The sequence below is a fragment of the Ursus americanus genome, chromosome 25 (assembly GCF_024610735.1).
Source record: "Ursus americanus isolate L20-20 chromosome 25, mUrsAme1.1.p, whole genome shotgun sequence".
NCBI lineage: Eukaryota > Metazoa > Chordata > Mammalia > Carnivora > Ursidae > Ursus > Ursus americanus.
Window position 1 is genome coordinate 37,792,552 of NC_142151.1, and position 243,109 is coordinate 38,035,660.

Genomic DNA, 243,109 nt, shown 5'->3' on the forward strand with positions numbered 1-243,109 from the left:
ATGAGAATATAAGATGAACATTCTGAAATCCAGGTCTAGTTTGGGCATATGATATTAAAAACCAACAGAAAATCCAAAGGATAAGGGCAACAAGCTATGTTCTAGGAAAGTCTACTGTGAAGGCACTCACTCTACTGTTAAGTCATGTGAAGGCAGTTTACTTGGTCTAAAAGGACACAGTCAGTGAACTGATTCCGGGGGCTCCCAGGGCTGGGATTCACTGGCTCAAAGTCTAGTGGCTGTCTTCCTCTACTGGCCTTGCTCCTGGCTCCCAAGCCATTCTAATCAAAAGAAGTTATACCATTTTGCTCAGATTATACTTGGAATGTTAAAAGACTGACTGTTGTTAAGGGAAATGACCCTGATGCCACAATTACAAATGAATGCATACATGGTTGGAACAAATGGGTGACCATCTGAAAGGAAAAAAAAAAGGAAGTTGGATTAAAACCTCACACTTAACATGAAGCCAAACACAATGGCTTAACACTTACATGTAAAAAAGAAAAACTGAAAGGACTCGAGCAAAAAAATAACTTCAGAGTAGGGATGGTCTTTGACGATGACATAAAACTCAAAAGCCATTAAAAAAAAAGTGAATTTAAGCATATTGAAATAAACAACTGCATGACAAAACAGATCTGTCTTAGTCCTCTTGGGCTACTATGACAACTGCCATAAACTAGGTAGCTTATAAACAACAGAAGTTTAGTTCTCACAGTTCTGGAGGCAGAGAAGTCCAGGACCAAGGCACCTGCAGTCTCCGTGTCTGATGAGGACAACCTTCCTGGCTCATAGACAGCTGTTTCTTCACTGCAACCTCACAAAGTAGAGGGGAGCTCTCTCAGGCCTCTGTTATGATCCCACGCATGAGGGCTCCACCCTCATGACCCAACCACCTCCCAAAGGCCCCACTTCCTAATGCCATCACCATGGGGGTTAGGTTTCAACATATGAACTTTGGGGGAACACAAACACTCAGACCCTAGCAACACCATAAGCAACATATAAAGGCAAAGCAAAAAAAATTGGAACTCCAATCACAGACAACATATAAGAAGCTTCTAAAATTAAGAAAATACTTTTAAAACCAATTAGAAAAATGGCAAAAGATTTGTGAAGACAATTTACAAAAAAAGGAAATAAAATGGGTCTTAACTCTTTGAAGATATGTTTAACCTCACACATCACAGGAAAAATACAAATGAAAACTATACTGATACTATTTTTCACATCACAGTAACAAGTATCTCCAAGCTTGATAATACACTGTATTGTGTATTGGGGGTTTGGGAGAAAAAAAAAACCTCAAACATTGCTAGTGGAAGTGTTAATTGGTACAACACCAATAGAGGTCCATTTAGCAATAGCTAGCAAAATATAAAATCCATGGACAACCCTCTAGGGTCCCCTCCCTCTTTGGGAGCTTTGTACTCTCAATAAACTTTACTATAGCTCAATAAACTTTGCTTTGCTGCCCACCACTCTTTGTCTGGTCTACCTCTTCATTCTTCAACATGGTGTGACCAAGAACAGTGGACACTAAAGGAAAAGAAATTCTGTTACAGTACCATACTGTTTTGTTTACTACAGCTTTGTCGTATAACTTGGAATCTGGAACTGTGATCTCTCCGGCTTTGTTTTTCTTTTTTCAAGATTGCTTTGGCTACTCAGGGTCTTTTGTGGTTTCATACAAATTTTAGGATTATTTGTTCTAGTTCTGTGAAAAATGTTGTTGGTATTTTGTAAGATCCCATTTTAAAACTTTATATACAGTTTAAGTAGCCATTAGGGGAGACATTTAAAAGAATATACATCAAACTGTTAAGTGATGTCCTCTGAAAAGAAGATTAGAAGAAAGGTAGTAAAGGGATGCCTGGTTGGCTCATTGATTAAGCATCTGCCTTTGGCTCAGGTCATGGTCCCAGGATCCTGGGATCAAGTCTGCACTGGGCTCCTTGCTCTGCAGGGAGCCTGCTTCTCCCTCTGCCTGCTGCTCCCCCTGCTGTGCTCTCTCTCTCACTCTGACGAATAAATAAATAAAATCTTAATATACATAATTCATGTATCCATTGCCCCAAAAGTTATGCCTCTTTAAATTTATCCTACAGTATACTTGCACACATGGAAAATACCGCATGTACAGTGTTATTCACTGAAGCATTGTTGTAAGAATCTGATTAAATTATAGCATATTCATAAAATTGAATCCTATATGACTATAAAAAATGAGGAAGCTATTTTTAAAAATATATATACAATGGAATATTACTCAGCCATCAAAAAATGAATTTGCAACAATGTGGATAGAACTAGAGGACATTATGCTAAGCAAAGTAAGTCAATCACAGAAAGACAATTATCATATGATTCCACTCATTTGTGTAATTAAAAAAAAACAGAAGATCATAAGGGAAGGGAGGGAAAAATAAGACAAAATCAGAGAGGAAGACAAACCAAAAGAGACTCTTAACTATAGGAAACAAACTGAGTGTTGCTGGAGGGGAGGGGAATGGGTGGGACGGGGTAAATGGATGATGGACATTAGGAGGGCACTTGAGGTAACAAGCACTGGGTGTTATATGCAACTGATGAATCACTAAATTCTACCTCTGAAACTAATAATACACTATATGTTGATTGAATTGAAATAAAATAAAATTCAAAAAAAGAAAATATCTGTAAGATCCCTTGTTAAAAGAAAAAGACAGGGGCGCCTGGGTGGCGCAGTTGTTAAGCGTCTGCCTTCGGCTCAGGGCATGATCCCAGCGTTCTGGGATCGAGCCCCACATCAGGCTTCTCTGCTATGAGCCTGCATCTTCCTCTCCCACTCCCCCTGCTTGTGTTCCCTCTCTCGCTGGATTTCTCTCTCTGTAAATAAATAAATAAAATCTTTAAAAAATAATAATAAAAAAATTTAAAAAAATAAAAGAAAAAGACAAATACAGAACAGTGTGTAGAGTATGTTCTATTGGGGTTAAATAAAGATTATATATATATATATATACACACACACACACAGTTGACATAACAATACGAGTTAGAACTGAATAGGTCCACTTATATGTGGATTTTTTTGTAAATGCAGTACAGTACTGTAAATCATTCTCTCTTCCATATGATTTTCTTAATAACATTTTCTTTCCTCTAGTTCAAAATATAGTAAAAATACAGTATATAATACATGTAACAAACAAAATATGTGTTAATCAACTCTTTATCTTATTAATAAGGTGTTCAGTCAACAGTGGGCTATTAGTAGTTAAGTTACGGGGGAGTCAAAAGTTATAAACAGATTTTTTTTTTTTTTAAGTAGGCTCCATGTCCAGTGTGGAGCCCAACACGGGAACTCAATCCCTGACCCTGAGATCAAAACCTGAGCTGAGATCAAGAGTCAAACACTTAACCAACAGATCCACCCCAGTACCCCCTCAAAAGTTATACACAGATTTTTGACTGTGCAGGTGAGCGGGGGTGGGGGGGCACCCCTAACCTCTCATTGTTCAAGAGTCAACCGTATTTACACTCCTCTAGTAGCAAACGTTTGGAGGAATAGAGACGTATTGGGCAGATGGGGCAAAGGTAAAAGAAACACTATTAATCCTGCTTAGGAATTTTCCTAATTATGACTGACCCCATTAAAAAAAAAAAATCAAAAGTTCAGAATCACAACTAACCTTTATGACATTCAAGATCTTTTTCTGTTGTTGTTCATAAGTAAATACATTTGTCACTTTTAATTCAAGGAACTGCCTCATACTTAAGCCAGAGAGGTTTTACTAAAAGTATAGTAGCACTTTTTTGTCTGGTGATTTCAAATTATGTGAATATATTACCTTTCAAAAGATGAAAGAAGTTTTAAACTTCATTTTAAAAAATTAATGGGAAAGTTCTAGTTCAAGGTGATTGCAATAGACTGAATGTTTGTGTCCTCCCCACCCCACATTTACTCCTAATACCTAATACCTTCTAATGTGATGGTATTAGGAGGTAGGATCTCTGGGAAATTAGTGCCCCTATGACAGAGACCCCAGAGAGCTCCCTTGCCACTTCCACCACGTGAGGTCACAGCAACAAGACCACCATCTATGAACCAAGAAGCTAGACCCCACCAGACATCAAATCTACCAGAGCCTTGGACTTTCCAGCCTCTAAAATTGGGAGAAATAAATTTCCATTGTTAATAAATCACCCAGTCTATGGTATTTTGCAGGTACAAAGATCAAGTCATTTGGATGGAAGGGCAGAAATTCTGAGAAGCAGCTAAGTTCCCTATCCCCTTCTTATATGAATAGAGGGCAGCTGATCACGACATTTCTTGTCCACTTGGATACAGCTGTTGGGATTGGAGGAAAAAGGCAGAAAAGAACCCAAAGTAACTTTGCCTCCCAAAAACAAAAATAGAGAGGAGAACATACAAGTATATGGGCAGGGGTCTAGAGGCTCCTAGAACTTCACTCCCAAGAGTGAAAGCTTTCTTACTCTACTTATTGCCTGTCCATCCCTTGCCCATGAATGTAAAGGATGCCTGATCTACAGGAACCAGCCTTTACCCAAAGTCAGACCTCCATTAAGGGAGAGGGCTTTTGGGTAATCAGACCTATACAACTGGTCTCAGATCTGCACAAGCTCAGGCTGCCTACCTATACTAACCAACATGGTCCTTTATCCTTAAATATAAACAGACAGCCAAATACCTGAGAAAAAGTAAAAGCATGAAAGAAAAGATCAATGAACAACAAACATTTGATCAAGAAGAAAGAGAAGATGCAAGGAACAGGAAAGAACATTCATACGTTAAAAATAGTATTCCCAAAGAGATTTAAGAGGATATTGAAGAACAGAAAATAGGCTGCTATAAAAAAAGATCAACAAGGGGCGCCTGGGTGGCTCAGTCGGTTGAGCATCTGACTCTTGGTTTCAGCTCAGGTCATGATCTCATGGGTCATGAGATGGAGCCCCAGTCGGGCTCTGTGCTCAGCGGGGAGTCTGCTTGTCTGCTCGAAAATTCTCTTCCTCTACCCCTCCCCACACTCACACATGCAAGCTCTCTCTCTAAAAAGCAGTCTTTTTAAAATTAAAAATTAATAAAAATTTTTAAAAAGGTCGAGAAAATAAAAGGTCTTAAAATAGGACTGTTAAAAAAAGAGAGAAGCTAAGTAACAGAATTAACAGAATGAACAAGGTTAAAGACTAAACTAGTGATCTTGAAAATAAAGTTGCAGAAATGGAAGAAGGTAATGCAGGGAAGAAAAAGAAATAATATTAATAGAACAGAATGTCACTGGGAGAAAAACTAGAATTCTGAGAATGAAGGAGTTCACCAAGTAGTAAGGAGTATGAAAGAAAAACTATACCTAGATAGATCCTCATGAAATTTTAGAATTTCAAGCATAAAGAGAAAATGTGAAAATACCCGAGAAGGGTTAAAAGATAAACAAGAAAAAGCAGGCCATCTACAAAGGAAGTAAAATTAAGCATCTAATTAGCAACACGTAAGTTTCTATAGAAACTTAAAAGGATTTGAATCTAGAATTCTACACTCAGATTAATTTAACTATTTGTCAAGGGCAAAGGAAAATAATGACATTTTCAGGCCTATCGTAATGGCTAATATTCATTTTACTTACTATGAACCAGATACTTTGTAATTATTAACTTATTTAATCCTCAGAACTATCCAATTAGTCTGATACCATTATTATCCCTGGTTTCACAGATGAGAAAACAGAGGCATACAGAGGATGAGAAGGTTGCCCAAGATTGTGCTGCTCATAGGAGGCAGAGCTGGGCCTTGAACCCCCAGAGTTTGGCTGCAGAGAACACACTCCTCACTATGACAAAATAGTGCCACTCTGTTGTTCAGGCACTCAGAAAATTCATGTCCCACATAGCTTTCTCAAAAAAAAAAAATTACTTGAGGATATACTTCAGTAAGATGAAAAAGAAATTCGGGAGACAATGGCAGTGACCTGGGAATCAAGAGGTTTCAGGATGACATCTCTGCAGGAGGCCAAGGAAATTAAAATAGATGATCGGAAAGGAGATGCTATTGTACAAATTGTATGATTAAAACACAGAAGCCCTTAATAGTAAATTAATGGCAGGTATCTATCCTGTCGACAAGAAAAAAGAAAGGCAATTGGAAACTCAATTTTGAGTCATATTTTGGAGCGAAAGAAAAGAGAATGCCTGGAACATTCTCATTCTGAAGGGACAGAGTTGGTCCCACATTTCTGTCGACGTGAGTCCAAACACACTAGTTGCTTCTCCAATGTATAATATTTACATACTCGATACTGTCAACACAACTTACTGGTTTTCCATTTTTAGAATTATAGGAAAAGCATGGAAAACAAGTGTATTTTCTATAGAATAGAAAGAAAATAGAAGCCTCGCTAACATACAAGTAACTGAATGATTAAGATTAAAAAAGAAGGAACAGGAGAGGTATATGCAAGGGAAGTAGAGAGCTGAGCTTATTTTCTCATTTTATAGAACAAAGAATTACTTATTTTAGAGCAAAGAGTTATGAAATACGAATATAAAATATCACAAACTTAAAAAGGTAAACACTTACATAGGTAAAAGTATTCCTAACCTGAACTTGAAGGTGGAAAAGAAAGAGAAAGGATGATGAATATAAGTGCTCTATATTCTTTACCTCTCATAGCATAAAGTCAATAGGTGCTGTTTAAATTTTATAAACCAAGAAGCAGGGATATAATTAGAGTTTATAAGGATAACTACTAGATTAAAATCAGAAGTAGCTAAAAGGAGCTGCATTTGAAGAGTGAGTGTTTTTGTTGCTGTTTTTTGTTTTTATCATGTGCACGTGTCATTTTAAAATCACAATTGGGTTAATGGATGGATGGACAGATACATGGATTAAATAGAGGGGTGTGTGATTTTTGGGAAGAAGGGATGGTTAAGCAGAAACCTGGAAAAAAGAGTAAGAGTAATTTAAATAAAAAGAAAGAGGAAAGAGGACCCAGCACAGAAGCAGTTCATTGGCTGAGAAATGTAGAAAAGGAAAATTGAAATGAAGTTGGAGAGACAGACAAGAGCCAGGGCTTGTGAGCCACGTTAAGGAGCTCAAAGAAGAAGCTAAAGAAGTATTCTGCAAAGGAGAACACGATAGTCCTAGGAATCTGCCACTCAAATCTTCAAGAGAATCAGCTGCAAGGAACGCAGTTAACCGATAGCTTCCAGCGGCCACACCTGCATCCCCCAGTCTTCACCCTGAGGTCTGTCACACTTCCCCTGGGCTGCTTCAACCCACGAGGGAGAACCATTTTGTAGTATTAAAGCCACGCCTTTACAGCCCAACTGGGACTCCTCTCACAGAAGATCTGTACTCTTAGGCTTCTCATCAGATTCATCCCTCTTTTATCTTTCACAGTATCCTCTCATCCCCCACCAAATAAATCTCTTGCACATCTAGCTCTGTCTTGGCATTTGCTTCCCAGAGGGTTTGAACCGACCCAGAGAGTGACATGAAGTCTCATTTTACTATAGAGAGTAGAATAAGGGTGGTGAGATAGAATATAGAGGAGAAATTAGGAGGGTGTTTCAGAAGTCCAGGTGAGATCATATCAAGGCCAGGACAAAGACAGTGGAACTGAAGAGAAGTGGATGGTTAAAATGGTATACTGAGATTAGAATTGATAGGACTTAATTTATTAGCAGTGAGACGAAAGAACAAGCCAAAGATGGTTCCCAGTTTCTGCCTGGGTTGGTTGTTTTCACAGACGTAAAAAACAATTGGTTGTTTGTCACCCCAACTCTGACTGAGGGACAACTTTGCAGCTGATGTCATGCCTAGGTCCCAAGAAGTTTTCCTTTCTCGGAGCTGAGGTACTTCACAGGAATATAATGGACACCAGCTTGAAGCAGAGGTTCCTCTAACTGTCCCTGAAGGACTCCTGATGTTATTCATAAGGAAAAAGAATAAGGAGCTGTACACAGGGACTACATGGCATTAAATAATCATAATCTGTAACCATTATCCACATTTACTACTCTCTAGCCTCCGGTCTCAACTTGATGGGACACAACCTTTGACAAACTATACAACAGAGGCCCTATAACTTTTCTGAATCCAGGAAAGTGATGAACGGAAGACAGCCTTCAGAACATGCTTATCTATGTGAGTATACTGTAATGGTGCTTGGTCTAGGAAATGGCCACATTACCTTCCAGGTGACGTCTTAGGCCAAGAGATAATATCTGGACTTAACATCTTATGAACTTCTTTGAGACTCCTGTTTGAATCTATCTGCTTTATCCTATCCATTTAGAGGGTCTACATGATACAAACAAATTATCAAGAATTTTAGAATAGAAATTTTTTCTTTACCTACTCTCCAGAAAATCAAAGATTCTCATTTCCTGGAATTTGACCCACAATTTCCATATTATTTTTTCCTATTTTTATTCTGACTGCCCCAAATTGGTAAATAGATCTTTAGTTTCCAATCTGGGAAACTTAGGTCCGATCCCAATTCTTAAGAGGTTGTTGTCACATTTTAGAAGCTTTGGTAGGATGAATATTGACCCCCAATGATGTCCACATCCTAGTCCCCAGAACTGTCAATGTCACCTTCTATGGCAAAAGGGACTTTGCAGATATAATTAAGGATTTTGAGTTGGGAAGATTATCCTGGATTATCTAGGTGGGCCTGACATATCACAGGGATCCTTATAAGAGGGAGGCAGGAGGTAAGATAGAAATGTGACAACTGAAGCAGAGAGAGATTAAAATCATGCCAGCACAAGGAATGCCAGCAGCCTCTGGTCATGCAAGAGGCAAGAAATGGGTTCTCTCCTAGAACCTCCGGAAGAAACCATCTCTACAGACACCTTGACTTTAGCCTGGTGAAACTGATTTTGTACTTCTGGCTTCTGGAACTGTAAAAGAATAAATTAGTGTTGTTTTAAGTCACTAAGTTCATGGTAATTTGTTTTAACAGCCATGAGAAACTAAGGACTAAAAAAACTAAAAACCTTATTTACCTTTATTCTTAACTTGTCTTGCCCCAAATAGACTTGTCCTACATGGTCAAAACAGATACCTGCAGCTCAGGGCCTCCCAGGACGACCCAGTTCTAGAAACTTCTGCTACTGCACCTATTTCTCATGATATCTTAGCTAATATCCTCTCTGGGAATATGTCAAGATGACCATCATCTAAGATTACCATCATACCAGGCATCTAAAACTTCTAGGTCATCCTAGATTGCTCCACGATACCCTCTGCCCAGAAAGCTTTGTAGAAATCAACTCACCTTTTAGCTGACCAAGGCAGTCTGATGGAAGTGTGAATAGCTTTGCATTGAGGCCATGGGAGGTGTTACACCTGAGCCAAAACTCCACCTAGGCCAAGACAATGAGTATGGTTTGTAGAGGCTCCTTGTTGTATCCTATCATAATAATATTGCGAACACTTAAGAATTGGGATCAGACATAAGTTTCCCAGATTGGAAGCTAAAGATCTATTTACCAAACAGTGGTTTGGCCTTCAAGATAGGCACAAGTATCATAAGCCCAAGCAGTGCATAGGCTCCCACACTGTGTCAAAACTGGAGTTCGTCAACTGTTTGCTCAATAAACCCACATGCTGGAATAGAGGCTACAAAAAACCAGATGGGTTCACATTTCTCCATGTGTTCTTATAACATCTGATCTAAGACATCTAAGAAAGAGACGAGAACTGGGATGATTTCTGATAAGGGGATCTGGTAAGCTCCAATATCCAGTATCCAGCCCACTAGGATGATTTGTATCTTCTTCAGAAGGTCTCTGAGCAAGTCAGTTCCTTTTGGACGAATGAAAAATATAATACCCAGACCAATTTCAGAATGCTCAAAAATGCTGTCCTTGCCCAGGAGTTCATATTGGAATCCACCAGGAAATGTTTAAAGAATATTAATAATATAGTAACATGCCCTAAATATAAATTTAAATAGAAAATTAAATACAAAATTCCATGTATCACTAATCTTATGTTTAATACACATGCATAGATACATATATTTGCATATATGTGCATATAATATACTCCTCCATAATATTTGGTATGTATACATATTATTTTAACAGTGTTTAGCTCAGGATGGTGAAATTACAGGTAATTTTTACTTTCTTTGTACTTTCATAGGTCCCACAAATTTTGTTAAGAAATTTCTTTAATTCAGAAAGTTTAATTTTAAAAACTAAGAATTATATACAAAATAAAATGAAAATTAAACTAAAATCATTTTTAAAATATTAAAATTCTGAAAGTCAAGAATTTTAAATGATAGGTTAAAAATAAATAGGTTTTATTTTGGCATTGGAACCATGGTTTAAAAGTTAAAACATTAACGTAAGTGAAAAAAGCAAAAAAAAAAAAAGTACAAATAAAAATCAGAAAATAAAATATCATAATATAAAATAGAATTAAAAATCCCTAAACTCTGGAAATGAGGACCTAGAGTGAAGTAAGGCAAGGAGAAAACAAGAAGACAAAAGATTAAACAGATAGAAGGTAACTGAAGAAGAAATAGAAAAAAAGGTCAAATAGCAGGCATTGTGGCAGCAAGAAACTGTTACATGGAGTCAAGATGCTGAGCTAGCCTAGAGTACAAAGACAAGTGAAGATAAAAGAGAAAGGAGAGAAGGAGAGAGTCATACAGTATAGAAATCCAACTCTAAACCAGCAAGGGGTCTCAGTCCTTGGTAAGGTGGTCTGGTTGAAGAAGGCTTTCTGGGGATATCCTCTGATGCTATTGTGCTCTTCATGGACTCAAACCTTAGGGAAAGGAGCCACAAGACACCTTCCTCTTCTCTTTTACCCACAGCTGTATGTTTACCAACTCCGTGGACAAGGGCTGTGGCCCTGACGGAAACAGTCTCCACCTTTCAGAAGCTTCAGCACCTGTGACCATTCCGTCCCTGGAAACTACTGGCCTCTTACAGGCCATAGCAAAGGAATAGGCTTCCTCCAGAACAACCATTTACAACTTTGTTTTAGGTCACTTGTTTATTTGCCAAACACGTAGAGCCCGGTGTCTAGTGACTTGCCCCTCTTCAGAGCTATTCCTCGTGACCCAATCTAAAGAAGATTCCCTGTGTCACTTCCTCTTATAGTATTCTGTTCTTGCCCTTCATAGACTTTATAATTTAGAATAGTACATTTCTTCTCTTAATGTCTATTTCTCTTAGTAGATTATAAGCTTCACAAGAAGAGAGATCCCATTCCTTTGTTTAATGTTAAAGAATGCAGTATCAGTACTTAGTAGGTGCTCAACAATTATTTATGGGATGGATGAATGGGAGGATCGGTGTATAGATATATGAATATACCAAGCCCTGTGCTATCTCTATTATTTACCTTTATAGACCAGCACTTCCTATGGTGCTTGGTATACAGTTTGGTTCTATAAATTCGTTGGCTATATCCTAGGCACTGGCGATGAAACAATGAATAGACCACTGTTCCTTCCTTCAGAAGTCCAATTTCAGGGAAGGAAATATATAAATTAATAATTACAGCAAGGTGAGATATATCATATGTTAGAAATACAAACCGAGCACTGAATAGGACAGAGGAGAATGTGCTTAACTCCTCATGCAGTACAAAGCAGACCCCTGCAGTAAGCTGTACTTGAGCGGAGTCTTAAAGTATGCCAAGAAATTTCCTGAATAAAGAACAGAGGAAAAGCAATCCAGAAGATGATCTGTAAAGATAAAGAAAGGATCATCTGAGGGATCATGAGTCATTCAACGTGGCTGCAAACACAAGGTACAACAGCGTAGCAACAGATGAGCCTGGAACAAGGACAAAGGCCAGGCTGCACTCAGATGTTTTAGCTTGGTCTTGTAAGTGACAAGACTTGGGATGACACGGCTGAGAAGAACATGATGAGATCTGCAGTTTAGAGAGATCAGTCCAGCCAAAGTATAGCTAATAAGATGGAAGGGCAAGGAGGAGTAGACACCAGTTAGAAATCGTGTGAGAAGTGATAAGGACTTGAATGTGGAAGTGGCTGTGAAATGAGGATATCAAAAAGATAGAATAGGCAAAAGCAGAGAATTACCAATGGGATGTAGAGATGAATGGAGAGGGAATCCCCTGGATGATTCACAGGTTTCTGACTTGAGCACCGGGATGAACCATTGTGCCAAAATTGGGAGGGGGAAAGAAGAGGAGAATGTTTGGGGATATGCTGCCTTTTAGGTTCCCCAACCTGGAATGATATAGTAATTAAAAGGGAAGTCTGTAACGCGTTAAAAGGGAAGTCTGCAACGCGTGACAGTAGTCACAGGTGAGAATGAGATTTGGCAATGAGCCGTTCACAGATGATAGTTACAGATATGGGTAGAGAATTGCCCAGGGAACAGAGAAAAAGGGAGAAGTTAGAAAGGGATCAAGTGTGGACACTTGTGGAATACGTATAGTTCATTTCAATATCTATCAAATTATGGCTTATTTGGTATAGATTTCTTCTCCTGATTTAATTTAATAACTTACTTCTTCACTCTGATTAGAGAATTCCATAATTTAATTTTAGCAACTTGTATGCAGTGTTGACACTGTTGCTATTTACAATAACTCAAGGCTAATACTTTAACCTTTTTACATGTTTTAATTATTTGTTTGCATAACTAAAACGTAACATATTGCACAAACCATGGTCCTTTTATATCTTTCATTTAACTAAACTAGGTTGACATAGATGAACCTTGTAATGATTTCCTCCTTTTCTCTTCCACTTGTCTACTATTGTTTTTATTACTCAAATATCACAACTGTGCCCTGCTAGAGAGAGAGAGAGAGAAAGTCACCCGGCAATCTGCCATTTCAAAGTTCTTAAACAGCTGCTGGAACAAAAACCCACAAAACAGAGCAAGTTAATAGTTATTAGCATATTTATAAACTGAGACAGAAGGTCAAACTCCCTATTTTCATTCCAAAGAGTCACCTACTTATGTCATTGATGGTTTTTGTTGTACAGCCAATAGATTAATGCCCATGTGATTTGAATTAATTTACAGAGGCATTTATGCTTTAAAAAATAAGAACTTCCAGAAGAAAGATTTGTTCAATAGTTAAAGGTACTTGCTAACATACCGCAAGGGTTTGGGCAGTTCTGTAGACAACTTCAGGAGAAAAATCTGCTGTCCTTTAACAGCCTCATGACCTCATGAGAAAAACTTCTTTCCATTCACTCATATTTGCAATGAAAATTGTGGCAGTGCCATGAAGTAATTTCCTAACTAATGTAATGGCATTAAAATATTCAAATTACCATTGTCTTTTGTACTAGGAGTTTTTAAAGAAGCATGGAGATCGGATTTCTTTAGCAAGAGGCACAAAACACCTTGGTGTTAGTTTGGAGAAAAACTATATAAGAAAATCCATGAGGCACTTAAAAATTCTCAGAAGGGCACCTGGATGACACAGTTGGTTAAGCCTCCCACCGTTGGTCTCAGCTCAGGTCATGATCTTGGGGTTGTGAGACTGAGTCCCTCGTTGGGCTCCACGCTCAGCACAGAGTCTGCTTAAGACTCTTTCCCTCTCCCTCTGCCTAACCCCCGCCGTGGGCTTTTTCCCTCTCAAATAAATAAATAAGTCTTAAAAAAATAAATAAGAATTCTCTTGGACATTGAAAATCAATAGGACATGTACACAAATCAGAAGGCAGGGCTATTATTTATTTATTTATTTATTTATTTATTTATTTATTTATTTATTTGACAGAGGCCTCGAGAGAGGGAACACAAGCTGGGGGAGTGGGAGACAGAGAAGCAGGCTTCCCGCCGAGCAGGGAGCCCGATGCAGGGTTCGATCCCTAAATGCCGGGATCATGACCTGAGCCGAAGGCAGATGCTTAACGACTGAGCCACCCAGGCGCCCCAGAAGGCCAGGCTATTTTGTGTATACTATACGGCACCTCCAAAGTTGGCCCAGTATTTAGGCAAAGTGGTAGCTATTTAAATGATTTGAAAGTCATTTATACCTGTCTGATTAGAAAAAGGGATGATGGGGTTGAGACAGGGCTTTCTCTATTGTTTCACTTCTTGAATCCTGGCTTTCCTGAGAGAAGTCAGCAGTGGTGGATGGAAGGCTTTTTCTCCCCCTCTCTGATAAAGCCCAAACCATACAAAGATCCTTTGTGCCTCATAAATATAGGGTCTTCCTCCTCTATCCCTTAATGCTATTATCTTCAATAAAACAGATTTTTTTTCCTCTTAGAAAAATATCAAGACCCAGTTATTTTTAAAAATGACTTTGACTCCCAGACACATTCCTTGGTCATACCAAACATATTTCTGTCTCTGCACTTTGCATGTATGTCTCCCTTTGTCTGTTTCTCTTCTCCTGTTCCTGCATCCTGGAGCTCCCCCTTTCCGCTACAGTCATCTTTTGGGGCCAGTGGGAATGCCATCACCTCTGTGCAGCCTTCCCTGATCTTTCCATTCTCACCTCACAGCAGTTGTTTTCTCACAGGTGACTGCTCTCTTAGAATGGGGAAGATTAAATGAATTAATCTATTTAAAGGGTTCACAACCCTGCCTGGGACAGGACATGTATTACAGGAGTGCTGGCTACGTCAGCTGCATCACCGTCCTCATGCATTTCTGAAATTCCTTCCACAGACTTCCACTGTAGCATGGCTTTTTTCCTATTGCTAAGCCTTTTCTCCTTAGTCTTTACTCAGAATTCACCTTCTCAGTGCGGCCTTTTCAGCCCACCTATCTAAAACTTCAAGACACCTTTTCTGATTTTTTAAATCCTTAGCACTTCTCACTACATAACATACATTTTACTTATCTTGTTATCGTGTTTATTGGATGTTTCCCTCGTCAGAATGTAAACTCTATGAGGGCAGTAAACGGTTGTTTAATGAATAAAGGTGTTTGCGTAGTCTTACCATATCCTCAGAGAGGATAACAGAGTATCTGGCACTCACTCCGTGGATCAGGTGAGTAGCAGAAAGATCTGGAATCCAGAGACCATTCCAGAGAATGGCACATCTGAATAGAATGTATCAGTGAGAAACAACTCAGCCAGTTACACCATGAAGGCGCTGATTGTTAGGAGAGCAAAACTTCTCAACATGGACCTGACAACTTTACATCTTTCTGACATTACTAGGGAATACCCTGGGTCCCAGGTGTATTGTTCATATTTAATAATGGATCATTCGTAAAGATTACTGATGCACAGTATTTAACAAAGAAAGATAAAGCTAATGCACTGTTTGCTTCGAACATAAAGTTAGATTAAGAACCCTCATATTACAACACTATACCGTGAGTACAGTTTTTAAAAACATAATCCAGTGCCATTCTCACCATACCAAATGCTGCTTCTGTATTGCAATCACCTCTAAGGTTATACCATAGAAATTGTGAAAATGGCACAGGCAGGTGGCACAGGGCAGTTTTCAAGTAGAAAATCATCATTTTTGAATGCCCATAATACATTTTCCATTCATCAAGAGATTTCAGGGGAAATCTTTGGGGAAAGGGTCACAGAATAGCTGTTGAGCAGGAATAGTGTGGAGAAAAGCAGTGTTTGTTAACTAGAATAAAATAAACCTACTTGGAACTTAGAATTCCAAATCCCAGCTCACATATAGGGTGTCTGCCATGCACAGCTCATGTAGGGTACATTCCTCATCAGGAATGTTAAGTCCTAAACAATTCTATCCTGAATGGCCCGGAAATGGATAAAAATAACCCAACAGCTATGGCAGACCAAATGTCCTATTACATAGATCAGAAAGCAGCTTTGAACCTCAGCCCACTTAGTGGCTGTGTGACCTCAAATAAGAAACAACCCGTCTGAACTTCCATTGCTTCATCACAAAGTGAGGATAACACGTTACTGTGGATCCAAACATAATCTTATGAAATATGAGAAGATTCGGTAAACTCGGAATGCTGTACAAATGTATAGTTTTTGCTCTTGAGAGGTCTTTGGCACCCAATCCCTCAATCAGTAAGTGACCTCTCTCAAGCTTGTTTTTGTCTGATCTTACATCGGTTCAAGATTGAATTTCTTACCTATTGAAGTTATTGCTTTAGACCTTGCCTCTGCCCAGCTCTTTCTTGGACTATTAGAACTTTATTACTTCTCTGGCTTCCATTTGACTCAATTTAATTTTAGGCCTATGCTGAACTTGCCACGGAAGAATGGTGAGGGTAGACTAAAAGCACACTCCCCTACCCACTGTAACCCATCCAGTAATATTCAGTATTTGAGGGCAGAAGACAAGATGGCATGGAATTACACTTCTTTTTCAGAGAAATAAACCATTTCCTTATCTTTAAGAAGACGTACTTGAAAAGACATCCAATTTCTCCTCAGGAAAGAACGTAGAAAACATTCCTTCTGTTTCTCTCTCACTTCAGCACTGGGCAGAATGTACTTATAAACTAAATCAAGAAGGCACTCTTGCTTGCAAAAGGCTTTACTAGAAAACCAGAGCTGATGGCTAATGTGAGCAGTGAAAGTCTATGCACTAGCTTCTTCTTCAGATAAATAACAACATCCAACATATATAGCACTTACTATGTGCCAGAGTCTTTTGGTGTATTCTCATTTACTCCTCACAACTACTGTTTATCTTACAAGTAAGGAAATGGAGGTGCAGAGAGGTTAAGTAGTTTATACAAGGTCAAACGGCTAGTAGGTGACAGAACTGGGATTCAAACCCCAGAATCAGGCTCCAGAGTTGATGGTGTTAAATTTGCTATCCTGCTAATCATCACAATATTAACAGAAATTGTATTATGATCCATTGTTACATAACAAATTACTCCAAAATTTAGGGGCTTAAAACAGCATCGGTGTCTCTGGGTTAGGAATCTGAATACCATGGAGCTGGACCCTCTGTTTCAGGGTCTTTCACAAGATGAAATCAAGGTGTCATCTGGAGCTGTAATCATTTCAAGGGTCGATTGGGGAAGATTCCACTTCTAAGTGCACTCATATAGTTACTGATAAGATTCAGATTCTTGCAGGCAGTGGGACAGAAACTACCCAAATCTGTGCCAATATCACGGTTTGCAAAGTGTACAAACTGGGAAGACAATAGAGTCCAGCAAGATGGAAGTCACAATCTATTGTAACTTGATCACAGAAGAGATAGCTTATCACTGTTGCCGTATTCTACTCATTAGGACCAAGTCACTCAGTCCAGTCACACTCAAGATGAGGAGATTACACAAGAGCACGAATACCAGGAGGTGAGAATCAGTGGGAATCATGTCAGAGCTGCTTACCCCTGAATAATGAACAGTGGCTAATGTTTATTGAGGGCTTCCTATGTACTAGGTAACAATCCAAGTATTTCACCTGTATTAATTCATTTTTGTCTTCACAACAAGCCCCAATCGACGGAGAAGTTAGGAACAAGGAGTGCCATGGTTACCCTTAGGGGTGGAAAGAGTAAAGAAGGCCATGCTCCCGTATTCCAACAGAGAAGGTGTTAGAATGTTTCAAACCTATTCTCATAACCTGACTTTACCACAACCACATCCTTCTTAAGAATGTTTTATCTTATCCTAGCTAATGGCAAACCGTATTTTCTCAAAATAATTCCCCTCTAGCCCTAGCAATCCTGGGGGTGGGGAGGAAGAATTATTCTAAAATAGGTGAAAATTTTTAATTGTTTTTTCCATTATAATTTATAAAAATAAATTTATCTTTATATTAATTCAGTTTTAAAAAATAAGAATCCTCTTCAGGTTTTGCTATTAAAAGCTATAAGGATTCAAGATATCCAAATGAATTGCTGTTTTAATGTAGTTTTAAATTTGTTTAGATCCTGTTTCTTATCAAAAAAATGAAATAAGTCAAGCAGAGAGACAATTATCATATGGTTTCACTTATATGTGGAACATAAGGAATAGCATGGAGGACATCAGGAGAAGAAAGGGGAAAATGAAGGGGGGGAATCAGAGGGGGAGACGAACCATGAGAGACTATGGACTCTGGGAAACAAACTGAGGGTTTCAGAGGGGAGAGGGTGGGGGATGGGTTAGCCCAGTGATGGGTATTAAGGAGGGCACATATTGCATGGATCCCTTGGTGTTATATGCAAACAATGAAGCATGGAGCACTACATCAAAAACTAATGATGTACTGTATGGTAACTAACATAACATAATATTTTTTTAAAAAAGTCGATGTGACTACCTCCTAGTTGGCCAACTTTAAAGATAACAGAACAAGAATTCCCTCTGAAAGATTCCAAGCTATATGGATTTGAATGGAGAGGGGGCACAAAGACGCTGATCAGACTGTCTCTCTCTGTGGCCCTGCCCTCCAAAGCAGAGGCCTGGGGAAGAGGTGGAATCACTTAGGACAGGAGGAGCTGGAAGTCCTCTCTCCTATTATTAATAGAGACTAAAGCAGTTGCTTATTATGAGAGCTATGTGGAAGACATCCCAGATTCCTAGGCCACTGGGTGTGTGTCTATTTTCAAGCCTCTAATATTTGCAATGACACATCCTTTAAACATCTAGAAGCCAGTTCCTGGTCAAGTCAAAAATATTAGCAGATGAATATAGATTCAAAATCCTAAATAAAATATTAGCAAAGGAAATTCAACAGTTTATCATTAAAAGAATAATAACATTTACCAGGAAGCATTAATCCAGTAATAAGGAAGAATTATTAATGTACAGATCTTCCTTGACTTACAATAAGCTTATGTCCCAATAAACCCATCATAAAGTTGAAAATGTTCTAAGTTGAAAATGCACTTAATACACCTACTGAACATCACAGCTTAGCCTAGCCTACCTGAAACATACTCAGAACACTTACATTAGCCTACAGTTGAGCAAAATCACCTAACGCAAAGCCTGTTTCATAATAAAGTATTGAATAGCTCATGTAATGTATTGAATTTACTGTACTGAAAGTGAAAACCGGAATAGTTGTAAGTATACCCTCGTGATCACAGAGCTGACTGGGAGCTGTGGCTCATTGCTGTTGCTGCCCAGTATATTATACTGCATATTGCTGGGCTGGGAAAAGATCAAAATTCAAAATACAGCTTCTAGTCAATGTGTATTGCTTTTGCACCATTGTAAAGTCAACAAATCTTAGGTCAAATCATCATTAAGTCTGGGGCCATCTGTATTAATGATTCATCACATTAATAAGTCAAAGGAGTAATATTATTTCAGTAGAATCCAAAAAAGGTATTTGCTAGAATGTAGAAGCTTTTCATAATTAAAGAAAAGTATCTCGGTAAACTGGGATAAAGGAAGCCTACTTTATCATGACAAAGAATATTTATCTAAACTAATATCATATTTAACAGTGAAACACTAGAAGAATTTCCAATAAAGTCAGAATTAAGACAAGCATACTCTTTATTGCATTATTTTTTAAAGCACAGAAATGAAAATCTACGTGTTCGGCAATTGAGTACTTTATGATACACCCCTAATATAGAACACTATGCCGCCATTATAATGTTGTACATGTATAAGTGTATATGAATGAGATTCACGTATACACAACAGATAGCGATCTACAGCTATACAGATGTATAGATAGTATGTTTATGCATACAAAGTATGTGTTAATGTGATTGTGCACCAAAAGAATTCTGAAAATAAATACATACTGTTAACAGTGGTTCCTTTAGAAGAGTGGGATTGGTAGAATTGAAGGAGGATTAGAATGGAGAGATCTTATGTAAACATAATTCTGTGTAAAGAGTAATTCAGAACTATCAATATTTTTACAACAGGGAAATATATATGAAATTTTAAAAAACAATTCAGAGCATATGAATGTTGAAGAAATAATGGTATTTCTAATGGAAAAACAGTGTGTGTAAGACATTAATCCACCAGAAAATTATTCAAATGATGTATCCCCAAATTTTGACTTTGGTTGTAATAGTTGTAGGATAGAATTATGGATATTTTTTTTCTTTTTTATGTTTTCCAAGTTCTCTCTATTAGTCATGTATGTTTTTTGTATTTCGAGAAAAGTGTAAAGAAAACTACGGTAATGCTTAATTTATAGATTATATAAGATAACCATTACAGTTTATGAAAAAATCTGTTTATCTTAATCTAGTTTTTAAAAGGGCTACGAGGCCTCCTATTTCTATCACAATCTTCTAAAACCTTTGGGAAAGCTAGTCTTCCATTTTACTGTAAAGCCAGCTCCCTTTCCTGGGCTTGCTTAATTTGGTAATGTCTCTGACATTCAAAATCTTGAAATCATTCTTCATTCCTTTCTTTTCTGTATGGAGTCACTCATTAGAAGTTCTCCTGATGAGCATTCCTTCAATTCACACAGCTCTTTTCCTTTCTAATCCCATACCACCTCCTGGTCTAGACCCTCAATACCTCACACCTGGACCACGGAGACATCTCACAGGGTCTCGCCGTCTGCCAGATATGTTCCCTTCGTTTACACTTCTCCTTGTCTTCACCCCACATCCTTCATTGCTGGTATGTATCCTCTTTGTACTATCCAACTGCTCTGTTCTTTTTTCCCTCTAACTTGCTACATTCCCACCTCCATACCTATGCTCTTGGCATTGCTCCTTGCAATAGTATCTAAGTTCTACTCTTCCTTTCCAATTACCCTCACCCCCACCATGGCCTCTCTTTCATCCCTTTATATATATCCAATCCTTCATTTAGTGCATATTTCTTACCTATATACTGTCTGCCAGACATTGACCTAGGCATAGGGAGTATGGACTAGTTTTCCAAATTAATGACTGGACCACAAAGTGTTATTAAATTCAAGTTCACAACATTCTCTGGTTCAGCAGTATTTCATGTCCTCCAGCAGCCACAGAGGTTTTCTAAGAGCCCCTCACTTCTCTGCTTCCCTCTGACTCTAGTCTCAAGAAGTCTATCATGTGTTCAACAATTAATACATGTCTTATACATACACTAGACGTTATGCTAGATGGCAGGAATGGAAAGGTGAATAAAACCTCCTTCTTACTTACCAAGAGCTTCAGTTTCATGGGGAAGGTAGACTGGAGAAGAAATACATTAGTGACTAAAAGTTACTCTTAACAAAAAAATACAGAAGAACAAAAGGGTGTGTTCAATTTTACCTGAGAAGAACAAGAAAGGCTTCACACATGAGGTAATGCTTGAGCCAACAGTAGGTAGAAAAGATGAGGACAGTGTTCCAAAAGGCGAATAGTATTGCAAAGGCACAAAGCAGTAAATAGCACAGCTCGACAGGAAACCATTAAGTACTTCAGTATGACTGGAGCACATGGGACTGGAGAGCTGGGCTGTGGCCAGATCTGATTTTGCCTTGTTTTGCATGTGAGGGAGTGAGTAAACACTAAAGAATTTTAAGCAATGAAGTGACATGATTAGATTTGTGTTTTGAAAAGTACCTGTGGTGGCTATATGGAAAAAGGTTAGGGAGGGGTGAGCAACAGGGCCCAGCCTAGGGTCAGAAGGCCGTGGTTATAGTCCAGGGAAGTAAAAAGAACCAGGCAAGTAATGATGGAGGAGCGTGGTGGTGGGATGGAGAGAAGGAAATGGGTTGCACAGATATCAAACAGGTAAAATTAATAGGACTTATCTACTGGTGGGTTTTAGAGCAAGAGGAAGAAGAAAAATAACAATGACTTCTGAGTTTCTGGCTTGATATAGATTGATCTATCTACAGATCAAGGTATATATCCTAAACAGAAAATATAGGAGGAACTGATGCTTCTTAAAAGGAGGGTATATAATAAGTTTGGGTGGCCTCTTAGATATTGAGGTAGAAGATCTTAGAAGCTGTCAGATGTAAAGGTCTCAAGTTCAGGATTTTGGGGGGAGGGTAGAATTAAAGGTTTGAAAATCAGAGTATAAATAGGGTCAAGACCATGAGAATGGGTAATATTACCCAGAGGAAATGTATATGATGAGAACAGGTGCTAAGGACAGAACTCTGGGGAACAACAACCATTCGAGAATCAGAGCAAGATGAACCCAGAAAGACCCTGGGAAGAAATAGTCAAAATGGGACAGCCAAGATAGGCTACCATGTGATTTTCCTATTGATGCTGTAACAGATCGCCACAACTTTAGTAGCTTATAATAACACAAAATTATCTTACAGTTCTGTAGCTTTAGAAGTCGAACCTATGTCTTGCTGGTCTAAACCTAGGGTGTCAGCAGAGGAGCATTCCATTCTAGAGACTCTAGAGGAGAATCCATTTCCTTGCCTCTTCTGGCTCCTAGAGGTCATTGGCATTCCTTGGCTTTTTCCAGTCTTCAAAGCCAGCAACAACAAGTCCAGTCCTTGTTGGATCGCGCCACATCACACTGGTTTCTGCCGTCATACCACTTTCTTCCGGGCTCTCCCTCTGCCTCCCTCCTCCACTTTTAAGTACCCTTGTAATTATACAGGGTTCACCTGGATAATTCAGGTTCTTCTCCCTATCAGCTAATTAGTCATTTTAATCTCTCTGCAACCTTCATTCCCCTTTGCCATGTAACCTAACATATTCACAGTTCCAGGGATTAGGTCATGGGGGCTGGAGGTGGGTGCACTATTCTGACTACCCCAGTTGCCATCTCAGAAACCAATCAACCAAACAAAAACATTAAAGGAATAAAGGAGTAGATGGTGGTGATCCTGGACAAATTACTCAATCTCTCTGTATATCTACAAAACGGAGATAATAATGGTAACTACCTCACGGGGTTGTTACAGAATTAAAGGAGTTAACTTTATAAAGCACATAAAGGTGTGTCTGGCATAGTTGTTTTTTTTTTTTTAAGCAATTAGAGAGATTAAATAAGGCAAGGAATTAAAACTAGCCATTGGATTTGTTCATTAGGTAATTAGTGGTTTCAGGAATATGGTGGTTGTGGTCTAAATACAGTAAAATAAAGGTTAGGACATAGGAGGAAAGAAGTACACACAATTATTTTGAGGAATTACTTAGGAATGAAAGGAGAAGGGGGCTGGAGCAGCCAGTCAGTCTCTCTTTCTTTCTTTCTTTTTTTCTTTCTTTTTTTTCTTTCCTTTTCTTTCTTTCTTTCTTTCCTTTTCTTTCTTTCTTTCTTTCTTTCTTTCTTTCTTTCTTTCCTTCCTTTTCTTTCTTTCTTTCTTTCTTTCTTTCTTTCTTTCTTTCTTTCTTTCTTTCCTTCCTTCCTTTTCTTTCTTTCTTTCTTTCTTTCTTTCTTTCTTTCTTTCTTTCTTTCTTTCTTTCTTTTTTTTCTTTTTTTTCCAGTAAGCTCTATAGCCAACGTGGGGCTTGAACTCAATGACCCTGAGATCAAGAGTTCTATGCTACCCACTGAGCCAGCCAGGTGTCCCCTTGGGGCGGCCTTGGCTACTTGAGGACAGGAAATTATAGGAGATCTGAACACACTTTCCTGCTATGGGAAGGAGCCAATTGATAGAAAAGCCAAAGATCTGAGAGAGGGAATAAGGGAACAATTGGTGTAGTAAAATCCCACAGGAGTTGGAATAAATGTGATCAACAGTTTAGGTGTGGGAGTTAACTTTGAACAGGAGAAGAAACAATTAATTCTCTGAGTCCAGAGGGAAAGCTGCAAGGGTGAATCCCAGGAACTAAATATAGTTTCTTTCCTTGGTTGCTGTCTATCAGGAATACTCACAGGCCTCCCCCTGATTCTGGGACCCCTGAGCTAAGTTCTTCATCCAATATCAGGATGCCACACACTGTCAGTGGGGTTTACCTCCTTCCACAGGAAACCTCTATTGGTCTTAAAGTATTCAAGCTTAGATTTAGAGTAAAAATCTCATCGCCCTCAGAGTGGTCAATTTCATAAATGATACCCATCCCTTTCTAAAGATCTTTCTGACCAATGTATGTATGCTACCCTGCCCCTCCCCACCTTTTTCTATTTTTCTGTTAGAAAAATGAAGATGGAGGAGACCAATCTAATTAGATATAACCTCATGTTGACAGAATAAGCCTTCTTTATTTTTAACTTTTTATCGTGGAAATGTTCAAACGTACACAAAAGTGAAGAGAATATAAGAGAATAATACAGTAAACTCCCATGTGTTTATCACTTCAATAATTACAACCTATGGCCAATTTTGTTTCATTTATATTCCCTTCTCACTCTTCATCTCCACCCCCGGTATTTTAAAACAAATTGGGTTCCTTTAAAAATAGGACTTTTAAACTTATACATTCATGTATCTATTTCTCGTTCATCAATCATATGACCAAAACACAAGATATACCAAGACACAGTGTAGCACCACTTTATGCAAAGTTGAAATAGTGCATCAGAAACATTAATTAAGTCTCACTTTAGATGCCAATTTAAAATTGCTTAAAAATTATCAAGAACGGTATAATTATTAAAAATTTCACAATTTCAGAGCTGGTAAGCAAGTAAATATTTTTTGTGCTTTTGTCACCACGACTGCTCAACAGAAATAACCTAGCTGTCTATCTTTCAAACACTAGGAATACCCCAATTATATGGTTTGGAATGGAATAATTTTGGTGACCACTTTGCTGCTTAACATCCACCATTATTTAAAATTGTTTTTAATAGCCAAAAATTGCCATCAAGCACTAATGTTGCTGCTTGAAAACACTCCCATATCAATAATTTTGTAGGAAAAGTTAAATGTGATAAATTGCTCTGAAGAGGGCCAAACTCTACAACAGCCAATATTGTTTGTTGAGAATAGGGCATACTGCAAAATATTAGAAAAGACGCCGAGACACTTAAATGTAGCAGATATATCTTTAACCTTTAAAAATCCTTGAGTATCTGGGCAAGAATAATGGAAAAAATAATACTGGTGACTCAGCAGCAAGATCAATATCACCATAATAGATTTATAGGCTCTGTTAAAGTGTTCCAGCCCTAACAGTGCCCCCCATCATATATTTTACATTAATTCCTATTGGGATATTATACTGATCTTTAAGAATATATCATGTGTATAAATGCAACTATCCTGCTCTTAGAATTAATGCAGACACCTGAGTGTGCATCAATGTACAACACTATTTCGTAACATATTCAAGGTAATCAAAGAAGAAGAGGAAAAGATTAATTTTAATTTTATTTTTAATTAAAATAGCTTTTCCTACTTGAATTGCCAACCTTCCTTACAGTTAAGTGAAACCCTGTGACTAAGTTCTGGCCAATGGGATGTAAATAAAAGTATCATGTGGTGGTTTACAGGACCCTTTTAATAAAAGGTTGTTGGTGTCTTTCAAACAAATGTTGCTGGAAAAACTAGATATCCATGTGCAAAAGAGTGAAATTGGACACTTACCTAACATCATGTACAAAAATTAATCCAGTATGTATCAAAGACCTAAACATAAGAGCTAATACTATAAAACTCTTAGAAGATAACATAGGGAAAAAGCTTCATGACGTTGGATTTGGCAATGATTTCTTGAATATGACAACAAAAGCATGAGCCACAAAAGAAACGAATAGATAAACTGGATTACATCAAAATCAAAACCTTCTGTGCATCAAAAGTCACCATCAGCAGAGTGAAAAGGCAGCCATTGCAAATCATATATCTGATAATGAGTTAATACCCAGAATATATAAAGAACTCTTACAATTCAACAACAGCAACACAAAAATCCAATTAAAAAATAGATAAAGGAGTTAAATAGACATTTTTCCAGAGAAGGTAAACAAATGGCCAATAAGTGCTGGCGAAGATATCCAATATCACTAATCATTAGGGAAATGCAAATCAAAACCACAATGAGATATCACCTCATGTGCATTAGGATGGCTATTATCAAAAAATCAGGAAATAATAAATTTTGGTGAGGATGTGGAGAAATTGGAACCCTTGTGCATTGCTGGTGGGAATGTAAAATGGTATAGCCACTATGCAAAACAGAACGGCTATTCCTCGAAAAGTTAAAAATGGAACTACCATATGATCTATCAATTCCACTTGTGGGTTAATATCCAAAAGAATTGAAAGCAAGGACCCAAACGGATATTTGGATACCCATGTTTCACAGCGGCCTTATTGACAATAGCCAAAAGGCGGAAGCACCTCTCCGTTGACGGGTACACAGATAAACAAAATGTAGCAGCCTTGAAAAGGCAGGAAGGGTGCCGGTGTGGCTCAGGCTGCTAAGTGTCTGACTCTTGATTTCAGCTCAGGTCATGATCTGAGGGTCGTAAGATCGAGCCCTGCACTGGGCTCCATGCTCAGTGAGGAGTCTGCTGGAGATTCTCTCTCTCTCTGCCCCTCCCCCCTGCTGTCTGTCTCTGTCTCTCAAAGAAATAAATAAATCTTTAGAAAAGGAAGGAAATTCTGACATGTGCTACAACATGGATGACCCTTGAAAACATGATGCTAAGTGAAATAAGACAGTCACAAGAAGACAAATACTGTCTGATTCTACTCATATGAGATACCTCGAGTAGTCAAATGATAGAGACAGAAGGTAGAATGGTGGTTACAGAAAGTAGAATGGTGGTTGCCAGGGGCTGAGGAGAGGAGAGAATGGCGAGTTATTGTTTAACGGGTACAGAGTTTCCGTTTGGGAAGATGGAAAAGTAATTCTGGAGATGGATGTTAGTGATGATTGCACAACAAGATGAATGCACTTAATGCCACCAACCTAACCATACATTTAAAAATGTTTTAAATGGTCAATTTTATGTGTATGTATTTTATCACACACATAAAAAAATGTAGTTGGTTGCGCCTTTTGCCCTCTCTTCTTTGTTTATTCCTCTGTCTTGCTGGCTGGAATGCAGATGTGATGGCTAGAGCTCAAACAGTCTACTTGGACCTCATAAGTTGGGTTTTGCACAACTTTGAGGGTACCATTCACACAGAATATCTCGACTTTTACCTAAAAGAGAAATATTCTGTCTTGTTCAACCACTGTGCTTTTTGGATTTTTGTTACTTGCAAACAAACCAAATTCTAATTGACACAATATATTCTATCTATCTATCTATCTATCTATCTATCTATCTATCTATCTATCTATCATCTATCAATGATATTTGGACTATAATATCATAAGTAATAACCATCAGAGTCCAGAGGCATACAGACTATTATAACAAAGTGAGAAAATTCCCATGTATGCTAAATTCTGAATATCGGACAATCTGAGAAGAGAAAAAAGCAATATAAAAATCCTGTTCTTCAATTTATGTAGGTAATTACCTTGCATATAGTGACAAACATTGTAAAACTATAAAATGGTTCATTAGAGGCCTGGAATACTATGCAATTATTAAAAGAACAAGGTAGATGTATAGATAAGCTAATGTCAGAACCACTTGTATTGTAAAGCCCCATTTGTGTGGAAAAAAACCCAACCCTGACATGCATTTACATATGTGAGAAAGAGACACAATAGTAGCTAACATTTATAAAACACACACTACGTGCTAACCTTTGTCCTAAGAGTTACACCTGGATTATCTCCATAAATTATCTCCATAAATTCATGCCTATGAGGTGTGAAACTTCATTATGCCTGTTTTACAGCTGAGGAAATTGAGGCACAGACAGGTAACATAGCTTGTCCAGGGTCACACAAATGTTAAATTTTGGAGCCAGAGCATTAAGCAGATCTTCCTTTGAGGGGTGGTGGTAGTGGGGAATTGGAGTGAGGCTAATGGTTACACTCCAATTCCATTTTATTTCTTTTTTTTTTTTTTTAAAGATTTTATTCATTTATTTGACAGAGAGAGAGACAGCCAGCGAGAGAGGGAACACAAGCAGGGGGAGTGGGAGAGGAAGAAGCAGGCTCATAGCAGAGGAGCCCGACGTGGGGCTCGATCCCAGAACGCCGGGATCACGCCCTGAGCTGAAGGCAGGCGCTTAACCGCTGTGCCACCCAGGTGCCCCTCCATTTTATTTCTTTATTATGAGTATACCCACAACATTTTTACCAAGTATTTGGTAGAGAAATGCTGAAGAAATGTAAGGTAATGAAACCATGGTTATACCCTAGAGAATTAAGTAGGATTGAATTCAAAAGACATACTTAAGATTTCTACAGAGGAAAAAAAAGTAATCAAGAGAAACCTTTAAAATGTAGTACGTATATGTCAAAACTCAGGATGACAGCTCTTAATACTTATTTATCCCAAGCAGATAGTACTGTATAATGCAACATTTGTCAAACAATACTTGGACACTGAACACTGCCTGACAACCATAAAAAATAAATACAATATTTAATAACTTGCCTAGAAGACACAAAAGAATGAAAAGGAAAAATTGGATCAATGATATGGAGTTAAAATATCAGGTTAAATAATGATATAAACAAGGCAGCACAATCTGCTATTGTAAGGGCTGTATTTATCCAACTCTAGGGGACGGTACCCCACTTTGCACTGCCCTGGCCTTTTGTGCTCTGACCAACAAATTCCACTCAGTGTCTGAATCTTTGCCCTGAAGGCTCCTTCCCTCCACTCCTCCCACCATCCTAGAAGATAGAAAGCTCAGCCCTGGCATCCAGCAGGCCAAGGTGCCAAGGAATCAACACTCCCACACCCACCTTAAAAGTTCTCATCCAGTGTGACTTGTCTCAGGAGTTGGTGTATAAATACTGCAGCTTCCTCATCTCTCAGGTGGGGTCATTCTGAGGCACGTATTTTAAACTATTTACCAGAGTTTCCCCATAGAATTAAGCTACAGCCAGTCACTAGCTCACTTTATAATGCACCCTTTACTAGCTACCTTCCTTTCCTGCTAACACTTCCCTCCTTTCCTGCCCTATTGTTTTCCCTATTTTCCAAATAGACTCTCACTCTCAAATCCTCGTCTCGGGGTCTGCTTCTGTGGGAACCCAAATTATGATGGGGAAGGGAGGAGAGCTTCATTCTTGTAGTCTATACAAGTAACACCCCCTGGAGTTGTACACTGCTCAACCTGGGGAACCATCCATGGCAGCTCTGTAAATATATTAACATCTTCATTTCTATAGCAAACAGCAAATGTCTTTCTTTTTTAACTTTTTATTTAAATTCGTTAGTTAACATGCAGTGTAATATTAGCTTCAGGTGTACAATTCAGTGATTCAACACTTACATACAACACCTGGTGCTCATCATAAGTGCCCTCCTTAATCCCCATCATCTGTTTAACCCATCCTCCCACCCACCTCCCCCCTGGTAACCAGCAGTTTGTTCTCTATAATTAAGAGTCTGTTTCTTGGTTTACCTCTCTCTCTCTTTTCTTCCCCCATGCTCATTTGCTTTGTTTCTTAAATTCACAATAAGTGAAATCATATGGTATTTATCTTTGCCTGGTTTATTTCACTTCCTCAGTCAATGGACATTTGGGCTGTTCCCGTAATTTGGCTATTGTACTTAATGCCGTATTTAATGCTGCTGTAAACATCAGGGTGTATGTATCCCTTTGAATTAGTATTTTTGTATTCTTTGGGTAGATACCTAGTAGCGCAATTGCTGGATTGTAGGATGGTTCTATTTTCAACTTTTTGAGGAACCTCCATACTATTACAGTTTCCAGAGTGCCAGCACCAGTCTGCATTCTCACTAACAGTGCAGGAGAGTTCCCCTTTCCCCACATCCTTGCCAACATCTGTTGTTCCTTGTGTTATTGATTTTAGCCATTGACAGGTGTGAGGTGACAGCTTATTGTAGTTTTGATTTGTATTTCCATGATGATGAGTGATGTTGAGTATCTTTTCATTTGTCTGCTGGTCATCTGTATGTCTTCTTTGGAAAAATGTCTATTCATGTCTTCTGTCCATTTTTTAATTGGATTGTTCATTTGAGGGGGGAATGCCATTCCTTAGTCATGAATATGATAAATGCAAATTGGAAATCACTGTCTTACATTAAAAGGGCTTTACAAGAAAAAGGAATTAAAACAACTAAGGAAAAAGAATCCACTGGAAACCTAGGACAAAATTTGTGGGGTTGGTAGGTCCCCTTCAACAGAGTAAATCTTATACCACCCGTTTTTAGCATTGTTATCAAGTGCAGTATTTATTGCACATCTGTTTATAACTATGCACCTGACTCTAATTTGAATACTCAGCATGCTCAAATTCTTGAGTTCACCTGTGGAATTAGGTCAAAATAAAATAATCAAAAAACACTTACATTTAAATCCTATATAAATCTTACCTTTGCCTAAAACCATTTTGGTGCATCAGGATGAAAGTAAGTGCTGGGTCTTTACAATGGCCTGCCCTATATATGTCCCTGTAACAAAAAGCAGAAATATCTAAGATCCATATGTCTTATAGAATCATAAAGAGGACTCTAATGGTTTTTCTTTAAGATTTTATTTATTTATTTGACAGAGAGAGAGAGAGACAGCCAGCGAGAGAGGGAACACAAGCAGGGGGAGTGGGAGAGGAAGAAGCAGGCTCCCGCGGAGGAGCCTGAGGTGGGGCTCGATCCCAGAACTCTGGGATCACGCCCTGAACTGAAGGCAGATGCTTAACGACTGAGCCACCCAGGCTCTAATGTTTTAAGTTTAATGTTTTGAAAGAATTTTTCCAAATATAGTTAATAAATTCAATCAATAAGCAAATAAAAAGAAACACACCAGATAGCAGCAGCATGTGCCAGAGACCTGCTGATCTGTGTATTTAACGAATACTAAGAACCTGTTCCACGTGCAGCATTGTGCCAAGGTGCTGTGTAGAGTATAGAGAATAATACCATATGTTCCCTGTCTCAAAGTTACTTAGAATTAGTGCTATTTTTGTCAGGAATAATATCACTGTAGACCTCTTTCTCAGAAATTATGCAAGCCAGATTAGCATGCCAAATTCTTACTTTGAAATCAATTGCTAATAGACACTCTTCATATGCCTATACAATTTAACGCACAAACCAAAGCAAATACTGTATTTGTGTGTATTTTTAGGTCTCCATAGATAAAGAAAAGGAATTGTATTTTCATCAGATACCTCTGGTATGTCACTGTGCAATTCCCTTTCAAGTCTCATAGATCTAATATGATGACCTGTTTCATACTTGACATCATCAGGATGATGGTAAGAAGGAGCAGATTTAGTGTTGTTAGTTATTTGTGTTATTAGTGTGATATTGGGCCACTAAGTGGCCATTTTTAGTAAATTTTCCCCCAACTTTTCCTGGGTCTGAGGAGAAAGGAGGGAATTTCCTCCATTGTAGCATGTTTGGGGGCAGTGTAGTAGTGTCTGTTTTCCTGCAAAATATCAAGTCACAGCTACTTTGAAGGCACACTTCATATGCCAAATCAGTGGTCAAGAAAGAACAGAGATGTAACTAAAAGATCGTAATAAAAATGTAGAGTTTCTTATAATACATTCCAGGTTTGTGTGTGTATGCACCAAAACTTAATATTTTTTAAAATATTTTATTTCTTTGAGAAAGAGAGAGCGGGGCGGGAGGGGCAGACGGAGAGGGAGAGAGAGAATCCTAAGCAGACTCCTTGCTGAGAGTGGAGCCTGATTCAGAGCTCAATCTTACAACCCTGAGATCATGACCTGAGCTGAAATCAAGAATCAGGCACTTCACTGAGCCACCCAGGCACCCCCTGAAACTTAATATTTTTAAACCTTCTTTAATACATATTTGATTAATTTTTATTAAAATAGTGTGTATCAGAACTTGACTTTTTTTGAGGGGTTTATTTTGTTGTGTTTTATACAAAATACTACTTTTAAACTATTCAGGGAGGCAAAACATATAATACACACTCTAAAAAGAACATTAACATTTATTGAGCATTTACTTAGCTTCATTTATAAAGCTCTATGCATTAAAATTCCACTTATACTAAAACAATAACACTGTATTGGGGGTTTATAATATATATAGACCTAAATAGTACATGTATAAGTTTAATATGCATACAAGAAAAACATACTCAACAATAATATAAATGTCTGGAGGGGAGAAATCTAAGTATACTATTGTGATTTATCATTCCCAAGTGGAATAATAGGAAATTGATATTATGCTGAAAATCCTAATCTTGAAAAAACTGTACTTGGCAATGACCATTTAAAGTCATGAAGAAGGACATTTATGGTAATCCTGAAATATATCTGAAATTTATCCTATTAAAATGAAAAATAAGGATTAAAATGACATTGTACAAGACTTCAACTTCAAATACTGCTCTACATTTTATTAACAGCTACACACACTAAAATATGAGGCAGTACTGAGGAATTAATCTTTCACATTAAACACACACACACACACACACACACACACACACACACACACACACAAAAGGCTTTAGGAAAGAAAAGTTGCTTGTGCCTCAAAGTTCTCACCAGCCAATGAAAAGTATGACATTGACTTTGTTAACACAGAAGCAGAGAAAGACAGCTCCTTGCTATCGTCATGCCTCAACTTAAAATGAAAGGACCTGAGGTAGTCAACAGTATTGGGTCTGGGTCCAGACTGCCAGGATGCAAAACCCAGTTTCACCTTATGGAAGTGATAATAGGTGGAATACTTAGCCATCTCTAAGTCCTATCTCTTCATCTATAAAATGGGGATAATCACAGTATCTACTTCGCAGGATTGTTTTAAGTATTAAATGAGAAGCTTAAAGTATTTAATATAGTTCTGGGCACACAGTAAATATGCAATAAAAAAATTAGCTTTGGTTCCTGTATTTGTTGTACAGATGACCAGATTTGATGGAGAAGTAAAAAAGTCTCTTTGATGTATAAATAGAGTTTGGTATAGAAATACCAATATCCTTGTTAGGGTCAATGGTGACAGAGCTTTTAGTTACAGTTTTCAATCTATATTATTTTTTAAAGATTTATTTATTTATTTTGAGAGATAGCAAGAGAGCGAGTAGGGAGGGGCAGAGAGAGAGAGTCCCACAAGGACTCCACACTGAGCACAGAGCCCAACTCGGGGCTCGATCTCATGACCCTGAGATTAGGACCTGAGAGAAAGCAAGAGTCGGACACTCAACCAACTGTACCATCCAGGTGCCCCTCAACCTTTATTATTTTATGTTCTGCTTATCCCTTCAACCAAAAACTTGAACAGGAAGGGAGAAAAAGTAAGGCAAAGCAAAGTTAGTAGTCAAATCAGTACTATGCATTCTTCATCCCGTCCTTGCACCTATACTATGTAAGGAAAGGCTTACACTTTTTAGGCAACCCACTTGTCATTGAATCTGTCATTGAACTGTTACAATTGCCCCATTTAATAAATATTGGTTGAGAACTTACTATGGGCAAAGCAAAATTCTAGGTGCTGAGGAAACTCCGGGCAAAAATCAGGGGGAATTTGCCCTTACTGGAATAGGAATGTATACTATAAAATTAAAATACTTAAAACTACATTAGATATACACAAGAGAAGTAGGTGCTTAGGATCTAGTCTGTGGCCAATGTAATTCAAATTCTAAAAAGCACAAAATTAGCACACTTGTCTTATCAGTACAATAATATGCATCAGTCCATTAATGTATCACTTTATTATTTGGTCCTAAAATAGAATTTTAAAAAATTAGCTAGCAAACAAATAAAAATTTGCCATTTATAGCCAGTTAAACTGGGAGAAAAGGCATCCCTCTATCCTTAGGATGTGTGTTATAAAGATGAGATAAACCTAAGAAATATATCCAATACTAAACGTGATGTTAGGGCCGCCTGGGTTGCATAGCGGTTAAGCGTCTGCCTTCGGCTCAGGGCGTGATCCCGGTGTTATGGGATCGAGCCCCACATCAGGCTCCTCTGCTATGAGCCTGCTTCTTTCTCTCCCACTCCCCCTGCTTGTGTTCCCTCTCTCGCTGGCTGTCTCTATCTCTGTCAAATAAATAAATAAAATCTTTAAAAAAAATAAAATAAAAGTGATGTTAAAGATACCACAGGAGTGTTGGTAACAGTTAGGTTATTGGGAGTTCAAAGGAAAGTTTGTATGATTGAATAGTATTCTGGTACTTTATATTAGTAAACCATAAACTTTGAGGTAGAAGAAGTGGAGCCAGACCCTCATGTGAATCAAATGAAGACTATAGATACTATCTCTGGAAAAAATGTCCATAAAACATGCACCAAAATATTCACATACAATTATTTTTATTACATTGAATATTGATTTTCCTTATATAACAAACATTAAAAAAATCTTTAGTAAGATTTATGTCCCTGTTTTTTCACACACAGATTAACAGCTTTATTCTGGAAAAAAATTAAAGAGTAAACTGGAGAAAACAAAGTTAGCTTTAATTCTGCTCAAAAGCAAATTTCATTGAGAAGGTTGTCTTCGTTGCAAAGTTGACGCCGAGGGGTAGTCTTTACCCATAGCAACATTCATGTCATGTGTAACATCTGTAACAATTTTTAAGATTATCAGAGGAAGCAACCTTCAAAAGAACTTTACATTTGTTTCTTGGTTTTTGTGGATTACTGCCGTCAGAAAAATTGATAAAGCTTACCTCTACCCACCCACCCCCACTTTATTTGCAGAAACACTTCCTCTATAACCAGTTTACATAGCTGTTTCTCTTAAATCTCTTCTCTCATAATCATTAGCAACATTTAAAAATCCACCTCAGTAATTTACCAAAGAAGACTTGAATGGGCTTTTCCCTGTCATACTGTTCTTCGAATGGACTTTGTTTTCTTTTCAAAAATAGTAACAAAAGTAAAATGTTTAAAATTCAATCACACTCTCCATGATTATTCTTGGGGAGTCAACCAATTTCTGTGTAGTTGAGAAGAATGTCATATATTGACATTTCATGACAAAATTATTTTAAGGGACTCCTTAGCTTTCCCAGCAATAGGTAAGTCTTCTTCCAGGACTGTTGACTGAGGCTTTGGTGACAACGTATCAAAAATGAGAGTTACTGATGCTTGGAGCTTCTTTCTTCACTAAATACCACATATATTCTAGAGGGGAGCATCTTAGCTTCTGTGCCTGAATGGGTTACAGGTGTTCCAATACAATGATCCCCTCTATCCTTGGAGCAAGTGGATGGTGACAGTCTCTTCTGTAAGCAACTCCCTATGTTTGTTCCGTTTTACCATAGAAAAATTACCATTTTTAGCATGTGCCATGGACATAATGAAAATGGTTAGAAGCACAGTTAAAGTTTTGCTTGACAAAAGGTTTTCACCATTTCAAATATATTGATTGCTTTTAAAGTTTTCAAAAGGGGTTCTTAAAATAGACATTTTTTTTTTTAATGACACGGTATGCGCGTAATAGATGGAAACCAGGAGCTGGCTGCCCTCTGACCTGACAATAGTTTCAGTGGCATGCTAAAGGAAAGTGCAGTAGCTGAAAAATGCCTCCAGGACCTGCCTCAAAAGAGTACAAAAACATTAGCAATTTGGGAGTGGATGACATCATCCAACAGAGATATTAGATTTTCTTCCTCTGCCTCATATCACAAACTAACTTTCTTACTTCCAGGGTGCGTGACTTCTGAAGTTTCTGCAACACTGCGGTTTCTTTTGATTCGAACTTCGTCGATCCTTCAGAGAAAGCCTGTTTTGTTCAGGGTACAACCCAAATTTGATAAAGTGTAAGTCTTTTCTCGGTTCTTCTAGTTTCTCTCTTAAAAAACCAGGCATAATCTTCATTTAGTTCTGATGTGTGGAGGCCAGAACAAGAGCACTTTCAAACACTACTAACACATTAATTCTTGATGCTTAACTAATTAGGAAATTGTGGAAGTTATTTTATTGATTGAAGAGAGGAAAGCAGAGGCATAAAAAGTTAATGATGACTTGTCCAGTTAATGGCAAATATTTATCAAGCACTCTGTTCTTAGTATTGTGTTTGTTACTATACTTCTATCTCCTGCTTTAGAGACTAGCCTGCCTCCCTATGTTTCAAATTAAGAATATGTTTATGAAATGAGGTGAAATGCTATTTTCTACTTATTGAGTGCCAATATTTTTAAAAAATTGTTGCAGCTTTGAGAAGTAATTGACAATTGTATATAAGATATACAACTTGATGCTTTCATATACATTGTGAAGTAATCACAATCGAGCTAGTTAACATATTAATCAAGCATAGCTTCACATAGTTCCCATTTTCTTTTTTCCCCCCCCAGTTTTATTGAGAAATAACTGACATACGTCACTGTATTAAGAGGTATAGCATGATGGTTTGATTTACATATATTGTGAAATAATTATCATAGGTTGAATTAACATCCAATACAATAAAAAGAAAGAAAAAAGGAAAATATTTTTTCTGTGATGAGAGCTTTTAGGATTTAGTCTCTTAACTTTCCTATATATCATACAGTAGTGATATCTATAGTCATTATGTTGTGTATTACATCCCTAGTAATTATTTATCTCATAACTGAATGTTTGTACATTTTGACCATCCTCCTCCAATTCTCCTCCCACTCCCACCTCTGGCAGTCATAAGTTTCTATTTTTCTATGAGTTTGGGGTTTTAAAATTTTTTTTTTTACATTCCACATATAAATATGTGAGAACATACAGTATTTGTCTTTCTCTGTCTGACTTACTTCACTTAAAGCAATGCCTCCAAGGTCCATACATGTTGTCACAAGAGGCAGGATTTCCTCATTTTTTACGGCTGAATGAGATTCCATTATATCTCTCTCACACACAATTTCTTTATCCATTCATCCATTAGTGGACACTTAGGTTGTTTCCGTGTCTTGGATATTGTAAATAAGGCTGCTATGAACATGGCGGTACAGATATCTTCTCAAGTTACTGTTTTCATTTTCTTTGGGTGTATTCCCAGAAGTAGAATTGCTAGATCATATGGTTTTATTTTTAATTTTTGAAGGATATTGTTTTCCTTAATGGCTGTACCAGTTTACATTCCTACCAACAGTGCACAAGTGTTCCCTTTTTGCCACATTCATGCCAACATTTGTTATCTCTCGTCTTTCCATGGCCATTCTAATGAGGTGATATCTCACTGTGGTTTTAATTTGCATTTCCCCAATCACTAGTGATTTTGAACATCTTTTCAATGTACCTGTCAGCCTTTCATATATCTTTTTGGACAAATGTCTGTCTATTCAGGTCCTTTGCCCTTTTTTAAATTGGATTATTCAGGGTTTTTTTTTGCTCTTAAATTGTATGTGTTCTTTATACATTTTGGTATCAGATACATGGTTCACAAATATTTTTTCCTATTCAACAGGTTGTTTTTTCACTTTGTTGATGGTTTCATTTGCTATACAGAAGCTTTTTAGTTTGATGTAGTCCCAACTTGTTTACTTCCGCCTTTGTTACTTGCGCTTCAGGTGTCATATCCAAAAAATCGTTACCAAGATCATGTCAAGGAGCTTTGTTCCTATGTTTTTTCCCAGGAATTCAATGTTTCAGGGCTCACATCTAAATCTTTAATCCATTCCAAGTTAATTTTTGTGAATGGTCTAAGATGGGGGTCCAGTTTCATTCTTTTACATGTGAATATCCAATTGTCCCAGCACTATTTATTGAAGAGACTTTTTCTCCATTGAGTACTCTTGGCTACTTTGTCATATATTAGTTACCATATATGCTTGGATTTATTTCTGGGCTCTCAATTCTGTTCCATTGCTCTATGTGTCTGTTTCTATGTCATTATTTTATTGTTTTGATGACTATAGCTTTATTGTATAGCTTGAAATCAGGAAATGTGATAACTCCTGCTTTGTTCTTCTTTCTCGGATTTTTTTTTTTCTATTTGGGGTCTTTTGTGGTTCCATACAAATTCTAGGAGTGTTTCCTCTACTTTTATGAAAAATGTCATTGGAATCTTTTTTTTCCCCCGACAAGACAGAGAGAGAACACAAACAGGGGGAGCAGCAGGCAGAGGGAGAAGCAGGCTCCCTGTTGAGCAGACAACTCCCCTTCCCAAAGTGGGCTTGATCCCAGGACCCTGGAATCATGACCCAAGCTGAAGGCAGATGCTTAACCAACTAAGGTACCCAGGTGCCCTGCCATTGGAATCTTAATAGGGATTTCATTACATCTGTAGATGGCTTTCACTAGTACTGATGTTGTAGCAATGTTAATTCTTCCGATCCAAGACCACAGCATGCTTTTTCATTTATTTGTGTCTTCTTCAATATTTTTCATCAGTGTCTTAGAGTTTTCAGTGAAGAGATTTTTTTGGCCTCTTCAGTTAAATTTATTCTTAAGTATTTTATTATTTTTGATGCTATTGCAAATGGGAACAATTTCTTTTTCAGAAGTTTCATCACTAGTGTATAAAAGAAACACTGCTGATTTTTGTATATTAATTCTTTACCCTGCAACTTTACTGAATTTATTCATTAGATCTAACAGGTTTTTTTTTTTTAATTCTTTAGGATCTTCCCTATATAAAATCATGTTGTCTGCAAATAAAGAAAATTTTACTTCTTCCTTTCCAATTCTGATAATTTTATATCTTTTTCTTGCCTGACTGCTCTAGCTAGGACTTCCAGGACTATGCTGAATAGGAATGGTGAGAGGGCACACTGGTCTTTATCCCTGATCTTAGAGGAGAAACTTTTATCCTTTCACCATCGAGTATGATGTTAACTATAGGCTTGTCATATTTGGCCTTTATTATGTTGAGATGTCTTCCTTCTATGTCTAATTTGTTAGTTTTTATTGTGAATGGGTGTTGAATTTTATCAGATGCTTTTTCTGCATCTATTGAGATGAGCATATGATTCTATCAATGTGATATATCCCTGTATCCCAGGGATAAATCCCACTTGGTGAGGCTGAATGATCCTTTTAATATGCTGCTGAATTCAGTTTGCTAGTATATTATTGGGAATTCTTGCATCTATATTCATCAGGGATAGTGGTCTGTAGTTTTCTTTTCAAATAGTGTTCTTTTTTGGTTTTGGTATCAGGACAATGCTGGTTTCAAAAAAGGAGTTTGGAAGTATTCACTCCTCTTCAGTTTTGGGGAAGAGTTAGAGGAAGATTGGTGTTAGTTCTTCTTTAAATATAAATTTAAATAAACTAGTAAAATTCATTAATGAAGTCTTCTCGTCCTGGGCTTTATTTCATTGGGAGATTTTTTATTACTGGCTTAATCTTCTTACTAGTAATTGGTATATTTGGGTTTTCTATTTCTTCCTGAGTCAGTCTTGGTAAGTTGTAGGTTTCTAAGAATTTTTTAATCTCTTCTAGATTGTCCATTTTGTTGGCATATTGTTGTTCATAGCAGCCTCTTATGATCCTTTGAATTTCTGTGGTGTCCATTGTAATGTCTCCTTTTCCATTTGTAATTTTGTTCATTTGGGTCCTTTCTATTTTTTCCTTGGCTGGCCTAGCTAAGGGATTCTCAGTTTTGTTATCTTTTCGAAAAACTTAGTTTGCTTAATCTTTTCTATTATTTTTCATTTCTTTATTTCATTTGTGCTCTTAGATATTTCTCTTCTGCTGCTAACTTTAGGCTCAGTTTGTTCTTCTTTTTCTAGTTCCTTAAGGCATAAAATTATGTTGTTTATCTGGGATATTTCTTGCTTCTTAATGTAGGCATTTACTGCTATGAACTTCCATCTTAAAACTGCTTTTGTTGGGGGTGCCTGGATGGCACAGCGGTTAAGCGTCTGCCTTCGGCTCAGGGCGTGATCCCGGTGTTATGGGATCAAGCCCCACATCAGGCTCCTCCACTATGAGCCTGCTTCTTCCTCTCCCACTCCCCTTGCTTGTGTTCCCTCTCTCGCCGGCTGTCTCTATCTCTGTCAAATAAATAAATAAAATCTTAAAAAAAAAAAAAACTGCTTTTGTTGCATCCAATAAGTTCTGGCATGTGTCTCCATTTTCAATTGTCTCAAGAAACTTTATTTCCCTTTAATTTAATTTCTTCTTTGATCCATGGGTTGTTCAATAAAGTATAGTTTCATGCCATTGTGGTCAGAGAAGATACTTGATATGATTTCAATCTTCTTGAATTATCTAAGATTATTTTATGGCCTAATGTATGTTCTATCCTAGAAAACGTTCTGTGCTTAAGAAAAATGTGTATTCTGCTGTTGTTGGATAGAATGCTCTGTATATTTTATTAGGTCCGTTTGGTCAATAGTTGTGTTCAAATCCACTGTTTCCTTATTGATTCTCTGCCTGGATGATCTATCCATTGTTGAGAGTGAGGTATTAAAGTCCCAAACGATTATTGTATTACTGTTTATTTCTTCTTTTAGCCTTGTTAACTTTTGCTTTATATATTTAGGTGCTCTGATGTTGGGTATGTAAATATTTACAATTGTTACACTTTAAGATTTTATTTATTTATTTATTTATTTATTTATTTATTTATTTAAAGAGAGCTGGGAGAGAGGGGGAGGGGGAGGGCAAAGGAGGGGGAAAGAATCTCAAGCAGACTCTGTGCTAGGCATGGAGCCCAACTTGGGGCTTGATCTCATGACCCTGAGATCATGACCTGAGCTGAAAACAAGAGTTGGATGCTTAACCTACCGAGCCACCCAGGTCCCTCTACAATTATTACACTTCTTAATTGACCCCTTTCTCATTATATAATGACCTTCTTTGTCTATTTTTTTTTTTTACCATTTCTAGTTTAAAGTCTATTTTACATCTGATATAAATATAGCTAACTCTGCTTTTTTGTGGTTTTTGCTACCATTTGCTTGAAAGGTCTTTCTCCATTCTTTCACTCTCAGTGTATGTGTGTCTTTAAGGCTAAAGTGAATCTCTTGTAGGCAGCACGTTGTTGGTTCTTGTTTTTTATCCATTCTGCCATTCTATGTCTTTTGATTGGAGAATGTAATCCATTTATGTTTAAAATAATTATTGAGGGGCACCTGGGTGGCTCAGTTGGTTAAGCGTCTGCTTTCAGCTTAAGTCACGATCCTGGAGTCCTGGGATCAAGCCCTATGTCGGGCTCCCTGCTTAGCAGGGAGTCTGCTTCTCCCTCTGACCCTCCCCCCTCTCATGCCCTCTCTCTCTCTCAAATAAATAAATAAAATCTTTAAATAAAATAATTATTCATAGGTAAGGACCTACTATTGGCATTCTCTTGTTTTCTGGTTGTTTCATAGATCCAGTGTTCCGTGTTTCTTATCTTGCTATCTTTTTTGTGTTTTGATGCCTTTTGGTATCAGTATGTTTTGACCCCTTTATTGTGTTCTTTAGTGTAATTACTAAAGATTTTCCCTTGTGGTTACCGTGAGGCTTACACAAAATATTCTAAACTCATAACACCCTATTTTAAACTGATAACAACTTAACTGTAATAGAATTCATACTTTACACTTTTACTTCCTTTCCCTCTCACATTTTAGATTGTTGCTGTTACAACTTACATGGTTTTTATATTGTGTAATTAATAATCAATTATTGAATATGGTTACCTTTGCTACTTTAGTTTTTTCTTTAAATTTTAAACTAAAGTTGCGTTGTCCATCATATTGCAGAATCTCACAATAACTGTATATTTACCATTACTACTGAGATTTACACTACCTTTTCGTGTCTTTATGGTATTAATTAGTGTTCTTTTACTTTCACTCAAAGAAGTCCTTTTACTGTTTCTTGTAAGGCAGATCTGGTGGTATGAACTCCTTCAGCTTTTGTTTGGTAAAGTCTTTATCCATCCTTCATTTCTGAAGCACAGCTTTGCCAGGTACAGAAGTCTTGGTTTACAGTTATTTTCTTTTGATATTTTGAGTATGTCATTCGTGTCTCTCTTGGCCTGAAAATGTTCTGTTGAGAAATCTGCTTCTAGTCTTATATGAGAGTTCCCTTGTATGTAACTTCTCTCTTTTCTCTTCCTGTTCCTAAAATTCTTTCTTTGGCTTTTGACTTTTGACAATTTAATTATATTGTGTCTTGGTGTAATCCTATTTACCCTATTTAGGTTCAACCTACTTAGGGCCCCTTAGGCCTCAGGGATCTGGTTGTCCTTTTCTCCTCCCAGGTTTGGGAAGCTCTCAGGTATTATTTCTGTCCCTTTCTCTTCTCCTTTTGGAATTACCACAATGTGAATATTGTTTCTTTTCCTTGTGTCCTATAAATCCTGCAGGCTTTCAGTCTTTCTTCATTTTTCTTCATTCTTTTTTTTTTTTCTTTTCTCCTCTGACTAGGTAATTTCTAATGTCCTATCTTCCAGGGTGCTGATCCCTTCTTCTGCATGGTTGAGTCTACGTTTGAAACTCTGTTGAATTTTTCAGTTCAGTTATTGTATTTTTCAAGTCTAGGATTTTTTTTTTTTTTGATGGCTGCCATTTCCTTATCAAACTTCTCATTTGTTCCTGCATTTTTTTCTAATTTCAGTTAGTTGTCTGTGCTTTCTTATAATTCACTGAACTTCCTTAAGAGGATTATTCTGGATTCTTTATCTGACAGTTCATAGATCTCCATTTCTTTAGGGTCAATTGCTGGTGTTTTATTAGTTTCTTTGGGTGGTGTCATATTTATCTGATTTTTTGTGATCTTTGATTCCTTATGTTGGTATCTGTGCATATGACTAATCAGGCTCCTTTTCCAGACTTTACAGGTCTGCTTGGCAGAGATAATTCTTTACCTGTCAGTCCAGTCTGGGTTTCTGGATGCGTCTGTTGGTAATATTTTTCAGCAGGTGGTGTCTATTATTATGGTCTACTTTGGGACAAGGCAACTGGTTTGACCTCTAAGGATGGGGATGGGTTGGGAGTGGTGAGTCAGACTAGAAATCAGTTGAGTAGGACTGCTGGCTTTGTTCCCTACCCAAGTGAGGCTGTAGTACTATATTCAGTCGTAAATAGAGTTGGGGATTAGCTTCCCTACCCTGGCAGGACAGCAGGCCAGGGCCCAGGGCCTATACAACTCATTGTTTGGGGGCCCAAATCAGGCTTCAGTGTGCACTTAATTCCTGGTCAGTTGAGGCCATCTGTTTTGCTCTGCAGATGGAGAAACCACAGGCTGTGCTCTCTGTTCAAGAGCCATCGTACCTAGGACTGTTGAATGGGCTACACAGCTTCCCACGTGCTTTGGTTAAGTTTCCTGGTTGGACAGGCTGAAGGCTGTATTCAGTAATGAGGCTATGAATTAGATTTCCTGCCTGGGTACAGTGGGGAGAGGCTGCTCTAAAGCTGGTAAAGCTCTTTGTTGTTTTCACTCAAGCTGACCCACATGCCAAGTTCCCTGGCCAAACAGAGCCACTGGCTTTGCTCTTCAAACTATCAGCTCTGTCTTCCCTTTTCTCAGCTTCAGTACTGCTGGGCCACATAGACTTCAGATGTTTTTGCCAGATGGGGCTAGAAGACACTCTCCACAGCAGGTGAGGCTATGACTCAGCCCCCTTGCCTGGGTAGGAGTTGGAGAAGATGCTCTAGGCTATCCTCAGTTTCCCAAATAGGCATTCTGGTTGGGAGGGGATGGAGCTATCCTCAGCGTTGTCTGTGAATTAATCCCCCTGCCTGTGCATAATATGGGAACACTCCATGCTCTGTATTGGCTTTGCTCTGGAGACAATCAGCCCTACCTGCTTACCTCTCAGCTGGAGCACCACTGGACTGCACAACTTCCAGGAGCTGTCACCAGCCCTCTTGTCAGATGGAGCCACTTTCCACAGTATGTACGGCTCTGACTCAGCACCTTGCTTAGGCACACACAAACTGGGCTCTAGGGCCAGCAAAACTCTTTGCTTGAGGATCCAATTCAGGCACATCTGCACACTTCTAAGTTCCTGGGGGAGAGTCCATCCCCAACTTGGTTCTGTGGGTAAGCAAAGTTGCTGGTTGGGATTACTACTGGGCACTGCCAGTATGAACTCAGTCTGCCAAGATCCATGTACTGGTTGTTGCAAGCCCATTCCCCTTGTCACATACATATTCCCAGGGGCTGAGCCCTGCACATTCTTCGCAATCCCTATGGTCTGAGATCAGATTAGAGGCTCCCATAAAATGACCCACTTTGCTGGGGAGGCTGGTTGGCTGCCTGGGTTCTCTTTTCCCACTGGGGGAATCAGAGGTTCAGGGCAGACCTCTCTGCATGGTCCTGTGCTGGTCTAGGGGAGGGGCAACGCAGTCAACATGTAGTGCTGCTCTTACTTTTCTAATGTAGTCTGTCTTGGTCTCTCAGGTACAGGGGGGTGCTTCAGCCTCACCCCCATCTTCCAGGATTCTCTTAGGGCTGTCTTGTTCTTGCATAATTGTTAGTTATTATTGTGTGGGGGAGCAAGGTCAAGAACGATGTTGTCATTCTTGGTGCCATCTTGGTGGTGTCACTACATTTTCTCTTTTTAAAAAAACATTTGTGGAGGGATGCCTGGGCAGCTAGTCAGTGAAGCAGCTGCCTTCGGCTTAGTCATGATCCCAGAGTCCTGGGATCAAGTCCTGCTTCGGGTTCCTTGCTCAGCAGGGAGCCTGCTTCTCCCTCTCCCTCTGCCTGCTGCTCCCCCTGCTTGTGTTCTCTCTCTCTCTGACAAATAAAATCTTTTAAAAAAATTTTTTAAAAATATTTGTGGTGAGAACACTTAAGATCTACCCATGTAGTAAATTTCAAGTATGCAATACAATATATGGTCACATTGTTGTACATTCTATCTCCAAAACTTAATTATCTTGCATAACTAAAATTTTGAACTCTGTGACCAACATCTCCTCCTTTCCCCCTCCCCTGATACCCAAAGTACTGAACATTCTACTTCTATGAGTTTGACTATTTTGGGTTCCATATATAAGTGAGATGATAAAGTATTTGTATTTCTGTATTTGGCTTATTTCAGTTAGTATAAGGTCCTCCAGGTTCATCTACGTTGTTGCAAGTGGCAGGATTTCCTTTTTTTTTTTAAGTTGAATAATATTCCATAGTGGAATATTTTTTCCAGTTTTAATGAGATGTAACTGACATACAGCACTGTACGAATCTGAGGTATACAGCATAATGACAACCCACATATAGCATGAAATGATCACCAAAATGAGTTTAGCTAACATTCATCATCTCATACAGTTACCTCTCAAAAGTTTTTTCCTTGTGATGAGAACATTTAGAATCTACTCTCTTAGGAATTTCAAATGTATCATACAGAAATGTTAACTATAGTCATCATGCTGTAGATTTTAATTCCAGAATTTATTCATTTTATAACTGGAAGTTTATACCTTTTGACCAATTTCATCCAAATTCCCCTTCACAGGTGTTCATTATAAAAACAATATATAGTATCACGGAACTTATTTATTTTTTTAGGGAAGAAGAAATTTAATTAATATAAGAGCAGAAATCAGTATAATAGTGATTTAAAAAGAATGAGGTTTATCAACAGTGTCCATAATCTTAAAGCTTTCAAATGATTAGGTAAAAACACAAAACACTGGCAAGATTGATCAAGAAAGAAAATAAGTAAAATAACACCAGAATAAATATTATTTGCAGGAAAAATATTTTATAACTTTAATTATAATTCCCAGAAAAATAATTATAACATATTTATTCAAAGGACCAATAATCATTCATTAACAAATTTGTCAGCAAAATTTACCAACAAAATGTAGAAAATTTCACAGTGAATCGTGATAAATCTTTAAAATACAGAAAGGATTAAGTATAGGACTAATATATGTTTTATTGAAAAATTGGATAATACTTTATTTTTTTATTTCTATTTTTTTTGGATAAGAATACTTCAGAAAAAATATAATTTATAAATATGGATGTAGACATTTTAAATATAAACTGAGAGTATAAAATGGTTGAAAACCACTGCATCTTTCACCTCAAGCTGTTCACAATTTAATATCACAGATCTTAAATTCAAAAGTCTCAAAGAAGTTGATTTTGCTGTCACCTTCTCCAGGGTCTCAAATAATAGCTGCAGCAAGGGTCAGGGTCTGGAATTTGATAGACTATCCATTTCATTTTTTGAACATTGCTTCCCTATGCTCATCTTTTATATCTTCTATTGTCAACATCCTGCTTGTTAAATGCCTGAGTCTCTTACTGTTGCTACCAGATCAAAGAAGATTAAGAATCTTCATTGATAATGCTAGTAAAAGTTTGCCTATTGTAACAGACGCACTATGTAAGCACACTGTCACCATAAAATATCTCCAGGCATCACATCCAAGTGGAAGGGTAATTTATATAAAAGGTACAAAGTTATCTTTGTGCCTTTTCCCCCTCCTACTGAGATATGCACATAACTTCAATAATAAAAACAAAGGCACATTTTTGGATTGTTCCTCACATTTTGCAATCCTTTGAGAAATGGTATTCAGTAGAAAAATCCAGAGAGTGCCCAACTTAAGTTCCAAAAGAATAGGGAAGTTTCTGCTACCACAAAAAATTACCTATTAAGAAAAGATGAGTAAGTAGCTAAGTGTTTTGCTAATACCAAAATCATTACTTATCTCAAATGGCATATCTATCACATTTTTCAAATGAAATCTTGAATGTAACTATCCTTTAAATCTATTAGGGCAAATTTGAAATAATTTTCCTGACTTATTGTGGTGTGCAGCACTCCTGATTGCTCATGGAACTGGGCTATAATTTTGCTTAGTGCTCTACGAAATTAATGTTCTACATTTTTATTGATCTAATATACATGCAGAAATATTTAAAAGAGAGCACCACAGGCTCCAAAAAGGAGTCCGTGATAGAAAAATTGTGGGGAACATGTGTCCTGCACAGCAAAGTTTCCTCTTTTCCATTTCACCATGGTTGTTAGATGCTAGAATAGTTCCTGCTTGCACCTCAGACTTTCCTTCTTCCTGAAATGCATCCTTTTAAAATTTTTTTAGTAGGGTTTTTTGGTCATAAAATGTTCTTCTTTATCTGAAAACATACTTATTCCACTTTCATTTTGACAGTTTTGCTGGGTAGACTGTTATAAGTTGAAAATCATCTTCTGTTGGTACTTTGAAGATACACTTTGTCTTCTGATTCCTATTGTTGCTGTTGAGAACTCAGCTGTTATGATCTATTTGTTGCCCCCTTGAAGGTGACCTTTTCTCTGGCTCGCTACCAATATATCTATTTGTTTGGGAAGTAATAAATACAATTTCCCTGCAATATGTCTAAATGCAATTTCTTTCTTTCTTCCTTTTTTTTTTTTAACGTGATTTCTTATTATATTTATCCTGCTTGTAATTACTGGGCCCCCTGCACCTGAAAAAGATTGTTTTCCTGAAGTCTGGATTTATGCATGTGTGTGTATGTGTATATACACACACACATATATAGAGACATATTTTTAGAAATATATTTTTAGGAATATTTAAATATTTCTTCTCCCATATTACTCAGCCATAGAAAAGAATGAGATTTAGCCATTTGCAACAACATGGATGGACCTAGAAGATATGCTAAATGAATTGAGACTAATGAGATTGCACTTACCTATGGAATCTAGAAAACAAATGTACAAAGCAGAAATAGACCCATAAATACAGAGAACTAATGGATGCCAGAGAGAAGGTGGGTAGGGAAATGGGTACAGTGGAGAAGGTACAGGCTTCCACTTATGGAATGAATACGTCAAAGGGATGAAAGGCACAGCATAGGAAATATACTTAGTGTACTGTTTATGTCGTATGGTGATGGATATAGTTACACTTATGGAGAGCATAGCACAATGTGTTGAGTTGTGAAATCACTCTGTCGTACCTGAAACTAATGTAACATTGTATGTCAACTTCAATAAAAAAGGTATCTTTGATTTCCTTATTTTCTCTATTCTCCTTCTCACTCTATCTTCATGTCCCTTTCATATTTTCCATGTTAAAATTCTGATGCATTCAGGGTAATATCTTCAGATTTATTTTTCAATTCAATAATTCTCTCTTCTACTATGCCTAATCCACCATTTAACCTATCTATTGCTTTGTAAATTGCAATGATTATATTTTTCTTCCTAGAAGTTGTATGTGGTTCCATTTAAAATCTGCCTGGTCACATACTGATGGTTTCTTTTTTTGTAATATTTTCAATTCCATCTTTTACTTAAACACTTCACATTTATTTATTTTTTTTGTTCTGCATCTCATAATGCTAATATCTGAAGTCCTTACAAGTCTTAGTCTGTTGTGTTTTTTATTTCTTGTGCATTTAATTTTTTACAGTGAAATTATATTTGGCTGAATTTATTCTCAGGAAATGCTGAGGGGTTTATATTAAAGAATGCTTTCCTGTGGAAAAGATTTATTTTTGCTGGGTGTCAAAAGGGGCTACCAACCTGGGATCATTTTAATTTCTTGGCTCTGGCCATGGGGAATGTATAAATTTCAACCCAGACCCATGTGATAATATGTTATACATTCTACTATTTTTTATTGTTTTCCTCTTGAAGCCACGACAATGATAAACAGGTTTTTTTTATCTGCCTTCTGTTACTGCATGGGATTTTCTTCAGGTGATCCATTGACTGAGTCTATAGCCTCTTCACTTGTCTCAGTTTCATTCAGTGTGCATTGGGGGCATGTCCTCAGAATTAGTTCCCTCTACTTGTATGGGCCTTAGGACCTACTTTTTTGGAACCCGAATGTACATATGATATTCAAAATGCTAGGTTCCCAGTCTTGGCATGTAATCCCAAAGTATCCACAATTCCTCATTTAATCACCTCTGATTTCAGCTTGGTGCTTTACTTTTGCTGGAGAAGGGTGGGAATCTTGAGGATTCTCCTCACTTTCTTGCAAGCTACACAATACATTTAAAAATGTTTGTTTAGTGTACTTTGTCCAGTGCCTAAGTGTTTAGCTATGGCAGAGCCTTTTCAAAAATATTCTGGATTGCTATGCTGCCAGTGGATAAGTCATAAACAGTTTAATTTTCAAACCCTTTTTTGTTTAAAAAAAAAAGAAGTCAGAGTTCTTACCAAGTGCAAAACCCTTATTGTCAGTGATTTGTAAATTGGAAAGGTAACAACAATAATGGTAGGTAAAATTTACTGTATACCTATTTGCCAGGTACTGAATGCATGTTGTCTCATTTCTCTACAAATTAGGTAATATTATGTATGAGCTACAGGTGAAAGATGTGAGACTTAGATAACTTAGAGACTTTCTCAGAGTCACATAGTAAGTGGCAGGGATAGGTTTATCTGATAACAAATTTTGTGTGCTTTTTTTCTCCCCACTGAACTGGACTGCCTCTCTATTCAAGCTCTGCAATCACAGAAGATAAAACCATTTGAAAAATGTTACCAGCTGTATTTTGTTTTAAGGTGCAAATTGATCAGAGAACAACTTTGTAGTAAGGAACCTTCATCTCTTAATGATGTATCAAAAATTTGGTAAAAATCTGACAATCTCTTCAAAACTTATCATGGATCAAAGAAAGAGACAGAAATGGGAAACATTAAACAGTGAAGTTGAAAAAAGCTGTTTTCAGTCATTCCAGTATATCAGATAAGTTCTAGAAGCAATATATTTGTTTTGTGCTTTATTCACTGCCTTATCTCAAAAAGAACTTAAGACAGCTGACAAGAATGCATAAAATTCAAGATACAAATTAGAAATAGGTGAGAAAAAAAGAAATAAGAAGAAAAAACAGAGAAATAAGATTAAAATAAAAAGGTATACCACTGAGCTTGTTTTGAGGCAGCTTGCAAATCTGGCTTTCTAAGGTCAACTTAAAAAGGGCTACCTGAGTAGTTATGAGTCACCATGTGTATATAATAAAAACAACCCAATTGTTCAGAAGCACGGTATGACTGATCCCTATGAACAGGATCAAAAGTTTCTCACAAAGCACCTCATAAATAGGACATTGTATAATGAAAAGAACAACATCCTGATCATGTAACTGTGGCACTTTTTGAGTGAAAGGGGAACTATTAAACATGATGCTGGGACAACGGGTATAAACTGAGACTGTCCCCCCAAAATTAAAATGAACACTTACCGTACTTACAGTAATCACTATATTTTAGTACATATTTTATGAAGATATTTTATTATTGCATCCCTCAATACAAGCTGATGATTGCACACAAATTGGCAATTCAGTAAAAGCAGCTGTATTTAAGGTTAACATGACATGATTGGTTTTAACTTTCAGCTGATCTAGTTAAATGGTAGATTTTAGAGCACAGTGGAGCAGGAGTAACAAACTCATATGGGCTCAGTGGCAAGGGAATGAACATAGGACTGTCAAGTAGCCAGGTGTAGGAGAAGAGGAAATGGTTAGTGAATAAAACATTTAAAAACAATATTTTGAAAAAAAACATCAATCTATAGTTGAATCTAGTTTCCAACTCAGTGACTGACAGTTGGGAATCATGACATAGCCATATAGTTTGGTTATTTGATGCCTATGCCATCTGCATTCAATATTCAATAAACATTTTTAAACACTAAACAGGCCTTCGCTTTTGAACTAATTCTTGCTTGTGTCTATCACTATATTAAAAATATATTTAGGAGGGTTTCTAATTAAATTTGAAAATTTCTGAGTTAATTCTTGGCTTTTATAAGTAGCATGTTCTTTTGAATAGTAATCTTTACTGACTCAAAATTTTCTCTGACCCTGGCTCCTGAAGAAATGCGTTTTCTTGGTCTTTCAGTTTGAAGGACCTGTTAAAAAATAGCCCATCCAATCAGAGGCTACATTAGTAAAAGTTCAAGATTCCAGACCAGGGAACTAACAGTTAAAGGGGGATTGCAGTCTTACCTTACACTGTGCTGGTAGATCCCATCGAGTGCAGCTCATTGTGGGTGTCTCGGTTACTAAAGGGAGACAATGACAAAGCATGGGGCCCTACATGGCAATGCTACCACTGTCCACTATTTCTAGGTTTCCTCTCCTTTGAAGGGACATTTTCGAGTCCTTGTAGCTCAGTGCCATCCCCACTCCCCTTAGCAACTATCAGAAGATGACCTGGCCTCAAAGCCATGATCAAAGAATGCAAGTCTGCTCCCCCCTTTAGCTGTACCTGTGTTCACATAGCTCTGGTTAGTGGAAGAGGTATCCTTTCTCCTGTTCAAGACACATGAATCCACAGGATGTCACTTCTTCTGCCTTCTTAGGAATTCTTTATTATTTATTTACACTCTATTCTGTATCTTCAACTCTCCCTTTCTCCTGGCTCTTTCCTGTGGACACAGAAAGGAGGTCATCTCCATGATCTTTAAATAAACAAGACTCGCTCTTTGTCTTCCAGTTTCTACACTCTCTCTCCTCTGCTCTTCACAGCTTTTAAAAAGGGGGCCTGCAGGCGATGTCTTCTGCACTCACTTCCTATCCACACCACAATCTCTGGCAATCTACATTCTGGTCCTTTCACTACTGAAATAGCTCTTGCCCAATGACTTCCTAGTTGCTTAATCCAAAGAACAATTTTTTCTTATCCTCACTAGCATTGGTGACTGTTAACTTCTTTACAACTCTCTCCTTAGTTTCTGGGATAGTGCTATTTCTTGATTTTCCTCTAACATGCCTGGACATTCATTTTCAATCAATTTTATGAGCTGTTTGATCACCCCCTTAATGTTGGCTTTCCTCTATCTAGCATATACATGTTGGGTTCAACTGACACCTGTTGACAAATCCCAAATCTGCAGCCCTAGACCAGTTCTAAACTCCTGATCTGAACATTCAAGCGCCTAGCTGTTCTCAAACTCAACATGTCTGCAATTGAACTTATCTGCCCCCCCATTCTCCCTGTCATTGCCTTTCACTCACTAAAAGTAGTCATTTAGAAATTATCTTTAACACCTTCTTTTCCTTTCCTCCTACGTTTGCATTTAGTTGGTCATCAAGTCCTAATTTTCTCTTCAATCAGTCTTCTACTCTCCTACATCACTGCCCTAATTTAGAAAGTTTAATTGTGCAGCATGCTTTCAATAGTTCCCCATTATCTTCATGACACATTTTTAATTAGCATGGCGTCTAAAGCCATTCATATTGTAGTTTTCCCAAAGTAGCGTTTAAATTGAAGTATCCAGAATGCACCATTCTCTTTCACCTTTCTCTGTGCTCTTCCTACCCCCACTATTTGGTCCTGCAATACTCAGGTCAGATGTCTCCTCCTGCAGGGTGTTTCCCCAGCTTCTCCAGACAAGATTAGGCGTTCCTCTAGTATATTCCTGTAGCATTCTGGGTTTACTTCTGTGAGGGCATTCATATCAACCATGCAACTGCTAAATTTACTTATTGGGATCCTTCTTTAAACCCACCAATAATAATAGCTAACATTTGTTGAAAGCTGTGTAGCAGGCCCTATATTAAGTACATTGCATGCATTATTCATTTAATCCTCACAACAATCCTAAGAAGTCGTTACTAATACTACCTTTGATTCCCAGGAGAGAAAACTGAGCTTACAGGTTAAGCAACTTCCTCAGTCACAAAATTATATCCTAACCTTTTTGAGAGCAAGGATCCGTCCTATTTGTCTATGAAGAAAACTTGTTGATACAAGTTGGGGGTACATGTTGATACAACTTGGGGGTACATGGTAGTTCCCCAACAAATGTTTATGGGTTGAATAAATGAATGAAGAGCACAGAGGACAAGACTGGAAGCAGAAAACAGAAATTAAATAGAGGCAGACTTTAACTAGTCTGAATGATTTTGTATTAGCTAAAACTGTCCAATGGAATGGATCACTCAAAAGACAGTTACATGTGGCACTTAACACACTGAAGTGTATTTATACATTTGCATTTTTCCTCCCTTGTGAGTAGGGGCTGTATCATACTTTGCTTTCATTCTTCAGAATCTAGCCCAGGGCTAGAGATGCTCAGCAGGTGTTTGCTGAGTGAATTGGATTGAATTTAAAGGCCCTGCAAACTAAAAAATGGGTATTTGCCCTTAATACAATTCATTGTAGTTTACTAACTCCCATGGTTCTTAATTTCTTCCCATTATTTTGCCTTTTCTTTCTAAATAACTTTGAGAATAAAGACAAAGTAGGGAAAGAGTTTAGAGACTTCATTTGTTGTTTGTAAAATTCCACCAGGCTGTAAGCCCTGTGGGGGCAGGGAATAATAGGTATCTTTTATCACATTACATCCTTAGTCTTGCACATAAAAGCTGTTCAACAAATATTTCTTGGATGAAACACACATGCTTACATTCGCATGCACGCACACACCCCAATGGTGTGCTGTTTACTCCTAGAAGGGCCCCGTGGAACCATATGCCATATAAGGAATTCCTGCATTAAGTGGGGGATTTGAACCAGATCATTGTTGTTACATGTAAAAACTAGTTAAATTATCTACTTTGGATCCCGAAAAGAGAAATGGAGAAAGGAAAAGAAGAGAAAAGGACTAAATCACAACTGTCATTCCCAAACCTGAGGCAAGACTCAGAGTAGTAAAAAATCTCCCTCAAAAACCCCACAGACAGTGGAAGAAACAGTGGCTGGAGGACCTCTGAGGCCCCTACCAAATTTAAGATTATTTAATTTTCATTTATTGATCCTAAATATTGATGAGAGGCTACATATCAACACATTGATGATTCAATCTGGAATTCATTTTTTATATACTATCCTAGGCACTGAGGATACCGTTGTAAAAAGAGACAGAGAAATTCTTAACCTCATGGAGTTTACATTCTAATGCAGTATGGGAGCAGGAGACAGATGATAACAAGATATTTTAGATAGAGTTATCCAAAAAACGTAGCAAGAAGCCAGGAAATGGCAAAATTCATGAGAAAGCACTACAGTCACTGTATCTTAAAGTGCTAGGCTCTTTGGTCATTGGCATGAGACAGTGGACCTTGAAGTAATTTTTGATAGTAATTCCTTAGCACTTTAAAGATCCATTCCTTTGTCAATGTCCTATTACCTAAATTCCCCATACCGGTTACACTGTTACCAACTGGTACCATTTCCTCACTGGCTTCCAGCTTTCCTTTCTCCTCTATGCATATAAAAACTACTAACTACAATTTTCTCTTAGGTATCATATCAATTATTTTTTCTTCTTAAAAACTTCAACAGATCTGTGAAGATGCATATGTCAGTTTTGTCACCTATTTTTTCTCCTGCCTTTACCTTTCTCAAGTCTACTGGCAAACTCTCCTTTTTCTCAGTCTTTCCCTAACCATTCCTTCAAAAAACCAAAATAATCTTTTTCCATGTGTACCAACTAGTCTTCATCTCACTTAAAATATTCTGACTTTCCTTTTCTTCCATAATACTTTTCCTAACCTAGTATAAATAATATTAAACACTGCATATTCACATTTTTAGTTACAGACAAGATTTTAAATTTACATCTTGGACAGCAAAATATGCAAGAAAGCGTTATAACTGAATTTTACATGTTTTATATTCAAACTGGTTTACCAATGTTTATTTTTATCTTTAGCTTTGGTGCAAGACCTTGAGAATCAGACTATTATTTTGAGCTATGTTCCATGCTTTTTTTTTTTTTTTAAGATTTTATTTTAGAGAAAGAGTGTGTGTGTGTGTGTGTGTGTGTGTGTGTGTGTGTGTGTGTGTGTGTGTATGAATGGGGAGAGGGGTAGAGGGAGAGGGAAAGAATCTCAAGCAGACTCCATGTTGAGTGCGGAGCCCTACACAGGGCTCGATGTCATGACGCTGAGATCATGACCTAAGCTGAAATCAAGAGTCGGACACTTAACCGACTGAGCCACCCAGGCACCCCTATGTTCCGTGCTTTTTAACATAGGAACACAAAGACCCTAATTAACATCTGATGTCTTGACACACTTCAGATCCAAATGATAAGAGATGATTTATCTGCCACTGTAGGGTCAATACATGGGAATCACATACAAACACCCATGTTTTTTCCTCTAAAAGAACTATGAACAGCAATATTTGCTTTGAAGAACATAGTTCTTAAAGGCTTATCACTCCCAGAAAGAGAGTATTTTTTTAAAGTCCAATGAGGTTGAATGTTCTTTATGCCCACTTTACATCTTTCAACCTAAATCACTTCACTCCAGGATATACTTTAAGCAGTTACCCTTCCAACTTATACAGTATCTTGTACTTAGGGTTCTCAGGCAATTTAATCTACCATATTCAGTAGAAAGTCTTTCCCCTATTTAAAAGAGACATAAGGTTAGAAATCTGAAACTGCTCACTCAATATTTCAAAATAAACTAGTACTGGAGCTAGTAAGGCCCAGAATTCCTATTTTAGTTTTGGACAATTGTTCTATATTTAAATATTTACTATTCTTAAAATTATTGTAAATTATAATAATTTAAAAAGAAAGGATTTAAGCTGTAGGGTTTGATCATATTGAAAGAGCTATAAATTTGTTCACTCTAAACGAGGAGCATATGAGGGATATCCAAATGTTTTATAACATTTCCTTTTAACTGTAATAAATGACCATGCTGGAAAAATAATTATTTTATAATGCTGGGTCTCAGGGAACATTAATCTCATTTCAAGTAAAACCATTTTAACTTTTTAGAGCTGATTCAATCATCTATGACTGACTGAATGAAACCTCATATGTGCCTGGCACAAGTAGGCGCTCTGTGTACATGGTGAGATCTGAATCTAGATTCTATTCTTTAGAGAAGTCACAAGATCCAGGATTTCCTCTGCTCAGATATCCAGATGCCATAACTGAATCGGAGGGTAGTGAGAGCAAGCTTTCAAATCCATCAACACCCAAAAGTTTTTGTTTCTCACCTGCTCATGCCTGACCCAATTCTAAAACAAGTATATGTTTTTACTGACAATATTTTTGTTGTGGATGACTGTTGGTTGCAGTTAGCTTCTGCAATTCTACCTGGCTCTGAAGTTTGTTTTTTTAAAAAAAAAAAAAGCTGTTAAGACAGACATTTGAATTTAAAGCTGTGCATTAAGCTTACATAAATTCAAAAATACTTGAGGTCTCAGTTATAATGCTCTACTACTCCAGTTTTGGTCAGCTGAAGTGGAGCCTTGTCAAAATACTTTTAAGCTAAACAAACACTGAATTTTACAAATGACATCAAATAATTTCTATAATATATTTAAAATTCTTTTCCTATGCTCTTCAGATCCTCCAGGTAATGAGATAGAAAACAGAATGATCTCTTATAGATCTTTAATGGCACTTGTTATTTAATATTAGTTATCTTTGTACATGTTTTACTTTTAGAAGTAACATAAAATTCTTGAAGGTAGTACGTAATGGGCACTTAATATTAATTGAATGAATAAATGGACAAACATCCAACGAGGCTAAAGGAAAGGACAGATAAGCAGCAATTTGTGTCCCTGTGTGCAGTGGAAAGTACACACTTGTAAAAAGTAATCCAACTATTCTTACGTGATGACTGGGTACATTGAAAAATTCACTAATAAAAAAAGTACCACTTAGGTAACATATGCACACACAGAAGCACACACAGAAGCAAATGCAAAGAAAAGTGCTAATAGAACATATATCAAAGTGTTAACAGTGGTTACTGCTAGGAAGAAGGCTGTGATTCTGGGGGCAAAGCCTTAAGCTACCAATAATATTTAACGTTTTACAAGAGAAATTTATCTATATTATGCAATTCAAAATTAATTAGAGAAAAAGGAAAGGGAAGAAAACATAAGACACTGGCATAGAACCAAGAGACATTCTAGGCCGAACTTGCTGTATTATCAGGATAAATATTTAAGTGCTCTTGATTTCCATTTTCTTATTTAAAACGTGCAGGTAAGATTAGCTGATCTCCAAGCTCTCTATTTTATGATGAACTGTGAACTATCAATCATTATAAATCACTGAAACCACCAGATCAATGAGATATAAAAAATCTAAATACCAGCCAAGCTGTTTAGCATTAAGAATATAAAAATTAGAAAGTTTCGTTCTACTTTTGTACCAAAGCTTGGTGTATCTGCACAAAGGATCAGCAGGCAATTTCAGGTGTTGTACTCCTAAAAGACAACAGAGAGCTGGAGTAAGTGCATAAAAGGGATATTAGGAGAATCTAGGGGAAAAATGGGCCTCTGAATGAGGAAGAGAAAAAAGAATATCAGTACTCATCTTTTTGGAAAAGAAAATGTTAGTGAAGTAGTACATAACATTCTGAAGTATTTCTTTTGATGCAAGGGACATTGTAAAGATGCCTAAAAGGTGTTCTGTTTTGTTCTTTTTTAAACCAAGTATACCAAGTAATGTGTACAACCGATAATCTTACTTATTCGCACATCTCTAAGTTGTACTTTATCATCTAAACGATGGATGATGAGAAGGATGAGATGGTCAAGGATAAGGAATATGAGGCCCAGGTATAAATGCTGCATACCTGTTACTTTTTTTTAAAACTGTGTATTTTTAAGCAGCCATTTCAAAGTGGTATGACCCCATGTCAAAACAGCTACTGAAATATGTCCTAATTTATGGGAGAATGGTACTGATGATGTAGTGGCCACAGTAAAGTGGAGGCAATAGATGTGCAGTTAGTGTGTGTGTGTGTGAGAGAGAGAGAGAGAGAGTATGTGAAGAAGGGGAATATGAAAGCAGTATTACTCGAATTGACTCATGCAGAGTATGGATGAGTCCTAGAAATCACCCTCATCCTCACAATTGTACTTCTCCATGATTTCTCAAATCTATCCTCAAGCCTTCATTTCCAGTCTCCTATTATATTGTGATAGTAGTTTACTACTAGTCATTCCTTACTACTAGTCACCTTCTGTTCTAAACCTAAGATAACCATTTTTACCAGTTGTGCACAAATAAGTAAGTTTGTAAGCCAAACATATTTTATTTTTTTAATATTTTTTTATTATATTATGTTAGTCACCATACAGTACATCCCTGGTTTTTGATGTAAAGTTTGATGATTCATTAGTTGTGTATAACACCCAGTGCACCATGCAATACATGCCCTCCTTACTACCCATCACCAGCCTTTCCCATTCCCCCACCTCCCTCCCCTCTGAGGCCCCCAGTTTGTTTCTCAGCGTCAATAGTCTCTCATGCTTCATTCCCCCTTCTGATTACCCCCCCTTTCTTTATCCCTTTCTTCTCCTACCGATCTTCCTAGTTCTTATGTTCCATAGATGAGAGAAACCATACGATAATTGTCTTTCTCTGCTTGACTTATTTCACCTAGCATTATCTCCTCCAGTGCCATCCATGTTGCAGCAAATATTGACCAAACATATTTTAAAAAGTCAAATCTGTATCTCTCTATAATAATAAAATTTCCTTTATTGTATTCCTATATGCTTGAATGTGATGGAAATGACTGCAGGAAAAGCGAGAGCCTAGGAATTTACATGGCTTTGCATATATGTACATCTAGCATTTATGTGGCAAAAGAAAAATGGCTGAGAATGATAGTCTTAGGAAAAAACTTCAAATTCCATAACATCATGGATGCTTCTCCCAGGCTGGCCTAAGTGAGCCAGAAATTGGCTCACCCACAGTGGACTAGTCACCATTCCCAAAATGTGCCATATGTTTTCATGCCTTGGAGCCTTTCAATACTCTAGCCTTCCCTTCTCCACCACCAACTATGAACATTCTTATAAAATACACTCAAATACCCCTTATTCTATAGAGCTCTCAGATTTCTCCAGGCAAAGTCAACACCTTCATCGTACTCCTTGATCTACTATAGTCAAATTATTCCTATGTCCACTCCTTCCTCCTATCGCTCATGAACTCTAAAACTTTAAGGCAGGTCTTGCACCTTCTTTTAAACAGTTTCCCATCTTAACATGTTGCGTGGCTGATAGCCTTCCATTAATGGTAGTTTGAATGGAGGTAGAAGAAAACAGCAACGAAACATCTGGTTCTAAGGGGCATTAGGAAACTCTCTTGTTATCTACAAGATAAGACAGATTCATTTAAACTACTCCATGAAAAGCTCTTATTTTAAAAAGCAATCAAGGGGGCGCCTGGGTGGCACAGCAGTTAAGCCTCTGCCTTCGGCTCAGGGCGTGATCCCGGCATTACGGATCGAGCCCCACATCAGGCTCCTCCGCTATGAGCCTGCTTCTTCCTCTCCCACTCCCCCCGCTTGTGTTCCCTCTCTCGCTGGCTGTCTCTCTGTCAAATAAATAAATAAAATCTTAAAAAAAAAAAAAAGGCAATCAAGGCAGGAAATCTTGTAATTTTCATTGGAAACATTTTTTATCAAATAGCCCTTGTTTAAAGTTCTTTCTTACACAGGAAATTTTTACAAGATTCTGCAGAAAAAGATGCCTAAATCAACAAAATATAACTTTCACACTAGCTATTAAGTGTCCTCTAAAAGCATAATCCAATTAAGAAAAACCTATGTTTTGTCTCACATTCAAAGGTGTCTATTTTGAAATTAATTTAATGATAGTAATATTCTTTCCCATTATCTTTTTCTTTTTCTTTTCTTTTTTTTAATTCAAAGAACTTTTTCATATATTTCTCTTTTTACTATTTGCTCCTGACACTATCTTATGGCTATGGTCTTTAGTATCAACTACATCTCCAGCTGAAATCTACAAAACTCTGTGAGTACCTTAAAGGCCCCTAAATCTCCAACAAACACTCAAATTTCCCTTTTCTCTATGTTCACTAGATTCTCTATAAATATGCATCGTGTTTTGTAACTGAGATGCTCCAAAATGTCCTCCCTCTAGAGTGAGGGCCTATTACAACGAGCATAGCAACGAAGTCTCTTCATTTTAGATTAGGTGTTCTTAGTACTCTTTAGCACATCCAAAAAATCCTTAAGACCTCCAAGGAGCCTCTGGTAAGTGAGGAAGTAAATCTAATGGGAAAACACTGGGAGAAGATCTTTAATGAGGCAACAGGAAAAGGCAGGGGATTCCACGAATTCTGGTAAACTATTTGGGACTCCAGAAAGGAATGGGAACATAGACAAATTGTTTTTTTGGGAGGTAGGAGGAGCAAGACTAAAGAAGAATATGAGAAAAGTTTCAGATTTCCAGAGGAATAAATGTTAGGGTGAAATGAAATGTAGGTGTGAGTAAATTTTCTAATTTCTGTACCTAGCAATTTTGAAGTGCTTCATGGTTTATGAACACACCTATTATGTGGTTAGGTCTACATCTCTTCAACAGAGATAAAAATAACTGGTCACCATCCTAAATATAAAACTATAAAATAGACTATTTAAAAATATTCTATTTCTTCCAGGTATGAAGAAAAAAATCACACACAAGAAAATGTTATTTTACATAATTAACTTCAGCAAATCAGAAGCTTAATTAGGATAGAATTTTAAAATGGACTTTCAAGAGTTATTAGGTCTATATTAACTTATCCAATAATATATACTTAGCATATTATATTGGTTTTATGCAATATGGGTTACGAAGAATAAAGAGTGATCCTTGCCCTCAAGAAGCTCACACTTAAGCACAGAATTAGCACCTTTTGTTTTTGACATTTGTGTTCAATTTTTAACAATGTTTAGACCACTTTTCAGTATTTTTGACAGAATACCAACTGTATCAGAAGGCCAGGTATATTTGGAAAATAGGAAATACCCACAGGATAACATAGGAGGATCTGAAAGGCCCTGAGAAGTCTTATGGAAAAAGAATTTTAACTTCACTTAACTTGGTTGGTACTTTCCAAAATTATGTAACTGCTTTTTTTTTTCTCCTAACAACCTATAAGCAGATGATGGCACACTTTGAAAAATGCTGATTTGCGTACAGAGTTTAAAAAATGTATTCCTAAATATTTCCTAAGGCACTGAAAACACAAACTTTTAACTTTTCACAGTTTCAGAAAATACATGAAAAATAGAGCCTCTGTTTGCAAATTCTTGGTAACTAGAAAAATAATTTGATGGAGAGGTCAAGGGATAGGAAGAAAATAACAAATAGCTTTTCCAAACCATGGAAAACTATCTGTAACTGTAAACTATGTTTTAGAAAGACTAAAAATACTCATAAAGTTTTAATAACAGGTGATTTAAGTATATAAGCCTTTTAACAAAATCTACCTTATGTGAATATACTGTTTAGACTCTTTCAAATAAATATATCTTAATCTGTGATAAGCTTTACTTATATTCTTAGTATATGTAGAGGCAAGATGTTACATGCTCCATATTCCATTTGTTAACATTCACTATCTTTCTGCTCTTTTCTGAATTTTAAGTTTATACCTGCTCTTCTCTCTTGGTAATAACTAATGGAATTCTAGTATTTAGGCACTTCTATTTGCTGGTTTGAAAAAAAAAAATTAGGAAGCTTAAATGAGGAAATCATGTACTCTCTTCCCCATAGCTGCAGAAAAGCAGATAAAATTCTATTCTATGTGATATAACTGCCTTTGCAAATGCGATTTTTAAAAAAATAGTCCTGTTAGACCCTTGGGACTTGTGTTGCTATACCCTGTGAAAATAGCATAACTTTTATAGCCTGTAATTCTGATTGTCTTAGTAATTTGTGGCCTTGTTAATAATACTTTAAGTAACATTTTTTATTTCTGAAGGTTTTTTGCAAATTTATTTTGAGAACAAAATCATTGGCACATCCCTTGCAAATATATGGTCACGCACACATCTCCAATTATGCGTATATTATTTAGAGAATTTTCACCAACTCATCTTTAGATAAATAATAGGTGCTATGACCAAAACAGACACTTAACTATAATTATTGAAGAGCGAACTGATTGCTCAGAGAAAAACATAAATTTGTCTCTGCATACGCAGTCTGTTTTCAACACGAAGTAGTAAGAACTTTTCCTTTCTCCATATTCTTCCTAGTTGGCAGAAGGTGCTGTTCTTACCTGACATTATACTTCTACTTCTCAAACATCACAACTGATTGATTCTCCTGTAGCTTTTGGGTAGTTCTTTTAGATAATTGTAATAACAATAAAGGTTCCTTACTTCTAGAGGAACTAAAATATCTAGGAGTCCTTATAGTCTCGGGATGTGGCTATTACTAAACTAAGGCTGTGGTGACCTCTTGCTCACAGGCATTCTTACTCTTATCTTTAGTAACCAACTGGTTTCCTCTAACTCATTCAGATGTTACTGTTTTTCAAGATGAGGCTGCAAACTAAGTAAATAAAATCATAAAAGTCCCCTGCAGATATTCAGGTTAATGTCATATGTGTTGTTCACAAGAATGTTTCAGTGATTACGTGTACCTTTGCAGAATAGGTAAAAACATACTTATATGCAAGAGCTGACATGACTGTTGGCAAGTCTTTATTGCTAAAGCCTAGCAGTATCATTTTTGTCTAGTAATTATCAGGAAATACCTTTTTCTGATAGATTGTAAAAGAAGTTTATAAAGTCCTACTGACTATTCAAAACTGTTCTACCTAGAAACAATAAGGACAGTATAACATCTAGATGGGACTCTAAAAAAACAAAGTGCCCAGGCATATTGGCCATTTTTAAGAAATCTTCAGCAACCAGACTGGATTTTTTTAAATTCATAAAATATTAATGGCCTATGAGATTTCTAGGTATTTACCACCTTATCTCCATCTAGGTTCCTTAGTGGAAGATGTAACCTGAACCTCACCTAAGGGGGCCTTTTAAAATATTCCTATTTGTCAGGTTCAAAGTCTCCTGTTTTGGATCTATGTTTTAAGATATTCTCTCACCCATCAAAAGATTTCTTATTATTTTTAGTTCCTTACAGACATAACGTATAGAGGAAAGTTTCTTGAAAACCTCCCACTTAAAGCACCAGACTAGTAGTAACAGCTTTCAGGTAACTCTTCGTAGTGCTGGGTCTATCTAGGTAGCTGGTGGACCTTCTATCCTAACCCTGGTCTTCTGGTCAGGAAAATTCTACCTCATATGTCAGACACACCCAAAAAGCCTTCCAGACCTGTTCCAAGAGAATCCATCATGAAATAACTAAATCTCCAGGAGATAGCACGTAAACTTGCCTGTCAATAGGAAGGTTTTGCCTCTGACCTCATTTGATGGATCTTAACTAGATTATAATCTGTCCCCCTGAAGTATAGCCCAACTTTTGCTTTCACGCTTGGAGGTTTGGTCTTGGCCACTTCTGAACTGGGTTGAAAGACTATATAACTTTTCGGTAAAATTTGCTGTTCTGAAAATCTTTCCATGTATTTAATCACTTTTCTTCTTGGGAAATAAATTCTTACTTGAGACCTGTCAGTCAACACAGAGAAACCAGGACTGCTAATCTTTCTTTCATCAAACACTGCCAAATGACCATCACTAGCACAACAAGAGCATGACACCAAGCAAGGGTTGCAACTTGCTACACCACCACACCACCCTTCTTGAACTTTGTGGTTTATTGAATCTCAATTATAAGGCAAGGAGGATCTCTTATCAAAGACTGAATAAAACAAACTTTTCTAAAAATAACAGACCTGTACCTAGTTATTGCTCTACGACTGTGGAAACTCAAAAGATACAGTAAAAATACATTCCTTAAATGCTGGGTTTGTTCTCAAAACCTAAAACATTAAGGGAGAAACTCTTATCATACCAATGTCTTTTACCTGAATAATGTGTGCAATGTTTGGATACTCAGAAGTAAAAACCTCCTTTAAAGTTCAGAATATGGCAATGATTTATCATAATAAAATTTGTGGGAAAATATGGAGGCACTTGCCTTACATTCGGCAACTGATGTCCCTTAATTCTTAGCTTATTCTGGACTATGTTTTAAAAAATGCTACCTGTTAAGGTGAACATAGCACAATGTATAAATTTGTCAAACCACTATAAAGTTGTACACCTGAAACTGTGTCAACTACACTTAAAAAAAAGCTGTCTCATGAAAAGAAATTAAATCTAAACATGTTGTTGTTCTTTATAAACAAATAAGCAAGCAAGCATGCTACATGGAACTCTGACTCTGAGTGAAACCTCTACCTTCATTTTAAGATTTTATTTATTTATTTATTTATTTAAGAGAGAGGAGTGCACGTGTGCACTCAAGTGTGAGGAGCAGCAGAGGGAGAGAGACAAGTAGACTCCACACTGAGCAAGGAGCCCAGTGTGGGGGGCTAGATCCCATGACCCTGAGATCATGACCTAAGCTGAAACTGAGTCAGACATTTAACCAACTGAGCCATCCAGGTGCCCTGAAACCTCCAGCTTTAAATTGTGACTTTAAGGAAAAGAGGATGATAATTTCAAAGACACCTATTTCACTTGTCAAGCTCATGCACACTCATGGTCATACACATTTGGCCTGGCTTTGTATCTTCCAATATTTTCCAATGAGAAATATTCACATCTGTGAAGCACAATGGTTTACGGAAATAACATTCCAAGTGAGGTTATAATAATCTCAGAAAGATAACAAATTAGTAAAATAAGAGATCAAAAAGACTGCTTCTCTAAATCTGCTCACTTAGAGGATGGCCACTGCAGTGGGTCCTACAGAATTACTTGGCTCAGATTTTACCTTCACCAGCAAAGAAAGGATGTATGTTCACTGGCAAGGAATGATGCCCCTACATTCCTGGCAATTCAAGCTATGTCAAAAAGAATTTGCCAGGCTGTACCAGACAGAGAGCTAAGACCTATTTACATGGGTTGGTAGCCTTTTAAAGGGCATTGAGCAGTTACAAAAATTGTACAAGGTATTGCAGTGAGGCTAAAACTGTTAGTCCATATGTAGCAGTAATATTTATAAATATCTTATATAAGTTGTAGCCTTGAAAGATGCATATCCAATGTTCTTACCTGGTTACTAAACAAATAGTGCACATTGGCAAAGAAAGTCTAAGAATAAGTGATAAGGGGATTCCTATAGATTCTAATTTAAGATAAAGTATTGCCTAAGAAGCCCCAGACCTCATATTTGAGCTGTTTTCCCAGTAATTCCCTCAAGTAAGGTCTTTTAGCTTATTCTACCATAATTCTGTTTTTATTTTGCTTATTTTCTGTCACTTTCACTGATCAATGACTTCTGTTTAAATTTTTATATACTACTCTTTAAATAATAAATGATTCGGATAAATTTATGGTTTTATGCATATTTGCTTAGCAACTAACTATGATTCTGGAAATTGGATTTTATTAGCAAGACAGAAGGAATGTTTAGTAGAAAAAGCACTGATTTGTGAGCCAGGAGGCATACTGTAAAATGTTTACCTTTTTAAGAATGAGCTCAATGTGTAACATAAATCAAGTGCATCAGCCTAATTATTGGAGTCTGAGTAAAGCACATGTTTCCTCTCAAATGTGCCCTTTTCCACTGGTTCAGTAGGGAGTGGGCCAAAATCTTATTGTTAATGTATATATAAAACATGATGGGATGCTACCCTTCCCCCACCCTCACAGACAATGCATGGAATTTAAATTTTAAATAATAATTAAGCATATAAGGATCTACAAACAAAAGAGGGCACAGAAATAATATATTTCTAATAACCATTGAACGATTTAGAATATGCACAGTTTAGGACTCAAATAGTTTAGCATTTTTTAAAAAGGTTGTGATGAACTGCCTTCAGACTAGTACCCTTGAAGTTCCAATTATCATACACTGGGTCCACAGATAAGCTACAAGAACCTGCTGTGAGATAAAGTAGCCCTGTTGACAGATCTCTACAAAAGCAAGGTCTGGGCCTACACCTAGGCACATTCCTCAGAAACTGCAGCAAAGGGGAGCAGAGCAAGCAAGCACAAAGGAGAACAAGAAGATTGCAGTGTGACCTGGCCACACCATTGGAAACATTCATCAATGTCACCCAGGAACACAAAGCACACACTACTATGCATGCAATTATAATAAATGCATATATATCCCTAGATATTCCCAATTAGTTAGCTGAAGAATTATATTTGGGGCCCATTTTGAATTAATTTCTTATCCACTTAATTTTCAGTAGAGGACAAATTAAAAAATAGTTAAATGCATTTAATTATACTTTCTTTAAAAATCTATAGTTCTTCTTTGGACATATTTGCTTGTTTGCTGTAATTCTTCTTCTTTTTTTTTTTTTTAAGTAGGCTCCATGCCTATCGTGGAGCCCAATGTGGGGCCAGAACTCATGACCCTGAGATCAAGACCTGAGCCGAGATCAAGAGTCAGACTGAGCCACCCAGGAGCCCCTTGTTTGCTGTAATTCTTATAGTCTGTTGAACTACAATGATACTCCTTAACTAGTTTCAAAATGCCTTTCCCCTGAGACTCCTACACAAAATAAAAAGCAGTGCCTGAGGTGATCCTCTAAAGTTACTACTTGTCTTTAACAAGTAGAACTTTAGCTTTTTGGGTATCACAGGGCCCTTTAAGATGCCCATGCCTGCCAAGACCCTTTCCCTTAGAAGAATGAATAAACACATTGTTTCACGAGGTTAGTGGACTCTTTGAACACAATATATAGACCACAAGTTAACTCTCTTATCCAGTTTAGGAATATACTAAGAGTAATATTACAAAAGTCTCTTTAGAAACTGACATTGAGAACAAGGAGAAGGTCAGAAGGAGAGTATCTGCAGTGGGCACAAACCCACCCAGGGTGGTGTAGTCTGATATCATTACTATTTTTGGTGGCCCCAACTTTAATGGAGCAGAAAAAACAATTGAGGTTAGCAAATGGTGATGTCAAGGATGGATTTAGTTCACTGGGAGGAGAGCAAATTCCAGCATTTCCTAAAGAGTGCGAAGCTTTTTTGCAGTTTCCAAAAGAAGAGGAGCAGCATTGTTTAACCCCCCATTAACCTTGAGGCAATCTATCTTTCAATAGTTAAAATTACTAAACAACAGAACAGGACCTACACTTAAATTTATTTAGGCTATCAATAATGACTAATGGCCATTTAATATTAGTATTATTAATAAGAGGGACATTTGGTTGTAAGATACAACACTCCTAAAATTTTCGTCTTTGTTTAAAATACCTGCAAGCATTGAAGTTACCCGTAAAATAATAAATCAGTTATTTTATACCCCCAAAGAACTAAGTATTTTTCATGTAATTATCACATAAAGATTATTCTAAAATATTTCTGAGTTCTATATACTATGAATTACATCAAAGAACCATGGCACCTTTAACAAATTGTTGCCACTGAGCTGTTGGTTAGAATTTCCCTTAACATATAGCAAAAAACCTCAATAATTTACACTTGCTCTGGTTGACTTTCTATTTTGATACGTAGTTTGTGGTATGTTTTCAGAGAAAAACAAAAACTAAATTAATATTAAGTCAATACTACTCTGGTTCATATAGCTTCAAAGGAAAACCTGTATGTATATTTATAAAACCTAATTATTACATAGTTTTGCATTTTGGCTTAATTCCTATTTTATTGTTTCACCAACAAGACTGCCAACTCTTTAAGCTTTACAGCTAGTCAAGAATTAAATCTGCATTAAATACAGAATTAATGTGTCTTTGGAGTTTAATTTTTTTAAATTAATAGCAAAGTGCAATGTCAGAAGAGTCAATGTACCAAAAAATTGAAACAGAAAATCAAATTTCATTAAAACAATTCCTCTTCGTTTGCTCAGTAGTATATTTTTTACACCCCCTTGCTTTTCCCATAATTAAAAAGTTAATTACTGGAATCATATTTTTTGTGGATCTGAGTTTTCAAAGGATGTGATTTAAATGCTGTTATTAATATTTTTACAGCACTTTGAATAACACTAATCTTACATTGATCCTAACAGTAATGTAATGCTATTTTGTATATAATTATATTTAAATGTCTCTATTCTAAATAGAATTTTGAATTTAACTCTATGCTAAATATCCTGCTTAAGTATTAAAAATTAAGAACCCTACGGTCTGAAGAGTTCATTATAATCTTTTAAAGCTAGCAGTTAAAGATTAACATCTTATACTGGAGTATAATTTCCTTGAGGGCCAAGGCAATTTCTCTTGCCCACCTACCTTTTGCCCAAGGTAGGCATTCAATAAATATTTATTCAGTAATTTAGTAATCTGCATTGATAAAAATTAATATTTCCTTGGTTTAGTATTTATGCTTTCCTAGTGTCCATAAGTTATTAAATACTATAACAAAGTGTTAAGCTATTATAAACTGTGATACTTTATAAAAAGCAGTTTGGGGCCTACTGTTCTTTTCAGTGATCAAATTAGATGAAATAAATAACAATGCACAAATGTACCACATTAAACCCATAACAATTTTAAAGATTCAAGATTAGTTAACTGACCTAAACAATTAACGAGAACTTCCTGTCAAAAGCACACTTAGGGATGTCTCTCGAAAGAACATTGTAATTGGTTAAAATATGATTTTTTAATTATTAAGTCTTATTAAAAGTTCTTTAGTAGTTGAAAATTATCTCTTGTTTTGTTTTTAACAAATTGCACTAGATTTATGTACAACGCATAGTCTTTAATATCTATTGAAAAGAAACTATTGAAAAGAAACTATTGAAAAGAAATCCCCCAAAACTTATCAGACCCTGTAGGGACAAATCATTCAAATCTTGGTCAGCTGCAGATTCAGAACATCTACTTTATAATTATCTTAATCTACAGTAGAACAAACTATCTCACTTTTTAAAAGCTTAGTTACCAGTACTCCTTAAGAGTCATCATCTGAAGAAGGACCTTATCTATGATTTGATATTGTAAACAAAGATTCAAATAAGTTAGCCCACATAAAAAAGTACAGCAGCAGACACAGGCAAGAGCAGCAAGTGGTGAAAGCATTCTCTTAACAACAATTCCTTTCTTCTTAAGATCATCTTTAAAGAAATAAAAATTTAAGTTCAAAACCTTGTTCAACCAATTCTTTTAAACCGTAACTTAAAATCCAAAAACTTGTCCAATTAATCAATGTACCAATTCCTCAATTAAGTTAGTTCAGCTGTTGTAATTTTATAACCTGACATGCTTGATTTGAAATTTGGTTTAGTTTTTAAGTTTACTTGAATGAGAAATTTTAAACATTACTATTTCTTAATTAAATAGTATTAAAACTGATAAGAATCGGAGATGCATATAAAATAACAGAAACCTCTAATTATGATGTTCTGAGTTTGCAGTTACTATTAAAAACCTCACTTTTGCATTTTTTCACATCAAAAATATTTTGTCAATATTTCTCATTAGAACAGTAAACTATACAAATTGAGCTTCAACAATCTCCATTGTCACTGGTAATTTTTATGGGAATAATTTCTATTAATGCTTGAAAACAAACAACTACATTTTATTTATATCATCAAACTAGAGAATATTGTAAAACTGTTGCACCTCCCAACATTTTTTCCAGAATCCACCTGCTCTATGCTGCCCACTATAGGAAATGCAATACGGTACAAAGAAATGTAATATGCGCTAGGGTTACTATTAGTGCAATGCCTTAAAAAAATATTCCCTGGGTACTTGGGGTCTAAGATACGGTATTCTTGAAAAAGATACAGACTGATTAGTGGTAACTAAATTTATTAAATATAAAGAACATCAGTAGGAACAGACAGTACCAGAAACTGTATCTTGGTAATCCACACGCCAGGAGTAGCAACTGGGTGCGGCAGGGAATGGGGCATGGAACTTAGTGATTGAGGCGTAGCCTGCAGAAAAATGCAGTTTTGTACTAGAGAGGAAATATGAGGGTCAAAATCAACCTAAATAACCGCCCCCCCCCAAAAAAAACCCCTCATGGAAACATAAATGTCGCTGCCACCGTAAAAAAAAAAAAAAACCACATTTGAAATAAGTTATTCCCAAAATGTATATTTAAGTTGCATCAGATGTATCTCCTCTTCTCTTAAACCTATGCATTCCTCTTACAAGCAAACACCCTTAAGAGCTTTTGCTTCACATTTTTCTACTTTTGGAGAAGTTGGACCGTGTAGTAATCTGTTAAACATTAAATTTTATGGTTTTTTTTTCTATGCCTAGAGCATATGCAAAGTGTTATGAATTTAAATTCTATTCATCAGATATACTTTAGGACTCCATTTTGAAGATGACAGCTTCTTTTCAGAAAAGGGTTGTTTTTTTTCAGAGTCAACTCTCCAGTTACATATCACATCTTAATTTTTTTTAAAGGTAATTAAAACGTTAGCATCACACTCCAGGTCTTTACCCTTCGAAATTTTTACTTAAAAGCAAAACACACTATTGTATATGCATGTGTGTACACACACAAATACACATTAACAGCAAACAGTGGCTTAAAAGTGGTAACCCCCCACTGAAAAATAAAAAATGTCATCCCTCCACTCCGCCCTTCCATATGAAATAAGACAAACAGATTTGCCCACTGCCGAGTGGGATACTAGAAAACATGTTCTAAGACATGTTCTGAGACACTGGCAACACAACCCTAAATCCCGACTCGGACGACCTAAATTTCAGTGTACATGCCTTCGTTCCCACTGCTGCCCCATCAGCACCATCCCGGACCCGGGTCCGGATCGCGACCACCCGGCGGACCAGGGCTGTCGGAATCCCAGAGTACGGCCGGTTCCCCGCAACCCGGCTTCCCAGCTCTCCGGCTCCCGGCCAACCGCGAGTTCCCGGACCAGGAGGTTCCCAAGCCCGCGACCCTGATGAGGGGTACTGACGGTGCTGTGGACTCTGGCATTTAAAAACTATCGAAAAGTCTCGCTGCACAAGTGGAGCGGCTGAGGCCGCCGCTTTCGTTCCGCATCGTCCCGTCCCCGTCCCTTCCGAGCGGGCCAGGCGGCTCAGGCGACTCTCCGCGAGAGCGCGGTCAGCTGCCGGGAGCGCGGAAGGGCAACCAAAGCTACCAAGATGCCGCAGCAAGTCCCCCGAGCAGTCGGCCGAAGCTTTCCCTTCTCCCCTTAGTTACAATTACCCCGGCAGCTTCTGGAGCTTCCTTCGAGAAAATGAAAATAGTAAAAAAAAAAAAAAAAAAGCATGAATGTAACAGAAGTCGCTGACATTTTCCGTTGAATGGGGTCCCCTCGGCTCCATCCCTTAAGCAGAATCTCCAAACTCGGATGCATCCTCAGCCGAGGTATTCCATGTTGACAGATCTCTCGCCTCCCACAAAATGGGGCCGAGGAGGCGGCCGCTGTCTCCTCTATGGGCGCCGCCATTTTGTGAGGCGGCGGCGGCGCGGCGGCAGCAGCCCGGGGTGTGTGTAATGGTTGAATAGAATGACCCCCTCTAGGGAATCCCCGGCGCGGACAGTTACGTAAGGGGCTGTGCGCAAGTGCGGCGTTTAGGGAATCCGCACAGCCCCAGCCACGCAGCTCTGCGGCCCACATCTCCACCACCCCTAAGAGGACCGGTGGGGGGAGGGACGGTTGACCTGGTCTCCCTCCTACCTCGCCCCCCCCTTGCCGCCGGCCCCTACCCAGCTTCTCCACTCCCCCAGCCGGATCTCCGCCTTTCACTGGTTTCTGAGACACTCACTGGCCCTTGGGTGTCAGGAACTTCCTAGCCACAGCCTTATTCCAACCCCATTTAAGAGACAAACTTTACTTGGGAAATAAATCCGTTTCCTAGAGTGAGCACCGGAAGCATGCTGGGCTATATTACATAATTTTTTTCACCACCAAATAAATGTTCCCATTGGAACCACTACCTGAAATCATAAGCATCCAGACCTTTTTAAGCCTGTGACCTTGGGTTACTCGGTGACTTTGCCCATAGTGGCCATCACTAAAATGGGAATAATGATACGCCTCACACACTGTGAAGCTTAATTAACATTTGTAGCAAAGGGCCGGTTCCAACGCCCCTTGTAAATGCAAACTTAGGTGGGAGTATTTGTTGAGATGATTAGTTTCCTTTTAAGCAGCTTTTTAAAATTAACCTTCAAAATATTTTAAGTGGGGACGGAATTTGAGACATTTGAAAGCAAAGGAAAACAAGGTTTTACTCAATATTTATTTAAGCGCATCTATCTTTAAGATACCTTAATGTAAAAATATAAGCGTTAATTATTGTCAAAGTTCAAAAGATTGGTTCCCAACCAGTATAATTACTGTTTGCATAACTCAGCATAAAATAATCTAGTTTGATATGTGAAACCAACCAAAGGCAAGATGAATTAAGAGCATTACTATATTTCCACAGAACTGACAGTTCACATTGTATTTAATTTACAGTTTGCTAAAGTTAGTTTGTGGATAATTCATGGAAAATGTGCTAATCAGGCCCCAAAATACTAGCACAAGGCTGAGAAAAGCCGATTCCTTTAGACCTTAAAAAAAAAAAGGTAACAAATTGACTTTATTCCGATCTGTGAATGATGCGTAGCGTGAGGAGCTGCCCCTCGGAGCTTCCGTTCCGTACCGAGCGCCAGACTGGTTCTGTCGGGCTGGCAGGGACTCCGAGGCGGCCCTTCCAACAGCCGGGCCGGGGACGCGAACATCGCCTCCACCCCTAACCCTGGAACAACCGGTAGTGGCCGTTTCCCCGCGCCGCCCCCCTTTCCGCCGGCTTTGTGTGCGTGTGAAATGTGCGGCACATTGCAGATGAACCCTAAGCCCGGCGAGCCGAGTCTATTGTTCCCCGCGAGGAGCTGCCGGGGCGGTGTGGAGCCAGGCGCAGTGCCGCGGCCGGCCCTCGGGGGTCGCTGTGCGGCGCTGGCTGCCCGGCCGTGGCGGCGGCGCTGGCGGCGGCAGAGAGGGAGGCTGGCGGGGAAGGAAGCAGGCGGGCGGCGCGCAGCGGCTCGGCTGCCGCCGGTGCTTTCTGCCCGGGGACGCCCCAGCCGCCGCGGCCGAGGCCGCGCGTGAATGTGTGCGAGGGCCCTGCGGAGCTGCGGCCGGAATACACGCTGTCACCCCTCTTTCCACAAACCACCACACAGACCTCCCCCTCCCCACCCCCAGCCCCGCCTGCCCCAGCCCCGCCGCCGCGGCCGCCGAAACTCCCGGGCCTCCGGCCGCCCCGGCCCCTCACCGTCGGCTCGCCTTTCCCCTCGCCCGCTCGCGCGCCCCCGGCAGCAGCACCATGTTGAATCGCGTCCCCAGGCCGAGCCGCCTGGGCCGGCTGCGCTGAGAGGCGGGCGAGAGCCGGGCCGCGGGGAGGGAGGGAAGGAAGGGGTGGGGGCCGCGCTCGCCCCGCGGCTTCGCGCGGATCCGGCAGTCGCCTGCCCCTCTAGTTTCGCTCCGATTTCTTTAAACTTTTTTAGAAATTCCCCTCCCTCCTTCCCTCCTCTCCCCCTGGCCTCCTGCTCCCTCCTTCCCCTCCTCCTCCTCCTCCTCCCCCTCCCTCCCTCCCTCCCTGCGCCGCCGCCGCCGCCGCCGCCGCCGCCGCCACCGCCGGCCCATGACTGAGCCCCGCCGCCGCCGGCCGAGGAATGGGCTCCGGGCTCTGGTAGGAAGCGCAGGGAGCGGGGGGCGCTTTTAAAACACCGATCTGGGTTTTTTAAAAACCTCCTTTGAAAAAATAATGGCAAACTCGACGGGGAAGGCGCCTCCGGACGAGCGGAGAAAGGGACTCGCTTTCCTGGACGAGCTGCGGCAGTTCCACCACAGCAGAGGGTGAGAGCAGAACCGGGGGGGCAGCGCCGGGGCGAGCCGGGGCGAACGGGGCTCTCCCGCCCGGGCCGGGCGCGGGGTCCCGGCTGACAAGTGCGGGGCTTTCTCTCTCCCGCAGGTCGCCTTTTAAAAAAATCCCTGCGGTGGGTGGGAAGGAGCTGGATCTTCACGGTCTCTACACCAGAGTCACTACTTTAGGCGGATTCGCGAAGGTGAGTGGAAGTTTTAATTTGTATTTCCCTCTCGCTGGCCTCTTCCAAAAAGTCTCCTTTGACCCCGGAGTGGGCGCTCGGGGCCGGGGGGGTGGCCCGCGGGGGCAAAAGGCGTTCTTTTCGCTCCCAGCCGGTGGCACGGAGGCGGACGGCGGCGGGGCTGTTTTTGGCCTGGTGGCTCGCGTGCGCGCGGCGGGCGCGGGGCTCGGGCGGGCGGGCGGCCCGGCGCCGGCTCGCGCCCTGCCCGGTGCCCGGCCGGCCCGGCGGGGTCTGAGCGCCGCGGCGGGGAGTGCGGGCGTGCGGGGCGCCCGCCCGAGCCCCGCGCCCGCGCCCGCCCGCCCGCTCGCTCGCGAGTCAGCTCTGCCGCCGCTGCCGCTCTAGCACAGGCGGAGACACAGAGACACACAGACTCTGAGAGCAGTTTTCGTGCAACTCAAAATTAGCGCGGGCAGGTTTAACATCGATAATCGGCTGCGAAATGATCCCGGCAGCCGGGGGCACAGCCTCGGCCCCGTCGCCCTCGGTTTATACAGCTAACAAAAGAAACCAGGACCTGTCTCCAAATAGCCATCTTAGGCTTCAAGGCTAGGCAGAAGCTGTAGGCCTCAAAGAAGGGCCTATGGAGATGGATAGATCTGGGAGAGGGATCGGAATCGGCCCCGGCCCCGGCCCCCCCAGAACCTGCGGACGTCGCTGTCCGGAACAGTATTGATCCTTTTGAACTTTTTTTTTTTTAGTGTAAACGGACCGCGTTGAGATTTAAAAGGGGGCGACAGAGGGACTTGCGATTGGTTATTGTCCGGGCTTCAAAAACAAAACAAACCCACCACCCCCCCTCCCGCCCCCCAAACAAAACAAGTGCTATTAAATACTGGGCTCTCGGGTGAAAACACAGTGATTCAAGCAGCCCTTGCTTAGTTACTCTTACGGATCGATCTGAAACACCCACTGATGCCTGAGGTATCTACAGATCTCTGTAGAATGGGTATTTATTTCATAGTTAGGTTAGAGTTTTCTTGGATGGTGCACTCTCAGACAAGTGTGGCTGTGTTTTTAACAGGTTTCTGAGAAGAATCAGTGGGGAGAAATTGTTGAAGAGTTCAACTTTCCCAGAAGTTGTTCTAACGCTGCCTTTGCTTTAAAACAGTATTACTTGCGGTGAGTAGTAGTGACTCTTCCACAGTATTTGGAATTGAGGGACTTAAGGGGAGGTTTGTTTTTAGGGGGGAAAAAAAAGAACCCCCAAACAAACCCTGCACACCAAACAGTTTCTAAACTTCTGTTCATTTTTTTCAGCCTGCGAAACATCAAATATCCATAAAGTGAGGTTGTAGGAAGGTGAAAGTTTTCCTCACCTATTTTAGGATTGTTTACATTTTTCATACAGGATCATTACAGGTGACACCCCACCCTCCATCTTGGTAAACATTCTTTTGTGACATTGTTATTGATTGCTTGATATCCACGGAGGGGCAGAGAGGTGATGCTTAGTAAAAGAGTTAAGATAGTTAATGAAACTTTGTATCCCTTGGGAAAATTTTTACTTTGCTTTGGAAACTCCTTTGCCTTTAATTCTTACTTTAAGATTTTTAATAAATGAAACCTCTTGTGTGGAACCGTGTAACAGAGTGGTTTTTCAGTAGAATATTTCCACACAGCATGGCATGTTGGTGCCTTAGGTGACCAGGATTGTTTTTAGAATAAGTTCTTTCGAATTTTTGAGTGACTTGAAAACGTTCAAAAGGATTATTATATATGTAGGAAGATTAAGGATACTATGAAATGGAATATCATGATTTGGATTTTCTTTCATTCTCTCCCTCCTTTTTTGACTGTATATGACAGAGTACATTTCTTATTCAGTTGATATGTGATGCAGTTTAGATAATATATTTTCTGATTCAGCTCTGTTTTTTTCTTTTTCTGGTTACATTTTTATATTGTAATGTATTATGAGGTCATCTTTTATTTTTAATGCTTAATGTCTCATAGAGGGTCTTTAGTTGGTGGTGGTTATTTAGAACTAAAATAATGCTCTTCATATTTATTGCTTTTTAATAATATAATTAAAGGGATGTAAAAAAGGGATAGTTTTTTTAGTTAATGTAGCTTCTGCATAGTTTGAGTTTGGCACTTATCATTGCTGTACATGCAATATCCAAATGTAAATATTCTGTGTTAAGTTCAGCTTTCTGAAGTAGGAAATGCAGTAATTGCCCAGGTGTACTTTCTATTGGCTATCTTAGATTGACTTCAGGCTTGAAGCTGAAGAGTTCACAGAACTTTGTGGGTAGTTACTGAATTACACAGAAGTCTAGAAAATATTAAATATGGCTAGTTGTTATCTATTCTAGTGTGTGTGTGTGATGGCAATGTGTGTCAGAGTACATTTTTAAATAAAGGTCTAAAACAAGAAACAAAGTGAAGTTAACCCCCCAAACTGTTGATTTAGTAATGTGGTGAGAAGTAGAGAATTTTATATTTATGGTGATATTCATTTGCTCATTTCCATTTATAACATTGAGAAGAATATTATTATAGGTCTTGGTTTTCTGGTAATCAGTTTGAACAATTTGGATTTTAAACTGTTTAAAACACATTTTAAAGTTATGCCTAATATTTATTGGGTTGATGGATTGAAATTTAATATCCAAAAGGTACTAAATGATATATAAGGTTCATGAGATGTGTGTTATTCTGAAGAATTTACACACATACAGACTGGATTTTAGCATAATCAATTAAATGTCTAGAATTCCGGGTTTTTTTGCAAGTTACATAAATACCGTTTTTCCAGTTGTAATTTCTATCCTGAGATCATATCATTCACTGATTGTACTATTAAGTACTATTTTTAAGTATATAGCTTCAGGGTTGTTTGCAACTCTTTACATTGTTCTCAGATCAATTTGAGCTTTATGCTCCTATTAGAAGCTGCTTTTTGAACTATGTCCTTAGCTAAACTTGTTTTTCCTCCATATGTCACTCTCCAGGTTTGTTTTTGTAGGGTTGTAGCTAGGCTACTAGGAAAAAAGTTGAAGCATTTGTTTTGGAAAATAAAGCCATGTGAAGATTTGCATGGCTTGTAAAGAAATACAGGAGAAATATGCTGGTCAAAAATTGGATACTACCAACCTTGAAAGATTTTTTTTTTTCCATAGTGGTGTAATACTGCACAATTAGAGGACATGTATTATGCTGGGTTTTACACCTTCCTCTGAAAAATCTTAACTGGCAGACGGGATGCCAAGCTTTCACACTTAATTCTGTTACTTAACCATAAGAGTGCCTCTTTATAGTAAGAAATAGTAATCGAGTGACTTTGTGAGTTCCCTCTTCGAGATATCAAATTGAATATCATGGTTTCTGATGAGCAGATAATGCAGTGTGTTTTATAAATCACAGGTAGAATGATTTTTTAAAAAATAAGAACTGCTTTTTCATTGGACCTATTATAAGACTGCTATTACACATATCAGTTCTCATTTACTCTATAAGTTTAATATTTGCTGACATTCCTCTGTAATTTCATTATTAATTGGATGGATGGCTGTTAGCCTAGTACAGCCAGGATGAAGATATAGGTACATCTTCGTGATATTACAGACATTTAAATAAAGAGGAGCATACTGGTATGCTGGCCATGTATATATTCTAACATTTCTGTGTTCGTTTTGATACAACAGACAGTCGTTGAATGTAGAAACTTGAGTTTAGTGGTCTGCCAAAAGTTTGCTTGATTGTATCAAACATACATTTATTCAGTTGTAGATTGCGTATAAAAATTTCTGAAAGTCTAAAATTAAAAATGTGATTGATGATTTGTTTAAACACTGGCATTTAATGTTTTAAATGTTAGTGCCTATTAGTAATGTGTAAAAATACTCTATTTAAAAATTGCGTATTAATCCTCTATCATGTCCATATAATTTGTTTTCACTTAGTTCCTTTCTTGGCCTGTACATCATTTCTTCAACAAATGGTTATTACTAGAATATCCCTATCAGTATAAAAAGATAAGGTAATATTTTCTACATTTTTGTAGTTGGAGAAATTAAAGTGCAAAAAATATCCAAATGGTTTTAGAGGCATTTGTTAATTGGACAAAAAAGTTGTATTCCTGACACATGTTCTGTAATATTTAATCAGTCTATTATGAGTTCAGTTAGTCACAAATGATTTTAAGAAATTAAAATGTGGTTGGAAGTTAATTATGGTTAAATATATGCCCGATATGAATGTATAGCTATACACAATGTGTTCTGTATTTACTCAATTTTATTTTAGTTCTGTTTTCGTGCAAAGATTGGGGCACAATTTACTATTCTTATTTCCATTAAAAATTTGAAGACTTGGTATGAAGATTTAGGTAAATATTTCAAATACTTAGTTGAAGAATTTTCTTGTAGCTTACGCCAACAGTAGTCAAGGTTAACTTGATGTTTCTGTTATAAAACTTGATTTTTTGGAAAGGAGGTGAAATATCTTGGACATTAAAAAATTTATTGTACAAAACTATGTATTACTGATTATCTTATAATATTAAATTATTTTTTTTACATGTACGTACCTTTAGAATAGTCAGCAACTTTATTGTAGCATTGTATCCATCAGAGTGAATTTTCAGTTGCATCGTAAATTTATTCTGTTTTCCCCCCCTTGATGAATAAAGTCATCCCTTAAATTATACCAATCTAAGGAGTTTATCACTTAAATAGAATGAATACACTCATGTTCTGTAGTTAGTGTACACCATGTAGATTACTTCTTTTAAGAGAAAGCATTTTATGAATCACTTGATGCTCAGTGAATGAATGCTTCACAATTGTAATAAAAAAGTAATATACTGACTTTTTGACTTGCTAAACAGAATTATTAAGCAGACATTGCTTACTTTATTCAAGGAAGAAAAATAAAAGTAATATGAAGATTGGGAGGACAACCGTATTTAAATAAATTATTCATATATGCATCTTAAATTTAATATTATAAACTGTATCCTTTCATTTTGAACAAACCTGATTTTGATATCTTCTGATATTCTGTTACATTTTAAAGGGCATGCAGACATGTTGAAAAGAAAGTAGAGAAGGTTGAAAGATTGATCAGGGCTCAGCTAGGTTAATGTTGTGTCTTAGACGTCATGTTTAAACAGCTTAAATTTGCCCCAAATTAGAAATAAATCTAACTCACTCCAAGGTAGTTCATTCACTGAAGATACGTATTTTACTGAGGATACCAGCTAGGAACTTAACCATAACTCCCAAAAATGTGCTTTTTTACATTCACATTTTCTTCTGCCTTACCAGTTAACTAAAAATGTCTATTTCTAAATAGGAGCACTCTTTTATAATCCTACCTGTACTCTGTTGTGGATTCAATATTTTCATACTTGGTTGTGTGTGAAATCCACTGTAACTTTGATAGAAAAGCATATCACTGCTGTGAATCTTTTATTGCCAAACTGAATGATATTGGAAGTTGGAAAAGGAATGAGGAACATTTTAATTCATTGCAGTTTAGGTGCATTAGTCTGCAAGCAAGTATTCAATACATATTTTTAGGTGAAGTGCTTAGAGCTTTTATTAATATTTGGTGAAGAAGTCTACTTGGCATTTTCCAGAGTGGTATAGACCTTACTAAAGTTTACTGGCGAAAATGGGGTTTGTCCAAATTGGGAATTAGAGGACATATGGGGCGGAGTGAGGGGGATTCTCTCTGTCTCTGCTTCTTTGATCTGCCGCCACCATCATCACCATATTCTTTGGCATTTAGGATCAATTAAAGTAGAAATTCCCAATTTGTGCTTTATGAAATACTTGTTCTCTTGAAATGTCAATATGTTTCCTTGAAAATAGGCCAAATGAATTTGAGCAGTAAAGCTAAACTTGGGTTACTTTATTGCAGGACTTCTCAGAGACTTTATTTTGTTAATGGGCCTTTGGATCTCTAGACAGCTTGGAGAAACATGATTTATTACCTCCTTCCCCCTACCCATAGTAAATGGTGTTTCCCAAACACTACCACACATCGCAGGAGTGTGGTGCAAAACCCCATGTTTGAGGAACACTTGTTAAGTTCTAAAGAGCACAGTTTGGGAAACTATGCTCTAGAAAAAATGGGGGATAAGGAAGAGAAATTTTAAATACGGAAAATAATGAGGAAATGAGAAATGAGAGGTAATTATGTGTATTTATATAGAGATATATAAATATGAATGTAAATTATTAGGAGCTGTTGTTGGCATGTCTTTATCAATGACTGTGCAAAATTACATTGGTAATACTTGTTAAATATTTGTTTGAAATAGGGGGATTTAAAATTATCTCATGTTCATTGCCAGTAAAAGAAAGGTAAAGAAATATTGCAGTCCAAACAGAAGAAGAAAAGTTGAACCTGTAAGATAAGCGGTGGCCTTAGTTGATCTGGAATGGAGAAAGCTGTCCTTGTAAATACATAACAGTATTTTTTCTACTGTTTAAACTATAATGTGATGAAGGACAAAAGACAAAAAAAAAAAAAAAAGACCATGTTAAAGATTTTTAAGTCTTAGGCAATGGTTCGTATATTAACTTGGTATTCTTTATGACAAAGGAATTTATGATTTTATTTGACCACTTAGTCTTCTTTTAACTTAAAATTCTTGTTTGAATCAGCAGTCCCTCCCACCCCCAAAACCAAGTAACTGCTCTTTATTTCCCCTGTTGTCCATCATTCTAACTAGAGGCTCTTTTTTTTAAACAGGATATTTATATTTAAATTTGTTTTTTAAATTTGTCTATATAAGGCTCTCTAAAGAATTGTAGCAGAATTATTGATCACATTGTCTTATGGAATCGTAATGCTTTTGTTGAAATATGGTGATAGTCCTGTTAAAAATTTGTATTTACTTCAGTTCTATAACTTTAAAAACTGAGAATTCTATAACTTTAAAAACTGAGAAGTCATATCATAAATTTTGACGTTAAGTAAAGCTGTTTAGAAGTAAATATTGGTTTAAGGACCAAACTTACTGGAGTTAAAAATGGGGATGTTAGCATTAAAGATTATCTTCAAATATTTTATGGCTTGAAGTTAAAAGCATAATTTTTATGAAAAGCAAAAGTATTGGCTTGTGAATTTGAAATAAATTTAAATACCATGGTTAGTACAGTTTATTCATAGAAGAACCAAGGAAAATAGGCAGATTGATTCTGTTTATTCAGAAGTGCACAAAAATGCATATATGCTGATTGATATTGGTATTGGTTACCTATCATAAAATTTATTGATGCTTTCACTTGGAAATAAAACTTCTGGGGGACCTAGAATAAAGAGAGGGTTTAGAGCAAATGTCACTCTCAGTAATGTTCAGATTATCTATGAATTTCATTAAGCTTTCCAAGAATTGTGTTACTAACATCAGAGTCTAACATATATTTTTTCTGTTTCAAAATATAAAGAAGTGTCATATATGCTTGGAAACTTTTTGCATATTTATTATGTTGTGAGTGGAAGTTAGTTCATTTCTACAAGATATATACCACGTTGACTAAGTACATTGCAATAGCCTGTTGCTGGAACTACAGTCTCTTTGTGGTACCTAGGAGTAGCTATCAACATTCTGAATTGTTGCCCCAGAATGATAGATCCATAATTCCATTAGTATCTAAGTCAGTGTTTGTAGGGTCCACCCAATCTTACTGTGGGAGATTTTGTGGTTGGGCTGAATCTTCTGTTTTGGCTCTTTTATCTCATTAGTTCCCTTTTTCTTTTCCTATCATGCCATTGATTTGTTGAAGTAGTGGGTTCATTTGTTCTTCAGACTGTACCAAATTCTGGATTTGGTTGATTGCTTCCTTCTAGTGTCAGTTAACTTGTTCCTCTATCCCTTGTATTTATTCCCTGAAAACTGATAGTTAGATTTAAAGCTAGATAACATTCAAGTTCAGTATTTTAGGCATACTTAGTATGTAGTGCTGTGCTTTTGATTCAATCATGAGACATAATGTTTATGTTGTCCCATTTTAGTGGTGTTAAGATTGATGATTGGTTTTAAATAATTATAGTCTGTATTTTTAAAAAGTGTGCCATAGGTGATTCTTAAAGTGTGCTGAAGTTTGAGAACAGCTGATCTAAGTATTGTAATGAAACTAATTTAGTTGCTGAGATAACAGGTTTACCTTGGCATCAACATATTGGCCAGGGCTACCTCCAGAACAAAACCTCTAGGTGACATCTGGTCCAGGGCACCTGCTCAAGCTGCACCTGTCATCTCTAAGCAGAGCCTGGACACACCCTACACTTTGTCTCTGGGCTCCAGAGAAGCTAACAAGGGCTCCAGTTCAGCTGAGGGGAATCAAAGGGTACATGAATTACCAATTCAAACTCACCCTAACTGTATTTGAGTAATTTGGATTTTAAAAAGTAATTAAAAATAAATTTCCCTTAATATCTATGTGGGTTTTTTTTTCTATATAGGACTTTATGATATTCATCCCAAATGAGATGCCATTTGTTTTATTGAATTTATTGAATGCTTTTCCACTTTGTGAGGATTTTGTTGGTCTGCCCCAGTATTGCTGAAGGGAGTTAACTTATATTTTATAAATTCCTATACAAATAACAACATTAATAATAACTTGTTTTTTAATGCATTTCATTTTTCAAACCATTTTTGTATGTGAGATTTTATTTTTATCATTTCAAATTTCAGAAGTAATTGCTGTTATTTAATCTTAGAAAAAATAACACTTAGAAAAAATTTCTTTACACCACTCAAACTCTTTTCTTTTGGAGCATATGGGCTACTTCTTAAAAAAAAAAAAAATGAAAAAAGCTGTAGGTTATATCCAACTCTCAATCTCTAAGTGTCAGCCGTAATGGCCAGTTAGAAAAGTGTTTTTTTTTTTTTTAATATATTTTCAGACCACACTTTCCCCCCTTGGCCTGTTTCCATCCCAGTGATAGACTTGCTTTAACAAAGCATTGTCTTATTTATCACCTGTCATTATCCACAGTTGTAAAATATCTTCAGGTATATTCTATGTTCTTGGTATGTTTACCTTTTGTTTCTATCAGTAAATGATTTTTTTCATTACCATTTAGTGGGGCCAAAATAAAATGTTTTTATGAAGCAGGATTTAAATAAGTTGTGTAAGAATTTATTGTTTGCATGTACATCTTATTGTGAAATATGACAAGTATCTGATTCTAGCCTTTTCTGAGTTCTTACCTTTGTCCTTGGTTAAGTATTCAGTGGTCAGTTGCTCTGTGCACAAAGATGATTTCTATTATGTAATTATAACATTCATGGTGAAGTGTTTTCAGATGAAACATTTTTTTTGTTCCTCTCCTAGCTCATTGGTTAATTTTAAATAAGTAAAATGTTAGTAGAAACATACATGAGGTAAGTAGGAACATTCATCTGTTAAAATAGGACAAAGAAGAGACCATAGTTAGGGCTCTATGCAGAAAATACCTAACTTGTAGTACTTTAGAGATGGGGCTAAATTTAAAATCATTGGTAATAATGCCCAGGTTGATTATACTTTTCATAATGGTTTATAAATTAAGTGAATTTTCACTATACCTGAACTCAGGTGAGACCTCTTTGTACTTCATAAACAGAAGTTCCTACCTTAGCAGGCTGTACCTCTAAGTGCACTCCCAAGTAATAGGTGATGTGTTCTTAAGTGGTTTGGTGTGATTTTTTTAGTTTACACCATTAAAAAGTCAAACCTTTGAATTTGTGAGTTTTTCCAGGTAGCCCCAAATTGCAATTCATTAATTCAATCTAGTAGTAAAAAATCTGCTTGAGAGAGAAATGGTAAACCTAATCATTTTCCTTCCTTGCTATGTTTTCTTTTCAAAAAATTCTTCAGCTTTTTTGACTATAATGTGAACTGTTATTTACACTTCATTGGCTATTGACAAATTGTTATTTTGCCACATTTGCTTTATATTTTTCTATGTGAGGGTATGTATATATACACACATTATTACTCTTATGTAATCATTTGATATTATTATAGAATGTTCTAAATATGAGTGTATATTAAGAATAAAACATTCTCTTAATGTAGCAACAGTATAGTTATTAAATTCAAAAAACTTAACATGGATACAATCATATTATCTGTATTATATATAGACTTTATTCAAATTTTGGCACTTGTCCCAAAAATGTCTTTTATAGCATATCATACCCACACCACAAGTCCATGATCTTGTATTACATTTACTTATATCTCTGGTTCTTCAGCCTTTCATGATATTACCATTTTTGAGCAGTACAGGCCAACCGTGTTATAAAATTTGGATTTGTCTGATGGTTTTCCAGGATTAGATTTAGGTTAGACATTTTTGGCAGGAGGCCAGATGTCACTTTGTCCTATTGTTGATGTTAACTTTGGTTTAAGGTGATGTCCTCCTGGTTTCTCTACTCTAAAGTTTCCATTTTCTCTTTTGTAATTAATAATTAACCTGTGCGGATACTTTAAGAGCATATAAATACCTTGTTCACCATTAAACTTTTACCCAATAATTTTAACATCCATTGATGATTCTTGCCTGAATCAGTTAATTATAATGGATGTACAGTGCTTATTTTCTAACTTTATCATTCTTTCTGAATTTCTTAGTTAGCAATCTATAAGGAAAATATTTTCATTCTTATTATTTATTATATTTTTATGTTACACAGTGGATTAATATCTATTATTTTGCGTTTTGCTGCTTAACTTTGGCCAGTAGGTATCTTTAACATGTTCCCATTTTTAAGCTCTTCTATGCTTTCTGACAAAATAAGATTTTCCAGGGTCAGCTTGTGTTTTGCTTGCCTATCTCAGCATCAGCTATTTCTCCAAGGAGTGTCCTGGGTTTGGTGTTTTGTTTTGTTTTGTTTTGTTTAGCATGGAATGGTATACAGAAACCAAAATTTGGTTGGTAGGTATACTAATTGTTGTTGGGTTGTCTTTCTTCCAGGCTCTTTCAGAGTAAGAGCTAGGAAGTTTATTTATTTTAAATATAAATGTACATATGTTAAAAATCACAGTGCTGTATATACTGATATGTCTGGCTACAAATCCACACAGGTTTCTTCTTGCCTTCTTCCGTACCATGCATGTATCTTCCTTCTCCTGCATTGAGAACCCTAGTTCCCAATGCCAGTATATTTACTCATCTTGTCAGGTCTATAATACATAGAGTATAGTTTCAGAATTGTTATATCTGTACCACTACAAACAACAAACCTGCCACGTAGAGTTACAAATTCTTTTCAGTTCTTTTTGTGTTCAGACTGAAGCTGTATTGGTATTTTAAAAAATTTGCAGTGGTTGGATTCTTTTTTTCTCCTTTTACTGTTAAAATTCAGTAGAATTCATATTTTTTTCCATTTGTATTTAATTTTGTGATTTTCCCCACTTTTGTTTCTTCAATTTTATTTGTGAATATTTAAAACACTTAATAAAATTCTAAAATCAAAATTTAAGATACTTGGAGGTTATCCTCTTCCCTTCCCTTCCTCTTCTACCCCCTTCCCACCCATGCTTTGTTAATAACCAATTTCCTTAGTGTCTGGTTATCCTTCCTGTGTTTCTTTTTGCAAAAATTATAAGTGTGTGTGTGTATGTATATGCATTCTATATATATGTATGCTTTCATATATATATACATGCATTCTTAATTTCTGTTGAAATGAAGAATGCATTTTGCCTTTTTTTCACTTACTGTATCTTGACTATCACTCTAATAAACTCATGAAGTCCCATTCTTTTTTTTTTTTTTACAGCTGCATAGCATTCCATTGTGTGGCTATATCCTAATTTATTCCCCACATAATGGCACTTAGGTTGGTTCCAATATTTAGAATAACAAATAATGCCATATGAGTAATCTTCTGTAAATCTAGTAACCTTATGCAAACCTATTTTTAAATTTTTGGAGATGTATCTTCAGAGTAAATTACTAAAGTGGGTGTTGGTATAGTAATCAAAGAATAAATGCATATGTAGTTTTGTTAAATATTGCCAAATTCTCTTTGTGGGAAGGAACTATTTAGCATTCCCGCCACAGTATATGAAAGTGCTTATTTCCCACAGCCTTGCCATGTGCTGTCAAGCTTTTTAAGTTTTACCAATGTGAGAGGTTAAAAAATGGTATCTCACTATATTTTAATTATTGTGGCATACATAGCATGTTTTAAGATTTTATCTATTTGTTTGAGAAAGAGAGCGAGCACAGATGTGCCTGCGTGTGTGAGCAGGAGGGGGGGTGGGGGGTGGGGGGAGAGGGACAAGCAGACTCCACACTAGCCTGTCTGGGGGCTCAGTCTCATGATCCTGAGATTATGACCTGAGCTGAAGCCAAGAGTCGGTCACTTAACCTAGTGAGCCACCCAGGTGCCCCAAAGATACCATGTTTTAATGTTTGATAGTGCCATTCCCATCTCAGAGCTTTGTGGGGCGGGGGGGTTTGGGGAAGTTTTCTTGGCTATTTTATGTTTATTTTTCCATATGAATTTTAGTGTCAATTTGTTTTAAGTTCCAGAAAAAAACTTTTCTGGTTTTTTGTTTGTTTTGTTTTTTGAATGGAGATTGCATTAAGTTTATAAACTATTGCAGAAGAACTGAGATGATGGTATTGAGTTGAACTATCCAAGAGCAACGAAGTCTTCCTATTCAAATCTTTTTGTGTTATGCAAGAGTCTAAAATTTTCCTTTTATAGGTCTTGGACATTTTTATTCCAAAATTTAATCCAAAGTTTAATCCTAAATTTATTCTTAGATATATTTTCATTTCTGCTCCTACTGCAAATGTGGTTTTTCATCCATTTTAATCTTTTAATTGGTTATTTATTTATATGAAAGTTATTTTTTATATTATAGTCTGCCTTACTCAATTGTTTTACTGTTTTTTGGGGGCTTTGTTTTGGGGGTGTTGGGAAGGGGCAGAAGGAGGGGGAGAGAGAGTTCTAAGCAGGCTCCATGGCCACTCAGGACTTGATCTCACAAGCCCGAGATCATGTCCTGAGCTGAAATCAAGAGTCTGCTGCTGAAGCGACTGAGCCACCCAGTTGTCACAGTTGTTTTACTGTTTGTATTGATTTTATCATTGATTCTTAAAAATTTTAGATATACCAGCATGTCATCTGCAAATAGAGATGGTTTTACTTCTTTCCTAAATTTTATGCCTGTAGTTATTTTATACCTTTAATTATTTTCTTTTGCCTAATTGTATTGGCCACTATTGAATAGTTGGAAAGATGAAGGTGTCTTTGCCTTAATGATGACCTTAATTTGATGTCTCTTGCATTTCCTCATTGCTCATTGACTAAGATACTGTCTGCTCTGTGTTTTTTTTTTTTTTTTTTAGGATTTCACTTTTTTTGTTTTAGAGAGAGAGCACACTTCAGCAGGAAGAGGGGCAGAGGAGGAGGGAGAGAGAAAGGGAGAAAATCTCAAGCAGACACTATGCTGAGTGCACAGAGCCCACCTTTGGGCTCGATCTCATGACCCTGAGATCATGATCTGAGCTACAACCAAGAGTCAGTTGCTCAGTTGACTGAGTCACCCAGGTGCCCCCTGCTATGTGTTCTTGATGTAGTCTTAACTCTATATGTTCTACTAAGATAGTATTTCTCTGTTTATTGAATGAACGATACTGTCAGACTTAGAAGTCAGATTTAGAGGTATCCTTCGTGTGTTTTATCTACTAGAATTCGGTTTTATTTTTTTAAATCTGTAATTATTTCTTTATTATCTGTATTCGAGAGGGAGCTAATACTGAATACTACAATTTTTAAGTCCCATTTTGCAGCTTATATTTGAATGTGAATATTTCTCATGTTCTAGGAATTTAATATGTAAATAAAAATCAGCTACAATACTAAATCATAACTTCAGAGGAAGGTTACCTTTTCTGATTTATCTATCCATTAAAAAGTCTGTACTATTTCATTCTTTGCTGTCTCTTGCATCACCTGCTATATAAAAACAGGACAATAATTTAATTCATTGCTTGATTTTATATTATTAAAACTAGTATAAATCATGCTTTGATCATTGCTTAATTTTTGTATTCTCAAGATGAGAAGTAATTGTTCTTGTCTAAAAGTCTTCTTTATAGGTTATCCACCCTGTGGAGATGAAAAGCAAATTCATGTTTTAGTTATAATCAGAAATCCTATATGCTTTTTTCACTGAATCCATTCAGATCCATTACCACTAAATTAAATGTTATGTTTTTACATTGCATATCTGATCCTCAGATTTAGATGTAATTTGGATATTAAAGCCTTGTTAGTTTTGAGAGTTGCTTAGAACATCCTTCTTTATCTCCTTCTTTATAAACTATGGGTGTTAACTTAAATGGATGTATGCGTGCGTGTGCACAAGTATGCACACGCACACATACATGCAATACTGTTTGTTAGCTTTAAGCAAATGGCTTGATAATTTCTTGGTCAGTTCTTGAACATACCAGATCTTATAGATATTACCAAGTCTTGTGCATTTAAGGGGCTAAGCTGAAATAGACATTAGATACTATATGCAAATGTAACATTTAGAGGCCTAGTAGTATAGCTTTAGATTCCTAAAGATAGGTACAAGAAGTATGTAGTTAGAGTTGGAGACGGCTACCTAATCTATCAATTCATAGCATCACTATTCTTAGGACTAGAAGGGATTTTAAGAAAGTGGTCTAACCTCATGCTTTTTGGTAAGCTAGAAATAAGGATATTTTTTTTCTGTTAGGCCTGCATAAGAATAATTAACTTGCCTAAGATGACTATTACTGAATGATGGAAGGGGAAAGTAGAAGCCAGGCCTGCCTTTATTACTCTAGCTACTCTGTTCTGACTTAAAAGGAATAAATGTAGATTGTCAGAGATTTCTTTGCTACTAAAAATGTGACCTTTATTTTTTCATTAAGATGATTCTGCTGACTTAAACCTTCTATGAGGCATAGGTTTTAAATTGTTGGCCTGTAGCGGTGATAATTATATACTTGATTTGTCATTTGTATCAACAGTCTTATCTCTTTCCCCTTCCCGTTCAAAGGATTATGTTTATAAGACAGGTGAGTATTATTGGAAAGCCCATAGCAAAACATATAACAATCACTGGGAAAAATCACTTTTTACTTGAGTCATATTCCTTATTTTTAAATGTTTTGCTTGGAAAAAGTTAAACTTACATATTTGATATATATATCAATCTATTTTTTTTTTTTAATAACCAAGAATACTAATTTAAAGTTTTCAGTCTGGTACATTATTTTTTAGATGGAGACCTCTACTGGAAGTATGAAGCAATAGATGGATTCTATTATACATTATTAAATATCTAGAAAAAGGGATGTCAAGGAGATTTACTTGAGACAGAGTCAATGTATTCTAGAGTCCTTTCAAAAGAATCTTTCTTATGGTACTTTAGGTAATAGTGTACTTTTGGTCTTATGACATCATCTTAAGTTTTTTATAAAGCAGAATACTAAGTTTATATTTGATTTTTGCTTTTTAGCTGTTTATTGAATTTGTCACGTGCCAGGCGCTGCGCTAAATGGTTTACTGTAACTCATTTTTTCTTCACACTTCCTTATGTCGTAGGCACTGTTATTATACCAGTGTTATAGAAAAGAATATAGGACGAAGAGGTTTAAGAATCTTGCCCAAGGTCACACAGTAAGTTCAGGAGCTAGTCTCTGAATCTGGGCCATTTGGCTCTAGAAAGGGTGTGCTATATTGTCTTACCCCAAATGCAAATGATTACAACTTTATAAAAAAAGTATATGAAGACAAGGACTTGAAGGGAATAAGCAAAGTATGAAAATGGTTGAGGTAGGTGTGGGATTGTGGCTTTTATTTTTAAAAGATCCTTTAATATATCTTTTTTCAACAGAACTTGTGTGCTGCAGTACAATTTATAATATAGTTTATGTCTACAAATATTCATCTTACTGGATTTTTACTCTACAAGTTAGGTATTATCCTATCTTTTAGATGAAGAAAATCGCCTTTATCATTGCTAATAAGTAGTTGTATCAGGATTAGAGTTTAGATTTATGAATGATAATTCGTGCTCTTATTTTACTGCCAAAGTCTTGGGGTCAAGGACTTTTTTTACTTTTATATACCTCTTAAAGCCCCTAATTCAATATTTGATACATTATAGTTGAACCGAATCAGATCCTCTGCCATTGGGGAGATCCTTTTGAACCCAGGTGGGTATGGTGGGCCTCTCAGCAAATGGAAAATCTAATTTGGAAATTCTGAAAGAATTGAACAATTCTAAAATACAGAATTGGAAGTATAGCATTCCATTGATCTGGCCCTAAGCTTAACCTTTTCTTGTTCGGTATTATGAAACAGGTACCAAGAGTCAGTTCTAGTTGTAGAGTATGAATTAACATTGTGATAAATGTGACATTTTGTGCTGTTTTATATAGCACTTTTTTTAATTTTTAGGTAAAATAGACTCTAATGTTTACCCATCTCTCTTTATGAACTACAACAGAATAGAATATTGTGTAAGGTAAGAGTTGACCCAGAGTAATATTGATTTTGTTTCAAACTAGCAGGTGAAGATCCAAGGATTTTGCAAAGTAACTACTATTTCTGAAAAAACAGATATTGGAAATGATGTAATTCAGTGGCAACATTTTGAGACTCAGGAATGTTCATTATCATCATAGTAACAGCTAACATTTATTGAACATTTACTATTTGCAAAGCACTGTGCTCATCCTGCATTATTCTCAATCTCAAAACCCTCCTATAAGATTGATACCATCATCATCATTTTATAGATGAGGAGACTAAGATTTAGAGAGGTAAAGTAACTTTCATAAGGTTACACAACTGCAGAGTGGTGGAGCTGGAATTTGATCGCAATCTTCTGCCCCTAGAGACCAAACTTGTAACCACTAGGCAGAGTACTGCCCTTTATTCAATTCAGTGAGTAACAGTTGATCATCTTTCATTTGCCAGATAAGTGTTCTATGCACTGGACATAAATCAGTGATGAGGAAAATCTTTCCCCTTTGGAGCTTAGGAAAGGAGACTGATAGTACACAAATAAGTAAAACAGTATACTAGAAAGGTGCAAGGAGCAAAATAAATAAAGGAGGTAGTTTTGGATGGAGAGAGTGTAACATCTTTAGATAGAGTGGGCAGGAAAAGTCTTTATAATAGAGGGTGACATTTGAATAAAAACTCAAAGGAGATGAAGAAGACCAGGTGTATATCTGGGATAAGAGTGAACAGACAGCAACGGAGCATGCCTGCAAACATGTGGCTAAAGTTAGTGAGTGAAGAGAAGAGAAGTTGGAGATGATTAAGTCAGGGATAGAGAGCTGGTAGCTGATCTTGTAGGGCCTTTGTAAGGTAAGGACTTTTCCTTATACTGAAGCCATTGGAGGATTTTGAGGATGATGTGCCATTGTCTGGATCTCTCTGGGTGCTTTGTTATATATAGACGGAGGGGGGTGGTCAGGGGCAGAAGCAAGGGGACATATTGGGGAGCTAATTAAATAATCCAGGTGAGAAATGATGGTGGTTTGTACCAACAGGGATCATAGCTTTTAAGGTGGTGATAAGTAGCCATATTTTGGATATCTAAAGTTGTGCATCTAAAATTTTTGAGACTTTAATTAGGAGATACCTACTCAGAAACTTACTGAGAACCCATTGGGTGTCAACCCAATTGGGTGTACTATTTCAGTTATAAACTGTTTCCCATAATTATCAAAGTAGAGTAACACTTGCTCATTGTAACAATCTAGGAAATACAAAGAAGGGGAAAATATTGAGCACAATTAATATTGTAGTGTGTTTTCTCTTAGTCTTTTGTCATAAGGATTAAACCTTAAAATCTATCTACCAAAAGCTGACTCTCCTGCTAAAACATTAGCTTGTTCAGAGCAAGAGCTATGCTCTTTATTTCTCTGTCTTAGGTTCATAATAAGTGTTCAATACTGCTTGTTTTGTTTGAATTAATTGTGCCAACCAGTTGGGTGCCATATTCTTGCACTTTCTTTTAAGAGATACCACACTTTTTCATTTGTTTTAAGGCTTGGTGAATGGGAAGCCAGTAAGTGTTGGTAGACTTAGTTAATGTGCTCTGAACTCCAGCCATGCTCATCTATTTATAGTGGTCTAAACATGCCAAGTTTTTCTCGCCTCTCTGCCTTTGCATGTGCTGTTTTCTCTGCCTGGAATTCCTTTCCCTTCTTTTCTGCCTGACATACTCCTACCCATCTTTGAAACTTAACATAAATGTCACCTTCTCTGAAAAGCTTTTTATCTTCCCAAGCAGCTTGAAGTGATCTTTTTGATCCCACTTTTCCTCCCATTTATACCTCTATTATAGACACCACTGTAACATATTTCTTTCAGGTTTCTCATATTGCACTTTGAGCCCAAGGAAATAGGGACTTAGTTTTATGTAGCTTTGTAGCCACATCATCATAACACAGTGATTATTAGTGCATAGGAGTTAATGTGTGGCTACTGGAATTAAAAAATGAACACTGGAAAAGGGGTCATTGGAAATAAGGAAAGAAGGAAATCACTTTGGTTTGAGGGTAAGGAGGAGTTTATGGAAGAGGTCTTGAGCTTGGCACTGAAAGGCCAATCGGATTCAGATGGGAAAAAAATGGAAGGTGGAGGACTTTTTAGGTATGAGGAAAAGAGGAAATGAGGGTATACGTAATGTATTTTAATTATATTCATGAACCCTGCTCCCTCAGAGGGTTTGTGCATGTGACTGGGGTAAGGTAAGATGGAGACCAACGTTTGGTAGTATATCATGGAGGATTTTGAAAATCAGATCAAGGTGTTTGACCTTTATCATTCTGTATATAGTGAGGATGTGCGATTTGTATTATTTACTTGTTTTTTAACAGAACAGTTTCTTGATGAAAATAGAATTTGGGGAACATTAATCTTACACTGGTGTGTGGGGTAGATTTGAGATAGAGGCAAATAGTGACAGAAATGGCAAACACACTTGTCTGGTTTGATCAGAAAATGGGATATTATTTTTATCGTGTTTTCAGATGAATGTGAATTATTCTTTTTTTCACCTTTTTAAAAATTGAGATATAACTGACATTATATTAGCTTGAGGTGTACAATGTGATGATTCAGTATTTGTATGTATTGTAAAATGATCACTGCAATAAATCTAATTGTCATCTGCTACCATACATTGCTATTTTTTTCTTCTGATTAGAACTTTCAAGATCTAGTCTCCTAGCTACTCTCACATATACAGTACAGAATTAACTATAGTCACTGTGCTGTACATTACATCCCCTTGACTTATTCATTTTGTAACTGGAAATTTGTACCTTTTGACTTCCTTCACTCATTTTGTCTACGCCCCACCCTGCTGCCTCAGGCAAGCACCAGTCTGTCCTGTATATCCATGAGCTTGGGATGTTTTTTGTTTTTTGATTTTTTAGATTACACATGTAAGTGAGATCATATGGTATTTATCTTTTTCTGTCTGACATTTCATTTAGCATAATGCCCTCAAGGTCCATCCATGCTGTCACAAATGGCAAGATTTCATATTTTTTTTTTATGGCTGGATAATATTCTGTTTTGTATATATACCACATTTGCTTTATCCATTCATCTGTTGATGGACATTTAAGTGGTTTGCATGTGTTGGCTATTGTAAATATGCTGCAGTGAGCATGGGGTTCATTTATCTTTTCGAACTAGTGTTTTTGTTTTCTTTGGGAAACTTTTTACTTTTTAAAATATAAGACAAGGAAGTCATATTCGGAAAGTACTTCAGAATCTTGGTGTATCTTTAGGGGTGTTGTTATAAATACCACTTGTCATTGAACTGTCAACTTACTGAAGAGCAGGTTAATAGAGAATTCCAGTTCCTGGAAAATTTGATAACCTGCTGTTGCTGCACTTCATTTTATTTATTTGAGTGTAGGTCCATCATTAGTTCACAGTCATGTAAGATTTTAGATTTATGTAGATTCACTTTATATGTAAATTCAGTTTATGTTCTATCTTTATGTTGGAAGAAACTTTTTACAACTTCCTCTGTGAGTTCACTTTTTTCCCTAAGCTCTGGAACTTAGCACTTCTGTTTATTTGCTCAAGTACTTTAGCAACATTTTCCTTTCTATTTTTCTAAAACCATGTGAGATAGGGTCCAGTGGGGATAAATAGATATACTCATGACAGAAACAGGCTGAACTGAAGATAGATGAACATATTTGGTAGATTTAGAGTTCTTTAGAATGTGTTTTCTAATTTAGGGTGTTCTTGGACACACACATAAGAAAAAGGGATTATTTTGGAAATGGTGCTTAGGAGTGAGGAGAATGGTGGTGGGATGTACCTAGGATCGTATCTTTATCAAAAATCTCCTGAAAGTGCTTCGTCATTATTTGAAGTCTTATTTTGACAATAAACTGATTTGATTTGGTTTGGTTTGGCCATTTCTATATTCATTTGTAAGTGATTTTTAAATAGTGATTACAAAGGTTAGGACTAGTAAAAATTGCCTGCACTCTGACTCATCTTAATATGTGAAGAAATATGTAACTGAGCAACATTCTGACTATAAATGAGAGGACTGGTATTCCCGAATGATGACGATAATCCAGCATTTAGAATGAGGGTGATTTTTTTTCCATGCTTCTTTACCTGTAACATCCAAGGAATGGGTTTACCTTTTTTTTTTTTTTTAAGATTTTATTTATTTATTTGACAGAGAGAGACAGCGAGAGAGGGAACACAAGCAAGGGGAGTGGAAGAGGGAGAAGCAGGATTCCTGCCAAGCAGGGAGCCCGATGCGGGGCTCGATCCCAGCACCCTGGGATCATGATCTGAGTCGAAGGCAGACGCATAATGGCTGAGCCACCCACGCACCCCAGGAATGGGTTTACTTTTGCCTGTAAGAGCAGAAAAAGTCATAACATGGACAAAATATGGCGCTTTCTCTGTAATATTCAGAGAAGATTCAGGAATATTCCCCTGCGGCCCAGCAGGGAGGAGTCAGCCTTCCAGACTGCAGCCTCAGTTGAGGAGAATAGCTCAGTCTGGTCTTTTCTCTGCATCATTATTATGAGGAGAAGGAGTTTACCCTCTTGAAGAAATCAATAATAAGTCCTCGTTCAATGCACAATGTGGGATGATTGGCTGAGGACTGGTTGTCTTCACAAAGGTCTTTAGACCAGTATTCTCAAACTGTTAATTAGACTGTGGGAAAAAGTGTTCTGACTTTATTTAAATACAGTTTGGAAACTTTGTTAGAAGAGTTAAACGTGGTTCTTTTCTGCAACACTTCTCAAAACTAATGTGCTTATAATGTGTCTTATGACAGTCTATGGAATTTTCCAAACACATTGAGCACATATTGTCCCATCCCTTCTACTCCTGGCCTCACCAGCCCCCAGCATGCATATCTACTTACAGGGTTACTGTGAAGTTTAGAAAATTGCTGCCGTCAGCAAAAAACTTGCTAGATAAAATAGACCCAGCTGGGATGGTCTTGAAAAATGCTTAACTTACTAAGATAGATGTGAAAGCCCAATGCCTTTCCAGTTCTGGGGTGCATGGGAAACATGGTTAATCATACATAACTTGGTTGAAAAGAAAGAGAGAAGCTAAATTTTAATGGCTTGATTTAAGGTACAGTTACTATACTAAGGTAGAATAAGGTGTCTTGAGAGAGGAGTCTTTTAAAGTCTTAAGGTTATGAACCTTGATAAGTGAATTAGCAAATATTTAGTATGGAGAGTTGTTTAGGATTAGGCTTTAACACTTCATTGCGGATTCTTCCTATTGTCCTCTGAAACACAATGTGAGAAAGTATTTCAATTAGACCTCTAAGTTGTCTTATATTCTTGAATTTAAAAAGCCATAGTGGTTCTTTCAGTTAATTATTAGCAAGGACATCCAATGAAAAATATATTTGCTGTGCAATATTCTTCTTATATAGTCCTTTAAGTGAATATGCAAGGATCACAATAATGAATTTCCATTTATCAGTTCCTTATGAAGAACTGTATTTTCATTAACAAAGTCTGATCCTTCAAGACAACACAACTTTTGGTTTTTCTGGAATCTGTATCAGCAGACAGTTTACATTGTCTCGACATAGCACGTATTCCTTTCTTGAGAAAAATGTAAAAGATAAATAATTGGGCCTATACTAGGAATTATTAGTAGGGAAAACAAACTTTGAGGACATTTCATTAAGTCAGGGTAGATTCACCCAATTTCTTAGACTTTCTAATACTCTACAAGATAGAAAACTGATGTTCCAAATGGTATTAGATACTGGTTTCATTGCCTTTATACACATTAAAACAACAGTGGCTTACACATGGCATACATTTCTCTCAAATTAAACAGTGCAAACATAAATATTCCAGGATGAATAAGGTAGCTCTAAACGAAGCCTTCAGCCCATTCTTTCCTATCCTGTATATATGGCTTCCATCCCATGGTACCATATACAGATGGCTGCTCCATATATAGATGGTACCATAAATAGATGGATAGATCCTCCTCATTCTAGCCAGCAGGACAGAGTAAAAAGAGAGAAGAGGAACTCTTCTTCTTAAGAGCACATGCCTTTTCCATTTACATCCCATTGGTCTGAACCATGTCACACAAGGAAGGCTGGAATATGTATGTAGTCTTTGAGCTTTCACAGAACATTCATAAAATTGATTATAAAACAAGCTACTGGGGACACTTTCATACATTCGCCCGAAAGTCACAGACAGATAATGTCTTCCTGAAATTTCTATTGCATAAAGAAGAGATAAGAGAATACACACAGACACACACACATACACACACACACACAGATTATATGTACATATGTGGTATACATAGAATGTGTGAGTGTATGTGTAGACAGCAACCTCTGTTATTCATTACTTTGAGGTCGTTTTCCAGATGCTCCAGTGCCTTCTGAGTTATCACCAAAAGAATAGATTGTACTTCATAGAACTTCAAGTTAAGTATATTGTATTCTAATTCTCTGTAAATAAGTAACCTTTGTGTTTAAGAATTTATGGTATTTTGGGCGCCTGGGTGGCTCAGCCGGTTAAGCAGTTGCCTTCAGCTCAGGTCATGATCTCAGGGTCCTGGGATCGAGCCCCACATCAGGCTCCCTGCTTGGCAGGGAGCCTGCTTCTCCCTCTCCTGCCTGCCACTCCCCATGCTTGTGCTCTCTCTCTCTGTCTGTCAAATAAATAAAATCTTAAAAAAAAAACACCAAGAATTTATGGTGCATTAATTTAAATGAAGACATTTAGTTCCCAAAGATGTCTGAGTGTGTATTGAATTTCTTAATTTGTGATTTATATATTCATGTATGGGAATATAATATGATTTGATATGCAGATACTTGATTTATAGACTTTATCAAAAAAGTAAAGTAGTGGTTTATTAAAATGAGTACTTTTGCTTTTAGTTATTTTTCTATGAAAGGAAAAAATGATGGCTTGGTGTGCTAATTCACTTCAGTTGCAATATGATCTAGGAGATTTCAGGTCTTGTTTCAAAATTAAATTACTATAGTTTTTAAAGTTGTGAAGATACATCTTTTTTAAATGAAGGAAAATGTATCTATTCAGATACATAAATTTTTATAGACCTCGTAATATTTTGTATATAAAAACATGATCATGGATGACAGTTCCTTTTAGAAACATGAACATGAATGACAGTTCTTTTAGTGTAATAATTTTTATTTTGAGTTCCAAGTAAAGCAATTAAGTTAGGAAACAATTTTAACTGCAATTTTATTTTTTTTTAATTGGTGTCAATGAGCAATTTATTTATTTTTTTTATTATGGTATGTTAATTACCATACAGTATTTCATTAATTTTTGATGTAGCGCTTCATGATTCATTGTTTGTGTATAACACCCAGTGCTCATTGCAAATGAGCCCTCCTTAATACCCATCACCGGGCTAACCCCCCCCCCCACCCTCTCTCCTTTGAAACCCTCAGTTTGTTTCCCATAGTCCATAGTCTTTCATGGTTTATCTCCCCCTCTGATTCCCCTTCCTTCATTTTTCCCTTCCTTTTCCTAGTGTCCTCCATGCTATTCCTTATGGTCCACATGTAAGTGAAACCATATGATAATTGTCTTTTTCTGCTTGACTTATTTCACTTAGCACAATCCCCTCCAGTTCCATCCATGTTGATGCAAATGGTGGGTGTTCATCCTTTCTGATGGCTGAGTAATATTCCATTGTATATATGGACCACATCTTTATCCATTTGTCTGTTGAAGGGCATCTCGGCTCCTTCCATAGTTTGGCTGTTGTGGACATTGCTGCTATGAACATTGGGGTGCATGTGCCCTTTCTTTTCATTACATCTGTATCTTTGGGGTAAATACCCAGTAGTGCAATTTTAAAATAATACTTTATGTTTAGGAAGTTTTATAGCCAAACAAGCATTTTTTTCATGTGCATATTATTTGATAGTATTCTGGAGCTTGTTTTTAATAATTCTTATTTTCTGATTAATGTTTTCAAATCTTTACATTTCTGTTTAAATCTTAGCCAAATTTTACATCCTTTGACATGTGTTTTCTTTGTCATCCTCTACTAAGTATTATATTTAGATTTCCTCTTTAATTATCCACAGATTAATTTCCAGGTAAAAGGTGTTTAAAGTTCTCTTTTGGTTATCCTCTTTATTTTGGTTTTAATTTTATTACCTTAAACTTTGCAGACATATTTTGCCTTATTTTTTATTGCTTTAAACTTTGCAGACAATTTTATTGCCATATAAACTTTGTAGTCTGTATTTTGATGGGGAAGTATGCATCAAGTTATCTTTTATGGCTTATTCTGTGATTGATTTTTATAAATGTTCTATATAAGCTCAAAAAGAATATATTCTGTGTTGTAATGTCATTTATGTCATGTCATTAGGCTTTCAAGGTGGTATTTTTCAAATCTTTCAAATCTTTTATCTTTTTTCATTGCTTCATACTTTTTCAAAAGCATGTAAAAACCTCCAGTTAGAATTGTTGGTCTACTACTTATGCACCAAAATTTTCAGTTGTTGCTTCATGTACATTGAGGCTTTATATTCATATTCATTTTTGCTTTTTACCACTATATATCTACTTGTCTCTTATGCCCCCCCCCACTTGAAGTTTAATTCGTTTGATATTAATTGTTGCTTTCTTTTGGTCTGTATTATTCAGATAATTTTCTTTGTCCCTTTATTTTTTATTTTTGTTGAATCTTGGTTTTACACTTAATCTAAGAATGTGTCTTTTGAGTTTAACCCATTTATATTTAATGTGATTATTGTTATATTAAAGTTTATCTCTGCCATTTTATATTGTATCCTTTCAGTATCTGGTTTAATCTCTATGTCCTCTCCAATAAATACCAAGAACCTTAGCATATTCTCCCTTTGTCACCCCTATTTTGGAACAGGGGGATGTGGTTATTTTAATTACTTATTTTTATGAATTATACTTTTTAAAAAGATTTTATTTGTTTTACTTGAGAGTATGCATGCACATAGAGGGAGAGGGGAAGAATCTCAAGCAGACTCCACCCTGAGCATGGAGCCTGATGTGGGGCTTGATCTCACAACCGTGAGATCTTGACCTGAGCCAAAACCAAGAGTCGGACACTTAACTGACTGAGCCACTCAGGCACCCCTGAATTATACTTTTTTTTTTAAAAAAGATAAATCTAAAACTTTCCCTTACTTCCCATATTTTGTCGCTTTTGTCTGGATTCATTTCTCTTCCTGCCAGATTACATGCTTCAGAAACTTTGAGAGAAGGTCTTTTTGTGGTAAACTTTGAGAGATTGTATGCCTAGATTTTATTTATTTATTTGAGAGAGAGCGAGAGCGAGCAGGAGTGGGGAGAGAGAAGCAGACTCCCGGCTGAGCAGGGAGGCCTACACAGGTCTTGATCCCAGGACCCTGAGATCATGACCTGGGCTGAAGGCAGACGCTTAACCATCTGAGCCACCCAGTTGGCCCCGTTTTCTTATATTGTTACCACTCTAAGCCATTTCAGTCTGAGATCTCATATTGAATTCTGTGAAATTCTTGGCCATTTTTTCAAATTCTTCCCCTTCATCTGTTCTTTTCTTTTTTAATAGAATTCCTGCTAGGTAGATATTGATACTTATACTACTTTCTATATACCACTTCGACTTTAACCTTTAGTATTCATCTTTATCTCATTCTGCTGCTCTTGGGGACATTTCCTGGACTTAGTTTTAAAGATTACTACATTGTTCTTCAGTTCTATCCATTCTGTTATCCAAACCATTTTAAAATTCTTTATTTTGATGATTACATATGTTTTAATGGCCAGTATTTTCTTTGTTCTTAACTGCTTATTCCTGCTTTATGCTTCTAATATTTTTTCATGTCTCTCCAAGTCTATATATTATGAATGTTTAAAATTCTTCTTTAGATTAGTTCTGCTTCAAAGGTTGTTTTCTGTGCATTTAGGTGTGGGATGTGGATTTGGGTGTTTGTCTCCTCTCCCTCTGTTAATGATTCTCAAATATTTCCTTATTTTTTCTCCTATTTGATACTCTTTATAATCCTGAGATGCTTGTGAATTTAGAGTGAGAGATGGACATACACCGAGTTCCACCATTCTTGGCATTTTACCCACACATGGCTTTTGTTTCTTAGGGATACTTCTCTCCAGGCACTGCTTTTATCAGTAGGGTGTCTCCCTGTCTTCCATTTGTTTTAGTCCTTGATGTCTGGCTGTTTCTGCTGCTTTCCTACGCTAAGGTAATGGTAGCATGGGCAATAATCTACCTATGAAAATCCAGCCTAATAAAAAGGCACATAGCTAGAATTCTTAACCCCAGGTTATTCACCCCATCAGTGGATGCTGGCTTTCATATGCTCTATGACTCCCTAACCATGCCCTACCATTATCTGTGTGCCCAAGTGTTTTTGAACTATAGTCCGAAATTCAGCAAGCTAGCATCTACCGTCAGCTCCAGAGTTGAGTTCATAGGAAGGCACCAACAACCAGCAGATGGTGCTGGTCTTTTACCTTTTCAGGAACCAGAAGCCGTATCTTACTTTTCCATATAAGTGATTATTAAATTTCTTTCAAGTTCTCAGAACATCTTAGAGTATTTGAGTATTTTTATGGATAGATAAGAAGAAAATAACTGTATCTTTAACAATTTATGTCTCTTTCCTCATGCATAAACTTGTGCTGTTCTGGTTACAGTGTATTTTGAATACCTTTTGTAGTAGAATGATTTATTTCTAGCATATTGTGATCTATGATAGCTACTATTTATTGAGTGTTTACTGTGTCCTGTGTAGTACACTAAGTGTTTTATGTATGTACCGTGGGGGGAGGACCAGGATAATTTCTCCAATGAGAAGTTTTAACTTAGTAGGTTTTTGAGAATTGTGGATTACTGTTAACTCTATAAGACAAAAATTATAATCACATAATTTAACAATAATAAATTCCATTAAAGTTGTAGAAAGTTTTGCCTGCGGAAGAGGGAAATAATTGAAGAAGGAAACTTAAGAGATTGTTATTAATGAGAGAACTGAAACAGAATTTGTCACTTTTATATATTCCATGAGCTTTCTCAGGTTTTTTGGGGGGATATATTTGGGATGACTACACAGGACCTTTTTGTTTTTAGAGTATTTAATATTTATAGAATATTACAAATAGAAACGATCACTGAAAAGCTGTTTACTGTATGCTTGTGTGTTTTACACTCAGATGTGATAATAGAAAATAATTTATTCCAGCTTCCTAAACCAGTTTTAGTGATCATTATTTCTCATCTAGTTTCATCTGAAAGACTAGTGTGCTTAACTATTTATTTTTGGGAATAAATACTTAGATCCTAGCCTTTACCTCAGAGCCTGATTTTCTTCCCTTGTCCTGTGCTTTCTGATTATACTTGATGGTGGAGCCCAAAGCAGTGATTGTATTAAATGAAGAAGAAAAGATAAACAGATTAGAAAGTTACTAGAATTATGTAGCTAGAGGTTTTTTGTTTTTTGCTTCACATTGTTTAAGCAGTGAAACCATTTTTTTGTTTTTTTTAATTAAATGTAATTTATAGTAAAAGTCACTCTTAGTATACTGCTCTGTATATTTTGACACATGTGAATGGTTGTATAAGCACCACCAGAATGAAGATATAGAGAGCATTTCCATCACCCCCAAAATTGTTCTGTGTCCTTTGTCGGTAGCCCAGCATTCCATCTTCTATCCCTTGTAACCACTGATCTGGTTTATACCCTTATAATTTTATCTTTTTAAGAATATTGTATTAATGAAATTATACCATATGTAGACTTTCAGGCAAGCTTCTTTAACTTAACACAGTGCATCTTAGAGCATATATATTGCCTGTATCCATAGTTCATTCCTTTAATCGCTAAGTAATATTCCGTTGTATGGCTATACTGCAGATCTTTTTATTATTTCCTAATTGAGGGAGATCTGGGTTTTTTCCAGGTTTCAGTGATTTAGAAATACTATAAACATTCTCATATAAGCTTATGTGTAAATAGAAGTTTCACATCATTTGGGTAAATACCAAGAAGCTGCTAAACTGTTGATGCAAATGGCTGAACCATTTTGCATTCTCATCAGCAATGTATAAGAGTTCCAGTTGCCCCCCATCCTTGCTAAGGATTGGTATTGTTAGTTAGTTAGTTTCTTAATGTTAGCCATCCTAAAAGATGTAGTGATGTTATTGACTAGTGATGTTAAGCATTTTTTATGTTTCTTTGCTATCTGTATATCTTCTTTGGTGAAGTATCTGTTTAAGGCTTTTGTCCATTTCTTTATTGGCTTGTTTACTTATTGAATTTTTTGAGTTGTTTAAATATCCTGGATATAAATTCTTTATCAGGTATATGATTTGCACATATTTTTTCACAAACTGGCGCTTGTCTTTTTATTCTGTCTTCAGTATGTTTTTTAAAAGAGTTATTGAGAAATAATTGATATTCAGTAAACTGAACACATATAAAGTATCCATTTGGTAAATCTTGACATATGTATACACCTGTGAAATCACCACAATCAAGATAATGAACATATCCATCACTCTTTTTGTCTCCTTGTGCCCTTTTGTAATCCTTCCATCCCCACCTCACCCCATCCCTGTCCCAGGCAACCACTAATTTTTTAAAATTAAAAATTCATTTGCATTTATAGAATTTTATATAAATGAAATCATATAGTATGTACTCTTCTTTTTTATTTTTGTCTATCATTTTCTTTCAGCAAAATTATTTTGAGATCTATCTGTATTGTGCGTATGAAAGTTCATTCTTGTTTTATTGCTGAGTAGCATTCTATTATATAAGTATGCTATATACCACCATATGCCATGATTGGGTTATTTCTGATTTGGGGCTATTATAAATATAACCACTATTAACTTTTATATACAAATCTTTTTTAAATGGACTTCTAGGAGTGAAATGGCTAGGTAATGTGGTATGTATGTTTAACTTTTTAAGAAGCTGCCAAACTGTTTTATAACATTTTACATATTCATCAGCAATGTATAAAAAGAGTTCTAGTTGATCTACATTATCGCCAACATTTGATGACCAGTCTTTAATTTTAGCTATCCTAGTAGGTTTGATGTATTTTTGAAGCTCTCTTAATAGGTACATAGATGTTTCTAATTATATGTCCTCTTGGTATGACCCTTTATGACCAAGAAATGATCTTTATCCTTGGTAATGTTTTTGATGTGAAATCTACTTTGTCTGATATTAACATAGCCTTTCCAGCATTCTTTTGACTAATGTCAGCATGGTATATATATTTTTTCTATTCTTTTGCTTTTAAACTGTTTTTTTTTTTTTTTTAAGTGCATTTCTCAGAGGCACAGTATAGTTGGGTTGTCCTTTTTTTCCCCCTATTCTGATAATCTCTGTCTTTTAGTTGGGGATGGTTAAGCCATTTACATTTAATGTGAATACTGATCTAGTTATGTTTAAACCCACCGTTTTGCTGTGGATTTAACTGTCTCATCTGCTCCTTGTTTCCTTTTTCCTCTTCTGCCATCTTTTGAATTGAGTATTTTTATGGTTCAGTTTTCTCTCCTGGGTTTGTGTATCAGCTATAACTCTTTGTTTTGAGGTTGCTTTAACTTTCTGTAGTCTACCATCTAATAGTATTACACATGTAGTATACTTCCATTTCTCCCCTTTTAGCCTTTGTGCTTTTATTTTCTTATATTCTACTTCTGGTATGTTGTAAACTAAGCACTGCATAATAGTTATTTTTTAAAAAGTTATCTTTTAAAGAGATTTAAATATTTAAAGGGACTTAATATTTTTAAAAAATCTCATGTATTTTTTCACATTGTTACCATTTACAGTTCTCTTATTTTTTTGTAGATCCAGATTTCCGTAAAATCTGACCACTATATTCTATCTTGGTTGAAATTAGAAGTCCCAGCTTTTCCATTCTTTGCTTTGAGGATTTAAGATTTACAATTTAATGAACAGGCTTCAATTAATATACTTTTAGATGCCCTAACTGCATACCTCTTAGGGTATTTTCCCCCAAGAATTTTTACATTACACATCTAAAGAGTTTTCATTCTTTAAAGATAGTGTAAATGAATGAGATTTATTCCTTGATCTATACAGTTACCTGCTGCTTTCAATATTTCAATAGAAATTATTTAGTATTTTGTAGATAACTCCAAGTTCAGCTAACTCTAATATTCTAACAGAAGACTAATATGTCACAAGCTTCAAAATACCATGCTTGCTATTTTCCTTCCCCTCTCCCTTTGTTATATACAGAAAAGTAATCCTGTTGAATATATTTCTGCTGATCATTTAGGTCCTTTTGGTAAATTGGTATTTCTAGTAGAAATGAATACTAGTTTATTTTTTTTGAATACTAGTTTATTATACAAAGTACAATTTTATATATTTAGGATCTCCTTTAGTAATTAAATTCAAATGATTGTATCTTAAATGACTTAAAGACAACCTATAAACCTGGCTTCAATAAATGGATAATTTCTTCCTTGGAGAAATTAGTTGGGTGAAAATCTCTATTTACAAAAGAAGTCTATTTAGGGGAGTGTAACTTTAATTTTTTGTTTAAATGGTTTCTTCTAGTTACTTTAAGATAGTTTTTTCCATGCTTTTGAATAATCCAGTAAGTGAGGAAATCTCTAATGACTGGGCAGGAATGACAAGTCACTAAAAACACCAACAAACTGGGTTCTGGGGAGGGTGGTGATATGTGCTATTGGATGTATCTGTGGAAATATAGTTCATATATCTTTCTTATTGTCGGTGTATGGAAAAAGCTTTTTTATCCCTGTTGCTGGTAGTCTTCTCCTGTTTGGGGAGAAGGGGTGGTGAGGAAGATGCATTAAGAAATCATTAAGAGACAGTTGAGGAATAGATTTTGCTGGGACAGCCCACTTCTGATAGGACAGCATAAGGATCTTTGTGGAGCCACATCCCAGTGAAACTGGTTAAAATTATTTCTTTTTATAGCAGTCATTTAAAGTCTCTGGAAATGGTCCTAAGGGTATATTGCAGATGTAGAAAGAAAATCTGCTAAAACTGGGTAAGAACAGCCAAAGTCTGTGGTATTTGAACCAAGACTTGCTTCCTCTCTCCCCTTTTCTAGCTCAGCAAGATGGAAACTCCACTCCAGACTGGTGCAGCCAAGAACACAGGATTCCCTCTCTCCCCACCGCCTAGTTGGAGGGTATCTTCCTGAGAGGAGCAAGATGTCAGGATTTCTCATTCTGCCCCCAGCTCCTTGTTGCTGAGGCTAAGTTCTGGGCAAGTGGGGCTAAGAGGCAGGGGCTTACTTCTGCTATTCCACTCATGGCACAGAGACTCCACTTGTATGGAGTGCCATTGAGAATTACCCATGCCTCAGCTCTTAAGGTAGCAGTTCCACACTGGGAAAAAGAAACAATTTGAGAAGACCTGAGGCTACAGTTCCCTTTCCCTCCACTCCACCAAGCATTTTGGTCTCCAAGTTGACTTTTCATTCTGTAGTGCACCACTGTCCCCGCCCCCAGACCCATGGCTCAGAGCATTATAAAACAGAGCTCTGCATCTCTTTCCGAAATAACTAGCTTTACTTGCAACAATGCGTGGAAAAGTCCAAGCTTAAGAGTACTCTCAAAAACTGGAGATTGTGAAAGGCAATGAGGAAGAGAGTGGTAGATGCATTGGAGATAAATAAACTACAGTTTGGCTGGCTTGCTGGAGGCAACCAGGGAAATAATGAGCTGGAAGGAGACCTCCTGGGGTCAGAATAAATCTCCAACACTGACCTCTCTTCAAAGAGCAGAGGTTTGTTTGGATCAGTCTGTGGAGCAATTTATGCTTCAGAGCATCACTGAAAACAATAGAGCAATGAGCTGACAAGTAGTGATGCTTAAAAGCTGGGTTTTGTCAGGGAAAGAGACAGGGAGCCCTGCCAAAACTGCTGTCATCTTATGGTAACTTTGGGAATACCCATGGCTGTGCCTCTTGATGAAGAACATCAGGGGCTTCACACTGAGGGAGGATGAGGGAATAGACTTCACTGAAATGATCTAGGCAGTGAATAAATACAATAAATAACAATAACAAACCGCAAAGGGAGGCAACCAATATCCAGAGATGCTACAGTGTAGTATCTAAAATGTCAAGTTTCCAACAATACTGGAAGGTGTGGAAAGGAACAGGAAAGTATGACCCATACACCAAAAAGGGGGGGGGGGCAAGCAACTGAGACTGACAGTGAAATTGACTAGATATAAGATTTAATGAAGATTTCAAATTAGCCATTAGAAGTATGTTTGGAGAACTAAAGACCCATGATTAAAGAAGTAAGGGAAAGTATAATTACAATGTCTACCAAATAGAGAATATAAATAAAGAGAAATTATAAAAAACTGAGTGGAAATTCTGAGTTTGAAAAGTATGAAATGAAAAATTTACTAGGGGGAGCTTAGTGATAGACTTGAATTGGCAGAAGAATTAGCCAACTCTTAGATTGATAGAGATTATGAATTCTGAGGAACAGAAAAAAAAAAAAGAAGAATAATGAACAGAGTCTCAGAGAAATGTAGGACACCACTAAGTGTACCGGCATACATGTAATGGAAGTACCAAGAGAAGGAGAGAAAGAAGCAGGAAACATTCTTTAAGAAACAATGGGTGAGACTTCCCAAATTTATTGAAAAACATTAATCTACATATTGTGGAATCTCAGTGAACTCCAAGTAGGATGAATTTTAAGAGATTCACAGACACATCAAATTTAAAATGATGTAAGTCAAGGATAAGGGGGAAATCTTGAAAGCAGGAAGAGAAAAACAACTCATCACTTACAAGGAAACCCCAGTAAAATTAATAGCTAATTTCTCATCAGAAAGAGGATATGATGCAATGGGATAACACAATCAAAAGTGCTTAAAGAAAAAAATTGCCAAACAAGAATCTTATCTTTCAAAAAGGAAGACTAAAAAAATTCTTAGACAAGACTGAGAGGATTTGGTGCCTAGACCCACTTTACAAGAAACACTAAAGGAAGTTCTTTAGGCTGAAAGCGGTTGACCCTACATAGTAATTCTAATACACACACATGCAAAAGAGCATCAGTAAAGGTAATTATAAAATAATAAAAGTATAAATGCATATTTCTTCTCCTCTGTACTTATTATAAAAGCAGTTGTATAAAACAATAGGTGTATAATGTATTTTGAGCCTATACACACAGAAATGTAGTATATATGCCCATTACAGCATAAAGGAGGTTTTATGGGAGCAAAGCTGTGTTAAGCTAAACAAAGGACTCCACATCATAACTTGAATCCACAGGAATAAATGAAGAGAACCAGAAATGATAAATATGAGATTAATAAAAGCTATAAATATATACTTGCTCTCTTTTTTTTCTCTTAACTTCTTTAAAGGTCCTAATTATATAAGGTAATAATTATAACAGTTATAACAATTATAACATAGTTCGATAACATTTTATTGAGTTTGTAACCTTTATGGATGTAATATGTATATAACAGTAGCACAAAAAAGGGGAATAGAGCTATATAGGAATAATGTTTTTATATCTCACTGGAGTTAGTATAAATCTGAAGCAGAATCTGATAAAATATGTATGGAAAAGCCCTAGAATAAGCCTGAAGGGAATAGCTTTTAAAAAATCACCAAAGAGATTAAAATACTACATTAGAAAATATGCACTTAATGCAAAAGAAAGCAGTAAAGGAGGAAAAGGGCAACAAAAAGACATGAGACACATGGAAAACAAAAAGTAAGATGGCAGACATATATCTAACTATATTAATAATGACATTAAATGTAAATGGGTTAAATAACCAATCAAAATGCATTGGTTGTCAGACTAGATAAAAAATAGATACAGAATCTAATCCTATGCTCTCTATAGGAGACACACTTTAGATGCAAGATACAAATACATCAGAAGTAAAAGGAAGGCAAAAGACGTATCATGCAAACAGCAACCATAAGAAAGCTGGAGTGGTTAATATTAATATCAGACAAAATTGACTTTAAAAGGATAACAAAACAAGTCATTGGAGATAACAATAAAAGTGTCACTTCATCAGGAACATATAATAATTATACATATATGCATCTAACAACAAAGCCCTGATGAAGCAGGACCTGACAGAAATGAAGAAACAGACAACAATTATTGCAGCACCCCCATGTTTACTATTGGATAGAAAAACTAGGCAGAAGATTATGAAGAAATTTAAGTCTTAAACAGCATTATAAACCAATGATACCTAACACATCTATAGAACTCTCTACCTAAAAATAGCAGAATATGTATTCTTCTAAGGTGCACATGGAACATTTTCCAGGAAACACTGCAATACATTTAAAAGAATTAATACAAAGCATAGTTTCAAACCACAATGGAATAACATTAGATATCAGACAAACCTGGGAAACTCACAAATGTGTAGAACTTAAGCAAGATACTCTTAAATAACCAATGGGTCAAAAAAGAAATCAAAAACGAAGTTAGGAAATATTATGAGATGAGCGAAAATGAAGACACAACATACAAAAACATGACTACAGCTAATGCAGTGCTTAGGAGACTATAACTTTAAATGTATACTTAAAAAGAAGAAAGATGTCAGTAACCTAATCTACCTTAAGATCCTGGAAAAGGGCAAATTAAACCTAAACCAGGAAGAGGAAGGAAATTATAAAAATTACAGCAGAAATGAAATGAAATAAAGAATAGTAAAATCAAAGAAAAAGTCAGTAAAACCAAAAAGCTGGTTCTTTGAAATTATCAAGAAAATTGACAAACCCTTTAGAAAGGTTTTTTTTTTTTGACTAAAAAAAAAAAAAAAAAGACCCAAAGTACCAGAATGAGAGATAAAAGATGGAACATCTCTACTGTCCTTGAAGAAATAAAAAAGATTGTAAAGGAATAACAATTGTATGCCAATAAATTAGATCATTTATATGACATGGACAAATTCCTAAGAAGATGCCAACTACCAAAATTGACTCAAGGAAAATAGATAATCTGAATAGATCTATGACAAGTAAAAAGATTGAATTAGTAGTCAAAAAACTACCCACAAAGAAAAACCCAGGCCCAGATGGTTTCACTAGTGAGTTCTACCAAACATTAAAAGAGAAATCAATACCAATTCTCTACAAATTCTTGTAGAAAATAGACTTAGTTGTAGAAAATAGACAAGAGCATCAAGGGAAAGGCAGTATAGTAAGATATTTAGTTTCTCCTGTGACTGGAGGGAGCATTAAGCATCCCTACTTGGAGTAGAAACTTCTTTTTATATCATGGCCTTCTGGATTCATTATGCTGTGTCTGGTTTATAAGACTTCAGTTTATACATGCCTTTAAAGAATTTTGTATGGCCTGAATGAGGCAAACCCTTTGAAGGCAGAATCATTGATGAATGAATCTGAATTTATTTCCAAACAGTGAGGTTTTGAGTTTACAAGAGAATAGCAAATACTAGTTGTACTTATTGGTTCTAATTTTATAATATCAGTCTGATGACATTAGTAAATTTTCTGTTTTCAGGTTTTTAATGATCTAGTTTTTGGTGTTAGGATCTATTATAAGAATAAAGTACCTTTATGTGTTCTTTGCATCATTTTGGGTAAGGTTGCACAGTATAAGCTAGGACTGACTTTGCTGTTTTTTTTCATTTCCATTTGTGTTTTCTTCTTTACATCTTTGCTTAACACTTTTTTCCAAGGAACCTATTTATATTTATGTAGCATATTTGCAAAAAATCATTTGTTATATATCTCATTTGAGTCTCACAAAATTTTGAAGTCAGTAGGTCAGCTATTCTCTTTTTTCTCTTCATGTGCATATGTTTGGTGTGTATGTGTTTAAACATATGAATTGTGGCATACTTTTTTATTACCATTTGGAATATAAACAGTGGCTTTCCATTAGTGTTTCAGTATATGGCAGTGCCAGAACTCTTTAGATTAAGATGAAGCCTCTTCTCTTCCACATTCTGGTAAACCTTTTTTGTGACTATCATCGGAAGCTGGTTGTTCAGGTTGCAGTTGTTGCCAGTGCACATACAACCAGTTTATGCAAAATAATAATAGTAACAGCTAACATTTACTGAATGAGTATATAAGTGTCAGTCATTATGGTCAGAGAATTGTCTAGCTAAAACCTAGATTATTTGAAGAGATTCTGAATTTACTGCTGTTCTTGATCTTAAGCTAGGGCAGTGGTTCTCAACAAGGGGCAAGTTTGGTCCCCAGGGAACATTTGACAATGTCTGGAAGTTTTGGTTGCCATATCTAGTGGGTGCTACTGGCCTCTAGTGGGTAGAGGCTAGGGATGCTGCTAAACATCTTATAGTATATAGGACAGCCTCCCACTAATTATCTGGCCCACATTGTTAATCCTGTTGAGGCTGAGAATCCCTGGGCTAAGGTGATTTTGCCATCATCCTGTGAGCAGTGACTCTTGAAGGTCTGAGGAAAAACAATACTTTCTTCTAGGATTTGGTTCGACTATGATATTTTCAGGTCAGTATTCCTCAGAGTATAGGTTGGCCACCAGAATGTCTAGTGCTGGAAAGGTTTAGGTGTGTGCTATCTCAGGGAAAACCTGGAACAGCTATTTTTAGATCACTGCTCTCCATATCTGACGCAGGCTACCAAAATGTCTTGTTTCTGCTCTCCAGGTGACTTGATTCAATCAAAGACCTCATTGCTGTCTTTTTGCCTTTAGTTTTGGTCAGGGCACCCTCATTCCACCTGATGGAATTTTTTTTCCCACTTTATGGAATTTAATCATTGAATCCAGGCAACAAAATAATTTTAAGTTTTCAGTTTCTTCTCTCTCAGAGGCTTCTGAGTGCTTAGGAAAATTAACTCATTCCTATTTTTATAATTTGATTTTTTAAACATTAGTAGTTTCATGGAAGGAAGGCATTATGAAGTGTTACAAATCTCTGCCATATTGGAACTGTCTACATGGAGAGTGATATTAAGTCATATTAGCTTAGCCAGTGTCTGATGAACTAAGTGTTTTGGTGAAACCATGATTCAGCCTTAGCTATGTCTGATGTAAAAACATACTGTGGGGCGCCTGGATGGCTCAGTGGGTTAATCCTCTGTCTTCGGCTCAGGTCACGATCTCAGGGTCCTGGGATTGAGCCCCGCGTCTGGCTCCTTCCTCAGCGGGGAGCCTGCTTCTTTCTCTCCCACTCCCCCTGCTTGTGCATACCCTCTCTCTCTCCTCTCTCTCGTTCTCCTTCTCTGTCAGATAAATAAAATCTTTAAAATAAAAATTAAAAAAGCATACTGTATTCTATCAGATAGATGCAGGTATAGTTTAAATATATTAAAGAACTAATTTCATTTTGTAAGTTATTCAGGACTTTTTTTATATCTTCTGCTTGAACAAGTACTTCGTTGCTGATGTTTATCTCAGTAATTTCTAGCAGGTAAACCGTTAACCTTTTGAAGAATGTTATTAACCTCTGTTATTATAGTAGTGATTGGTGAAAATGCAATTGATACCATCTTTCTCCGAAAGAATTTACTTCCAGTAACTAATTAATATACTGTTAGGCAACAGTATTTGCTTACAAATATTAGATTTGTATTTTTGTTCTAATTAGAGAACTTGTCATTTACATTAAAATTTTTATTTCGCAGTGCAGTTCATGAGACTCAATAGCAGTGGTTCTGTGTGTGAGACCCCTAGACCAGCAGCATCACCATCTGCTAGGAGCTTGTCAGAATGCCAAATTTCAGACCCACTCAGACCATCTCAAACCCACAGAATCAGAAACTCAGGTTAGGGCTGCAGTCTGTTTAACAAGTCTTCCAGGTGATTCTTATACTTGATAAAGTTTGGGAACTGCTCTACAGAGAGTGTCTTTTGAATTAGTTCACTTGATTTTAATGCAGTCAGTGCACTTGTTCTCTTTTTGTTCTTATTACATTTTAAACCTGTGTTATTTGTGGAAAGATAAGGTGTCCACATTATTGACCGAACTCAGGTAGCACATACAAAGTATTTAAAGGACTTCTTAGGCAGGTTTGAGAAATATTATTTCAAGTGATCAGGATAGGTATTTGTATAAATCGCCGTAAAGTAAAGCCCTCGAGAGATTTAATTCAAAATCCTGCATTGTGGGAATATAATTGTTTGGTACTCAGGGACTGCTGAGTTGAACAGACTTCTGAGGCATGAAATCAAGGAATATATATTTAAAAAAAAAAACCACACATGCTCCCACAGTGACTTTTAAAATGGAAATTAGGGTGATGATAATAGATATCAAAGAAGGAGTATGCTGAAATCTGTAACTGTATAAGGAAAAAATGTCTTGAACTATATTCTAAAAAGTCATGGTGTAGGGGCGCCTGGGTGGCACAGCGGTTAAGCGTCTGCCTTCGGCTCAGGGCGTGATCCCGGCGTTCTGGGATCGAGCCCCACATCAGGCTCCTCCGCTATGAGCCTGCTTCTTCCTCTCCCACTCCCCCTGCTTGTGTTCCCTCTCTCGCTGGCTGTCTCTATCTCTGTCGAATAAATAAATAAAAAATCTTAAAAAAAAAAAATAAAAATAAATAAAAAGTCATGGTGTAGTAAATATATATATAGTGTAGAGATGTTATTTTAAAAGAGGTAAAAAAAATGTCAGATTTGGGTAGCTATCATAACACTCCTAGCCTATCTGAGGATAGTTATATTTTAATTGTAGTTTAATTAGTATTAATGCTCTAATTAATGTATTCATAATGACTGAATCACCATTGAAATGATAGTCTGTTACCTATAAAACATAGGAGATATAACAACATTGAATTTACAGAGCTGTGCTATCTGTAGCTTCCAAATCTTTGGGCTTTTTATTGTGCAAGCAGTGCATGAATGTTGAGGTATTTTAACTAGCCACCTTAATTTTTTCTCAGTAAGTTCATATTTTTTTCATATGCAGGTTGTACTACTAAATTCCAACTTGTGTTTATCCCCTGGTTCTCTTTCAGTAGAGGTGCCATGTATATTGTGTTTTGTTTATCTTTGTTGGTGAACTACCAAATATCTTAAATGTTAGTTTAGCTCATACTTTAGCCTTTTTCATGAGATCTTAAATTTTTAGGTCCTATGTCTAGAGACTCTTATCTCTAAAGTTTATATTATATTCACAGGTCAGATTTTAACAAATTGGACTATTTAGTCATTTTGCTAATAAGTAAAATCCCAGACAAAGCCTGTTTTTCCTTTTTTTTTAGAGAACTCGTTATTATAGATTCAGGATATAGATGCCAGAGTGAGGTAACCTTGTATGTTGTTAATTTGCTGTTTTCATTTTACTTTGGGGCCTCATATCTGGATAGAGGCCACAGGATATTTATATGCAGTGTAAAAAAGAATGTTCGTAAGTTGGATGTCGTTTGTATTTCAGGTTGGTTTTGATACTAGTTATGTACACAGAGAAGTCAGAGAGAGATGTAGAGATGGGGAGGATGGGAAGGGTAGCAAGAGAGAGATATCATAAAAAGACTACAGGGTCTGAATTGATCTGTATTTGCTCTCAAGTTATATACAGTAAATGTAGTTTACTGCTCAATGTATTTTGTTCAGTAAAAATGTCAGTCTTTTCAGGATTTGTACTTAATTATTTGAACTTAATATTTTTTTTATTAAATGAAATGACTTCATTTACTAAATAATTTGTTGTAGTTCAAAATTAAAATTCAAAGACTCTTATTTAATCATCCAGATTTAATGCTTTGAAAAATAATGGACTCTTTTTTTCATCCTGAAGTTAACACTGGTTAATTATAGAAAACATGGAGGGGCGCCTGGGTGGCTCAGTCGTTAAGCATCTTCCTTCGGCTCAGGATGTGATCCCAGCGTTCTGGGATTGAGCCCCACATCAGGCTCCTCTGCTGGGAGCCTGCTTCTTCCTCTCTCTTTCACTGGCTGTCTCTCTTACTGGCTGTCTCTATGTCAAATAAATAAATAAAATCTTAAAAAAAAAAAAAGAAAACATGGAAAATTTTGAAAAATTATTTAGAAGAATGTATTAATCACATATGAGGTTTTGGTATATTTCTTCCCAGTCTTTTAGAAAATAAATTTTTAAAATTGAGATCATTAATATCCTTCTTTATTATATTTTTAATCTAATGTAGTTACAATAACTTTTTTATGTCCTTAAGTCTTTAACTGGTATTTTTATATCAAAATTTAAGTTTTTCTGTATTGTCAAACATTTAACATTTTTCTTTAATATTTTAAAAATCATGCAGTGAACTTTCCTGTTCATAAATCTTTTTTTATGATAGATATGATAGATAAATCTGTCAGTCTTTATCTGTATCTGATTATTTCCTTCCAGATTCCTACATTGGGAATTACTGAGAGAGTATAAATGTTTTCAAGATTCTTAATATGTATTGCCAAATTGCCATCCAAAAACATTGATCCAATTTAACTTCCACCAACAACACATAAGATATCTAATAAAGAATGCCCTTCTCAGCACAAGGTATTACTGCGTTTAAAAATCACTGTCCATTTTCTTCATGAAAAATCCTGTCTTAGTCTATCAAATATTGTCAAATATTAAAATTACTGTTATGTTATTGTTTACAATAGATTAATTGGAATTTAGAAAAACCATACCTGGACTTTTTCAATTTGAATGAGAATGTATTGTAGTAGGAAATTTGGAAATATTGGGTCATCATAATGGTCTAAGGGTCATTGGGAACCATCTTATTATTATTATTACTATTACTATTATTGAAGCAGTGCAGCTAAAAGCAAGAGAAAATGTATACTGAGAAGATATTTTTCTACCATTGAAAATATAAGTGCTTGCTGTTTATCCAGTTTTAGGAATAGCAATAATAACGTAGGACTTTGAGAGCACTGCTTTGAAATTAGATTCTTTAGTATCTTACTAAGATTATGCCTCTTGCTTACTATGTTTATATTGGATAAATTGTCTAGTCTCTAGGTCTCAGTTTCTTTATTAAATGAAGACTAAAAAGAATTTCTTTTAAGGATTATAAAAGATAATATGTGTAAAGTACAAAGCAGAGTGCCTGGCAGTTGGTTAATGCCAAATAAATGCTAGTTATTATTTAGCAGATTTTGATAGATTTATTTATTCAGCAGATATTTATTGAGCATTTACAGTATGCCTCACACTTTTCAGACCATGAGGATACAGTCATGAAACAAATGAACAAACCCCTAATGAAAATTATATTGTAATTAGGGGCAAGAGGGGATGATAATATCTTAGAGTAACTACAAATAAGAGTTTTAGAAATTTGGAATGGATGACTTCATATGAGTAAATCGCTCAATAACTAAAACAGGCAAAGAATGACTTCTGTCTATTGAGGGAGGAATACCTTTGTACTGTTGTGTTTTTTGTTTTTTTGTTTTTTTTTTTTTTGCTTTGTTTTCTGTTTAATTTTTATTCATTTGAAACATAGTGTGATTACTATCTGCTTTCCTTTACTTGGCAAACTAAAGTTGCTGGAAAATAAAGCATCTGGTTTTTATGGTAATGCATGTTGGAATTAATGATGCTGTAAGTATTTCTTTGAGAAAGGAAGAAGGAATTGCATTGTTGAAAGCAAAACAGCTGAGTACATGTATATTTTGAAATATATAAATGAAAAGTATTAGTTTTCTTTGTTTAGCTAATGGCAAAGTGTTATAAAATTGGTCTTGAAAATGAGAGAGAAATGTAATATTTATTTTTAAGAGTAGTATTTGTCTTCAAAATGACTTATGAGATAGTTTTGAATATTTAAATCCCACAGAGAGCTGCAAGAGAATGTACTAGTTATCTATGGCCGCGTAACAAATTATCCCAAAACCTAGTACTTAAAACAATGAACATTTATTATCTAATAGTTTCTGAATCTGGATGCAATTAGGATGTATACTCTGGCTAAGAGTCTCACAGTCAATCTGTTTCAATCAAGACATCAAGCAAGGTGTTGGCCTGGGTTCCAGTCATCTCAGGGTTTGACTCAGAGATAATCTGCTTCCAGACTAACTTAAGTGGTTTGTTGTTGGCAATATTCAGTTCCTCACGGGCCACCGAACTGAGGGCCCCAGTCCCTTACTGTTTTTTGGCTGGATGCCTCCCTCACTTCTTGCTTTTCTATAGGGCAGCTTATAGTTGGGTAACTGGCTTCCATCAGAGCAAGCAAGTGGGAGAACAGAACAAAGTAAACAAGATGGAAGCTGGAGTCTTTATGTAACCTAATCTCAAAAGTGATATCCCCTCACTACCGTTGTATTCTGATCTTAGAAGCAAAGTAGTAGGTTTAGTCCACACTTGAGAGAATTACACAGGGACATGAATAACTGCCATAAGTCAGGAATCATTGGGAGCCCTTTCAGAAGCTTTCTACCATAAAGAGCAAAGTAAAACATCCATGGACAGCATCTATGAAAAACTAAGTGATAAGATATTCTCGTGACCCCTAAATACCAGAGGCTGTGGGCAATCACGACTATAAGAACTGAATAGTCTGTGAGGGAGTAAGCATAGAGAAATAACGGGTCATCTAGAAAATAGGAAAACCCTAAAATACTCTACAAACCAAAATATTCTCTATTTACAAGAAAACACAACAGACCAATTTGAGAAAATTAAGTGCAACCAGGATAGGTGCAAATGAAGGGCACATGGATGGCTCAGTTGGTTGAGCGTCCAGCTCTTGATTTCGGTTCAGGTCATGATCTCCGGGGTTGTGAGATCAAGCACAGTGTCAGCTTCTTGCTCAGCAGGGAGTCTGCTTGAGATTCTCTCTCTCGCTCTCTCTCAAATAAATAAATCTTAAAAAAAAAAAAAAGAATAGGTGTAAGTGATACATGGTAAGGTTGAAGTGGTTGGATCATCTAGGCATTATGAACTTGCAAAACAGCAGCCAAAGCTCCCTTCCAGGACAAACCCACACTGAGAGGAAATTGCTGGAAAAAAGTCCCAACTGCAGTGCAGAGACCAGGGAGATTAAAAGGGAAGATCCAGATAAAAGCAAGGGGAGGGGTCTTAGGAGATCTCAGTGGGCAAGCTGCTTTTTTTGTTTGTTTGTTTTTAAGAGAGGGAGTGCAGAGGAGCAGGGGGAGGAGCAGAAGGGGAGGGACAAGCAGACAGCTGAGCACAGAGCAGTTTTTGGGACCCATCTGGAGATCATGACCTGAGCTGAAACCAAGAGTCGGTAGCTTAACTGACTGAGCTACCTAGGCACCCTGAGCAAGCTGCTTGTAACTTAAAACACCACACAGAAACAACAGAATGAGCTTTGAGATGTTAGAAAAGCTCTGTTGAACTATGCCTCATTAAAAATTCAAGAAAAGTAATTTTATTTAAACATGATTAACAAAATAACAAGAAAAATACTGAACAAAGTTATATAAAGGAAAAAGAATAAGGAGCAAAATGACTTCTTAAAAACAATAAATGCAAATCAGGAAGATGTGTCCACACAACAAATAAGTACTATAATCTATTTCAAAACAAGCTGAATAAAATTTTTAAAATTTTATATTAAAGGAAAGCATACATTGGAATTGTAAATATTCAGAAATTAGGTGATAGAACTGAGGAAAGATCAGAATAATAGTATAAAAATTCAGAAATGAACCCTAATCCAGAAGAAATTCAAGAGTAAATAAACATCACTGGTATGTGTAAAGAGATATAAGGCGAAAAGGAAAAAAAAAAACATTGATAGAAGATTTAAGAGAAAGGGACAGATATTGAAAACAAAGACAATCCCGTATATGAATGATACACGTCCCTGTAGAAGCAGGAAACTGAAGAAATACTAAAAGCTATAATGCAAAAAAAGTCCTGAAATTTAAAAAAATTTTCTTTGAAACTGCATATTGAAAGTTTACACTGTATACCCAAGAATATTGACCCAGAACAATGACAACTGATATAAATGTTGGTAAAATCAATGAACTTTAAAGAAAACAAAATTAACCTATGGGTATCAGGTATAAAGACAAAATAACTTATAAAGAAAATAAGATCATCATCAGACTTTTTTTGTCTTTTAGCATAACTTATTTATTTTTCTAATTTAAATTTTTATTTAAATTCCAGTTGATATACAGTGTAATATTAGTTTCAGGTGTATAATTGAGTGATTCAGCACTTCCATACATCACCCAGTACTTATCACAACTCATGCAATCCTTAGTCATTACCTATTTCCCCCATCCTCCTACCCCTCTCCCCTCTGGTAACCATCAGTTGGTGATCTATGGTTAAGAGTCTGTTTCTTGGTTTGCCTCTCCCTCTCTTTTTCCCCCTATGCTTGTTTTACTTCTTAAATTCCATATATGAGTGAAATCGTATGGTATTTGTTTTTTTAAGACTGATTTTGCTTAGCATAATTCTCCCTAGCTCCATTCATGTCATTAGAAATGGCCAGACTTCATTCTTATGGCTGAGTAATATTCCATTGTTTATATATACAACATATCTATCCATTCATCAATCAGTGGACATTGGACTGTTTCCATAGTTTGGCTGTTGTAGATAATGCTGCTCTAGATCAAGGTGCATAATGTCATCAGACTTTTTAGCAGTAATGCTTTATTCCAGAAGAAAATAGAGTGACATATTTAAGATACTCAAGGAAAGAAAATGTGAATCAAGGGGTAATATGTGGATTTATTTTTAGCAAAATTACTTAGAAGTATGAAACTTGTGAAAAATCTTTATTGATATGTAGAAAACTCAGGGATTGTCGCTCCCATCCCCTATTGCTGAAGAATTTTACTAGAGAATAAGCTTCATGCAAAATCACTAGCAAGGTTTGGACAGGAGGATTGGTGGCTAACTTTAGGTATTTTTTCCTCTTTTAAAGATTCCTAATACACAGACACCTTTATTAGCTCAGATTATTTCATGTTTTATGCTATAAATGTTCATAATTTGGTTACATTCTTTAGTACAACAGCCTTGAATAGAAGAGTAATAGGTCTTTAATAGAGTACCTTTTGTATGATGGTGTAACCATGGTTCGTTTTGAGAATGGACACACTACTTTGCTAGATAGAGCAAGGTTTCTCAGTCTTGGCACTATTATCATTTTGGGCTAGGTAATTGTTTGTTTGCGGAGCTGTCCTGCGCATCGTTGGATGTGTAGTAACATCCCTGATCTCTACCTGCTAGATGCCAGTAACACCCCATCTCTGTTATGACAACCAAAAATGTCTCTACATTCATTGCCAGATATACCTTAGAGGGCAAAATCGGTCCTAGTGGGGAGTTACTGCTATAGAGAAGTGTTGAATATTCCTACAAAGAACTTATTAGTATACCACTGCACTTGATCAAACATGAAACACCACCTTCAAAACTGTAATAGAAAGCAGACCTAATGAAAGATACTAATCTGCCAGGATAATGCCATTATATATTGGATTATATATTTCATAAGTTTTAGTTTTGAAATGGGAGATTTTAAGTATATATATTATATAAATATAATATAATATAATATATTATATAAAAATAAATTTAAAATATTATATAAATATAATATATATAATATTATATATTTAAAATCTCCCATTTCAAAATATATACATAAATACAAAATATAATATATATATATATATGCACACATACAATCTATAAGTAATTATGCACTTACTGGATTAATTCTGAAATTAAGTTAGGTGTAATATGCTAGTTTCAGAGAAGACAAAGTGTCAGTATAGCATATAGCAAAAATGTGATTAATAGAATTTCAAATTTAAACATACATTTTTGTCCCATACTTTGATGTTTAATCCTTAACTTTAGATTAACCAAATTATTTTCAGTATTTTACATTTTAACTTTCTATATATTTTCAGTATATTAAACTTAAAAAGAAATGTCCTCTTGGTTGTAACTTGTACCACTATGGAGGGACTTACGTTTTGGTATATGGGAAAGGCACTTTTTTTAGGCAGATATACTTGTAAGCATATAAGAAAGGCACTCACTTATAAATTCACGCTTATCTCAAGACATATAGAAAAGGTATACTTCTTGGCATAACACTGAAATAAAGGGATGCAAAATTTAGGGGTGAGTATGGTTAGCCCCTAAATGTCTGATGACATTTCTTGGAGCTTTTAAACTTGAGTACACGAATTCTTCCACTCCTAGGTGAGAATGTTTTATTTGAGGTGGCTTTGATTTCATGATGAACACACATGAAATAATAAAATTCATATAGTTGAAATTTGCTTTACCTTGAATTTTGTCTGGAATTTTTTTTTTTAAAGTTAAAATAACTCTCAGGTCTTAAATTTTATCAAAATTGAATATTTTGCCCAATAAAACTAAATCTTTAAGTATAAACTGTTCATTAAAATTTGAAAAAGTTTACATTATCAGCAATCAGTATTTGCTAGCCTTCCATGTAAGTACAGAAATTAATGGATATGTTTTCAGACAAAATAAGATACTTCCGCATCAGCTGTTACAAGCTCATTTTTCTTAGGAGTGCTTTATACTTTGGATTAGTTTGAAGGACCTCATGGTAATTCTGGTTCTCAGGATTTAGAAGTGGAGGTGATCTCTGCTGATTTAATGATTCACCTCCTTCTGGACTTGAATGTCCCAGCGCAGCATTTCACAAATTGCCCTATAAGATATGCATGGGTTTGAGGGTAGGGATTTCCAGAAGGATCTGTGAATCTGAGAAAAGCTGCATATTGTACCCTACTTAGAGATTCACTATGGATATTTGCGTATTCAGTGCTCTAAGCTGAAGAAAACTGTTTAACCCAATATTTCTGAAAGTTAGTTTATTATGGAATCCTTTTTGGTAGGATTTCTTTCTATTAAGATTTTGAGGAGCAAATATTTTGTGGACCAGTTTTGGAAGTACTACTCTAAGATGAAACCCTGCTTCCTCAAATTATTAAATAACTGTGGAGAGGACATGTAAAAAGTATTAACACAGAAGTTGTAGAGAATTAAAGGAAAAAATTGAGGATGAAGGAAGGATGATAGTAAGTTTCCAAAAAAAGGGAGAGAGTAGTTTTAAAAAGGTAACTAGCTATAAATTGAAATTATGAAATTAAAGGAGTTTGGTATATGCTACATTAATTCTTTAATAAAGAACATAGCTTGTTACGTGATAAAGAAGTTAGCATTAGAAATTATATTGATGAGTTTAAATACTGAATTGATAAAGTTATTAATGCTAACCTTTTTTGCTATTTTGCAAGAAAATGAAATGTTATCCGTTCTATACATTTATATTATTTTTGTATATATTCCTGTTTAATGGTTTTGTCTGTAACGTTCTTGACTCATTCAGAAGTGAACTACATAGGAAGAAAAAGTTATTTAAACTCCTAACGTTCTTTAGACAGCTAGTTTACACACAAATGTTACTTAATCCCCATAGTCAGTATTATCCATAATTTCGTTCCTTTTTTAGGTGGAGAAACTGACTTAAAAAGGTTGTGACTTGCCTCATACCATACAACTAGTTATTTAAGAAGCTGGTACTTGAAGCCTAGATCTTTCCATTACAGTAAATTTCTAATTAAGAGTAAACAGTTGAAATTTATAATGGACATACGAAGGGAAAACGTTCTAACCAGAGAATTTCCTATAAGTCTTTCAGGCTTTTAGGCCTACCATCTGGTTTTCTTTATTTCTTCTCTCAGAATGGAGGTAACGGAAGGTGATATGAAGGCAGTCATCCATAGAAATAAGAGCACTGGACTGCTCTTAAGTTGAAACAAGATTAAGCCCTGATTCTATCTCTTAACTAGTTTTGACTTCCGGCAAATTATTTAACTTTTGTCCTCAGTTTTCTAACTTAATTAAATGGTTTTAGTAATACTTACCTTATAGCAAGTGTTTCATAATTGGTAACTAGTATCATCATCATCATCATCATCATCATCAATTGTACTACATGAGAGGATTCAGTTAGAAATGAGTTCTTTGTCAGAGGCATAGAAAACTTTGACTCTTTTCCTGGCATTAGGGAACATGATCATACTTGCTAATTTATGTGATAGCAAACAGCAATAATGAGTGCAAAGGCCTTGGATTAGTGGAAAAAATCTTACTTAGGCAGATTACTAGTAGTTGGAGCTTCTATTTTATTGTCATTAAGATAGAAATATTAATATGAAGATCCATTGAGATAGTGGATGTTAATATACAACATAAATGTATAATATAGAGAGGGGCATGAAAATAAAAACAATTTCAAGAAACATTAATTGCCTAATATCACATGGCTTTGTGGAGGAATACTATCCAACTCTGAGTCACCATAAAGCATATACAATTATAACCCTTTATAACTGTATATTATTATATAATTCATGTTTATAAATATGTACTGTACACATTTTTTGCTCTGTAAAATATACCTTTTCTATTTCTAGTTCATCACCAATGAAAAATAAAGGTAATGCACAAGTTCATTTGATCCTTTTGGTTACTTAAAATGAGAAGAGTCTAGCCTGAAGTAAGATTCCTTCAGAAAGCTGCATAGAATGGAAAGGGTGTGGATTAATTTGTGTAAGTGGCCTGACCATACTCTTCAAACCAAATCTTGGAATACATATTCTGATGTAGTCTGACAGCATGATTTAATGTTTGAAATCAATATTGCCCTATAAAATTTGGAAGATATAATTATTGTCAAGCATAAGTGATATTAGTAATGGTAGTACCTCTCAGATCTTTTATTCCATGGAACGTATTACAGTCTTGGAAAGAGTAGCTTTGTTAAGGGAAAGACTTAGGAAAGGGAGAAGAGGGGAGGAATGTAGATCAGGCAGCAGTCTTTCCAAAAGAAGATAGTAATGCTTTTAATTTGTATAGTGCTTAACAGTTTAACAAGTGATTTTTTAAAAATATATTGTCTCATTTAATCCTTACAGCACTCTGAAATACTCAGAGTACTCCTAGCACTGTTTCTTGTTGAGCAGTTTAAACTGTTAATATTTTTAAAGATGGACAGAGTTGATTTAAGAACTTATAGTTGTAGAAAAGAGTCACTTTTGTATACATTCTATTCCTGGTCCACATAGTATTCACATTAATTATAATATCATTACTGTAATACTTTTGCCAGTCTTTAGTTTTAAAATTTTTCAAACTGCCTGAAGTTCACTTTTTTCTCTTTAGACTGGAAAATTTTTAAATGAATAGATGTAATATAAAGCTTGGTTTTTAGTATGTATTATCCTGATTGGGCTTCAGAATACTCATATGAATAGATTATAGAATAGAATAGGTATAGATTATTATCCCTCTTTTACCTGTGTACTCAAAGTCACATCACTTTAGGGGACTAAAAAGCTAGAATTTGAAATAAGGTTTAACTTACTCCAAAGTTTTCTGTTTTTGTTTCTCTACCCTGCCTATTAGAATTTATTTCTATACACCTTGCTTTTTTTTTTTTTTCTTTAATTATATTTATTTATTTGACAGAGAGAGAGAGCATGGCACACAAGCAGGGGGAGCAGCAGAGGGAGAGAGAGAAGCAGGCTCCCCACTGAGCAGGGAGCCTGTTGTGGGGCTCAATCCCAGGACCCTGAGATCATGACCTGAGCCAAAGGCAGATGCTTAACCGACTGAGCCAGCCAGAAGCCCCCACCTTGCTTTTCTGATCTGAACAAGCATTTATAAACTTGAAACTTTAGAGAGAATATGTGGCTTGATTTCTATACCATTTTTTTTCTGCCCTAAGTGATTGATTGGTTGGAGTATAGTTGACACAATGTTACATTAGTTTCAGTTGTACAACTTAGTGATTTGTATTATGCAAGTGTTTATGCATTATGTTGTGTTCACCACAAGTGTGGCTACCATCTGTCCCATTACATCTCTGTTATGATATCATTGACTATTCCTTATGCTGTGCTTTTAATTCCTATGACTTCAACATTCCATAATTGGAGGCCTGTATGTCTCCTCTTCACCCATTTTGCTCAACCTGTCATCCCCTCCCCCCTCTGGCAACGATCAGTTTGTTCTCTCCGTATGGATAGTTCTGATTCTGCTTTTTGTTTATTCATTTTTTTGAAGATTCCATTTATGAGTGGAATCATATGGTATTTGTCTTTCTGACTTATTTCACTAGGGCTACCCATGCTGTCTCAAATGGCATGATCTCATCCTTTTTATGGCTGAATAATATTCCACACCATGTCATCTTTATCTATTCATCTGTTGAACACTTGGGTTGCTTCCATGTCCTAGCTATTGTAAATAATGCTGCAGTAAACACAGGGATGAATATATCTTTTTGAATTACTGTTTTCATTTTCCCTGGGTAAATACCCAATAGTGGAATTATTGGATCATATGGTATTTTCTTTTTTTAAGTTTTTGAGGAACTTCCAGACTGTTTTCCATAGTGGCTGCACTAATATTTCCGGGTATTTCATTTCTACCAACAGTGCACAAGGGTTCCCTTTTCTCTTCATCCTTGCTAACACTTGTTTCTTGTCTTCTCAATTTTAGCCATCCAAACAGGTGTAAGCCGGTATTCATTGTGGTTTTAATTTACATTTCTTTGATGGTTACTGATGTTAGGCACCTTTTCGTGGTCTATTGCCATCTGTATGTCTTCTTTGGAAAAATGTCTATTCAGGTCCTCTGCCCATTTTTTGATCAGATTGTTTGTTTTTTGGTGTTGAGTTGTATAAGTTCTTTATATATTTTATATATTTTGGATATTAACCCCTTATCAGATATATCATTTTCAAATATCTTCTTCCATTCAGTAGGTTGTCTTTTTGTTTTCTTGATGGTTTCCCTTGCTGTGCAAAAGCTTCTATTTTGATGTAGTCCCAGTATTTTATTTCTCCTTTTGTCTTAGGAGACATACCTAGAAAAATGTTGCAATGGTTGATGTCAGAGAAATTACTGCCTGTGTTCTGTTCTAGGATTTTTATGGTTTTAGTTCACATGTTTAGGTCCTTAATCCATTTTGAGTTTATTTTTGCGTATGGTATTAGAAAGTAGTCCAGTTCCATTCTTTTACATGTAGCTGTCCAGTTTTCCCAGCATCATTTTTTGAAAATAGTGTCTTTTCCACTTTGTATATTCTTGCTTCCTTTGTCATAGGTTAATTGACTCTATAAATGTGGGTTTATTTCTGGGGTTTCTTGATTACTACAGCTTTGTAGTATATCTTGAAATCCAGAATTATGATACCTCCTACTTTGTTCTTTCTTAGGACTGCTTTGGCTATTTGGGGGTCATCCGTGTTTCCATATAAATTTTAGTATTATTCTAGTTTTGTAAAAAAATGCTGTGGGTATTTGTATAAGGTTTGCATTGGCTCTGTAGATTGCTTTGGGTAATATGGACATTTTGACAGTAGTAATTCTTCCAGTCCTTGAGCATGGAATATCTTTCCATTTGTGTCATCTTTAATTTATTTTGTCAATATTTTATAGTTTTCAGAGTAGAGGTCTTTCCCCTCTTTGATTAAGTTTATTCCTAGGTATTTTATTCTTTTTGGTGCAATTGTAAATGGTGGTGATTTTTTGTAATTTCTCTTTCTACAGCTTTGTTGTTAGTTTATAGAAACACTACCGATTTCTGGGTATTAATTTTGTATCCTGCCATTTTACTGAATTCATTTATCAGTTCTAGTAGTTTTTTGGTAGAATCTTTAAGGTTTTTTATGTATAGTATCATGTCATCTGCAAATAGTGACGGTTTATTCTTTGCTAATATGGATGGCTCTTATTTTTCTTAACTGATTGCTATGGCTAGGACTGCCAGTACTGTGTAGAATAAAAGTGAAAAGAGTAGACATCTTTGTCTTATTCTTGACCTTAGAGGAAAAGCTCTCAGTTTTTTACCATTGAGGATGATGTTAGCTCTGGGTTTTTTGCGTATGGCCTTTATTTTGTTGAAGTATGTTCCCTTAATCCCATTTTGTTGATCATTCTTATCATGAATGAATATTAAGTTTTGTCAAATGTTTTTTCTGCATCTATTGAGATGATCATGATGATTTTTATGCTTTGTTTTGTTGATGTGGTATATGACATTGATTGAATTGTGAATATTGGACCACCGTTGCATCCTGGGAATAAATCCCACCTTATTGTGGTGAATAATCTTTTTACTGTTCTAAGACATTACTTTATTAGATACCATTAACATAATATTATCAGCTACTCCATGTTATAATGCATAGCACCATGTGCTTAGCTCAGTACACAGTCTGTCTTACAACAATAGTGGTAGGTAGATACTGTCTTTTACATATAAAGAAGCTGAGGATGAGACAAGTTAAATTATATATGCCATTTCATATATCTAATAAATGGCAGCATTGGTATTGAACTCTAGGTTTGATTTCATAACCCATAAATATATTGTATTTAGGCATTGTATTCTTATGGGCCCCATATGTCTGTATTTTAAAAGAGAAATTTATGAAATCTTTCAGAAGAGAAACTATATAAAAATTTCTAAGTTTTTTCTCTCTGTGTCATCTTTCTGGGTAATATAAGTAGTCGTCCAAATAATTGGTAATGATAAGTTCTATAGACACACACACACACAAATAAATACCAGGAAAATTTGATTAGGAAATTAAATTGTTGATTAAGAAAAAGGATTATAGTCCTTAGGAGTTGAACAATAGTTAGAACATTCTTATATACCTCTTTTCATGTAAAAATTTTTCTCTTCTTAAGAGCTATAAAATGGAGCACTAAGTCCATTTACACTATATTTTAATGCTTGAATTTATTCAGTTTTATAAGTTAATAAAGCTGTTTTATGATCAGCCATTTGAGGTTAAATATGTTTGGCTTTCTTTAAACTTTTCTTAAAGCTAACATTTGCTTGCTTGACTATTAACGCATAGAAATGTGAACAGTGTATCATTGTGGTTCCTTTTGGAAGAAAAGTCTCATCAGCTTCAGAGACATTTGTTTTTTAAAGATTTTATTTATTTATTTAAGAGAGTGGAGCAGAGAGAGAGGGACAGACAGACTCCATGCTGAGCACAGAGCCTGATACGGGGCTCAATCTCAAGACCCTGAGATCATGACCTGGGGTGAAATCAAGAGTTGATGCTTAACCGACTGAGCCACCCAGGCACCCCATTTATTTAATTTAATAAATTTTTTGAGAGAGAGTGGGGGTAGGAGCAGAGAGAGAGACAAGCTTCAGAGACATTTTATATTCCTTAGAAAATCAACAATAGTTTCCATAATAGTTCCTTGACATTTGTAATAAAGAGGAAAGAATAACTTTCGAGTTATTGTACGAAACCTATATTTATTATTTAGAATGGCGTCATTAATAGCTCTCCTGAGGATCAAGCATTGACTACAGATAAATCTCTGATGGCGGTCTTAATGCCTAGAATATTCTTTCCAGTAATACCTGGAAAGAAGACAATTGTACTGATTCATGTCATGCATAGCATCTTATTGAAATTTCCCTGTCACAATACTGCTATTGGACAAATACCAGAATTCATGCTTTTATGTAGTTCTTTTCTCCTCTCTTTTAAAGAGGTCTTCTCCTGTGTTAGTACTTTAGTACTTCTCTAAAAAGTCTCAAGAAAATACATGTAGAGGAAACTCATTAATTTTTTTTATTAGAAACTTCTGTTTATTCTTTTTCTTTAGAGTGTGGGACTTATAATACTCACATACTGAAAGGTTTCAAGGAAATTTCTTTCATGTTCTCTAAACTGAAGGTTTCCCAGCATCTGATGATTAAGTTATGATAGAGTCTGGACGGAGAGTCATCTGTCTTGAAGTAGTTCCCTTTTAAAAAAGGACTATGTATGATATCAAAAGGAATTTTCCATTGTACAAACTCAATCAGAGTAACATCCATCAAAAATGTAACTACTGTGTTCATTTGCTCTCAATCAATTCTGGTCTAATATTTAAGCAAGCCTGATAACCTGTTATTCATTTATTCAGCAAACTCTTATTAAATGCCTACAACAAAGTTCAAAATATGGATAAATTTATGGGTTCAGTAGATAACCTGGATTCAAATCCTGGCTCTACAACTCACTATTTTAAGTTTCACTTTCCTCATCTGTAAAATATTAGTGACAACATGACTGTTTTATAATCCAAATAGAACACCATCCTCCCTCCTCAGATTGACCCCCTGGGAGCAGTGGTGTAAGGCTTAATTTTTTGTTTGCCTAGTGGAAGACTGGTGCATTTTAGATTACATTTAAATTAGGATATGAGATTTCAGGCTGGTTCCTCTACTATAGCCCTTGCACTGGGCCAATAATTCTTTATTTTTTGTTATTCTAATATAATTACATTGTCAAAGATTGTGGTCTGTGTGATACTAGTTTTTTATGTGTGTTGAGACTTTAGGGCTTAGTATGTGGTCAACTTTTAGAAATGTTCCCCATGTGCTTGAGAAGAAATATATATTCTCTAATATTAGATTAAGCTTTCTAATCGCTTTACCCCTCTATACCTTTATTAATTTTTTTTGTCTGTCTGAGCTATCAGTAAATAAATGTGTTGAAATCTCACTAGCTGCAGTGATTTTTTCTGTGCTTGCAAATTTGTAAATTCTAACAACTTTTGCTTTATATATTTTAAAGTTATTTTATTAGTGTGTATTAGTCTTAGGCTTATCATATCTTTCTAATAAGTTGAACTTTTTATCATTATGTGGAGACCCTCCTTAAACCAGGTAATATTGTTTGCTTTAAACCTATTAGTCTCTTCTGATATAGCAACTCCCAGTTTATGCAGTTAGAATATAACTGGTATAACCTTTGAACCTTTGTCTATACATAAGAATTTGGTATCTTATAATTAATATCTTTCTATTTTGATTTTTATTCACGTTTTATTATCTGGCTATAAACTCTCAAATTCATTAATAATCATTTTTGTTATTTGTGATTACTGGCATGTTTGGAATTTTTTAACTACCTTTAAATTGTTTATTTTCCCACTTTTTCTATATGACTTAAAAATAATGTTTTATTTGTTTTTTATTCCACTTTTAAACATAGCTGGCATAGAAATTGTACAGTATTGTGGCACCTGGGTGGCACAGTGGTTAAGCGTCTGCCTTCGGCTCAGGGCGTGATCCCGGCGTTATGGGATCTAGCCCCACATCAGGCTCTTCTGCTAGGAGCCTGCTTCTTCCTCTCCCACTCCCCCTGTTTGTGTTCCTCTCTCGCTGGCTGTCTCTATCTCTGTCGAATGAATAAATAAAATCTTAAAAAAAAAAAAAAGAAATTGTACAGTATTTCTGTTATTTTTAGAGGCTTCTCTGGAAATGTTGCCATATGTATTAGCAGAGTCTTAAGTTACAACTTCCTCTGCTCTTGAAGGATCAAAGGACCTTAGCATACTTTCACTCTGATTCTTTGTTCAGATCTTTGATTCTGGCTTCCCCTTTTCTGGATCTTAATGCTGTTATTCTTCAACAGGTCTGCTCTTTTTAAAAAAGATATTATTTTCATTATTTTATATGAACAATGTGGGGATCTGGGGGAAATATTTAATTTGAGCAAACATTTGTCAATGAACATTTCACAAACAGTATACAAAGCATGAGTATACAACTCAATATATAATATTTAAAGTCTATATAGTATTTCAAGTATATGCTGGTTTACCAGCAATATACAATATTTAAAGTCTATATAGTATTTCAACTATCACCTAGAGGTCCTTGTTTATTTTATATTTGAACATTTGAATGTTTCACTATTTGCTTGCTGGTTTACCAGTTTATTCACCATTATTTGACCCTCTAAGACATTTCTTCTAGCATTGTTTTCCTTCTTGAGGTATATCCGTTAGCATCTCCTTTAGTGTAGGTCTTTTGGTGATGAACTTGTCTGTCTGAAAATCCTTTTTTAATCCATGTTGAAAGGTAGTCTTGCTGAGGACATGTGTTTCTAGGACTGATAATTTTCTAATACAACTTTGATGATACCATTTCACTTTCTTCTGCCTGAAATTATTGGTGATGAGTCCATTTCAATCTAATGCCATTCCGTTATCAGTGATCTGCATTTTTTTCTTTGACTGCTTTAAAGATTTTTCTCTTTTTCTTTGGGGTTGTGGAGTTTTATTACAGTGTATTTGGTATACATTTGTTTTTATTTATGTTGCAGGGTGTGTGTTTTCTTCTTGTATCATTTGGGTCTTTTATCAGCTCTAGAAAATTTATAGCCATTATCTTTTCAAATCTCTTTTTTGCTGTATTATTTATTTTATCCTTTGAGGAGTCTAATGGCATGTTTTAGACACTTATTATAGCTTCTTGTTGCTTGCTCAATTTTTTGACTCCACATTTTATTTCTTTAAATTTTCTCTACATGTTTATTTTATATTTTATGTCTGATGAATTGGTCATTGTTTATGCTGTGTAGCACTCATGGTGGTTTATTTTCATGTGTGTTTTGTTATCTTTGATTATGACCCCGTCATCATTATTTTACTATTCAGAAAACCTGGGTGCCTAAACTGAGGCATTTTCTTGCAAAAAGATTTGTGCTGGATTATTACAGACTTGGCACTAACTTTAGCTATCTTTTAGAGTTCCTTGTGTAATATTGGGACTTCTTAAGACATCTTTAACTTACCTCAACATAAAAAATCATGGTATTTCAGCCTTAGACATTTTGAAATATTAAATCTATCAGTGAAGGTATGATACTTGAACAAAAACCCACAGAAATAATTTTTACAGTTAGGAATATTATGAAATTTAAATGATTTGTAACCATTTCAAAACATTATGTATTTTACCTTGACAGCTAGATTACATTTAAGTGTAGAAAAGTGAAGTCTTTTATTCATTGCCATTTTATTAAAACAACACTGACTTGACATATGCTGAGTGGTCAGAATTGATCACATTTACTCTTTTCACTATTTTCTTCAACAGTGATTTGAGATCAAGAAGCATATTGTTCAATCACTGTAGAAAAATTTTGGCAGTTCCTCAGAAAGTTAAACATAGATACCCTAGGACCCAGCAATCCCTCTCCTACGTTGGGAAAGGAATTGAAAACAAGTATTCAAACAATTTGCTCATGAATGTTCATAGCAGCACTATTTGCAACAGGCAAAGGTGGGAGAAACCCAAATGTCCATCAGCTGACTAATAGATAAACAAAATATAGTGTAACCATATGATGGAGTATTATTTGACCATAAAAAGGAATGTATTAATAACATGGATGAACCTTGAAAACATTATGCTAAGTAAAAGAAGCTAGACACAAAAGTTTACACATTGTATGATTCTATTTGTATGAAGTACCAAGAATGGGCAAATCCATAGGGCTAGAAAGCCTATTAGTGGTTGCCTGGGGAATGGGTAAGGCAGAAATACGAGTGACTTGTTTAATTGGTATGGGGTTTCCTTTTGAGGTGACGAAAATATTTTGGAACTCGATAGAGGCGAATGCACAGCATTATGAATGTTGTAAATACCCCTGAATTGTATACTTAAAAATGGTTACATTTATGTTATGTGAATTTTACCTTATTAATAATTTTTAAAGATGTATTGTTAGCTTCTGATTGATCCTATGAAAGAAAGCAGATTTTGGAATTGAATTCATGTGAAGCCTCCTTGATATACTTGAACATAGTATTACCTTAAAACTGCTTTTAGCTTACTAAATAAAGAAATTTTATTCTGTGGCTTGGGTTTTCAGTAACAAATAGAATTGAAATTGTGCATTTCTCTTTCATATACAATTCTCCATGTATGCGGACTTGATTCATACTTTGTGCATCAGTGATTTTGTTAAACTCTAACGTGATATCTCTACAGATATGCATGTGGGGTAGTAGTTGCTCTTCCAAATCATATGTCACTGATACTATATGCCACTATATAGTGTCATTTAATAAGGAGATTTTTGGCAATAGTTTCTTCTGGTTTTTCTCTAAATCACAATTGTTAAGAGGCAAATATTATGTGCTTAGTTTAAAAACTTCTTGGCAATTGAGTAAATTATGCTTGTTTCTCTGGTGCGGAGTATAACTTCAAAGGCTGCCTCTTTAATCTTGGTTTCTCCTCAGTTTTTTGGACAAAGTTTGCCAATTTCCATCTGGAAAGGATTGGGGGGTGGAGAGTTGTTATGTTGAAATTTAGTTTACAAAGAGGTCACTGTTTAATTTGAAAATGACTAAGGCTTCAGCAGCATTATTTCACTATTTGTTAAAGTGTCACTACTGACCACACAGTGGGCTCTGGGGGCATATGGATAGTCAGTTAAATATGATCTAATGTTTAAAAATTATTGTACCTTATGTTTTACGCTTTTCTTTTCTGATGTATGTGAAATAATCATACTTAAAGATTTATTTATCTCAACAATATTCATATTCTCTATCATTAGAGTCATTCCCTACCGACATTAATTATCTTAATCTGTGTGGTGGGGTTTGGTACTGTTTTCATCAACATTTTTATACTCCAGTGAAGCATTTTTCAGACGACCATTTAATTTTGTAATATGGGGATAATGAAATACAACAGGTATAATGAAAAGGTACAAATTTAACCAAGTAAATAGTAAATTTAAACTCTGAATACAGTCAAGATGAACCAAATGCTGGTCATTGTAACATGTGTTCAACATTTAAGAACATGGAATGTAATAAGATTTCTGTGGAACTAATAATTTTACATTTCAAGTTTGTGATATATGTGTACAAAATTGCTTAGCCCTTTCAAACTGCTAATAGCTAGTGGATCACTTGATGAATTCCAGGGACTGACAGTGATCCATTCCAGTGCCTTACTTAGTTCATTTTTTTCCAACTTGAATGATTCACCTACCATTTTGAAAATATCTTTCACATTCCATATTTTGCAGTTAGGGTTAGAATTGGATTCAAACACCAGAGGACCCTCCCTCCCCCCCAAAAAACAGTGATTTTAACCAGTATAGAAGTCTATTTTGCCATCACCTACAAGTCTGGAAGTAGGTGCAAAAGGGCCGTATGGTAGCTCTGTTAAAGGAAGTACTCAGGGATCCAAGTTGCTTTTATCTCATTACTCTGCCGTGCATAGCCTACATTGCTAAGGTCACCTTACAAACCTAGATAGCTTCTTTAGTTTCAGTTATCGTCTGTATTCTAGCCAGCAGGAAGGAGAAAGGAATGAAAAAGAGAGGGACTGAGAGGGTGAATAGCCAGCTGTGTTTAAGGAAGTTCCTGGAAGCTGCCATAGGTAACTTTATTTAGATCTTAAATTGTCCAGAAGTTAGGTACATGGCCACACCTATGATGAGACTGTGAAGTGTATTCTTCATTCTGATGACATGTGCCCAGTGAGAATTGGAGGATTTTGTTACTGTGGAAGATTTAGTGTCTGCTTTATTCTGTCACCTCTACTCTTATTTCCTTAATATTTTTAAGTTAGATCCCTTATTACTTAAGTAACTATTTAAAATGTAAATGATACATTGTCACATTAAATAGTAACACCTACCAGGAAAACAAGAACACTTTAAAAATCACTGAGTGAAAAGGCAACAATGAGCCCATTCCCTAGGTATTTACTCTTTGTTAAAAGGGAGATTAGAGTTGGAGAGGTGGCAAAGAAATGCTAACATCAAATTGAGAAATATTTTGTTGTTCTGCTGGTCTTTTGTACTAGCCACATTTATCAGCCACTAGATCGCTAGCTGGGTGATTTTAAGAAAGAAAGAAGAATTATGCCTGTAACTGGGTTGCAGAAGAACATTGTTACCGTGCTTCTATAGCTAATATTTTGTTGTTTTATCATTTTGTATCTTGATTTTAAAAACATAAAGATATCAATAATAGGAGACAAAGCTCAAAATATACTAGAAAATGTGAACTGTTGTAATAATATTAGAAAATCACTTTGATTTAATTGGAACTACATCATTATTAGCTTCAAATAAAGTATAAAGCAAAAGAAATTCAATACTTTGTTTCTCATTGTATATTTATTCTTAGGCAACAGATTACACTATCTGAATATATTCTGTCTATTGAAGTATTTATGGCTTTCTATATAGGACTTATATTCAAAGGAGTATAAAAATACCAGAATTTCTCAGTTGTTTTATCTCTTGTTTGTGGATAGGTTAAATTTAGATACCCCAGGGTTGGTATAGTGTCTCAGTTGGGGAGAACTTAAAATGCTATAAGGGGAGTTTGGAATGGATCTTAAAGGATCCAAGTTTGTGTAATAGACCATATCAGGAAAAACTAGAGAAATTGAGATTTTTTTTAAATCTATAGAGAAAAAATAAATTTAAAACCTGATTTCTGTACTCAGCAGACATTTATTGAATACCTACTGTGTGTTCAGAATGTTACTGCTCTTACCCATTGTTACTACAGAGTTATCAGTAGGATATAAACTTTGGTGGAAATAATACAGACAGGAGAAATTACTGACTGGAAGAATTAAATTTAGCTGAGTTAACTTTATACACTACTGTGTGCCAACCACCATACTTGTTTTGGAGCAATGAATAAGACAGACATTGCAAAAAAGGTTATCAGGTAATGTTTTGATTTTTGAGTGATTTATTCTCTGGATGTTGAATTTTAAATTTGTATTTATTTTCTTAGAGCAGAGTGAAAATGTAATTCCATTACCTTTGTTTTCCGTTTTTTCTAGTGAGTACTTGAATGTATTTCTTATCTTACTCCTTTGAGTATAATCTGTTTTATTTTTCTTCTGACTGCCTTTAATAATTCCTTTTGTCTTTGGTTTTCAGTACTCTTACATGTCATAAGCAAGTATGGTTTTTTTTAAATACTGTCTGTGTTTGAATAGTTCCAATATATGAAGCTCAGTTGACTGTATTTTTACTGACTTTTGTTTTGATTGGTCTTTTGTCTGTTGCCTTCTGATTTTTCTTGTCTCTCAGTTGTAGGCTGGATTGTACTTGGAAACCAATTATAGACATAATTTGAGACCTGAAATAATACTATTTTTCTCCAGAATTTTTTGGTAGTTGCTTATGACAGGAATTAGGAATCTGAGATCTTGGTCCAGTAAGTCTTTACTGCTTTCTCATTCACTGATGCCATTGGGCAACATAAAAAATGAATTTTCATATTTTTCAGCTTTTCTGGTTCTCTGTAGGAGCATGGGTCTTAAATGGCTGGTGTTAACCATTTCTGGAGGTAAAAATACCCATTTCAGATCTTGCATTTCTTTAAAAAACAAAAAAATCCCACCCTCAAGTATTTTCATTAACACTCTAGATAAATAACATTTTCTGATTAAATAATAATCTGTAATTTCCTGTTTAATATATCCTTTCATTATCTTATTTGAAAGAAATCTAATGTATAAAATAATAATAGTAAAAAGTTGCATATGGGGGCACCTGGGTGGCTCAGTCAGTTAAGCGTCTGCCTTTGGCTCAGGTCATGATCCCAGGGTCCTGGGATTGAGCCCCACATCAGGTTCCCTTCTCAGAGGGGAGTTTGCTTCTTCCTCTCCCTCAGCCTTTCCTCCCCACCACTCGTGCTCTTTCTCACTTGCTCTGATCTCTCTCTCTCAAACAAATATATTTTTTAAAAAAATTTGCATGTGTTCATTTTAGTGGTCTCTTATCAAAACCGACTCTAATTTTCTGAAATTGTGAATTGATTTGCTAATATGACTATGACAGTGTGTACTCAGTTTTTCAGCAGAGTACAGTCTTTCTAATGATTTAACAGTTCTCCAATAAAATTTTTTCATAGTTCATAACTACTTACAAGGACATATTTGGATTTAGTTATTTTTTACTACTCTGAGGCAACGTAATCAGTAGCTATTACTGTTTTTCTATATATTCAAAATGTAGTCTGTTTTTAAAAGATTAAAGTACATACTCATTTCAATAACAAACAGATTTAGAATAGCATATGGTAAATATGTTTGTCCTTCAAACTCAATTATACGTATAAAAATCTAATAATCATTTCAAAGTCAAAGACACAACTCTTCTTTGCCACTGTAGAAAGCAGTCCGTTTATAAATGAGTTTTATTTGGTAACTTCACTTGCAATCAATGGCTTGGAAATAAGTGTGAAGCTTCTGATAGAAATGTCATAATAATTCCTAGGCTGGACTCCAGTGCTTACTTATTAACTAGTTGTGGCAAAATTTCAGCTTCAAATAATATTCTTACTAGTGGAAAAACTATTTTAAGTTCTTTCTGCAGTTGCTAGCATACACATATCTTCCTCCCTTCATTCTTTATGGGGTGTTTTGTTTCCTTCCTTTCTTCCTTCCTCCCGCCCCCCCCCCCTTCCTCCCTTCCTTCCTGCCATGCTTTGCTTTGCTTTGCTTTGCTTTGCTTTTTTGGATGGATTGGGAAAGAGATACTTCTAGGAAGCAGCATCTTGTTAAACTTTGCATAAGAGAATGTATAGTCATTTTCTAGATGGTATGATTCCATTATGCTAAGACTTTTATTTCCATTGGAGGCAGAGCCTCTGGACTCTTGACTCCCCATTTCCTTTGTTAAGAAAGGATATTCATGAGTCAAATGTTCATTGGGAATTTCCCAATTTATTGGAAATTCTTAATGTTTACTTTTATAGTGCAATTAGTACAGTGTTTCTCAGTGGAAACACTATTGACATTTGGGGTGGTACAAATCTTTGTGCCTTGTAGTACGTATAGCATTCCTGGCTCCTGCCTCCTAATTACCACTAATGCTCACATAGTCATTGTGACAAACAAAAATAGCCCCACACTTAATTCCAGACTGTCTCTGGCATGGTATCGCCCTGAATTGAGAATTACTGAATCAGATCAGCAACTTTCTTACAGTAGCTTTTTATTGACTAACAGAATTTTAATTCTTAGATTTAGAAAGGTTAAGAATATGGATATGTTTATTTTATTTTTTTCAGCACTACATGCCTATTCACCTTTGATTCTATTTGTTCTGATTCATTATATAATGATATATATCAATAATCAACTTAAAATGTTCTATTCTTAAGCCAGTAATTTTCAGACTTCTTAATAGAGCTGCAAAAGTGTTCTGCAAAAGTCCTTAAGTCACAAAGGAGATGGTACTGGAATAGGAGAGGTGGGCAGAATTCTCTAGCAGGTGTAATTTTCCTTTTAGTTGTTTATAAGCTGTGCTTTCAGACAAGAACTCTTTCTGTCAGAAGTTATATCATTTTTTCTTCTCCCTTAACAGGAATAGTTGATTTTAAAAAAATGAAACATGGCTTATGACAAAAATGTCCAAAGGTTTTTTGACATATAATTTCTAGACCAGTAGGTAGTATGTAGAGTATTAATTGTTCAGAGGAAAGTTAAATTATCTAATAGGTCATTTGAACTAAAACAATGAATTTGAAGAGAATTGTTTCCATTATCCATAGGTTACTCAGTCCTTCCTAAACCTATTTACTCATATTTGTTTCCATTGTAAACTTAAGGTTTCCACTGTAAACCTTATTAAAACCATGGTGTCTGTTGGAATACCCAAGTCATGTAGACTAAGTTTTACATTAAAGTATCTTATTTGTGGGTCATACTTTTGTTGCACATTCTGAATAAGTGCAACAAAAAATTACCATTTATTTTTTCCCCTAAAAAAGAAACGGTAACTATTTCCTAAATTCAAAACAGTTACTCTCATTGTGATTAAAGGAATTCGTGCTAGGTACTTAGATTCTGGAGGGATTGCTAATATGTGAGGCTTTTGTATTTTGTTAAGAAATAAATATAATAGGGGCACCTGGGTGACTCAGTCTGTTAAGTGTCTGCGTTTGGCTTGGGTCATGATCCCGGGGTCCTGGGATTAAGCTCTGTATCGGGTTCCCGGCTCAGCGGGCAGTCTGCTTGTTCCTCTCCCTCCCCTCCGCTCCTGCTCTCTCTCACTCTGTCTCTCAAATAAATAAATAAAATTTTAGAAAGAAAAAATGTAATAAAATGTATACTATTTAGACAGTGGAATAATCTCTGTCAGTTAATGGTAGATCAGAAAGGAGAAAAGCAACTAAAGATTTACAGATTTTATGAGGGTGTGTAGACCAATAAAGTGAAGTAAGCTCTCAAAGGTAATTTTTTTTCTAGGAAGATTAATTTCTAGAGCTATTTGGCTGATCATATAACCTATAATTAATCTAGTGACTTTCTCTCTCACAGACATACACACGTGCACACACACACGAGGGTACTTTTATGGGTCCACTAGTACTACTATGCTTTTATTTTTTGGGTTATTAATTACTTTTTTAAAATTGTTGGGAAATATGAAGGAAACATCTTGCATAAATGACCTAGAATACAATTCTTTGCTTTATGTCTATGTTTTATGCATTTCCTAATAAAGTTTGGAAGAATAGACTTACAGAGGCACAGTTGAGTGCGTACGTTGCTGAAATAAGACTAATGAGAATACAGATAGCTCAGCATACAAATAGTAAAGTTGGATTCAGTGATTATGGTGACTAACATAACGTAATAAAAAAAAAAAAAACCGACCTAGTCTTTAAGTAAAGTCTCAGTTCGCCAGGACCAGTTGCAGCACCAGGGAGAGCTCCAGGTATGCTCTTTGTTCTGATGGTGTTATCCTAATGGTTGGGTGCATTTTTCCTGTGTACTTTAATTGGTTAAACATGCAAGGTTCCCCTAAGGATAATAGATTTTTCTTCTTCATTTGGTCAGTTTTCACTTTCTTAGGTCAGTAAACAAAGTGCAGCTATTCAGTAATGAGATTAATTTAAATATTATATGGTACAACTGATTCTGAAAAGGAATTCCATAATATTCTGCCTACTTAGATATTATTTTGGTTTTGAATAATTTAGCATGATAATATTTACCACTTCTTCTCTTAGTTTCCAGGGGACTTTTCACCACAAGTCCCAATCTTTTTCCCATTTCAGTCTGAAACTTACTTTCTTAGAATATTCTACTTGTATCATTTTTTTCCTTGGAATATTTATATTCTGCTGGGTTTTAAAACCTGGAAGAGTTCTTAGATTATTTTAAAAACATGAGTAAATATTATCTTCTGTAATGATGTAAGAATAAGTCCAGATATTTATAGGGTGTATTTTAGTTAGGGATATATTTCATCTTACCCATTGTACATGTACCAGTATCAAAATTCCATCTAGAGCCTTATCCCGTAAAGGATAATTCCTACCCATTGTATAGCTACCTCAGGTCTGTTCTCATGCAGTTACTGCTTTCTAGCTAACCACAACACTGCACTGCAGTCTGTAGATGACACATTTCATTTGTAAAAAACTCTCTGATATCCTCAGCCTTTTCTTAGAGCTCTCTGTCCTGCTTTCCTCTTTGTTGGTCTTCCTTTTCTTCTGTTCTACTCCTTTACCCCTCTCCCATCTTTCATGCTTCCTAAGTCATTTTCTCTCTTCTCTTCCCTTTTAACTTCTTCCCATCCATTTCCTCTTTATTTTCCTTGACTTTTTTTTCTTCTTCCTTTCACATCCTTTCTGTTCTCTTTTTGTCCCATCCACTTCCTGTCTCCCCAAATCTTCTTCCTTCCAATTTAAACTAAAACCTCTCTTTCTCAGATAACACGGCGACTACTTGGGTACCATCTAAAGAAATGTCCACATTATCTTTTTCTAAAAAAGCTGTTTTAATAATTTATTACTTAGCTTAATTTGCACCGCTGCCTTCTATACTCTTTTTAGATGTTCTTCTAATATATTAAGAAAATGAAAACTGGCATATGTGATTTCTTTTTAAACTGCTTTTCTTGCCACTTCACAATGATTTATATCTTAACTTGTTTTCTCCTCACTCTACTCCTAGAAGGAGTAGCCTCTATACCTACTCTATGTTTTCCATCATAAAATAAAAGCAAAACATATTTACTGTATGGGGCAACTGGGTTCCTCAGTCGTTAAGCGTCTGCCTTCAGCTCAGGGCGTGATCCCGGAGTCCTGGGATCAAGCCCCGCATCAGGCTCCTCCGCTGGGAGCCTGCTTCTTCCTCTTTCTCCCACTCCCCCTGCTTCTGTCCCCTCTCTCGCTGGCTGTCTTTCTCTCCTTCAAATAAATAAAAAAATAAATCTTTAAAAAAAAAACATATTTACTGTAGACAATTTAGTAAGTACAAATAAATCAAAGTTTTTAAATAAACATTATTACTTCTAACACTAATTACTCTCAACATTTTGTTGTATATGCTTTAAGACTGCATATATTTATTTATGAAATGTATATTGTAAATAAATCATTGTCCATTGCATTTTCTAATTTTTTTATTTTATCATCTCAAATATTCTTATATGTTAAATATTCTTTTGCAACACCATTTTTATGGACGGCATGGAATTCTCATGCCTAAAACTTAGTGTGCCAATTCCCAACTGGATAGATTGTCTCTCATCCTTATAAATGGTGATGGACAGCTTTGAATATATCTTTGAATACATTTTTTGAATAATGCATTTAGTTAAGGTAATTTGCTAGAGGAAAGACTTCTGAGATCAAATGGTACTCACACGTTTAATGCTTTAATGAATATTGTTAAATTCCCCTCCAGAAAGGTTGTACCTGTGTGTATTTCTACTGTGTATGAGTTTCTGCTTACCCAAAACTTTGCCAAAATTGGGTGTTATAATTTTTAAACTCCTTTTACATTTCAATTTGCATTTCTTATGTCAAATGTTTCTTTTTAAAAATCATTTGCTCATTTTTAAAAATTATAATATTGGTATTCTTAATGACTCGAAATATTTTAAGATCTAAACGTGTGTGTGTGTGTGTGTGTGTGTGTGTACATAAATGCATGTATGAGAAACATTTTTCCAGATTGTCATTTATCATTGTGCTCCTTTTGCCTTATTAGAAGTTTTAAAATTTTCATGAGATAAACATTACTCTTAATTTGTGGGTGCTTCCTCTCATGCTGGGCAGTGCCTTCCCCACTCTAATATTATGAATATATTAGCTTATATTTTTTCTGTGTTTTCTTTAATTTTTAAATTTACATTTAAATCACTAACTCATCTGGAAATTAATTTGGTCTGTTTAGTATGAGGCAAAATTTTTAATTGTTTTCCAATAATGAATTAGTTATCTCAGAATTAATTACTGAATATGCAGTTTGTTTTCCACTCTTATTTGAAATGCTGTCTTTTTATATTGGACAATGGTTATCTTCTATTCCATTAATTTAGTAGGTTCATTCCATTTTTAATATTGTACCTTGTACTAGATTTGTTATTTGTAATTAGCTTTTTCATTGAAGAAGTGTAAAGAGCACTGTTTAAGAAAAGGAAAATTCAAATAACATAAAGGGTGAGAAAGTTTCCACTATGAATGTAACCACTATTATAGTCTTTTTATTTTATTCCAGAAATACTTTGTTCATATGCTAGTATATAGCTGATATCCTTTTTATTACATGGTGTATAGCTCATTTTCACAGCTACATAGTAGCCCATTTTAAGAATTTAAAACAACAGTTTCCTGTTGTTTCAACATGTAGGTTCTTTTCCAGTCTTTTGTTGTCACAAACTATAGTAATATTGTACATCCTTATTCTATTCTTTGTCAGGATGCATTTTTTAGAATCTAGAGTAGGATAAATTTCTAGAAGTGGAATTATTGGGTTATAAACTGTAATTATTTGCAAACAATATAAATCAGCCTTGCCTAATTTCTGAAGAAAAGGAATTTGTAGGAAGTCAGGAAGAGCAAATCTCTCAATTCCTACAGCTACTACTTTAAGTAACCCATTTTTTGTTATCCCCTAAAAATTCAAAGTTCAATTTGGACAAAACTGATTCATATGTCCATGTGGTAGGTGACACGAAGTAGAGAGAAACCTTTTTTTCACCCTTTTTAGCAAGTTTAGTGAGGCCATACTCTGCTGCTTATCACTTGGGGGAGTTCCACATTAGTAGGGTCCTTAAATGCTGGGTATCAGCAAACAAACATTTCCTGCAGTCTTCATTTTTGGCTCCCTAATATCTAAATACAGTCCCTTTTCTCACATATGCACTTGATTCAAGCAGTAAGAACCTAATAAATTGGAATGATTTCTCTTGTGTCTATAAATGTATTTATTATGCACTCTCCAAGGAGAGACAAACCAATGTTTTATTAAGTTATCCCTTCTAGCCGTAAGTTCAGAATCTCTTGGTGATGTTCTCTAGACATCTGTGTTCTTCAGACTATGATCATATTCCTAAAAATGGAAAGTTGGGGGCATACTGCCCAATATATAACCTAAGTGTAGTTAGATAGAAATATTTAAAAAGTAAATTTTTAATGTGATGGTAAAAGTGAAAAAATATATTTTAATTTTTATTTATTAACATATAAAAAACTTTGTTTTTTTTTAAAGCATATTTATTAATTTTATTGTTTATTTGCCCCCCCCATGAGAATGTTAGTCTCATTTGGATGAGGATATTTGTCTGCTTTGTTTACTTAGTATTCCAAGGATCTAGAGCAGTGCCTAGCATGTAGTAAATGCTTAATAAGTATTTGCCTAATGAATGACTGAATACTATTTTAATGAGAGCAGTAAATTCTAATTTTTTTAATGTCAGTTTAATAGTTTGTCATATATTGATTCAAAAGTCTGTTTCTATACTCAGTTTATTTTGATACTTTTCCTTAGTGGAAGAATTATATGTGGATGAAAATAGAACAAATGCATCATTGTGGACATTTAATAAAGCGATAAATTATGATCCTCCTTTTTTAAAAATTCCATCTGTCGGTTATGCACTATTTTTCTGTTGAAACTTATTTAACATTTTTCCGTCTTGCCTGAATCAGTTTTTCTTGCAAATTCTGGGACACTGTCACATTTTTACACATTTTATATAAGGAGTCAAATCACTGGGCAAGTAAGGATGATACATAAGGATAAATCCAAGTCTCTCCATATATCCTCCAAAATCAGTAAAGATCAACAAGAAAAACAACTAAAACTGTACAAAGTCCATACCCTCGACATAACTAGAAGACTGAATGCTAACAAATTTCAGATTTCCTGTAAGTGGAAAAATAAATACCAAATCCCAGCAGAAATGTTTCTCTCCCTTGACACAAGCATTTGTGGAGAGAAAGGGCAGTTCTGAAAAACTGTGGAGGAAACTGGGATTGCTCTAAAATCACCCTCAGAAAGAGAAACCACATCTTAAGTACAAGAGTCCTGGTAGATCAGAGCACTGACTATAGGTCTTTGGGCTTAATAGTGTACGTGATTTGAGGTGGCAGTTTTTGAAAAGTATTTTTTCTGGGAGAAAAGAAAGTTAAAGAGAAGAGAAAAGCACCCTTTGGATATTGGATAGTGAAGGAAAAAGAAGCAAAAAAGGGGAATATAAGGTCCTGCAAGATAAAATAGAAAACCCTTTCTCCAAATTAGAGGATGTGCAAATACCTTCCTTTCAACACTCCCCACTAGGAAAAAGTCATCCATTAAAGAAACCATACTTTGGTACACTAACTTAAAGAGATCTTGAAATAAGAATTTGTGAACCATCTCAAAGTCACAATAGGTGAAAGTCTCATAAATCTGTGGAGAGTCACCACTATAAGAAAACATAAGAATCAAAATATCTCAGTAGATGAACACCCTTGTCTCCAAGAAAGAAAACAAGCACACAGTGGAGGAAAACTGAATACAGCTCTCCAGATTGGCTGAAACACCCTCACACAAACATTTACAGATATAAAAAACCAAATAGAGACATAAATTTAAAAACAAACAGAAAAGAAATTATCCCCTGCCACAAACCTGTAAAATCACGAAGAAACCTAGGAAGAAATGGGAGGAGAGTTGGTTGAACCCAAGAAAGATATGGAAGAAAAAGGAAAAAAATCATCTTAGAAATGAATTCTAAGTTCCAAGATGCCCAAAGAAGAATGAACTCAACTGGAAATTTAATAAAGGATATTGAAGAAGGTCAGAAAAATAATCATGAAAAGGAAAATGAATTAAAGAAGTAAAACAGGTAAAAGAGAAAGTAGTTGTAATGGAAGTGAGACAAAAAGAAATTCAGCATATGTGTTTAATTAGAAAAACTAAAAAATGGGAACAAGTAATATTTAAAACTATAATGTAAAAAAAATTTCCAGAAGTAAAAGACCTGCACCTACACATTGAAAGGACCATTGAGTACCTGGGGAAGTTGATGGTACATAGTCAGTTTTGAGTCATATTTTATAAAAGTGTTAGACTTTAAAGATAAACTTTGAGAGCCTCCAGGTAAACAAAACAACCGACAGGGCAAGAGAATTAAACTAGCACACACTTCTTAACAGAAACATACAAAGCAAAGAACCAACAGAGCAGTGTTTTCAAGAAACTATAGGGAAACGGGTGAACCAAAAATTTTATGTAAAGCCAACCTGTTCTTACATGGGAAAGGTGTGTACAGCACTCAAAGTTATCATTTCCTTACGTTTGACCAGGGCTTTTAGAGCATTTAGTAGTGTGGCTCTGATGAAAAAAATGGAGGGTTCCCGACAGCATATAGCACACTGCCATCCCAACAGACTGGGTTGAGCTGCCAAAAATAACAATCAGGGATTCATTAAGAAATCTTGGTGGAAAAAAAAAAAGGAAGGAAGGGAAAAAAAATAAATCTTAGTCATTAAATTGATTTTATATATTTTTTATCTTTTAAGAGGTTGTCACAGAACTTTAAAACCAACCATTTCCTTCCAAAAATTTTTAATAGTTACTAAGACTTTCATAATGAAGCACAGTACATTCGATTGCAGACAAATTTATGGGAATTTTAGCCTATAAATCTCTGGAATTCTGTGAAATTTAACATTAGTTAAGGTAGCTCTTCAATTATATTTAGAAGTGTAAATTTGTAATGTATTTTTAGTTTAGGTAATCTTCCAAAATACAAAGAAGTCCCAGTTACTTATCAGTGAGTTTGAATTGATAAAATGTTGAAAGTGTTAAATGTTTAATTTATACAACAAGTTTATTAAATATATTTTTGTGGAAACAAAAAAAAGCTAAGATGTTTTTTAAACATCAAAAATAGAAAAATATTTTAAATATGTATAACTCAAGAGAATACTGCACACATGATTCCTTCTTGAGGAATCCACTAGAGGATGGGCTTTATCCAACTTAGAGTTGATTAGGAAAACATTTGCAGAAGAATCCATGATTATTATTAAGTATGTTATAATTGTAGATCTAAGACTAAAACATAGGTGACAACAAAGGTGAAAGAATAATATGTAAATCTTACGTATTCTTGCAAAGGAGAAATAATGCAACTCTAAAAGAGAAGGTAAAGAGGAAAGTAGGAAAAGCTTATTGATTGTTGTAAAAGCAGTAGTTGGGAATGGGAAGATACCATTGAAAGTTGACATATACTAGGTGATAATAAGAAAATGAGATTAAGGCATTATAAATGTATAAGTACAGAAGTAACCAATGAAACAAAAACTTACACACCTTCCTAAATGCTAAAAGCAATTAAAAACAAAAGAACAAAGAAAATGCATACATAAGTTACCTTTGTTCACTGCTTCAGCTACAACTCACAAATGTAGGGTTTTTAAAATAAATTTAGTTTTCATACTGAAAATACATTCATAGATAGTTAATAAAAATGGGTAAATAATAAGTGTTTAAAATTAATAAAGAATGTGGAAAAATAAACCTAAAATGGAATACAAACAGAAGCAAATGAACCTGTTTTAAATGATATTGATCTAAAGTCAAAAGGAACTGTAAAAATTATTTTGAATTCTAGCTTTGTTTGCTAAAGGATTGAACAAATGTGCAATTTTATTGGGAAAAACATTATCTAGATTTCTCACGATCAGAGAAGAAAGTAAAAAATATGAAAGGGGAGAACTGTGGTGTTGAATTGGCCGTAGAGGTATTAAGTACGATCTCATCCTTTTATAGAGATACAAAAATGGATTTATACATACTAATAAATATACTGAAAGGGCCTGGAAGAAAGATACCTCTATAAGCAGTGAGCATACCTAGTGTCCAGATATTGGTTTCTAAATACCATTCCTCAAAAGAAGCAGTGTTCCTTGGAGAAAAGGGTGATGCTGGTGTAGAAGCAGGGAAAATACAAGATAAACCTGTTATGTCTTATGCTATAAAGCAAGAAACTGCTCCAAAAAATGATAGGGACACATCAAATGATAGAGGAGGTGGCTTGAAAGGGCTCCCACTGGCCAAAGCTGGGACAGTTTGAGCATTAGAATAAATAATGATAGGAATATAATGTATATGAAATCCATGATTTATAAATAAATGAATAAATGGGAGAGGATAAAAAGAACTTACTTACAGTAGAATGAATGCCAACTAATAAATGTGGAAGGAATAATGGAGTTAAGAAAAATCACCATTACAGTAATAATCCAATTCAGGCAAGAATCCTCAATGGATGCTAAAACTAGTGGGTGAAAATTTGATAAGGAACAGGTTATTTACAGAACTTTAAAGTGTTCTCCCATAAGTTACTTATTAATTTCCAAAAGGAAAAGAGTAATTTCCTAGTGATTTAACTAGTATTTCCAAGCTTACAAAGTAATCCAAGTTAACAGCACCACCAATGGGACATGATATACCTCCTTATAATGTGTACTAGGATACGCATTCATTTCTGTGGTATTCCTGCCAAGGCTGCGTTCTCTGTATCTAATTTAATTGTAAAGAAACCTCAGACAAACCTAAATTGATGGACTTTCTACAAAGTAACCACCCTGTACTCATGAAAAATGTCAAGCTTGTTAAAAATAAGGAACAATATCTTAATTTTAAATGATTCAGTAAAAACTCGGGGGGGGCAGTGTTGTAGTGCTGTGGGTGTGTGCATGTGCGGACAGAGGTAGGAGGAGAGATTGAGAAAATGAGAATATGCTAAAACAAATAAACAACATATAAACAATTGGTATATCTGGATTGAGGACATAAGAGTTCTCTGTAGTATTTTTTGACTGTTAAGTATGGAATTATATTGGTATAAAAGTTGTCTTAAGGGGTTCAGAGCCTACAGAGTTTGGTGGAGATTTTTTTAATAGTTTTAGAAAATTCTTTTTCCTACTGCAGTGTAGGTATGAAAGTTTTAATGTATGACACATGCACAATATTTTCAACAACAAGATCATATCATGGAAGGAAAATCGTTTTTAACAAAACATCCTTTTGGGGGCACCTGGGTGGCTCAGTCGGTTAAGCATCCAATTCTTGGTGTCGGCTCAGGTCATGATTTCAGGGTTGTGGGATCAAGCCCCGCGGCAGGCTTCCCACTCGGCCAGGAGTCTGCTTGAGATTCTCCCACTCGACCCTTTTCCGCGCATGTGCGTGCACTCTCTCAAATAAGTAAAATCTTTTAAAAAATAAAATAAAAAATAAAAAGCATCCTTTTTAAGAAAATGCTCTCTCCATAGCATGAATTTCTTTTTTAAAGTAATTACTTTGTATTCATTGTTAAAATTTTCCTTTTTCTTTAAAGGGTTGATTAGGTGTCTTTGTTTTGTTTTGTTTTCTAAATTATCTCTTAGGTAAGAGAACTGCTCATCACCTAATGCTATCATGAGAAAAATCAACAAATTTGGGACTTTTTAAAAAGTGAAGTGTATAACTTTCAAGATTGGCAGCACTTTTAGTACTCTTCACTAAGATATCCGTTTAACCTCTCTGGTACAAAATATTTTTCTTAATCACTTCACATCTCATTACGAAATATGTTTGAAGATTTTTCTGTATTTCAAAGACCTTGTTTTTATATAATTGACCCCATAGAAATCATCCGGAAACATTTTTGGCACTTCTGACTTCAGCTTCTTTGCTGCATTATACTGCCTGTAAATGATGCAATAAATGCTTTTTACAGGTCTTATAATCTTCCCTTTTTCCCTTCCCTCTGCCTGCTTTCTCTTTCATCTTCTTCAGTTCCCTCCCCCTACTTCTGCTTCACTTTCCCAGTTAAAACAGCTGCTTCTTTCTTCATTTTGGCTTTAAGTAGAATTAACATGTTTTCCTAAAATTCTTTTTTTCTAAAATCATTTGCTTTTGAGAATATATCCTCTCTGGTACAGCTTTCCTTTAATGACTCACCAAAAAGTAGTTCTTTGTGAATTTCATTTTTGAAAGAGAATCTAGCAAATACTTATATAAGCTCAGATATGTTAGAAACATCTGTACTTGAATTCAGCTATATAGAAAACCTCCCACGCAATATAATTTACTCTAATCCTTGTTTTTTCAACTCCTCAGTAGTGTTTTCTTACCATTTCCCAACAGTATTTGTTTTGTTGACATATTTTCCATGTATTAATTTAGCCATTTTTATCATGAGAAAATGAAGATATGTTTCCCCAATGATAGGGATTTTGGCCATTTGAAAGACTCTTATAAATATTTATCAGTACACTTACTTGAAATAATATTTATTTTTAAATTTTAAGAAGTTTTGATTAAATTTCAAGGACTTGAAAAATATTACTGAGAAAAATGGAGAGGCTTGTCTTCAAATTCTGGAGTTTTAAACATCTTGGAAATCGTCAGTAACATAAAAAGTATAACATTAACCTAGGACAAGGTTCATCATCAGTGTTAATCCACATTAAGGTATTTATTTTTATGATAATTTAGAAATTTTTTGGCCTACTTTTATATCTCTCTGAGCACATTGCCATTGTTTTTACTTCATAGTATGATTGACAATACAGTGAGTTCATATTGGAAGTATCGGCTTTGCTTTTTTCTTGTTTTATTTTGCTGCATTATTCAAACTGTGGCTTCTTTGAAGAAATCTATTTAATCTTTTTTTGTGAGAAATAGTTTAATCAAAATTAGATAATATTATCTTTAAATCCCCTAAACCTAGACATACATAGACATTATTAGGACAGAATGATTAACGTTCCACTGGTCAAAGGCTAATGAAAGAATGAGGATTCCACTCTTAGCTCCTCTACGTTGGCTAACATTGGATAAGTAACATATGGACTGTCCAATAATGGAGCAAGTGTGGATCCATAAATTAAATATCTTTCCCTATTGGAATATTTTGTTTGTGTGCCCCATTTTGAAGGGTACTCTTCTACTGAAGCAAGTACCCTGGATCAAGTTGAGGTATAATATCCTGAGAAAGCCTGTATTGATAAAGGAGGTAGATTGGAAATTCTTTGTTGTGTATGGTAAAACCGAAGGAGCCATAGGAGAGATCCAGAAGCAGCAGTATTCTAGAATTCTTCATTAATTAATTTTTTTTCAATGAAGCATGGATGCTTCATTTTATTAAATAACCTTTGGCATCCTTTGTTTAGGTAATATCATTTTTTCTTATCTGTGAGTTTAATGTTATAAAAATTTTAATACTGAACTATTACTGGATTTCTGTAACAAAATCTTGTCCGGAGTGTGTGTTTAATGTATATTAATAGATTTCTTTTTCCACTATTTATATATGTAGTCCTTTTTTACCTGTAGTTTTTATAAAGTTTGTCAGATTTTGCTAGATTACAGTTTTTAAGGAGCTTCTAATCTTTTTCTGTAATTGGAAACATTTTGTATAGCAATGGAATTACTTGTTTTATTTGGAAGTTTGAAATAACAATACTTTTTTTTCTGATGTTGCAAAAAATTTTTTTAATTGTGAAATGTATACACAAAAAAGCTTAATATATGCAGGTTTATCTACACCATGCAAGTTTTTGACTGTGTGGAAATCAGTATCACCTAGCCGTGTGTTGTTCATGGGTCATTTGTACTTATTTGAGTATTTTTTCCCCAGAGGGCTATATTGCTTTATTCTGAGTCTACATATCTGAAAATGGATTTCTCTTGTCTTAGTTGAGCAACATGATTAGGTAGGGATTTCTTGTGAAATAACTTTCCTCCTCAAAATTCTAATATTTTCTCATTATCTTCTAGCTACTAATTTTGAAGAGAAGTCAAAGTCTAGTCCAACCGTTCTGTGTAACTTTTAGGGAGTGGCAGTGGTTCTGAAAACTTTTAGGAATATTTGTTTTTGAAGTTTTAATCTTTTATCAGGATATAGCTGATTGTTTTTCCCTTTTCATTAATTTTTGCCTGGTGACCTGTGTACCCTGACACCCCAGTTCCAGAGAGCTCTTTGACGTACACATTATATATTTTAGCTAAAGAAATTCTTTCATTATGTCAGTGATTATCACTTCCGTTCCATTTATTTTGGTTTTTCCTTCAGTACCATCGGGTGTGCTTTTTTTTTGGGTTTTTTTTTTTTGTTTTTTTATTTATGTTTGATCTCTTGTTTATCATATATATCTCATTTTTATCCACCAGTTTCATTAGTTCTTTTCTTTTCCATGTGGAACAGTTTCTCAAGCTTGCCTTCTTCACTACCCAGTTGATCGTCTGCATTGTCATATCTATTCTATCATGTCCTCCTTTTGGGGGGATAATCCTGGGCAAAGAAATTTCATTACCTTTATAGTTTTCAAGCCACCATATTTGATTTTGTACCTGGTGTTTTATAGAGCACATCAATAGAGATCCAGTTACCTGATAACACTTGATGACTGTCTTTCCATGCTGGTGCTTTTCATAGGTATCCCACACCCCTGGCGTCTTTGTGTTCATTTTGACAAAGAAGCTGTAAGGTGAAATTTATTTTTGGTTTTTAAAACATTTTTTATTTAAATTCAATGTAATTAACATATAGTATATTATTAGTTTCGAGATAGAATTTGGTATTTATCAGTTGCATGTAACACCCGGTACTCATTATATCAACTGCCCTCTTTAATGCCCATCACCCAGTTACCCCCTCCCTACCCCCTTTCCCCACCCTCTCTCCCCTCCAGCAACCCTCAGTCTGTTTCCTATGATTAAGAGTGTCTTATGGGGGCGCCTGGGTGGCACAGCGGTTAAGCGTCTGCCTTCGGCTCAGGGCGTGATCCCGGCATTCTGGGATCGAGCCCCACATCAGGCTCCTCTGCTATGAGCCTGCTTCTTCCTCTCCCACTCCCCCTGCTTGTGTTCCCTCTCTCGCTGGCTGTCTCTGTCTCTGTCGAATAAATAAATAAAATCTTTAAAAAAAAAAAAAGAGTGTCTTATGGTTTGCCTCCCTCTCTGGTTTCATCTTATTTTTCCCTCCCTTCCCCTATGGTCCTCTGTTTTGTTTCTTAAATTCCACATATGAGTGAAATCGTATGGTATTTGTCTATCTCTGACTGACTTATTTCGCTTAGCATAATACACTCCGGTCCCATCCATGTCATCACAAATTGCAAGATTTCATTCTTTTTGATGGCTGAGTAATATTCCATTGTAGTCCACGTATTCTGCACCTTCTTTACCATTCCTCTGTCGATGGACATCTGGGCTCTTTCCATATTTTGGCCATCGTGGACATTGCTGCTGTAAATATTGGGGTGAATGTGCCCTGTAAGGTGAAATTTATAAAGGACTTTACCTCCTTGCACAACCACTGAGCTCAACTGAATTTTCTATAAGTTCTTTTTGAAATAATTGACACTCTCTGGATCCCATTATCAGGTACACCCTCACTTTCTATTCATCCCTTAGTGGCTGAAGGAAATCCAAATTGAACTTTCCTATATATGTTTTCTGGCCTAGGATCTCCTCTACTTTTCACTAGATCACATTATTCTCTCAAGAAGTGTTCTGCAACTTAGTCTTGTGGATCCTTGAAGTTGTTTTTAATATACCAGAAATTCTAAGTTTTTAACTTACAAATAATGCTGTATTCCTCTATTTTTATACTTTAAAGGTCATTGCCATTAGATTTAAGGTTTGGAATTTTACATCATGAAAGTTATTTTTAATTTTCCAAGAGTTTAATTTCTTTCTTAGAAAAAACTTTGGGGTCACCTGGGTGGCTCAGTCAGTTAAGTGTCTGCTTTCGGCTCAGGTCATGATCCCGGGGTCCTGGGATCAAGCCCCAGGTCAGGCTCCCTGCTCAGCGGAGAGCCTGCTTCTCCCTCTCCCTCTGCCTGCCTCTCTGCCTACTTATGCTCTCTCTCTCTGTCAAATAAATAAATAAAATCTTAAAAAAAAAAAAAACTTTCTTTGAACTGCATTGTGATCAGAGAATGTGCCCTATATAACATTTAATCTTAAATTTATTATGGTGTTCTGTGTGAATTAATATATGGTCAGTTTTATAATTTCCATGGAGTTTTGAAAAGAAAATCATTGTATGTCTAATAAGTCAATCTTATTGGTGATTATACTCAAATCTTCTACAACCTAATTTATTTTTTTGTGTACTTAATCTGTTAGATGTTGTAAGAGGTTAAATTTTCCCATATTCATAATAATACTGCCCATATTATTTGATGCTATTTTAAATGGACTCTTAACCCACCCCTCTGCATTATATTTGTATTGGTCACATTTATTAAAGTTTTTAATTAAACCATACCACTTAAAATAATTTCTATATTATATGCCAATTTTTCATATTTGCCTTCCTCCAAGTCTATAACCTATGACATAGAATCTACCATAAAGTAAGTTAATGCCAAGTTGAAGAAAAAAAGATAAAACTCACCCCACCTGAATCTGTTCCTATCTGGGTTCCAGTATTTTACCAGTCTTGAGTTAAATATGCAGTGTACTAGGCAGATTACTGTAAGAGCTCAGTAAATACTTGCTTGGTTAATGTATTAACTATTCAAAGTGGTGTCATTGACTTTGACAAGAAAGAGAGTGAAATATACAGTCTAGCATTTATAATTCAGTGAGTGAACACAGAATATCTCTCAGTGTATAAGCTCAAGGTCATGATAGAGAATTAAATCAGAAAACTTACACTTTGAAATGCAACTCTGTATTTTAGCTGCTTTCTCATATCTGTTATTACTTTTTAGTTTTTGGAAGTATATAACTTTATGAAAAGCTAAATACTTTGTGCTTGTTTATTGAGAGAGACAAGAGATCAAAACTGGGTGCCAAATCCTTAGTTGAACTAAGAAAGGTTGATTCTTGGTTGGAAATATTTAATCATGACAGTGAGAACAAGGACTGGTCCTCAAGCCAGGAACATAAAAATTTCAAAAATCATAATAATTTGCCTAAACCACAGATTTTGGGGGGGTGAAATAAACAATCTGTTTGGAGGAATAAGGGGGGTAGAATGTATCAAGGAACCAGAGGTCCTTTTTTAATATTTTAAGAAAATTTGAATTATAAAGGGTTTCATGTATATAATACACTGTTTATTATGAGTATGTAGTGCTTGTGTTCTTGTCAAGCACTCCATATTGCTTGTACTCCATTTTGGGTGTTTGGGAGGGAAAAATCATATTTATGGTCCTTCTTTACTAGTAATATTGTTTTCTCTCCCAGTTGTAATAAAAAACATAAATTTCAAATCTGCTGTACTCAATTATGACTAACAAATTTATAGAAAGTATCTTAAACATATTACTAATTGAAGATTTTTATTTTAAAATTCTACATCTTCATTGTTGTTTTGATTAGATAAAAATTATTTAATAAAGGTTATTTATCTTTAGTTTGTTTTTAACCATTCCACAGTGAGTTCAGTCAATTCTGAAAGACTAGACTCTCTAAACACCTCTGTCAATACTATTGCCTGAGTGATGTAGGTAATCCCTCATTTGCAGAAAATATGTCACGTAATTTTTGAGCAGCTGTTTATGTCTAAATTTATATATACTCTTCTTTTTATGAGATCTGCATTAGAAATCCAAAAAGAATAGTCTTGATTTCTTTACCTATTTAAGTCCATTGTGGGTCTATGCTGGAGAGAGACGACTTCTTTTTAATCATCCTTTTGTTTTATGTTTTTAGACTATAAATCTGTCTGCTGGGGGACAGCCCCAGGATCAGGGTGAAGTGTGTGCAGCTGCATACTCTCCTCAATGCTCAAGGGTTATATCTGCACATACGTCTCTGCTTTAATATGCTATATCTCCAACAGTAGAGTGTTGATTCATTAGCTATCTAACTGCCAGCTAGCAAAGAGTTCCTTGCTCAAATTGAGTTTATATGGAGAACTTAGAAGGAATGGAAAGGGACAGTTTTAATTCCTTTCCAGTCTCAAAAAGATGTGAATTATTGTACCTTGTAAAACTGAAAGGGGAAAATAAGAAACGGTAACGATTTACCATGTCATTAGTTTTTATATTTGTAAAATTATAGTTTGAAAGTTAAGGTTTGATACTCAAAATAATACTTCTGAAATCATTGTATATCTTCCTTGATAACCCAACTTTCTCATCTCAGCTGTCTGTAACTAAAAAGCAAAGAGGTGGGTGGCTGTAGGACTTTGAAAATAGCTACCAATGGACTTAGTACCTGCTTAGATCAAGAATGGTAAAAGGGGTGATCTGTAAAATAATCACATCTAGAACTTTTCTGTGGTAAATATAAGTTATTGTATTAATCAGCTCAGCTTCTGATTTGTGAAGTACAGTAACAAGTTAGCCACAGTGTTGTATTTGATAGGGGTTTGACCCGTTGTTTCACTATTTTAAAAGTTTGCCTGGGAATCTTATTATAAACTGGTAGTTGATGATAGATTGAGAATTTGGAAATTTAATTGTAATTAATGTCAAGAGGATTAATCAGGGGCACCTGGGTGGCTCAGTCCAACTCTTGGTTTTGGCTCAGGTCAGGTCCTGTGGGTGGTGAGATCCATTCAGCCTGGGGCTCTGTGCTTAGTGGGGAGTCTTGCTTGTAGATTCTCTCCCTCTGCCCCTCCCCATCCTCCTGCTCTCTCTCTCTCAAATAAATAAATAAATCTTGAAAAAAAAAAAAGAGGATTAGGGATACCTGGCTGGCTCAGTTGGTTAAGCGTTTGCCTTTGTCTCAGGTCATGGAATCGAGCCCACCTCAGGCTTTCTGCTCAGCGGGGAGTCTGCTCCTCCCCCTCCTTTCATGCATGCATTCTCTTGCTCTCTCTCAAATAAACAAAATTTTAAAAAAAATAATAAAAAATTTAAAAAGAGGATTAATCATATCCAGTAATGGTAATACAGTAGGGGATACAGGAAATATCTTATAAATTCGTTAAAATATATTAGGCCGTCATTTTTGAATGGGAATTTATTTAGAATGAGCATACCATTTCCAGTGTCTGTCCAGAGAAAATATTCAAACAAGTGCACAGATTAAGTTTATTGCTGTTGCATGATTTGTAATCGCAAAAAAGCGAAACTGAAAGTAGTTAAATGTATCACTAGAAATCTAGTTAAATTATGATGTGTGAGTAGAATCAAATACAGCTGTTAAGAAAAACAGGCAGTACTAATGTATTGACATACTTAGATCTCTAAAATATATCGTTAAATAAAATTAGGCACAGAAAATATATGTATTCCAGTATGCACGTGAACCTGGTGAGTGGTTATCTCTGCTGAGTGAGACTGGGGGCAGACCAAGGGTTAGAGAATCTTCTCATTTTCACTTGGCTTTTAAATGACTGTGTATCATTTTTTTAATCAATATATCAAATGGTCTCCCATTCATGTATGTGTGTTTGTCTTTGATATTACCTACTTTTGTATGTTTACTTGAGTAGTGGTGTGGTCTTTTCTGAAAATATAAAAACACTTAGAAGCATTGCATTGAGTTTGTCTGCAGTATCACTGTTGAAGTGACTGTTTCACTAATATAAGAGTCTTGTGGTATCTTATTTTTTTAAATTTAGGGCCGCTGGGGAAGGTAAACAGATACATGTGGTAGGAGTTAAAAAACAAGATGTAAATCTGTTTCTAAAACTCTGCTGTGTTGTTTTTCTGTTTCAGTTACCTAGAAAAGTACGAGAAAGTTCATCATTTTGGGGAGGATGATGATGAGGTACCACCAGGCAATCCAAAGCCACAGCTTCCTATTGGTGCAATTCCATCTTCCTACAATTACCAGCAACACAGTGTGTCAGGTAAATATCACTGGAGATTGTCCAGTTCTGAATTAGGAAAATAGACATTATCCCATGAATTAATCCTTTTACTTTGCACATGCAACTTTCAAAGATCAACATCTGATTGGTATTAGGGCCCTTTCTTTTTTTTTTTAATTTTTTTTATTGTATTATGTTAGTCATCATACAGTACATCCCTGGTTTTTGATGTAAAGTTCGATGATTCATTAGTTGCGTATAACACCCAGTGCACCATGCAATATGTGCCCTCCTTACTGCCCATCACCAGTCTATCCCATTCCCCCACCCCCCTCCCCTCTGAAGCCCTCAGTTTGTTTCTCAGAGTCCATAGTCTCTCCTGCTTCATTCCCCCTTCTGATTACCCCCCCTTTCTTTATCCCTTTCTTCCCCTACTGATCTTCCTAGTTCTTATGTTCCATAGAGGAGATAAATCATATGATCATTGTCTTTCTCTGCTTGACTTACTTCACTTAGCATTATCTCCTCCAGTGCCGTCCATGTTGTAGCAAATGTTGAGAACTCGTTCTTTCTGATAGCTGAGTAATATTCCATTGTATATATGGACCACAGCTGCTTAATCCAGTCGTCTGTTGAAGGGCATCTCGGTTCCTTCCACGATTTAGCTATTGTGGACAATGCTGCTATGAACATTGGGGTGCATATGGTAGGGCCCTTTCTTTTTAGTTGCAGGAATTGTCAGAGTTACAAATACCTCTACTTTTAAGTGAAGTTTTTTCCTTATTTTTTTAACTAATGGTCAGTTTAATTTGAATAGTCACTAAAATGAGAAGAAGGAGGTTGTGTAGGATTAGGGAGGCCAAGAATTCTCAGATAGCATCTACTGGATTTTCTACGATTACTGGAATTTCCAGCATCAGAATTCCTCAGAAATATTTCTAACTATGTGAGTATTTTTTTCCATGGTACCAAGGATAAGATTTTTCTTTTTCATTTAAGTCATTCTTAAAACAGTTATAGAGGAATCTGCAGCTAAAAAGAGCAGGACTCCAATTGAAAATAATTAGGTCGAGAGTTTAATAAAAAGGTTAGTGAGGCAGAGTTGGTAGGGGTTCCTCTGTTTAGTAGCTTTGAGTGTTGGGACTGTGATGACTAGGAAGAAAGCTTTAAAGAGACGAGCATCCCTTTTCTTCAGGCAGCAACATTTGGCTTAAAAAAGAGGCATGTTGTTGATAAAATTTACAGTTTTCTGGATATTTATTATTCTTCATTGATTCTTGTGTCAGTATCACTAATTTTATTTTCTATTATCTATTTTCAGAGTTTCTTTCATGTTGAATTTGACTCCATATTTCTTCCCCAATTTGTAATAACTGAAGAAACAGAATCTCCTAGAATCTGATCATTAATAAAAGAGGCTTCATCATCTGATGCTTTTGTATAATGGGGGTGGGAGTTGGTGGTGATGAATACAAACCAAATCTCACTTTATTTTTAATGAGTAGTTAATTACCTCAAGAACCAAGGTTAAAGGAGAACATTTCAAGTCACCATGTAGAAAATCTTGCTAATAGTTTAAGCTGATAAGATAAAATGGGGTGACTTGTTATGTGATATACTCTTTGTTCCTGAAAGGGCTAATGACCGTTACTAAATTCAAGAATATTACACAGGGTATTCCTGCATTGAATGAGACATTATACTAATGACCTTTAAGACCATTTTCAACTTTATATAACTCTGTGTTTTTCCTATATTACAGTAATAACAGAACTGTTCATTCTTGTAGCTTAATATAGTTTGGTGTCTGCTATTACAGCTCCCCAAGTTGACCCATTTCTACTTTTGATCTTGTTTAAAATGAAATTTTTTCTGGATCTTTTTTTCTTTTCTTTCCTCCCCTAATTAAACTGATTACCTCAAAAAGAAAGATGTGAAATAATTCCGGTATTTCAGAAGCCTAATGAAAGTCATTGATAGTTATTATACAAGTTAAGGGAATGACAGAATTGCTTAACTTGGTGTTAGAATAACTCCTTCCTGATATACTGTTATATATGTGTCTTCTTTGTAAAAGGAGAATCTGAGCAGTTATGCAACTTGTAGCATGTTTAACAAAATCAGGACTGGGGGCTAATGAAAGAAAGAAAGAATTGCTAGGGAACCTCAGGCTATAATTTATCTAAATCAAACTGAAAAGAGGTAGTATTTTAGGGCAGCACTTACGAATTTGAAGGTGCTTTTTTTAAGGAGGATGCATAGCAACATTATGACAGTGTTCTGAAAATTAACATGATTATCAATATACAAAACAAGTTCTTTATTAAGATGTTTTTCAGTTGTCATTAAGGTAAATAGAGTAAGCTTCATAGCTGTCAATGTGTGTGTGTGTCTGTGTATTTTAAATAAACACCAAATTAGAATTACATAGTGGTAGTTTAAGAGCCTTTAGGAAATTTTAGTTAGAACCTATAGAAGATTTGTGACTACATCTTTGATCATACAGCCTTACTCCGTCTGTAGGTTTGGACAAATGTATTTGGATCAGTGTATTTATCTTGAGACATTTGTATTGTTGTTACTAAAATCTATTCTAAAATAATATTTTGAAATAATAAATTTCAGTTGACAGTAGCTCTAGGACATTTGGCATGGAGTGCAGTTTTCCTTGTTATGATACTGTACGTCAGTAGAATATGGGACCAGATTTTCCTTGAAGATACTTAATCTGGCTTTGAGTGGCAAAAAATATTGAGCAGATTTTGCCCGGGGTTTTAGGATTATTAAACACTAGCATCAGTATATGACAGTTTTGTCATATCTTTACATAGTTTTTCATAATTTTCTTTACCGTAAATACCTAATCCTTTCTTTGCTTTCCTTCTTTCTCTATTTTGTTGTTGTTGTTGGTATTGAGTTGGATGCAGTCAGTGCTGCAGAATTATAGGGAGATTATTAAGGAAGTTTTTGTTCATCTTCTCTTATATTTTAAAATTAAAATAAAATTAATTTTTAAGTTAAAATAAAAATTAAAAATTTATATGCTATATCTTTATTAGAAAAATTGCGAAAGGCAAAGTTGACAAATGACAAGTAATTGAAATTGTAGAATTTCAGAGCTAGCGAGGATATTAGTGATCATGAATCCAGTCTAATCTGTTTGGTAAAAAGGAAGTCAAGCACTCTGTCCATTTTCAGTTTTGGTGCTTAAATTTGGAAAAGTTTTGTACAGGAAGTTTTGTGTTTTTTTTTTTTAATTTTATCAGTTTTATTTAGGTAAAGATTTTCCTTTAAACCCTCCGTATTCTAACAGGCATCCAGACTATATAATCACTGCCAATAATGGAAAGAGTACATTGTATAATTTCTAAGATGTGTACAGCCCTCCAGGAATAATTCTCCCTTTCCTCTAAACTGAAAACAAAGAGAAATGATTGCCTCAGATTAAGTTTGTCAGCAGTGATCTATTTGTATAAACTTTTAGTGAAAATGTTGAAAATAAATTTCTAATCCCATACCAATTATAAAATTGTAGCTGTTCAATCATATTTCCTTGGGGAAGGGAAGGGAAGGAAAATCCTAAATTCTTGTAAGCAATTTCTCCTACATTATGTTAGAAATCTTTACCAAGCATGACATAATTAAAGGATTTTTCATAATTATCATATTTATTTATTTTACTTTAATTGGTGTGTCTTTGGCAAAGTCATTCAGGTAAGAATGCACTGAATTGAGCTGATGGCATCTTTCATTCTTCAGTAGCTGAACAACAGCAATTCTAAGGTCATACTGAAGGCACATAAACAAGACTGTGACAGATGTTGAATGTGGGTTCCAATTTTTTTCTATTAAAGAGAGTTGTGTGAAAGTTTCGTGGAAGCTACAAGCTTAACTGTTGCTGAGACTTGGTGTCTCAGTATAGAAATACCAAAATCTGTTCCTATATTCACAGAAGTTTTGTTACTTTTTCTCCAGATTTTGTTTATCTTATGTTGTTATTAGAAATTTTATTTATCAAGATTGTAGAAAATGAATATATATTATTCCATTTTAAATATTGTAAAGAATCTGTGTCATAGTAATTTATAACTATTGAGAATTTATTTATCATTATATTAGGGAGAAATTCCTAGAATTATTTTAGAATTGAAGAGGTGTCATCTTAGTTGTCTACAGTGGAAAATAAAGAAATTTCTTACCTGTCTGATTTTCTTTTGTGGCATGTTGTGACAATAGATTTCTACTTGCAATCCATTTAGCAAGGTTTGAAAAAAAGTCTTTTTAAAAAATTCATGTATTTCTGAAATGTCTCATCTAGAAGTTTTCTATCTCTTGTTTTCTTGCCTCTTCCCATTAAACTAGTTATATCTTTATGTGAAAAATGTACTTGGGGTATATGTCTGAGGGCATAGCTACCAAGGCCTGCACTACCCCAATTAAGAGTCAGTATTTCTAGAAATAGGACTTTTCTTATATCTTATGATAATATAATATATAAGTGTTCTATAAGCCCATCTTCCCTACCTTCAAAGTTTGAAGATGTTTTAAATTAATTGTCCTACAGAAAATTTTAGTTACCTTGGCTTAGGCAAAGGTTTCTTAGGACATGAAAGCATGAACCATACAGGTGAAAATTTATAAATCAGACTTCTATCAGAATTAAAACTTGTGTTCTTCAAAGGCACTTTCAAGAAAATAAAAAGATAAGTCACTGGGAGAAAATATTTGTTAAACATTAGATAAATCACATTCAGAATATTTAAAATGACAATATTGAAATGCTGGCAGGGATGCAGAGCAACAGGAACTCTGTATGTTGTCAGTGGAAATGCAAGATGCTGTAAGCTGCTTCAGAAAACAGCTTCACAGTTCCTTACCCAGTTAAACATACACTTACATATGGTCCAGCAATCCAAGAGAAATGAAAAAATATTTCTGCATGAAGTTCTGTATGTGAATGTTTATAGCAACTGTGTTCATAAGTCCCCAAAACTGAAAACAGTCCAAATGTCCCTCAACTGTTGAATGGATAAGCAAATTGTATTATACCTTACTGTAGCATTAAAAAGAAACAAACCACTGATACATGCATCAACATGGATATTAACCTCAAGCACTTTGCTAAATGAAAGAAATCAGATATAAAACACTACATACTGGGGCGCCTGGGTGGCTCAGTCGTTAAGCGTCTGCCTTTGGCTCAGGGCGTGATCCCGGCGTTCTAGGATCGAGCCCCACATCAGGCTCATCCACTAGGAGCCTGCTTCTTCCTCTCCCACTCCCCCTGCTTGTGTTCCCTCTCTCGCTGGCTGTCTCTCTCTGTCAAATAAATAAATAAAATCTTTAAAAAAAAAACAAAACAAAACACTACATACTATATGATTCCATTTATTTGTCATTTTGAAATAAAGTTATAGAAACAGAAAGTAGAACGGTGTTTGTGGGTAGAACAGGGGTTTAACTGCAGAAGAGCATAAAGAAACTTTTCAGGGTGATGTAAATATTCTTTATCTTCATTGTGGTTGTGGTTTTTTAAAAGATTTCATTTGTCAGAACTCAGAACTAAAAAGCATGAAGTTTACCGTGTTGATTATATTGAGATAAATCTAACCAAAAAAGTAATAATTCTCCTACAGTTTTAAAGAAGGTAGGCAATCTGTCTAAAATCATAATATTGTTAAAAATTTCAAAGGAACCAGTGTCCCTGGCTTATAATATATAAAAACCAGATATAGTCCCTTGAAGTATAAGAGTAAAAAGTGTTGAGTATGTAAGTTTAAATAATGATACATTAATAATTTGGTAATGATATCCAAGAGGGTATAGTAGTACATTTTTTTGTATTTTAATACTTCTTGAAGACTGTAATTTTAACTTAAATTTAGAAAGTTGAACTCTTTAAACTTCTACTCAATTTAAATTTTATAAAGGAAAACAAACCTCTATCCTATATTTGTAAGATATTAACCATAATGGTTTTTATTCCTTGATATACTTAAGGTGTTTTTGTTTTTATCTTAGATTATCTGCGTCAAAGTTATGGGCTATCTATGGACTTCAATTCGCCAAATGATTATAATAAATTGGTGCTTTCACTGTTATCTGGACTCCCAAATGAAGTGGACTTTGCTATTAATGTATGCACTCTTCTATCAAATGAAAGCAAGCACGTCATGCAACTTGAAAAAGACCCTAAAATCATCACTTTATTACTTGCTAATGCCGGGGTGTTTGATGACAGTAAGTTTTAAGCTGAATGTATTGTATGATCATTCTATTAAGGTGTTAGGGATTTTTAAAAAAGGTTTTAAGGGTAAAAATACTTTTTATTGGTATAATAGCATTCTTTATATGCTTTTATTATATTAAATGTGTTATTTAAGATCATGTTTGGGGTTTTTTTAACCTCAAATATTTGAATAGTAGTGATCTCACTAGAACTTTTGAAATAAAAATCTTGGATTTTTCTTAGAGTAGTGATATGGGTTTCTTGATATTAGAAGATTGTTTGATACAAAATCTTGATAGAAAAAACAGGACCTGGAAGAAATTGTTTTTTTTTTTTTTTTCCTGGTGTGTCGTTATAATTTTTAATAGTTTGTCAATGTATTTAAAAATTTGCTGCCTAAATAAAATAAGAGTTATCAAATATTTCATATCCTTTCTAGTTATAGGATTTGCTAGTTTTAGATTTTTGTAAGTCAAATTCTTTATTTTCTGTGACATTATCTCTTATTAAATCTAGGTTATTCTTAAGACTAAATTGCTTGTTTCTCTAATTGTAGTTGAAAGGGATTTAGAAAATACGTTTTGAAATTTTTTCCTGCTCATGGTTTTTCTTTTTAAAATATGTTGGCTGAATGTTATTGATATAAAATATCTTCTTGCTAATCAACCCTCCTTCTATTCCAATGCCATTGTAACTTCTTTTTTTCCAGAAGTATATACTATTAAAGGTTAAAGTATGGGGGTAATTCCAAATAGAGTAGATAGCATGAATCAAAAGGAAGTTCTGGGTGCACATAGTCACCAGGAGAGAAGGATTTACTCTATCTCCAGAGGAAAAGATTGAGCAGTTGAAGACCAAACTGCCCATAATCATAATGTCTTCTCAACAATTCAGATATATTGGGGGGGAGGGGGAATAAGGTATTGACATATTGGAATTATTTTATCATATAGAAACTATGTGTATAGCACAGTAGAGTTAGTTTGAGAGAGAATTTCTTCAACATTTTATAGATTCATGACAATTATTGTTTTTATCTTTAAATAGCAACATGTTTGCAAATGAGTTCATTTTTCTGCAATTTGATTTGGGTCAAGTAGTGTACTCTTCAAACATAATTTTATTTGGGATTGTCTAAGTAAGATTCCTTAGAATTTGACAGGTACTTAGGTTGTATGAAGACAATTTTGAAATGTTTAAACAAAAGTGAAAATTAGTTTCTTACCCTGCCTGAAAGTCTCATTGGTTATATGAGGGAGGAACAAAGTACTTCTCAGTTTGTATTGTAACTTTGGAGATCTAAATTTGGTAGATTTCTGTCTCACTTTCATGTTCTGTGGTTCCTAATATTTTGTTTTGATCTTTTAAGGACATCTTTCAGCATTTAATATAGAATAAAATTAAAAATTTTCAGATTTAGAGACCTTAAAATGAAGTTTTTAGAAAAATTAAATATTCTCAAACCAGAATAATTTAAGTGTTGACCATTTAATCATTGGATAAGGATTACATATGTGCATGTGTGTGTATGTGTGTGTGTATGTATATCATATATATACGTAAAAGTTATCTTACCAGTTTTAGTATACTGAGGCATGAAGAATGTCATTCTTTTTATCTTCATACATTTTTTAGTCACTTTTATTTATCTAAAAGCGTAAATCATTATGCAGTATAGCAATCTAAAACTAATAATCTAGCAGATGGTATTTAGGGAATATATTACTATCAGTCCAACAGTCAGAAGTTTAGAGTTCCAGAGTACATAGGGACTTTATGAAGACCCTGTGCTTAAAGCAGTGATTTACATTAGGAAAATAAATCCTTTGACTTTGAGGATTATCAATATATTTGATTTGGTTAGGCTTTTGAGAAGTTTTATTTTTTAGGGCATGGAATTTTAATGAGATAAATGTAGATGACACTTCCTTTATAAAGTGTGGGATGTTTATATTTTTTGTGTGTTTGAAGAAGTATAATAAAAATTCTATTTGACAAAATATTTAATTTTTCCATCTTATATTTCCATCCAGTATTCTTTTCCCAGTGAAGTTTTTCTTTATAAGGTTTTTTCAGGACAAACAAAACCTTGTTTCTCTTTAGTGGTATGTGGGCTTCATTTTTCTAATTAAGCTGCTACTTATATGTAAGTGCGATATTTTATGAAATTCTTCTTTAGGTCACTACAGTTTATTTATTAAAAACTTTCACATCTGTTCTTTTATCATTTCCTCATGACCCTATTATCAATATTAATATCATTGTTAATTTATGTTAAAATTTACTCATCCTTTTTAATTTTTTTTCAATGAAAATTCTTGTTCTAATCTAAATACTTTGTAAACTTTTACTCAATACTAAGGAAATATTAGGTCTGTACTTAAAGGCATAATAAGATTATAAAGATTCAGTGAATCTTTTTGCAACAGAAAATATATCCATTTGTTATGCTGGTCACAACATATCCATTAAGGATGTGTTTTTGATTTTTAAAGAATTTTGTTCACAAAACTAGTTTTTCTATTAACAGTTGCCACTATATAGTTTTCTTTCTGTATTCCAAAAGAAGTAGCTTTCATTATAGAATTAATACCATGGTTGATGAAAGCACTTCCCTAATTTGTAAAGGCAGATGCTTATTGCATCACAGTTTAAGACATTTGTATCATACTGCTTTACTGTCTGGTCCCATAAACTGACCATATGAGCCAGCAACATAAAGGAGAAAAAATGATATAACATGTACTTATGCCTTAACCTTTGTTGTAGGGGACTGGGGGGTAGGGTGTTATTAAGGTTTTAAAGATTTAAAATTTTAAAAATCTGGCAACCTGATAGCAATAGCATTAGTTTGACTTTTTGGTATTTTTCTCCTCTACAAATGAAACTTAATGCAGAGTAACTGTTATAGTACTCTTCATTTCTTTTCTCTATTGTTTGTATAAATGTTACAAAAATTAGTTGTATATTTTTAGTTTATAGTAAGACAAGTTTCTTTAAATTCTGTAATTTAATTGTATTTCAAAAGTGATTATCATGACTTTGTATCATTTACTGTGAAATAGTTTTTAGCAAAGAAGATACTTAAATATATTTTTACTATTTTTTTCACATATATCTGTTAAGCGATTAAGTGAAAGAATAATTCCATTTTACTGAATATACTATTTATTCTTTTAGCTTTAGGATCCTTTTCTACTGTATTTGGTGAAGAATGGAAGGAGAAGACTGATAGAGATTTCGTTAAGGTAACTCACATAAAATATTGAACCATTGAATTATGTGTCACCAAGGGCCAAGGATACATGGTTGCTTATTTTATATGTATACCACTTATACTTTAATCTTTAGTGTAATACATAAAGATTCCTATTTAAAAGTTATGATTGAATAAAAAAAAATAGAACGGCTAATAAATAAAATTCTGTTTTTATTATACATGGATTTCTGAAAATGATAAATCTATAACAAAAGCAATAAATCTGAAAATACCTAGATTCTGAGTAGTATTCTAGCTAATTTCCTTAGGGTTCTTTTTCAGTTCACTTAACCACTCTTTAGTTGTGTCTAATATTTCACTTGACTCATTTGTTAAATGTATTAAAATGTGTATTTTAATTTCTAGAACTTCTTTTTGTATTTTTTCAAATTGCCCTTTTGATCTTTTATACTTTTAAAATCAGATAACATATATTTAAAATATACTTTATTAATATTCAAATTATGTATACATTAAATATGTAAACATATATAAATATATAAAATATAAGTCAAAAATTATGTGTACAAAAATACACACACCTGACAATTCTGATACATAAGCCTCTTGCAGTTCTAATTCTAGTCACTCTCACTCATGGTGGATTATTCCTTTGTGTTTTACAACATTGGTTTATAAATTTTGGCAGACTTTTCTGTGGGATTTTTGTATAGATTTGATGGAGAGTTCATTTCTTCACATCTTGTTGGCATTTGCTAGTCACCTGAAAAGAAATACTGGTCAAAATGACTTTATATTAATTTCATTATTGGAGATTTTCTGATGACTCTGGTAATAAAACCAAACTCATGGGGGCTGTGGAGTAGGCTAGTGGTGAAATATTTAGGAGATTGTTTTTAACTCAAGTAGACACAATCAGTTCCTTTTGCTCTCTTTGAGAGTATTAGACCTTCCAGTTTGTCACCATGATAGAGTTGCATATTACTTCCCCACTTCACAAGTTCACCCAAAGTCCTATATTCTGTCCTCACCCCACCCATTAAAAGCTAAGCCTCATGGTTGTAGTTAGGCAGATAATTTCCTTAACTGCAGAAAAGTGGTGATTAAAGTGTAAGATGCACAAATTGTGTATTTACTTATGCAATCACAATGGGGAGTGGGGGTTGTCAGTATAATCACTAATCACTTGAAATCTCGAAGATACGAATATGTTGAAGATGATTAGATGATCACGTCTCTTGCATGTTTTCATGAATTTCTGCTCTTTATATTTCTTTTTACATGCTATATTCTTTGGATTTAATTTATTGTACTTTTTATAATCTCTTGGGCTGGTGCTTAGATCATTGATTTTTGTTTTTGTTTTTTCTAATACATACATTTAAAGCCATAAAATTCTTTCAAGCCATATTTAACTTTATTCTCCCAATTCTGATATTTCATGTTTTCATTATAACTCAGAATATCTTATAATTTCTATTATGACATCCTCTTGATACATGGATTATTTTGAAGGGAAGTTGTTTTTTTTTTTTTAAGTTTTTTAAAATTTCCAGTTAGTTAACATACAGTGCAATGTTAGTTTCAGGTATACAGTGTAGTGATTCAAGACTTCCATACAGCAACCTTTGCTAATGACAACAAGTGTGCTCCTTAATCCCCATCACCTTTTTCACCCATACCCCTACCCACCTTCCCTCTGATAACCATCTTTTTGTTCCCTGTAGTTAAGAGTCTCTTTCTTGGTTTGCCTCTCTCTTTCTTTTTTTCCCCTTTGCCTGATTGTTTTGCTTCTTAAATTCACATATGAGTGAAATAGTACAGTATTCATCTTTCCCTGACTTACTTCACTAAGCTTTATACTCTCTAGCTCTATCCATGTTGTTGCAAACGACAGGATTTCTTTCATTTGTTGGCTGAGTAATATTCCTTTGAATGTATATAGTCTACGTATTTAGAGATATAGACATATATATAAATACAGAAGAATATATACGCCACACTTCTTTATCCATTCATCAGTTGATAGACACTCGGGCTGTTTCCATAATTTGGCTCTTGTAGATAATGCTGCTGCAAATAAATATCGGAGTGCATGTATTTCTTCAAATGAGTATTTTTGTATTCCTTGGTAAGTACCTAGTAGGTGCAATTCCTGGATCCTAGAGTAGTTCTATTTTTAGCATTTTGAGGAACCTCCATACTGTTTTCCAGAGTGGCTGCACCAGTTTGAATACCTACCAACAGTGCAAGAGGGTTCCCCTTTTCCCACATCCTCAACAACACCTGTTGTTTCTTGTGTTGTTGATTTTAGCCATTCAGAAAGGTGTGAGGTGATATCTCATTGTAGTTTTGATTTGCATTTAGCTGATGATCACTAATGTTGAGCATCTTTTCATGTGTCTGTTGGCCATCTGTATGTCTTCTTTGGAAAAAGTCTGTTCATGTCTTCTGCCCATTCTTTAATTGGATTATTTGCTTTTGTGTGTTGAGTTTTATAAATTTTATACATTTTTGATACGAACCCTTTATCAGATATGTCATTTGCAAATATCTTCTCTTGAAGGGAAGTTTCTTAGTATCCAAAAAACATACAGTTTTTCCAGTTTTTTTTTTTTTCTTTAAGAAACAAGACAAAAAATCATAGGGGAAGAGAGGAAAAAATAAAACAAGATGAAACCAGAGAGGGAATTAAACCATAAGAGACTCTTAATCTTAGGAACAAACTGAGGTTTGCTGGAAGAGGGGGAACGGGTGGCTGGGTGATGGCCATTGGGGAGGGCATGTGTTGTGGTGAGCACTGGGTGTTGTGTAAGACTGATAAATCCCAGACCTATACCCTTGAAACAAACCATACATTATATGTGTTACTTTAAAAAAAAAAAAATGGGGAAAAAGTCTAACTTAATTTCATTATGCAGAAACAATATACTCTGTATAATCTTAAACTTCTGAAATATTTTCACTTTCATTTATTTCATAGCCTAGCACTGATGATATATTATAAACACTATTTGTATTTGAAGATGATATATATTTTCAAGTTGTTGGGTATAAATTTCTATGTATGGCAGGCCAACATGGTTAATCATGATATTTGTATTTACATATCAGTACTGGCTGTTTTTTCCATTCTTCATTTATGGAAAGAGGCATGTTAAGAACACCCAGTATTATTAGGGATGTGACTTTCCTTATAGTTCTATAATACTGTGTTTTTATATTTCAAGATTGATATATAGCGCACATAACAGATGTTATATCTTTCTGGTCAGTTGAACTTTATATGTAAAAGTATCCTTTTTACCTTTAAGTCTACTGGTTTTTTTTTTATCTTATAGTGATATAACATCATCTTCCATTTGTTTGTGGTTTATATGGCTCATATTTTTGCATTGAATCTTTCTTACTTATCCTTGTATTTTAGATTTTTTTTGTGTGCTTTTTTTAAATAAACAACATATACTTGGACTTTTTCTTTCCAGTGTGAAAAATTATTTTTAAACTAGTACATTTATTCAATTTACATTAAATGTAATTTTGATATAATTGTGTTTGAATTTACAGTGTTTTGAGTTGGTTTCTATATGTCCTACCTATTTGTTTTTGTTTTTGTTTTCCCTTCCTCCTTTCTTACCTTTTTTTTAAAAATTGATTTAACCAAGTATTATTTATTATCCAGCATTCTGCCTACTATTAGTTTGGTATTTATACACTTTTTCTGTTCTCTTAGTGATTACACAAGAGATTATAATTTTAATTTTTACTAATTTAGTAAATTAGTACTTTTACCACTTTTTAGATAATGCAGGGACACTAGAACAACTCTCATCTCTATTTACTCACTTTTGATTTATTTATACTGCTCTCATTATTCATTACTTTGCTCTTTTTCAGACTTCTTAAAATAGAATCTTAGATCATTGGTTTTAAACTTCCCTTCTTGTTTAATGTCAGTATATAAAGCAATAAATTCTTTCTATAAACTGCTTGAGTTGTATCCCACAAATTTTCTTATGTTGAGTTTTCATTATCATTTAGTTCAAAGTATTTTCTCATGTCTCTTGTGATTTCTTATTTGATTTATGGCTTATATAGAAGTATGCTGCTTAATTTCTGGGGTTTTTTTTTTTGAAGTAGCTTTTAGTATTAATAGTATTAGTATTGTTACAATTATTATTACTCATTTTAATCACATTCCATTGTTGTCAGAGAACATAAGTCTATATAAGTTCTTTTATTTAGTTAGTTTTTATTTATTTTTTGAGAGAGAGCATGTACATGAGTGGGGTCGGGCAGGGGAGGGACAGAGAGAGAGAGAGAATTTTAACCAGGCTCCATGCCTACTGCAGAGCCCGATGTGGGCCTCAATCTCACGACCTTGAGATCATGACCTGAGCCAAAATCAAGAGTCGGATGCTTAACCACCCGAACCACCCAGGCACCCCTATATAAGGTCTTTTAAACTTATCAAGACTTGTTTTAGCATATGGTCTTAGTGAATGTTTCATACACAGTTGAAAACAATGTATGCTTCATTTTTGGGTGCAGTGTTTATTAATAACAAATCAAGGTATTTGACAGTGTTCAAGATTTTCATATCATTATGCTTTTCTATATAATTATTCTATGCTTTCCTGAGAGATGAGTTTTAAAATCATCAACAGTATTAATGTTTATATCTCCTTTTAGTTGTCAGTTTTTGCTTTGTGTATTTTGAACTTCTGGTTATTAGTTGCATATACATTTAGGATTATTACATTTTCTTGATGGCTTTTATTTATTATTACAAAATATTCCTCTGACCTCTGGTAATATCCCATCTCCTGAAGTCTCTTCACCAGTATAATTTATCTACAGCAGCTTTTTTTTTTTTTTTAAGATTTTATTTATTTATTTGACAGAGAGAGACAGCCAGTGAGAGAAGGAACACAAGCAGGGGGAGTGGGAGAGGAAGAAGCAGGCTCCCAGCAGAGCAGGGAGCCTGATGTGGGGCTCGATCCCAGGACCCTGGGATCACACCCTGAGCTGAAGGCAGACGCTTAACAACTGAGCCACCCAGGCACCCCCACAGCTGCTTTCTTATAATTACTGTTTTCATGAAATATCTTTTTCTATCCTTTTGCTTTTCATCTGTGTTTTTTTTTTTTTTAAGATTTATTCATTTGAGAGAGAGAGAGAGAGAGAAAATGAGCAGGAGGGACAGAGGGAGAGAGAATCCCAAGCAGACTCCACGCTGAGCATGCAGCCTGACACAGGGCTCAATATCACGACCCTGAGATCACTACCTAAGCTGAAACCAAAAATTAGACACCTAACCAGCTGCACCACCCAGGCATCCCTTATCATCTGTGGTCTTACATAGTTTCTTAAAGGCAGCTTATACTTGGATCTTGCTTCCCCCTTTCCTTTAATCTGCTTTTTGTGCAATTTCTTCCTTTTCATCAATGTATTCAGACCATTTATACTTTATGAAATTATTGATGTGGTTGAATTTTGGTTCTTAGCTTTTATTTTCCTGAAAATTTCATTTTGCCTTTATGTTTGAAAGATATTTTTGCTGCATATAAAATTGTGTTTTCAGGGTATTATCTGAGCAGTTTTAAGGTAATGTTTCATTGCTATCTCATTTGCATTGTTACTGACAAGAAGTCAGTTTTAATCTAATTGGCTTGTGTGTGATATGTTTTCTCTGACTGCTTTTAAGGTGTTCTCTTAATCATTGATTTTTATTTTGGTTAGCATGTGCTTTGTTGAGGTTTTCTTTGCTTTTCTTGCTTGGGATTTATTTAGCTCTTTTGTTTGGTATTTTGCATGAAATTTGGAAAGTTTTGGCAATTATGTTTTTAAATTCTTTTCTTTCCTATTTTTCTGAGACCATGTTTATACAAATGTTAGACCATATACTGTCTCACAGGCTACAGATTGCTTTTAGACCTTTTCTTTTTTCCTGTGTACTTCATGGATAGTTTCTATTGTCATGTTTTCATTTTCTCTTATCCTGTTAAGCCCATCTAGTCACACTTTTTTTATTTCAGATACTGTTTTCAGCCCTAGAAATTCTATTTGATTTCCTTTTACATCATCCCATTTTTCTCCTAATTATGTTCATACTTTCCTTTAAATCTTTGCCCATATTTAATAAAAAATAAAAATTTTATTCAAAAATGTTTTAAAATCTTTGCTAATTCCATTATCTTTTTTACTTCTGGGTCTGTTTTTGTTGAAACTATTTTTGTCTTAGTTATGGGTCATGTTTTCTACTTTTCTTTGTACATGCAGTAATTTCTTATTAGATATGAATATTGAGAACGTTACATTATGAGTGTTTGGATTTTGGTGACTTTCAAGAATGTAGGACTTTGTTCTGGCATGCTTTTAATTGACATATGGATTGTGACACATTGATCCTTTAGAATGTTGTTTTAAAGCTATGTTATGATTGAGATGGATTAGCCTTTACTCTAGCACCAGTTTATCCCTACTCTTCAGGCATGGCTTTGTTTGTATTTCTACTGAATTACAGGGTATTTAGTGAGTTTTCTCTATTTTGTGAATTGTTCAGTTATAGCTCTTCGTTAGTTGTTTTCTCTGTTTTTTTTGCTTGGTGTTTTGGAGTTCAGCCATGAATATGCATAGTTTAGTACTCAGCAATCAGCTCAAGGCATTCCTGTGCAGATTCATTGAGTTCTTTCTCTTCATTGCTGCTCTTTCTTGCAAATTTACTCTCAAATTCTACTTCTATTGGCCTTGCAGAACACTGATCAGTTTCCTCAGCTTAGAAATCACTACGATCTCTTGGATTTATTGTCCCTGTGCTATAGTCTGCAGTGTCCTATAAAACTATGGGGCAGTGATTGGACTCACTTCCTTTGTTTTCCATATTTCAGTGATTAAAGTTTTGTATTGCTATGTTGTCCAGTCTCTGAAAACGGTTTTATACATATTGTTTTTATGATAGGAAGATGACTACCAAAGTACTAGTTATTTCATTATGGCCTGAGCAAAAGTTTTTTCCAGGCGTTTTTTTCTTTGATTTTAATTTTATGCTTATTTTTACCTCATAAGACATTTTTTTTTAGTATTTTATTCATTCGTTATTTATTTTGATTTAAACCACATCTCTCCATGTATTTTTGTTTAGTGCTGGTTTGTAGATAATGAGTTTTCTCAGTTTTCATTTGCCAGTTTTCATTGCCATTCAGTGAAGGCAGTTTCACTGTTTAAAGATTTTAGTTCAGCAGATATTTTCTTCCATCACTTAGAAAATGTCCCATTGTCTTCTGGCTTCCATTATTTTATTTTATTTTTTTATGAAGTCTGCTGTCAGTTTAGCTTATTGGCCTTTTAAGATTATCTGGGGTTTTTTTTTCTGTCTTTGCATTTAAGTTGGGGTTCTTTTTGTCTTTACTTTTCAGGAATTTTATTCTTTTATATTGATGTTCCTACACATCTTTATCTTTCTTCAATGTTTGGAATGCTTCTTAAATCTGTAGGTTAACGTCTTTGAATTGTTTTAGAAAATTCTTAGCCCTGTCTCTTCAAATACTGTTTCTGCCCATTCTCTCTCTTCTTTCTCAGGAACTCCAATTATTCTTGTGTTAGTACCTTTCACTGTATGTTCTGTGTCTTGTATTTTTTCCCCCATCCTTTTGTCTCTTTATGCTTCCAAACTGTATTTTCTTCTGTACTTTGAGTTCACTAATTCTTTCTTGAGTTGTATAGAATCAGTCGTTAAATTGAGTTTTTCTTTTCAGTTCTAGAATTTCTATTTCATTCTTGCAGTTTTCATATATTTGCCAAATTTTTCAATCTCTTATTTCTTTGAATTTATTATCCATGATCATCTAAAATTCTGTGTCTGATATTTTTGTTATTTGAATTTCCTATGGCCCTTTTTGAACATCATCTTTTTTTCTTTATATGCCTAGTTCTTGTTTATTGTTACCAAACATTCTTTTTCATGAGTTTTTTAAGCAGTTGATCCTTTTGCTGTTGGAACTTTTCTCAGACTAGTGGCTTTAAATGTAAAAGAATCTTAATTCCAAAAAATAAAATACGGTGATTTTGGAATCTCCACACCAAAATGTTTAGAAATAAAAAGTGAACTAATAGTCCGTGTGTTTCTTTATTAATACAAAAGTAACAAGATAATACAATTAAATGTCATAGACAAGTTGACGTTATAGTTCATTTTGTATAGTTATATAGTATAAAGTTGCTTGATTCTTAGCCTGATAACATTGACTATGGATTTTGACTCATCGCTTCTCACATTTGAATCAAAAACAGTTTGTAGATATGGAATACTGGAAAGCAAGTTAAATATCTGGGTTAAAAACTTGGGAACACAACTTCACTCCTTACTATTTTATTTTATTCTAGATGTAGATTTACTCAGTACCTAGCCAGCAATGTCTCAGGCATATCTGTAAACAGGAATACTGTGATTGTGTGCTGTTTAATGACAGGTTTAATGATTATCATGATTTTCAAATACTAATGAGTATAAACACTATTTCTAGATATTTTCCATAGCTGTGGAATGATCAGAAAATATCTGTAATTCATATTGGTGACATTGTCACAGATATTGCTAATATTACTGTGGTTTTTTGTCTAACATTCAGAGTTGAAGAAATTGCTAAGGAAATACTAAATTTTAGTTAGAGGTTAATGAACATAAAGATATCACCTTTTCCCTTCATTTAATTTCACAAGTGCCCTTATTTCTTTCACAGACCATTTAGGAGTCTGTGGATCCCAGGTTAAGAATCCCTAGTCTGAAATGTTACCTTATTATATAAGTACCTTAAACTTACAGAAAGTTAAGTATTTATGTCAAATAATTAAATACATAGCACATAATGATGTCTACATGGATTTTTAAAAGTACAACTTTTAGGGGCACCTGGGTGGCTCTGTTGGTTAAGCATCTGACCCTTGATTTCTGCTGAGGTGATGATGTTAAGGTTGTGTGATCAAGCCCTGTGTCAGGCTCCGTGCTGGGCATGGAGCCTGCTTAAGATTCTCTCTCTCCCACTCCCTCTCTGTCTGTCCCTCCCCCTTCCATTCTCCAGCTCTCTTTAAAAAAAAAAAAAAATTCTCTCTCCCCCTCTCTCTCCCTCCCCCTCCCTATTCTCTCTCTCTCCCCCCTTTCTAAGTAAATAAATAAATAGTAGAAATTTTATAGTTTTACAGTCTGTGTGACTATTTTTAAAGTAATAGAATAGTTCTTTCAAATGTCAGAATTAAGTATAATAATTTCTTAATTACAGTTTTGGAAAGACATTGTTGATGATAATGAAGTACGTGACCTCATTTCTGACAGAAACAAGTCTCATGGTAAGGCAATAAGAAATTTTTTAACAAACTTCGAAATATCAATAATAATAAATGAAATATCAATTTAAGTGAAATGTATATTTTCTATTATAGAAGGTACATCAGGAGAATGGATTTGGGAATCTTTATTTCATCCACCTCGAAAGCTGGGCATTAATGATATTGAAGGACAACGGGTACTTCAGATTGCAGTGATCTTGCGAAATCTTTCCTTTGAAGAGGGCAATGTTAAGCTCTTGGCAGCTAATCGTACCTGTCTTCGTTTCCTATTACTTTCTGCACATAGTCATTTTATTTCTCTAAGGCAATTAGGCCTTGACACATTAGGAAATATTGCAGCCGAGGTAAGCATGTGATAGTAACTTAAAATAGTTTTGATAGTTAGCAATGGTATTTACTTTAAATTTTTAGTGTGTAGCATTATTGTATTTGCTATACTTACAGAATATGGAAGGCTTATATATAGTTTGCCTAACGTGGTATGGTGTCACACACTTTTTTGGAAAAAGTATTTGAAATGATGCTCCAGATTTAGTGATGGCTATTCCCAAAATAATTGCATTTTTTTAAAACTTGGGCAACACTGTTCTATTAATTTTTATTAAATTTGAAGTATACAACACTGAAGAGGGCTACCTCAACAATAGTGTCCTTTCTTTTTTCCAGCTTCTATTGGACCCTGTCGATTTCAAAACTACTCATCTGATGTTTCATACTGTTACAAAATGCCTAATGTCAAGGGATAGATTTTTAAAAATGAGGGGTAAGTGCTTGCTTAATTTTCTCATTGTATACCATGCACAGGCTTTTTATCATCTATTAAAAAATACATACATGTTTGTATGTGTATGCTTTTCAGGCATGGAAATTTTGGGAAATCTTTGCAAAGCAGAAGATAATGGTGTTTTGATTTGTGAATATGTCGATCAGGACTCATACAGAGAGATCATTTGTCATCTCACTTTACCTGATGTGCTGCTCGTAATCTCAACACTCGAGGTGCTATATATGCTCACAGAAATGGGAGATGTTGCTTGCACAAAAATTGCAAAAGTAGAAAAGAGCATAGGTAAGACTAAACCCAAGAAACATTTATTTTCTTTATTGAGGAAAAAATATTTAATGGGGTGTTATATACTAAATCACAATTGCTATTTGGGGTTTACTATTTATTTTGAGGAGTCATTACCCTTTCAGACACACTTGTTTGTGTTATTCTTTCTGCCTGTTTTAGATTAGCAAGAAACTTCTGCCATATAGAGACCAGGGTGTATGTGGCTGTCAGTAATTCCTATCCCTTCCTTTATTTCTGTTACTACTTACCAAATCCAACCAAACAACCAACAAAATTTCTGTAAGTCTGAGGAGCAGGTCTTTCTGTTTCAAATGGTCAGCTGCTACTATAAAGCCGCTGAAGCTTAGTGAAAAAGTTTGCTTGTTTTCCTAGAAGTTGTTGATAATGGTATTATTCTTAAAATTAATGAATTTACCACCTCATTAGTGGGTTGTCAGTTTTAAACACAGTACAAATGTATGTCATGTTAACATTTAGTCATTAATTAGAGTGATTTCGGTGTTTGGTATAAATACTAAAACCAGAGTTAATAGAGATTTGGCTTGAAATTATTATTGAGAAATTAAGATGTCACTTTCCATATCAGTGGTTCCTAAATCCGGCTACCCATCAGAATCAGTTGGGAAACTTTTCAAAAATAAAGGTACCTAATCCCCATCCCAGAGCTACTAAAATCAGTCTTCAGAGATTGAGCCTAAAAATCTTCTTTAAAGATCCACAGATAATTCTGATGTACAGTAATTCATGGACTGCCATTTGAGAAGCAGTTATTCTGTATAGCATGTGTTTTTCAGCAATGTCATTGTTTGGTAATATTACTAATAACTATTGGTTTTTAATTTATTTTAGACATGTTAGTGTGTCTGGTCTCTATGGATATTCAGATGTTTGGGCCTGATGCACTAGCTGCAGTAAAACTCGTCGAACATCCAAGTTCCAGTCATCAAGTTTTATCTGAAATTAGGCCACAAGCTGTAGAACAAGTCCAAACCCAGACCCATGTAGCATCTGCCCCAGGTTAGTGTTTTTACATGTTTTTCAGTATGGTTACTGGTGTGTAAGATTTAATACTAAAGATAAATGTAAATGTGCAGTACAGGGAACTGATATTGTATAGGGGAATAGGCTAAAGCAGAACTTGAGTATGAGCTTTAATTTCTTCGGTGTTATACATTCTAGGAGCAGTAGGATCGAAGTGAGCACAGAGGGAGAATAGTATAATACACTTTTTAAAAAAACATTTAGAGGAGTGTGAGGCATTAGATATTTACAATTATGAGAGCAATATGAAATGCCCCAATGAACTTCTTATCTGCGATTTTGGTCATTGGAAATTGATATGCCAAGAATAAGTTAACCATATATGACCTTATAATTCTCCCAGCTGGTCATCCAAGTACATAAGTATAAATGCCTCCCAATACTTCAACCAAAAACCATAGAATCAGAGCCTTGGATCAGACACACATGCATACGTACACACACGACGCACATATAGGCATGTGTACCTGCACTTGTGCACTCTTCTTAGGGTCCCTTGGGTCAGTTCTGTTTAACTCAAATGTCTTTAATTAGAATTCATAGCTGTCTAATAATGAACATTCTCTTCGGTCCTTGGGCTTTTTTCTCCTGGCTTGTTACAAGTTGTCGTTTTTATAGTTTAGCACTCTCAGCCTTTTTGAGAGTGCTTTCTCTACCTTCATTTGTCTTAACAAAACAATCCATCTTTCACCTCACCTGCTCTTTCCACTTCCCACCATTCCCAAGACATTTCTCTTTCCTTGTATTTTTTAATAGAGGATATTCTTTTTCTCAGTTGATCTTATTACCTCTCACTTGGAATTAATATGGAAGCCATGTGGCATGATTTTCTTCAACTTCTTACCCCTTCACTTACAAACTTATTAGCATCTGAACTCATTTTCCTTCAACTTCCCCTTGTCTTCAGAGATGTCAACTTCTGACCCTGTGCTCTGAATATCAGTCTCCTCGTTCCTATATCTTAAACCTCTTTTTCTTTACCTGCTTCTTCCTTTCAGCCTAGAAATACATTTAGATCATCAGCCTTCCTCACTACCCTTAATTCAGAAATCCCATTATTTTTTGTCTTTAAGTACCGCATCCATTTAATCACCAAATCGTGTTGAGTCTTCCTAAATACCCTGTCTTCTTCAGCTGCCAGTGCAATGCCTCAGTTCGGACTTCGTCACATCTCTCAGCTACTTGTTCTCCTCTCATTTGATCACGGTCCCAGTCTCTCCTCTACTCTAACTCATAGGATCACAATTATATACTCTATTCACATGAAAAGTATGTAATATGTATCACATATTAATTTCCACTATGTCCTTCTGAAGTATATGGTAGAGTTGTATCATATGTGCGTTTAACTTACTTGATGTCAACTAACAGAATTGGACAAACAATAAAGCATGAAAAAAAATAGGTAATTTTGACTACTAACCTACTCAGTAGCTTTCACCCACAGGCAATAGATATTAAATAGCCAATGCAGATTTGGGAGTCAATGGTCAAATAGTAATGTTTTCTCAACCTTGACAAAGAAGTGAAACAGTTCTTTTTGCCAGTTAAATGGGTGGTAGGGGTATATTCCTCTGATCAACAAAGAGATGAATTAATAAATTGTCAGTGATACACTGAAATAAAATGAACCATTTGAAGAATATTTAGGAATAATTTTGATGAAAGCTACTGATTTTTGCCTCCTCACTGACCAGTGACCTTAACAAATGAACCCGTCCCCTCACCTAAGATTTGGCCCTCATTTGACAAAATTAAATGTTTAGAGTTTGCGACTTGTTCATATATATAGTAATTCATTGATAGAGGTGGGAATAAGCCTCTAAGGACCTAAAAATTCACTTTTGAACTGGTGAGCATTTTATTACTTGCTCATCATGAAGACAACTTTTAATTGTTCGGTTAGTTATCATTTATAGTTTGTCCCCCCACCCCGATCATTTATTTAATACTGTTCTCGTACAGAATGGTCCTCTTCAAACGTTTTGCTCACTTCTCATCACGATGAAAACTTATGTAACCTTTCACCCACTTTTAGTTTGAGATCAAATTTCTTCATTATAATTTAAATAGTTGTAAATAAAATTTTTTGTGTATATTAAATTGATGTTTTAAAATAAAAGATAGATTTTGTACCCAGCAGAATCTTGATATTTGCCATCATCCATTTTTAAAAAATACACAAACTCTTAATATCAGAAATTTTATGGTACCCTCTTTCTCCTTGAACTCATATCCACCACCCTATCAGTACTTTTCAGCTATAAATATAGACATTTTAATTTAACTTTTTTTATATAATTTTTTTTAATTTTTTTAAAGATTTTATTTATTTATTTGACAGAGAGAGACAGCAAGAAGGAACACAAGCAGAGGGAGTGGGAGAGGGAGAAGCAGGCTTCCTGATGAGCAGGGACCCTGGGATCGTGACCTGAGCTGAAAGCAGATGGTTAACAACTGAGCCACTCAGGCGCCCCTAATTTAACTTTTTCAATTTCTTGTTACTCTATAAAGTTTTAAGTGTTTAAAACTTTATCATTTTAAGTTTTAGAAATAAGCAGTACATGAAACAACAGTACATGACAAAGTAGCTATTGGAAGTTCATCTCTTAGTGAGGTGGTTCTCTGGAAAGTGTTACTCCAGTGTGTCCCAGAATGAATATTTTTTTATTGCTAGAGTGAAACTGGGTTCAACATCAATTCTGTTTCCATTTTTCCTTTTTGTAGATTTAATTTGAAAATCTAGTTCATATCAATAAGTAGCTGAGGATTGAACTTACAATACTTTGAGCTTCAGAATTATCCAAAATTATTAAAATTATATTTAATGATCTTCTGACAACTTGAGTTCTTTGATTTTGTTGAAATCAAAGAATTAACATGTGACTCATAAAAGAATTTGTTGCCCAGTCATTACATTTACTTTTAAGTTTTATTGGAAATATGTCAAAAAGATATTAACAAGATATGACTGTAAAATATACTTGCTGACTCTTGCTTAGTTGCACCTTGTTTATTTAACCTGATATAGTCAAGAAATATTAGCACAGTGGTTCTCAAACTTCAGGGTGCATCAGAATTGGCTGGTGGGCTTACACACTGATTTCTAGGCTCTATACCCTGAATTTCTGATTCAGGTGGACCAGAGAATTTTAATTTCTAAACAAGTTCCCATGAGATGCTGATGCTGCAGTTCAGGGGACTATACGTTGAGGATCACCAGGTTAGCAAAACTGAAATATTGCTCAAGCCCAGTACAGTTTTTTGATAACGTGCTTTTATCATGTGCTTTGAGTACTTTTTTGTCAAAACCTTAGAACTGCAGATTTCTCCCATTCAGCTATAGAAAATGTCTCCCACATAACCTAACTGATAAAGTTAGTCTTTATTATCAAAAGTATCTTGCTTAATCAACCTCACTTTCCATTACTTAGAAAAAGTCCAACTTTATTTTTCATTTCAACAAAGTATAGTTAATAGGTATTCCCATGACACCTTCCTTACTTTAGAATTCTAAGATAGTTAAACTAGCCATGAATTTGTCATCTGAATGAAATAAGATGCCACCACCTTCAGTATTTCTTTAAAAAATTCTCTGTACTTTACTTATATAAGATTCTGCCTCAAAAGTAATGCCCTTTTTTGACAGTACTTAAAAGATAGAGGAGGGAAGGACATTAGGCAAAAATTGTCATCACTCTATATCTGAATTCAGAATACACCAAAGGGCCAGAACACTCAATATCTCATGCCCAACATTGCCCTTAACTATAATATATAAAACATCATAAAATATATACAGGAAGCCCTACCGTAATACCTTGGTTAAAAAGAAGCTTTTTGGATTCTAATGATTCTAATTCTCCCTTTGGTGTCCTAGAGGTTTTTACATCCTTCGTTGTCGCTGCCGCCATCATCATCATCATCATCATCATCATCATCATCATCATCATCATAGCTGACAGTTACATAGTGCTAACGATGTGCCAGGCATTGTTTTAAGTAGCTTATATATAAACTCTAATCCTCATAACGACCTGCGAGGTCAGTGTACTGTTACTTTTCCCCATTTTCTAGACAGAGAGGTTAATTAACTTGCCCGTGGTTACACAGCTAGTAAGTGCTGGAACTCTAGAGCCACCCACTCTGGCTTGAGAGTCATGCATTTAACCATAACCTGCATTGCTATAAAGGATGGATGAGAGTTAAGATTTTCTGTTCCAAAATAGAAGAGCAGTTTTAGAAAGGAATATACGCAAAAGTTGAACATCTGGGAAATGATTCCTTTTAAAGATTTATATTTATTTTGAGGGAGAGAGAGTGAGGGAGGGATAGAGGCAGAGGGAGAGAGAATCTCAAGCTGAGTGCTGAGCCGTCTCAGGGCTCAATCCCACGATCCCACGACCCTGAGATCATGACGTGATCCGAATCAAGAGTCAGATGCTCAGCCAACTGAGCCACTTAGGTGCCCCTGGAAATTGATTCCTTTTAAAGTATAAGTACCTTTGAATCATTTGGAATGCGTCTGTAGGTATCTTTTGTGAGGACAGTGCTTCTCAATTTGTAGCCACTTTTATGGTAATTCTATGTTTCCAGTGTATATTCTTAATTTAATTGTGGCTGCTTTACTCTTCTTTATGCGTTATTTGTAAAATTTTTATAATTTCAACATAATTTCTAATATTTCACTCAACTAATCATTAATTGATTCAGGAGATTTCAGTCTGAATAGGGTATATTCTCTCGTAGTACAACTGATGAAGAAAAAGGAGGAAGATTTCCAAGTAGGTTCAGGCCCTGCTCAGATATTTTCTGTAACGGTGTCATCGAGTTAGGAGAAGAAAAGATAAGCTGGAGTTGCACCAGGAAAATAGTTTTGGTTGTAATTATTTTGTTCTGTTAAGAAATAGCATGTCATAGTATGGTATCTGTAATATGACAGACCTGGATTCAAATCCAGCACCCTAAAAGAAGGGTTTCCAGCTAGACGCAGCTCTGCCACTTCCATCATGTGTTCCTTTATAAACTTAATCTATGCACTTTATTTTTTTCATTAGCAAAATAGGGATAATTAAATTTAGGTCTATAAATAAGATTAAAACAAACAATGTTTTTGTAAATGTAAATGCCTTAATACAGAGTAAATGTTCAGTAAATGGCTGCTATTAGCTCTTATCCCAGTGAAAGCTTGGGGGCTGCATCAAACATAAGTCAAGATTGCTTTCAATCATTCACAGATTTGACTGTGCTGTGGAGCTCCTTTGGTTCTAATAATTTAGAAATACATTTGTTCTGTTTGAGAATTCTAAGTTTCGCTAAAATGTTATTTGAAAAATAGTGGGTACATTTTATAAGTTTAAAAACTATAAAATAATGCTGATGAAGCAGTATAATTTTTAATTTTGTAAATATGTAATATTCATATTTAAATTATCATAATATGACTAAGTTTATATTATTTTTTTCATGTTTTCATTAGTTTCTTTATATACAGCAGAAAAGAAAACATTTTTCTACAGATCTTTTGAACTTGTTAGAAAATAATAAATGATTTAACTTATTCATTGAACTTGAATTGTTTTAAAATGTCATAAGTAAAATCTCAGAAATTGGTATGTGTTTTAAGATTAATAGCTAGTGCATTTTTACCCAGCAACCATCTTGCCTCTCTTAGGACAAAAGTATACTTGAAAACTATTATTAGAACAGATTTTTTTTTTTCCCCAGAAGAATAATCTTATGAAAATCCTTTCTTGAATGTAGGACTTTAAAATAATTCAGACTTTTTGTTCACCTTTTCCCAGAAGTGTTATATATATGCCACTTGCAAAGTTAATATTAATCTTTTAAAGTTAGAAGTGAAGTGATTATTTCTGATACTATCTGCTTCTATAACTAAACTGATTCTTACTTACTGATGTGTTGAGCTGTGTGACCTTGGGCTAGTTATTTTAATCACTCTGAGTCTCAGTTTCCTTTCATAGAAGAATTAATATATATAAAGTATTTAGCTCAGTGTCTGACCCATGGGAAAAAGAGTTTATATTAGCTTTATAATCCATATTATTGTTATTATTTGAATGATTGTAAAGAGTTTATATAAAGCATCAAAGACAGTGCCTGGTATAAGATGTGCTCCATTATAATAAGTTTCTTTCTCAAATTTGTATATTTTCACTATGTTTATACCCTTTTTAAAAGATACTCATTGTGAATATTAATTGTTTCGGTATCCGTGAACTGAACATGGCATGTCGTGATGGCGTTTGTACCAACGATGTAGCTAATGTGTTTTTTTCTTTAGCTTCCAGAGCAGTTGTAGCACAGCATGTTGCTCCACCTCCAGGAATAGTGGAAATAGATAGTGAGAAGTTTGCTTGTCAGTGGTAAGTGGTTTATTTCTATTAAGGCTTTATCCTTGGGAAGAATAAAGCAAAAGAGAAAAGGAAATGTATTTCAACAGTCATCCAGAATGTTTTAGTCCGTATTTCTTTTTAGTCAGAGTAGAATATCATTTATACAAAGAGTGGACAATGTAAAATCATTTCACCTGCATTTTGGAACAATTTGAAAGAAAAATATTCATCAGAATCTTCAGAATTAAATTGCATTAAATTACACCACTTAACCTCTTTTCAGAGTAAAATTTGTGTTAAAACATTATTTTGACTTCGTAGAAAATAAGATTTGTCAGATTATAGGATTTTTGTTTCTTAAGTTAATGTTTTATTAAAACTGGAGTGTTTTTAAGAAAATAAAACCAGATTTTGTTGTTAAATGTCCCTTCTTTTTCATCACAAGCAATACTTCTTGTTCATTGATAGTTAATTTTTCCTTTTTCAGCGCAGTAAGGGGAAATGAGTCAAATGACACAATAGCTAGTGGCTTTACATGGAAATAAGCAACTTGAAAATAGTATTTTATTGAGAAGACTGACTAATCATATATTAACCACTTCCTGAAAAAATAAATTGTCGACTTGGTTAGATTTCACTTTCTCGTGGATAGTAGCTTCCACATAGTTATGAATTCCAACTTAAATTCTTTAGAAGATTAACAGATTGAATAGAAAAGATCACTTTCTGATGATGTGTTACATTAAAAATTTTCTTTCTTTGATCCCTTTTCTCCTATTCTCTAACATTATTTGTCTCCCATTCCATGTTCCTGTCATTCCATGTTCCATATTTTTGGTGCTTTCATATCTTTGTTCCTGTGGCAGTTTTCTCTAGACTTTTCCACTTCACTTAAAATCGGGTTTATAGTTTTAAATATCTCTAATTATTTGCTTTTTCCTCACTTTCTGTATTTTTACTCCTTAAACTTGATGAGTCTCTTCCAGTAATACTTGGAAATGTTTATCTTCTACACTAAAACCAAAAAAGGTTTTTTGTATCTAGTCCTTTTGAAAACTCAGTACTCAAAGAATTATGAGAGTTAGAAAAGGTATATACCACATGCACAGTAAAATGTGTGTGCGTTAGGTTTAGATTTGGTCTTCTAAATCCCATTTGCACATTTCTGCCAGTTCTAGTGAGGAAGGTGGAGAAAATCATTTTAAAATTATTTTATCAAAAGTATTACTTGATTCAGCTTATATAAACAGCTATAAGTTGGATTGTTATATGTATAGTAAGTCCTAGAAAAGAATCCTGTGAAGATAATTTGGCCTCCAGTCCTAACTTATATACAGATGGAAGTCACTTTATAAAAAAGACATACTGAAGTTTGAATTAATTTGTAATGCATTAGGAATAGAAGTTTCTGAAATGGGGGAATGGAAATGTGAAGCATGGGACAAGTATGATTGTCTTAAGGAGTAGTTGAAAGCTTAGGTAACTTTTTTTTCCTTAAGGAATTTGATCCAAGAGACAACAAAAGTTTAATTTTAGTTCAGTTTTTCTTCCATTTTCCACATCTCCAATGGAAATAGCTCATTACTGGGAATTTCTGTTACATTTTAATTATTGCAGGACAGGAAATTGAGTAGATATTGATTGAATAAAACTTGTTGTAGAATATTTGTTGCCAACAGACCAACCCTGTTCTCACGGGTGTGAACACAGTTTTTATATTTGTTGTTAATGCTTTTTTTATACTAAAATAAATATTAAATAGTTAATCTCCTTTTATTTGGCTTCATCAGTCTAAAACCTAGCGTGTATTTTTGCTAATAACACGAGATAGTGAAATTTGGTTAACAGGCATAAATATTATTTTACAATACATTGCCTTCAAATGGTTTTACTGTATTTAAATATGAACTGTTCTATAATATCTTGCATAATGCCATTTATTTTTCTCCTTTTCAGGCTAAATGCTCATTTTGAAGTAAATCCAGATTGTTCTGTCTCTCGAGCAGAAATGTATTCTGAGTACCTCTCAACGTGCAGTAAATTAGCTCGTGGTGGAATCCTAACTTCAACTGGATTTTATAAATGTCTTAGGTAGGATGCATAGTTGTTAACTTCAAACATAGTTAATTTATATGACCTAGAACATCTCTTGCTCTTTAGAGAAAATACCAACCATCTATCTAGTTTTAGATTTTTTTTTTTTTTAAAGATTTTATTTATTTATTTGACAGAGATAGAGACAGCCAGCGAGAGAGGGAACACAAGCAGGGGGAGTGGGAGAGGAAGAAGCAGGCTCATAGCGGAGGAGCCTGATGTGGGGCTCGATCCCATAATGCCGGGATCACGCCCTGAGCTGAAGGCAGACGCTTAACTGCTGTGCCACCCAGGCGCCCCTAGTTTTAGATATTTCTACTACTTGAAATTTCATATTGGCTAGGTTGTAGTAAGATAGAAATTTAAATACAAGGGGATTTTGGAAATTAAACCCGGTGTTTGTGTTTGAACCTTGTGTGGCTTATCAAAGAAAGAGAAGGGAGAAACTTTTTTCTACCCACTTGAAAATCTTAAAGACATGACTTTTGCCCTTTTTAATCTTGAATAATAGTCTATAATACTCTTCAAATATTGAGGCTTTTGATATTTTGCAAAAGTTCATAAAATAGACACTACCTAGATGCAGGGATTTTGTTAATTATATAGGGTATAGAAGTATTTAAAACCCAACAATGTTAATAAATAATGATTTTAAGAATTGGAGAACTGATCTTTCATATTTTTTCTTTGCTTCCCACCCTTGCAGAATATAACTATATGAATCATACTGGTTCGTATATTAGTAGTAGTAAATATACTACTGCTGTTCATGTAAACATTGTTAGAAGTCTGTTTTTTTGCGCGTGTGCTACTTAAGAAAACTAAGTATGTGTGTACTTTACAGAACGGTCTTTCCAAATCATACAGTGAAGAGAGTGGAGGATTCCAGTAGCAACGGGCAGGCACATATTCACGTAGTAGGAGTAAAACGGAGGGCTATACCACTTCCCATTCAGATGTACTATCAGCAGCAACCAGTTTCTACTCCTGTTGTTCGTGTTGATTCTGTCCCTGATGTATCTCCAAGTCCTTCACCTGCAGGTATTAATTTTTGAGTTTTAGGTATTACTATTTTGCTTATTCTGTTACTTCTATCATATTCACATGATGCAAAGTTGTTTGATTTTAATTTCTTAAAACAATTTTTTCTTGTATTAACTAATACAATGCCTACACACAGCTTTTCAGTAATTTCATTATGAATTTTGACTTTTCCCTCCCATTTTCAGGAATCCCTCATGGACCACAAACTGTAGGAAACCATTTTCAGAGGACTTCTGTTACCAACCAATCTTCAAATTTGACTGCAACACAAATGTCTTTTCCAGTACAAGGCGTTCATACTGTGGCACAGACTGTTTCAAGAATTCCACCAAATCCTGCAGTTCATACCCACCAGCAGCAAAATGCTCCAGTGACTGTCATTCAAAATAAAGCTCCAATTCCGTGTGAAGTTGTTAAGGCTACAGTAATCCAGAATTCTATATCCCAGACAGCAGTTCCTGTTAGCATTGCTGTGGGAGGAGGAGCTGCTCAGAGTTCTGTGGTTCAGAATCACAGTACAGGGCCACAACCTGTTACAGTTGTAAATTCCCAGACATTGCTTCATCATCCATCTGTAATTCCACAACAGTCTCCATTACACACAGTGGTACCAGGACAGATACCTTCCGGCACTCCTGTTACAGTAATTCAGCAAGCTGTCCCCCAGAGTCATATATTTGGCAGAGTACAGAACATACCAGCATGTACTTCTACAGTTTCACAGGGTCAACAGTTAATCACCACATCACCCCAACCTGTGCAAACTTCATCTCAACAGACATCAGCTGGTAGTCAGCCGCAAGACACTGTTATCATAGCACCTTCACAGTATGTGACAACTTCTGCATCCAATATTGTCTCAGCAACGTCCGTGCAGAATTTTCAGGTAGCTACGGGACAAATGGTTACCATTGCTGGTGTCCCAAGTCCACAACCCTCAAGGGTAGGATTTCAGAACATTGCACCAAAACCTCTCCCTTCTCAGCAAGTTTCATCAACAGTGGTACAACAGCCCATTCAGCAACCACAGCAGCCAACCCAACAAAGTGTAGTGATTGTAAGCCAGCCAGCTCAACAAGGTCAAACTTATGCACCAGCCATTCACCAAATTGTTCTTGCTAATCCAGCAGCTCTTCCAGCTGGTCAGACAGTTCAGCTAACTGGGCAACCAAACATAACTCCATCTTCCTCACCATCACCTGTCCCAGCTACTAATAACCAAGTCCCCACTGCCATGTCATCTTCTTCCACCCCTCAGTCACAGGGACCACCTCCTACTGTCAGTCAGATGCTATCTGTGAAAAGGCAGCAACAGCAGCAGCATTCACCAGCACCCTCACCACAACAGGTACAAGTACAGGTTCAGCAGCCCCAACAAGTACAGATGCAAGTTCAGCCACAGCAGGCGAATGCAGGCGTTGGTCAGCCTGCTTCTGGTGAGTCAAGTCTGATAAAACAGCTGCTGCTTCCAAAGCGTGGTCCTTCGACACCAGGTGGTAAGCTAATTCTCCCAGCTCCACAGATTCCTCCTCCTAATAATGCAAGAGCTCCTAGCCCCCAGGTGGTATACCAGGTAGCCAATAACCAAGCAGCAGGTTTTGGAGTGCAGGGGCAATCTTCAGCTCAGCAGCTATTGGTTGGGCAGCAAAATGTTCAGTTGGTCCAAAGTGCAATGCCACCCACAGGGGGAGTGCAAACTGTGCCCATCTCGAACTTACAAATATTGCCAGGCCCACTGATTTCGAACAGCCCAGCAACCATTTTCCAAGGGACTTCTGGCAACCAGGTAACCATAACAGTTGTGCCAAATACAAGTTTTGCAACTGCAACTGTCAGTCAGGGAAATGCAACTCAGCTCATTGCTCCAGCAGGAATTACCATGAGTGGGACGCAGGCAGGAGTTGGACTTCAGGTGCAAACGCTTCCAGCCACTCAGACATCTCCAGCTGGACAATCATCCTGTACTACTGCTACTCCCCCATTCAAAGGTGATAAGATAATTTGCCAAAAGGAGGAGGAAGCAAAAGAAGCAACAGGTTTACATGTTCATGAACGTAAAATTGAAGTCATGGAGAACCCATCCTGCCGACGAGGAACCACGAACACCAGCAATGGGGATGCAAAGGAAAATGAAATGCAGGTGGGAAGTCTTTTAAATGGGAGAAAGTACAGTGACTCAAGTCTACCTCCTTCAAACTCAGGGAAAATTCAAAGTGAGGCTAATCAGTGCTCACTAATCAGTAATGGGCCATCATTAGAATTAGGTGAGAATGGAACATCTGGAAAACAGAACTCAGAACAAATGGATATGCCGGATATCAAAAGTGATTTGAAAAAACCTCTAGTTAATGGAATCTGTGATTTTGATAAGGGAGATGGTTCTCATTTAAGCAAAAACATTCCAAATCACAAAACTTCCAATCATGTAGGAAATGGTGAGATATCTCCGATGGAACCACAAGGGACTTTAGATGCCACTCAGCAAGATACTGCCAAAGGTGATCAACTAGAAAGAATTTCTAATGGACCTATATTAACTTTGGGTGGTTCACCATCTGTGAGCAGTATACAGGAGGCTCCTAATGTGGCAACACAGCAGTTTAGTGGTACTGACTTGCCTAATGGACCTCTAGCTTCAAGTTTAAATTCAGACGTGCCTCAGCAACGCCCAAGTGTAGTTGTCTCACCACATTCTACAACCTCTGTCATACAGGGGCATCAAATCATAGCAGTTCCCCACTCAGGATCAAGAGTGTCCCATTCTCCTGCCCTATCATCTGACGTTCGGTCTACAAATGGCACAGCAGAATGCAAAACTGTAAAGAGGCCGGCAGAGGATAACGATAGGGAAACAGTCACAGGAATTCCAAATAAAGTAGGAGTTAGAATTGTTACAATCAGTGACCCCAACAATGCTGGCTGCAGTGCAACAATGGTTGCCGTGCCAGCAGGAGCAGATCCAAGCACTGTAGCTAAAGTAGCAATAGAAAGTGCTGTTCAGCAAAAGCAGCAGCATCCACCACCGTACGTACAGAATGTGGTCCCACAGGTAAGTCGTTCTACTATCAACCTTTCTCTTGAAAATTTCTCACTTGTAAATAGGATTGTAGGGGAATGTGCCCTCTTGTTCTCTGTCTCATCTTGAAAAGGTAATTGTGGCAGCTCATCAATGTACTCAGGCTCCCCTGCTCCTCTTTTTCAGTGTTCTTTGTAATTTTAAACAGTTCTCAATTGTTAACTTGAGCATGTTGCTTAAAGAATCTTTTAAATTTTGTTATAGACCCAAATTAGTAATTTTGTAGACCCAAGATAGAGGAGCACTTGCTAATCTGGCGTCTTTTGGAGAATTTTTTAAATGTAAGTTAGTCTCCTTGGTCTCCTTGGGGGAGCGGATACACTAAGAGCACTTCAAAAGGGTGGTTCTATATTTGATTTTGACATGAGTATGTTTTTGTGGCTCTTTTCACCATTCTTTTGTAAAAAAGATGAATCCCATACGTACTTTAGCAGGTGTTTTCTTGTTATATTTATATATTGACTTAGTTGCCTTTATTCTTTAAAAAGTATTATAATTTCAGTTCTTTCATCTATTCTGATATTCTTGCTTTTGTGTTTCTTACTCCTTTACCCTACTGTCATGTTTCTGTTATCTCCTCTTTAATAATCTATCCAATCTCTTTTGTACCCTGTAGTAAATAAAAATGTTTTCTAGGATTAGCGCTACTGAATTGAGGGTTCATTCTGCCTGTAAAGATTTTTAAGGTCCATCTTGTATGCTGTTTCCACTGAAACTAGGGATTTGCTTAACAGTTGTATTTAACCGTATTTCCTGGATGACTTTTTCTTTCATTCTCTTCCCTAAATACTACATAGCCAGAACTTTCTGTGACTATTGCCAGCTCTGCTAGAACTCTTCTGACTTGGGTTTCTTCTCTGTGCTTTTGGTGTTTACAGCAGATCTATGGTCATTGTTGGCATTAGTACCAAATCTGGGGGTGGAGGGGGCAGCAAAATGAAAGATGAAAGAACAAAGAATCCCTTGCTTCAGAACAGTTCATCCACTGATGTTCAACTTTTTTCATGTGAGTGGATAACACTGGACAGTGCTGTCAGGGGGCATAATGAGATTTTAATTCATATGCTAGTACTGTATTGCTTGGATTTATTTTTATTGCAAGGTACCTAAATAGGTTGAGTATTCTTTAGGTGATGTGTACAGAGCAATAATTAGTACTGAGTTTTAGCGAAAAATACTAAAGCAATTTTACTCAAACTGCTACAAGTTGAGTTTTTCATTTATTAAACACAGTAAAAAAATTTAAAGTATTACAGTGTCTGGCAAAAAGTAAGCATTCAGTAAGTTGATTTTTATATTTTTCCTACATTTATAATTTCTCAATTCATCTTAATTATGTTCCTGACTCTGTTTTTCTTCTCAGATTTTCTTATAATCCTAAATAGTTATAATAGATTAAGCCAAATGAGAGAAAAACTCCATTACTGTGGAATTATCAACCCTCATTTTTTTGTTGTCCTTAATCTTCCAGTGTGATTATATTCAGTGATGATACTTAAGTAACAAGGAACCAACAATAATACTTGTTAAGACTAGGACTTGTGTTAGGAACTTGGTACTAAAGCATTTTCTCATTTAATCCTTAAAGTAACTCTGTGAGGTAAAAGTTGTTATTACTGTTTTAGAGATGAAGCTCCAAGCAGCAAAATAACTCACCCACGGTCACCAACTAATGTGAAGTGGTTCTAAGACTGAACCACTGGGGTGTGTGTCTGAAATAAAGATTCGTACTCTTAACCCATTTCTCCACTATTTTAAAAGATTTCGTTGAAAAGTTCTAGAAAGCCCTTTTATATATAACATATTGGTTATTTGAACTATTACATTACAGAATGTGAGTAGCATTAAATTATAATTTTAGGACACTAATGCTAAAACTTTTTTATTTACACATTGGACATATATGTGTCTAATTCGAGCATAAAATTACTACATTTTATTCCTAATATGAAAAATGTTTTCTTTTATATATATTCTCCCGAAGAATATAGTTTATTTTAAATGGCTACATTCTTTATTTTTAAAATTAGTGTTTGGTTGGCATGTAGAAATTTAAAACTTTGCAAGGAAAAAGAGCATGCATGGTGTCTATGAGAGTAAGAATTAAAAACTGGGATTCTTATGTGTAACACTTAGCATGGTGACTGCTATATAGTTAGGCACTCAATAATAGTACAGCTGTATTTGACCTTCATATATGGGAATAAAATACCTATAAAGGCTAAAAAAGACTAACTGTTCAAGATGGGATCATAAATTTCCTTTGAAGGGTCAGCTGTTGGCCTTCTTAATAACCTCCTAATAGAAAACCATTTCCATTGTTGCCCAGGTTCTTCAGATTTCTTTTATAAAGACCTTAGTTTGACACCATTTTATTCACTATTGAATTGGTACCTTAAAGGGGTAGATGAAATAGAGGATTTAAATGTGATTTTTCAGCCAAACCTTGTTATTTCTACCATTGTTTCAAGGGGTCTGGGGATGTTAAGGAGGGTCCTGGACCCCAAGGAAGGACTTTCAGACTTTCAGAATGTTCAGGGCTGGAAAGACTGCAGGGAAGTGTCCCTGCTGAGAATGGCCAACAGGTAATCCTTCCTACTACCGTTGTTATTTCATGTTTCTTTTCTCAGTTTTGTTCCCTTTCACTCCCATTAATCAGCTATATTAATTTCATTACAGAAAAAAATTAGCAACAGAAAAGGAGAAAGATCTGTGAAAGTAAATGATATAACCACAGATTTTGTGTTTAAGTGGTATTTAGCTGGATAGTTCATATAAATCCAAAAGAAATTGTACCTATTTCAATCTTGTAATTGCAAGCTATAGGATAACTATTCATGAATTGGTATATTCTGGAGGCATAAAACTAGATTGGCACATAAAAAATAAAATAATTATAAATATTTACCTAAAGATTTGCCTTTTTCAGGAGCATGTAAAACACATGTTGAACAGAATAGCTGTTAATCCCATGATCTAAAGACATGCTAAATTCTTATATATAAAAATAGTTTACTTAAGGATGTATTTATTTAAGGTGTTTCATATTTGTGTTTCCTCAGTTCCATGTCTTTCACGTAGGAATCATTGCTGATATTCTGTGTGACACTGAATTTTGGTATCTTCCTGGTCCCTTCCTTTCTTTGGTAAAGAGCTTGAAGTTATTCAACCCATCAGAAAGCAGTCTGTAGCCTCAAGGGGGCAGCATTTAGTCATAGCCAAGATCATTTTAGCAAGAGCCACGGGAATTATCATTTCAATATTTTAACAGTACTACTGCTTAGATTTGTAGAGTAGTAGCACATTGTAAAAACTAAGAAAGACATTACTGTTTGCTTTTCAATGTGTCCTTATAAGCCATTCTTGGTAGGTATTGATTATCTAGGTTTATACTTCGTAAGAGTAAAAAAACTTGTAGTTTAAGAACATGAGGTAATGTTAGAGCAGAAAGAATCTCAGATATTATCTTGTTCCAAACTCTCATTTTTAAGAATTGAAGTTACTTTCCCACACTCACAAAGACCTCTTTTCCAGTGATTTCTATAATTGTCTTAATTCTGTTCCATAAGCATAATCACTTTTATATCACATTTAGAGTAAATCTAATTTTTATTCTTTACAACTACTTCAGAGTATCTCTCCTTACTTGCCTATGTTTTAGAATATACTTTCTCAGTTCCTTCAGTTAGATCTTAGGTGTCAGGGTGTCTTTCATCATCCTACTTATCTCAGTCAGTTCCATTTTATAAGTGGCTTTCAAAATCTGTAGCTAGAATTGAACACAGGGTTTCATTATTACCTAAAAAGAATTTATTTTGAGAATCTATTATGAATTTGTATCTTTCTAACACAGATTGAAGTGTTGAAGTTTTCATCTTTTTAAGGTTTTTAAAGTTTCGTATTAAGAACGTCAAGGTTTAAAAGCCTCAAATCCCAAGTCTTGTATCAGAAAATATCATTCTGGGACTTCTGAGTGGCTCAGTTGGTTAAGCATCTGACTCTTGATTTCAGCTCAGGTCATGATCTCGAGGCTCTATGCTCAGCAAGGAGTCTGCTTGAGGATTCTCTCCCTCCCTTGTGCAGTTTCTCTCTCTGTCTCTTAAATAAATAAGGCTCTATGCTCAGCAAGGAGTCTGCTTGAGGATTCCTCCCTCCACTTGTGCAGTTTCTCTCTCTGTCTCTTAAATAAATAAATAAATCTTAAAAAAATATTATCACTGGGGCGCCTGGGTGGCACAGCGGTTAAGCGTCTGCCTTCGGCTCAGGGCGTGATCCCGGCGTTATGGGATCGAGCCCCACATCAGGCTCCTCCGCTATGAGCCTGCTTCTTCCTTTCCCACTCCCCCTGCTTGTGTTCCCTCTCTTGCTGGCTGTCTCTGTCTCTGTCGAATAAATAAATAAAATCTTTAAAAAAAAATATTATCACTGTAATCTAGAATTTTTAGCCATAATTTACTCTTGAAAAGATGATAGAAGAAATCAAGGTTAAAATTTCTTTTTTTAATAAAAAGATAAGTAATAAAACTGCTACATTAACTGTTTTAGTTAATTTTACATTGCAGAATAAATCACATAGTTAGTTGTTTTGTACCTTTTGTGTAATTTTACTTTTCTGGTCACTCACTGCTGGATTTGTGGCTTTGATTTGGGGGGAAAAAGAACCTGTAATATAAAAAAGGTAGCTCTTCCTCAATACAGTAGGTAATAGAGAATATTCATCAAGAATGATCGTTCCAAAAACTTTGACTTTGAAACCTACTTTTACATTTACACTTGAGTTAGGGTTATAGCTAATGATCTAGCAATTCATAGTAAATAATAAGGTTAAGAAAAAGTAAACTTATACATCCTAAAAGAAATATATTTTGCACTGTCATGTAAAAGACCTAATTCTTTTTATTAATTAATTAATTTTTATTTATTTTTTTATAGGGGGGAGGGGCAGAGGGAGAAGGAGAGTGAGTCTTTTAAGCAGACTCTGCGATGAGTGCAGAGCCCATTGCTGGGTTGGATCTCACGACCCTGAGACATGACTTGAGCCCAAATCAAGAATAGAATGCTTAACTGACTGAGCCACACAGGCACCCCAGGAATGTATAATTTTTTAATAACAAGAGGAAACCTAAAAATATTCACCCCTACTGTCAAAGGAAATATGAGTCTTGGAATTTCTCATTTGGTTTATATTCTATAAGTACTTTAATTCTTGGGGTGTTTGGGTGGCTGAGTTGGTTAAGCATCTGCCTTTGGCTCAGGTCATGATCCTAGGGTCCTGGGATCAAGCCCCACTAAGGGCTCCCTGCTCAGCGGGGAGCCTGCTTCTCCTTCTCCCTCTCCCTATCCCCTGTACGTGCTCTCTCTCACTATCTCTCTTGCTCTCAAATAAATAAAATCTTTTTTTTTTAAATACTTTACTTCTTTCTGTTTCAGTGATATATTTAGATCTATTTAATTCTTTTTGTCATTTGTTTACTTTTTACTGTAAAATTTTTCATATACAAAAGAGCCAGTAAGTCTTCATGTATCTATCACCTAGCTTAAAATATTTTTACCATTTTGCCTTTTTAGTTTCATCTGTTCTTTTTTTTTTTCTATCATTCTTTTTCTTGGAGTTCTTTAAAACAAATATCAAACATTATTTCATTTTGCCAATATATAATTCAGAATCTATTTCTCTAATAGTTAAGTACTTTTAACTCTGTAGATGTATCTCTCTCTCCAATGCCAAATCACATCTAACAGAAATAGTAATGTGTTTAATATTATCTGACACCCAGTTAATTATTCTCTAGTTGTCTTTTAAAAACAAACTGGTTTGTGTGGTGTTTTTTTTTAAACAACTCGTTCGAATTAAGATCCACAAGTTTTTACACGTTGCATTTGGTTAATGTGTCTTTATTCATTCTTAATTTAACAGTTTAGATTAATTTCAGTCATCCTTGCCGCATCCCTCATTCACATTTGGGGTCAAAATACCTTGTGATTCCTTTTTAAATTTTCTGTGTGACACCAAATAAGAGTTCCACAATGGAAAAAAAAAATAGGATAAAGATTTGTTAGTACTTATGAAAGTAAAAATAAACTTAATCTACAAATATATGACAAGATATTCAATAAAATACCTAATTTAAACAATAATAATATAGGGAACCAGAAGGTTCATTCTGAGGGAATTTGAGGCTTCTGGCAAATTTACCTTTTAATTAAAATTCTGGAATATTTGTAGCTTGTTACTCTTTAATATTTGTATTTGGCTGAAACTGATCCTCTTGGTTACTCCCCCTTATTAGGTTTTCCTAGATTTTTATTGCAATATTTTCATTTCAGGGAAGCAATTTGAGTAATTCTTTTGATAAATAGACTAACTCTGATGTTACCTTCCATTCTTTTGTCTCTGATCCTTTTTTTTTTTTTTCTGTCTGCTTTCTCAGCATCAGTTTTTATGGCTGTAAGAATTCCCAGGTGAATGATTGTCAAATCCGGGTTTCCAGCATTAACTTCTATTAATAGCCATTTGTTGTAGTTGATCTCTCACTGTCCCCAAAGCAAACTTGTTACCTTCCCTCCAAAGTATGGTTTCCATTCTCTATTTGGACTTTTCTATTTGGACTTCTAGCATAATAATAATAGTAACTGTTGCCATTTGTTGAGAATATAGAACTAGGCTCTTCATCTATAGATTCTCTAGTCTTCCCACCATTCCTTGCATTAGATTTCATTACTTCACAGTTTATAGATAAAGAGACTGAGGATCACAGAGGTTAAATAGGTTGCCCAAGGTCACATAACTAGTTTAAAAGGCAAATTGAAAGTTTGAATACTGATGTGTCAAGCTGGAAAGTCCACATCCTATCTGTGACACCTGTTTTTCATGCATGTATATGCATGTATATGTTTTCTCACTGATCATATTGTAAAATCTTAAGGGTGGGATCCTATTATGGAAACAACTTCAATCACATCCCAAAAGTAGATTTTTTTTCCTTAGAACTTGGAACTCCAAAACTCTCATGACTTCACATTTCCAGACTTTTTTCAGCATTTTATGCTCCTTTTTTTCATTTTTATGCTCTAGCCTTATAGTGTTTTGTCTTTGTTTCTAATTATTATGGCTTTTAATCTGATGTTTATAGCAGTTTTTAACTAGTTTTGCCAACTAGTTCCAGTAATACCTTGTAAGTGAACAAGTATATTTAATATTTCCAGGGTTTAAATTTATTGCCATTAAACACTCCTTTGAATATGGTATGCTACCATTTCTATATGAGAAATTCAATATTATTTTTCCCTTTGTGATACATTATGAATAAAATCTGAGTTAAGGTTCAAAGAAAATATTTTGCCTCTAATTGGTTTAAGCTATATTATAATTATGTATTTTTTAGAGAGAAAAGGATGGGCTACAGAAGAAGAAAACATAGCTTATATTTAAAAGACTTATGTGTACAATTAAAATTCTTTGTATTGTCTGTCAAAAGCTATAACTAAACTTTACCTTTAAAGACTAAAGTTGTTAAAATGGCTTACTATAAAATAATATTTACAACATTCTACTTATGGTTACTTCATTTTTAACATCAGAAATTTTCTTTGGTTTTTGCTCTGTTTTATGCTGTAGTCATTAAATAATCTAAAATGAAATATGCAAAAAAATAATAATTTGCAATTGATTTGTTCTTGTGCAGAATGTACGTAAGTAAATCAAATGGGTGTATTTATAGTAGATTTATTCCTCATTTTAACCTATAATTGTGTTTCTGCCTAATTTTATTAATCTAAAAATTCTTAATTCTAAATAAGGTATATCCTGTAACAATAACAATGTAATCTTGCCTTTGTGCTTCATATGAAGTAAAAGAATTTGACTTCCTAATTATTTTTATAAAAATAATTAGCTTTGTTAAAGAATTTTTAACAAATGATCATTAACTACAAATGTAAATTTTATGTTAGAAGTGCATAACTATCAATATAATCATATAATTGTCATTATAATCACTTTATGCCTATACTTTGGAATATGAATGTCTTTCAGTGTCACCTCACAAACTGCGTGGTTGTGTTTTTTCACAGAACACTCCTATGACGCCTTCACCAGCTGTGCAAGTGCAGAGCCAACCTAACACTTCCCAGCCTTCTCCATTCAGTGCATCTAGTCAACAAGGGGATCCAGTGAGAAAACCTGGACACAACTTCATGTGTCTGTGGCAGTCTTGTAAAAAGTAAATGGCAATTTTATTTGATACACATAAATGCTCTTTGTTCTGGAATGCTTTTATATTTACATTTCTGTCATCTATACTTTTATGAAAATTTTCTTTTGAAACCACTGAAGTCTTTTAGCAAAAATACTTCCTGTTAAGAGGAATGTTTATGTAGATCCAGTGGCACCTAAGCTAAGAAATTTGTATAAATGGTAGAAAGAGCTTCATTGCCTAATGGTAGGTTATTGGGGAATGTGTTTCGGTATTAGCTGTTAATAAAAGAAAATCAACTAAGCATTTGATTTCATATTTGGCTCTGATTAGAGATAGGTTTTTTTAAAGTGACTTGAAGTTGGTGGCAGCTATCGAGTTTCTGTATTGTAGCAACTTAAAGATAATAATCTGGTAGGAAGTCTGATTTGTCTTAAATTTGAGTTTGGGTTGGACACCCCATGAAAATTATTTTTAAAGCCATATCATTTCACAATTTAATAACTAAGATGAACAGTGAGTAGAACTGAACTTCCTAAAACAGGGCTTTCTTACACTTGAAGAAATACTTGCAAATAATGTTGGTTAAAATAAAATCGTTCTTTTAACAGTGCTCAGCCAAGACCCTTCGCTTTGTCACTTTTTAGAGATCTAGGACTAAGGCACTTGTCTTAATAGACATAACGCCCTTCATTTTTTGGATATCAAAGTTCCATTTCATTTTAAATGGTAACAGAAATTACCATATTCTTTTAAAAATTATATTTGCTATTCATAATTTTAATGATATACTACAGATATACTTTACTGTAAACTTCATATACAGGTTTGTTGTGGGATTGTGGCTATCACTGTAGACTAGGGATTGTTAATAGTATGCACAGTTTCTTTGGGCAGTGTCCATCAAACTTTAAATCTCAACATAGAAGTGACGTCATGAAATCATTTTGTCAGGTCTCCTTGTGGGTTTTTGCTGGTTTTGTTGTCTTTTTTTTTCCTACAATTAAAAAAATGAATAAAATATATCAGATTCCATTATGTTAGTAAAGGTAACTATTGTTTATATGTATATATAGTATAAGCATATGTGTACTAGATTATAGTGTAGAATCTTTTTGTTAAAAGGTAGTTTACAAGTCAGTGCTCTAGGTGGTCTCCAATTACTTCTTTGATTTGTTTATTTTGAACATCTTGTTTTGTTTATGTTGTAAGTTAATTTGAAACTTTTTTTACCAATGTCAACTGTATTCTTTACTGTTTTTAGATTTTGTTTTTGTTTTTCCATGCAAATGGAAGCTGATGGAGTAGGTAGTCAGCTAATACTGTTTGTTGACTAAAAAGTTTGAGAATAGCTGCTTTAGATGAAGCACTTATAGTATTTCAAGAAAAAAAAGTTGCTGGAAGAGTTAATGAGCCTAAATGCACAACATGATTTCCCATCTTGCTACAAAATTTGATATGCGCCTCCTCTTTGGAAGTCTTTTTTGAATAAGACTCAGCAAGTCTTCCTAGAGCTTGTCATTTTTTAAAGCCATTTTTAGATGCTGCAATCCTAATTCAGTTTGATTCTGCAAATATTTACCGGGTACCCTCTAGGAGGGTGTATGTGCGAGGAGTTAGAAATAAAAAGGATCATTCTCAGCTTTTAAAGAAGCACATCCAAAAACAAATTCATGGTATAAATAAGTGCTATAAAAAGATAGTTGGCAGATAGCGGACAGTTAACGCAGTGCTGGGATGGTTAGAAAAGTTTGAGTACAGGCGCGCCGGGGTGGCTCAGTCTGTTAAGCAGCAGTCTCCGGTTGTGATCTCATGGTTGTGAGCTCTGCGTCAGGCTTGCGCTCAGTGCAGAGTCGGCTTCAGATTCTCTCTCCTTCTGCTCCTCTTCAATTGTTTGAGTTTTATGAAGAGCATTTTAGAAATGGCATTGTGTACTTCCGTGAGGAGATACGTAATATCTTGTCTCTTGTTTTGTGATGTCAGCAGCCATTGGGGATCATCACCTAAATCCATCATTCCATGAAGAGTTGTAAAATGTACAAGTTCCCCTCTTACCAACTCTTTGATTTCTCTGAGGAATAATAAGTTCCTAGAAAAAAGGCTAGATAGGTTATTTATGATAGCTCTTATTTACCAGTTTTCAAAATATTGCATTATTTACTTGTATTCTTCAAAGGTGTCCCATGAAGTTTGGATTCTGTTTTTGTTTTTAGTATCATTATAAATGAACTTATGAATTTAAAAATTTTAGTCCATTGCAGTTATTATTTCTTGATGTTCAAATTGTCCTGTCTTAACCAGTAAAGGCCTATTCATGCTGGTTCCCAGTTCCTTTGGTTAAGTGATCTTAATATGTCTCTGACAGTTTCCTTGCTCTCTGTTAGACAAAATGTTCCTGCCGCACACATGGAATCAAATTTCTCCAAGGAGGTCTTTTAATGGGAAATGGTATTTAGTCTAGGTTCCAGGGAGTATCCATTGCTTTTAAGTTGGTTATTCTAGATATTTTAGTGGACAGACTAGAAAAACTAATGGTTTTTATTTCATGCTTAGAAAGATCTTCTCAACTCTTAGATCACATAATACACATTTTGTTGCCTTCCACTACTTTAATTTTTTTAACTTTTTGATCCATCTATAATTTAATTTCATGTATAAAGTATGAATCTAGCTTTATTGTTTTCCAAATGGCTAACATATTGGTGTTCATCTTTTCCTTAGGTGTTTGAATTTCCACCCTTGTTATCTATTAAATTCTTGTATGCTTTGTCTATTTCTGGGTTACTTGTTATCCCACTGGTTGGATATGGCAAGATCCCCCTCCTAATTTTTCTTTTTCAGGGTGTTTCTCCATTTTTTCAAGCACTTATACCAGGCACTATGCTAGATTCTGAAATTAAGAGTGATTTATAGATTGGATTTGGTACACATACAGATACTTATCCTTTCAAATGAACTTTAGAATGTTTCTAGAGATCCAAAAAAAAGCCTATTGGCATTTTCGTTGTAATTGCATTTTTTTTTAAGATTTTATTTTGTTATGTATTTGTCAGAGAGAGAGCACAGGCAGGGGGATCAGCAGGCAGAGGGAGAAGCAGGCTCCTCACTGAGCAAGGAGCCCGATGTGGGACAGGGTCCTGGGATCATGACCTGAGCCAAAGGCAGACGCTTAACCAACTGAGCCACCCAGGTGTCCCTCATTGCAATTGCTTTAATGAATTTTTTGGTAGTGTTTATCTTTTGATAGTGAACATTTTTCCAGTGTTACTTCTTTCCTTACAAGATAAAGGTATCAGCATATGGTATTACAGTCTTTTCTACCCCTGTATAGCTTGGAAGTTTTCTTCACGTACATTAATTGTAGAATTTACTGCTAGTTGTGGTTCTTATTTTTTTGTTGCTGTCATAAATTCTTATAACTTCTATTATATTTTTCAACTTGTGGGGTTTTTTCCTACATTTATACCTCTTATTTTGTCCTCTTGTCCAATTATAATATCTTATGTTCCCGGAATAGTTGTATAATAGTGATAATATTCATCCTTATTGTTTAAAAAAAAATCAGTTGACTATTTCTTAGAGCAATTTTAGGTTTATAGAAAAGTTGAGCAGATAGTGCAAAGAGTTCCCATGTATTCCTTCTTCCTTGTACAGTTTCCCTAATATTAACATCTTCTGTTAGTGTGATGTATGTTACGATTGATGAGTAATATTTACACATTATTATTAGCTAAAATCCAGAGTTTACGTGAGGATTCACTCTTTGTGCCATACAGTTGTGTGGATTTTGACAATGCATAGTGTCACGTATTCATCTTTACAGTATTCTGCAGAATAGTTTTACCACCCTGAAAATGCCCTGTGTCTGATCTGTTCATCTCTCTTTACTGCCTCCCCTCTTTCCCCCACCTCTGTGCGCCTGGCGACTACTGACTTTCTTACTGTCTCTGTAGTTTTGCCTTTGCCTAGAATGTTATATAGTTGGAATCAGACAGTATGTAGTCTTTTCAGACTGGTTTTTTTCACTAAGAATATGAGTTTAAGTTTCCCTGTGTCTTTTTGTGGGTTGATTGCTCATTTCTTTTTATTGCTAAATAATAGTAATTCCATCGTATGGATGCACCAGTTTGTTTACCTGTCGAAGGACATTTTGGTTGCTTCTGGTTTTTGGGAGTTAAGAAGTTGCTATAAATATTTGTTTGTAGCTTTGCGTGGACGTACTTTTTTAAGTAAGCTCTGCCTCTAACGTGGGGCTTGAACTCACAACCCTAAGATCAAGAGTCACATGCTCCACCGACGGAGCCAGCCAGGCGCCCTTGTATGGACATGATTTTTAACTCATTCAGGCAGATACCTAGGGTTATAATTGCTTGATTGTATGACATGACTAAACTGTTTTTCAGAGTGGCTGTACTATTTTGCATTTTTTACCGGCGATGAATGAATGAGCGTTCCTGCTCCCCCACGTCTTCATCACTATGCAGTATTGTCAGGGTTTTAGACTGTAGCTGTTCTAATAGATGTGCATTCATAGCTGTGTTGTTTCAACTTGTATTTCCCTGATAACAAAAGATGTTGAGCATCTATTCATTTATTTATTTGCCATCTGAATGTCATCATTGGTAAGGTATCCAGATTTAATAACTGTTTTTTAATTGGGTTGTTTGCTGAGTTTTTAGTAATATATAGGTGCTAGATTTTGTCCAATCTGTTCTTTCTTTTCCATCTGTTGATATGAACATATGATTTTCCTCCTTTAGCCTGTTGATGTGGTGGATTACATCAATTAATTTTTGGAATCTTGAATCAGCCTTGCAGACCTGCAGTGAAGAAGTTAAATAAATATGCATATTTTTTCAGCTTAGCCTAAGATATTTATTTAGGGTTCTTACATTTGACCTAAGTGGCTCAGCAAAGGACATGGGTAGAACAGCAGGGTAGGGGCACACAATGACACATTGCATCCTTCATTTTTCATTGGTATATAGTTTTTTTTATGTTATTTGACTGGATTTGCTAATATTTTTCTTGAGCAATTTTTTTTTTTTCAAAGTGGGCTCCACGATGTAGAGCCCGGTGCAGGGCTTGTACTCATGACCCTGAAATCAAGACCTGAGCTGAGATCAAGAGTCAGACCCTTAACCGACTAAGTCACCGAAGTACCTCTTTTGAGGATTTCTACACCTATGTTCATGAGAGCTACTGGTCTATAGTTTTTCTGTCTTTGTATGGTTTTGGTGTTAGGGTAATGCTGGTCTTATGTAATGAATTAGGAAATGTTCTCTCCTGTTTTCTGGTAGGGATTATAGAGAATTAGTATCATTTCTTCCTTAAATGTGTGGTAGAATTCACCAGTGAAACCATACATCATTGGTTCAATTTTTTCAGTAGTATACGCTCCGTTCAGATTATTCTTCTTGTGTGAGTTTTAGCAGATTGTGTCTTTTAGAGAATTGATCCATTCATTTCATAAATACCAAATTTGTGACATAGAGTTATTTGTAACATTTATTATCCTTTTAATGTTCATGGGCTCAGTAGCAATGAAAGAAGCTTTCATTTCCGATATTAGTAATTTGTGTCGTTTTTCATTCTTTCTCTTCGTTAAGCTAGCTAGAGGTTTATGTATTTTACTGATCTTTTCAAACAACCAGTTTTTGGTTTCGTTGATTTTCTCTGTTTATTTCCTGTTGTCATTTCATTGATTTCTACTTTAATTTTTATTTTTTTTCTTCTGCTTGCTTTGAATTTATATTGTTCCTTTTCTAGTTTTCTAAGGTGGAAGCTTAGATTATTGATCTTAGAGCTTTTCTAATATATACATTTCATGCTATAACTTTCCCTCTATGTACTGTCTTAGCTGTATCCCACAAATTCGGTAAGTTATAATTTCATTATCACTTAGTTCAAAATATTTTAGAAATGTGTTAATTTCCAAGTATTTTGGGATAGTCCACCTGTCTTTTTGTTAGTGATTTTTAGTTTAATTACATTGTACTCTGAGAGCTTACTTTATATGATTTCCATTCTTTTAAATTTGTTAAGGTGTGTTTTATGTCCCAGAATGTGGTCTATCTTGGTGAATGTTCCTCGTGAGCATGAGAAGAATGTTTTTTTCTCTTGTTGTTGAAGTATTATATAATTGTCAGTTAGATTCAATTGATTGATGGCGCTGTTTAGTTCAAATACCTCCTTACTGATGTTCTGCCTGCTGGATCTGTGAATCACTGATAGGGTTGTGTTAAGTTTCCAAGTATAATTAGTGGATTTGTCTATTTATTCTTGCAGTTCTGTCAGATTTTGCTCATATTTTGATGCTTTGCGTTAGGTGGAGACCTTAAGAATTCTATGTCTTTGTGAACAGTTGACCTCCTTAGCATTATGTAATGTCCCTCTTTATATCTGATAGTAACCGTACTCTGAAGTCTGCTTTGTCTGACATTAGTATAGTTACTCCAGCTTTCTTTTGATTACCGTTAGTGTGGTATATCTTTCATCATCCTTTGGGGGGGGGGAGTATAAAATGGATTTTAGTGTTCAAATTAATATTATTAGTCCCCAGCTTTCAACTTTGAATATGATTTTCTCTTCTTCCCCTAGGTTTTCCTCATATAAGTCCTTCAACTGTTGCTAATTGCCTTTTTAAAAATTTTTTTAATTGAAGTGTAGTTGGCATATGATATTATATTGTTTCAGGTGTGCAACATAGCCACTTGACAATGATATACATTATACAACATTCACTATGCTAAGTTTAGTTACCATATGTTATCATACAAAGTTATTACAGTATTTTGACTATACTCCCTGTGCTGTACTTTTCATCCCTGTGGCTTATTTATTTTATAACTGAAAGTTTGTACCTTTTAATTCCCTTCACCTATTTTGCTCATCCCAACCACCTCCATCATACTTTTAATCTGTGTTTTTATATCTAACTCACATAGTTGGGTTTTGTTTTGTTTATCTACCCTGCCTGTCTCTTTATCTATTAATTAGTATGTTTAGATCATTCACGTTTAAAATGACTATTGATACAGTTGCACTAATATTTATCATATTTATAAATGTTTTCTATTCATTTCACTTGTGTTTTGTATCTTTTGTCTTCACATGGTTTTAGTTGAGTAATTTATGATTCCGTTTGTTCCTCTTAATATATCAATTATATTTCTTTTAAAAACTTTTTATGATTGTTCTAGGGTTTGAAATATATATTTACCGCTAATCTGTTTCACTTTAAAACTGCAATATACTGCTTCATGTGTAGTACAGGTACCTTGTAATGGGGTATTCTTGAACTCCTTCCCTCGTGTCCTTATGCTGTCAATCACTTCACTTACCCAAAAGATTTAATCACCAAATGCATTGTTGCTGTTACTCTGAACACTTACCTATTAGATCAGTTAAAAAGTAAGAAAAGTAAAATATTTTATTCTACTTTCATTTTTTCCTTCCCCAGTACCCTTCCTTTCTTCATATACATCCCAGTTACTGACCTCCACCATTTTTCTTCTCTATGAAGAACCTCTTTTAACATTTCTTATAAGGCAGCTCTACTGTGCAGATATGCCCTCAATATTTGTCTGAAAAAGTATTTCTCCTTTGCTTTTGAAAAATAATTCTGTGGACATAAAATCTTTTTCTTTTAACTTTAAAATATTTCATTCTACTCAAGAGACATCCAGTGTAATCTTACCTTTGTTGTGTTATCAGTAAGGTTTTTCGTTTTTGCTCTTTTCCCTCTAGCTACATTCAAAATTTTTTGTCTTTGGTTTTTAGGAGTTTGAATATAATATGCCTAGGTGTTGTTGGGGTTTTTTGTTTGTTTGTTTGCTTGTTTAACATTTATCTTATTTGGTATTCTCTGAGTTTCCTAGATCTGTGGTTTGGTATGTGTCATTAATTTTGGAAAATTCTCAGCCGTTCTTAGTTCAGCTATTTCCGTTTTCTCTCTTTCCTCTTTCTGGTATTCCCATTACATGTATGTTGAACCTTTTGTAATTGTCCCACAGTTCTTAAATATGTTTCCTTTTTTTTCTCTTGTTCTTCGGTTTGGAAACTTTCTTTTTTTGTTTTTTTAAGATTTTATTTATTTGACATAGAGAGAGACAGCCAGCGAGAGAGGGAACACAAGCAGGGGGAGTGGAAGAGAAAGAAGCAGGCTCCCAGCGGATGAGCCCGATGTGGGGCTCGATCCCAGGACTCTGGGATCACGCCCTGATCCAAAGGCAGACGCTTAACAGCTGAGCCACCCAGGCGCACCAGTTTGGAAAGTTTCTATTCATACATGTTTAAACTCACTGATTCTTTTCTTGGCTATATCCAGTCTATTGATGATCCTATCAAAAGGCATTCTTTTTTTTCTTTTTTCTTTTTTTTAAGATTTTATTTTTTAAGTAATCTCTATACCCAACATGGGACTGAAACCCACAACCACGATATCAAGTCACGTGCTCCACTCACTGAGTCAGCCACTCGTCAAACACATTCTTTATTTCTGTCACAGTATTTTTGATTTCTGACATTTCTTTTTGATTCTTAGCATCTCCATTTCTTTGCTTACTTTACCCATATCTTCTTGCATGTTGCCACTTTTTCCATTAGAGCCTTAGCATATTAATCACAACTGTGTTAAGTCTGCATTATGATAATTCCAAAACCTCCGCCATATCTGAGTCTGGTTCTCATGCATGCTTTGTTTCTTCAAACTGTGGTTTGGGTTTGCTGTTGGGTTTTGGTGTTTGGTTTCTGGTTGGTTTTTGGTTTTGGTTTTGGGGTTTGTTTGGTTCTTTTCTTTTTTACATTTAGCATGCTTTGTAAGTTTTGTTGAAAGCCGGATATGTTGTATCAGTTAATAGGAACTGAGGTAAAGAGACCTTTAGTGTTAAATTTTATGTTTACCTGCTCAGGAATTATGCTGTATTTAATGTTTGCTGTAGCTATAGGTGTCAGAGGTTTCAGTTTCTTCTAGTATCCTTCCCCCCCTCCCCTGTTGTCTTGGGGTTTTGTTAGCAGCTCATTTTTTAAAAGATTCATTTGTTTATTTTAGTGTGAATAGGGTGAGGAGAAGAGGAAGAGAATCGCAAGCAGACTCCCTCCTGAGCCCAGAGCCCCATGCAGGGCTTGATCTCAAGACCCATGAGATCAGGGGCGCCTGGGTGGCACAGCGGTTAAGCGTCTGCCTTTGGCTCAGGGCGTGATCCCGGCGTTATGGGATCGAGCCCCACATCAGGCTCCTCCGCTATGAGCCTGCTTCTTCCTCTCCCACTCCCCCTGCTTGTGTTCCCTCTCTCGCTGGCTGTCTCTATCTCTGTCGAATAAATAAATAAAATCTTTAAAAAAAAAAAAAAGACCCATGAGATCATGACCCCAACCAAAACCAAGAGTCAGATATTCAACCAACTGAGCCACGCAGGCGCGCTGAAGCTCGGTTTTAAATAGACTCTGTAACTTACAGCTCTCTCGGTTGTAATCCACTGTTATTATACTGGAACCTTGTTGATGTGGTGATAAGGTATTGCAGATGGGAAGCATTCTATAATCTCATGATTAAATCTAACTTTTTTTTAGTGGGCTTGAGCCTAAAGGCTGTGACTTTAAGAAGAGTTTCTTTTATTTTCTTTATTTTCTCCCCTTATGTGAGACAGGGAATCTGGAGGGCTCAAGTCATCCAATTGCTCCTTCCCCTAGGCCAGATGAGGCTTTGGTAAAGTAATTTTCCCTGAGGTCAGGCCCTTGGTAAGGAGAAAAAACCACTCTGGGCATATTTAAAATTGATTGCTTTCTCTCTCCCCTTGCTGGAAAGCCCTAGGGAATTTTTCCTCCAGTCTTTACCTTAGGACCCTGGTAAAATTCCTGGAGGTAAAACTCACAAAAGTGTGGGCTCTCTGAAGACACTGCAGCCACACACCCCCCACCCCCCCGGCCCCCACCCCCAGCCCCTGCCAGAGTTTTTATCTTTCAAGATAATCTATACTAGACCTCCATCAATTCATCAATTTCTGCTTAAGTATTCCTACCAGTTATTTCCTCTGGAAGTTATTTGTGATCTCTATATTCGACTGTCTCCAGTTTTCAGGGAGGCAGTTGGCCTTGTGACCTCAGTTCTCTGATGGACTTAAGAAGAACTGTTCATTTTCAGTTCGGTTTTTTTCTTTTTCTGAGGATGGGAGTGACAACTTCTAAGCTTTTTATATGTCTGAGCAAAACCTTGGAAGGTCCTTGTTCTTATTTTTATTCTTGTTTTTATATCATCAGCATGATGTGGACTGTTAGTTTATAGCTGAAATATATAAATAATGTGTGATTATAGTTTGTGTTTGATCCTTGTTTAAGAAATGGGACCCAAAAAATTCTCTATAATAAAAAATACCCATGAACTGCTCTTTTAATTCTTTGTAATTAGAGGAAAGGACTCAATGCCTCTGGTAAGCCAAGAATTTACATTCATTGTTTTTAGTACTATTTCTTGGCCACAGTGTTCTTTGAATAAGCAATGTTAGGATAAAGGGGACATTTGAGAGGCCTCCAACTTACCTTTAACCATAGTATCTCTGCTTTTTACTTCATGTGTAAAGACTCTAACTCATATTTTGTTTGAAAAGATGGCTCTGCTGCTATAAAAGACATTTGAAAGCCACTTTTTTAGAATACATCGTTTCTCATTGATATCTAGCTAATAGCTATTATAGAAAAGATGGAAATTATTTTCCTTTGGGAGGAATGTAATCTATATCGTGTTTATATTTAGAGTTGTATCATTAAAGAGTCAAACAGAATTTAGAGGATCTCAATAAACATTTCCAGTGTGGAAGCTTTCTCTCTAGAAACTAGGGACTTTTATTTGCACTAATAAAATTGATATTCCCTGACCACCTAGGAATCTCCTCAAGTGATGCTGAGGTTCAAACAACTGGGTTCCTACTGAACCTTTTGCAGTTGTATTTCCTCCTGAAGGTTCTAACATAAGGTTTCGCTACTCCTGCTATATAATCCTTAACGTTACTTTTGCATCAAGATGAGATTTTAATAATCATTGGTCTCATGGGAAATAACAGTGAACAACAAGAAACATCAACCTCACTATATGTAACAAATGAAAACTAGAATTTGTATTCTCTGTAAAGATGCTTTTACTTCTTCCAGAAGTATCATCCAAAATCCATGGTAAATCTTTAATTTCTTCTAGTAATTGAAATTTCAGAAATAATGTAGTCAGTTTAAGGAGTTAAATGAAAAAAATTAAAATATTTAACAAAAACTAATGGCAGTTTTAAAAATTTTATTTTAAGGTAAAGTTTCTAAAGATTAGTTGAGTGTGATATATAAAACTGTCATCCTTTTTCTTTTCATTAAAGAAAATAGACTTATTTTTTAGAGTTTTAGAACAGATTTAGAGTTACACAAAAATTGGGAAGATAGAACAAAGTTCCCATCTACCCATCATCCAATTTCCCCTGTTATTAGCATCTTACATTAATATGGTACATTTGTTACAATCAATATTGATAAATCATTATTAACTAAATTCCATTTTTTTTTTCAGATTTCCTTACTTTTTACCTAATGTTCTTTTTCTGTTTCAGGATATCATCCAGAATACCATACTGTGTTTAGTTGTCATGTGTCCTTAGGCTCTGACAGCCGCTCAGACTTTCCTTGTGTTTGATGACCTTAACAGTTCTGAGGAGTACTGGTCAGGTTTTTTGTAGGATCCTCCTCTATCAGAATTTCTCTGATGTGTTTTTCATGATTAGACAGGAGTTGTACGTTTTTGAGGAGGATCGCAGAGTAACATGCCATTTTTGTCACCTTGTATTAAAGGTACATACCATCGACACAGTTTATGACTGTTGACCTTTGCCCATTTTTTAATTGGGTTGTCTTTTTCGAGTTGTAAGGGCTCTTTATATAACCTGGATACAAGTCCCTTATCAGATGTATGATTTGCACAAATTTGCTCCCATTTTTTGGTTGTCTTTTCACTTTCTTTTTGTGTGTGCATGTGCAATTTTATGAAAATTCTAGTTTAGTTAACATACATGTCTTTTCACTTTCTTAATGGTGTCCTTTGAAGCACAAAAGTTTTTATTTTTGACAAAGTCCACTTTATTTTTTCTTAAAACTGCCATCTTGATAGATTTGGAAATATTTGATATAGGGTAAGATATCCAGAGTGGAAATTTATAATTCATGATACATCAGTGACTGCTTAATTCTAGTTAAATTGCCAGTTTAGGTTGAAATTAATTTGGTAATTAGATTACTTGACAGCTTGGAATTCATTTTTTAGCATCTTTTGTTTAAATTTTGTGGTCATAAGACCAGAAGATATCTTCAGACGGTTGATGCTTTGCACCCTGGAGTTTTTATCATATTAGCACAATGTTTGGCGCATAAAGGGCTTTTAATTAATATTTGTAGAGTGAGTTAAATTAATGAAGATGGGCTTGATTCTATAGTCAACAGTTCTTTGCTGACCTAGCGTGTTGGCATCGTATCTCTTCAACTGTGAAGGTAACAGCCCATCACTTTGCTGTCTCTACGTTTATAAAAGATTTTATATAAAAACTATAGAATCAATAGGTGTTTTGTTAATACTATTATACTTAGAGTTTGAGCTAATAAACCTTTATAAATGTGAGATTAATTTTATGTAATACTTTTTGGTAGCATTAGCTTAAGGTATGTTCCTCGGGCCTTAACTACTGATGCATAAAAATATGTTATTAGGAAAAGCCTTAATTCCTTCCACAGCTGATGGTAGAACTTTTTATTTTATGTCATTCTTTCAAACACTGGATACCAAAGAGTATTTAAAGATGGTACCCAAAACCAAGGTTATTACCATGAGACGAATTTGCCAAATCGTGCTGAAGTCCTTTTTTAGAGTTATTTAAAATATTTGGGAATAGAATTTACTAAGGTGAGAATCTAGCCTGCAGTTTACCAATAAACTTTATTTATTCCTAAGAAATTATACACAGAATAAGAGAATTATGTGCCAATGCTAACCTGTTAAGCCTACTATGCTTTCGGAATTTGCCAGCATTAAAAATAAGAAAAAATTTATAGCATCATAGATACTATGTATAAAAGTATACTTCAGTTTTTACCTAGACATAAACTTATGTCTATTATCCAAGTTAACAATCATATATTAAAGTAGAGTAGGAAAAAAGTTAGGTCTTAGGCATTTTGGTTCCAAACCCCAGCTCTTGCCACATAGTTGTATGGCTCTGGAAGGTTACTTCTTTGAAAACTTGTTTTCCTTAGCAGTAAAGTGGGGATAATTTTACCTTTAACAAAGAGCCATCATTGAAATCAAATAAGATGATGTTTGTGAATATACCAAATACAGAGTAATTGATGAGCAAACAGAAGTTCAGGTAGGGAGGTACTTTATGCTGTGAGTAGCTTTGTCAGGAACAGTGTGAAGTGATACACTGCCACGTCTTTCACCGAGTCCGGGTGAGTAGCCAGTCTCAAATTCATTTGTATGCTTTATTTGTCTCATTAAAAACAGACAAATACACACATCATCATGCATTTTTATTTTATCTCCAAGCTTATGTTTAGTTAATTAAGTATAACATATTTATTGAAAATGCCTAAATTGTGCATATGCACTTCTATACTACTTTCAGATGTGATTAAAATTTCAGTGGAGGGTACAGATTTTGGAAGCATATTTATTTAAACAAGGTCCCTGAGAATATATTTCCTACTTTACTGTGTAAAATATGTGACTGCTTCACAGACCAATAAGTTAGGAGCTGGGGCTAGAGTATTAAAGAGCAAAAACAGAAGTCCTTTCCTCAATTATTATTAATACTACTAATATTACTTATATTATAATATTATCAATATTATTAATTAGTAGAAGGAAAGGAGATAGGGCCAAAGACATTTTGGTTTTGACTATCTTCCATCCAAACTCCCCTCCTATGTTTGAGATATTTCCCATAATTTGAGTCTTACTAGAAGTCAGGACATATCTCTGTCTACAAAAGCCAAAATAAAGAAAAAGGCCCAATACTTGCTTACTCCCCCGTTACCTCCAGCAGCTAAGCCAATGAATCAGTTGCTCTTACCTGTGGCTTTGAGTCTGACTGACTATAGCAGACAGAGGGCTGTAGCTACCACGGCATTTAGTTTCGCAAGGACACCAGTGCTGGGCTGGGACTGTCCAGTTTGCACTTGTAATTTTTAGTCCTGTGTTAAGGCAATAAATTAATTTAATAGTGAAGTTAGTTGTCTTTTGTTTGGTTTTTCCATTTGGGACTTCTACAATTGGATATGTAATAAAATTGGGTAAGTCTGCCAGCATCATTGTTGGCTTGGGCTTTTTCCCCCAAATTTTATCAGCTTATTACTAAATCTCATTTGAATATAAAATAATGCATACCCGTGGTATTTCTTTGGCCAGAGAATGTTATTTGTGTAAAGCAATTAGATGTCAAGTGTTGAAGTAAAAGTTAATTATTCTAAATTAACAATATAACTTTTTTAAAAGCTGTTTTTGCAGTGTCAATATTTTTGATGTATAGTACTATCATTTATGTGCATTTATTAACATTTATATGCACATCTTACTTTTAAACTAGAATTTTCCTGTTAAAAATATATATCCCATGTGTTTTAAGTCAAATTAAATGTTTTTGCAGCAGGAGTGCTATTAAGAGGGACATGGAATCCTTTTTGGTCATTAAAGATAAACAGCCTGTCAAGAACTTCAGCAACTAAGAAAACTTTAAATGAAACTATCTGAACTAAAGTGCTATTTTCAGCCTTTTTATTTATGTTTTAAAAACAAAAGAAACAATCATAGCTTTATAGCCACAGATGTTTGTTTCTAAATCGTTCTTTTAAATATGGTGAATTATTAAAATATTGTAAAAGGTATTAATATATGTAACCTACATAGATTGCAGGCTTTTAAATAATAAAATCTTTAGGGTAGTAGGAAAAGTATTCTTTATTTACTTCATTTATTTATGTGTTAATGATGCCTAAGATACTGTTTGATGGTAGGAAAAGTGAGTAAAAATCACTGTATAATTAACACCAATAAAGAAATGCTTATTGGCTTTATTTTCAAGTGGTAAAGTGTTGTAGCCGTTAGCAGCTGCGTGGGGTAACTAGAATCCGCAGACCTGCTCCTAGTAGCCTTATGCAAGTAATTTGTTCAGTTGAAACAAACAGCTGAAAGAAAAAAGAATTTGGTGAAGGGGATTTAAATAAAGGAATAAAAGCTAATCCTGAGCTTTAGCTGCAACTATTTATGTAAAGAGCAGGGGACTAGCCTTATAAATTGTATCGATGATGTAATTGAAAATGATATGTGCCTTTGAAGAATGGCCAATGATGGAGAAAATATTGTCAGATATAGTTACTGTAATAAACGCACTAAATATTGGTTAAATTTATCATTGCTTTGCCAGATATTGTAAATGTAGTTTCTATGTTTTGTGATAGTAAAGAGATCAAAGGAAAAGTGTTGTTTCTGTTGTTTTTAGTTGGAGTAGCATATATATTGTTACATTTAAGTATAGGGTTCAGTAGAAAGGAAAAGATTGAAGATGCAAAAGAGGAGGTAGTTTACAAAGGTATGTAACAGATTCCAGAATGTAAGTGAAAGAATTAACCCTGGAAATAGTGACTACTTCTGGCTAGGATCCAAGAGAAGGGGGAACTATGAGTAATGACAGAAAATTTAATACAGAGGAAAAGGAAGTTAGGGCAGCTCTAATAGAATAAACTTAAATTCTTTCAGGAATAGACTTCTTTTTCCAGACATGTAACAATAAGGCAATATCCCTAAAATTACAGACTCACACTATATAGGGGAAGACAGACTCTGAAACAATCAGATTGGTGTTTAACAAAAGGTGAAAAAGTTTGGAGCAGTTGTGTGGGGAATGTTTTCAGGAGCAGAAATTAATATAATAAATTGTAATGATGAGAAGCCCTTGATAATCGGGAGCATTAACTTGGAGGTGGACTAACTTTATGGAGCAAGGTTTGGCAAGTTTGGAATAGTTGTGGGGAAAGCCTCATGGTAGGTGACAGTAGGATACACAAGGTGGAAAGACAAGATATTAGTAGTGCCGCCACTATGACTGCCGCTACTACTACTAATGGTCATGGTAACAGCTCTCATTTAACTTTGGCCTAATACTTGCCAAATGGCTTTACATGTATCCTCAAATTTAAGCCTCACAACCACCCTGGAAGGTAGATTACCAGTCAGCAAAATGAGTTTCTGAAATGTTACTTGTCCAGTGCTTCCCCCTGTGGCTGTGCACATCAGGGGCCTGGGGGGGGGGGGGAGGACACATGTCAGAGATTGTATAGGTATTACAATGTTTTTCCACTAAAGTATCTTAGTGAAGGGCATTCTTCTAATGGCACCACATAGCCGCACTGTGGCCGCAGTGTATCAGATCTTATGAGCAGCAGTCCCAGTTGGGTGGCAGGGGTAGGTTATTGATGGAAAGGTAGTAGTAAGGAGAATTGTTCTAGGCAGTAGTATACAGTAGTGGCATCCCACCTTATCTCTTCCCCTAGCCCATTCCAGAAAAATCAATAACCTGCAAACTCAGTATCTCTTTTGCATTGGAATTGCATTTAAGCTTTAAAAATCCAGATATTCCATTTAATGTATTTGCAACCAGCTCCATTCATAGTTATACTAGAGCTTGTACCGTCACCAATGAATGGATTGTACGACTGGAGTAGTTAGATAAATAGTAAACAGACTTAGGATAGAGGGGAAAGGTAGTAGATAGGAGGGAAATAATAGACTGTGCTGCGCAGGTAAAGTGATGAACACTTGAAAATCCCTGTGATCTTAAAACTGTACATAAATACAGTTTCATATATTTAGTAATTTGATTTAAAGAAACACTAATTTTATCCCTTCTTCTTGTGACTGGTAAATTCATCAATTTTGTGTGTTGTAAATAAACTTGATTCATTTAATGTGCTGAGAAATGTTTTAGAATCAGGTATCATTTTGACTAGTGACTAGTAGTAGTACATTTGGATTTTGGTGTATGTGTCTGTGTGTGTGTGTGCAAACAGCTTTACCTTTTGATTAATAATTTTTAGTATTTAGGTAAGATACTAAAAACACAATAAGAAATGCCTCATTGTGACAATTATTAAAGCTCCAGTCATATTTATTTCATATTAATGAAATAGCATTGTTTGTACTGAGAATTAAGAGATTCCAAAGCTAAAAATGTACTTAATTTTAATTACACAGTAAACTCTTCTTTTTGTTACATCCCCACGACTTATTTTATAACTAGAAGTTTGTATCTTTTGTTCCCTTTACCCATTTGTCCACCCACCATCTCCCACCCGACAACCACCAGTCTCTTCTCTTTATGAGCTTAGTTTGGGTTTTTTTTAGATTCCATGTGTAAGTGGGATTTTATGGTATTTGTCTTTCTCTGACTTATTTCACTTGGCATAAGACTCTCTAGGTCCATCCATGATGTTGCAAATGGCAAGATTTTATTCTTTTTTATGGCTAATATTCTATTCTATATGTGTATACCACAACTTTTTTATCCATTTATCTATCAGTGGACACTGAGGTTGCTTCCATGTCTTGGCTTTTGAAAATAATGCTGCAGTTAATATAGGGATGTATATAACTTTTCGAATTAGTGTTTTCATTTTCTTCAGATAAATACCCAGAAGTAGAATTACTGAATCATCTGGTGGTTCTATTTTTAATTTCTTGAGGAACCTCCATACTGTTCTCCACAGTGGCTGTACCAGTTTGCATTCCAACCAACAGTGCATGAACGTTCCCTTTTCTCTGCATCCTCACCAACACTTGTCAGTTTCATGTCTTTTTTTTTTATACTAGCCATTCTGACCATCGTGAGATGATATCTTATTGTGGTTTTGATTTGCATTTCCCTGATGATGGGTGGTGTTGAGCATCTTTTCATGCATCTGTTGGCCATCTGGATGTCTTCTTTGGAAAAAAATGTCTATTCAGATTCTCTGCCATTTTTTAATTGGGTTGCTTATTTTTTGCTGTTGAGTTGCATGAGTTCTTCATATATTTTGGATATTAATCCCATTTTAGATACGTGATTTGCAAATACTTTCTCCCACTCAATAGGTTGCCTTTTCCTTTTTTTTGGTGGTTTCCTATGTTGTGCAGAAGTTTTTAGTTTGATGTAGTCCCATTTGTTTATTTTTGCTTTTGTTCCCTTTGCTTTCAAATCAAATCCAAAAAAAAATCATTGCCAAGACTGATAGCAAAGATCTTACCACCTGTGTTTTCTCCTACAAGTTTTATAGTTTCTTTAAGACCACATTCAAGTCTTTCATCCGTTTTGAGTTAATATTTGTGGACAGTGTAAGATAGTTGTTCAGTTTCATTCTTTTGCGTGTGTCTGTCCAGTTTCCTCAAAACCATTTATTGAAGAGACTGTCCTTTCTCCTTTCCCCATCATATATTCCTGGCTCCTCTGTTATAGATTAATCAATCATATACATGTGGGTTTATTTCTGGGCTCTATACTGTTCCACTGATCTGTGTGTCTGTCTTTATGCCAAAACCATACTGTTTTAATTACTACAGCTTTATAATATAATTTGAAATCAGGTAGCATGATGCCTCCAGGTTTGTTGTTCTTAAGAGTCTGGCTATTCGGAGTCTTTTGCATTTCCGTGTAAACTTTAAGATTGTTCTTTTTCTGTAAAAAATACCATTTGAATTTGGATAGGGATTGTATTGAATCTGTAGATTGCTTTGGGTAGTTTGGACATTTTAACAATATTAATTTTTCCAAGCCATGACAGCTTCACAATAAACCTTTGGTATATATTTGTATAAGTGAATATGAATGGCATAATGATTTTTGACATTGTCTTTATAATTCAATATTCAATTATTCTTGAGTAAAATTTATTTTAAAATTTCTGTCATATATCCTGCACATCAACAACTGGTTTAAATATAGACATACTTCTATGACATCCATAAAAAAAATCAAGTCATAAGAGAGCTCTGACATAAACGTTAAAGATAGTGATTATGCAAATATTTGAGTTGCTAGTTAGTAATTGAAGCCTGTTGCTGTCTGGATTCCAGTATTCTCTTTCATTGCCATATATTCTAATTAATAAGGGAAAATAGCTTCTGATTTTCTTTAGGTTGTGTCCTTGGCCACATACCTATTCATGATGTGAGAGAAAAATGAGAGCTGTGGCTTCTTAAACATGGACAAACAAAATGTGAATTCAACTAAAATGCTAGACTTACCAAAATTTGTAGCACTTAGATTGTTGGATCTAATACGCTAGTGTTTATTATATGAAATAGGGGATCTAGTAAATGCTTAAGCACCTTCTACAAGTATAAGAGAATATGATAGTTGTTTGTAAAATAGTTTTCTATTGTGTTTTAAAATGACATGATTTACTTTCAAGAGATTGTTAGCTGACTTTCATTAAAGGTAGGGAACTGAGAATGAAACATAATAAACTTAAAATGTTGCCCAAAGTCTTCAGTATAGTTGAATGATTTGATTTAGAAATATAAACAAATTTTCAAAATATTCCTTGAAATGAAATAAATGTGAGATTTGCCTACACTATTATGCTTAGTATTTCTGTGTATTGATCTGGGGCTTTTGTATTAGGAGAGCAAGTGTTCAGATTTAAAGAATATATGCAAATGCCAGAAAATTTCTACTACTTTTATTTTTTGTAGGTGGTTTCAGACACCCTCACAGGTTTTCTACCATGCAGCAACTGAACACGGAGGCAAAGATGTGTATCCAGGGCAGTGTCTTTGGGAAGGTTGTGAGCCTTTTCAGCGACAGAGGTTTTCTTTTATTACCCACTTACAGGTACACTTTCTTCATACCATTTGGTCAGTAACTCGCCTGGTTGCATTAAAGATCTTGATGCATATTCTTTTACTTCCTCTTTCTCAAAAAGGATAAGCACTGTTCAAAAGATGCCCTGCTTGCAGGATTAAAACAAGATGAACCAGGACAAGTGGGAAGTCAAAAATCTTCTACCAAGTAAGGACCACGAGTTTTCTTCCCATTGCACATACAAAAAGAAAAGTCAGGAAATTAGGCAAAGCACAGTACCAGTGAAAGACAGCTTAGCATATCGGGAAGCCAGAGACCTAGGTTCTAGGTGAGCTCTCCCATTAACCAGCTGTGTGACCCTGTTCAAACTGCTTAAATTCTCCAAGCATCACTTTTCATTCTGGCTAGAACGCATAGTCCTTTAGGACTTTGTGGCTGTAATGTTTTGATTCTAATTTGTAGACAAGTCATTAGAAGTAATGACAGATGATATTTGAGAAATGCTTTGTAAACTGAAAGTGTATATATGTTTCTTTGTCCTTCGAGAGAATAATTGAATATGTATTTGATAATGGCAAAGAGATTTCTTCCTACAACTACTCCTCTGAGGACAGGCCAGGGTGTCGTGTAAGGATTGTATACATATCACATTTACTGTATGGCTGTTCATTTACCTGTAATTTCACGAGCACATACTTGTAAGGCAGGTAGTCAAGTTCTAGTTGGGTGTAGATTCCTGTAAGAGCCTTATTAGATTTACATAGTATTTATCTCCTATTCTGTTTCTAACTGAGGCTTTAGTTGTAGAATTTGTAACCTAAATAATATGCTTAACTCTCAAAATGTGAAGGTATAATAATTTGTCACCATTTATTGAAATATTGGTGTGTACTTGGCATTGTGCCAGAGATACAGAATTCTAAGAACAAGACCTAGTCTATAACTTCACGGAGCTGAAATTCTAGGAGAACTAGAAGTATGGGGACACAAGCTGCTTGCATACTTCATTCATTCCATTGCTGTTTAGTGAGCATCTGCTATGTGCTAGGCACTAAAGTATGATATGAATATGTGACCAAGGTACGTTTTGCCGTTCGGTGCCTAGAGATCAAATGAGAGATATAAGTAATTCTTACTGTCTAGTGTAATCACTACTAAAATGAGGACATGCTGAAGACACTGTGAGAGCCCATGTAAACCAGTTTAGGAGACCAGGGAAGGCTTTCTGGTGGAAAGTGCATCCAAACTGAGACTCAAAGAATGAGGAGTAGTTAGCTGAGAGGCTCATAAGTCATAGCCATGAGTTTTGATCGTATCCTAAAGGCAAGGGGAAGTAATTGTTCTGCCAAATATATTTTTCCATATTTTCACTGTACTTATTTGTATATATCATGTAGTGTATAAGAATATGTTGGAATATATTTGGTTTTGCTTAAATTTGGAGGAAAAGATATTTGGGATATCAGTTACAATCAATCAAAAGTCTTTGTCACTTAAACCTAACATCCAGTAACAGTTGTATCTGTATATAGTCTTGTCTGTAGACATATATGTAGATATCGATGTGAACTGGTTTGCAATTTGAAGATTGCTTTACATTCAGAATTAGTTTACTTATATTTAAAAGTGCCAGAAATCGCCCCACGTCGCAGACGCGAGACCTGAAGCACAGAGGAGCAAATGGAAGTTTTCAAAGTCACACAGGTAGTTAGAGTGTCAGAAATAGACTGTGTTTCCTCACGTGTAAGTCATTGCTCTTCCCACCATCGCATCACGAGAATGTAACAGATATTGATGCAGTTTTTCTCCTTGACCGAGGAATCTGGCATAGTTCGAATCTTTTATATAAAATCTGTCTCTGTACTCCCTCCATTCTGTATCTTTCATAAAGGACAGTAGAAATACACTGAAAAGATTGATTGATATTATCAAATAATGATGAAAATAAGATGATATAACAAAGTAATAGTTTGAAATACAGTGGTTAGCATAATTTCTTGTTACTATCATGGTAGGTTATCTTCCTGGATGACCTATTCCTGTATCAACACAGTCTTCTGTAATACTATTTTACTTTTAGGTACTGTTTAACAAAAATAACTAGCAACTCAAGTTGTAGACTATTTCTTCTTTGTTAAAATCTTCACATTACATTCAAAGATGTGAACTCCACAGTGTTGATACCATGTTGTATTGCTTTTGATTGCATGTTTACCTGCACAGTAACTTTAAAGATGGACTACAGTTGAACATCTGTTGTTTGCCTTTCAATTGTTAGATTGGAAAATAAAAGACTTGAAACTTCAGCCTGATACTAAGAGCCCCTTTGGCTAGGCTGACACAAAGTAAACATTAATGCTGGGTCACGGGAGCCTTTATTTATCGTGTATCCAGTTTCAGAGTAGCCACCCCAGGGGCTGGCAGCTTGGTCATCCTTGTCAGTCTGTCCGCAACGTCATGTTAACGAGTTCTCTCTCTCTCCTCAATTTAGGCAGCCTGCTGTAGGGGGCACAAGCTCAACTCCTAGAGCACAGAAGGCCATTGTGAATCATCCCAGTGCTGCTCTTATGGCTCTTAGGAGAGGATCAAGAAACCTTGTCTTTCGAGATTTTACAGTAAGCAAGCCTTGAAAGCCTTACCTGTAAAGGTGTGAGCACTGTATGATTTAGATCTTTATTCTTTTCTTTTCCTTTCTTTTTAAGGATGAAAAAGAGGGACCAATAACTAAACACATCCGACTAACAGCTGCCTTAATATTAAAAAATATTGGTAAATATTCAGAATGTGGTCGCAGGTGAGTAATCTGTTTTCCTAAGCCAGAGTGAACTTAGATCATTTTACTTTTACACGTAAGTTAATAAGATTAGATATCTGTGTTTTTATTCACTGTTTTTCTCATCAATTTTGTGAGTATATCCCAAAGCTTATGCCAAGGTCAGGTCATCATGATCTCTTAAAAGCCAAAAAAGTAGAAGTTGAAACAACCAAAAGGTGATCTTTTAATTTGTTTTATTAGGTTAATTTTCTTGCTGACCATAGAATTTAGAGCAAAAAGTAGATTTACTAAGGAGAAACCTTAGAAGTTTATGGGGGAGGGGAAGAGGAATGAATTGGAAAATGAATATATATCATTTGACTCATGTGAATTAAGATGAAATTTAGTTTGGTGATCGGTGTTTTCATAAAGTCATCAAAGTCATAGATATTGCTAAGATTCACTGTAATGCTCTGAAGTTGAAAACTGACTTTCCGGGGTGCCTGGGTGGCTCAGCTGGTTAAGTGTCTGACTCTTGATCTCAGCTCAGGTCTTGATCTCAGAGTTGGGAGTTCAAGCCGCATGTTGGGCTCCAAAAAAAACCAACTTACTTTTTAAGGGACTTAAGCAAGAGAAAGTCAAGATTTTACAGATCTGTAGAAAGTAGAAACAATCACTCTAATCCTTGAGAGAGCAAACATGGAAAGTTCTGTTGATGCCTTTTGGACTTTGTCTCCCTTGGAGCTTGTCTCCAATTTTCTAGTATTCCTTCTGCATTTTCAACTGACTCATCTTAGGCTCTTTAGCTGAGAAGTTGTCCTTTGAGGCACCGTGCCTTCTAGCTAGTGACTTTCTCTCTGCATTTCTCTCCTTGGACATGTTAGTAGTCCCATCTCCTAGACATATCCTGCATCTACCTTAGTTCTCCTCCCCCACCCCCATTGTACCTTGTCTTATTAGTTCTTTTACATTTCTTGCAGGAACCTTCCAGCTGAATTTTCCAACCATGAAAACAGTGGTATACATTATAAAAGAAAAAAAATGAATTTGAGTGTATCAAACTTCTATAAAGATGAATAAAATTTAAAACTAAAGTTTAAAAAACAGTATTTGCAATGCAAAAGTTACTGTATTTAGTGTATCCAGTGTTCTCACAGATGAATAAGAAAAATTCTTAACATTCAAATAGAAAAATAGCAAAGTTTTTCAGAAACAGAAATAATGAAGGTTTAGTCACCATACGAGAACACCAGCATTTTCCTCCTTGATTCATAACATGGTTTCTTACTACCTTTCTCACTGTATTTTCCATTCCACTCTCCTTGTGCTTCATAACATTTCAGTTTCAGCCCAGACAAGCCACGTACAGATTCCTAATCGAGCTAGACTCTTTCAGGTCGCACTTTTGTACCTTTGGTTCCAATGTTCATACTCTCCTCCCTGCCTAGAATGCCTTTCTCCCTGTGGTGCTGGCCTGTTGAATATCTGGAAACCCTTCATGATTCAGCTCAGGTAGCAGCTTTTGTGTGCAGCCTCCTATGCTGTGTGCCCCTTCCCCATCGAGTTTGTTCTCTTTTTTCGTAACTTGTCTTACAACATTTTTTTTTTGGAAGCTCTCAATATTTCATTACTTTTTTAAATTGAAATTCAAGTTAGTTAACATATGGTGTAGTTTTGGTTTCAGGAGTAGAATTTAGTGATTCATCACTTAATATAACACCCAGTGCTCATCGCAGCAAGTACCCTCCTTAATCTCCATCCCCCATTTAGCCCATCCCCCACCTCACTTCCAGCAGTCCTCAGTTTGTTCTCTACAGTTAGGAGTCTCTTACGGTTTGCCTCCCTCTCTGTTGTTATCTTATTTTTCCTTCCCTTCCCCTATGTTCATCTGTTTTGTTCCTTAAATTCCACATAGGAGTGAAATCATACAGTATTTGTCTTTCTCTGACTGACTCATTTCTCTTAGTGTGATACACTCTAGTTCCGTCCATGTCATTGCAAATGGCAAGATTTCATTCTTTGATGGCTGAGTAGTATTCCATTGTGTGTGTGTGTGTGTGTGTGTGTGTGTGTATCTCACATCTTCTTTTTCCATTCATCAGTTGATGGACATTTGGGCTCTTTCCATAATGTGGTTATTATTGATAATGCTGCTATAAAGATTGGGGTGCATGTGCCCCTTCAAATCAGCATTTTGTATCCTTTGGATAAATACTGGGTTGTAAGGTAGCTCTTTTTTTAACTTTTTGAAGAAATTCCACACCGTTTTCCAGAGCGGCTGCACCAGTTTGCATTCCCACCAAAAGTGCAAAAGTGTTTCCCTTTCTCCACATCCTCACCAACATCTGTTGTTTCCTCAGTTATTAATTTTAGCCATTCAGACAGTTGTGAGGTAGTGTCTCATTGGGGTTTTGATTTGTATTTCCCTGATGCTGAGTGATGTTGAGCATTTTTTCATGTGTCTGTTAGCCATGTGGATGTCTTCTTTGGAGAAGTGTCTGTTCATGTCTTCTGCCCATTTCTTAACTGGATCATTTATTTTTTGGGTGTTGATTTTGATGTGTTCTTTATGGATTCTGGATACTACCCCGTTATCCAGTTTGTCATTTGCAAATACCTTCCTCCATTCTGTTGGTTGCCTTTTAGTTTTGATTGTTTCCTTCACTGTGCAGAAGGTTTTTATCTTGATAAAGTTCCACCAATATTTCTTTTTGCTTTTGTTTCCCTTGCCTTCAGAAACAGGTCTAGTAAGAAGTTGCCTCAGCCAAGGTCAAAGTTTGCTACCTGTTTTCTCCCATAGGATTTTAGTGGTTTCCTGTCTTATATTTAGGTCTTTCATCCAGTTTGAATTTATTTTTGTGTATGGTATAAGAAAGTGATCCAGTTTCATTCTTCTGCATGTGGCTGTCCAGTTTTCCCAACACCATTTGTTGAAGAGATATAACAATTTTACTGTTTTGTAAATAGCTTAGCTGGTTTTGGCTCAGGTCATGATCTTATGAGTTGTGGGATCAAGCCCCATGTCAGGCTCTGCGCTCAGCGGGGAGTCGGCTTGGGATTCTCTCCCTCTGCCCCTCCTCCTACTCATGTGCACACTCACTCGCTCTTTCTCAAATAAATAAATAATCTTAAAAATAGTTTTTATATGGCTTTTTTCTCCTGCTGACCTATGTGTAGACTTTCTCTGAGTAATCTTTGTAGCCTGAACACCTAGCACAGTACTTAATATGTAGTAGATAATCTCTACTTTCTGTTCATCCTTAAGATTCAACTCAGGGGTTACCTCTTCCTTTCCTGACATCTTCCTTACTAGCCTGCCCTGACCTGTGGTGCCACAGGTCCTCCCTACCACCTCACATGTTGCGCATTACCACCCTAGATGGCGAGATCTTTGAAAGCAGGGATCGAATCTTGGTTTTCATTTTTGTGTCCTCAGTGCCTAGCATATTGTTTGGAATGTAATAGCTGATTCAGTAGTTTTTGATTGATAGATGGAAGGAAAGAAGTCTCACAAATTCATTCTTTTCCAGAGTTCTGATCTGGAATTTATATAGATAATTGGAATTCTAAAAGTAATTTTATAACTTTTTCTTAGCACTTTTTCCTCACATTCGGACTGCACATTCTTAGGCTTATAACAGAGCCACTTTGGCTAGATCTACTGTAATTATTGAGCCAGAAGTTTCCATTTTACTGTTTTTGTTTTGTTGTTGATTTCGTTACTTTATCTTTAACTCTAAACCTTCCAAATGTCTTCTGGCATCTTCAGTTACTATGATCTTAGAGTAGCAGAATCAAAAGAATGAAAACAATCCATTAAATTCTTACCATTCATCCTCTCAGTGAAGGCTGAACTGTAGAACTTCATTCAAACATCTCCAGTGATGTGGAGTTTTGCTTAGCAAGAGTACTGACAGAATCTGGCAAACGTATGTGTGAAGAAGAGAGTGTAGGAAATCAGATAGCTGCAAAAGATAATTCCCTGTTGAGATTTCTCATCTCAACAGAGATGAGAATGGAATAAGTAACAGGGTATGATTTTTTTTAGACTAAAGCCAACTCTGTTAGCAATAAGAAAATTGCAGATTGATAGATACATGGATATTTAACTTCATTCTTGTAGTACAGTATACTGAACAATATGAAATGTCAACATTTTTAAAATCTGAAATTCAGAATCTGATTGTTTGAATAATGTAAAATGTTTAAATCCAGTTTATCTCCATTCTGATGAATTTTGAGCTCTGGAGAATTGCAATATATTTCTCCTCCTTTTGATTTATATACCTTTTATCAATATAATATATGGGTCTTATTTAAAAATCAAGTGGTACTTTTCTATACACTGATAATGAACAGTCTGAAAAATAAGAAAATAGTTCCATTTACAGTATATCAATCTTGAGAATTCCTTCAATATTGAATCCCGTTTTCTTGAATCTGAATTATTTCCTTTACTTGATTTACTCCCTCACACTAACGCATATCCTCCAATAGTTTTAAAACCCCACATATCTGAAGATGTCTTTGTTTCTATTCATGATAGTTTGGCTAGACATAGAATTCTAGACTGAAAAGGTTTGTTTTGTTTTGTTCTGTTTTTTAAGTCTGTGAGGGCATTGCTCTCCTGTTTTCCAGCATGCAGCTCTGCTCTTGAGAAGCCTGTCACATCCTGGTTCCCTTTCCTGTGTTTGTGATCTGTTTTCTTCCCTAGAAGCATCTAGGATCTTTTTGTTTTGAATCTCACTTTCTCATATCCTGAAGTTTTATGATGTTGTGTCTTGGTGTAGGTGTTTTGTTGCGATCAGTCAAGTGGGTGTTTCATTTCAATGGATCCTTTCAATCAGGAGATTCAAGTCCTTCCATAATAGGAATTTTTCTTGTATGTTTGTTTTATAATTCTCTGCCAACCATTGTCTCTATTCCCCATTTCTTGAACTTCTGTTTTTTGGATGCTAGACCCTCACAGATTGATCCTCTAATTTTCTTTTCTCTCTTTGTTTTCATTTTCGTCTGTTTAATTTAATTCCTGGAAATTTCCTTGACTTTATCATCAAGTCTATTGAATTTTTACTTAGGCTATCCTGCTTTCATTTCTAAGAGATCTTTAGGAGTAGTGCCAGTTGTTGCTATCTTATTACACCCTATTCTCCCCTATAAGTATAGTTGCTGTTTCCCCTAAATTCCTCAAAAGCATGTGGACTTCATTTTCTGTATTGAGAAAAAAATACCAGCAAGCCAATTAGAAGCTTTGAGTGCGTGATCTCCACATGTCACTGGGGATTGCCATTTTGGGTGACCCCTCACGAACCAATTTATTTATTAGAAGTCCTTCAAATGTCAGTCTCTAGGGAGAGATTGTTTCTCCAGGGGAAAATCTCTAATTTTCTTGCCTTTGGAGGTGGGCAGTTTGGAGGACGGTCAGTGTAAAAATCCCATGTTATGGAAACAAATGGGAGAGGGAGACCAGGAGGACTTCATTGTGGTTGAGTACGTTGCTTTCACCTAATCCTGTTTTTTGTCTGTTTGATCCCTCACCCCCAATCCTTCACTGTGTCTATGTTTCTGTAAGTCCTACGCCTTGCCTTTCTGGTTTAGTTTTTTCAGAAAATTTTCTTTAACTCATTTTGTACAATTTTGGGAGGGAAAGGAGAAAAACCTGCCTTCAAACTGCTAATTTGTATCTTAAATTGTTTTCACTAATGCTTACAGGTAATATTTTTCATTATCTATTAAGTATATTAAAGTAACACAATGTTTATCCTTTACTAAACATATCAAAAAACACCTTGAAATTTGAAATTGAATACCATTTTATACAACAAAACAGACATACTTTGTTTATCTAGTGAGTGTTTATTTTTTAAAACCCCCAAAAGTAAAAGATAATAATTTATTACAAAAATGGAATTGTTATGGAATGCCTGGATGGCCCAGTTGGTGGAGTGTGCAACTCTTGAGGGTTGTGGGTTTGAGCCCCATGTTGGGCATAGAGATTACTTAAAAAAAAAAAAAAATCTTAAAAAAAAAAATTGTTACTTTAAAATCATCCTGGTGATTTAAACTTAGTCTTCTAGTTTTATCCATGTGACATAAAAATAAAAGAATACTTTTTAGCATGTGGAAAAATTATTGTAATTTGTGAAATTTTTCAAACTGAAAGATTTTTCTTTATCAAAATGTTCATTAATTATAGAGGGAAAATAATTTGATTCCCACTTTGTAATTTTTTTATTAAAGTATAATTCACATACAGTGTTCGTTTCAGGTATACAATATAATAATCGAACAATTCTATACCTTACTCAGTGCTCATCAATATAAGTGTACTTTTAATCTTTAACTATTTTACCCATCCCCTCACCCACCTCCCTGTTGGCAACAACCAGTTTGTTCTCTGTATTGAGGAGTCTGTTTTTTTGTTTGTCTCTTTTTTTCTTTGTTCATTTGTTTTGTTTCTTAAATTCTACATGAGTGAAATCATATGGTATTTGTCTTTCTCTGACTAATTTTAGTTAGCTTTATATCCTCTAGGTCCATCCATATTCTTGAAGATGGCAAGATTTCATTCTTTTTGATGGCTGAGTAATATTCCTGTGTGTGTGTGCGTGTGTGTGTGCGTGTGTGCGCACACGCGTGTAGGCTCACACCACATCTTTGTAATCCATTCGTCTGTGCATAGGCAGTTGAGTTGCTTCTGTATCTTGGCTATTGGAAATAAAGCTGCAATAAACCTAGGGGTGCGTATATCTTTTCAAATTACGTAAGTTATTTTTAAATCAAGTTTTATAGGACTATTTTTTCTTTTCCAGAAAAAAATTGTAGAAATTTCTAGTTCATTTAAAAATTTGTTTAATAAATTTTTGAAGTAAATCATACCTAAAGTATTAAAAAACAGAATAAAACTCAATGAATCATCGCAGGTGAACCACCCACAGAACCAGCCGTCCAAGTTCAGAAATAGAGGAACACCAGTACCACAGAGCCCCTTTGATTCCCCACCTCTCTTTATCTCATTTTTCTCAATGGGACCACGATCCTGATGATACACCATAGAATTTTGCCTGATTTCGCACTTTATATAAGTAGAATCAAATGGTGTACATTTTTTTGTACTAGCTCCTTTATTCAGCTTTGTTTGTGAGATTCATTCATGTTACATGTGGCAGGACATTGTTCATATTATTGCAGTATAGAATTCTGTTCTGAGAATATACTCAAATTTGTTTTTTCCATTCTACTTTTGGTAGGCATACTGGTGGTTTTCAGTTTGGAGCTATTAAAAATAGTGGTGCTATGAACATTCTATACATGTTACATTTGGCCATATATGTATATATTTCTATTGAGCTTTTAAGAAGGATTGGTGATTTATAGGATATTATAACTTGAGTAGGTAGTGCCAAACAATTCCAAAGATATTTTATCAACTTATACTCCCTCCAGCTATGTATGAGAATCACAGTTGCTCCACATACTTGCCAACATTTGGTATTGTAATGTTAATTTTTAGTTTTAGCCATTTTGGGGGGTGGTATATGTACAGTATGGAAACTACATAAAAGCAAATAGCCAAATGGCCAAAAAACATGAAAGATGCTCAACTCCTTAGTCTTTAATCTCCTTTTTTTTTTTTTTTTTAAGATTTATTTATTGTTTGAGAGAGAGAGAGCGAGCATGAGCAGGAGGGGGAGGGAGCGTCTGAAGCCGACTCCACACTGAGCGTGGGGCTGGACGCGGGGCTCGATCTCACGACCCTGAGATCACAGCCTGAGCTGAAACCAAGAGTTGGATGCTTAAGCGACTACGCCACCCAGGGGCCCCAATTTCCTTTTTTTTTTTTTTTTTACAGTTGTTTTTACTTCTTCCTTTGCTCTCGAGTGGCAGAAATGATACAATCCCCATGTGTTCAATTTTGGCTTTAAATTTCTGTGTTTTTTCCCATAAATTTTTTTCCCTACAATGTTCATTCAAAATTTGGAAGTCTAGTTCCTTCCTCTTCTTTAGTTCCTTTTACCCAGGGTTATTTTAATGAAGGCACTGCAGTTCTTGGGTAATCTCATGCTGGTTGATTTTTTTTTTTTCTGACATTTTTCTGACATTTAATGTAGAAGTTTTCGCACAGAAGGTAAACTTGACATAATTTTGCAGTGAACATCTATATATACCAATCACCTAGCTTTTACCATTAATTGACATTTTACTGTACTTTTCTTATCACAGAACTATTTCATCCTTCCATTTGGGGCTGATTTTTACCACTTTTCTCCTCACCCCTCAGCATCACTGTTTTTTTCTGGACTGTGCTCACTTTAATAATTTCTCTTCTTTATATATATAGCCACATCAATATTGTAATTTTGGGGGTAGAAAATTTTTAAGTTTACAAATTAAAAAGAAATAGCTGCTTTTATGGAGTAATGTCTCATTCAGGTGATAAACTTCCCATTATTAATGAAGGGAAAAAAACTTGAATCATCTGTAGAATATAATTTTTATTTTCATATAAAAATTTCTTAAAAGCAGCCGTCTTAGGGGCACCTGGGTGGCTCAGTCGGTTAAACAGCCGACTCTTGATTTTGGCTCAGGTCATGATCTCATGGGTTGTGGATTGAGCCCTGCGTCGGGCTCCACACTCAGCAGGGAGTCTGCTTGAAGATTCTCTCCCTCTGCTTTCCCCCCCAACACACATGTGCTCACAGTCTCTCTCTCTCTCTCCCTCTAAAATAAACCTTAAAAAAAAAAAAAAAAAGACGACCATCTTATTTCCCTCCAGCTGTTTTCTGACATGATCTGAATTTTTATTTAATTTTGCCTTATTGTGGCAAGGACACTTAACATGAGATCTACCCTCTTAACAAGTAGTTAAGTGTATAATATGTTATGGTTGGCTGTAGCTCCAGTGTTGTATAGTGCATCTCTCAAGCTTATTCATCTTGCTTAACTGAAACTTTATGACCATTGATCCTCATTTCCTTCTTCCCCCAGCCCCTGGTAAATACCATTTCACTCTTGATTCTATGAATTTGACTACTCTAGAAACATGATCTGAATTTTCTAGAAGTATGAATGAAGCTTGTTACAGAATTATGCCTGGCAGTCCTCCCATATTTAGAAATGTACCACGGAGAAAGGCCAAATAGTCAGATGATCTTCCCTAATTCTGCTACTACTGTTTACCTAGAAAGTCATTTCAGTTTAGGTGCCTCAAGATGGCCTCAAATTACTCATCTGTAAATTGAACAGGTTAAACTAGTCGTTTCCCAGATTCCTCCTCTTCCTGCAATACTATATTAACGTTACTGTGTGTAGAACTGTGCATTGTTTCTTTAAAAACTTCAGAGTTTTGTTTTTTCTGTTTTTTAGATTCCATGTATTAGTGAAATCGTATATTTATCTTTTTCTCTCTGACACTTTGCAGTTAGCATCATACCCTCTAGGTCCATCCATGTTGTTGCAAATGGCAAGATCTCACTCTTTTGTTTCATGGTTGAGTGATACTCTGTTGTGTTGACATACCGCATCTCTGCCCGTTCATCTGCGGTTGGACACTTGGGTTGCTCCCATACCTTGGGTGTTGGAGATAATGTTTCAGTAAACGTGGAAGTGCACATACCTTTTCAAATTAGGTTTTTTGTTTCCTTTGAGTAAATACTCAGTAGTGGGATTACTGGATCATTTGGTATTTCTATTTTTTTAATTTTTTTGAAGAACCTTGAATTTTTGGTAGAATTCACTAGAGAACCCCTGAACCTGGTGTTTTCTGTTTTGGGAGGTTTTTGGGTTTTTTTGTTTTTTCAATTTCGTCAATAGATACAGGCCTTTTCAGATATTCTGTTTCACTTTGTGTAACTTTTGGAAGCCTGTTTCTTTCAAGGAAGTGGTATGTTTCATCTAGAGTTTCAGATTTGTGGGCATAGTGTTATTCATACTAATTTTTTATTGCCTTTAATGCCCATGGGATCTGTAGGGATCTTTGGTACCTTTCCCTCTTTCATCTCCAATATTAGTAATTTATGTACACACTGTTTTTCCTTAGATGGCATGTCTTAGAGAGTTCTTGATTTTGATGTTTTCAAAGAATCAACTTTTGGTTTCATTGATTTCCTCTTTTCAGTTTCATTCATTTTGGCTTGAATTACTTCTTCTACTTACTTTGGATTTAATTTGCTCTTCTGTTACTAGTTTTCTAACGTGGAAATTTTGATTATTGATTTTAGATCTTCTTTTCTAATAATATGCATTCAATCGATGCTATAAATTTCCCTCAAAGCACTGCTTTCCCGGCATCCCACAGATTTTAATAAGCTGTATTTCTATTTTAATTTAATCCAAAGTATTTTTAAAGTTCTTTTGAGATTTCTTCTTGACCCACGTATAACTTCATGTTACCCATCTGTTGTTTACATCATAGACTTGGGGATTTTCCAATCAATTTTCTGTTATTAATTCCTGGTTTAATTCCATCTTGGTCTGAAAACTGACCACATTGCTACCAGCATTCTTTGAACCATCGTTTTATACATGCGGCTTCTTTAAGTGTATTAAAAGCAGCAGTATGTAGTATGTGGTAAAAACATTTGTTCACTGAAAAATTGCTACATGAATACAAGGAAATTCTGTCATGCCTGGAAACACTTTTTACCCATGTAAGTTTATAGTGTATTCCATTCACCAAAGTGTGCTGAACACATCCTCTCAATGAAGTAAAAAATGTTTAGTTTTTAAATTGCAGAATCCATAAGAGTCATCACTGACCTCAGAACCTCTCTTTGGTTTTTTTCCAGATTGTTAAAGAGACATGAAAACAACTTATCAGTGCTAGCCATTAGTAACATGGAAGCTTCCTCCACCCTTGCCAAATGCCTTTATGAACTTAATTTTACAGTTCAGAGTAAAGAACAAGAAAAAGACTCAGAAATGCTGCAGTGAAAAATAATTCCACTTCTACAGTGGGGACTCAAAGTCACATACATTTCACATACTGTTACTGAAGAAAGCACCAAGTCTTAATGGAACAGAGACCATAGAATGAATTATTTTATCTCCTCCCATGATGCTGAGAGGAAGCTTCGTATTCTGATCTCTGAGCGAATCCCTTTGTTCTCTGTTTAAAAAAAATCTAAAAAGAAAAAGAAAAAAAAAAAAACTGCTGTGGGATTGTCAACCAGCTTATCTGCAGGATGTCTGTCAGATCTGATAAATCCTGATGGAAACTGGTATGATCAGAATTCAGTACCATCCACATTGGAATATACATGGAATATTGTAAAACCTACATGAGCAGATGAAATAGAAGCATTAAATATTTTTATCTATATCCAAAAAGGAGCACATTTTTATATTTACAAAACCGTTTAAGCTGGTTTGAATAATTAAAAAAAAAATTTCAGCACACCTATACCCCCGATCTCAGAGGGGGCCACCAATATCTAGCTATGGATTGTGTGTTTTGTTTAGAAATCAGTAGCTTGGTTTTCTTACTTGAGCCAATATATTTTCACTTATTTATTATCATAAAAATTTACCAGTCTGAATAGATCTTGTAAATATTTGTGAATAGAACGAACACCTTTCATGCCACTGCAGCCACTGGAAATACATTCTGTGGTGTCCTAGAAGCATTATTGGTAGGTTCTAAAGTTTTCTAGACTTTCCTGTCAATTGTAAGTAATTGTGATATATTCTACGCAGTGGATGAATGTTCTTTAAATTTGTGTAAATACTTCTGCAAAGGTACTGATGCTGTAAAGTCAAAACAGTTTTGTGGAACTGTGATTTTTTTTTTCTTTTTTTTTTCTCTTTTTTTTTTTCTTTTGTTTTGTTTTGTTTTGTATTATACACCTTGTAGAACTCATTTTGCTGGCTGAAAGAGTATGGAATAATATATCTCATGTCATTTTTGTAGAAGAAAAACTATTTGAAGGTATTTTTTGGTTTTCCCTAACATGTATCCACTGTAAACGTTTGTCATGTGCAAGCTCAGAGCTTGGACAGAATTTTTTGTATTTGTAAATTGGTTTAAATACATGGAATTTTATACAGGTTTTCTCCTGTGTTATATATGCATTATGTGCAGGTATGATATTTTCTTCACTACTTTTTCTATCTTAATATAGTGTGGAATTTTATTGTATTATTCTTCCATTCTTAATACTGTACCACATTCCTGCTCAGAAACTGCTCACTTCCTTAAATTGTCTTCTTCCCCCCAGCGTGAAATGTATCCATTTATAACTGCCTATTGCCTGTTCTATTAGCATCCAAAAATGTGGAAGGCCTCCCAACCACCATTTCTGCTGTGTCCTTAGGATGTGCAGTAAAAAATATAGACCTAACAGTTTATGTTATAGAATGGCTTTATTTACTTTGGTGACTGTTTATAGTTTTTAAATAAAAGACTGAACATTTTCTTGAGTCCTTCATTTCTGAGTATGCTTAAGACATTCTTTAAAAATATAGAGAGAATCCCAAATTTAGCTGAAGACAAGGTCCAGTCACCTATTTAATTATATGTCCATTTATAATACATTAAATAGAGAACCGATAAAAGAGGTCCTTTTCATGACAAATTCGCCTGAGATAGCAGGAGACGGAGAGTATTTTCTATTTGTCATGATGTAAAGCAAAGCCAGATTACTGCTTGATACTGTGTTTTTTGATTGTTCATTCAGAACCACGATGCACCCAAATCTTCAACTTGAATTTAGGGGCAGATTCTTAGAGTGAAAGGATCTCAGTTTGGATATAAAAAAATTTTTTTAATAGTTTGAATCAACTGGTACTGAAGGAAAATCTACTTTCTCCCTGCAGCGGGATCCCCGGCGCTGCACTCTGCCGTGTAGTCACGAACGCGAAAGACTTGTCAGCCAACGTTAGCCACCGTCATTTCCGAGGGTCGTGGGGTGTATTCTTGGCCCACCTCCCAAGACTGGGGCTACCCACTTGATGCCTCAGAGATCATGTGGATAACACTAAAATGTCCTCAACTCCCCCAAACTCATAAGGCTCCCAGTTGTTGATACCAGTTGGAGGGTATTCATTGTACTTCTCTAAAAAATCTCAAATTTTTCCAAACTAATTTTGTGTAACATCAATGTATGTTTTAAAGGTACATGTTTCTTTGCAAAATAAGAAACTGCAGGGTAATTAGAAAAGAGAAGAAAGTCCAGGCTCAGAAAAGCGGTTTTCGCACGCACCATTCTTGCACCTCATTGGAATTGCATGCTGTAGTTCTAGCTTCTGTGCTGCGATATGTGAATATGTCTGTAGTCCCTTTGAGCAGTGGTCTCAGCGGAGGATTTTCTAAATGTATTTGACCTAATGAAACCAAGTATGGCTTCCCACTTAGGTTTTTCTCGTATAGCTTTATAGAACTCTTATATGATGAAATAACATGGACTTTCTGGGTAACGGAGTCAACGTGCTCTTGCACCGTAAGCTCTGCATAACCCTCTCATTCCTGAAAAGGTGCTCCTTGCTAGACAGAAACTTGCTGATTTCCAGTATTGTTGTTTTGTCTAAAGTTCTGTAAATACATGCTTTAATGTTATCTTTGAGAAATCTATGTAAATAATATAGTCTACAACATAGAGACTGTACAATTCTGTGTTATATATGTGCCTAGTGCTCTGTTGGCACTCAATAAATTTTAAGTAACGAAATTGATAATCATATAGCCGAGGCATATTTTTCTTCCAAGCTCTAGACAGGATGTGACTATATACTAATGAGACTCCGTAGTGCAAGCCACACATGAAAACTCGTCTCATTACTTTATAGTCATGCCATGTATGTTTTTTTTAACCATAAAATGACAATAAAAATGATTTTTAAAATGAGAATGTTTCGGATAAGTGACTTCTGTCCTGCTCTTAATCACCGTGATTAAAATATTATACACCAAAGAAAGAAAACACGATGTTCTTCATCTCTGAAACAGAAGCCGCGAAGAAGCAGGAGCACGGCTACGGGATTAACCACGTGGGGCACCTGGTGCTTGACTGTTGGATCTTGACCAAATCGCAAAAAGGTAAAAGAGAAAAAAAAATTGAGTATCTATCCCAGGGAAATTTGAGCTTATCGTGCTCGTATTACCTGAAGCTGTCTCCAGAGTTCATAAACAGTCACTGAAATACTCAAAATTTTAACTACCTTTTGTGAGGCAAATGAAGACCGTGTTATTTCCTGTTATAGTACAGCCAATGTTCACTTTCTCCACTCCCATAGTTGTGAATCTTTAGTTGGATTCCTAGATTCTCCTTTCATGAAAGAAAGGAACAGATGTTTCTTGGTAAAAAGTTAAGTCCAGGATTGCGTCGTGTGTAAGTTAAGAAAGGCGAAGACGCATCGTCATGTTCCTAGGTAAGCAGTTCCATTTCTTCTGATAATGAGTACACTTGAATATTAAGAGAAAAAGCTATCATGATAAGTCGAGTCCTGGTTCTTGTGGATTTCAGTCTGAGACCCAATCCACACTGGATACATATATTCAAAAGATAAACTGCTTTTAAAAAGTAACTTTTGTGAATAGGTAATATGACCAGGCAATTCGAGAATCAAACAGTTGTTAAAAGATATTCACTGAAAAGTCGCCCACGTCTTTCCCATCCCCTGGCTTCCACCCCCACTGCCAGATAACTACTGGTCATGTTTCTTAAGTACACCCCTGGTATTGATTACAAAAGAGCAAATATGAGTGGGTTATTTTTATGCAAAATATTGTATACCATAAACACTGCTGCACTTCAAAAAATGTTTAGTATTTTAAGACCTTTCCATATTGGTACGTAAAGAGCTTTCACTTCATTTTTTACAGCTATGTGGTACTCCATTTTATGGGTACAATATGATTTATTATTTGGACCCCTTATTGACAGATATTTAAATTGTTTCCAAACTTTAATTATGCTGGTCACTAACATTTGCTTACCACAATCCCTGTCATTCACCATGCTAAGCATTTTACATGTATCGCCTCAGTCTTTATAAAAACCCAGTGAAACAGCTACTGTTACAGGTGAGTATAGAGGGTTGGGATGACTGACTACCTTGACCAAAGTCACGTGGCAAGTAAGTGGAGCCATGTAATCAGCACACATGAAGCTAATTGTAAAGAGTAATTAGATTCTTCCCAGGAAGAGTCCGACATAAGACACTTGTTTTTGGTGCAAATCTTTTTGTTTCTATTTGCTGCATTGTTTCTATTAAGTATTTTCTTCCTATGCATTATGTTGACTTTTTAGGATTTTCTATAATACCTCAGATTTTTTCCCCAAGTATTTCATTTATTAATTTGGCATCACTTAACTTCTTAGAGCAAGAAAAACTTTCTGGGAATTCCCTTAACAAAGGAACATGGCTAAGACAAGGGCTTATAGTAGATTGAAACCACAGTTTCCAACCAACAATTATCCACTCTGGTGTGTAATTTGAACAACTGTTAGCTGATTCTTCTGGATAAAGTTATTCTGAACTTTTTAAGAATGTTAATAGGTTTTTTCCCTCTGTTTATACCTCCCTTAGGTATAATAGATATAATAGTATATCTCATTCAGCTTGAGCGGTGATGGGGTACTTAGCTGCTCGTTCGGAAGATGGAGGAGACAGTCCCGCTCTGAGGCTGAGACACGCTTCCCAATGCGGCCCAGTAACAAAGGTAAAACAGGCTGTATGAGAATTATTAAGTGTTTTGGGAGTTCAGGCACAGCAGGCTTCGTTTGATTGATGAGTGGGGAAGGCAAAGTGGAATGGGCTTCGTGGAGAAAGAACAGTGTCTTTTGCAGACTTTAAGGGCTGATAGAAATTTGACCTAACAGTGGTGAGAGAGTGTTTGAGTCTGGAGAGGTCTTGTTCAAGAAAAAAGGTTATGGATTAAATGGTGCAGTGTGACGTAGATGTTGCTACAGCAGAGAGACGCTTTGGCCACCAAGTAAAGGACCTAAAGGGCTTCATGAAGTGTAGGGTGAAACACATTTGGGGCGGGGGGGTGGTTTCCAGAATCTCTGCACTGTACTTTATAGTTTCCCCAAACTGACGGAGAAATGTTTGTTTAGCCTTTGCTTTAGAGAGGATTTATTGATCTGAAGGATCAGATATGATGCCCTGTCTACAGCTAAACTGTGTGAAAGATAACAAGACTAATTTTAGGGTTGACCCTTTCAATAAATCGACTCTTGCTGGGCTAGGAACAGGCAACTTTCTGAGTTGTGCAACCTTTGAAAATTGACGTAGTTTGTTAAAACAATAACTGAAAGAAAGGAACAAAGGCTGCCACCATCTAGCACAGAAAGCACATGTGAAGTGTAGGTGCACAGTGACTCACTCTCGCACAGAGTGGGCCCCGGCACATTTGTTGCTCTGTTTTTCTGTTTCCAAACAGAAGGGCAGTTTATGCAATGCAGAATTCTTTCAGTGGCAATTTTCCCCCCAAATTTATGATTTCCTTTTCCCATTGGGACTTGGTTGAAAGAAAGGAAAAGATGAAGACTGGTAGATTGACTACCATAAATCAGAACAAGGGCTCTGAGCTTTTTTTTTTTTTAAGCACAAAGTTTTATTGTGAAATCCCCACCTCAGACACATATAATACAGTGCATAATATGAGGAGTAGAGCTTTTTTACTGTAAAGCAAACCCCTCTGTAACCACTGCCCCGATCAAGAAGTAGACCTTGGTAGTCCCCCTCCTTCCCAGAAGGCCTTTGTCCCGGTCAAAATCCCCCACCCCACACCCCCACACCAGTGACCACTCTCCTGATTTTAAGGACAAGCACTTCCTTTAAAGTTTTTTTTTTTTTTAAAGATTTTATTTATTTATTCGACAGGATAGAGACAGCCAGCGAGAGAGGGAACACAAGCAGGGGGAGTGGGAGAGGAAGAAGCAGGCTCATAGCGGAGGAGCCTGATGTGGGGCTCGATCCCGGATCACCGGGATCACGCCCTGAGCCGAAGGCAGACGCTTAACCACTGTGCCACCCAGGCGCCCCTTAAAGTTTTTTTTTTAATCACCTAAGTATAAATCTCTAAATACTATAATATAGTTTTGTCTATTTTTGAACTTAATATAGAAATGCAGTATTCAATTGTATTGTTTCCATCATCTTTCACTCAACCTGGCTGTAAGATTCATCTATATGGTTCAAAGTAACAATAGTTCCATTATTTTCATTGCTGAATGAGTATTCCAACATTGATGGCGTTTGAGCTGTTTCCAGTTTGGGGCTATTACAAATGATACCATGAGCATCCTTATCCTCGTCTCTTGGTGTACTTGGGAATGCATTTCTGTTGACCATTTTCTTAGCTGTTGAACTGTATCTAGTTATCTATTAAGATACTACCACAGAGCAGCCTACAAGAGTTTGCAAAACATGGCTATAGTTCGTGTTCAGTGCTAAGAGATCCTGGAACTATCCAGAGATGCCACAAAGTCAGCTGGGTTGGGGGATGGGCAAGAGGATGGCTTAGTGGGTTTGCTGCCTTCACCTTGAGCCTGGGCAGACCCATTCATAATGGTTCAAGATTTTGTTTAGCAGGTGTTCTGTAAAAAGTTTGTTGGCAATACAGCATAGGGGAATTACACTGCTCAGAGCAAGTATTTAATATTAATGGAATTAAATGGTTAAAAGAAGTCTGAAGGATGAACTGGAAGAGAAGACTAGATAGAGGGACCAGCTGGTCAGACAGCTGAGTAGGTGAGTGATTATGAGAACTTCCTGTACCCTGGAGAGGGGCAGTGGAAGTAGAAGTAGGGACAAGCCATTTCTGGTCCTCAAACTGGGTATGCTGAGTGAGAAGGAGTAAGTGTGGGGCAAATGGTAGAGCTTGTAAGGAGCCAAAAGGCAGCACTGGGACATGGTTACAAGCAGAGACTGTGGACTCAGCCACCTCTGTGCGGTCTGAGCGACCCTAGCTAAGGAACTGAACCTCATCCTCATTTGACAAATGAGGTTAATAATAGGACCTACTTTAAAGGTTGTTATGAAAATTAAGGGAGATAATGCAAATAAAATGCTGGCACAGACCAGTAAGAAGCACTTAGTGTTAGTCCCTGCTGCTGTGATTGGGAATCATAATTGCACTTGCTGGAGCACATGCTATCAGCTGTTAAAGTGTAAAAGAAAGACTTCCAGAAATGATTTACAAAAAGCCATGTTACAGTGATATTTTAGAAATGTCTAGAATTCCTTCAGGCAAGTGTGTAAATAAAAACCTGTTGAATTGAGCATACACAGCCTGACCTTACCAACAGCTGGATTCCTACAAGAATCTTATTCCACCCTGGAACTGTGAGCACCCAGGAAATGTTCAAGATCTTATCTCTCTGCTTTGTGGGATCTAAACCCCAGACAAAGGGGCATTTGAAAACAAGGTTTAGAAAAAGAGTGAAGGATAAACTGCCAGGTGCTATAGCTGCCTCTGAGAGGGAGAATAGAATCTGAAGGGTTTTAAAGACGAGCTGTGATCTAAGGAATTATGTTGTTCTAACAGAACAGCTGTGGTCTACCGGGGATCTAAAAAAGTTACATAGTGGTTTGCTTCTTGGCTGCACATTAGCCTCTACCTGGGAGATTTTAAACTATCCTAAACCCAAAGACTGGTTAAATTGGTCTGGTGTGAGCCTGTGTATTGCCTTTTAGACTAATTAATTAATTCCAGCGTAGTTACCATACAGTGTTACATTCGTCTCAGGTGTGCAGTACAGTGATTCCGCACTTCTGTGCAGTACTCAGTGCTCATTAATATTAGCGTACTTTTGATCCCCACCTTACGCCCATAGCAATTTATATGGAATCAGTGGTTGCTTAAGTTTGAACCTATTTACGCCTCTCCCCCCATCATGTTTGAAGTATATGGTGTCATACTTTATAGCCTTTTATTTTTTGAATCCCTTGACTGATTTTTATAGATACGCTTAATGTTACTGCTTTTGTGCTTCCTACTTTTCTGACTCCTACTTACGGTCTTTCCTTTCTACTCAAAAAATCCCCTTTCTTGTAGGGCTAGTTTAGTGGTGATAAATTCCTTTAACTTCTGTTTGTCTAGGAAACTCTTTATCTCTCCTTCTATTCTGAGTGATAGCCTTGCTGGGTAGAGTATTCTTTGTTGTAGCTGTTTTCCTTTCAGCGCTTTGAATATATTACGTGCCACTCTCTCCTGGCCTGCAAAGTTTCTGCTGAAAACCTGGCTGATAGCCTTATGGGATTTGCCTTTTATGTTACTGTTTTTCTTCTCTTGCTGCTTTTAAAATTCTCTATCACTATTTTTTGCCATTTTAATTACTGTGTGTCTTGGTGTGGACCTCCTTGGGTTGATTTTGTTGGTGGATCTCTGTGCCTCTGGATCAGGATTTCTGTTTCTTTCCCCAGCTTAGGGGAAACTTTCGAGTATTTCTTGAACTACATTTTCTGCCCCCTCTCTCTCTCTTTTCCTTCTGGGATCCCTCTAATGGGAATGTTATTACACATGATGAGCTGCTGAGTTCCCGATTTTCATTTTTTATTATTATTTTTCTCTTTCCTGTTTGGCTTGATTGCTTTCCTTTACTCTGTCCTTCAGGTCACTGATCCATTCTTCTGCCTCCTCAGTCTACTATTTAGGCCCTCTAGTATAGTTTTAATTTAATTTTTTAATTGAGTTCTTTATCTCTGATTGGTTCTTTTTTGTTTTCTATCTCTTCGTTAAGGTTCTCACTGAGATCCTCCACTCTTTTCTGAAGTCCAGTGAGTCTCTTTATGACCATTACTTTAAATTCACATATTATTTATCTCAGTTTCATTTAGCTCTCTTGCTGTGATTTTATCCTGTTCTTTCATTTGGGACATAGTCCTCTGTCTCCTCATTTTGTCTAACTCTCTGTGTCTGCTTCTATGTGTTAGGGAAGTCAGCTACATCCCCTGCTCTTGAAAGTAGTGGCCTTGTGAAGAAGAGGTCTTAGAGTGCCCTGCAGTGTAATGCCCCCTGTTCCCCAGAACCTGGCACTTCAGGGGTGTCTCTTATGTGTATTACATGCACCCTACTGTTGTGGCTGAGCCACTTTTCCCTCCAGTCCATCTGCAACGTCTCTCTTTGCCTGCTGTGTGCAGGGTTTGGTCCCTGCGTTGTTAGTAAGCCAGTCTGGGGCCCCCTTGGGCTTGAGTGAGTCAGACCAGGTGTTTGCCAGATGCAGTAGTACCAAACTGCAGGATACTTTCTATGTTGTCCACTGAGAAGCTTTGCCCCCAGCCTACTATTGGGGCCACAGTAGGACTGGTGTGTGTGGTTATCTTCCCGTCCCCCAGAGCAGGAGTCACTCTGGAGTGATGCTGGGCCCTGTGGGCGCTGCTTGCACACTGCCAGGCTTGTGGCACCACTTTGGATGGCCTCTGGCCAAGGGTGTATTGGAGAGGGCAGGTCCAACAGAACACAGGGGTGGGACATGCGGCGTTAGCAAGATCTGTGCAGGTCTGCTGCAGGAGAGGACCTGTAGCTGCCAGGGACCAGGGCTGGTGGTGTTGGATGGGGTGGGCGGATCCATAGAAGAGCTGGGGGTGGGCCATGCAGTGTCAGTAAGGTATGCACAGGTCTGTTGTGGGAGGAGACCTACAAGCCTGGCTAGAGGGGATGCGTCCACAGGAGAATGCAGGTGCACTGTTAGCAAGTTAGAGAGTGTTACTGCCGCACTGGTTCCCACAGCTGTCCATGGGGGCAGGGTATGGGGGAGGTAAATGGCGCCAGCCAGCTCTTTTGTTCTTGGAGAAGTCTCCCAAAGGTACCTGCCCCTCCAACACCTGCTCTGAGATTAGCTTAGCTCCCCAGTTGCTCTGCCCTTCCTACCCTCTTTGATGTGGCCTCTTCTGTGCATTTAGCTGTGCAGAGTGTGTTCTGCCAGTCCTGAGATCATCTTCTGGGTTATTTACATTGATGTGGGTGTTACCTCATTGTATCCATGGGATGTTAGGATCTTCCTATTCCCACCATCTTCCTGGAAGTCTCTGTGTTATTGTTTTGTTTTAAGGCTCTGTGACCCTAAACATGCAGCTAGACTTCAAACCACTGGACAAGTAAGTTGTATTTCCATCATTACCCAAAAGGAAATGGTGGGAACACCAGTCTGGATTATAGGGCAGATTCTCCAAGTAAATATACAAGAAATTATTACTTTCACATCTATTATCTCACTTGATCCTCCAGGTAGGTAGGCAGCAGCCCCTTTTATAGGCCACTCTGGCTCAGAGAAGTAACATACTCAGGGGCACAAAGTGTGCCTCAGTTCTTTGTGAGCTTTAAAGCCAAGACCCCTACTTACCTGAAGTGGATTATCTTCTCTAGTGCTCACAGGATTGGGGGAAGTATGCCCAAACTAGTTATGGTTTGGGAAGTCCACTTCCTTATGACTAAGGGATGTCTCAGCCCATAAAGCCAGTGGATATTGACTACTTACAGACTAGCACCCATCAGCCACCATTCCTGCAGAGCTGTGTATGGAGAGCCATCTATGAAACACCTATCACAGGTGCTCAAGCTGAGGCCTTAGACCAGTTCTAGAGTGGGAAGTTGGTAACTTTCCCAGCCTAAAACAAAGTCTCCTGCCCATTCCCCCACCGTCATGTCCCAAGCAATGACTGCAATTTTCTTAAAAAGTTTTTTCTGATCATACAACTCTTGTTCACCGTAGTAAAATTGGAAGCTAAAGAAAAGCATTAAAAGATCCTCTGCTACCCAGAAATAACCCCTATTAAGAATTTGTATTTTTTTTTTTTTGCCTTAAAAAAAAAGTTGGAATATTATGTATAGTTACCCCTTAAGTAACACAGGTTTGGACGGCACGGATCCACTTATACATGGATTTTTTAAATAATATGCTACAGTACTATAAACATATTTTCCATAGGACTTTAACATTTTCTTTTCTTCAGCTTACATTAAGATTACAGTGTGATAATACATGTAACATACAAAATACATGTTGACTATGTTGTCAGTTAAGACTTCCAGTCAACAGCAGGCTATTAGTAGGTAAGTATTTGGGAATCACAAATTCTATGGGGATTTCTGACTGTGCAGGGGGTTGGTGCCCCTAGCCCCTCATTGTCCAAGGGTCAACTATAGTTTGTGTCCTGTTTTTCTCCATTTCATTTTGTTTATCCTTGAAAACATTTACAACAGCTGCAAAATGCCTTCACATGAATGAACCACAGTTTAACCATCCCCTCCAATTCTCCACTATTAAATACTGGAAAGGAGGACTATGTGAACCCATATGTTTTATTACTATGGAAAGAGTATATGGCCCTTGTAAGGCCCTTTATACGTATTTTCAAGTTGCCTTTCAGAAAAATTGTACAAATGGCCACCAGTACTATTTCCTCATGGGACTCTTGCCAGAATTGATCAGTCTGATAAAAGAAAATGTGTAATATTGTTTAACTGTGAACACCTTTTCACATTTACTAACCATTTTTATTAAGCCATTGAAAAGATTATGAGCAATCTTTCAAAATGCAAGTCTGCTCATATCGAATACCTCCTGCTTGAAAGATTTCAAAAGCTTTTCTTTGCAAAAGATTTGCCTTAAGAACTCTCCAAGAGTCTTCAGCCAACTTAGGCTTGGGGTTGCCATACTTTTGGGCTCCAGACCTTTTGCACCTATTTCCTCTGCCAGCTCATCTTTTCTCCTTGCTTAGTTCTTATTCATCTTTTAGCTCTTGAGTGCCACTTCTTCCAGGGACTCTCACCAATCACTGTTAGGTCCTCTTACCCTAGCACAGATTCTTGGAGCATGCAGAGTCCTCTGTCATTCCTGAATCAGTCATATAAATACATAGCTGCTTTTTCACAATAGTACGTGTTCTACGAGTGCAAACGGTTTTGTCTTGGTCACTCTTCCCTAGCGTGTACACACAAGGCCGACTGTATGCTGAAATGATGTAGAATATGACCAAAGCTGTGCTATTGGAAGATTAGTCTTTAGTGTCTAAGATGAACTGATGTGTACAGAATCGAAGTCATAGTTGAGACTATTAAAAAGGTCAGATGGTAAGACTGCTGGGAACTAAGGGAGTTGGATTTTACTGCAAAGGAATTCATCTGAAGTAGAGGAAA

General features: G+C 35.7%; 1 protein-coding gene and 1 pseudogene across 3 annotated transcripts; one reads left to right on the forward strand and one right to left on the reverse strand.

The window, feature by feature from the left end:
- Positions 1-36,025: 36,025 nt before the first annotated feature.
- On the reverse strand, positions 36,026-72,847 carry LOC148107808 (uncharacterized; annotated as a pseudogene). The gene is made up of 3 exons (XR_015721672.1): positions 70,518-72,847; positions 50,523-50,944; positions 36,026-43,619 (listed from the first exon to the last, which is right to left on the reverse strand). The product of XR_015721672.1 is annotated as an uncharacterized LOC148107808 (transcript).
- Positions 72,847-232,437, forward strand: ARID2 (AT-rich interaction domain 2). Of its 2 annotated transcripts, XM_087855791.1 has the most exons (22): positions 72,847-73,158; positions 73,274-73,367; positions 74,428-74,525; positions 155,646-155,779; positions 161,762-161,980; positions 165,150-165,217; positions 174,468-174,534; positions 174,628-174,878; positions 175,201-175,297; positions 175,394-175,603; positions 176,459-176,626; positions 182,955-183,036; positions 184,963-185,097; positions 185,945-186,141; positions 186,330-189,193; positions 191,692-191,805; positions 197,294-197,442; positions 217,163-217,301; positions 217,393-217,478; positions 219,763-219,886; positions 219,974-220,065; positions 230,814-232,437. In XM_087855791.1, exons 1-22 carry the CDS (start codon positions 73,067-73,069, stop codon positions 230,956-230,958), a joined length of 5,625 nt encoding a protein of 1,874 aa, XP_087711917.1. In that variant the 5' UTR covers positions 72,847-73,066; the 3' UTR covers positions 230,959-232,437. The 2 variants fall into 2 exon arrangements, with proteins under 2 accessions (XP_087711917.1, XP_045657175.1); XM_045801219.2 differs by lacking the exon at positions 191,692-191,805.
- The last annotated feature ends 10,672 nt before the right edge of the window (positions 232,438-243,109 follow it).

Coding starts and splice junctions, on each gene's coding strand:
- ARID2 (XM_087855791.1), top strand. CDS start 73,067: ATGGCAAACTCGACGGGGAAGGCGCCTCCGGACGAGCGGAGAAAGGGA. Junction 73,159..73,273: donor CAGTTCCACCACAGCAGAGG/GTGAGAGCAGAA, acceptor TCTCTCCCGCAG/GTCGCCTTTTAAAAAAATCC. Junction 183,037..184,962: donor GAGAAGTTTGCTTGTCAGTG/GTAAGTGGTTTA, acceptor TCTCCTTTTCAG/GCTAAATGCTCATTTTGAAG.